Below are 288,358 nucleotides of genomic sequence, written 5' to 3'. Positions count from 1 at the left end.
GACCTTTTCTGCTATAGTGTTAGGTGAACATTTGATGTTCTGAAGCTTCCCTGAGAAGTTATGGCACAAAGCGTAAAAAGCATTTTCAGCCTGAGATAAGGTCGATTCCGGAACGACAAACATAAAAATGTTGATAACTTTCGAAAAACACTTCAGACAGCTTAGATTTGATGTGCAACTACTAGAAAGACCCTTTCTGCTATAGTGTTAGGTCAAAATTCCATGTTCTGAAGCTTCCCTGGAAAGTTATGGGACAATGCAGAAAACAATTTTTCATCCTGAGATACGTTCGATTCTCTAACGCCAAACATTAAAATGTTGATAACTTTCGAAAAACACTTCAGACAGCTTAGATCTGATGTGCAACTACTAGAAAGACCCTTTCTGCTATAGTGGGAGGTGAACATTTCATGTTCTGAAGCTTCCTTGCAAAGTGATGGCACAATGCAGAAAATGCGTTTTCAGCCTGAGATAAGGTTGATTCCGGAACGCCAAACATAAAAATGTTGATAACTTTGGAAAAACACTTCAGACAGCTTAGATTTGATGTGCAACTACTAGAAAGACCCTTTCTGCTATAGTGGGAGGTGAACATTTCATGTTCTGAAGCTTCCCTGCAAAGTTATGGCACAATGCGTAAAACGCGTTTTCAGCCTAAGATAAGGTCGATTCCGGAACGCCAAACGTAAAAATGTTGATAACTTTGGAACAACACTTCAGACAGCTTAGATTTAATGTGCAACTACTAGAAAGACCCTTTCTGCTGTAGTGGGAGGTGAAAATTTCATGTTCTGAAGATTCCCTCCAAAGTTATGGCACAATGCAGGAAACGCGTTTTCAGCCTGAGATAAGGTCGATTCCGGAACACCAAACATAAAAATGTTGAAAACTTTCGAAAAACACTTCAGACAGCTTAGATTTGATGTGCAACTACTAGAAAGACCCTTTCTGCTATAGTGGGAGGTGAACATTTCATGTTCTGAAGCTTCCCTGAGAAGTTATGGCACAATGCAGAAAACGCGTTTTCAGCCTGAGACAAGGTGGTTTCCGAAACGCCAAACGTAAAAATGTTGATAACTTTGGAAAAACACATCAGACAGCTTAGATTTGATCTGCAACTACTAGAAAGACCCTTTCTGCTATAGTGGGAGGTTAAATCTTCATGTTCGGAAGCTTCCATGCAAAGTTATGGCACAATGCAGACAACGCGTTTTCAGCCTGAGATAAGGTCGATTCAGGAACACCAAACATAAAAATGTTGAAAACTTTCGAAAAACACTTCAGACAGCTTAGATTTGATGTGCAACTACTAGAAAGACCCTTTCTGCTATAGTGGGAGGTGACAATTTCATGTCCTGAAGCTTCCCTGCAGAGTTATGGCACAATGCAGAAAACGCGTTTTCAGCCTGAGATAAGGTCGATTCAGGAACACCAAACATAAAAATGTTGAAAACTTTCGAAAAACACTTCAGACAGCTTAGATTTGATGTGCAACTACTAGAAAGACCCTTTCTGCTACAGTGGGAGGTTAAAATTTCATGTTCTGAAGCTTCCCTGCAAAGTTATGGCACAATGCAGAAAACCCGTTTTCAGCCTGAGATTAGGGGGGTTCCGGAACGCCAAACATAAAAATGTTGATAACTTTGGAAAAACACTTCAGACAGCTTAGATTTGATGTGCAACTACGAGAAAGACCCTTTCTGCTATAGTGGGAGGTGAAAATTTCATGTTCTGAAGCTTCCCTGCAAAATTATTGCACAATGTGTAAAACGCATTTTCAGCCTAAGATAAGGTCGATTCCGAAACGCCAAACGTAAAAATGTTGATAACTTTGGAAAAACATTTCAGACAGCTTAGATTTGATGTGCAACTACTAGAAAGAGCCTTTCTGCTATAGTGGGAGGTTAAAATTTCATGTTCGGAAGCTTCCATGCAAAGTTATGGCACAATGCAGACAACGCGTTTTCAGCCTGACATAAGGTCGATTCTGGAACGCCAAACGTAAAAATGTTCATAACTTTGGAAAAACACTTCAGACAGCTTAGATTTGATGTGCAACTACTAGAAAGACCTTTTCTGCTATAGTGTTAGGTGAACATTTGATGTTCTGAAGCTTCCCTGAGAAGTTATGGCACAATGCGTAAAACGCGTTTTCAGCCTGAGATAAGGTCGATTCCGGAACGACAAACATAAAAATGTTGATAACTTTCGAAAAACACTTCAGACAGCTTAGATTTGATGTGCAACTACTAGAAAGACCCTTTCTGCTATAGTGTTAGGTCAAAATTTCATGTTCTGAAGCTTCCCTGGAAAGTTATGAGACAATGCAGAAAACAATTTTTCATCCTGAGATACGGTCGATTCTGTAACGCCAAACATTAAAATGTTGATAACTTTCGAAAAACACTTCAGACAGCTTAGATCTGATGTGCAACTACTAGAAAGACCCTTTCTGCTATAGTGGGAGGTGAACATTTCATGTTCTGAAGCTTCGCTGCAAAGTTATGGCACAATGCGTAAAACGCGTTTTCAGCCTAAGATAAGGTAGATTCCGGAACGCCAAACATAAAAATGTTGATAACTTTGGAAAAACATATCAGACAGCTTAGATTTGATCTGCAACTACTAGAAAGACCCTTTCTGCTATAGTGGGAGGTTAAATTTTCATGTTCGGAAGCTTCCATGCAAAGTTATGGCACAATGCAGACAACGCGTTTTCAGCCTGAGATAAGGTCGATTCTGAAACGCCACACAAAAAAATGTTGATAACTTTGGAAAAACACTTCAGACAGCTTAGATTTGATGTGAAACTGCTAGGAAGACCCTTTCTGCTATAGTGGGAGGTGACAATTTCATGTCCTGAAGCTTCCCTGCAAAGTTATGGCACAATGCAGAAAAAGCATTTTCAGCCCGAGATAAGGTCGATTCCGGACCGACAAATATAAAAATGTTGATAACTTTCGAAAAACACTTCAGACAGCTTAGATTTGATGTGCAACTACTAGAAAGACCCTTTCTGCTATAGTGTTAGGTCAAAATTTCATGTTCTGAAGCTTCCTTGCAAAGTTATGGCACAATGCAGAAAACAATTTTTCATCCTGAGATACGGTCGATTCTGTAACGCCAAACATTAAAATGTTGATAACTTTCGAAAAACACTTCAGACAGCTTAGATCTGATGTGCAACTACTAGAAAGACCCTTTCTGCTATAGTGGGAGGTGAACATTTCATGTTCTGAAGCTTCCCTGCAAAGTTATGGCACAATGCGTAAAAAGTGTTTTCAGCCTGAGATAAGGTTGATTTTGGAACGCCAAACATAAAAATGTTGATAACTTTGGAAAAACACTTCAGACAGCTTAGATTTGATGTGCAACTACTAGAAAGACCCTTTCTGATATAGTGGGTGGTGAAAATTTCGTGTTCTGAAGCTTCCTTGCAAAATTATGGCACAATGCAGACAACGCGTTTTCAGCCTGAGATTAGGTCGATTCTGGAACGCCAAACATAAAAATGTTGATAACTTTGAAAAAAAACTGCAGACAGCTTAGATTTGATGTGCAACTACTTGAAAGACCCTTTCTGCTATAGTGGGTGGTGAAAATTTCATATTATGAAGCTTCCTTGCAAATTTATGGCACAATGCGTTAAACGCGTTTTCAGCCTGAGATAAGGTCGATTCCGGAACGCCAACATAAGAAAAGTTGATAACCTTGGAAAAACACTTCAGACAGCTTAGATTTGATGTGCAACTACTCGAAAGACCATTTCTGCTATAGTGGGAGGTAAAAAATTCATGTTCTGAAGCTCCATTGCAAAGTTATGGCACAATGCAGAAAACACGTTTTCAGCCTGAGATAAGGTCGATTCCGGAACGCCAAACATAAAAATGTTGATAACTTTGGAAAAACACTTCAGACAACTTAGATTTGATGAGCAACTACTAGAAATACCCTTTCTGCTATAGTGGGAGGAGAAAATTTCATGTTCTGAAGTCTCCCTGCAAAGTTATGGCACAATGCAGAAAACGCGTTTTCAGCCTGAGATAAGGTCGATTCCGGAACGCCAAATGTAAAAATGTTGATAACTTTGGAAAAACACTTCAGACAGCTTCTATTTGATGTGCACCTACAAGAAAGACCCTTTCTGCTATAGTGGGAGTTGAAATTTTCATGTTCTGAAGCTTCCCTGCAAAGTTATGCCACAATGCAGAAAACTTGTGTTCAGCCTCACATAAGGTCAATTCCGGAACGCCAAACATAAAAATGTTAATAACTTCGGAAAAACACTTCAGACAGCTTAGATTTGATGTGCAAGTACTAGAAAGACCCTTTCTGCTATAGTGGGAGGTTAAATTTTCATGTTCGGAAGCTTCCATGCAAAGTTATGGCACAATGCAGACAACGCGTTTTCAGCCTGAGATAAGGTCGATTCTGAAACGCCAAACAAAAAAATGTTGATAACTTTGGAAAAACACTTCAGACAGCTTAGATTTGATGTGAAACTGCTAGGAAGACCCTTTCTGCTATAGTGGGAGGTGACAATTTCATGTCCTGAAGCTTCCCTGCAAAGTTATGGCACAATGCAGAAAAAGCATTTTCAGCCTGAGATAAGGTGATTTCCAGAACGCCAAACATAAAAATGTTGACAACTTTGGAAAAACATTTCAGACAGCTTAGATTTGATGTGCAACTACTAGAAAGACCCTTTCTGCTTTAGTGGGAGCTGAAAATTTCATGTTCTGAAGCTTTATGCAAAGTTATGGCACAATGCGTAAAATTCGTTTTCAGCCTGAGATAAGGTCGATTCCGGAAGGCCAAACATGAAAATGCTGCTAACTTTGGAAAAACACTTCAGACAGCTTAGATTTGATGTTCAACTACAAGAGAGACCCTTTCTGCAATAGTGGGAGGTTAAAATTTCATATTCTGAAGTTTCCTGCAAAGTTATGGCACAATGCAGAATACGCGTTTTCAGCCTGACATAAGGTGGGTTCCCGAACGCCAAACATAAAAATGTTGAAAACTTTGTAAAAACACTTCAGACAGCTTAGATTCCAAGTGAAACTACTAGAAAGAACCTTTCTGCTATAGTGGGAGGTGAACATTTCATGTTCTGAAGCTTCCCTGCAAAATTATGGCAGAATGCAGAAAACGCATTTTCAGCCTGATATAAGGTGGGTTTCGGAACGCCAAACATAAAAATGTTGACAACTTTGGAAAAACACTTCAGACAGCATAGATTTGATGTGCAACTACTAAAAAGGCCCTTTCTGCTATAGTGGGAGGTGAACATTTCATGTTCTGAAGCTTCCCTGCAAAGTTATGGAACAATGCAGAAAACGCGTTTTCAGCCTGAGATAAGGTCGATTCCGGAACGCCAAACATAAAAATGTTGATAACTTTTGAAAAAACACTTCAGAGAGCTTAGATTTGAAGTGTAACTACTAGAAATACCCTTTCTGCTATAGTGGGATGTGAAATTTTTATGTTCTGAAGCTTCCTTGCAAAGTTATGGCTCAATGCGTAAAACGCGTTTTCAGCCTGGCATAAGGTCGATTCCGGAACGCCAAACATAAAAAAGTTGATAACTTTTGAAATACACTTCAGACATCTTAGATTTGTTGACCAACTACTAGAAAGACCCTTTCTACTACAGTGGAAGGTGAAAATTTCATGTTCTGAGGCTTCCCTGCAAAGTTATGGCACAATCCAAATAAGACGTTTTCAGACTGAGATAAGGCGGGTTCCGGAACAACAAACATAAAAATGTTGATAACTTTGGAAAAACACTTCAGACAGCTTAGATTTGTTGACCAACTACTAGAAAGACCCTTTCTACTACAGTGGAAGGTGAAAATTTCATGTTCTGAGGCTTCCCTGCAAAGTTATGGCACAATCCAAAAAAGACGTTTTCAGACTGAGATAAGGCGGGTTCCGGAACAACAAACATAAAAATGTTGATAACTTTGGAAAAACACTTCAGACAGCTTAGATTTGATGTGCACCTACGAGAAAGACCCTTTCTGCTATAGTGGGAGGTGAACATTTCATGTTCTGAAGCTTCCCCGAGAAGTTATGGCACAATGTAGAAAACCCGTTTTCAGCCTGAGATAAGGTCGATTCCGAAACGCCAAACATAAAAATGTTGATAACTTTCGAAAAACACTTCGGACAGCTTAGATCTGATGTGCAACTACTAGAAAGACCATTTCTGCTATCGTGGGAGGTGAACATTTCATCTTCTGAAGCTTCCCTGAGAAGTTATGGGACAATGCAGAAAACGATTTTTCAGCCTGAGACAAGGTGGGTTCCGAAACGCCAAACATAAAAATGTTGATAACTTTCGAAAAACACTTCAGACAGTTTAGATTTGAAGTGCAAGTACGAGAAAGACCCTTTCTGCTATAATGGGAATTGAAAATTTCATGTTCTGAAGCTTTCCTCCAAAGTTATGGCACAATGCAGAAAACGCGCTCACAGCCTGAGATAAGGTCGATTCCGGAACGAAAAACATAAAAATGTTGATAACTTCGGAAAAACACATCAGACAGCTTAGATTTCATTTGCAACTACGAGAAAGACCCTTTCTGCTATAGTGGTTCGTGAAAATTTGATGTTCGGAAGCGTCCCTGCAAAGTTATGGAACAGTGCGTTAAACGCGTTTTCAGCCTGAGATAAGGTCGATTCCGGAACGCCAAACATAAAAATGTTGTTAACTTTGGAAAAACACCTCAGACAGCTTAGATGTGATGTGCTACTACTAGAAAGATCCTTTCTGCTATAGTGGGAGCTGAAAATTTCATGTTCTGAAGCTTCCCTGCAAAGTTATGGCACAATGCAGAAAACACGTTTTCAGCCTGAGATGAGGTGGGTTCCGGAACGCCAAACATAAAAATGTTTAAAACTTTGGAAAAACACTTCAGACAGCTTAGATTTGATGTGCAACTACTAGAAAGACCATTTCTGCTATAGTGGTAGTTGAAAATTTCATGTTCTGAAGCTTCCCTGCAAAGTTATGGCACAATGCAGAAAACGCGTTTTCAGCCTGAGATATGGTCGATTCCGGAACGCCAAACATAAAAATGTTGATAACTTTGGAAAAACACATCAGACAGCTTAGATTTGATCTGCAACTACTAGAAAGACCCTTTCTGCTATAGTGGGAGGTTACATTTTCATGTTCGGAAGCTTCCATGCAAAGTTATGGCACAATGCAGACAACGCGTTTTCAGCCTGAGATAAGGTCGATTCTGGAACGCCAAAAGTAAAAATGTTGATAACTTTGGAAAAACATTTCAGACAGCTTAGATTTCACAATGCAGGAAACGCATTTTCAGCCTGAGATAAGGTCGACTCCGGAACGCCAAACATAAAAATGTTGATAACTTTGGAAAAACACATCAGACAGCTTAGATTTGATCTGCAACTACTAGAAAGACCCTTTCTGCTATAGTGGGAGGTTAAATTTTCATGTTCGGAAGCTTCCATGCAAAGTTATGGCACAATGCAGAAAACGCGTTTTCAGCCTGAGATAAGGTCGATTCAGGAACACCAAACATAAAAATGTTGATAACTTTTAAAAAACTCTTCAGACAGCTTAGATTTGATGTGCAACTACTAGAAAGACCCTTTCTGCTATAGTGGGAGGTTACATTTTCATGTTCTGAAGCTTCCCTGCAAAGTTATGGCACAATGCAGAAAACGCGTTTTCAGCCTGAGATATGGTCGATTCCGGAACGCCAAACATAAAAATGTTGATAACTTTGGAAAAACACATCAGACAGCTTAGATTTGATCTGCAACTACTAGAAAGACCCTTTCTGCTATAGTGGGAGGTTACATTTTCATGTTCGGAAGCTTCCATGCAAAGTTATGGCACAATGCAGACAACGCGTTTTCAGCCTGAGATAAGGTCGATTCTGGAACGCCAAAAGTAAAAATGTTGATAACTTTGGAAAAACATTTCAGACAGCTTAGATTTCACAATGCAGGAAACGCATTTTCAGCCTGAGATAAGGTCGACTCCGGAACGCCAAACATAAAAATGTTGATAACTTTGGAAAAACACATCAGACAGCTTAGATTTGATCTGCAACTACTAGAAAGACCCTTTCTGCTATAGTGGGAGGTTAAATTTTCATGTTCGGAAGCTTCCATGCAAAGTTATGGCACAATGCAGAAAACGCGTTTTCAGCCTGAGATAAGGTCGATTCAGGAACACCAAACATAAAAATGTTGATAACTTTTAAAAAACTCTTCAGACAGCTTAGATTTGATGTGCAACTACTAGAAAGACCCTTTCTGCTACAGTGGGAGGTTAAAATTTCATGTTCTGAAGCTTCCCTGCAAAGTTATGGCACAATGCAGAAAACCCGTTTTCAGCCTGAGATTAGGGGGGTTCCGGAACGCCAAACATAAAAATGTTGATAACTTTGGAAAAACATTTCAGACAGCTTAGATTTGATGTGCAACTACTAGAAAGAGCCTTTCTGCTATAGTGGGAGGTTAAAATTTCATGTTCGGAAGCTTCCATGCAAAGTTATGGTACAATGCAGACAACGCGTTTTCAGCCTGACATAAGGTCGATTCTGGAACGCCAAACGTAAAAATGTTCATAACTTTGGAAAAACACTTCAGACAGCTTAGATTTGATGTGCAACTACTAGAAAGACCTTTTCTGCTATAGTGTTAGGTGAACATTTGATGTTCTGAAGCTTCCCTGAGAAGTTATGGCACAATGCGTAAAACGCGTTTTCAGCCAGAGAAAAGGTCGATTCCGGAACGCCAAACATAAAAATGTTGATAACTTTGGAAAAACACTTCAGACAGCTTAGATTTGATGTGCAACTACTAGAAAGACCCTTTCTGCTATAGTGGGAGGTGAACATTTCATGTTCGGAAGCTTCCATGCCAAGTTATGGCACAATGCAGACAACGCGTTTTCAGCCTGAGATAAGGTCGATTCTGGAACGCCAAACATAAAAATGTTGATAACTTTCGAAAAACACTTCAGACAGCTTAGATTTGATGTGCAACTACTAGAAAGACCCTTTCTGCTATAGTGTTAGGTCAAAATTTCATGTTCTGAAGCTTCCCTGGAAAGTTATGGGACAATGCAGAAAACAATTTTTCATCCTGAGATACGGTCGATTCTCTAACGCCAAACATTAAAATGTTGATAACTTTCGAAAAACACTTCAGACAGCTTAGATCTGATGTGCAACTACTAGAAAGACCCTTTCTGCTATAGTGGGAGGTGAACATTTCATGTTCTGAAGCTTCCTTGCAAAGTTATGGCACAATGCAGAAAATGCGTTTTCAGCCTGAGATAAGGTTGATTCCGGAACGCCAAACATAAAAATGTTGATAATTTTGGAAAAACACTTCAAACAGCTTAGATTTGATGTGCAACTACTAGAAAAACCCTTTCTGCTATAGTGGGAGGTGAAAATTTTATTTTCTGTAGCTTCCCTGCAAAGTTATGGCACAAAGCGTAAAAAGCGTTTTCAGCCTGAGATAAGGTAGATTCCGGAATGCCAAACATAAAAATGTTGATAACTTTGGAAAAACACTTCAGACAGCTTACATTTGATGTGCAACTACTAGAAAGACCCTTTCTGCTATAGTGGGAGGTGAACATTTCATGTTCTGAAGCTTCCCTGCAAAGTTATGGCACAATGCGTAAAACGCGTTTTCAGCCTAAGATAAGGTCGATTCCGGAACGCCAAACGTAAAAATGTTGATAACTTTGGAACAACACTTCAGACAGCTTAGATTTAATGTGCAACTACTAGAAAGACCCTTTCTGCTGTAGTGGGAGGTGAAAATTTCATTTTCTGAACCTTCCCTGCAAAGTTATGTCACAATGCAGAAAACCCGTTTTCAGCCTGAGATTAGGGGGGTTCCGGAACGCCAAACATAAAAATGTTGATAACTTTGGAAAAACATTTCAGACAGCTTAGATTTGATGTGCAACTACTAGAAAGAGCCTTTCTGCTATAGTGGGAGGTTAAAATTTCATGTTCGGAAGCTTCCATGCAAAGTTATGGCACAATGCAGACAACGCGTTTTCTGCCTGACATAAGGTCGATTCTGGAACGCCAAACGTAAAAATGTTCATAACTTTGGAAAAACACTTCAGACAGCTTAGATTTGATGTGCAACTACTAGAAAGACCTTTTCTGCTGTAGTGTTAGGTGAACATTTGATGTTCTGAAGCTTCCCTGAGAAGTTATGGCACAAAGCGTAAAAAGCATTTTCAGCCTGAGATAAGGTCGATTCCGGAACGACAAACATAAAAATGTTGATAACTTTCGAAAAACACTTCAGACAGCTTAGATTTGATGTGCAACTACTAGAAAGACCCTTTCTGCTATAGTGTTAGGTCAAAATTTCATGTTCTGAAGCTTCCCTGGAAAGTTATGGGACAATGCAGAAAACAATTTTTCATCCTGAGATACGGTCGATTCTCTAACGCCAAACATTAAAATGTTGATAACTTTCGAAAAACACTTCAGACAGCTTACATTTGATGTGCAACTACTAGAAAGACCCTTTCTGCTATAGTGGGAGGTGAACATTTCATGTTCTGAAGCTTCCCTGCAAAGTTATGGCACAATGCGTAAAACGCGTTTTCAGCCTAAGATAAGGTCGATTCCGGAACGCCAAACGTAAAAATGTTGATAACTTTGGAACAACACTTCAGACAGCTTAGATTTAATGTGCAACTACTAGAAAGACCCTTTCTGCTGTAGTGGGAGGTGAAAATTTCATTTTCTGAACCTTCCCTGCAAAGTTATGTCACAATGCAGAAAACCCGTTTTCAGCCTGAGATTAGGGGGGTTCCGGAACGCCAAACATAAAAATGTTGATAACTTTGGAAAAACATTTCAGACAGCTTAGATTTGATGTGCAACTACTAGAAAGAGCCTTTCTGCTATAGTGGGAGGTTAAAATTTCATGTTCGGAAGCTTCCATGCAAAGTTATGGCACAATGCAGACAACGCGTTTTCTGCCTGACATAAGGTCGATTCTGGAACGCCAAACGTAAAAATGTTCATAACTTTGGAAAAACACTTCAGACAGCTTAGATTTGATGTGCAACTACTAGAAAGACCTTTTCTGGTATAGTGTTAGGTGAACATTTGATGTTCTGAAGCTTCCCTGAGAAGTTATGGCACAAAGCGTAAAAAGCATTTTCAGCCTGAGATAAGGTCGATTCCGGAACGACAAACATAAAAATGTTGATAACTTTCGAAAAACACTTCATACAGCTTAGATTTGATGTGCAACTACTAGAAAGACCCTTTCTGCTATAGTGTTAGGTCAAAATTTCATGTTCTGAAGCTTCCCTGGAAAGTTATGGGACAATGCAGAAAACAATTTTTCATCCTGAGATACGGTCGATTCTCTAACGCCAAACATTAAAATGTTGATAACTTTCGAAAAACACTTCAGACAGCTTAGATCTGATGTGCAACTACTAGAAAGACCCTTTCTGCTATAGTGGGAGGTGAACATTTCATGTTCTGAAGCTTCCTTGCAAAGTGATGGCACAATGCAGAAAATGCGTTTTCAGCCTGAGATAAGGTTGATTCCGGAACGCCAAACATAAAAATGTTGATAACTTTGGAAAAACACTTCAGACAGCTTAGATTTGATGTGCAACTACTAGAAAGACCCTTTCTGCTATAGTGGGAGGTGAACATTTCATGTTCTGAAGCTTCCCTGCAAAGTTATGGCACAATGCGTAAAACGCGTTTTCAGCCGAAGATAAGGTCGATTCCGGAACGCCAAACGTAAAAATGTTGATAACTTTGGAACAACACTTCAGACAGCTTAGATTTAATGTGCAACTACTAGAAAGACCCTTTCTGCTGTAGTGGGAGGTGAAAATTTCATTTTCTGAACCTTCCCTGCAAAGTTATGGCACAATGCAGACAACGCGTTTTCAGCCTGAGATAAGGTCGATTCTGAAACGCCAAATGTAAAAATGTTGATAACTTTGGAAAAACATTTCAGACAGCTTAGATTTGATGTGCAACTACTAGAGAGACCCTTTCTGCTGTAGTGGGAGGTGAAAATTTCATGTTCTGAAGTTTCCCTGCAAAGTTATGGCACAATGCAGGAAACGCATTTTCAGCCTGAGATAAGGTGGGTTCCGGAACGGTAAACATAAAAATGTTGATCACTTTCGAAAAACACTTCAGACAGCTTAGATTTGATGTGCAACTACTAGAAAGACCCTTTCTGCTATAGTGGGACGTGAAAATTTCATGTTCTGAAGCTTCCTTGCAAAGTTATGCCACAATGCAGGAAACGCGTTTTCAGCCTGAGATAAGGTCGATTCCGGAACGCCAAACATAAAAATATTGATAACTTTGGAAAAACACTTCAGACAGCTTAGATTTGATGTGCAACTACTAGAAAGAGCCTTTCTGCTATAGTGGGAGGTTAAAATTTCATGTTCGGAAGCTTCCATGCAAAGTTATGGCACAATGCAGACAACGCGTTTTCAGCCTGACATAAGGTCGATTCTGGAACGCCAAACGTAAAAATGTTCATAACTTTGGAAAAACACTTCAGACAGCTTAGATTTGATGTGCAACTACTAGAAAGACCTTTTCTGCTATAGTGTTAGGTGAACATTTGATGTTCTGAAGCTTCCCTGAGAAGTTATGGCACAATGCGTAAAACGCGTTTTCAGCCTGAGATAAGGTCGATTCCGGAACGACAAACATAAAAATGTTGATAACTTTCGAAAAACACTTCAGACAGCTTAGATTTGATGTGCAACTACTAGAAAGACCCTTTCTGCTATAGTGTTAGGTCAAAATTTCATGTTCTGAAGCTTCCCTGGAAAGTTATGGGACAATGCAGAAAACAATTTTTCATCCTGAGATACGGTCGATTCTGTAACGCCAAACATTAAAATGTTGATAACTTTCGAAAAACACTTCAGACAGCTTAGATCTGATGTGCAACTACTATAAAGACCCTTTCTGCTATAGTGGGAGGTGAACATTTCATGTTCTGAAGCTTCCTTGCAAAGTTATGGCACAATGCAGAAAATGCGTTTTCAGCCTGAGATAAGGTTGATTCCGGAACGCCAAACATAAAAATGTTGATAATTTTGGAAAAACACTTCAAACAGCTTAGATTTGATGTGCAACTACTAGAAAGACCCTTTCTGCTATAGTGGGAGGTGAACATTTCATGTTCTGAAGCTTCCCTGCAAAGTTATGGCACAATGCGTAAAACGCGTTTTCAGCCTAAGATAAGGTAGATTCCGGAACGCCAAACATAAAAATGTTGATAACTTTGGAAAAACATATCAGACAGCTTAGATTTGATCTGCAACTACTAGAAAGACCCTTTCTGCTATAGTGGGAGGTTAAATTTTCATGTTCGGAAGCTTCCATGCAAAGTTATGGCACAATGCAGACAACGCGTTTTCAGCCTGAGATAAGGTCGATTCTGAAACGCCACACAAAAAAATGTTGATAACTTTGGAAAAACACTTCAGACAGCTTAGATTTGATGTGAAACTGCTAGGAAGACCCTTTCTGCTATAGTGGGAGGTGACAATTTCATGTTCTGAAGCTTCCATGCAAAGTTATGGCACAATGCAGAAAACGCGTTTTCAGCCTGAGATAAGGTGGGTTCCGGAACGCCAAACAAAAAAATATTGATAGCTTTGGAAAAACACTTCAGACAGCTTAGATTTGATGTGCAACTAATAGAAAGATACATTCTGCCATAGTGGGAGGTGAAAACTTCATGTTCCGAAGCTTCCCTGAAAAGTTATGGCACAATGCAGAAAACGCGTTTTCAGCCTGAGAAAAGGTCGATTCAGGAACACCAAACATAAAAATGTTGAAAACCTTCGAAAAACACTTCAGACAGCTTCGATTTGATGCGCAACTACGAGAAAGACCCTTTCTGCTATTGTGGGAGGTGAAAATTTCATGTTCTGAAGCTTCGCTGCAAAGTTATGGCACAATGCGTAAAACTCGTTTTCAGCCTGAGATGAGGTTGATTTCAGAACGCCAAACATAAAAATGTTGATAACTTTGGAAAAACACTTCAAACAACTTAGATTTGATGTGCAACTACTAGAAAGACCCTTTCTGCTATAGTGGGAGGTGAAAATTTCATGTTCTGAAGCTTTCCTGCAAAGTTATGGCACAATGCAGAAAACGCGTTTTCAGCCTGAGATAAGGTGGGTTCCAGAACGCCAAACTTAAAAATGTTGATAACTTTGGAAAAACACTTCAGACAGCTTAGATTTGATGTGCAACTACTAGAAAGACCCTTTCTGCTATAGTGTTAGGTCAAAATTTCATGTTCTGAAGCTTCCTTGCAAAGTTATGGCACAATGCAGAAAACAATTTTTCATCCTGAGATACGGTCGATTCTGTAACGCCAAACATTAAAATGTTGATAACTTTCGAAAAACACTTCAGACAGCTTCGATTTGATGCGCAACTACGAGAAAGACCCTTTCTGCTATTGTGGGAGGTGAAAATTTCATGTTCTGAAGCTTCGCTGCAAAGTTATGGCACAATGCGTAAAAAGTGTTTTCAGCCTGAGATAAGGTTGATTTTGGAACGCCAAACATAAAAATGTTGATAACTTTGGAAAAACACTTCAGACAGCTTAGATTTGATGTGCAACTACTAGAAAGACCCTTTCTGATATAGTGGGTGGTGAAAATTTCGTGTTCTGAAGCTTCCTTGCAAAATTATGGCACAATGCGTGAAACGCGTTTTCAGCCTTAGATAAGGTCGATTCCGGAACGCCAAACATAAAAATGTTGATAACTTTGGAAAAAAAACTGCAGACAGCTTAGATTTGATGTGCAACTACTTGAAAGACCCTTTCTGCTGTAGTGGTAGGAGAAAATTTCATGTTCTGAAGCTTCTCTGCAAAGTTATGGCACAATGCGTAAAACCCGTTTTCAGCCTGAGATAAGGTCGATTCCGGAACGCCAAACATAAAAATATGATAACTTTGAAAAAACACTTCAGACAGCTTAGATTTGATGTGCAACTACTAGAAAGACCCTTTCTGCTATCGTGGGGGGTGAAAATTTCATGTTCTGAAGCTTCCCTGCAAAGTTATGGCACAATGCAGAAAAGACGTTTATAGCCTGAGATAAGGTCGATTCCGGAACGCCAAACATAAAAATGTTGATAACTTTTGAAAAACACTTCAGACAACTTAGATTTGATGTGCAACTACTAGAAAGACCCTTTCTGCTATAGTGGGTGGTGAAAATTTCATATTATGAAGCTTCCTTGCAAATTTATGGCACAATGCGTTAAAAGCGTTTTCAGCCTGAGATAAGGTCGATTCCGGAACGCCAACATAAGAAAAGTTGATAACCTTGGAAAAACACTTCAGACAGCTTAGATTTGATGTGCAACTACTCGAAAGACCATTTCTGCTATAGTGGGAGGTAAAAAATTCATCTTCTGAAGCTCCATTGCAAAGTTATGGCACAATGCAGAAAACACGTTTTCAGCCTGAGATAAGGTCGATTCCGGAACGCCAAACATAAAAATGTTAATAACTTCGGAAAAACACTTCAGACAGCTTAGATTTGATGTGCAAGTACTAGAAAGACCCTTTCTGCGATAGTGGGAGGTGAAAATGTCATGTTCTGGAGCTTACCTAAAAAGTTTTGGCACAATGCAGAAAACGCGTTTTCAGCCTGAGATGAGGTTGATTTCAGAACGCCAAACATAAAAATGTTGAGAATTTTGGAAAAACACTTCAGACAGCTAAGATTTGATGTGCAACTACTAGAAAGACGCATTCTGCTATAGTGGGAGGTTAAAATTTCATGTTCTGAAGCTTCCCTGCAAAGTTATGGCACAATGCAGGAAACATGTTTTCACCCTGAGATATGGTTGATTCCGGAACGCCAAACATCAAAATGTTGATAACTTTGGAAAAACACTTCAGACAGCTTAGATTTGATGTGCAACTACGAGAAACACCCTTTCTGCTATAGTGGGAGCTGAAAATTTCATGTTCTGAAGCTTCCCTGCAAAGTTAAGGCACAATGCATAAAACGCGTTTTCAGCCTGAGATAAGGTCGATTCCGGAACGCCAAACATCAAAATGTTGATAACTTTGGAAAAACACTTCAGACAGCTTAGATTTGATGTGCAACTACTCGAAAGACCCTTTCTGCTATCGTGGGAGGTGAAAATTTCGTGTTCTGAAGCTTCCCTGCAAAGTTATGGCACAATGCAGAAAACGCGTTTTCAGCCTGAGATAAGGTGGGTTCCAGAACGCCAAACATAACAATGTTGATAACTTTGGAAAAACACTTCGAACAGCTTTGATTTGATTTGCACCTACTAGAAAGACCCTTTCTGCAATAGTGGGAGGTAAAATTTTCATGTTCTGAAGCATCTCTGCAAATTTATGGCACAATGCAGAAAACGCGTTTTCAGCCTGTGATAAGGTCGATTCCGGAACGCCAAACACAAGAATGTTGATAACTTTAGAAAAACTCTTCAGACAGCTTAGATTTGATGTGCAACTACTAGAAATACCCTTTCTGCTATAGTGGGATGTTAAAATTTCATGTTCTGAAGCTTCCCTGCAAAGTTATGGCAAAATATGTAAAACGCGTTTTCAGGCTGACATAAGGTGGGTTCCGGAACGCCGAACATAAGAATGTTGATAACTTTGGAAAAACACTTCAGACAACTTAGATTTGATGAGCAACTACTAGAAATACCCTTTCTGCTATAGTGGGAGGAGAAAATTTCATGTTCTGAAGTCTCCCTGCAAAGTTATGGCACAATGCAGAAAACGCGTTTTCAGCCTGAGATAAGGTGGGTTCCAGAACGCCAAGCATAAAAATGTTGATAACTTTCGAAAAACACTTCAGACTGCTTAGATTTGATGTGCAACTACTTGAAATACCCTTTCTGCTATAGTGGGAGGAGAAAATTTCATGTTCTGAAGTCTCCCTGCAAAGTTATGGCACAATGCATAAAACGCGTTTTCAGCCTGAGATAAGGTCGATTCCGGAACGCCAAATGTAAAAATGTTGATAACTTTGGAAAAACACTTCAGACAGCTTCTATTTGATGTGCACCTACAAGAAAGACCCTTTCTGCTATAGTGGGATATGAAATTTTCATGTTCTGAAGCTTCCCTGCAAAGTTATGGCAGAATGCATAAATCGTGTTTTCAGCCTGACATAAGCTCGATTCCGGAACGGCAAATATAAAAGTGTTGATAACTTTGGAAAAACACTTCAGACAGCTTAGATTTGATGTGCAACTACGAGAAAGACCCTTTCTGCTATAGTGGGAGCTGAAAATTTCATGTTCTGAAGCTTCCCTGCAAAGTTAAGGCACAATGCATAAAACGCGTTTTCAGCCTGAGATAAGGTCGATTCCGGAACGCCAAACATCAAAATGTTGATAACTTTGGAAAAACACTTCAGACACCTTAGATTTGATGTGCAACTACTCGAAAGACCCTTTCTGCTATCGTGGGAGGTGAAAATTTCGTGTTCTGAAGCTTCCCTGCAAAGTTATGGCACAATGCAGAAAACGCGTTTTCAGCCTCACAAAAAGTCGATTCAGGAACGCCAAACATAAAGGTGTTGATAACTTTGGAAAAACACTTCAAACTGCTTAGATTTGATGTGCAACTACTAGAAAGACCCTTTCTGCTATAGTGGGAGGTGAAAATTTCATGTTCTGAAGCTTCCCTGCAAAGTTAAGGCACAATGCAGAAAACGCGTTTTCAGCCTGAGATAAGGTGGGTTCCAGAACGCCAAACATAAAAATGTTGATAACTTTGGAAAAACACTTCGAACAGCTTTGATTTGATTTGCACCTACTAGAAAGACCCTTTCTGCTATAGTGGGAGGTGAAATTTTCATGTTCTGAAGCTTCCCTGCAAAGTTATGGCACAATGCATAAAACGCGTTTTCAGCCTGAGAAAAGGTCGATTCAGGAACGCCAAACATAAAAGTGTTGATAACTTTGGAAAAACACTTCAAACAGCTTAGATTTGATGTGCAACTTCTAGAAAGACCCTTTCTGGTATAGTGGGAGGTGAAAATTTCATGTTCTGAAGCTTCCCTGCAAAGTTATGGCAGAATGCATAAATCGTGTTTTCAGCCTGAGATAAGGTCGATTCCGGAACGCCAATCATAAAAGTGTTGATAACTTTGGAAAAACACTTCAAACAGCTTTGATTTGATGTGCACCTACTAGAAAGACCCTTTCTGCTATAGTGGGAGTTGAAAATATCATGTTCTGAAGCTTCCCTGCAAAGTTATGGCACAATGCAGAAAACGCGTTTTCGGCCTGAGATAAGGTCGATTCCGGAATGCCAAACATAAAAGTGTTGATAACTTTGGAAAAACACTTCGAACAGCTTTGATTTGATGTGCACCTACTAGAAAGACCCTTTCTGCTATAGTGGGAGGTGAAAATTTCATGTTCTGAGGCTTCCCTGCAAAGTTATGGCACAATGCAGAAAACACGTTTTCGGCCTGAGATAAGGTCGATTCCGGAACCCCAAACACAAAAATGTTGATAACTCAGGAAAAACTCTACAGACAGCTTAGACTTGATGTGCAACTTCTAGAAATACCCTTTCTGCTATAGTGGGAGATGAAAATTTCATGTTCTGAAGCTTCACTGCAAAGTTATGGCACAATGCAGAAAACGCGTTTTCAGCCTGAGATAAGGTGGGTTCCAGAACGCCAAACATAAAAATGTTGATAACTTTGGAAAAACACTTCAGACAGCTTAGATCTGATGTGCAACTACTAGAAAGACCCTTTCTGCTATAGTGGGAGGTGAACATTTCATGTTCTGAAGCTTCCCTGCAAAGTTATGGCACAATGCTTAAAACGCGTTTTCAGCCTGAGATAAGGTCGATTCCGGAACGCCAACATAAAAAAAGTTGATAACCTTGGAAAAACACTTCAGACAGCTTAGATTTGATGTGCAACTACTAGAAATAGCCTTTCTGCTATAGTGGGAGGTGAAAATTTCATGTTCTGAAGCTTCCCTGAGAAGTTATGGCACAATGCAGAAAACGCGTTTTCTGCCTGAGATAAGGTGGGTTCCAGAACGCCAAACATAAAAATGTTGATAACTTTGGAAAAACACTTCAGACAGCTTAGATTTGATGTGAGACTACTAGAAAGACCCTTTCTGCTATTGTGGGAGGTGAAATTTTCATGTTCTAAAGCTTCCCTGCAAAGTTATGGCACAATGCAGAAAACGCGTTTTCGGCCTGAGATAAGGTCGATTCAGGAACGCCAAACATAAAAATGTTGAAAACTTTCGAAAAACACTTCAGACAGCATAAATTTGATGTGCAACTACTAGAAAGACCCTTTGTGCTATAGTGGGATATGAAAATTTCATGTTCTGAAGCTTCCCTGCAAAGTTATGGCAGAATGCGTAAATCGTGTTTTCAGCCTGAGATAAGGTCGATTCCGGAACGCCAAACATAAAAGTGTTGATAACTTTGGAAAAACACTTCAAACAGCTTTGATTTGATGTGCACCTACTAGAAAGACCCTTTCTGCTATAGTGGGAGGTGAAATTTTCATGTTCTGAAGCTTCGCTGCAAAGTTATGGCACTATGCGTAAAACGCGTTTTCAGCCTGAGATGAGGTTGATTTCAGAACCCCAAATATAAAAATGTTGATAACTCAGGAAAAACTCTACAGACAGCTTAGATTTGATGTGCAACTTCTAGAAATACCCTTTCTGCTATAGTGGGAGGTGAAAATTTCATGTTCTGAAGCTTCACTGCAAAGTTATGGCACAATGCAGAAAACGCGTTTTCGGCCTGAGATAAGGTGGGTTCCAGAACGCCAAACATAAAAATGTTGATAACTTTGGAAAAACACTTCAGACAGCTTAGATTTGATGTGCAACTACAAGAAAGACCCTTTCTGCTACAGTGGGAGGTGAAAATTTCATGTTCTGAAGCTTCCCTGCAAAGTTATGCCACAATGCAGGAAACGCGTTTTCAGCCTGAGATAAGGTCGATTCCGGAACGCCAAACATAAAAATATTGATAACTTTGGAAAAACTCTACAGACAGCTTAGACTTCATGTGCAACTACTAGAAAGACCCTTTCTGCTATAGTGGGATATGAAAATTTCATGTTCTGAAGCTTCCCTGCAAAGTTATGGCAGAATGCGTAAATCGTGTTTTCAGCCTGAGATAAGGTCGATTCCGGAACGCCAAACATAAAAGTGTTGATAACTTTGGAAAAACACTTCAAACAGCTTTGATTTGATGTGCACATACTAGAAAGACCCTTTCTGCTATAGTGGGAGGTGAAATTTTCATGTTCTAAAGCTTCCCTGCAAAGTTATGGCACAATGCAGAAAACGCGTTTTCGGCCTGAGATAAGGTCGATTCAGGAACCCCAAACATAAAAATGTTGATAACTCAGGAAAAACTCTACAGACAGCTTAGATTTGATGTGCAACTACTAGAAAGACCCTTTCTTCTATAGTGGGAGGTGAAAATTTCATGTTCTGAAGCTTCCCTGCAAAGTTATGGCAAAATATGTAAAACGCGTTTTCAGGCTGAGATAAGGTGGGTTCCGGAACGCCAAACATAAGAATTTTGATAACTTTGGAAAAACACCTCAGACAACTTAGATTGGATGTGCAACTACTAGAAAGACCCTTTCTGCTATAGTGGGAGTTGAAAATTTTATGTTCTGAAGCTGTCCTGCAAAGTTATGGCACAATGCGTAAAACGCGTTTTCAGCCTGAGATAAGGTTGATTCCGGAACGCCAAACATAAGAATGTTGATAACTTTGGAAAAACACTTCAGACAGCTTAGATTTGATGCGCAACAACTAGAAAGACCCTTTCTGCTACAGTGGGAGGTGAAAATTTCATGTTCTGAAGCTTCCCTGAGAAGTTATGGCACAATGCAGAAAACGCGTTTTCTGCCTGAGATAAGGTCGATTCCGGAACGCCAACATAAAAAAAGTTGATAACCTTGGAAAAACACTTCAGACAGCTTAGATTTGATGTGCAACTACTAGAAATAGCCTTTCTGCTATAGTGGGAGGTGAAAATTTCATGTTCTGAAGCTTCCCTGAGAAGTTATGGCACAATGCAGAAAACGCGTTTTCTGCCTGAGATAAGGTGGGTTCCAGAACGCCAAACATAAAAATGTTGATAACTTTGGAAAAACACTTCAGACAGCTTAGATTTGATGTGAGACTACTAGAAAGACCCTTTCTGCTATTGTGGGAGGTGAAATTTTCATGTTCTAAAGCTTCCCTGCAAAGTTATGGCACAATGCAGAAAACGCGTTTTCGGCCTGAGATAAGGTCGATTCAGGAACGCCAAACATAAAAATGTTGAAAACTTTCGAAAAACACTTCAGACAGCATAAATTTGATGTGCAACTACTAGAAAGACCCTTTGTGCTATAGTGGGATATGAAAATTTCATGTTCTGAAGCTTCCCTGCAAAGTTATGGCAGAATGCGTAAATCGTGTTTTCAGCCTGAGATAAGGTCGATTCCGGAACGCCAAACATAAAAGTGTTGATAACTTTGGAAAAACACTTCAAACAGCTTTGATTTGATGTGCACCTACTAGAAAGACCCTTTCTGCTATAGTGGGAGGTGAAATTTTCATGTTCTGAAGCTTCGCTGCAAAGTTATGGCACTATGCGTAAAACGCGTTTTCAGCCTGAGATGAGGTTGATTTCAGAACCCCAAATATAAAAATGTTGATAACTCAGGAAAAACTCTACAGACAGCTTAGATTTGATGTGCAACTTCTAGAAATACCCTTTCTGCTATAGTGGGAGGTGAAAATTTCATGTTCTGAAGCTTCACTGCAAAGTTATGGCACAATGCAGAAAACGCGTTTTCGGCCTGAGATAAGGTGGGTTCCAGAACGCCAAACATAAAAATGTTGATAACTTTGGAAAAACACTTCAGACAGCTTAGATTTGATGTGCAACTACAAGAAAGACCCTTTCTGCTACAGTGGGAGGTGAAAATTTCATGTTCTGAAGCTTCCCTGCAAAGTTATGCCACAATGCAGGAAACGCGTTTTCAGCCTGAGATAAGGTCGATTCCGGAACGCCAAACATAAAAATATTGATAACTTTGGAAAAACTCTACAGACAGCTTAGACTTCATGTGCAACTACTAGAAAGACCCTTTCTGCTATAGTGGGATATGAAAATTTCATGTTCTGAAGCTTCCCTGCAAAGTTATGGCAGAATGCGTAAATCGTGTTTTCAGCCTGAGATAAGGTCGATTCCGGAACGCCAAACATAAAAGTGTTGATAACTTTGGAAAAACACTTCAAACAGCTTTGATTTGATGTGCACATACTAGAAAGACCCTTTCTGCTATAGTGGGAGGTGAAATTTTCATGTTCTAAAGCTTCCCTGCAAAGTTATGGCACAATGCAGAAAACGCGTTTTCGGCCTGAGATAAGGTCGATTCAGGAACCCCAAACATAAAAATGTTGATAACTCAGGAAAAACTCTACAGACAGCTTAGATTTGATGTGCAACTACTAGAAAGACCCTTTCTTCTATAGTGGGAGGTGAAAATTTCATGTTCTGAAGCTTCCCTGCAAAGTTATGGCAAAATATGTAAAACGCGTTTTCAGCCTGAGATAAGGTTGATTCCGGAACGCCAAACATAAGAATGTTGATAACTTTGGAAAAACACTTCAGACAGCTTAGATTTGATGCGCAACAACTAGAAAGACCCTTTCTGCTATAGTGGGAGTTGAAAATTTCATGTTCTGAAGCTTTCCTGCAAAGTTATGGCACAATGCGTAAATCGTGTTTTCAGCCTGAGATAAGGTCGATTCCGGAACGCCAAACATAAAAGTGTTGATAACTTTGGAAAAACACTTCAGACAGCTTAGATTTGATGTGCAACTACTAAAAAGACCCTTTCTGCTATAGTAGGAGGCCAAAATTTCATGTTCGGAAGCATCCATGCAAAGTTATGGCACAATGCAGGAAACGCGTTTTCAGCCATAGATAAGGTCGATTCCGGAACGCCAAACATAAAAATGTTGATAACTTTCGAAAAACACTTCAGACAGCTTAGATTTGATGTGCAACTACTAAAAAGACCCTTTCTGCTATAGTAGGAGGCCAAAATTTCATGTTCGGAAGCATACATGCAAAGTTATGGCACAATGCAGAAAACGCGTTTTCAGCCTGAGATGAGGTGGGTTCCGAAACGCCAAACATAAAAATGTTGATAACTTTGGAAAAACACATCAGACAACTTAGATGTGATATGCAACTACTAGAAAGACCCTTTCTGCTATAGTCGGAGGTGAAAATGTCATGTTCTGAAGCTTCCCTGAGAAGTTATGGCTCAAAGAAAGAAACACGTTTTCAGCCTGAGTCAAGGCAGGTTCTGGAATGCCAAATATAAAAATGCTGATAACTTTGGAAAAACACTTCAGACAGCTTAGATTTGATGTGCAACTGCTACAAACACCCTTTTTTGTTGTAGTGGGAGGTGAAAATTTCACGTTCTGAAGCTTCTCTGCAAAGTTATAGCACAATGCAGAAAACGCGTTTTCAGCCTGAGATGAGGTCGATTCCGGAACACCAAACATAAAAATGTTGATAACTTTTGAAAAACACTTCAGACAGCTTCGATTTGATGTGCAACTACTAGAAAGACCCTTTGTGCTATAGTGGGAGGTTAAAATTTAATGTTCAGAAGCTTCTCTGCAAAGTTATGGCACAATGCAGAAAACGCATTTTGAGGATGAGATAAGGTCGATTCAGGAACGCCAAACATAAAAGTGTTGATAACTTTGGAAAAACACTTCAGACAGCTTAGATCTGATGTGCAACTACTAGAAAGACCCTTTCTGCGATAGTGGGACGTGAAAATTTCATGTTCGGAAGCATCCATGCAAAGTTATGGCACAATGCAGGAAACGCGTTTTCAGCCAGAGATAAGGTCGATTCCGGAACGCCAAACATAAAACACTTCAGACAGCTTAGATTTGATGTGCAACTACTAAAATGACCCTTTCTGCTATAGTGGGAGGTGAACATTTCATGTTCTGAAGCTTCCCTGTAAAATTATGCACTATGCGTAAAACGCGTTTTCAGCCTGAGATAAGGTCGATTCCGGAACGCCAAACATAAAAATGTTGATAACTTTTGAAAAACACTTCAGACAACTTAGAGTTGATGAGCAACTACTAAAAAGACCCTTTCTGCTATAGTGGGAGGTGAAAATTTCATGTTCTGAAGCTTCTCTGCAAAGTTTTGGCACAATGCAGAAAACGCGTTTTCAGCCTGAGATGAGGTCGATTCCGGAACGCCAAACATAAAAATGTTGATAACTCAGGAAAAACTCTACAGACAGCTTAGATTTGATGTGCAACTACTAGAAAGACCCTTTCTTCTATAGTGGGAGGTGAAAATTTCATGTTCTGAAGCTTCCCTGCAAAGTTATGGCAAAATATGTAAAACGCGTTTTCAGCCTGAGATAAGGTTGATTCCGGAACGCCAAACATAAGAATGTTGATAACTTTGGAAAAACACTTCAGACAGCTTAGATTTGATGCGCAACAACTAGAAAGACCCTTTCTGCTATAGTGGGAGTTGAAAATTTCATATTCTGAAGCTTTCCTGCAAAGTTATGGCACAATGCGTAAATCGTGTTTTCAGCCTGAGATAAGGTCGATTCCGGAACGCCAAACATAAAAGTGTTGATAACTTTGGAAAAACACTTCAGACAGCTTAGATTTGATGTGCAACTACTAAAAAGACCCTTTCTGCTATAGTAGGAGGCCAAAATTTCATGTTCGGAAGCATCCATGCAAAGTTATGGCACAATGCAGGAAACGCGTTTTCAGCCATAGATAAGGTCGATTCCGGAACGCCAAACATAAAAATGTTGATAACTTTCGAAAAACACTTCAGACAGCTTAGATTTGATGTGCAACTACTAAAAAGACCCTTTCTGCTATAGTAGGAGGCCAAAATTTCATGTTCGGAAGCATACATGCAAAGTTATGGCACAATGCAGAAAACGCGTTTTCAGCCTGAGATGAGGTGGGTTCCGAAACGCCAAACATAAAAATGTTGATAACTTTGGAAAAACACATCAGACAACTTAGATGTGATATGCAACTACTAGAAAGACCCTTTCTGCTATAGTCGGAGGTGAAAATGTCATGTTCTGAAGCTTCCCTGAGAAGTTATGGCTCAAAGAAAGAAACACGTTTTCAGCCTGAGTCAAGGCAGGTTCTGGAATGCCAAATATAAAAATGCTGATAACTTTGGAAAAACACTTCAGACAGCTTAGATTTGATGTGCAACTGCTACAAACACCCTTTTTTGTTGTAGTGGGAGGTGAAAATTTCACGTTCTGAAGCTTCTCTGCAAAGTTATAGCACAATGCAGAAAACGCGTTTTCAGCCTGAGATGAGGTCGATTCCGGAACACCAAACATAAAAATGTTGATAACTTTTGAAAAACACTTCAGACAGCTTCGATTTGATGTGCAACTACTAGAAAGACCCTTTGTGCTATAGTGGGAGGTTAAAATTTAATGTTCAGAAGCTTCTCTGCAAAGTTATGGCACAATGCAGAAAACGCATTTTGAGGATGAGATAAGGTCGATTCAGGAACGCCAAACATAAAAGTGTTGATAACTTTGGAAAAACACTTCAGACAGCTTAGATCTGATGTGCAACTACTAGAAAGACCCTTTCTGCGATAGTGGGACGTGAAAATTTCATGTTCGGAAGCATCCATGCAAAGTTATGGCACAATGCAGGAAACGCGTTTTCAGCCAGAGATAAGGTCGATTCCGGAACGCCAAACATAAAACACTTCAGACAGCTTAGATTTGATGTGCAACTACTAAAATGACCCTTTCTGCTATAGTGGGAGGTGAACATTTCATGTTCTGAAGCTTCCCTGTAAAATTATGCACTATGCGTAAAACGCGTTTTCAGCCTGAGATAAGGTCGATTCCGGAACGCCAAACATAAAAATGTTGATAACTTTTGAAAAACACTTCAGACAACTTAGAGTTGATGAGCAACTACTAAAAAGACCCTTTCTGCTATAGTGGGAGGTGAAAATTTCATGTTCTGAAGCTTCTCTGCAAAGTTTTGGCACAATGCAGAAAACGCGTTTTCAGCCTGAGATGAGGTCGATTCCGGAACGCCAAACATAAAAATGTTGATAACTTTGGAAAAACACGTCAGGCAGCTTAGATTAGATGTGCAACTACTCGAAAGACCCTTTCTGCTATAGTGGCAGGTGAAAATTTCATGTTCTGAAGCTTCCCCGCAGAGTTATGGCACAATGCGTAAAACGCGTTTTGAGCCTGAGATAAGGTCGATTCCGGAACGCCAAACATAAAAAAGTTGATAACTTTGGAAAAAAACTTCAGACAGCTTAGATTTGATGTGCAACTGCTAGAAACACCCTTTCTGCTATAGTGGGTGGTGAAAATTTCAAGTTCTGAAGCTTCCCTGCAAAGTTTTGGCACAATGCAGAAAACGCGTTTTCAGCCTGAGACAAGGTGGGTTCCGGAACGCCAAACATAAAAATGTTGATAACTTTGGAAAAACACTTCAGACAGCTTAGATTTGATGTGCAACTACTAGAAAGACCCCTTCTGCTATCGTCATAGGTGAAAATTTCATGTTCTGAAGCTTCCCAGCAAAGATATGGCCCAATGCGGAAAACCCGTTTTCAGCCTGAGATAAGGTGGGTTCCGGAACGCCAAAAATAAAAATATTGATAACTTTGGAAAAACACTTCAGACATCTTAGATTTGACGTGCAACTGCAAGAAAGACACTTTCTGCTAGAGTGGGAGGTTAAAATTTCATGTTCTGAAGCTTCCCTGCAAAGTTATGGCACAAAGAAAGAAACACGTTTTCAGCCTGAGGTAAGGTGGGTTCCGGAACGCCAAACATAAAAATGTTGATAACTTTGGAAAAACACTTCAGACAGCTTAGATTTGATGTGCACCTCCTAGAAAGACCCTTTCTGCTATAGTGGGATGTGAAAATTTCATGTTCTGAAGCTTCCCAGTAAAGTTATGGCACAAAGCAGAAAACTCGTTTTCAGTCTGAGATAAGGTGGGTTCCGGAACGCCAAACATAAAAATGTTGATAACTTTGAAAAAACACTTCAGACAGCTTAGATTTGATGTGCAACTACGAGAAAGTCCCCTTCTGCTGCAGTGGAATGTGAAAATTTCATGTTCTGAAGCTTCCCTCCAAAGTTATGGCACAATGCAGAAAACGGCTTTTCAGCCTGAGATAAGGTCGATTCCGGAACGCCAAACATAAAAATGTTGATAACTTTGGAAAAACACGTCAGGCAGCTTAGATTTGATGTGCAACTACTCGAAAGACCCTTTCTGTTATAGTGGCAGGTGAAAATTTCATGTTCTGAAGCTTCCCCGCAGAGTTATGGCACAATGCGTAAAACGCGTTTTGAGCCTGAGATAAGGTCGATTCCGGAACGCCAAACATAAAAAAGTTGATAACTTTGGAAAAAAACTTCAGACAGCTTAGATTTGATGTGCAACTGCTAGAAACACCCTTTCTGCTATAGTGGGTGGTGAAAATTTCATGTTCTGAAGCTTCCCTGCAAAGTTTTGGCACAATGCAGAAAACGCGTTTTCAGCCTGAGACAAGGTGGGTTCCGGAACGCCAAACATAAAAATGTTGATAACTTTGGAAAAACACTTCAGACAGCTTAGATTTGATTTGCAACTACTAGAAAGACGCTTTCTGATATAGTGGGTGGTGAAAATTCGATGTTCTGAAGCTTCCCTCCAAAGTTATGGCATAATGCGTAAAACAATTTTTGGAAAAACACTTCAGACAGCTTAGATTTGTTGTGCAACTACTAAAAAGACCCTTTCTGCTATAGTGGGAGGTGAACATTTCATGTTCTGAGGCTTTCCTGCAAAGTTATGGCACGATGCAGAAAACGTGTTTTCAGCCTGAGATAAGGTTGGTTCCGGAACGCCAAACATAAAAATGTTGATAACTTTGGAAAAACACTTCAGACAGCTTAGATTTGATGTGCAACTACTAGAAAGACCCTTTCTGCTATTGTGGGAGGTGAAAATTTCATGTTCTGAAGCTTCCCTGAAAAGTTATGGCACAATGCGTAAAAACGCTTTTCAGCCTGAGATAAGTTGGGTTTCGGAACGCCAAACATAAAAGTGTTGATAACTTTGGAAAAACACTTCAGACAGTTTAGATTTGATGTGCAACTACTAGAAAGACCCTTTCTGCTATAGTGGGAGGTTAAAATTTCATGTTCTGAAGCTTTCCTGAAAAGTTATGGCACAATGCACAAAAACGCTTTTCAGCCTGAGATAAGGTGGGTTTCGGAACGCCAAACATAAAAGTGTTGATAACTTTTGAAAAACACTTCAGACAGCTTAGATTTGATGTGCAACTACTAGAAAGACCCTTTCTGCTATAGTGGGAGGTTAAAATTTCATGTTCTGAAGCTTCCCTGAAAAGTTATGGCACAATGCACAAAAACACTTTTCAGCCTGAGATAAGGTGGGTTTCGGAACGCCAAACATAAAAGTGTTGATAACTTTGGAAAAACAATTCAGACAGCTTAGATTTGATGTGTAACTACTAGAAAGGCCCTTTCTGCTATAGTGGGAGGTTAAAATTTCATGTTCTGAAGCTTTCCTGAAAAGTTATGGCACAATGCACAAAAACGCTTTTCAGCCTGAGATAAGGTGGGTTTCGGAACGCCAAACATAAAAGTGTTGATAACTTTTGAAAAACACTTCAGACAGCTTAGATTTGATGTGCAACTACTAGTAAGACCCTTTCTGCTATAGTGGGAGGTTAAAATTTCATGTTCTGAAGCTTCCCTGAAAAGTTATGGCACAATGCACAAAAACGCTTTTCAGCCTGAGATAAGGTGGGTTTCGGAACGCCAAACATAAAAGTGTTGATAACTTTCGAAAAACACTTCAGACAGCTTAGATTTGATGTGCACCTACTAGAAAGACCCTTTCTGCTTTCGTGGGAGGTTAAAATTTCATGTTCTGAAGCTTCCCTGAAAAGTTATGGCACAATGCGTAAAAACGCTTTTCAGCCTGAGATAAGGTGGGTTTCGGAACGCCAAACATAAAAGTGTTGATAACTTTGGAAAAACACTTCAGACAGTTTAGATTTGATGTGCAACTACTAGAAAGACCCTTTCTGCTATAGTGGGAGGTTAAAATTTCATTTTCTGAAGCTTCCCTGAAAAGTTATGGCACAATGCACAAAAACGCTTTTCAGCCTGAGATAAGGTGGGTTTTGGAACGCCAAACATAAAAGTGTTAATAACTTTGGAAAAACACTTCAGACAGTTTAGATTTGATGTGCAACTACTAGAAAGACCCTTTCTGCTATAGTGGGAGGTTAAAATTTCATGATCTGAAGCTTCCCTGAAAAGTTATGGCACAATGCACAAAAACGCTTTTCAGCCTGAGATAAGGTGGGTTTCGGAACGGCAAACATAAAAGTGTTAATAACTTTGGAAAAACACTTCAGACAGTTTAGATTTGATGTGCAACTACTAGAAATAGCCTTTCTGCTATAGTGGGAGGTGAAAATTTCATGTTCTGAAGCTTCCCTGCAAAGTTATGGCACAATGCAGAAAACGCGTTTTCGGCCTGAGATAAGGTCGATTCAGGAACGCCAAACATAAAAATGTTGAAAACTTTAAAAAAACACTTCAGACAGCATAGATTTGATGTGCAACTACTAGAAAGACCCTTTCTGCTATAGTGGGATATGAAAATTTCATGTTCTGAAGCTTCCCTGCAAAGTTATGGCAGAATGCGTAAATCGTGTTTTCAGCCTGAGATAAGGTCGATTCCGGAACGCCAAACATAAAAGTGTTGATAACTTTGAAAAAACACTTCAAACAGCTTTGATTTGATGTGCACCTACTCGAAAGACCCTTTCTGCTATAGTGGGAGGTGAAATTTTCATGTTCTGAAGCTTCGCTGCAAAGTTATGGCACTATGCGTAAAACGCGTTTTCAGCCTGAGATGAGGTTGATTTCAGAACCCCAAACATAAAAATGTTGATCACTCAGGAAAAACTCTACAGACAGCTTAGATTTGATGTGCAACTTCTAGAAATACCCTTTCTGCTATAGTGGGAGGTGAAAATTTCATGTTCTGAAGCTTCACTGCAAAGTTATGGCACAATGCAGAAAACGCGTTTTCAGCCTGAGATAAGGTCGATTCAGGAACGCCAAACATAAAAGTGTTGATAACTTTGGAAAAACACTTCAGACAGCTTAGATTTGATGTGCAACTACTAGAAAGACCCTTTCTGCGATAGTGGGACGTGAAAATTTCATGTTCTGAAGCTTCCTTGCAAAGTTATATCACAATGCAGAAATCGCGTTTTCAGCCTGAGATAAGGTCGATTCAGGAACGCCAAACATAAAAGTGTTGATAACTTTGGAAAAACACTTCAGACAGCTTAGATTTGATGTGCAACTACTAGAAAGACCCTTTCTGCGATAGTGGGACGTGAAAATTTCATGTTCGGAAGCATCCATGCAAAGTTATGGCACAATGCAGGAAACGCGTTTTCAGCCAGAGATAAGGTCGATTCCGGAACGCCAAACATAAAAATGTTGATAACTTTCGAAAAACACTTCAGACAGCTTAGATTTGATGTGCAACTACTAAAAAGACCCTTTCTGCTATAGTAGGAGGCCAAAATTTCATGTTCGGAAGCATACATGCAAAGTTATGGCACAATGCAGAAAACGCGTTTTCAGCCTGAGATGAGGTGGGTTCCGAAACGCCAAACATAAAAATGTTGATAACTTTGGAAAAACACATCAGACAACTTAGATGTGATATGCAACTACTAGAAAGACCCTTTCTGCTATAGTCGGAGGTGAAAATGTCATGTTCTGAAGCTTCCCTGAGAAGTTATGGCTCAAAGAAAGAAACACGTTTTCAGCCTGAGTCAAGGCAGGTTCTGGAATGCCAAATATAAAAATGCTGATAACTTTGGAAAAACACTTCAGACAGCTTAGATTTGATGTGCAACTGCTACAAACACCCTTTTTGTTGTAGTGGGAGGTGAAAATTTCACGTTCTGAAGCTTCTGTGCAAAGTTATAGCACAATGCAGAAAACGCGTTTTCAGCCTGAGATGAGGTCGATTCCGGAACACCAAACATAAAAATGTTGATAACTTTTGAAAAACACTTCAGACAGCTTCGATTTGATGTGCAACTACTAGAAAGACCCTTTCTGGTATAGTGGGAGGTGAAATTTTCATGTTCTGAAGCTTCCTTGCAAAGTTATGGCACAATGCAGAAAATGCGTTTTCAGCCTGAGATAAGGTTGATTCCGGAACGCCAAACATAAAAATGTTCATAACTTTGGAAAAACACTTCAGACAGCTTAGATTTGATGTGCAAATACTAGAAAGACCCTTTCTGCTATAGTGGGACGTGAAAATTTCATGTTCAGAATCTTCCCTGCAAAGTTATGGGACAATGCAGAAAACAATTTTTCATCCTGAGATAAGGTCGATTCCGGAACGCCAAACATAAAAATGTTGTTAACTTTCGAAAAACACTTCAGACAGCTTAGATTTGATGAGCAACTACTGGAAAGACCCTTTCTGCTATAGTGGGACGTAAAAATTTCATGTTCTGAAGCTTCCCCGCAAAGTTATGGCACAATGCCGAAAACGCGTTTTCAGCCTGAGATAAGGTGCGTTCCGGAACGCCAAACATAAAAATGTTGATAACTTTGGAAAAACACTCCAGACAGCTTAGATTTGATGTGCAACTACTGGAAAGACCCTTTCTGCTATAGTGGGACGTGAAAATTTCATGTTCTGAAGCTTCCCTGCAAAGTTATGGCACAATGCAGAAAACGCCTTTTCAGTCTGAGATAAGGTTGATTCCGGAACGCCAGACATAAAAATGTTGATAACTTTGGAAAAACACATCAGACAGCTTTGATTTGATGTGCAACTACTAGAAAGACCCTTTCTGCTATAGTGGGAGGTTAAAATTTCATGTTCTGAAGCTTCCCTGCAAAGTTATGGCACAATGCAGAAAACGCGTTTTCAGCCTGAGATAAGGTCGATTCCGGAACGCCAAACATAAAACACTTCAGACAGCTTAGATTTGATGTGCAACTACTAAAAAGACCCTTTCTGCTATAGTGGGAGGTGAACATTTTATGTTCTGAAGCTTCCCTGTAAAATTATGCACTATGCGTAAAACGCGTTTTCAGCCTGAGATAAGGTCGATTCCGGAACGCCAAACATAAAAATGTTGATAACTTTTGAAAAACACTTCAGACAACTTAGAGTTGATGAGCAACTACTAAAAAGACGCTTTCTGCTATAGTGGGAGGTGAAAATTTCATGTTCTGAAGCTTCTCTGCAAAGTTATGGCACAATGCAGAAAACGCGTTTTGAGCCTGAGATGAGGTCGATTCCGGAACGCCAAACATAAAAATGTTGATAAATTTGGAAAAACACGTCAGGCAGCTTAGATTTGATGTGCAACTACTCGAAAGACCCTTTCTGCTATAGTGGCAGGTGAAAATTTCGTGTTCTAAAGCTTCCCCGCAAAGTTTTGGCACAATGCAGAAAACGCGTTTTCAGCCTGAGACAAGGTGGGTTCCGGAACGCCAAACATAAAAATGTTGATAACTTTCGAAAAACATTTCAGACAGCTTAGATTTGATGTGCAACTACTAGAAAGACCCCTTCTGCTATAGTGGGAGGTTAAAATTTCATGTTCTGAAGCTTCCTTGCAAAGTTATGGCACAAAGAAAGAAACATGTTTTCAGCGTGAGGTAAGGTGGGTTCTGGAACGCCAAACATAAAAATGTTGATAACTTTGGAAAAACACTTCAGACAGCTTAGATTTGATGTGCAACTACGAGAAAGTCCCCTTCTGCTGCAGTGGAATGTGAAAATTTCATTTTCTGAAGCTTCCCTCCAAAGTTATGGCACAATGCAGAAAACGGCTTTTCAGCCTGAGATAAGGTCGATTCCGGAACGCCAAAAATAAAAATATTGATAACTTTGGAAAAACACTTCAGACATCTTAGATTTGACGTGCAACTGCTAGAAAGACACTTTCTGTTAGAGTGGGAGGTTAAAATTCCATGTTCTGAAGCTTCCCTGCAAAGTTATGGCACAATGCAGAAAACGCGTTTTCAGCCTGAGATAAGGTCGATTCCGGAACGCCAAACATAAAAATGTTGATAACTTTGGAAAAACACTTCAGACAGCTTAGATTTGATGTGCAACTATGAGATAGTCCCCTTCTGCTGTAGTGGAATGTGAAAATTTCATGTTCTGAAGATTCCCTGCAAAGTTATGGCACAATGCAGAAAACGCGTTTTCAGTCTGAGATAAGGGGGGTTCCGGAACGCCAAACATATAAAAGTTGATATCTTTCGAAAAACACTTAACACAGCTTAGATTTGATGTGCAACTACTAGAAAGACCCTTTCTGCTATAGTCAGAGGTGAAAATTTCATGTTCTGAAGCTTCCCTGCAAAGTTATGGCCCAAAGAAAGAAAAGCGTTTTCAGCCTGAGATAAGGTGGGTTCCGGAACGCCATACATAAAAATGTTGATAACTTTGGACAAACACTTCAGACAGCTTAGATTTGATGTGCACCTACTAGAAAGACCCTTTCTGCTATAGAGGGAGGTGAAAATTTCATGTACTGAAGCTTCTCTGCAAAGTTATGGCACAATGCAGAAAACGCATTTTGAGCCTGAGATAAGGTCGATTCCCAAACGCCAAACATAAAAATGATGATCACTTTGGAAAAACACTTCAGACAGCTTAGATTTGGTGCGCAACTACTAAAAAGACCCTTTCTGCTATAGTGTGAGGTTAAAATTTCATGTTCGGAAACTTTCATGCAAAGTTATAGTGCAATGCGTAAAACGCGTTTTCAGCCTGAGATAAGGTCGATTCCGGAACGCCAAACATAAAAATGTTGATAACTTTCGAAAAACAGTTCAGACAGCTTAGATTTGATGTGCAACTACTAGAAAGACCCTTTCTGCTATTGTGGGAGGTCAAAATTTCATGTTCTGAAGCTTACTTGCAAAGTTATGGCACAATGCAGAAAACGATTTTTCATCCTGAGATAAGGTCGATTCCGGAACGCCAAACATAAAAATGTTGATATCTTTTGAAAAACACTTCAGACAGCTTAGATTTGATGTGCAACTACTAAAAAGACCCTTTCTGCTATAGTGGGAGGTGAACATTTCATGTTCTGAAGCTTCCCTGTAAAATTATGCACTATGCGTAAAACGCGTTTTCAGCCTGAGATAAGGTCGATTCCGGAACGCCAAACATAAAAATGTTGATAACTTTGGATAAACACGTCAGGCAGCTTACATTTGATGTGCAACTACTAGAAAGACCCTTTCTGCTGTAGTGGAATGTGAAAATTTCATGTTCTGAAGATTCCCTGCAAAGTTATGGCACAATGCAGAAAACGCGTTTTCAGTCTGAGATAAGGGGGGTTCCGGAACGCCAAACATATAAAAGTTGATATCTTTCGAAAAACACTTAACACAGCTTAGATTTGATGTGCAACTACTAGAAAGACCCTTTCTGCTATAGTGGGAGGTCAAAATTTCATGTTCTGAAGCTTCCCTGCAAAGTTATGGCCCAAAGAAAGAAAAGCGTTTTCAGCCTGAGATAAGGTGGGTTCCGGAACGCCATACATAAAAATGTTGATAACTTTGGACAAACACTTCAGACAGCTTAGATTTGATGTGCACCTACTAGAAAGACCCTTTCTGCTATAGAGGGAGGTGAAAATTTCATGTACTGAAGCTTCTCTGCAAAGTTATGGCACAATGCAGAAAACGCATTTTGAGCCTGAGATAAGGTCGATTCCCGAACGCCAAACATAAAAATGATGATCACTTTGGAAAAGCACTTCAGACAGCTTAGATTTGGTGCGCAACTACTAAAAAGACCCTTTCTGCTATAGTGTGAGGTTAAAATTTCATGTTCGGAAGCTTTCATGCAAAGTTATGGTACAATGCGTAAAACGCGTTTTCAGCCTGAGATAAGGTCGATTCCGGAACGCCAAACATAAAAATGTTGATAACTTTCGAAAAACAGTTCAGACAGCTTAGATTTGATGTGCAACTACTAGAAAGACCCTTTCTGCTATTGTGGGAGGTCAAAATTTCATGTTCTGAAGCTTACTTGCAAAGTTATGGCACAATGCAGTAAACGATTTTTCATCCTGAGATAAGGTCGATTCCGGAACGCCAAACATAAAAATGTTGATATCTTTTGAAAAACACTTCAGACAGCTTAGATTTGTTGCGCAACTACTAAAAAGACCCTTTCTGCTATAGTGGGAGGTTAAAATTTCATGTCCTGAAGCTTCTCTGCAAAGTTATGGCACAATGCAGAAAAGGCATTTTGAGCCTGAGATAAGGTCGATTCCCGAACGCCAAACATAAAAATGATGGTCACTTTGGAAAAACACTTCAGACAGCTTAGATTTGATGTGCAACTACTAGAAAGACGCTTTCTGATATAGTGGGTGGTGAAAATTCGATGTTCTGAAGCTTCCCTCCAAAGTTATGGCATAATGCGTAAAACGATTTTTGGAAAAACACTTCAGACAGCTTAGATTTGGTGCGCAACTACTAAAAAGACCCTTTCTGCTATAGTGTGAGGTTAAAATTTCATGTTCGGAAGCTTTCATGCAAAGTTATGGTACAATGCGTAAAACGCGTTTTCACCCTGAGATAAGGTCGATTCCGCAACGCCAAACATAAAAATGTTGATAACTTTCGAAAAACACTATAGACAGCTTAGATTTGATGTACAACGACTAGAAAGACCCTTTCTGTAATAGTGGGAGGTGAAAATTCCATGTTCTGAAGCTTCCCTGCAAAGTTATGGGACAATGCAGAAAACGGAGTGTTCAGCCTGAGATAAGGTTGATTCAGGAACGTCAAACTTAAAAATGTTTATCACTTTGGAACAACACTTCAGACAGCTTAGATTTGATGTGCAACTACTAGAAAGACCCTTTTTGCTATAGTGTTGGGTCAAAATTTCATGTTCTGAAGCTTCCCTGGAAAGTTATGGGACAATGCAGAAAAAAATGTTTCAGCCTGAGACAAGGTGGGTTCCGAAACGCCAAACATAAAAATGTTGATAACTTTCGAAAAACACTTCGGACAGCTTAGATTTGATGTGCAACTACGAGAAAGACCCTTTCTGCGATAGTGGGAGGTGAACATTTCATGTTCTGAAGCTTCCCTGAGAAGTTATGGCACAATGCAGAAAACGCGTTTTCAGCCTGAGATAAGGTCGATTCCGGAACGCCATACATAACAATGTTGATAACTTTGGAAAAACACATCAGACAGCTTAGATTTGATGTGCAACTACTAGAAAGACCCTTTCTGCTATAGTGGTAGGTTAAAATTTCATGTTCGGAAGCTTCCATTGAAAGTTATGGCACAATGCAGACAACGCGTTTTCAGCTTGAGATAAGGTGGGTTCCGGAATGCCAAACATAAAAATGTTGATTACTTTGGAACAACATTTCAGACAGCTTAGATTTGATGTGCAACTACTAGAAAGACCCTTTCTGCTATAGTGTTAGGGCAAAATTTCATGTTCTGAAGCTTCCCTAGAAAGTTATGGGACAATGCAGAAAACGTGATTTCAGCCTGAGATAAGGTGGGTTCCGAAATGCCAAACGTAAAAATGTTGATCACTTTGGAACAACACTTCAGACAGCTTAGATTTGATGTGCAAGTACTAGAAAGACCCTTTCTGCTATAGTGTTAGGGCAAAATTTCATGTTCTGAAGCTTCCCTGGAAAGTTATGGGACAATGCAGAAAACAATTTTTCATCCTGAGATACGGTCGATTCTGTAACGCCAAACATTAAAATGTTGATAACTTTGGAAAAACACTTCAGACAGCTTAGATTTGATGTGCAACTACTAGAAAGACCCTTTCTGCTATAGTGGGTGGTAAAAATGTCATATTCTGAAGCTTTCCTGCAAAGTTATGGCAAATTGTGTAAAACGCGTTTTCAGCCTGAGATAAGGTTGTTTCCGGAACGCCAAACATAAAAATGTTGATAACTTCGGAAAAACACTTCAAACATCTTCGATCTGATGTGCAATTACTAGAAAGACCCTTTTTGCTATAGTTGGAGGTGAAAATTTCATTTTCTGAAGCTTCCTTGCAAAGTTATGGCACAATGCAGAAAATGCGTTTTCAGCCTGAGATAAGGTTGATTCCGGAATGCCAAACATAAAAATGTTGATAACTTTGGAAAAACACTTCAAACAGCTTAGATTTGATGTGCAACTACTAGAAAGACCCTTTCTGCTATAGTGGGAGTTGAGAATTCGATGTTCTGAAGCTTCCCTGCTAAGTTATGGCACAATGCGTAAAACGCATTTTCAGCCTGAAATAAGGTGGGTTCCGAAACGCCAAACGTAAAAATGTTGATCACTTTGGAACAACACTTCAGACAGCTTAGATTTAATGTGCAAGTACTAGAAAGACCCTTTCTGCTATATTGTTAGGTCAAAATTTCATGTTCTGAAGCTTCCCTGGAAAGTTATGGGACAATGCAGAAAACAATTTTTCATCCTGAGATACCGCCGATTCTGTAACGCCAAACATTAAAATGTTGATAACTTTGGAAAAACACTTCAGACAGCTTAGATTTGAAGTGCAACAACTAGAAAGACCCTTTCTGCTATAGTGGGAGGTCGAAATTTCATGTTCTGATGCTTCCCTGAGAAGTTATGGGACAATGCAGAAAATGCGTTTTCTGCCTGAGACAAGGTGGGTTCCGAAACGCCAAACATAAAAATGTTGATAACTTTGGAAAAACACTTCAAACAGCTTAGATTTGAAGTGCAACAACTAGAAAAACCCTTTCTGCTATAGTGGGAGGTGAAAATTTCATTTTCTGAAGCTTCCCTGCAAAGATATGGCACAATGCAGAAAACACGTTTTCAGCCTGAGATAAGGTGGGTTCCGGAACGCCAAACGTAAAAATGTTGATAACTTTGGAACAACACTTCAGACAGCTTAGATCTGATGTGCAACTACTAGAAAGACCCTTTCTGCTATAGTGGGAGGTAAAAATTTCATGTTCGGAAGCTTCCCTGCAAAGTTATGGCACAATGCAGACAACGCGTTTTCAGCCTGAGATAAGGTCGATTCTGGAACGCCAAACATAAAAATGTTGATAACTTTCGAAAAACACTTCAGACAGCTTAGATTTGATGTGCAACTACTAGAAAGACCCTTTCTGCTATAGTGTTAGGTCAAAATTTCATGTTCTAAAGCTTCCCTGGAAAGTTATGGGACAATGCAGAAAACAATTTTTCATCCTGAGATACGGTCGATTCTGTAACGCCAAACATTAAAATGTTGATAACTTTGGAAAAACACTTCAGACAGCTTAGATTTGAAGTGCAACTACTAGAACGACCCTTTCTGCTATAGTGGGAGGTCAAAATTTCATGTTCTGAAGCTTCCCGTGGAAAGTTATGGGACAATGCAGGAAACGATTTTTCATCCTGAGATAAGGTCGATTCCGGAACGCCAAACATAAAAATGTTGATAACTTTGGAAAAACACTTCAGACAGCTTAGATTTGATGTGCAACTACTAGAAAGACCCTTTCTGCTATAGTGGGACGTGAAAATTTGATGTTCTGAAGCTTCCCAGCAAAGTTATGGCACAATGCCGAAAACGCGTTTTCAGCCCGAGATAAGGTGGGTTCCGGAACGCCAAACATAAAAATGTTGATAACTTTCGAAAAACACTTCAGACAGCTTAGATTTGATGTGCAACTACTAGAAAGACCCTTTCTGCTATAGTGGGAGGTGAACATTTCATGTTCTGAAGCTTCCCTGAGAAGTTATGGCACAATGCAGAAAACGCGTTTTCAGCCTGAGATAAGGTGGGTTCCGGAACGCCAAGCGTAAAAATGTTGATAACTTTGGAACAACACTTCAGACAGCTTAGATTTGATGAGCAACTACTAGAAAGACCCTTTCTGCTTTAGTGGGAGGTGTAAATTTCATGTTCTGAAGCTTCCCTGAGAAGTTATGGGACAATGCAGAAAACGATTATTCAGCCTGAGATAAGGTGGGTTCCGGAACGCCAAACATTAAAATGTTGATAACTTTGGAAAAACACTTCAGACAGCTTAGATTTGAAGTGCAACAACTAGAAAGACCCTTTCTGCTATAGTGGGAGGTCGAAATTTCATGTTCTGAAGCTTCCCTGAGAAGTTATGGGACAATGCAGAAAACAATTTTTCTGACTGAGACAAGGTGGGTTCCGAAACGCCAAACATAAAAATGTTGATAACTTTCGAAAAACACTTCAAACAGCTTAGATTTGATGTGCAACTACTAGAAAAACCCTTTCTGCTATAGTCGGAGGTGAAAATTTCATTTTCTGAAGCTTCCCTGCAAAGATATGGCACAATGCAGAAAACGCGTTTTCAGCCTGAGATAAGGTGGGTTCCGGACCGCCAAACATAAAAATGTTGATAACTTTGGAAAAACACTTCAGACAGCTTCGATTTGATGTGCAACTACTAGAAAGACCCTTTCTGCTAGAGTGGGAGGTAAAAATTTAATTTTCGGAAGCTTCCATGCAAAGTTATGGCACAATGCAGACAACGCGTTTTCAGCCTGAGATAAGGTCCATTCTGGAACACCAAACATAAAAATGTTGATAACTTTCGAAAAACACTTCAGACAGCTTAGATTTGATGTGCAACTACTCGAAAGACCCTTTCTGCTATAGTGGGAGGTCGAAAATTCATGTTCTGAAGCTTCCCTGGAAAGTCATGGGACAATGCAGAAAACGATTTTTCATCCTGAGATAAGGTCGATTCCGGAACACCAAACATAAAAATGTTGATAACTTTCGAAAAACACTTCGGACAGCTTAGATTTGATGTGCAAGTACTAGAAAGACCCTTTCTGCTATAGTGTTAGGTCAAAATTTCAAGTTCTGAAGCTTCCCTGGAAAGTTATGGGACAATGCAGAAAACAATTTTTCATCCTGAGATACGGTCGATTCTGTAACGCCAAACATTAAAATGTTGATAACTTTGGAAAAACACTTCAGACAGCTTAGATTTGAAGTGCAACTACGAGAACGACCCTTTCTGCTATAGTGGGAGGTGAAAATTTCATGTTCTGAAGCTTCCCTGCAAAGGTATGGCACAATGCAGAAAACGCGTTTTCAGCCTGAGATAAGATGGGTTCCGGAACGCCAAACATAAAAATGTTGATAAGTTTGGAAAAACACTTCAGACAGCTTAGCTTTAATGTGCAACTACTAGAAAGACCCTTTCTGCTATAGTGGGATGTGAAAATTTCATGTTCTGAAGCTTCAATGCAAAGTTATGGCACAATGCAGAAAACACGTTTTCAGCCTGAGATAAGGTCGATTCCGGAACGCCAAACATAAAAATGTTGATAACTTTGGAAAAACACTTCAGTCAGCTTAGCTTTAATGTGCAACTACTAGAAAGACCCTTTCTGCTATAGTGGGATGTGAAAATTTCATGTTCTGAAGCTGCCCTGAAAAGTTATGGCACAATGCAGAAAAAGCGTTTTCAGCCTGAGATGAGGTGGGTTCCGGAACGCCAAACATAAAAATGTTGATAACTTTGGAAAAACACTTCAGACAGCTTAGATTTGATATGCAACTACGAGAAAAACCTTTCTGCTATAGTGGGATGTGAAAATGTAATGTTCTGAAGCTTTATGCAAAGTTATGGCACAATGCGTAAAACGCGTTTTCAGCCAGAGATAAGGTCGATTCCGGAACGCCAAACATAAAAATGTTGATAACTTTCGAAAAAGACTTCAGACAGCTTAGATTTGATGTGCAACTATTAGAAAGACCCGATATGCTATTGTGGGAGGTGAAAATTTCATGTACTGATGCATCCCCGCAAAGTTATGGCACAATGCAGAAAAAGTGTTTTCAGCCTGAGATAAGGTTGATTCCGGAACGCCAAACATAAAAATGTTGATAACTTTGGAAAGACACTTCAGACAGCTTAGATTTGATGTGCAACTACTCGAAAGACCCTTTCTGCTATAGTGGGTGGCGAACATTCGATGTTCTGATGCTTCCCGGGAAAGTTATGGCACAATGCGTAAAACGCGTTTTCAGCCTGACATAAGGTCGGTTCCCGGAACGCTAAACATAAAAATGTTGATAACTTTGGAAAAACACTTCAGACAGCTTAAATTTGATGTGCAACTACTCGAAAGACCCTTGATGCCATTGTGCGAAATGAAAATTTCATTTTCAGAAGCTTCCCTGCAAAGTTATGGCAAAATGCGTAAAACCCGTTTTCAGCCTGAGATAAGGTGGGTTCAGTAACGCCAAACATAAAAATGTTGATGACTTTGCAAAAACACTTCAGACAGCTTAGATTTGATGTGCAACTATTAGAAAGACCCTTTCTGCTATAGTGGGTGGCGAACATTCGATGTTCTGAAGCTTCCCTGGAAAGTTATGGCACAATGCGTAAAACGCGTTTTCAGCCTGAGATAAGGTCGATTCCGGAACGCCAACATAAGAAAAGTTGATAACCTTGGAAAAACACTTCAGACAGCTTAGATTTGATGTGCAACTACTAGAAAGACCCTTTCTGCTATAGTGGGATGTGAAAATTTCATGTTCTGAAGATTCCCTGCAAAGTTATGGCACAATGCAGAAAACGCGTTTTCAGCCTGAGATAAGGTCGATTCCGGAACGCCAAACATAAAAATGTTGATAACTTTGGAAAAACACTTCAGACAGCTTAGATTTCACGTGAAACTATTAGAAAGACCCTTTCTGCTATAGTGGGAGGTGAAAATTTCATGTTTGAAGCTTCCTTGCAAAGTTATGCCACAATGGAGAAAACGCGTTTTCAGCCTGAGATAAGGTGGGTTCCGGAACGCCATACATAAAAATGTTAATAACTTTGGAAAAACACTTCAGACAGCTTTGATTTGATGTGCAACTACAAGACAGACCCTTTCTGCTATAGTGGGAGGTGAAAATTTCATGTTCTGAAGCTTTCCTGCAAAGTTATGCCACAATGGAGAAAACGCGTTTTGAGCCTGAGATAAGGTGGGTTCTGGAACGCCAAACATAAAAATGTTGATAACTTTGGAAAAGCACTTCAGACAGCTTAGATTTGATGTGCAACTACATGAGAGACCCTTTCTGCAATAGTGGGAGGTTAAAATTTCATGTTCTGAAGCTTCCCTGCAATGTTATGCCACAATGCGTAAAACACGTTTTCAGCCTGACATAAGGTCGATTCCGGAACGGGAAACATAAAAAAGTTGATAACTTTTGAAATACACTTCAGAGAGCTTAGTGGAAGGTGAAAATTTCATGTGCTGAAGCTTTATGCAAAGTTACAGCACAATGCGTAAAACACGTTTTCAGCCTGAGATAAGGTCGATTCTGGAAGGCCAAACATAAAAATGTTGATAACTTTGGAAAAACACTTCAGACAGCTTAGATTTGATGTGCAACTACAAGAGAGACCCTTTCTGCAATAATGGGAGGTTAAAATTTCATATTCTGAAGCTTCCCTGCAAAGTTATGGCACAATGCAGAAAACGCGTTTTCAGCCTGAGATAAGGTCGATTCCGGAACGCCAAACATAAAAATGTTGATAACTTTCGAAAAACACTTCAGACAGCTTAGATTTGATGTGCAACTACGAGAAAGACCGTTTCTACTATAGTGGGAGGTGAACATTTCATGTTCTGAGGCTTCCCTGCAAAGTTATGGCACAATCAAGAAAAGACGTTTTCAGACTGAGATAAGATGGGTTCCAGAACGCCAAACATAAAAATGTTGATAACTTTGGAAAAACACTTCAGACAGCTTAGATTTGATGTGCAACTACTAGAAAGACCCTTTCTGCTATAGCGGCAGATGAAAATTTCATGTTCTGAGGCTTCCCTGCAAAGTTATGGCACAATGCAACAAACACGTTTTCAGACTGAGATAAGATGGGTTCCCGAACGCCAAACATAAAAATGTTGATAACTTTGGAAAAACACTTCAGACAGCTTAGTTTTGATGTTCAACTACAAGACAGACTCTTTCTGCAATATTGGGAGGTGAAAATTTCATATTCTGATGCTTCCCTGCAAAGTTATGGCACAAAGCAGAAAACGCGTTTTCAGCCTGACATAAGGTCGATTCCGGAACGGGAAACATAAAAAAGTTGATAACTTTTGAAATACACTTCAGACAGCTTAGATTAGATGTTCAACTACAAGACAGACTCTTTCTGCAATAGTGGGAGGTTAAAATTTCATATTCTGAAGTTTCCTGCACAGTTATGGCATAATGCAGAAAACACGTTTTCAGCCTGACATAAGGTGGGTTCCCGAACGCCAAACATAAAAATGTTGATAACTTTGGAAAAACACTTCAGACAGCTTAGATTTCACTTGAAACTACTAGAAAGACCCTTTCTGCTATAGTGGGAGGTGCAAATTTCATGTTCTGAACCTTCCCTTAGAATATATGGCACAATGCAAAAAATGCGTTCTCAGCCTGAGATAAGGTGGGTTTCGGAACGCCAAACATAAAAATGTTGACAACTTTGGAAAAACACTTCAGACAGCATAGATTTGATGTGCACCTACTAGAAAGACCCTTTCTGCTATAGTGGGAGGTGCAAATTTCATGTTCTGAAGCTTCCATGCAAAGTTATGGCACAATGCGAAAAACGCGTTTTCAGCCTGAGATAAGGTCGATTCCAGAACGCCAAACATAAATATGTTGATAACTTTGCAAAAACATATCAGACAGCTTAGATTTGACGTGCAACTACTAGAAAGACCCTTTCTGCTATAGTGGGAGCTGAAAATTTCATGTTTTGAAGCTTCCCTGCAAAGTTATGGCTCAATGCAGAAAACGCATCTTCAGCCTGAGATAAGGTGGGTTCCAGAACGCCAAACATAAAAATGTTGATGACTTTGTAAAAAATCTTCAGACAGCTTAGATTTGATGTGCAACTAGGAGAAAGACCCTTTCTGCTATAGTGGGTGGCGAACATTCGATGTTCTGAAGCTTCCCGGGAAAGTTATGGCACAATGCGTAAAACGCGTTTTCAGCCTGACATAAGGTCGGTTCCTGGAACGCTAAACATAAAAATGTTGATAACTTTGGAAAAACACTTCAGACAGCTTAAATTTGATGTGCAACTACTCGAAAGACCCTTGATGCCATTGTGTGAAGTGAAAATTTCATTTTCAGAAGCTTCCCTGCAAAGTTATGGCAAAATGCGTAAAACCCGTTTTCAGCCTGAGATAAGGTCGATTCCGGAACGCCAAACATAAAAATGTTGATAACTTTGGAAAAAAACTTCAGACAGCTTAGATTTGATGTGCAACTACTAGAAAGACCCTTTCTGCTATAGTGGGATGTGAAAATTTCATGTTCTGAAGATTCCCTGCAAAGTTATGGCACAATGCAGAAAACGCGTTTTCAGCCTGAGATAAGGTCGATTCCGGAACGCCAAACATAAAAATGTTGATAACTTTGGAAAAACACTTCAGACAGCTTAGATTTCACGTGAAACTACTAGAAAGACCCTTTCTGCTATAGTGGGAGGTGAAAATTTCATGTTTGAAGCTTCCTTGCAAAGTTATGCCACAATGGAGAAAACGCGTTTTCAGCCTGAGATAAGGTGGGTTCCGGAACGCCATACATAAAAATGTTAATAACTTTGGAAAAACACTTCAGACAGCTTAGATTTGATGTGCAACTACATGAGAGACCCTTTCTGCTATAGTGGGAGGTTAAAATTTCATGTTCTGAAGCTTCCCTGCAAAGTTATGGCACAATGCAGAAAACGCATCTTCAGCCTGATATAAGGTGGGTTCCAGAACGCTAAACATAAAAATGTTGATGACTTTGGAAAAAACACTTCAGACAGCTTAGATTTGATGTGCAACTCCGAGAAAGACCATTTCTGCTATAGTGGGTGGTGAAAATTTGATGTTCTGAAGCTTCCCAGCAATGTTATGCCACAATGCGTAAAACACGTTTTCAGCCTGACATAAGGTGGGTTCCCGAACGCCAAACATAAAAATGTTGATAACTTTGGAAAAACACTTCAGACAGCTTAGATTTGATGTGCAAGAATGAGAAAGACCCTTTCTGCTATAATGGGAATTGAAAATTTCATGTTCTGAAGCTTCCCTTAGAATATATGGCACAATGCAAAAAATGCGTTCTCAGCCTGAGATAAGGTGGGTTTCGGAACGCCAAACATAAATATGTTGATAACTTTGCAAAAACATAACAGACAGCTTAGATTTGACGTGCAACTACTAGAAAGACCCTTTCTGCTATAGTGGGAGGTGCAAATTTCATGTTCTGAAGCTTCCATGCAAAGTTATGGCACAATGCGAAAAACGCGTTTTCAGCCTGAGATAAGGTCGATTCCAGAACGCCAAACATAAATATGTTGATAACTTTGCAAAAACATAACAGACAGTTTAGATTTGACGTGCAACTACTAGAAAGACCCTTTCTGCTATAGTGGGAGCTGAAAATTTCATGTTTTGAAGCTTCCCTGCAAAGTTATGGCACAATGCAGAAAACGCATCTTCAGCCTGATATAAGGTGGGTTCCAGAACGCCAAACATAAAAATGTTGATGACTTTGTAAAAAATCTTCAGACAGCTTAGATTTGATGTGCAACTAAGAGAAAGACCCTTTCTGCTATAGTGGGTGGCGAACATTCGATGTTCTGAAGCTTCCCGGGAAAGTTATGGCACAATGCGAAAAAAGCGTTTTCAGCCTGACATAAGGTCGGTTCCCGGAACGCTAAACATAAAAATGTTGATAACTTTGGAAAAACATTTCAGACAGCTTAAATTTGATGTGCAACTACTCGAAAGACCCTTGATGCCATTGTGCGAAGTGAAAATTTCATTTTCAGAAGCTTCCCTGCAAAGTTATGGCAAAATGCGTAAAACCCGTTTTCAGCCTGAGATAAGGTGGGTTCAGAAACGCCAAACATAAAAATGTTGATGACTTTGCAAATACACTTCAGACAGCTTAGATTTGATGTGCAACTATTAGAAAGACCCTTTCTGCTATAGTGGGTGGCGAACATTCGATGTTCTGAAGCTTCCCTGTAAAGTTATGGCACAATGCAGAAAAGGCGTTTTCAGCATGAGACAAGGTCAATTCCGGAACGCCAAACATAAAAATATGATAACTTTGAAAAAACACTACAGACAGCTTAGATTTGATGTGCAACTACTAGAAAGACCCTTTATGCTATTGTGGGAATGAAAATTTCATGTTCTGATGTATGCCTGCAAGGTTATGGCACAATGCAGAAAAAGCGTTTTCAGACTGAGATAATGTGGATTCCAGAACGCCAAACATAAAAATGTTGATAACTTTGTAAAACACTTCAGACAGCTTAGATTTGATGTGCAACTACTAGAAAGACCCTTTCTACTATAGCGGGAGGTGAAAATTTCATGTTCTGAGGCTTCCCTGCAAAGTTATGGCACAATGCAGAAAACACATTTTCAGACTGAGATAAGGTTGATTCCGGAACGCCAAACATAAAAATGTAGATAACTTTGGAAAAACACTTCAGACAGCTTAGATTTGATGTGCAACTACTAGTAAGACCCTTTCTACTATAGCGGGAGGTGAAAATTTCATGTTCTGAAGCATCCCTGCAAAGTTATGGCACCATGCGTAAGACGCGTTTTCAGCCTGAGATAAAGTCGATTCCGGAACGCCAAACATAAAAATGTTGATAACTTTAAAAAGACACGTCAGACAGCTTACATTTGATATGCAACTACTAGAAAGACCCTTTCTACTATAGCGGGAGGTGAAAATTTCATGTTCTGAGGCTTCCCTGCAAAGTTACGGCACAATGCAGAAAACACATTTTCAGACTGAGATAAGGTGGGATCCAGAACGGCAAACATAAAAATGTTGATTACTTTGGAAAAACATTTCAGACAGCTTAGATTTGATCTGCAACTACTATAAAGACCCGTTCTGCCATTGTGGGAGGTGAAAATTTCATGTTCTGAAGCTTTATGCAAAGTTATGGCACAATTCGTGAAACGCGTTTTCAGCCTGAGATAAGGTCGATTTCGGAACGCCAAACATTAAAATGTTGATAACTTTGGAAAAACACTTCAGGGAGCTTAGATTTGATGTGCAACTACTAGAAAGACCTTTTCTGCTATAGTGGAACTTTAAAATGTCATGTTCTGATGCATCCCTGCAAAGATATGGCACAATGCAGAAAACGGGTGTTCAGCCTGAGATAAGATTGATTCCGGAACGCCAAACATAAAAATGTTGATAAGTTTGGAAAGCGACTACAGACAGCTTAGATTTCACGTGAAACTACTAGAAAGACCCTTTCGGCAAAAGTGGGAGGTGAAAATTTCATGTTCTGAAGCTTCCCTGCAAAGTTATGGCACAATGCAGAAAACACGTTTTCAGCCAGAGATAAGGTGGGTTCCGGAACGGCATACATAAAAATGTTGATAACTTTCGAAAAACACTTCAGACAGCTTAGATTTGAAGTGCAACAACTAGAAAGACCCTTTCTGCTATAGTGGGAGGTGAAAATTCCATGTTCTGAAGCTTCCCTGCAAAGTGATTTCACAATGCAGAAAATGCATTTTCAGCCTGATATAAGGTGGGTTCAGGAACGAGAAACATAAAAATGTTGATAACTTTTGAAAAACACCAGACAGCTTAGATTTGATGTGCAACTACTAGAAAGACCCTTTCTGCTATAGTGGGATGTGAAAAATTCATGTTCTAAAGCGTCCCTGTAAAGTTATGGCACAATGCAGAAAACGCATATTCAGCCTGAGATAAGGTGGGTTCCAGAACGGTAAACATAAAAATGTTGATGACTTTGGAAAAAACACTTCAGACAGCTTAGATTTGATGTGCAACTAGGAAAAAGACCCTTTCTGCGATAGTGAGTGGTGAAAATTCGATGTTCTGAAGCTTCCCTGCAAAGTTATGGCACAATGCGTAAAACGCGTTTTCAGCCTGAGATAAGGTCAATTCCGGAACGCCAAACATAAAAATGTTGATAACTATGGAAAAACACTTCAGACAGCTTAGTTTTGATGTGCAACTACAAGACAGACTCTTTACGCAATAATGGGAGGTGAACATTTGATATTCTGATGCTTCCATGCAAAGTTATGGCACAAAGCAGAAAACGCGTTTTCAGGCTGAGATAAGGTCGATACCGGAACGCTAAACATAAAAATGTTGAAAACTTTGGAAAAACACTTCAGACAGCTTAGATTTGATGTGCAACTACGAGAAAGACCCTTTCTGTTATAGTGGGAGGTGAAATTGTCATGTTCTGAAGCTTCCCTGCAAAGTTATGGCACAATGCAGAAAACGCGTTTTCAGCCTGAGATAAGGTGGGATCCGGAATGCCAAACATAAAAGTATTGATAACTTTGGAAAAACACTTCAGACAATATGATTTGATGTGCAACTACTAGAAAGACCATTTCTGCTATCGTGGGAGGTGAAATTTTCATGTTCTGAAGCTTCCCTCCAAAGTTATGGAACAATGCGGAAAACGCGTTTTCAGCCTGAGATAAGGTCGATTCCGGAACGGCAAACATAAAATTGTTGATACCTTTGGAAACAGACTTCAGACAGCTTAGATTTGATATGCAACTACAAGAAAGACCGTTTCTGCTATAGTGGGATGTGAAAATGTCATGTTCTGAAGCTTCCCTGCAAAGTTATGGCACAATGCAGAAAACTCGTTTTCAGACTGAGATAAGGTCGTTTCCGGAACGCCAAACATAAAAATGTTGATAGCTTTGGAAAAGCACTTCAGACAGCAAAGATTTGATGTGCAACTACTAGAAAAGCCATTTCTGCTATAGCGGCAGTTGAACATTTCATGTTCAGCAGCTTCCCTGCAAAGTTATGGCACAATGCGTAAAACGCGTTTTGAGCCTGAGATAAGGTAGATTCCGGAACGCCAAACATAAAAAAGTTGATAACTTTGGAAAAACACTTCAGACAGCTTAGATTTGATGTGCAACTACTAGAAAGACCATTTCTGCTACAGTGGGAGGTGAAAATTTCATGTTCTGACGCTTCTCTGCAAAGTTATGGCACAATGCAGAAAACGCATTTTCAGCCTGACATAAGGTGGGTTCCGGAACGCCAAAGATAAAAATGTTGATAACTTTGGAAACACACTTCAGACAGCTTAAATTTGAGGTGCAACTACGAGAAAGACCCTTTCTGCTATACTGGAGGTGAAAATTTCATGTTCTGATGTTTCCCTGCAAAGTTTTGGCAAAATGCAGAAAACACGTTTTCAGCTTGAGATAAGGTCGATTCCGAAACGCCAAACATAAAAATGTTGATAACTTTGGAAAAAAACTTCAGACAGCTTAGATTTGATGTGCAACTGCTAAAAAGACCCTTTTTGCTATAGTGAGATATGAAAATTTCATGTTCTGAAGCTTGCCTGCAAAGTTATGCCATAAAGCAGAAAACGCGTTTTCAGCCTGAGATAGGGGGGCTTCCGGAACGCCAAACGTAAAAATGTTGATAACTTTGGAAAAACACTTCAGACAGCTTAGATTTGTTCTGCAACTACTCGAAAGACCCTTTCTGCTATAGTGAGATGTGAAAATTTCAAGTTCTGAGGCTTCACTGCAAAGTTATGGCACAATGCAGAAAACATGATTTCAGCCTGAGATAAGGTGGGTTCCGGAACGCCAAACATAAAAATGTTGATAACTTTGGAAAAACATTTCAGACAGCTTAGATTTGTTCTGCAACTACTCGAAAGACCCTTTCTGCTATAGTGAGATGTGAAAATTTCATGTTCTGAAGCTTGCCTTCAAAGTTCTGCCACAAAGCAGAAAACGCGTTTTCAGCCTGAGATAAGGTCGATTCCGGAACGCCAAACATAAAAATGTTGATGACTTTGGAAAAACACTTCAGACAGCTTAGATTTGTTCTGCAATTACTAGAAAGACCCTTTCTGCTACAGTGGCAGGTGAAAATTTCATGTTCTGAAGCTTCCCTGCAAAGTTATGGCACAATGCAGAAAACGCGTTTTCAGCTTGAGATAAGGTCGATTCTGGAACGCCAAACATAAAAATGTTGATAACTTTGGAAACACGCTTCAAACAGGTTAGATTTGATGTGCAACGACTAGAAAGACCCGTTCTTATATAGTGGTTAGTGAAAATTTCATGTTGTCAAGTTTCCCTGCAAAGTGATGCCACATAGCAGAAAACGCGTTTTCAGCCTGAGATAAGGTGGGTTCCGGAACGCCAAACATAAAAATGTTGATAACTTTGGAAAAACACTTCAGACAGCTTAGATTTGATGTGCAACTACTAGAAAGACCCTTTCTGCTATAGTGGGATGTGAAAATTTCATGTTCTGAAGCTTCCCTGCAAAGTTATGGCACAATGCAGAAAAGCCGTTTTCAGCTTGAGATAAGGTCGATTCTGGAACGCTGTTGTATATACTGGAAAATCGAAAATATTATAATCAAAACTTGCTCAGTGATATTTGAAATTGTTTGTGATTTTTATCATTGATTTTGATGTTTGAACTTTAATGAACTTTCATGCCTTTGAACGTGAACTTTTGAAGTCATGAACAAGTGTGTGCTTTGAACTTAGATTGAACTTATAAACAGGATGTGCTGACGTGTGCTGACGTGTGCTGATGCAGAAGAAACAGGATGTACTGACCGGATGTGGTGAACCGCTAGGCACGGCTGACGCAAATGAAACTGGATGTGATTAACCGCCGGAACATGCGATCCATTTATGGGCATGTCATCAAAACCAGCTGTGTTGCTATAAAAACGCTCGGAAATGTGACACAGAGGTCCCTTTTTGCTTTTTGGCTTCATCCGTTTGCAGTAAGGTCTTGTATCTTAGCTTATGACGGTGCTCTTACTATTGCTCTCAGACTATTTGAATTAATTAATTTTTATCATACTCTTATTATTTTTTGATTTATTTCTTTTTATTGTATGTATTTTGATTATATGATTTTTGAAGTATATGTATTAATACCAGCGTCTCGCGGTACTTTTGATATTGTTGGGTATCAGCGTCTGGCAATACCCTTGAGTTTATGGAGTTTATTGTTCATTATTGATTTTATTGTTTTTATTATTCTTTTATCAATTTTTTGAAGAAATACTTTTGTAACAAAAACATAATAAAGTGAAGCGCCGACACTACTCACTAATATAATGAGGTGAGGTTGATACCCTTATTATAGTCTTAGAACCGTGTCCGCAACAAGAGGCTGACTGAGTTGACCACCGAGGGGCCCTTTACCAGAGAGGCAAAGGGAGGTAGTGTGCTCGGAACTAAGGACGGCTTATGTTATAGCCAATCGCCTTCTACACAAAACCTTGAAAACCTAAACCCGACGACATGGCGCCCGAACAGGGACATGATTGAAAAACGTACAATCTATTTGTGAGTAACTGGACCATCGATTAAAACTCTGATGGGAAAAGTTCGGTAGTAAATAGATGGATCCTACTATCTCTAAGTCTTGAATCAATGATATAGATTCAGGCTCTATCACTCGACAACGTACGATTTTGTTGATTCTACAACTTACCAAGGAACTGTCCCTTGGGACTGATCACCCTAAGCAGGATAGTCATTGTATTCAGGTAATTGTAGTACAACTATATAATATAGCTGGAATACAGCAAAAAAGTCCCGTGAGGCCTTATAACGGGCACCCCATGGTAAGGAGTCCGCTAAGGACAACTGGGGAACTGCAGCAGGAAGCAGCGGCATAGTTCGGGAAACTGTTCATAGCCGGTAAAGTGAATTCCTTAAAAATAATTTAACTGAGATTGTAAAATGGAAATGAGCAAAGAGGTTGTGCCTGAAAGTGGTGGAGCTCTTACGAGAAGAGCTTCCATAGCCGAATCTGAGGTTGTGACTGCTCCCCCTGATATGTGGGTAATCGTGTCCTTTCTGATAATCGATACGCGATTAGAAAATCAGGAATTATGGGATATCCTGCCCTTCGGTTCGTATACACTTCTGAACCCACGAAGGTGTCCGAGACCTACCGATAGTGCGGGTGTAGCTCGATGGGTAAAAGAAGTTTTTAATAAAAACGTAAAGGAGTTTGATCAAAAGCACCCTGAGGACTGGGCCCCAGGTGAGGCGCTTCCTTTGCACACAGGGGAGCTGAAATTACAAACGATATCAATGGCCCATTACTTGCCCTACGATGTCAAGAACCCCGAGGGCTCCTTTAAGAGGCTTTCGAGCACTTATTATAACTCCCTGGCCCATGCTAAAACGTGGGCTGTCATAGTTCCCGTCTTTGGGACCGGAGTGTTTAATTTCCCTCTCGAAAAGGCAGTGGAAATTTGTCTGGATCATACTCAAGACTGGGTAAAACGTGACTCTGAACTTGACCGAATGGTGGTCCTCTTGGCCCCCGAGGCTGGGCTACGGCAGGAATTTATCCAACAACTGAGACAGCGGATCGAGGTGAATCCAGTGAAAATTCAGGAATATGCAGCGTCTCGTCGTTGTCCGCTTGACGCGACCTTGGTTGCTGGTCTAATGAGGAGACCCGTAGTGAGCAAGTTATATAAGGAGTCTATCCATGACCATGCCACAGGGAATATTACTGAAAGTTTTGTGATTCAATACCAGCGCTACCCTAGCCCTGCTAAGCCGGGGGTTTATCCCCGTGGTGAACTCCAAGAAGCTCAAACGATGTACCAAGCAACTGGTCCGTTACCCCTGACAAATAAGGGACCATTGGACACTGCGTTACAAGGGATAGCCAATGGCAAGGAGTGTCAAAATCCTTTAAACAAGCATATCTTGCACGAGGATATGATGCCCACCGCGATTCCTTAACGGATATTTACTCCCATATGCCCAGGGCCACTCGCTTACCGACAGACTCCTGGGAGAGACAGTCTCCATGCCCCTCTGATTCCGACGATCAGAGTAGCGATGATTCTGGCAGTGATACTGACCCGCCTCTGGGTCGGCAGCCAGACCCCCCAACTCCCTCAAGACAGGGTGGCAGGATGGCCTCCACAGGAGGGATAGGACGACAGCGTACCCAGCTGTCAGTCTCAATCCTTGCAGGGGGCCCACCATCTGAGCCCAGACAAGACACTGATGTTAGAGTGTCAAATAAAATTACCGTAGCTGACCTGTGCAAGGCACTCGAGAAAAGGAAAGATAAGGAATCCAACTGTGAGTATGTTAGAAGATTGAATAAGGAATTGTCTCCATCTCAAATGGCTGACCCAGTTATTAGTAAATATGTCTCCAAAGGGAACGGATTAGATTTAGTCCAAGGGCAGACATTGATGGATTTGCTAACCTCCGATATGGCTACTCTATATACTAGCCAAGTAGAGGCAACCATTTGAGATCTGGTTGATAAAGTAAATAAAGGAGATATGACTCTTCTGCAAGCTTATTCCATACTGGCAGATGAGGGGGCTGATGAGTCGCAGGTCAAGAATTTTCTGATACAGATTAACTGCCCTGAACAAGCAAAATTGGTTCTGGAGTTCCTCCAAGCAAAGGGACTGGATGCAAAAACTGAGGTTATCTCCCGTCACAGCTCTCTTATGGCTGTGAGAAGAGCCCTCAGAAAAGACAAAGAGAGACCGGATGTATCCGAGGCTCGACAGTCAAAAAACGAGGAGAGGGGGAAGTCTCTTCCCCCTTCTGGAAAAGTGACAGCAAACCCCCAACACGGCCCGGCTCGCACTCGATCTACCTTTCCACCGAAGAAGGATCGAAATCAGCAAGACATCAGACCCAATGGACAGGGTGGGGCCAAGCGCCCTCCATTCAACAAGAACGTGAATGGCTCAGGCACGAATGGCCCCAGACAGCCTCGTTGGAGGCAGGATCGTGGCGACAATCGACCCCAAGCAAAGGGGCAGGATCGTCCCCATCCGAAACCAGTGTCCGACGAAGACTGGAAAGCGATGACCCAGGAGCAGAAGGAAGCGGTAATACTTGCAGCGGCTCGACGAAACCAGGATCTGGGAAGAGATTTGACCGCAGCCCAGAGGAAAGTGTTGGAAAAACTCGAACCCAAAACCCAACAATGAGGCCCTATAAAGTGCAGATTTGGGCTAAAGATCATAAAAGAGATTCCTACTATGACACTGGATCGGACATATCCATATTACCAAAGGAATGGTTGATGAAGAACTCGATCAGAAGATACTCGTAAAATTGGCTAATGGAGACGTCGTTATGATGGCCCTAGGCAGATTTAATGGAAAAACTGTGGCGATAGGGCCTAACCCTTTATTATCTCCAAATGACTCAGAATGGATTATTGATGCCCCTTCTTCAAATTGGATGAGAGAAGTTGATTACGAAGTAGGATTACGGCCATAGAAAAATTAGTATTTGCCTCTCACATAAACGACAAGGCACGCCTAGAAAGGATCCTTTATCCGGCCGAAGTGGCCGGACTTAAAAATGATGTAGGATTAATGAAAACAGAACCATACGTTATTAGGGGTGGCCTCCCAGGCAAACAAAAGCAGTACCCATTAGGGAAATACGAGGATCAATTGCTGGCAGTGTTTCAAGAATTGGAACAATTAGGGGTCATCGAAAAAATTAATGAACCACCCTGCTTAATGCCAGTACAAGCAGTACCAAAAAAGGATGGTACCGTTAGGCCTGTCCATAACCTAAAAATGTTAAATGACGTAACAGTGAAAGACACTAGATAAATCATCAATCCCCGACAGACCATGTTAAAAATACGCCCGGGAGAATATAACTCCAGTATTGACCGAGCGAATGGATTTTGGTCAGTCCCACTGGCCGAGGAGAGCAGGCCGAAAACCTGTTTTATGACAAAAGGACAAGGCTACATGTGGACCAGGCTGCCCCAAGGATTTGTGAATTCCCCAAACGCATTTCAGGAGAGAATGGAGAAACTTTTGCATGACTTGCCAGTCACGTGTTATATAGACGATATATTCATCTCCACGGAGACAGAAGAAGAACACCTCGAACTGTTGGAGGAGGTAATCCGGAGACTGAAAGACCATGGAATGAAGATTGGCATTGCTAAATGTGAGATAGGAGTACCACAAGTCAAATATCTGGGTGTCTTAGTTACAAAGCATGCGATAACTTCCACTGACGATTACCTTCAAAATCTGCACCCTACTACGCTACCCTAAGAGCTAGAGAAATGTTTAGGAAAATTGGGGTGGCTACGAAGTATGATTCCTTATTATTCCACCTTAGCGAGACCTGTCGAGATTATTAAAAATAAGGTCAGGACATTTGACAAACGATCCCTAAAGTTAATAGAACACAATAGAATGCTAACGCCAGAAGAAATTGAAACCTGTCCAACAGATCCAACAAATTCTCACGGATGGGGTGAAACTCGCTCCGTACCGAGATGGACAAAATATCTCTGTGATAGTTAGAGAAAAAGGAAAATGGAGGATGCGTGGCAGTCTACGAGGAAAGCAATGACACACCCATTTGTTACGTATCCGTCAGGTATTCACCCACTGAAATTCGATTTGCCCCAGCAGAGAGGGAACTCAGGTTGTTATGGAAAGTTTACACGGAACTGGCTTCCAACTTAGGCCAGGTTTATGTAAAATGTACAGTAAAGAATGACCTCACTAAAGAAATGGTGAAGGATACGGTGGAATTTGCTAAAGCTTATGCCTCTAGATGGGGAAAGTGGAAGCAGATGCTCTTGGATCCAAATTGGTCATTTCTAATGTCTAAGTCTAAACAGCAGCCTAAAATCCCTGCTATGTCTCAACCAGATTATACAGGGATATACACCCTCTTTACTGATGGTAGTAAAACAGCACAAGATCCCGAGGGATATTGGGGTTTTGTGCTATACAAACGAGATAAAACCCTGTATAAAGAGAAAGGAAGAATGGGCAAAACAGCACAGGAGGCCGAGTTACAGGCAGTTGTCAGCGGACTGCAATATGTGAAAAAGAGGGGAATAAAATCCTGACGAATTGTGACTGACAGTTGGTATGTGTCGGAAGGGCTGAAAGATAACTTTAAATACTGGCAGCAGTGAGACTTCCAGAATTACAAAGGTAAAGAGTTGGAACATCGTGACTTATGGATAGTGGTGAAGCAACTGCTACAACACATAAAACTTTGGGTGACCCATGTCAATAGTCACACGGGATCCCAGGATTTTGATCACATGGGAAATGATGTGGTCGACAAACTAGTGCAGACTAGAGCAGTTGCAGTAGGCACTTTGATTTTTCCTGATAAATGGAAGAATGACCAAGGGAAGCTTGTCATCCCACAGGAAAAAAGGCTGGATTATGTCCGGCATATTCATCGTGCTTTGCTACATGTCGGAAACGAGAGAACGCGGAGATGGATGGTTGATAACGGGATTGAGGCCGGCCCTCTCAAAGAAACAATATCACTGGTTAGACATAACTGCGAGATATGCATGGAGAAGGGATTGTTACCTCCTATTGCTTATCAAGAAGGTAAAATTGCTGAAGAATTCCCAGGCATTTCCGCGTCTATGGATGTAGGAGTCCTGGGGAGTCACTTCGGTCAATATAAAAAATTCCTGGTAATGGCTGATAATGGGGGAGGACACACACGAGTTTACCCCATTAACAAAGAAACCACAAGGACAGCAAAAGAGTGTGTAATGTCATTTATTCAGGGGAATCCAGTGAAAATCCTCAGATCGGATAATGCAGCCATGTTTACTTCGAAGCACTTTCGTTCATGGTTGGAACAGGTGGGGATACGGCATGTCTTATCCATCCCGCACCAATCCAACACAAACGGAGTCACGGAACGTGCAGTGCGTGCGACAAAATCGCAAATACTATTATATAAGCACAGATGGCACTTACCTGAAAACCTCTTTGCCATTAACCGACAGCTCAGTCTACCTAATTTACGGGGTTCTACCCCTGCCCACTCTCACGAGCGCTCTGTATCGTTACAGGTGGGCAGTGAGGTGTGGATACTCGCCACTGGAAAATCTACCACAATAGTGAAAGTCGAAGGGAACGTACTTACGGGAAAAGATGGCCACAGGTACCACCCCAAGCAACTTCGACTTAAGTGTAAAACTCAGGATGGAAGCTGACCGAGACCATGTGCCAGGATGGGTTCAGGGGGTAGGGGAGGACTATGTTAAGATGCTCTCCGATCGAGTCTTCCCAAATAATGGGCTCCTTGTTATGACCTGGGATGGTATTAATCATTCCTGGAAAAACGGGATTGTTATGCCTTATACTCACCCCACCACCAGTGTTAGATGGTCTAATTATGAACCTGGTGATTGTGTCCTTTGTGCTGCACCCGTTTTCGTCCTCATTTGGTCTGGAGATGCAAAGTACAAGCATGAGCACCGTCCTAAGCGAATAGAGGTAGGAGCTGAACATCTGATGTGCGGGATCGAATTAATGGTGTCTGCCCCCTTCACGTTCTGCAAATGCTGCTGGGAATCGTGGGGATGTCGAGACCAAATATTACGCAAAGACACCCATTGCAGGCCATGCACCTGTGGCCGACGTGACGGGGTTTGGAATGTGTGCGATACAGGCACCCCCTGGCAGATAAACCCAGCACAGTTCTTGGCACTACGGTATTGTTTGCACTCAGACGATCAACTTCCACAGCCACCGTTTGCTTTACGGGCCAGTATCATAGATTCTTGGAACTGTCCTATTCTGATATACCAGACTATGATGTCTATTGGCGATGACAAACTCTCATCTAAGCAGGAAAGGAAACTCTCAGTTATCCCCAGGGATACCACCATGAAGTGGGAAGACTTTCACCCATGGAGATCGGAGGATGGTTTACATCTGTCTGGAGATGGAAGCCTATCCTTGCCAGGCTATAGTTGGAGAGATTGGGAATCCACCTCCATGGGAAGGTGGTGGACCGAGCAAATATGGCCCCAAGATAGGGTGGCTAAGGGAAAAATATTCTACCCTGACGTGTACAACTATCCCCATTTAACCAACAATAAGAGGATTTTTACAACTTCTGGAACCTTGCCCAGACATGCTAAAGAGACACAGGAAGCCAGGGTCTCCACTATTAAACGTAACCTTATTCTTGTCACTGAATGCGGCCCACGAGTAGTGTCCGGGGCAGCCCGTTTCCTTATCACGCTCTCTGGCTTCACATGGTACCCGTTGGGGGTCTTCATAGAAGTTGACACAAAGGACTTGATGATACTGACCAATGTCTCGATCCCGGTTAGACCTGTAACAAGGACAAAGGTGACTGGATGGTGGTCAGCTTGGCTGAAGAGGAAATCTAAGCTCAGCCGTACTGGATTTACTGAAGCTGTCCTGGATCAGGAAATGCCAGGCAGCACGTTTTTCCAGCAGCACCTGGGGCCACGCCTAGGAAGTGTGATTGGTCCAGAGGGGGAGAGGAATAATCCCAAAAACATCCCGGCTATTATGAACCAATCAGGAGAGATCAAAAAGACGGTGTCGCAAGAACTAATGCCACCACCCTCTTCTCACCCACAGGATCTCGATAGTCCTGGGTCAGAAGACGAGGAGGTGCCTAAAGTACGCGATAAAGGCAAGCGACCAGCTAGTGGTAAGCAATCGCGAATAGCCCTCCTTCTCAAAAGAAGAAAGGGAAAGAAGGAATAATGAATTTATGGAATAAATTCTGGTATTGGAAAGCTAGGTGCTGGTGGCAATTTAAGGGAAGACAACAATTGGCATATAAAGATCAGGCCAAAGATATACAGCACCAGACGCCAGCTACAATTTCCAGGAAACAAATGAAACGCGACAAAATGATCAAGGAATGGGAGAAAACCACTAGGATGTCTCCCTTGAGTCTCTTTATGATTGGAATGCTGCTCTTCATATTAAGATTAGTAATAGCCTCATGGTCAAATATAGTCTATGAATATAAGACCCATACCAGCAGTGTCACCCGACGTCGGAAATCAAAAACAGTACACAGTAAAAACTGCACCGTTTTGACCCCGAATACTAGAGAGATATCTTTGCCAATTGCAACTGATATAAATGGCATTCAATTAGATGAAGCCCCATGGATAAAACAAGCAATTGTTTATATAAATATCTATGGAGCTATTAGTGGCACTTGTGAGTATGAGAAACCAAAACTTGATAGTCAGGAAGTGAAGAGTCAGGTGACCACCAAGACACTCAAACGAAGACGTCGCCGAAGCGCGGAAAACCCCGTGAACAAAACTGCCGCAACTGCCACTTGGACAGCTACTACCATGTCAATCACCCCCTGTCCGATTAATCAACAAGGAACTATTGACGTGTCCCAAAACCAAATGGTCAGTAGCATGGTCGTTTCCGAACCCGGAAATAATACCACAACAGAAATGAATACTCAGGTCACCTTATCTATTAGAGAAAATGAAGGGAATCTAGGTACAGCAATAACTGAAAAGAAGACAGTCATTGCCACATCTCCTATTGATTCCATAACCATGCATACCCCAACTATGACCTCTGATCAAATGGAGACTAGCATAATCCCAACAACTGATGGCAAAATAGTCGACATAGATACGACGGCCACAATGTTCACTTCAGGCCCTACCAAGATCAAGAATAACAGCTCAGAGCCCGCAGATTCCCATAAGGAAGGCATGGGAGAATGTGAATATAAAGCCCAGTGTAAACCGAAGAATCAATCAACTCAATATGAATACGACACCTGGGAAGATATAATAACTCGTTATGGACATACATCCAAGGAATTTGTAACAGTAAAAGTAAAGTTAATAAATCATGAAGCGATGAGACTTTCCGGATTGTCCATCGGTCTTAGCTCTGTTAAAACCTGTTATTATAAAGTTTTTGCCCAACAAACGAGACGGGGCTGGACGATGGGAGAAGATAGATACTATCAGATGAAAACATGTCAGAAAATCAATAGCACCCATGTGTGGAATGCTCCACTTATCAAAAGGGTAGAACAAGCTAGCTATAATAATAAAACATGGGAACAAGAACTGTGGACAACCATAGGAGCTTATGGAAATGAAGAATGGGACAAAAGTAATCAAATAGGACAACTCCTGCTAGATATAGCCCCCCTACCTTTTTCGGCTAACTCTGACCCCGAATTGTTAAACACTGATTCGACTGACCCTGCTCCTAGAAGAATTAGAAGAGGGCTGGAGTACACATGTTCTTGGGAAATGTTCCAAAAGGTAGAGACAAAAACCATGCTGTTATTATCGGAACCTATTCTTACCACTGTAGCAGCAGCGAATCAAGCTAAACATGAAGGAGAGAAGGAACAACAAGTTAAGTTTTTTCTCTCCACACCAGAAGAAAAACAATTTGACAATCGTCTTTATTTGAAGACAAATGGTTATAAACCATGGTTGGACGGCAAGTCTCCCCCGGACACTCATTTCAGGGAAGAGGAGGTTTATCCCAGGTGTCAACCAGAGAAAGATTGCACAAACCAAGGGCCTAAGAATGATGAGTATGACACTAGCCCACGAGACTCTGGCTTACGTAATGTTTATTGGAAGTGGCATCTGTTGACCACTATGAGTGAACAAAATAGGGGCAAGATTAATGGATCGGGAAGAGAGTACATTGCAGATCAGCATCCGGGTAGTAATTTCTGGAAACTTTGGCTCAAATACCCTGTGGTGCAAAGAAGAGTTATGTGGTACAAATTAGGGGCATTGCAAGAAGATGGTATATTATGCCATAATAAACAGTTTGACGGTAAAGGAATGGAAGAAGGAAATGATCAAATAGGCCTCGCAATCCCTATGATGACGCAGCAGCCTTGGAGAAACTGGGTCAGAAATAATCAGTCAATCTGGTGGGCTGAGGCTAAGGAATGTTTGTCTCAAAAGCTTGGAATAAACATTACCCATGTTAAATACGCATATCAGCTCATTAATGAGAAGCCTAACAATACAGAAAATAAGATATTTTATCCAATGAGAGGAAAAGACTGGGCAGAAGCAATGGAGAATTTTACAACGGACTTACGAGTTAATCTATGCTGCCCAAGTAGCCAATCAATAGGTCAACAACCGAATAGTCATGAACACACTATTTCTCCCACATGTCTGAACAATAAGGCTAAAGATGATCCGACGGTCTTCTTTATGGCATGGGAATGGTCACAGTTAGCTTGTCTCATTTTGGGGCAACGATTTGGATGGAATTTGTTTGACACGGAAAGTTTAGAAATGCTGATATGGCCACACCTAGTATCATATGAAGAATTACGAAGCCCTAGTGATGAAGGAAAAAATATCACTGTGATACACAGGTTCCTTGCAAGCCCAGGATTGCCGAATTCAGTAAATCCACTCAACACTCTGAGGGGAAAGGTTAAAAACTATGAAGTAAATGTTCGGACTGAGCAAGGAGTATGGGGATATGATTCAGTATACCAGAAGAATATTACTGAATGGAATAAACCATCTACGGAGGGACTCCAAAATGATGACCAAAAGACGTGGTACACCGCTCGTAAAGAAGCAACATTATTGTTTAACCCGAGCCAATTATCGGGAGACATTACTCAGATAAAAGGAGGTAAAAGAACCCCGGGAATGGCCCTCCAGGATCAATTAACTAATTATCAAAACTTCTTAAGAAGGAAAGAAGTCTCCTGGAACGCTTCCAATGGGGAAGTGTCTATTCGAGCCTGGCCTCATCGCGCAATGAAACCATTCCTAGTAGAAGCCTCATCAAAAGATAGAGGTCAGAAAAAGGGAAAGGTTGTAGATATCTCTACAAGGTACACAGCGACGTTTCTGTTGCCCGATCATCTGAAAACAGTCAAACAATCTTTTAAACAACACTCGGAATTGCGCCACGTAAGAACAATTCAGTCATCATTCCCGTTTGTCCATACTACTCTGATGACTAGGGAAAGATTTCTGATAGCAGGGCTAGACCTCTTTGAGGTCAATAATACAAAACAAACAAAGAGTCAGGAGATTGATAAAACTCAATTTAAGAACACTTGGTTCCCCGTTATAAGTAGCGTTCAATATCCACAGCTCAGATGGCAACCCCAAGACCCTGAGCATTTTAGTTTAAACGTTATAGGATATCAAGGGTGTTTTCGCACACCCAAACTAAAACCTGAATCAGATTATAGTCACGACTCTAATCCATGTTACCCGCATCAGTGGGGTTATATCCCGTGTAATAGATCTGGATGTTTTAATCGGTCCCAAGTAGCCAAGCAACTAAAAAGAGAACATGAGTCCTATTTTACTACTAGGTGGGGAACACATGGCATATTGTTGAAAAATAGGGAGAAAGTGTGTGGACGGCTTGGGATACATGTAGCCATACCACACTGGCCGAAAGTAGCAGCTCCGATTGGGCTTTTGGAAAGAATAAATCCAGGGTTCCTCATGTATAATCGATACGAAACATCTCGAGACCAATTATGTGATAAGGACAATGTCTATGCAAAGTCACAGACACATGTTTTTGAACTGAATTAAAGAATCCTCTCAAAGATGAAATACAGTAATTCATCCGCCTGGTATATTATATGGTATATATAAAAGGGGAGAGAAGCTGTGTCTATGAGGAATATAGTGCCCCTAAGATTAATATAACCAGGGACCCATATGCCTGTGAAAAATTAAACGATTATTGGCATGTTGTACGTGACTTTCGGAAGAAAGTACCGACGGCAGGATGGTTGGGATTTTTGGGAATAATGACGGAAGCTATGATATATGGAATAGGACAGGGAGTCGGAGATACGGCAGCAGCTGTGTGGGAAATTATCGGATTAATATGGTGGTACCTAAAATGGATACTAATTGTATTGGCGATCCTCATAGCTCTCGCCGTAATCTCCAAAGTAGTCACCTTATGTCGGTGCCTTAATAGTATATGCTGCTATCCGTGCCGTGCAGCCAAAAGACGAAAAGAAAGACAAGAGAAAGAGTTCTTGAAAAAGGCTCTTCGAGATGTCAAAGAAGACATAAAGAAAAGGAAACAAGAAAAATGGAAAAAAGTCAATGGACAAAGGGTATAGCGAGGTTTGAATTAGGAACCCTGCTTGTGTCTTACGGATATAAGGATTAAGGTACTGGTTACAAAAGTACCTGAGGGGGAAGTGAATAAGGAAAATCTCAGGGTAAAAATCATGATTTTAACATGAGTGTTAGCCACCATTTTAATAATATTTGTAATACTTAACTTTAAAATTACCCAGTTCTCCTACGGAGAAGATTGGTGTCAGAAGATGAACATTACACTCTGTAAATCCATAGTTACTCAGAGTTCTCTTAAAACTCTCCTGGGGTGGAGAGAGAGAGGTCGAAACTACCACTGTAATAACAGAAAAATACATCTTAATCAGTACCAAAGCATTGGTTTACGATATCACCTCGGGACTGACTAAATGACAAAATGATACAACCCTGCAGAGCAATGTATTACGCTCCATGGCTTATTACCCACGTTACATTAAACACCCAATAGTGTTTGAACACTGCACAGAGCAAGGAACTAGTTTGGTCTATCTTCTGGATGACACTGACATGGGCATATATTGGAACAGATGTACTGACGTTTCGTCTTCGTCAACAGGAGACTCAAGGTAATCCTGATGATATGGATTCTGTTTAAAAAATTAGCTGGAGGAGCTTCCTTGTATGTCTCTGTGTTTTATATAGGTTATCTGATGGGGACTTGTTACCCCATAAAGATATGGAAAACTTCGAACAGCATAAGATTGTTTGAAATGGCGTCTACTGTTTGTAGACCTTCTCAAAATTAACATTTTGTAATGTTTCTACAGGGCTCAATTGTGGTTACGGACGGGAACGACAAAGCAGATCAATGGGATCCATGGCACACACAAAAAACGAGAGTCCTGTTAGCCCTAGATGTGATCATGGAGCCCCTTGATCCCGAAACCAAAGTCCGCCCTGTAGACAGAGGAAGACGTAGGATTTTTAGTTGGGGACCCTCAATTCTACCAAAATGGTTGAATACTGGAGGGATGAGCCCCGCATGACATTTACAGCAAAGGTATCACGCGGTGTAGTTACCCAAGATCATAGAAAGAAGGTCCAAAAGCTATGGATACACATGAAATCAAAGCGAGGGAACAGGTCGTGTGGTCATTCGAAAAAGAGACCCCGTTCATCCTCCAGGCATGGCCACGTTTTGTGGTAATGTGCCAGGAGAATGAGCGATTGAACCATTGGCTCCCAGTTTTATGTGCTGAACACTGGGAGTTCACGTTCCCAGGGGATGATAAGCTGCCCCCATTGACCACGCACGCCTTTAGGGCGTACCATTGTAAAATAGGACCTGGGCAGACATCCTGGATTGAACATGGAGCATTCCATCCTCCATACATGTTGGAGGGAATAGTACTGAAAACCGAACAGGTGGGAGAAATATACAACAAAGACTTGGGAAATGTATGCCCTGCCAGACCTTGGGGGCCAGGAAAAATACAGCCAGGCTATCAACCTCCAGGGGATCAGATTTACCTCTATGACCCAAACTTACTGATGGTGACTCAATGGCAGAAAGACGTCGTGAGTGTGTATGAGGACTGGGAAGAGTGTGTTACTAGGGAACATGGTGACTTGTGGCATGGGGGGTTTGATGTACAACATTACCAAGGAGGATATTGTCCTAGTGGATACTATGAGTGGATCAAAAGGTTGTTGAAAGACAGACCAGTGGTGCCCACTACATTGGGTTGGCACATGCAAGGACCAGTCTCATGGGAAAATTTTGCCCGACTGGTGATGAGTGGAGATAAGGTAGAAGCAATGGCTGTGTTGGAGGGAGATCGTGACTGGAAGCGCCCTGCCATGCTCCAGCAGTACAAACGGCAACACTGGCGCAAATGGAGGCCCGCTCCCCGGAGACCAAACCAGGCGAGACGCTGGGTAAGGAGAGCTGCGACATCCAGTAGCACAGGGGTGACCTCTGGAAGGAGAAGCAATTTTCCGCCCACTGAGGAAGCACCTGGTAACTCGGAGTCGGGAGCTACTCCAACCCCAAGGGCACCCAAGTGTCGGAGGGCCTCCATGATTGTAAACACGATGGCCATATCCTGGGAAATTGTCACCTCTGTGGGTTAAACATGAGAGGCACCAGATTTATCTTCCCAGATTCAGGACAGTTCGTAGAAGTCCCAGTTAACGTCACTCACATAGGGACAGACGACCCTGTGGGGATGAACACCATAGACATGTTAAACCCTGTACCCCCGAAACCACCGAGACGTCAGTCACCTCACCTACTCCGCTAGCTGAATACTCTGGTGGTCTAGGCCCCATAACTCCGAAATCTGGGAGCAACACAACTTCTGCTCCACGAGATGAACATTCACCCAGCACCCCCCAAGATGAGGTTCCAGGTCCCTCAGCGCCTGAGCACCGGAGCAGAGAAGATGGTGACCACACTGCCCCTTTGATGCCCGACCCTATAACGTCTGCCAGACCTAGATCGGCGTCAGCGCGGATGTGGATCAGCTACTACGTCAAAATGCTGAAGGAATTGGATGAGCTTGAGTCACAGCTGGGACAACAAGAAGACGAAGAAGGAGAATTCGAACCACTGAAGCTTGGTGATTTAGACAAATGGTGAAGGAGGATCTTTTCGGAGGGGGTTGTTGTATATACTGGAAAATCGAAAATATTATAATCAAAACTTGCTAAGTGATATTTGATATTATTTCTGATTTTTATCATTGATTTTGATGTTTGAACTTTAGTGAACTTATATGCTTTTGAACGTGAACTTTTGATCTCATGAACAAGTGTGTGCTTTGAACTTAAATTGAACTTGCAAACAGGATGTCCTGACGTGTGCTGACGTGTGCTGACGCAGATGAAACAGGATGTGCTGACCGGATGTGGTGAACCGCTAGGCACTGCAGACGCAAATGCTGACGCAAATGAAACTGGATGTGATTAACGGCCGGAACACGCGATCCATTTATGGGCATGTAATCAAAACCAGCAGTGTTGCTATAAAAACGCTCGGAAATGTGACACAGAGGTCCCTTTTTGCTTTTTGGCTTCATCCGTTTGCAGTAAGGTCTTGTATCTTAACTTTGGACGGTGCACTTGCTTTTGCTCTCAGACTATTTGATTTAATTCATTTTTATTGTACTCTTATTATTTTTTGATTTAATTCTTTTTATTGTATGTATTTTGATTATATGATTTTTGAAGTATATGTATTAATACCAGCGTCTGGCGGTACTTTTGATATTGTTGGGTATCAGCGTCTTAAGTTTATGGAGTTTATTGTTCATAATTGATTTTATTGTTTTTATTATTCTTTTATCTATTTTTTGAAGAAGTACTTTTGTAACAAAAACATAATAAAATTGAGTACGAATTAAGTACTGAAAAGGCACAACGGCGTTGATCCCTGACTACTAAAGAATCAACTGGCTCCTGTACTACCATCAATTGGGTGATAGGTGAGTTACTGTTTGATTTCCTCCTGTTGCACATGTAGTGAATGTCTCAAAAGGTAGCATTATTCCATCCTGAATTATTGTGTCAATGATAAGGTGGTAGTTTTAGACAGTTACGGGGAAATATGTTATTTAAAAGGAAAGGATTGAGGATCCCATCATGAGTCCCTAAACAAAGTTAAGTAAAGAGACTACGGTAAGAGGTGTAGCATTGTAAGGACAAGAACCTGTTTCTTAACAGGTCGGGCTAATTAAATAACCCGCTCAGTGAAGCGCCGACACTACTCACTAATATAATAAGATGAGGTTGATACCCTTATTATAGTCTTAGAACCGTGTCCGCAACAAGAGGCTGACTGAGTTGACCACCGAGGGACCCTTTACCAGAGAGGCAAAGGGAGGTAGTGTGCTCGGAACTAGGGACGGCTTATGTTATAGCCAATCGCCTTGTACACAAAACCTTGAAAACCTAAACCCGACGACAAACGCCAAATATAAAAATGTTGATAACTTTGGAAACAAACTTCAGACAGCTTAGATTTGAGGTGCAACTACGAGAAAGACCCTTTCTGCTATAGTGGGAGGTGCAAATTTCATGTTCTGAAGTTTCCCTGCAAAGTTATGGCACAATGCAGAAAACGCGTTTTCAGATTGAGATAAGGTCGATTCCGAAACACCAAACATAAAAATGTTGATAACTTTGGAAAAACACTTTGATGTGCAACTACTAGAAAGACCCTTTCTGCTATAGTGGGAGGTGAAAATTTCATGTTCTGAAACTTCCCTGCAAAGTTATGGCAGAATGAAGATAACGCACGCGTTTTCAGCCTGAGATAAGGTGTGTTCCGGAACGCCAAACATAAAAATGTTGATAACTTTGGAAACACTCTTCAGACAGCTTAGATTTGATGTGCAACTACTAGAAAGACCCTTGCAGCTATAGTGGGTGGTGAAAATTTGATGTTCTGAAGCTTCACTGCAAAGTTTTGACACAATGCAGAAAACACGTTTTCAGCCTGAGATATGGTGTGTTCGGGAACACCAAACATAAAAATGTTGAAAACTTTGGAAAAACACTTCAGACAGCTTAGATTTGATGTGCAACTACTAGAAAGACCCTTTCTGCTATAGTGGGAGGTGAAAATTTGATGTTCTGAAGCTTCACTGCAAAGTTATGGCACAATGCAGAAAACGCGTTTTCAGCCTGAGATAAGGTGGGTTCCGGAACGGCAAACATAAAAATGTTCATAACTTTGGAAAAACACTTTGATGTGCAACTACTAGAAAGACCCTTTCTGCTATAGTGGGAGGTGAAAATTTCATGTTCTGAAGGTTCCCTGCCAAGTTATGGCACAATGCAGAAAAGTTGTTCTCAGCCTGAGGTAAGGTCGATTCCGGAACGCCAAACATAGAAATGTTGATAACTTTGGATACACACTTCAGATAGCTTAGATTTGATGTGCAACTACTAGAATGACCCTTTCAGCTATAGTGGGAGGTGAAAATTTGATGTTCTGAAGCTTCCCTGCAAAGTTTGGGCACAATGCAGAAAACACGTTTTCAGCCGGAGATAAGGTGTGTTCCCGGAACGCCAACCATAAAAATGTTGATAACTTTGGAAAAACACTTCAGACAGCTTAGATTTGATGTGCAACTACTAGAAAGACCCTTTCTGCTATAGTGGGAGGTGAAAATTTCATTTTCTGAAGCTTCTCTGCAAAGTTATGGCACAATGCAGAAAACGCATTTTCAGCCTGAGATAAGGTGCGTTCCGGAACGCCAAACATAAAAATGTTGATAAGTTTGGAAAAACACTTCAGACAGCGTCGATTTGATGTGCAACTAGTAGAAAGACCCTTTCTGCTATAGTGGGATTAGAAAATTTCATATTATGAAGCTTCCCTGCAAAGTTATGGCACAATGCAGAAAACGCGTTTTCAGCTCGAGGTAAGGTCTATTCTGGAACGCCAAAGATAAAAATGTTGATAACTTTCGAAAAACACTTCAGACAGCTTAGATTTGATGTGCAACTACTAGAAAGACCCTTTCTACTATAGTGGGGAGCGAAATTTTCATGTTCTGAAGATTCCTTGCAAAGTTATGGCACAATGCAGAAAAGGCGTTTTCAATAAGGTGCGATCCGGAACACCAAACATAAAAATGTTGATAACTTTCGAAAAACACTTCAGGCAGCTTAGATTTGATGAACAACTTCTAGAAAGACCCTTTCTGCAAGAGTGGTAGGTGAAAATTTAATGTTCTGAAGATTCCCTGAGAAGTTATCGCACAATGCACAAAACGGGTTTTCAGCCTGAGATAAGGTGGGTTTCGGAACGCCAAACATAAAAATGTTGATAACTTTCGAAAACACTTCAGACAGCTTTGATTTAATGTGCTACTACTAGAAAGACCTTTTCTTCTATAGTGGGAGGTGAAAATGTCATGTTCTGAAGCTTCCCTGACAAGTTATGGCAAAGTGGGCGGTGCGTCACGCCACCAAATATGCTCCTGAACAAAGTGGGCGGCACGTCACGGGCCCAAATATGGTAATGAGCAAAGTGGGCGGCGCGTTACGCGACCAAATATGGTAATGAGCAAAGATGGCGGCCCGTCACGCTACGAAATATGGCAATGTATAAAGTGGGCGACGGGTCACTTGTCCAAATATGGTAATGCGCAAAGTAGGCGACAAGGTGGGTCGCACGTCATGCGACCAAATATGGTAATGAGTAAAGTGGGCGGCAAAGTGGGCGGCAAAATGGGCGGCGCGTGACGCCACCAAATATTATAATGAGCAAAGTGAGCGGCCCGTCACGCGACGAAATATGGTAATGAACAAAGTGGCGACGCGTCATGGGACCATATATGGTTATGAGAAAAGTGGCTGGCACGTTACACGCACAAAAACGGAAAAAAAAACGGGTGGGCGGAGCGTCACCTGAGCAAATATGGTAATGACCAAAGTGGCCGGCCGTCACGTGACCAAATATGGTAGTGAACAAAGTGGGCGTCCCCTCACGCAACCAGATATGGTTATGACCATGTGAACGGTGCGTTGAACGACCAAATATGGTAATGGGCAAAGTGGGCGGCAAAGTGCGCGGCACAGTGGGCGGCAAAGTGGGCGGCAAAGTGGCCGGCGCGTCACACAACCAAATATGGCAATGAACAAAGTGGGTGGTGCGTCATGCGACCAAATATGGTAATGAGCAAAGTGGGCGGCACGTCACGCGACTGAATATGGTAATGAGCAAAGTGGGCGGCGTGTCACGCGACCAAATATCTTAATGAACAAAGTAGGCCGTGCGTCATTTGACTAAATATGGTTATGAGCAAAGTGGGCGGCAAAGTGGGCGGCAAAGTGGGCGGCAAAGTGGGCGGCAAAGTGGGCGGCAAAGTGGGCGGCAAAGTGGGCGGCGCGTCACGCAACCAAAAACCGTAATGAGCAAAGTGGGCGGCACTTTGCATGACCAAATATGGTAATGAACAAAGTAGGCAGCGCATCACGCAACCAGATATGGTAATGAGCAAAGTGGGCGGCGCGTCACGCATTCAAATATTATAATGAGCAAAGTGGGCACCGTGTCACGCCACCAAATATGGCAATGAACAAAGTGAGCGTCGCCTCAAGAAACTCGATATGATTATGAACAAAGTGAACGGCGCATTGAACGACCAAATATGGTAATGCACAAAGTGGGCGGCAAAGTGGGCGGCGCGTGACGTGACCAAATACGCTAATGAGGAAAGTGGGCGGCCCGTCACACGACCAAATATTGTAAGTAGCGAATTAGGCGGAGCGTCACACAACCAAATATGGAAATGAATAAAGGGGGCGGCGCGTCACACCAACAAATATGATGAAGATCAAAATCGGGCGGCGCCTCACGAAACCAGATATGGTTATGAACAAAGGGAACGGCGCGTTGAACGACCAAATATGGTCATGAACAACATGGGCAGCGCATCACGCCACCAAATATGGTAATGAGCAAAGTGGACGGCGCGTCACGCGACCAAATATTGTAATGAGCAAAGTAGGCGGAGCATCACACAACGAAATATGGTAATGAACAACGAGGATGGCGCATCATGCGACCAAATATGGTAATGAACAACATTGGCGGCAGGTCACACGACCAAATATGGTAATGAGAAAAGTGGGCGGGGCGTCATGCGACCAAATATTGTAATGAGCAAAGTGGCCGGCGCGTCACACAACCAAATATGGCAATGAACAAAGTGGGCGGCGCGTCACGGGGCCAAATATGGTAATGAACAATGTGGGCGGCGCATCACGCCACCAATTATGGTAATGAGCAAAGTGGGCGGTGAGTCAAGCGATCAAATATGGTAATGAACAACGCGGGCTGCCGTCACGTGACTAAATATGGTAAAGAACAAAGTGGGCGGTGCGTCACATGACCAAATATGTCAATGAACAAAGTGGGCATCGCCTCACGCAATCAGATTTGGTTATGAGCAAAGTGAACGGTCCGTTGAACGACCAAATATGGTAATGCCCAATGTTGGCGGCAAAGTGGGTCGCGTGTCACATGACCAAATTTGGAAATGACCAAAGTGGGCGGCCGTCACGTGACCAAATATGGTAATGAACAAAGTGGGCGGCGCGGTACGGGACCAAATGTGACAATGAACAAAGTGGGCGGCCGTCACTTGACCAAATATGTTAATGAATAAAGTGGGCGGCGTGTCTCGTGACCAAATATGGTAAAGAACAAAGTGGGCGTCGCCTCACGCAACGAGATATGGTTATGACCAAGTGAACGGTGCGTTTAATGACCAAATATGGTAATGCACAAAGTGGGCGGCCAGGTGGTCGGCAAAGTGGGCGGCAAAGTGGGCGGGGCATCACACAACCAAATATGGCAATGAACAAAGTGGGCGGTGCGTCATACGACCAAATATGGTAATGAGCAAAGTGGGCGGCACGTCACGTGACCGAATATGGTAATGAGCAAAGTGGGCGTCGTGTCACGCGACCAAATATCTTAATGAACAAAGTGGGCGGCGTGTCCCTTGACTAAATATGGCAATTAGCAAAGTGGGCGGCAAAGTGGGCGGCAATGTGGGTGGCGCGTCACGCGACCAAAAACGGTAATGAGCAAAATGGACGACACGTTGCCTGACCAAATATGGTAATGAACAATATAGGCGGCGCATCACGCAACCAGATATGGTAATGAGCAAAGTGGGCGGCACGTCACACTATAACATATTATAATGAGCAAAGTGGGAGGCGTGTCACGCGACCAAATATGGCAATGAACAAAGTGGGCGTCTCCTCAAGCAACCAGATATGATTATATGCAAAGTGAACCGCCCGTTGAACCACCAAATATGGTATTACACAAAGTGGGCGGCAAAGTGGGCGGCAAAGTGGGCGGCAAAGTGGGCGGCAAAGTGGGCGGCAAAGTGGGCGGCGCGTCACGCGACCAAACATGGTAATGAGCAAAGTGTGCGGCGCGTAACGCGACCAAATATGGTAATGAGGAAAGTGGGGGGCGCGTTACGCAACCAAATATTGTAAGTAGCGAAGTAGTCGGAGCGTCACACAACCAAACATGGTAATGAACAAAGTGGGCGGCACGTCACACGACCATATATGATGATGATCAAAATCGGGCGGCGTCTCACCCAATCAGATATGGTTTAGAGCAAAGGGAACGGCGCGTTGATCGACCAAATATGGTAATGCGCAAAGTGGGCGCCAAAGTGGTCGGCAAAGTGGGCGGCAAAGTGGGCGGCTCGTCACACAACCCAATATGGCAATGAACAAAGTGGGCGGTGCGTCAGGCGACCTAAGATGATAATGAGGAAAGTGGGCGGCGCGTCACACCACCAAATATCTTATTGAACAAAGTGAGTGGCGCGTCACTTGACTAAATATGGTAATGAGCAAAGTGGGCGGCGTGTCACGCGACCAAATATCTTAATGAACAAAGTGGGCGGCGCGTCACTTGACTAAATATGGTAATTAGCAAAGTGGGCGGCAAAGTGGGCGGCAATGTGGGTGGCGCGTCAGGCGACCAAAAACGGTAATGAGCAAAATGGACGACACGTTGCCTGACCAAATATGGTAATGAACAAAATAGGCGGCGCATCACGCAACCAGATATGGTAATGAGCAAAGTGGGTGGCGCGTCACACTATAACATATTATAATGAGCAAAGTGGGCGGCGTGTCACGCGACCAAATATGGCAATGAACAAAGTGGGCGTCTCCTCAAGCAACCAGATATGATTATAAGCAAAGTGAACCGCCCGTTGAACGACCAAATACGGTATTACACAAAGTGGGCGGCAAAGTGGGCGGCAAAGTGGGCGGCAAAGTGGGCGGCAAAGTGGGCGGCGCGTCACGCGACCAAATATGGTAATGAGCAAGGTGAGCGGCGCGTCACGCGACCAAATATGGTAATGAGGAAAGTGGGGGGCGCGTTACGCAACCAAATATTGTAAGTAGCGAAGTAGTCGGAGCGTCACACAACCAAACATGGTAATGAACAAAGTGGGCGGCACGTCACACGACCATATATGATGATGATCAAAATCGGCCGGCGTCTCACCCAATCAGATATGGTTTAGAGCAAAGGGAACGGCGCGTTGATCGACCAAATATGGTAATGCGCAAAGTGGGCGCCAAAGTGGTCGGCAAAGTGGTCGGCAAAGTGGGCGGCATAGTGGGCGGCTCGTCACACAACCAAATATGGCAATGAACAAAGTGGGCGGTGCGTCAGGCGACCGAAGATGATAATGAGGAAAGTGGGCGGCGCGTCACACCACCAAATATCTTATTGAACAAAGTGGGTGGCGCGTCACTTGACTAAATATGGTAATGAGCAAAGTGGGCGGCGTGTCACGCGGCCAAATATGGTCGCGACACAAGATGGCGGCAAAGTGGGCGGAGCTTCACACGACGAAGTATGGCAATGAACAAAGAGGGCGGGGCGTCACACGGCCAAATATGGAAATGAGTAAAGGGGGCGGAGCGTGACACAACAAAATATGGTAATGAACAACGTGGGCGGCGCGTCACACGACCAAATTTGGTAATGATCAACATGGGCGGCGCGTCACACAACCAAATATGGTATTGAACAAAATGGGCGGCGCGTCACGCGACCAAATATTGTAATGACTTAAGTAGGCGGAGCGTCACACAACCAAATTTGGTAATGAACAACATGGGCAGCGTGTCTCACAACCAAATATAGTAATGAACAAAGAGGGCGGAGCATCACGCGACCAAATATGCAGTGACAAAAGATGGCGGCAAAGTGGGCGGAGCTTTACACGACGAAATATGGCAATGAACAAAGAGGGTGGGGCGTCACTCCTCCAAATGTGGTAAAGAACAAAGTGGGCGGCGAGTCACGCGACCAAATATGGTAGTGAGAATTGATGGCCGCAAAGTGGGCAGCGCGTCACGCGACCAAATATGGTAATGAGCATAGTGGGCGGCGCGTCACACAACCAAATAGGGTAATGAACAAAGTGGGCCACGCGTCACGCGACCAAATATGGTAATGAGCAAAGTGGGCGGCGCGTCAAACAACCAAATATGGTAATGAACAAAGTGGGTCGCGCGTCACGTGACCAAATTTGGTAATGATCAACATGGGCGGTGAGTCACACATCCAAATATGCTCGTCAGAAAAGATGGCGGAAAAGTGGGCGGAGCTTCACACGACGAAATATGGCAATGAACAAAAGGGTGGGGCGTCATGCGACCAAATGTGGAAATGAGTACAGGGGGCGGAGCGTCACACAACCAAATATGCCAATGAACACAGTGGGCGGCACATCACGCGACCAAATATGGTGATAAACAAAGTGGGCAGCGCGTCACGCGACCAAATATGGTAATGAACAAAGTGGGCGGGGCGTCACGCCAACAAATATGGTAATGAGCAAAGTGGGCGGTGCGTCACGCGACCAAATATTGTAATGAGCAAAGTAGGCAGTGCGTCACACAACCAAATATGGTAATGACCAACGTGGGCGGCGCGTCACACGACCAAATTTGGTAATGATCAACATGGTCGGCGCGTCACACAACCAAATAGGGTAATGAACAAAGTGGGCCACGCGTCACGCGACCAAATATGGTAATGAGCAAAGTGGGCGGAGCGTCACACAACCAAATATGGTAATGAACAAAGTGAGCGGCTCGTCACGCGCCCAAATATGGTCGTGAGAAAAGATGGCGGCAAAGTGGGCGGAGCTTCACACGACGAAATATGGCAATGAACGAAGAGGGTGGGGCGTCCCGCGACCAAATATTGAAATGAGAATAGGGGGCGGAGCGTGACAAAACCAAATATCGTAATGAACAAAGTGGGAGGGGCGTCACACGACCAAATTTGGTAATGATCAACTTCGGCGGCGCGTCACTCAACCAAATATGGTATAGACCAAAGTGGGCGGCGCATCGCGCGACCAAATATTGTAATGACTAAAGACGGCGGAGCGTCACACAACGAAATATGGTAAAGAACAACGTGTGCGGCGCGTCACACGACCAAATTTGGCAATGAACAACATGGGCGGCGCGTAAAACAACCAAATGTGGTAATGCACAAATTGGGCGGCAAAGTGGGCGGCAAAGTGGGCGGCAAAGTGGGCGGCGCGTCACGCGACCAATTATGGTAATGAGCAAAGTGGGCGGCGCGTCACATGACCAAACATGGTAATGAGGAAAGTGGGGGGTGCGTCACGCGACCAAATTTGGTAATGATCAACATGGGCGGTGAGTCATACAACCAAATATGCTCGTGAGAAAAGATGGCGGCAAAGTGGGCGGAGCTTCACACGACGAAATATGGCAATGTACAAAGAGGGTGGGGCGTAATGCGACCAAATATGGAAATGAGTAAAGGGGGCGGAGCGTGACACAACCAAATATGCCAATGAACACAGTGGGCGGCACGTCACCCGACCAAATATGGTGATAAACAAAGTCATGCGTGCGTCACATGACCAAATTTGGTAATGAACAACATGGGCGGCGCGTCACACAACCAAATATAGTATTGATCAAAGAGTGCGACGCGTCATGTGACCAAATATGGTAACGAACAAAGTGCGTCACACGACCAAAACATGGTAGTGAGAATAGATGGCGGCAAAGTGGGTGGCGCGTCACGCGACCAAATATGGTAATGTGCATAGTGGGCGGCGCGTCTCGCGAACAATTTTTGTAATGAGTAAAGTAGGCGGAGCGTCACACAACCAAATATGGTAATGGACAACGTGGACGGCGCGTCACACGACCAAATTTGGTAATGAATAACATGGGTGGCGCCTCACACAACCAAAGAGGGTAATGAACAAAGTGGGCCGCGCGTCACGCCACCAAATATGGTAATGAGCAAAGTGGGCGGATCGTCACGCCACCAAATATGGTAATGAGAAAAGTGGGCGGTGCGTCACACGACCAAATATTGTAATGAGCAAATTAGGCAGAGCGTCACACAACCAAATATGGTAATGAACAAAGTGGACGCCGCGTCACGCGACCAAATATGGTAATGAACAAAGTGGGAGGCGTGTCACGTGACCAAATATGATGAAGAACAAAGTCGGCGGCGCGTCACATGATCAAATATGGTAATGAACAAAGTGGGAGTCTCCTCACGCAACCAGATATGGTTATGAGCAAAGTGAACGGTGCGTTGAACGACCAAATAAGGTTATTCGCAAAGTGGGCGGCGCGTCACGCCACCAAATATGGAAAAGAACAAAGTGGGCGGCGCGTCACACACCCAAATATAGTAATGAACAAAGAGGGCGGCGCGTCATGCGACCAAATATGGTAATGAACAAAGTGGGTCACGCGTCACGCAACCAAATAAGGTAATGAGCAAAGTGGGCGGCGCGTCACGCCAACAAATATGGTTATGAGCAAAGTGGGCGGCGCGTCACCCGACCAAATATTGTAATGAGCAAAGTAGGCGGTCCGTCACACAACCAAATATGGTAATGAACATAGTGGGCGGCGCGTCACGCCACCAAATATGGTAATTAGCTAAGTGCGCAGTGCGTCATGGGACCAAATATTGTAATGATCAAAGTGGGCTGCGCGTTGCACGACCAAACATGGTAATGCACAAAGTGAGGGCCGCATCACGTGACCAAATAAAGTAATAAGCAAAGTGGGTGTCCCGTCACGCAACCGGATATGGTCATGAGCAAAGTGGGCGGCGCATCACACAACCAAACATGGAAATGAGTAGAGTCGGCGGCAAAGTGGGCGGCGTATCAAATTACCAAATATGGTAATGAGCAAAGTGGCCTGCAAGGTGGGGGCCACATCACGTGACCAAATGTGGTGAAAAGCAAAGTGGGCGTCGTGTCACACGACCAAATGTGGCAATGAACAAAGTGGGCGTCGCCTCAAGCAACCAGATAAGATGATGAACAAAGTGTGCGGCGCATTGAACGACCAAATATGGTCATGCACAAAGTGGGCGGCAAAGTGGGCGGCAAAGTGGGCGGCGCGTTGCACGACCAAATATGCTAATGAACAAAGTGGGTGGCGGGTCACTTGACCAAATATGGGAATGAACAAATTGGACGGCAAAGTGGGGTGCGTGTCACGCAACCAAATACAGTAAGTAGCGAAGTAGGCGGAGCGTCACGCGACCACATATGGTAATGAAAAAAGTGTGCTGCGTGTCACGCGACCAAATATGGTCATGAACAAAGTGGGCGGCGCGTCACGCGACCAAAAATGGTTTTGAGCAAAGGGGGCGGCGTGTCACGCGACCATATATTGTAATGAGCAAAGTAGGCGGAGCGTCACTTGACCAAATACGGTAAAGAACAAAGTTGTTAGCGCGTCCCGTGACCAAATATGTCGCAATCAGATATGGTTTTGAACAAAGTGAACGTCACGTTGATCGACCAAATATGGTAATGCGCAAAGTGTGCGGCAAAGTGTGCGGCAAAGTGGGCCCCGCGTCACGCAACCCAATATATTGATGACCAAAGTGGCTGGCGCGTCATGCGACCAAATATGGTAATGAACAAAGTGGGCGGCCGTCACTTGACCAAATATGGAAATGAACAAAGTGGGCGGCATGTCACGTGACCAAATATGGTAAAGAACAAAGTCGGCAGTGGTAATGCTCAAAGTGGGCGGCAAAGTGGGCGGCAAAGTGGGCGGCAAAGTGGGCGGCAAAGTGGGCGGCGTGTCACAGAACCAAATATGGCAATGAACAAAGTGGGCGGTGCGTCATGCGACCAAATATGGTAATGAGCAATGTGGGCGGCGGGTCACGCGACCAAATATCTTAATGAACAAAGTGGGCAGCGAGTCACTTGACTAAATATGGTAATGAGCAAAGTGGGCGGCACATTGCGTGACCAAATATGGCAATGGACAAAGTAGGCAGCGCATGACACAACCAGATATGGTCATGGGCAAAGTGGGCGCCGCGTCACTCTATCAAAAATTATAATGAGCAAAGTGGGCGGCGTGTCACACGACCAAAAATGGCAATGAACAAAGTGGGCGTCCCCTCAAGCAACCAGATAAGATGATGAGCAAAGTGTACGGCGCATTGAACAACCAAATATGGTCATGCACAAAGTGGGCGGCAAAGTGGGGCGCGTCACGGGACCAAATATGGTAATGAGCAAAGTGGGCGGTGCGTCGCGCGACCAAATATGGTAATGAGCAAAGTGGGTGGTGCGTCACGCGACCAAATACAGTAAGTAGCGATGTAGGCGGAGTGTCACACAACCAAATATGGTAATGAGCAAAGTGGGCGGAGCGTCACGCGACCACATATGGTGATAAACAAAGTGGGCGGCGCGTCACGCCACCAAATATGGTAAAGAACAAAGTGGGCGGCGCGTCACGCGACCAAATATGGTAATGAGCATAGTGGGCGGCGCGTCACGCCACCAAATATTGTAATGAGCAAAGTAGCCGGAGCGTCACACAACCAAATATGGTGATGGACAAGGTGGGCGGCGTGTCAAACGAGCAAATTTGGTAATGAACTTGGGCAGCGCATCACACGACCAAATATGGTAATGAACAAAGAGGGCGGGGGGTCACTCGACCAAATATGGTAATGAGCAAAGTGGGCGGCGCATCACGTGACCAAATATTGTAATGAGCAAAGTAGGCGTAGCGTCACACAACCAAATATGGTAATGAACAAAGTGAGGGCCGCATCACGTGACCAAATATGGTCCTGAGAAAAGATGGTTGCAAAGTGGGCGGAGCTTCACACTACCAAATATGGCAATGAACAACGACGGTGGGGCGTCACTCGACCAAATATGGAAATGAGCAATGGGGGCGGAGCGTCACACAACCAAATATGGCAATGAACAAAGTGGGCGGCGCGTCACGCGACCAAATATGGTGATAAACAAAGTGGACGGTGCATCTCGCCACCAAATATGGTAAAGAACAAAGTGGACGGCGAGTCATGTGACCAAATATGGTTGTGAGAATAGATGGCGGCAAAGTGGGCGGCGCGTCACGCGACCAAAAATGGTTTTGAGCAAAGTGGGCGGCGTGTCACGCGACCATATATTGTAATGAGCAAAGTAGGCGGAGCGTCACACAACCAAATATGGTAATGAACAAAGTGGGCGGCGCGTCACGCGACCAAATATGGTCGTGAGAAAACATGGCCGCCTCGTGGGCAGAGCTTCACACGATGAAATATAGCAATGAACAAAGAGGGCGGGGCGTCACGCGACCAAATATGGAAATGAGTAAAGGGGGCGGAGCATCACATAACCAAATATGGCAATGAAAACAGTGGGCGGCGCGTCACGCGACCAAATATTGTGATAAACAAAGTGGGTGGCGCGTCACGCAACCAAATATGGTAAAGAACAAAGTGGGCGTCGAGTCACGCAAACAAATATGGTAGTGAGAATAGATGGCCGCAAAGTGGGTGGCGACCAAATATTGTAATGAGCAAAGTAGGCGGTGCGTCACACAACCAAATATGGTAATGAACAACGTGGGCGGCGCGTCACACAACTAAATTTGGTAATGATAAACATGGGTTTCGAGTCAAACAACCAAATATAGTAATGAACAAAGAGGGCGGCGCGTCACGTGACCAAATATGGAGATGAACAAGGTAGGTCCCGCATCACGCGACCAAAAATGGTAATGAGCAAAGTGGGCGGAGCTTCACACGACAAAATATGGCAATGAACAAAGAGGGTGGGGCGTCATGCGACCAAATATGGTAATGAGCAAAGTGGGCGGCGCGTCACGCGGCCAAATATGGTCATGAGAAAAGATGGCGGCAAAGTGGGCGGAGCTTCACACGACGAAGTATGGCAGTGAACAAAGAGGGTGGGGCGTCACATGGCCAAATATGGAAATGACTAAAGGGGGCGGAGCGTGACACAACGAAATATGGTAATGAACAACGTGAGCGGCGCGTCACACGACCAAATTTGGTAATGATCAACATGGGCGGCGAGTCACACAACCAAATATAGTAATGAACAAAGAGGGCGGCGCGTCACGTGACCAAATATTGTAATGAACAAAGTAGGCGGAGGGTCACACAACCAAATATGGCAATGAATAAAGTGGGCGGAGCATCACGCGACCAAATATGCTCGTGAGAAAAGATGGCGGCAAAGTGGGCGGAGCTTTACACGACGAAATATGGCAATGAACAAAGAGGGCGGGGCGTCACACGACCAAATATTGTGATAAACAAAGTGGGTGGCGCGTCACGCAACCAAATATGGTAAAGAACAAAGTGGGCGTCGAGTCACGCGAACAAATATGGTAGTGAGAATAGATGGCCGCAAAGTGGGTGGCGCGTCACACGACCAAATATGGTAATGAGCATAGTGGGCGGCGCGTCACGCGACCAAATATTGTAATGAGCAAAGTAGGCGGTGCGTCACACAACCAAATATGGTAATGAACAACGTGGGCGGCGCGTCACACAACTAAATTTGGTAATGATAAACATGGGCGGCGAGTCAAACAACCAAATATAGTAATGAACAAAGAGGGCGGCGCGTCACGTGACCAAATATGGAGATGAACAAAGTAGGTCCCGCATCACGCGACCAAATATGGTAATGAGTAAAGGGGGCGGAGCGTCACATAACCAAATATGGCAATGAAAACAGTGGGCGGCGCGTCACTCGACCAAATATTGTGATAAACAAAGTGGGTGGCGCGTCACGCAACCAAATATGGTAAAGAACAAAGTGGGCGTCGAGTCACGCAAACAAATATGGTCATGAGAAAAGATGGCGGCAAAGTGGGCGGAGCTTCACACGACGAAGTATGGCAGTGAACAAAGAGGGTGGGGCGTCACATGGCCAAATATGGAAATGACTAAAGGGGGCGGAGCGTGACACAACGAAATATGGTAATGAACAACGTGAGCGGCGCGTCACACGACCAAATTTGGTAATGATCAACATGGGCGGCGAGTCACACAACCAAATATAGTAATGAACAAAGAGGGCGGCGCGTCACGTGACCAAATATTGTAATGAGCAAAGTAGGCGGAGGGTCACACAACCAAATATGGCAATGAATAAAGTGGGCGGAGCATCACGCGACCAAATATGCTCGTGAGAAAAGATGGCGGCAAAGTGGGCGGAGCTTTACACGACGAAGTATGGCAATGAACAAAGAGGGTGGGGAGTCACGCGACCAAATATGGAAATGAGTGAAGGGGGCGGACCGTGACACAACCAATTATGGCAATGAACACAGTGGGCGGTGCGTCACGGGACCAAATATGGTGATAAACAAAGTGGGCGGCGTGTCACGCCACCAAATATGGTAAATAACAAAGTGGGCTGCGAGTCACTCGACCAAATATGGTAGTGAGAATAGATGGCGACAAAGTGGGCGGCGGGTCACGCGACCAAATTTGGTAATGATCAACATGGGCGGTGAGTCACACAACCAAATATGCTCGTGAGAAAAGATGGCGGCAAAGTGGGCGGAGCTTCATACGACGAAATATGGCTCCGAAATATGGCGGAGCGTGACACAACCAAATATGCCAATGAACACAGTGGGCGGCACGTCACGCGACCAAATATGGTGATAAAGAAAGTGGGCGGCGCGTCACGCCACCAAATATGGTAATGAACAAAGTCGGTCCCGCGTCACGCGACCAAATATGGTAATTAGCAAAGTGGGCGGTGCGTCACGTCAACAAATATGGTAATGAGCAAAGTGGGCGGCGCGTCACGCGACCAAATATTGTAATGAGCAAAGTAGGCGGTGCGTCACACAACCAAATATGGTAATGAACAACGTGGGCGGCGCGTCACACGACCAAATATGGTAATGATCAACATGGTCGGCGCGTCACACAACCAAATGTGGTAATGCACAAAGTGGGCGGCAAAGTGGGCGGCAAAGTGGGCGGCAAAGTGGGCGGCAAAGTGGGCGGCGCGTCACGCGACCAATTATGGTCATGAGCAAAGTGGGCGGCGCGTCACATGACCAAACATGGTAATGAGGAAAGTGGGGGGTGCGTCACGCGACCAAATATTGTAAGTAGCGAATATGGCTGAGCGTCACACAACCAAATATGGTAATGAACAAAGTGGGCGGCGCGTCACACCAACAAATGTGATGAAGATCAAAATCGGGCGGCGCCTCAGGCAACCAGATATGGTTATGAGCAAAGGGAATGGCGCGTTGAACGACCAAATATGTTAATACGCAAAGTGGGCGGCAAAGTGGGTGGCAAAGAGGGCGGCAATATGTGCGGCAAAGAGGGCGGCGCGTCACAAAACCAAATATGGCAATGAACAAAGTGGTCGGTGCGTCATGAGACCAAATATGGTAATGAGCAAAGTGGACGGCACGTCACGCGAGCCAATATGGTAATAAGCAAAGTGGGCGGCGCGTCACACGACCAAATATCTTAATTAACAAAGTGGGCGGCGCATCACTTGACTAAATAAGGTTATGAGCAAAGTGGGCGGCAAAGTGGGTGGCAAAGTGGGCGGCAAAGTGGTCGGCAAAGTGGGCGGCAAAGTGGGCGGCGTGTCACACGACCAAAAACGGTAATGAGCAAAGAGGGCGGCACGTTGCGTGACCAAATATGGTAATGAACAAAGTAGGCGGCGCATCTCGCAACCAGATATGGTAATGAGCGAAGTTGGCGGCGCGTCACGCTATCAAATATTATAATGAGCAAAGTTGGCGCGGCGTCACTCGACCAAATATTGCAATGAACAAAGTCGGCGTCGGTTCAAGCAACGAGATATGATTATGAGCAAAGTCAACGACGAAAAATGGTAATGCACAAAGTGGGCGGAAGAGTGTGAGTCAAAGTCGGCGGCAAAGTGGGTCGCAAAGTGGGTGGCAAAGTGGGCGGCGCATCACGCGACCAAATATGGTAAACAACAAAGTGGGCCGCGTCAATAGACCATATATGGTAATGGACAACGTGGGCGGCGCATCATGCGACCAAATATGATAATGAACAAAGTGGGCGACCGTCACGTGACCAAATATGGTAATGAACAAAGTGGGCGGCGGGTCAAAAAACCAAATAAGGTAATGAGCAAAGTGGGCGGTCGTCACGTGACCAAATATGGTAATGAACAAAGTGGGCGGCGGGTCAAACAACCAAATAAGGTAATGAGCAAAGTGGGCGGTCGTCACGTGACCAAATATGGCAATGAACAAAGTGGGTGGCGCGTCACGCCACCAAATATGGAAATGTGCAAAGTGGGCGGCGCGTCACGCGACCAAATATTGTAATCAGCAAAGTAGGCGGAGTATGGCAATGAACAAAGAGGGTGGGGCGTCATGCAACCAAATGTGGAAATGAGTACAGGGGGCGGAGCGTGACACAACCAAATATGCCAATGAACACAGTGGGCGGCACGTCACGCGACCAAATATGGTGATAAACAAAGTGGGCGGCGCGTCACGACACCAAATATGGTAATGAACAAAGTGGGTCGCGCATCACGCGACCAAATATGGTAATGAGCAAAGTGGGCGCCGCGTCACGCCAACAAATATGGTAATGAGCAAAGTGGGCGGCGCGTCACGCGACCAAATATTGTAATGAGCAAAGTAGGCGGTGCGTCACATAACCAAATATGGTAATGAGCAACGTGGGCGGCGCGTCACACGACCAAATTTGGTAATGATCAACATGGTCGGCGCGTCACACAACCAAATAGGGTAATGAACAAAGTGGGCGGCGCGTCACGCGCCCAAATATGGTCGTGAGAAAAGATGGCGGCAAAGTGGGCGGAGCTTCACACGACGAAAAATGGCAATGAACAAAGAGGGCGGGGCGTCACGCGGCCAAATATGGAAATGAGTAAAGGGGGCGGAGCGCCACACAACGAAATATCGTAATGAACAAAGTGGGAGCGGCGTCACACGACCAAATTTGGTAATGATCAACATCGGCGGCGCGTCACTCAACCAAATATGGTATAGAGCAAAGTGGGCGGCGCATCACGCCACCAAATATTGTAATGACTAAAGACGGCGGAGCGTCACACAACGAAATATGGTAATGAACAAGGTGTGCGACGCGTCACACGACCAAATTTGGCAATGAACAACATGGGCGGCGCGTCAAACAACCAAATATGGTAATGATTAACATGGGCGGTGAGTCATACAACCAAATGTGCTCGTGAGAAAAGATGGCGGCAAAGTGGGCGGAGCTTCACACGATGAAATATGGCAATGTACAAAGAGGGTGGGGCGTCATCCGACCAAATATGGAAATGAGTAAAGGGGGCGGAGGGTGACACAACCAAATATGCCAATGAACACAGTGGGCGGCACGTCACCCGACCAAATATGGTGATAAACAAAGTGGGCAGGGCGTCACGCCAACAAATATGTTAATGAACAAAGTGGGCGGGGCGTCACGCCAACAAATATTGTAATGAGCAAAGTAGGCGGTGCGTCACACAACCAAATATGGTAATGAACAATGTGGGCGGTGCGTCACACGACCAAATTGTGTAATGATCAACATGGGCGGCGCGTCACACAACCAAAGAGGGTAATGAACAAAGTGGGCCGCGCGTCACGCCACCAAATATGGTAATGAGAAAAGTGGGCGGTGCGTCACGCGACCAAATATTGTAATGAGCAAATTAGGCAGAGCGTCACACAACCAAATATGGTAATGAACAAAGTGGACGCCGCGTCACGCGACCAAATATGGTAATGAACAAAGTGGGAGGCGTGTCACGTGACCAAATATGATGAAGAACAAAGTCGGCGGCGCGTCACATGATCAAATATGGTAATGAACAAAGTGGGAGTCTCCTCACGCAACCAGATATGGTTATGAGCAAAGTGAACGGTGCGTTGAACGACCAAATAAGGTTATTCGCAAAGTGGGCGGCGCGTCACGCCACCAAATATGGTAAAGAACAAAGTGGGCGGCGCGTCACACACCCAAATATAGTAATGAACAAAGAGGCCGGCGCGTCATGCGACCAAATATGGTAATGAACAAAGTGGGTCACGCGTCACGCAACCAAATAAGGTAATGAGCAAAGTGGGCGGCGCGTCACGCCAACAAATATGGTTATGAGCAAAGTGGGCGGCGCGTCACGCGACCAAATATTGTAATGAGCAAAGTAGGCGGTGCGTCACACAACCAAATATGGTAATGAACAAAGTGGGCGGCGCGTCACGCCACCAAATATGGTAATTAGCTAAGTGCGCAGTGCATCATGGGACCAAATATTGTAATGATCAAAGTGGGCTGCGCGTTGCACGACCAAACATGGTAATGCACAAAGTGAGGGCCGCATCACGTGACCAAATAAAGTAATAAGCAAAGTGGGTGTCCCGTCACGCAACCAGATATGGTCATGAGCAAAGTGGGCGGCGCGTCACACAACCAAACATGGAAATGAGTTGAGTCGGCGGCAAAGTGGGCGCCGTATCACATTACCAAATATGGTGATGAGCAAAGTGGCCTGCAAAGTGGGGGCCACATCACGTGACCAAATGTGATGAAAAGCAAAGTGGACGTCGTGTCACGCGACCAAATATGGTAATGCGCAAAGTGGGGGGCGTGTCACGTGACAAAATATGGTAATGCGCAAAGTGGGCGGCAATGTGGGCAGCAATGTGATCGACCAAACATGGTAATGAACAAAGTGGCCGGCGCGTCACGCGACCAAATATGGTAATGAACAAAGTGGGCAGTGCGTCACTCGACCAAATATGGAAATGAGCCAAGTGGGTCGCAAAGTGGGCAGTGCGTCACGGGACCAAATATGCTTATGAGCAAAGTGGGCGGCGCGTTACACGACCAAATATGGTAATGAGCAAAGTGGGCGGCAAAGTGGATTGCAAAGTGGGCGGCAAAGTGTGCGGCAAAGTGGGCGGCGCGACCAAATTTTGCAATGAGAAAATTGGGTGGCCCATTACGGAACCAAATATGATATTGAGCAAAGATGGCGGGGTGTCACGCGGCCATATATGGTACTGAGCAAAGTGGGGGCCATATCACGTGACCAAATCCGGTAATACGCAAAGTTGGCGTCGCGTCAAGCAACCAGATATGGTTATAAGCAATGTGTGCGGCGCGTTACACGACCAAATATGGTAATGCGCATAGTAAGTGCCGCATCACGTGACCAAATATTTTAATAAGCAAAGTGGGCATCGCTTGACGCAACCAGATATGGTCATGAGCAAAGTGAGCGTCAAAGTGGGCGGCAAAGTGGGCGGCGTGTCACGCGACCATATATGTTACTGAACAAAGATGGCGGGGCGTTACACGACTAAATATGGTAATGAGCAAAGATGGCGGGGCGTCATGCGACCAAATATGGTAATGAACTAAGTGGGCGGCGTGTCACGCGACCAAATATGGTGTTGAGCAAAGTTGGTTGCCAAGTCGGCGTCAAAGTGGGCGCAGCATCACATGACAAATATGGTAATGAGCAAAGTGGGCTGGCACATCACGTGACCTCATATGGTAATGATGCAATTCTCACTACAAACACCACACCTTGCTTACTTTTGCAGAACCCATTGTATAATTTGGTGAAGCAAGACGAAGCACTTATGACATGTTTTTTGAATGATAATGCTGTTCATGAATGTGCCTTGATGTTTTGTAAAACATTTAAATGCACACTTTTTGCTCTTTCAGAATACAGTCAGATGGTTGGACAAGGTGGTTATCAGCCAGTCACAACAGTTAATACCAAGAGTCCAAGGGTCCTGTTTTGTCATTACGTCATGTGGATATTAAATGCAAATATACACCTTCACTGTGAATGTGTTTAGTCGATTTTATCATATTGCAATTGGGAAAGCAACAATGCGTAACATTTAGACATAAATACATTATTTTCATGTTTTCTGAGAAGACAGGTTTCAGTATGAACGGTCACAAATCCCGGAGTCAGACTCTCCAACTCTCTGTTAAACAATCCCTACGACTGTGTAAATTCTCTGGGCGAGCCGCCCAGATGCGTATTCTGAGAGTGGTGTCACTGCCCCAACTCCAACCCGACCGCTACACTTTAAGGCAGAATGGTAGAGCAACCTCGAAAGCGAACTGTCATTCATTGTCTGCTAGTCAGAATATTGCAGACGGCAAAATCTCTCCACTTTTAACACTCTGATCAAGTGCCTTCTCCTCAGAATAATAGGTATGTATGTATGCTCCTCATTGAAACACGCTGAGTCATGATGTAATAAAGCTAGACAGGAAAAAAGCTTGGTTCTTATTCATTCTCCGGTTCTTGTTCCCCTGTGCTGTCTGTCATGTTTCCCGACAAATTCACAGAGAAAAACGAGCGCAGATTCATAATATGGAAATGCATTTTTTTGTTTTAAATTAGTCTGAATCAGTTTAGTGAATGTGCCACATTTTCGTGGAAATAAATGAAACGTATTCACCGTGCATGCATGCGGGCGCACGAACGTACGGTCAACAAATTTTTAAACAGGCATTGTCATCCGCTACTATGCTGTCTATTAGACTGTCACTGCCTGATGCGGTCAGCTGGAAATTCTGGGACTGGAACCGGAAATTTCGCATGTTTTACCAACTGACGTTTACTGGTAAGCGCATCCATCCATGGTTATATCACGTACAGGTGATGAAAGTTTCTTTTTTAACTACTTAAAATTTTTACTTCTACAGTCTAGATTAAGGGTTATGGTTAGGTTTAGGTCTGTGCAGTCCGACGCCCTCAAAGAGAACCAGAGGGGACATTTTGCATTCGCTTTTGTAGCGAACAGATCAGTAATCCGAACCGGCTCCAAACAGATGTTATAATTTGAGGCGACAGCTCCCACTCCTGCATCAGGGCACCCCCTCGGGACATACCGTCTGCTCCCACATTGAGCAACACCGGGACGTGACGTGCTCTCAGTGACAGCAGATGATTGTCCGCCTATTCTAAGATGGATGCTGCCACCTTGTGGAGAGCGGGTGACCTGACACCCCCTTGTCTGTTCAGGTACGCTACAGCAGTCGAGTTGTCCGACCTGATCATGACATGGTGCCTTTCCACGCGAGGAGCAAAGTGGCGAAGAACTAGGTCCACCGCCATGAACTCCAAAACATTTATGTGGCGGACCTGACCAGACTCCGCCCACGCTGTCTCCGTCCAGCCCGACAGGGACGCGTCTGTGAACATGTGAAGATATCGTGGGACACAACTGATCGGCATGCCCCTTATCAGACGTGCGCGAGAGTCCCAGAACATCAGATCCCGACGTGCCTGTCCGGACAGCACCAGACAGCGATTCTTGTCCTTCACTGGGTCCAGCTTCAAGCGGCTGAACTGGGTGCGCTGCAGACATGAGCCGCGACATGACATTGCAGGCTCTCACACGGGCGTTGTCTCTGGCTGTCGCTATTTGATCGAGCCACCTCATCATCAAAAAAACCCATCTCCGTGTCTTCCTGATCCACTCTCGCCCCTTTTTTTTAAATAAAGACGAGACTTCCTGGTCGAGACATTCTCTCTCCTGCACTGTGCAGGGTGGAGAGACAAAATGCCCGAACCTCCCGCGTGAGCCACACTCGTCCGCTAGGGGTCGCACAAAATGGTCGGTCGTCATCTTCCCCACATCAGAACCGGTGGTCCGTGAAGATGGTGACGTCGTAACTCCTACTCGGAAAACGCGTCGACAAGCAGGAACCGTTGTATTAGGCCACAGGGGTCAAGCCAGGACTGCAGAACCACGTGCAAGTACATGAATTACCAGGCAGAGAATACTTTTGGGATTTTTCATTGAATCTGAAGTCAGATGAAGGAGTCTTTCGTCTCCTCCCTCCGTGGAGCACCGCTGCTGGAAGGGCCTGGTCTCGGCTAGCTCACCTCCTGTTCGTGGGTCCGTGATGGTTGCCGCCTCCGGTCCTCACTGCTCTCCTCCTGGCGTGGACCCCTTCGGTCCTCCCTGCAATCGGACTGGGAACTAGGCCGCTTGCACGGGGGAGGCGCCTGCCTCTTCTTCGTGCCCACTTTCAGCATGCCAGAAAGCGGGGCCGCCGTCTTCCGTGAGCTCTCCAGCTTCTCCAAATGTTCGGCGATCCCCTCACCTTGTAGGAAGGCCGCCATCGTTACCTGGGCCTCCTGTAGCTCCTCCCTAGTCAGGTCCTCTTTGCTGTACAGCATCCTGTCCATCGAGCAGGCCAAGAGCGACATGTTGATGGCCATGCCGTGAAAACCCTCTATACTACTATTTCATCAAGACCCACAAAAGAGTCTGGGTCGAAACAGAAAAATCTAAGCATCATATACATAAACCGATCAGGTAACACAAAGGCAAAGAATATAGCATGATGTGATCAAAACATAACAAAAGCTTTTCATTATTTTTAAATCTTGCAATGTACTGTGGAATAACAGGTAACATGTGCAAACGTCATAATACTATTTCAATGACACCCACAAAAGAATTTGGGCCAAAACAAAAAAAAAAAAAAAAAAAAGAAACAAGTGTCATATACATAAACGGAGTGGGTAGTATGACAATAAAGAATAAATTGTCCCTAGAAATGCGAGCAAAACTCTACTGACACTTTTATTATTATAAAAATAGCAATTTACATAAGAATTGCACGCGAGATGAGCAAACGTCACAATACAAGTAGTTCATCGAGACCCACACTAAAAAAATAAAATGAAAAATAGAACGGATGTTCGCCATATTTTGTGTTCAGACAGCGGAGAAACCTGAAAGCTATTGAGAAGTAAAATATACCAAGGTGACGTTTTTTGAAACATTTCTGTCAAATGGATTGACAAACTTCATTATTGCATGTTTTTCAGTGAGACTGGGTTGTCAGAGACGTGACCTTCCCAACCCGACCCTTTGAGGACCAGTTTTCCCACCACAGGGTTAATGCCTTTGGTTCAAGAACAACGATCAGTTTGGGATGTGATTTGAAACTTTGAGTTATCACAGTTCATCTCAACAATGCTCACTACTACCTGTCATGTTCCGTTCATCAGTGCGTTCATTAAAAAATACTTGAACTGTTCATGGCACTCGATGGTTCGGTGTCTTTCATGCCATCATTTGAAAAAAAGGCTTGTCATGTATCTGCAGTGTGGTGGTTAACACATCTGCCCAACGTGTGGAAGGTCCTCGGCTTGAAACCAAGCACAAACCACTTTGGCTTCTTACAGAGGGGAACCCTGACAACTTGCCTGTGATTTCCACCGTATTATCCACCCCTCTGGAACTCGGATTGAAACCTCTGATAAAAAGTGCTGAACAAACGAAAAAGTCTCACAAACCCTTGATGACAATGTCTTGAGTTGACGTGTGGTTCAAAATCTGAATCAAACCAGTTTTTAATTGAGTTATGGTGGTCCTACACTCTCTGCAACAGCAGAAGTGAAGTTCTGCCAAGGCTTCATGAAATACTGCCATTATTTTCACAGCTCAGTAGGTGGCACTCGAAAAATTGACATGAGGCTTCACTGACATGTTTGTTCAAATCAGAAGAAGTGTGCCATCTGAAAATTAAGGCTGTTATGTTGAGCTGGTTCTCTTCTTTGAGATGATATATCCAGTTGCTGAGAACAGGCGTTCATTTGCCTTCCACCAAGAAAGGAGACTCTCAGTCTTCAGAAGAGGCTGCCCTACAAAGTATATCGGCACCTGTAACGGTATAACAAATGAAAACAAATATTTTGACAACATTGGGATAACAAATGTTAAAAAAAAACACTTATTCATATAAATACAACTTCCCTCATTTGCCATTGCATGATTTTGAGCATCCAGTGAGTGATAGAGTGAATAATGGCAGACATGAGATACAGTACGACTGTGCTTTCCTGTTGTCCATATATATGTGAAAGGATATAACTTAATGGCGACGAGGCATGGCTTCACGTTGTGCTTAACCGGTGTAGAGTTGGCGTTAGGGTTAGCCTAACCTAACCCTCATCACTAGCAAGGCGTGGTAAGGCAAGAACGCGAAGCACACTGGTAAGCTGATTGTTGTGACATGAATAAAAACACCGGCATCACGCAAGCCTGCAATCTACATATACCCATCCCGCCTTTTCACAACAAAAAAAAGTGTGTGTATTTGTGCAGTTACGGTAGCGACACCGAAAGCTCCAGTGAAGTGTTGAATGTGTCGAAATGTTTGTTGTGTTTTACTGAGATGACCGATAACAATGTGCTGTGTTCTGAAATAAATAGACTTTATGTATTGTAAGAATATGGCTTTAACGTCTTTTACAAATAAATACACATATTGTCATATAATAACATGCATATTTAAAAAAAAAATATAAAAAGTACCACAAGGGGTTAGTGGAATCTTTCATTGGATTCACATTCAGGATGCCTGGCTAATATACATGTTTTTTTGTTTTGTTTTTTTAATAGAATTCTGAAGTAAAGTGGTGGGATTCGATTAAAAAAATTGAGTTAATGACAGAATTTGAAATTAAATTATTCATAATTATATTTATAGGGTAATGACCCTCTGACCACATCATCAGATCCCAGTGATAAAGAACCATATTTCATATGTCAAATGCCACGTCTGCCCCGTTTTTTTGTTTTTTTTTTTGTCGACAAAAAGGAATGGCTTGACTTAAGGAAAACTCAAAAAGGACGAGGCTTTACTGGGCTGCAATGGACTGATGTCGTTTCGAAAGGAATTATAACAGTCCATCCACACTGCAGCTTTACATTTAAACAGCACTCATTGAAAACATTACATTCCCCTAAAACCAGTTCACTTTTTAAATGCTCTGGTTATTGCCGATTTGAGGATTTCCGAGGATTGCCCTGTCACCTTCACCATCGACATAAAAGATGAGCACACCCTGAAAGCTGATGTGGTGAGGTGTGCCATATTTCCTGCAGGCATTCCAAACAGTTTTCCTAAGGCTGTATGTAACTCAAGCAGTGAGGAGGCCTGTCATGTTCATTTGTGATGGCTCTCTTGTTTCATTGTATTCCATCTCATTCATCTCCTGTGGGATGGCATTACAAGAACTTTTACAAAAGTACTATGAAGTGGACGCTGGCCAATTCCAAAGTGAAAACTCACTAGCATAATAATCAAGAGCATCCTTTCACTAACCCCTTGTGATATTTTTAATAAATATATATATATATATATATATATAATCATTTCCAAGCCTTGTCTCCTTCCATTCTAAATCAAATGAATTTCAAGGTATAATTTAATTGAGAAAATTTAAAAACATTGGAAAAATGATGTCATTGTATACAGTAGTTCACCAAATCAATGTCAATTCAGTCTGTCAGGTAGGTGGCTGCAGGGATTTTTTTTATGTCCAGCAGGTGTTGGCATTCAGTGACAGTATCAACACAGTGTGTCATTGTGTGGAAACGCTTGATGCGTTTCCACACAATGATCACTACACCTTGTGTTTGTTCGCTGGTGAGTGTACCTAAAATTCTGTGCTTAGAGTAAAGTTACATATCGGTTATAGCTGTAACGTATTTAGAGGGAGCTAAAGTTAGCTGCTGCTAGCAGCACCTGCATCGCGTATCTCAGTTCCATGTGCGCCCACCCAATGTATTATCACATTCGCCCCACTTCTTTGAAAAAGAAAAAAAAAAAATCTGTGGTTTCCATCACAAAATGACAAAAGACTTTGTGGGAGTGGTGAACTGCACTCAACCCAAGCTCAGGCATTTCAATGACTCATGACAAATTGTTGTTAGATCTGCCATTAATGACAAACGTGTCCAATTTTTTTCAGCATGCATTTACCTTTCCCCGTTTTATTTGCCTGTTACATTTGATGGATTATTTCAGGATCAGGATTTGCTATATTGTCATTGTTGAGATCTCAGAGATAGTCAATCTATAAGCCCTACCGAACTTCAAGTTGAGTTCTATTACAAAGTCACCACTTAGTGACCTGAAGGTGCAATGGCAGTGCGAGTGTCACGGCTCAGACAATGTGGAGAAGCCAAGCGCAGGAAGTATAGAAAGGCTGATACCAATATGCCCACACAGAGTTCAAGACAAGAGCCAACACAAATGGGGCCTGGCCCGAGTCCAAACAAATAACTAAGAGGAACTCCAACGGAGCAAGCTCAACCGAAATCCAGGGAGCATCAAAAGAGTCCAGAAACACACTGACAACAGGTCGGGCACGAGTGACAAGGAACTAAGAAACAAGAAAACATCAAATAGAATAAACTTACAAAAATTCTCAGGCACAAAGGAAAAAAAAATATGTGGAAGTAAAAGGCCAAAATGTGTCATACTGCCAGTGGACCAGACCCAAGTGCAACTAGTGAAGGTTTACAGAACACACGGACGACGAGATTAAATAAAAGAATTTAATCAAACGAAGGACAACACAAAAATGTATATAGACAGACAAGTAATGAAACTAAGGGCGCCGGAAGCCAAAAAGCGCGGACCGGGAGGAACACACAAGGAAAGGGGAAAAAAATCTGCAAAACAAAAGAGAGGCGGATTAGGAAATCAAAGACCTACTCTAAAAATGGGAGAAACGAAAAGCACACCCGGAGTTAAACTCAACGCGGTGGCGACAAACTGAAAGCGCTCGGGCGTGGTGCCTATACACACGCACACGAGGGTTAAACTTTGCGGAAAAACTGAGGAGTGAGATTCCTAAAATATCTCACACGCGGGATGAATAGAGAGAGAGAGAGCGAAAAGAGACGAGGAGGAGCGAAAAGCTACGGCTGAATAGGAATTCGAGCGCGCACAGAATTTAGATTACTACAGGGTTTAAAGAGCAAGAACATGGAAGTCTTGAGTGAGTCTTTACCTGGAGAAGCGAAACGCTACGATCCGGCACATGTAGCTGGCGTCAGGAAGAATATATCCACAGGGAAGTGGATTAGTGGAATGAGCGCCAGCTGCGTATGCCTGTAAAGGTGTAGGAAAGGCAGGAAACGGAAACGAGGGAGGACGGCAAAATAAGAGCACATGAAAAAGAACGCAGAGAGAAACAGAAAGAAATCTTCAAGAACAGACGGACAAGTGTTAAACATGACAAAATGTTCAGAACAGGAGTCCAAAAGCAAACCACCGTGTAGAAACATTCACGATGTGGAGCTGCATCAACCTCCAGCTTCTCCTTTAGAGGTGGCGGTTCATCAGTGAGAAATTGATTGCAGCTGCTGATCGCGCCCGACACTGTCAAGAGAGTTAAAGACACACACACAGGAGCAGGAAGTAGCTGACAAAATAAAAGCATGGTGTGAGGGGCCATGACAGTGAGAGCAGCTGAATGAATGACAATATTGAAACTTTTGATAGTCATATTTATTGTAATTATTTAGAGTATAACCTATACTTTTAGCAGTGAAAGCAAAAATCAAGTCTTTTACAGAACAAACAGCAGCAAGAACAAACAATAGTGCAAATAGTGCAATGCTGAGAATCATAAAACAGAAACACAACTATACCAAACTGGGAAATTAACTGCAGTGACAATGGTTTGGTAAACACAAATATTTTCAGCCACACAAACAAAATAAATTATTTCCGTAACTCTAGATATTATGATCAATAAAATAACAAATTAAATAAAAAATGCTGCATAAAGTGCTTCAGTAGTGGTAGTAAGACATTTAGGAATTTCACTCATCAACATTGCTATCCCACAAACCAATGACTGTACCTCATGTGGAGAAGCTTCTCAAACTTGAGCTCTGACGGCCTGTTTCTCTTTGGAGGGAGAATCAGTTCTCCCAAGGCTAAATAGACCTTATACTGGGGCAATGGAGGGAGTGGCTGCATTAAGTTTGAGAGACATTTTTTTATCAATGGAAATTGATTCAGAATGCCTCAACCTGTTTCTTCTTTGATTTGAGGTATGAAGCTTCTTTGTTCTCTGCAAAGCCAAAGAACTCCTCCTCTCTGCTGGTAGACAGTTGCTGTGTGGTGGTGGTGGTGGCAGCAGACTTGCCTTCACCAGATCCCTCCGCTTCGGATCATGCAGCCAACGAAGCTTGAATTTTGGTAGCGTCACAGCACCAGGACAGAATCCTCACTTCCGAGGACACGTGCAAACCTTGTTTTGATGGCCTGCAATGACACATGACAAGAAAAAGTAACTATTCAATAATAACAACAGAATAAAACGTTATTCCATGAGACAGTAGGCATTGTTAAAAAATGCACTAAACATCAGCAGCATGCCATAATTTTATACAGAATCTATTTTAATTAGGCGTGGGACTTTAACGAGTTAATTACAATTAATTAATTACAACTTATTATTATGATTAACTAATTACAACAAAAACATAATTAAATTGAATTGAATTGAACAGTTTGCTCTCCAGACAACAGGGAACCAAAAGCAAACAAAAGCATCTGATTGCTTTTGTTCAGGATTGTTTTTCTCTAACAATGGCCAGGGTTTCCACTACTCTGAATGTACTTGAAATTCTTATAAAATTGAAATTCTTATGCAAATATTTTCATGACATTAAAAGAGCTTCAGTTTAAATAAGGTGGTATAAAAACTTGAATATCGCCACCATCGTGATTTATTGTGCTATTGTCAAACTGATGTAAAATAAACAATATTTTGTTGTTTAAATGTATGTATCGGTCCATATGGGTCCAATTGAAGGATGTGGCTTCTTGTGGCAAATATTCTTGTATGATTAAACTGCGATTAATTGGGACTAATTAATCACAAATTATCCAAATAATAAGATTCTTTTTTAAATCGAATCCCACCCAAAATTATTTTATAATATCCACATCACAGACACTGGCATCCGTGATACAGTATTTCCCCATTTTCACTTCTTCCATTTGTTTCAGTTTGCCAAACACCAACCTCCCTCTACCTTTAACCAGGACACTGTTCCTGAACTCCTGCTTCTGCTATCAACTTTGGAACACAGACCTGACTTGACTTGAGCTTTTTGTCATGTCCATGTTCAGCACTTTTATTTTGTTGTTCCCAGTTGTGTGTTTTTCTGTTTCCTCTCCTGCTTTCCTGCAGCTTCACAGCTACACAGCTGGGACCAATTTTGCAATCAAACCTCGCTGATTTCAACACCTTGGCTCCAGACTGTGTTGGCAGAAGGTCACTTCACATCCACAGGTAATGATCTTCCGCTTGTGCCATTGCTTTCCTATGTGATTGATAGATTTGGCTTGTGCGTGCGTGCGTGTTTATTGTCTGCTCCCTTCTTAGTAGTGATGGCGGGATGAAGCCCCGTGAATGTATCGAGTCTTTTGGGCCAATTGCTTAACCAAAAGGCTGATCAGTCGAGGCCTCATTTAAACATCTGCTGGTCATTGGATGTAACCCAGATGTTATGTGGTTAACTGTCCGTTGATTTGTCAGTTGTATGTTCAGTTACTTGATGTGCTTGTGTAACTTGGACATATTCAATCATTTTCACTGTGTTGGGGCTCAGTCGATTCCTTTTTTTGGATATGATTTCCCATGCCTTTGAGAAAATCTTCTCGCAGGGAGAGAAGCAGGCGTGCAAAGGAACCAAATTGCCAACTGGTAAAGGTGTGGATATGTGGTTTTGTGGTCCTTCCAAAACAACAGTGGGTCCTCATTTCTTGAAATGTATTTTTGGATGAGGTACCGTTGCACTTCCACAATAGCCTCAGCTTCAGCATTGGACACGCCCCGACTCTCATTTACCGACGTGAGAGAGAGGAAGGAAACCACTATCTGTCAAACCTGTAATGATTTATTGATTAATGACTCCGGAAGTAATAAACCCCAACCCTTCCGGAAGTAATAAAGCCCCTCCCCCTTTTTATATCAAAAAGAAATTAAAATAATAACCCACTCCAGTTTTTATATCAACAGGAAATTAAAATAATAACCTCCCCTTGTTTTATGACGGGAAGGAAAATAACGGTGGTTGAGAGGGGAAGCTTCACCCTTGTGTGATACAAGGGTGGGGGTCGGTTACATCCTCACAGACGCAACAAATGGTTTGACACGGCAGGGGGGTCAGGTAGGGTCTGCGAGAGGGAGGGGTGTGGGGTGTCGGCTACATCCTCACAGACGCAACAAATGGTTAGACACGGCAGGGGTGCCAGGTAGGGTCTGCGGGAGGAAGGGGTGTGATGAGGCTTCGTGGATTACCTTGAGGATGTGGGTAAAAGCTGTGATATTATTTCTGGTTTAAACATTCTAGAAGTTATTTAACAGCTTATGAAGCAGTTTTTCATTCTTGAAATATTTCTTAAAGATAAAACAGTAGAAAGAAAACACTTTTTTTTTTTTTTAAGTCTTCACTCATAGTTCAAATGGCACAGCCACCAACTCGTGCACCATTTTTCAAAATGTGTTTAAAACAGATAATTTGTACATGTCTGAGAAATACTTTTAGTTTTCAGAAAATAAGGTTGAGTGAACAAGGGTAAAACAAAAGAAAGAAATACTTTTAGTTTTTCAGAAAATAAGGTTGAGTGAACAAGGGTAAAACAAAAGAAAGAAATACTTTTAGTTTTTCAGAAAATAAGGTTGAGTGAACAAGGGTAAAACAAAAGAAAGAAATACTTTTAGTTTTTCAGAAAATAAGGTTGAGTGAACAAGGGTAAAACAAAAGAAAGAAATACTTTTAGTTTTCAGAAAATAAGGTTGAGTGAACAAGGGTAAAACAAAAGAAAAATACTTTTAGTTTTTCAGAAAATAAGGTTGAGGCCCTGCCCACACAAACGGAGTATTTAGGTGACCCTGATTCAGACCACATTTTACATCAGTTCAGGGGTAACCTTTGCTGTTGACCAGACCTTCCAGAACCTTAGCCGCCTCTCCAAACGACTCCAGGCCTACCATGGATGCCTCTTCCTCTGCACAGCGTAGGTGAATATCAATCTATCTATTTGTCTATCTATCTATCTATGTACAGTATACATATATGTATATACATATGTATATCTATGTATCTACATTTACATATATAAGTATAATAAAAATGTTATGTCATGTTTATCACGTACCACATCTCTTTTCATTCACAGATATCGTCACTCATCTGTGTGATGTTCATTTAACACAGAGTGATACAGGTAAAAATATTTAATTATTTTATAATTTGTTGTTAATACCTCTACTATTATGCGCTACAACAACCGCTCTTCTATTTTTCAGATATTATCGCCTCCGCGGATAACTTTCCGGAGACGCTGATTGACGCTGAGGAGCTTGAGCGGTTAATGCGGGGAACTTTTGAAGACGGAGGCGTCCACACGGATCCGTCGTCGGTGAATCCGAGAGCGAGTCTTCGAGTGAGCGGCGCTGAGGATCCGAACACCCCGTGTGTTATAATAATCGACAGTGAGGACGAGTTTACCGCACCTCGGCCGGAGCCGAGTACAGGAAATCGACCGAAGGGGAGTAACCAGCGCTCACTGAGTCGTAAGCGGCGGTATAATTCGACACGGAAGACAGGACCGGCGCGAGTCATTGGTGAGAAGGAGACAGCAATTCTAATCATAATTACGATAACTAGGTAAAGAATAACAGTATTTATTCAGTGTATATACGTGCATATGTGTGTGCGCGTGCGTGTGCGCGTGTGTGTCAATCGGAACCCGGAAATCAGACAAGCCCGGGAAGTCGGCCGGACCCTGCGGAGGCTGATCATTTATTGGAGGGGTCGCTCCAACTGTTCGTCGGTGAGAGCAAAACATTCAGTTCAATCAAAAAAAAAAAAAAAGTATTTTAACCATATCCTGTCGATGTGTTTTATGTTTAACTACCTATGTTTTTTGTTTTATTCAATGCCTGTGCGTATAAAAACAGATGTTCAGTCAGAGGTCGAAGGAGTAGATCATTCGCACGTGGATTCTTTCACTCAGCAGACACCACAACTGATAGGGGGTGAGAAAAAACATTTAGAGTGATAGTTTACGTTTCACTGCTGTATTTATTTATTTATTTTTTCACATAAAAAAACAGATACAAAGGCAACGAGCACGCCGTGTCTTCTACCCGTGGCTTCAACGCAACCTCCAACGTTTGGTAAGATGCAAATCTCAATTTTTTTCAACACACATCTCTACCGTTCAGTATCAGATGACTGGTTGTATGTTCAGTATTATGCTTGTGGTTTAATGATGCGTCTATTTGGTGTGTTAGAGCATTAAGCTGTCTGTTATCTGTAATTTGGTTTATCTATGTTCAGGCTATATGCTTTTAGACAGTGTAATTTTATTATTGAAGGTGTTTGAGTAACTGTTACAGCTGAACGTCGTAATTTTATTACTATGCTTTTAATGGTTATGACCCCTAGAGGTCGCGATTACTATTTACACTATGCTCTAACAACGATAGCTACTCGAGGTCGTGGTTACTATTTACAGTATGCTTTAACGTCGTTGACCACTAGAGGTCGTGGTTACTATTTACACTATGGTTTAACGTCGTTGACCACTAGAGGTCGTGATTTTACTAATTGTAATGTGCTTTAATGACAGTATACACTAGTGATTTACTATTTGTTTTTATGCTTTAAATGTTGAACCTTAGTAGATCCCTACATTTATTTATTATTTTATTTTATTCTTTTTATTTATTTTTTAATACTCTTAAGGATTTGGTTCTGTTGTGATGATGGATTTCCCCATGAGTATTGATATGGATGCTACACATGTTGTTTTATTATCGTCATTGTTAGAAAACAACACGTCTCTACACCGGTTATATGATTACGTAATTGTGTTTTTTTTTTTTTGCAGGTCGTATTTTTTCATATTTTACTCAGCTTATTTCCATACTACTCTACTTATATTCATACGGCATTAACTGCTACCGGAGGTCTTGCTTTCCGATTGTATTTACATTTGCATTGTTGTCGATATTCTGTTTCAGATCTCCCACTGGCGTCTTGGCCTTTGTGGGAGACATCGACACCGGTTTTAGCAGTACCTCTGGATCGTTCCCTGCGGAGGACTCGACATCGACAACTGAGGAACCTGCACCTCCACTGCCACCGTCGCCGCCGTCATCAACACCGCCACCGACGCCGCCGCCATCAACACCGGCAACGACCTCGGACAGCCCACGGACAGCACCCCGGATACCGACGCCGTCTTACATCACATCGCCCCTCGACCAACCCCTGCCTCTACCCCCTACCACCGAGCAGAGAGTGCGTACGCTTGAACGGCGTCTACATCAGATCGAAATACAGAGTCGACGTCTAGCCCGGCAAGCGCGTCAAGCACGTAGATACCGTCGGTTGGCGCGAAATCTACGTGAAGGTAAGATTAACAACTATTTCAATGAGTAATCTGCTGGGGTGCATATGTCTTGTATATTATTACCGTTGTTACAGAACTCGTCGTTAAGGACGTCACAAATAAAGCTCTGGTGTCCGAAGTTCTGAGGCTCCTAAAACGTCAAGGACCTGGCGGTAACAGACGTCGTGGACTGATCTGAAGTTCAACCACAGTAAGGTCCATTTGGAGCCTCATTATTTAAAAGCAGTGCTGGGTGATTGTGTTTTGAAGTTGCTGTTACACCGTGGGTGATTGTGTTTTGAGATTGTTGTTACACCACGGGTTTGTGTTTTGAGACTTTTGTTTATTAAATTTTTAAATTATTATTTTATTGTTATTATTACGTTATGGCCGACCATGATGGTTTTCCTTTCGGTTCTGACCCTGAATCCACCCACAACCAGCACACTACACCACACCCCATTGACCAGAGTGCTTCACCGACACGTATGTTTCTGGCTGACTTGTTTGACGACATGTCTGAGGAGGATGTAGTGCAGGTCTACGACCCGAGTATAAACGAAAACATGGAGTCAATTTTTTTTGGTGAGAGAGAGGATAATCGTATTTTTAATATGGTTCCTGCATCATCTCGTGAGGGTAGGGCTGATACCTCTTGAGACAATGACGATTGGTTAGAAAGGTTTGTTGATAATCTACAGACGGCTGATTCAGGGACACCTGCTCTTGACCCTCTGATAGACGTACCCTGCTGTAGCGACGACGTTGTTGACGGTGATTCGATTCAGGAAGGATGCTGCATTGGTGGTACCGGTATTGATTCAGAAGTCATAGAGCCTTTTAACACCGACAGGATAAGAAGGGTGCTAACACATCCTGCTGTACCAGACACTCCTGATTTGGCTACTTTCTACAGAGGCTTTATGGAACAGGTCAGAGAGCTAGCTGACGAAGCGCAGAGACTAGCAGAACGGGAGGACGTGGTTCAGCTTGAAGTGGTTGGCGAAGATGTTCAAGAACACGTTAATGTTGTGGTTGAAGGTGACGGCGGAAATATCTACCCTGCTTTTGAGGACCTCCTTAGCAACACAGTGCAGTCTGACAGAGTCATCGCTATGGGCAAGAGAATCGAATTAACGGTTCAAATTGTACATAACCCTCGAGGAGGCGCTAAACGCAAGCTCGAGAAGACACTGGATGCCGAAATTATTGGTAAAAAAAGACGGCATCTCTATGTAGTTGATGGTGATGGAACTGATCAGCTTTGCTTCGCAATGAGCCTTTCTTGTCTCCTTAACCCTAAGCGTACGTACCAAGATTGTGTTGAGTTGGGAAGAGAATTACAAAACAAAGCTGGTTTAGATTCTCAAACACCGATCACATTTACAGATATACCCCTGTTCGAACAGATAGTGAGGCGTAAAATCGTCGTGTTTCATAAAACGGCAGCAAACCAGCCATTAGCGCATTATGCCACTGGTTTTGCTGATGGTTCGGAACCCTTATACTTGTTTCTGCTTCAGGGACACTATTACGGGGTGAAGAACCCAAAAGGTTTTTTAGGAACACGTTACTTCTGCGGCAGCTGTCATAAGGGGTATGAAGATAAATCAAAACACATATGTAAAGGTCACTGTATTGTTTGTCACGATCCTGTCTGCCCTACAGAGGTTCCAAGCCCTGTAACTTGCGGGGACTGCCGTAGGGTTTGTAGAACGCCTTCCTGCATTGCGAGACACAAAGCGATTGGCGCTAATGGGTCGAGTCTGTGTCAGAGATACAAAAAATGTGAAAAATGCGGAAGGTGCCGGTATATGCCGTTAAAACCGGGTAAACCCAACCACTGTTGCGTTGTGCTTAAATGTAACATCTGCGGTGTAAAATTATCGACGACAAATGAGGTCCACCAGTGCTACATTCAAACCGTCGCCAGGAAGACAGAGCATCCTGATCTGTTTTTTTTTTATGATTTTGAAACATTTACAGATGAGCATGGTAGACATGTCCCTTTTTTAGTGTGTGCGAAGACGCAGAAAGGTGAAGAGCGGGTGTTTTACAGTCTCGATTGTGTTAGAGCGTTTCTTTTATATTTCAGAAAGAACCGGTTTAGAGGCTGTGTTTTTGTTGCGCATAATGCCAGGGGTTTTGACAGTGTCATTGTCTTGAGAGGTATGCTTGACGAAGGGTTAATACCCAAGAGGATAATCATGACAGGTAGTAAGATACTTTGTCTTGAGGATCCTCACTACAAGCTAAAATTAATTGACTCTCTCATTCCTAACCATGCGACTCAGCTCCATGCCTAAAGCTCTAGGTTTCACCGACCATTGCAAGGGTTTTTTTCCACACAAGTTTAGCTCAAAAGATCGCCTGCAGTACATTGGGGCCTATCCTCCTCCCACAGACTATGGCGTTGAGAGCATGTCAGACCCTGAACAGAGATTTTTACAGCTGGTATGAATCTGTGCGTGAGAATTCTTTCGATTTCAGGAGTGAAGCTATTCGCTATTGCAAAAACGATGTCGACATTCTGGCCAGAGGATGCACAATATTTAGAGAGGAGTTTTTTAAAGAAACAGATGTTGATGCACTCTCATCCGTAACAATCGCCTCTGCGTGTATGGCTGTTTTCAGGACCAACTTTTTAAAACCAGACACATTGGCCATACCGTGTCCCTACAATTACATGACAAGAGGCACCAAGAGGTTCTCAGATGCTTCCATCCAATGGCTGCAATGGGAATCGCACAGACAGGGTATTTTCATCCAACATGCCTTGAATCGTGGGGAGATGTCGTTTGGCCAGTATTTTGTTGACGGTTATGCAGAAGTTGGCGGTGTTAAGCAGGTCTGGGAGTTTTACGGATGTTTCTTCCATGGGTGTCGTTCGTGTGTTGATCCTCATGCAGTCTGCCCATTAAGAGGTAGACCCTATGGTGAATTCTACTCTGCTACGATGGGGAGAGAGCAGACGTTAAAGTCTGATCATGGGGTGCGCCTTATTACCATCTGGGAGCACGAATGGCGTTCGCTTTGACAATCGTGTGATGATCTCAGAGATTTTCTCTTAGATTTTGACACCCCTGAGCCCCTCAACCCTCGTAATGCCCTCTACGGCGGTAGAAGCAGTGCTTTAAAGCTACGTTACACGGCCAAGCCTGGTGAAAAAGTTTATTACGCTGACGTCACCTCTCTGTATCCTTACGTCAACAGCACGTGCTCCTACCCTCTAGGTCATCCCCGAATAATCCACAAGGACTTTGGTGATCCTAGACAGTACTTTGGTCTGATCAAGGCGGTTGTCTATCCTCCTAGGGGTTTATATGTACCCGTTTTACCCTATAGAGGACCAGGGGGTAAATTACACTTCACATTATGCAGTATCTGTTCAAGTCGTAATGTTCAAGACAGTGACTGTACGCTTAATGATGAGCGTGCTTTGACAGGGGTCTGGGTCACAGTTGAGTTCAACAAGGCTCTGGACAAGGGATACAAGGTGGCCAAGATTATCGAAGTATGGCATTTTGATAGATCTAGCGATTGTATTTTCGCAGGTTACATCCGTACATTCCTGAAGGGCAAGCAGGAGGATTCTGGTTACCCTGCTGAGGCCGTTGATCAGGAAAGCCGCGACAAATACATTCAGGATTATCATGCCCATCAGGGGATTTTGCTTTGTGCTGATAAGATTTGTCACAACCCAGCAAAGAGACAGGTGGCTAAGGCTTGTCTTAATAGCCTGTGGGGCAAGTTCTGCCAGAGGGAGAACATGTCGCAGGTTTCTGTAGTGTCAGACCCCAACGAGTTTTTCAGTTTCTTGTTTTCAGGGAAATACGAGGTCAGCTACTTTAACGTGCTGGATGAGAAAAAAGTTGTGATCCAGTGGCGTTACAAGGGTCTCTACCCTCCCGTTATGGATGATGTCAATGTAAATATTGTGTGGATTTATACTTCTTTTCAACCTATGTACACTGAATTGCAAAAGATGAATAAAAATATCAAATTCATTGAAGGTTTACCTGAATCTTTTGAAAATGAAGATGTATTTCCTTCTGACAGAAAACATTTGATTATTCTTGATGTTATTTTTGAAGCTTCTGAAAACCCAGAGGTTGTCCGTGTTTTTACACAGTACAGACATCATAAAAATATGAGTGTTATAATGCTGACGCAAAACTTATTTCATAGTGGTAAATATAGTCGTACTATTAGTCTGAATAGCAATTACTTTGTATTGTTTAAGAATCCTCGCGATAAAATGCAGATAAAAGTTCTTGCTCAACAGATTTACCCGTCTCAAAGAGCTTTCTTTCGAGAAAGCTTTGAAGATGCTACAACCGACGCTCATGGGTACTTAATTGTTGATCTAACACCCTCATGTCCAGAACGCTACAGACTTAGGACTGGGATACTTCCTCACCAGCGTCACACTGTGTACATACCAAAAACGTCTGCTTAAGTTATGTCAGCGCGTATAAAAAGAAACGCTGTTTTACTTAAGGAACTATACCACGCTCCGTCAAAGAAACGTAAAGACATTTTGATGCGTAGTTCTCGGGACTTTATTCAAGCTCTTGGCGAGATTGCCCTGAATGTTTTGAAGGGGAATGTACCATTGTCGCAAGCTCAGTTCAAAAAACTGAAAAAACAGAAGAAAAACATCAGACTCTTGGCTAATAAAAAAGCGTGCGTGAAGCGTAAACTAAGGATTCTTAAAAAGCAGTCGGGTGGATTCCGGCTGCCGTTCCAATCATTGGAAATCTAATAGGCGGACTTGTAAAGAAGTAAAAGGCCATGAAGACTGTCCAGAAAATGTATCTCGTCTCTCCTCAGCAAATTAACCAGTTATGACGCCCATCCACTGACATCCGTGAAACAGCCGAAGATGAATTGAATGAGAAGATGAGGACTGTTCTAAATGATTCTCAGTTAAACTTGTATGAGAAGATTAAAAAGTACGATGCTCTATTGCAAAGATATTTAACCTTTACAAAACAGGATCAGAGAGACCAAAGGAGAGTAACTCTGACTTTACGAGACGGAGATCATCCCTCCGACTCTGACAGTCGTGACGAAAGCGTTCTAAAAACACCCTCTGTAACGGACGTCGTGGGTAAGGATATTCTAAACAGCCTTCCGTCAAAAGCTCGAAGAAATGCTGAATACATTAGCCAGAGGATATCCAAAAATGGCGACGGTTGGAATATGAATGGTGAATTTATGTATGAAGGAAATGCTGTAAAAGGCTCTCATGTGATTGATATATTCAAGTACCTTTCCCTACCGTATAAGAAAACAAGTTCTTCATTACCTGAGGGATGGTCCGAGTTTCTCGTCACATTATTAAAGCTAAACATCCCTCTCACACTGCTGTCCAATCCTGAAGCGAGGGCTCAATATCAGAGACTTAAATCAAATTCTACCTCGCGAAAGAAAAGTATAGCCGAGGGCTGGTGTCCCGACCCAAAGGACTCTAAAGTGACACCTCGACGACGCTTAACGCATGTAGCGACCAAAGGGAAGAAATTGTCTCTAACACCTCGATGGGTTTCATGAATAATTACCTTGTACACGGTTATTGTCTTTTCATCAATAAAATGTTTTATTGAATTACTATAAGATTACAGATTTTCTTTTTAACACACGCACAAACAAAATAAGATCAGTCACACGTTACAATAGTCTTTAAAATACAGAAGAGAACAGTTGTTTCCACGGACAGTGTGCACATCTTTTTAGACATTGTTGATGTTCTTTCACAAAGTTGTATACCATGAGGTCATTTTTTAAGGTATCGTCGCAATACTTCTTCGATAGACAACCCTCTAGCGCGATGACAGAGGTAGAAGGCGCAGTGATGACCACATACAAACGATAGGGGGTGCTGTAGTTGACCATTGTTGTACTTGATGTCGACTGAATGTTTTTTGAGAAACTTTAAAATATTTTCAGGGTAATGTGTAAAGTAGGGACCCATTCCAAATGAGTCAAAGAAAGTTGTTCTACCGTCTTCGTCGAGAGTTAAAGCCAACCAGTGCTCTCCCGGTTTATGCGCCGGATGTGTGTTGACGATGAAATATGCAGGCAGTCTGAGGTGTTGTGTCGATTGAGGCAGCCTGTCCGACAGCCATACACCGTAAAATGTGTCACCCAAGAGACCTCTCAGCAGCATCTGTAACTGGAGACTATCCATAACTTTTTAATAATAGTCCACCAGCACTTGTCTTTTTGCATCAATCTCCAGAATGGAATCGTAACAAGCATATACAATCAGTGTTACGGTGTTCGGTAAGGGTACTCTGAATCTCATCTCCAGTCTTAAATTCCCATTTGAGACAGGAGAGAGAGCGTCGTTGTCGTCGGCTGGATTGAGATTAAATGCAAACAACGAATAACCGCTGTTAAAACCTTCACGGTCAATGCTTAGAGGCAGATCCTTCAAATGTCTTCCTGTAGCTAGAATCATGTTATAAAACTCTCTGACCGCCATACCGTTATTAAACTGAGGTTGAAAAGCTTTAGCGGGGATCTGTCGGCCATCCTGACAGAGGGCTAGATATTCAGTGTTGTAATGATGAAAATTGAACGGGGAGAGATCTCTCCTACCGGTAAACGCCTCGTTATGTACCAACCCTAAAACCACGTATTTAGGTATTGAACCCAGAAATAAATTCTCCTGGGTACATATTCTTGACTTTTCTAGAATGGAGTATGTTTTTACATTGACTCGTGAGAGTGGGTAGAGAGCATTTCCTTTTAACAAACCCGCCGCATGACCTATTCTCACAGCTGGCGAAACAGTGACTTTCTTCACAAACAGAGATGCGCCGAGGATTTTCAGACGGAAGGTGGAGTCGCGGGGTCCGGTCAGGCAGAAGGCATCATTCGCTCTGGTGAGTTTAATTCTTAAATCGACAGAGTTTAATAACAGTCTCTCGCAGAAAAATATGTCGCTGTGGAGAGGCCCGAGAAGATGTACTTCTCTGGTTCTGCTCGTGAACTCGGCCCTCTTATTAAGACCTGCGGTGGGACCGTTTACTGTGACGATCGAGTCAACTGACCCAGGTGTGTCTTGGTAAAAAAGACCGGCGCTAAACTGTGTTTTAAGAGTGTCGCCTGAAAAGTTGAGAAGTGTTTCAATCATAGCTCTGTTCGGATGTGTGGAACTGGATTGCGAAATCATCCGATCGCCCAGAACCACATCACACTGATCAAAGATTGTATTTAGAGGGTAATTGATGAGACTGACTGCTGCGTCGTTAGCCAGCGGTGTGCCATCGGCGTTCGTAATTCTTGCACGCACGTGGAGAAGGGTGTCGTTTAGGTCTAGATACTTTTCACCGTCTCCCGGTATAAAAAACTCAATCGGTCCTCCTTCGCTGATAGCGGCTACTGGAGCAATTTCAGTGTAAATTTTGTCTTCGATGGAAAGTTGCGTCATTGGGGGCGTGAATAAATCCAGTTCTGCCAATGTGCATTCAGCAGATTTCTGGTGTAGGAGCGCCATGTTACCGTATATAAGGTTTTTTAAAATATATCAGAGCTCCCTCTGGACTTCCTCTTGGCCCGTCTGCTTCTGTCAACTGACTTCTTTCTTTTTTTGTTTGTACGTTTATTAGAGCTCTGTGTTACACGCCGTCCTGGTGGGCGTCTCTTTGTCCTTCGTGATAAGACGGCTATACCTCCTGACCCTTCCTGTCTCTGTTGATCGCTCATTCCTCTCACGGTGCGGGTGAACATATCCGTGGCTATGTTACCCACTGCTGATTTGAGATGGGGTTTCGCGATGGCAATACCTCTTTTCAACAGAGGTGATACAAACCGAAACATTTTCGAGAAGAGGGAACCTATGCCTCGTCCGTACATAACAGGGGCACCGTAGAAACCCGGTAGATCTCCACCCACCTGTTTTTCATAATATTGTACAAATCGGTGAGGGTCGTCTCTTAAGCCTGCGTGAACCATTGTTTGTTTACGACTTGGTCTGCAAAGACTGCTTATCTCTCTCCGGTGTTGTGCTGGTGAATGAATTTCCACATGACGATGCAAGGGTTATATAATATCCTCTCAAGTAACAGGTCTAAAGTGTAGAGTCACCACCACCTTTCCAAAGGTAAAATTGACTGGTTTGTTAAGATCCGATTTAATTTGTATCTGAATATTTTCAATATGGTTCTTGGCCACCGGTAAATAGTAAGCAGGGTTAAAATGTTGTGATAATATCTGAGTAACGACCCTTGATTTCCACAGTTCTTAAAAGCGGTGCATATGCATGCCCTACAAGCTGCGGTCTTACAACATCGCTGTAACAGTAAAGATGGTAAAACCCCACTTTTAAATCAACTGGATGGGGCGCTCTGTAGTCGCAAAAATTGATCCAATGACCAGGCTCTACACCTAGCATGTAAGCCAAAGGCGAGTTAAAAAGCACTTGGTTCTGCCCGTCTCTTTGAAGATCAATTTTTTGCCGTGCACTGTCAAACAGGAATCGTAAGGTTTGCGCCAACTCGGTTGTAATCTGATTAATAGAGCTGTAATATCCTCCCTTAAACTTCAGTCTGGAAATATCTGTTCCAGCTGTTTTGAAATGTCGATCAATCCCACGTGATTCGTCTTTTTTCCTCTGAGCAGAGGCGCTGGCATCGGGATCCGGAGCCCTAAGACGAGCCATGGCTCTATGAAATTCATCTTTATACCGTCGTGTCGTGTTAGCCTCCGAATCTGATCCTCTAGGGGGAGCCGTGTTTGTGTTGGAATCAGGTCCTCTAGGGTTCGGTTTCCAGTAAAATGATGCTGTATCCTCCGGAATATTATGCCACGTGTGAGGGTATGTAATCTCCGTCAAAGCGACCTCCCATTTTCCGTTTAAATCAATATGTTGTGCTAAATCGACGCGGAAAGTACCGATCGAGTTGTCTTTAAAAACTTTTGCGCTGGCGTTTGATGGTAAAGTCACATAGAAGCCTGCATTCTTTGAGTCGTACATGGTGATATGATGCCTGATGTAAAGAAGGACCTTGTTATATATTTTTTATATCTGAAGCTTTTACCCAACTGTTGAATTTTTCAGGCCAGTTCTTCCACTGGACAAAGACCTGCCTCTCTCCTTTAACGCAGCGTTCCTTCAGAATCTTTTCAACGTGAAATACTTTATCCTTTACGAGTTGTACTTTTTGTAATTCTTGATCATAAAATGATCCTTGGATGGGCTCGCCGTCGAAATCTTTCAATTTATACACAGGCGGGGTGCGCTGAATACATTCAGTTACCGTAAATATCTCATCTGTAAAACTCTGCTCATACTTTTTGTCAAATACACCTCGTAGTTTCGATATTCTAACATGATCGCCCTCCTTAAATTTTGGCTTCTCCCGATCTTTTGACGGTCTAATGTAAAGATTGTCAAACACTTGCAGAGTATTTTCTTTAGTTACTTCCATCGGTGTCATTTTTATACTGCTGTGATAGCTATGATTATAACTCTTTACTAGATCCTGTAAAACCTCGATGTAACGTAGTGTTTTTAGCCGTGAAATATCTCCACATCCGATTTTTAAGAGTGCGGTTAAAAATCTCAACCACAGAGGCCTTAACGTCACTCGCTGTTGAAAAATGATTAATACCCTTCCTTTCCATCAAAGCCTTGAAACTCTTGTTAAAAAATTCTTTCCCGTCATCCGTCTGTAGCTTTACAGGCGTCCCGCTCTCCTCCAGCACTGATTCGAACGCCTTCAGTGTCTCGATCGCAGTCTTTCTTTTTAAAACGCGTACATAGGCCTTCTTTGAAAATACATCTATAACGGTCAACAAGTAATTTTGATCGTCGTTATATCTAGCCAGTGCCTGCATGTCGCATAGGTCGGCCTGGAATTGTTGAAGAGGCCTGTGAACAAAAACTCTGTTTCTCGCTAAGTTTACTCTGGTCGGTTTATGCCGGGTGTAAGCATCCTGTTTTGATAAAAAATCTTTAATAGATTCAGAACTGACAGGTTTTCTCGACCTGCACCCCACGACGGAGGCGATCCACGCCTCCATAGCTCCCGGGGTGAAGAGGATTGTAATAAACTCTTTTAATGATGTGTTTCACCGACATGTTAAACGAGAAATGAACGAGGTGAGATCCGAATATACTTCTTAATGTTTTTTATTAAACAGTTATGTCAGGATTCAATCGTAATGTTATACAAAGAGAGTAAAAGAGTTTAAAAAAAAAGTAAATCACATACGAGGGAATCTCGTGTTTGTGACATCACCCAGGACCGGCGTTCTATTCCAGATTCTACTTGCTGATTCCAGACGTTCAATTAGAAGATCCTCTGGCTCATTTTTGATGTATTCAGTCCATACACTTGATTTTGGAGACCTCATTTCGAGCAAGACTGTCTCGGCTGTAGCCTTGATTCACATTTTCTCTGGTTGTACATCATTCAGAGTCAAGTAATGCTGTATAGCAGGCAGAAAGTTCTTGTTACAGAGTCTCTTCATCAACGGGTGGAAGTTAAGCCTGTAGAAATCATCCTCCATTTCTTCAAGACAGCTGTGTTGAAGTTGGCTGGGATGGTCTACTTGGCAACCGTAGCAGATCTCCCTCCAATACCGGCGCATGGTTTTACCTAGTAGATGAAATACAACTGTCTTTACAGCTTTCAGGAAGAAACTGCTTATCCATCCGTCCGTTTCATCATTAGCTGCTGGTTCTAGGTCTTGAGACAGTTTCGTTCCCAGTGCAGGCGGTTGCCGTCTTCCCTACGGGTTCCTCCTCGTCATCCACATCTTTCATTTCGGTTGCAACAGAGTCGTCTGTGTTGTCTTTGACGTCCAATGAAGGACGGGCTCCGTCTGTCGTGTCGTCGTTAGAACCCTCGTACTTATGATCGTCAGCCGCAACGTGTTCTACCGCAGGAAGTAGAGGTGACGGCAAGGAGTTGTTCACCCCGTACCCGGGACCGCCTGTAGCAGCTCCGAGGAAGGTAGTGACGATACGTCTCGGAACACCTTCTGGCCTCATCGTTGTCTTGGATGGTCTTGTTCCAACAGACACGTCTGCATGGTGTAGCTCTGGAAAAATTCCTCTTTATAACAGCCATCAACAAGTAGGCGGTCCAGAGTGGGGCGGTCCTAAAAGGTCAGCGCTTTTTTCAACACAAGGGCATCATTCCATAAGCGGCTATGGTAGAAGAGACCGTCGATTTTTGGAGAAATCTCCTGGATTTTCTCACTCCAAGCATCCATCGGTATGGTTAACAGAGTACGAAAAACACCACAATCGGAATTAAAATACTCCAGGACGAAATCTTTTTCTTCTTCGCCTGTGACTCCTGTTGATACTTTATGGATGGCCCTGAAGGACCATCGTCCTGATCCTGACATTTTAGCCAGCCATATAGCCATGAAGGACGGTTTCCTCTCCATTCGCTCGGGTTTGTTAGAAACGACTCCGACCTTCTGACGTTGTTCTTCTTCTTCTTCTCCAGTCCATGGAAGATTTTCCGGCTTCACCTCTCTCAGCACACCCCAGTCGTTAGACGATAACACAGCCATCTCCGTACAGGCACTCAGGGTTTCGTCATCCTCCAGCTGGTAAATGTACAATTCGGCTGTTTCGTACTTAAACGTGTACCCCCATCTACCTCGACGCCCGTAAGGCTCTAGAGACCACTCTTCCTGCAAAGATTCCCCCGGCGGTGCCTGCGTACGTCGTAGGTACATTACAGATTTGCGGGGAGCCCCGAAGCCCATCCACGGGTCCTCAATAACAGTCACAGCCGTCTCGCTGATCACTGGTGATCTGCGCATCGATGTAGGGACAGACATTGTCGGTTGGTTGTGCTCGTCGGGTCCTTGCTCCTGGCTGCAGTCTGAAGGATGCGTATATATATACACACAGGGTGATGTTTATACAGCTGTCCTCCCCACTCCCTTCGTTATTTTACTTCCTGTCATAAACAAGGGGGGAGGGTTATTTTTTTAATTTCCTGTTGATATAAAAACTGGAGTGGGTTATTATTTTTATTTCTTTTTGATATAAAAAGGGGGAGGGGCTTTATTACTTCCGGAAGGGTTAGGGTTTATTACTTCCGGAGCCATAAATCAATAAATCATTACAGGTTTGACAGATAGTGGCTTCCTTCATCTCTCTAACCCGTTTTCAGCCTGAGATAAGGTGCTGTCTGGAACGCCAAACATAAAAATGTTGATAATTTTGGAAAAACACATCAGACAGCTTAGATTTGATCTGCAACTACTAGAAAGACCCTTTCTGGTATAGTGGGAGGTGAAAATGTCATGTTCTGAAGCTTCCCTGCAAAGTTATGGCACAATGCAGAAAACACGTTTTCAGCCTGAGATAAGGTTGATTCCGGAACGCCAAACATAAAAAATTTGTTAACTTTGGAAAAACACTTCAGATAGCTTAGATTTGATGTGCAACTACTAGAAAGACCCTTTCTGCTTTAGTGGGAGGTGAAAAGTTCATGTTCTGAAGCTTCCCTGCAAAGTTATTGCACAATGCGTAAAACGCGTTTTCAGCCTGAGATAAGGTCGATTCCGGAACGCCAAACATAAAAATGTTGATAACTTTGGAAAAACACTTCAGACAGCTTAGATTTGATGAGCAACTACTAGAAAGACCCTTTCTGCTATAGTGGGAGGTGAAAATTTCATGTACTAAAGGTTCCCTGCAAAGTTATGGCACAATGCGTAAAACGCGTTTTCAGCCTGAGATAAGGTCGATTCCGGAACGCCAAACATAAAAATGTTGATAACTTTCGAAAAACACTTCAGACAGCTTAGATTTGATGTGCAACTACTAGAAAGAACCTTTCTGCTATAGTGGGAGGTGAAAATTTCATGTTCTGAAGATTCCCTGCAAAGTTTTGGCACAATGCAGAAAACGCGTTTTCAGCCTGTGAGAGGAGAAAGGTTTGCGACCTTTACTCTACATGTGTTGATGACCTGAGCCGACCTCAACGCTGGATCATGCTTAAATAACATGTTTTTCACTCGCTTGCAAAATAACAGGATGCCAGTTGTGCTCCTATAGCTTGTTTTTCACTCGCTTGCAAAATAACAGGATGCCAGCTGTTCTTGTTCAAGGACAGGGATGCATGGGAACGGTCAAAATATTTACCACCAAGAGAAAGACCAAGATTTATGGGAACGGTCCAACGGTTTGCTGTTTGACGTCGGGGCGGAGGGAAGACTCATGTTAGGTATATAGAAAGGCGCGTCTAAGCGGGGAGTTAGAGTCTGCTGCGAACTGTGATCGAGTGTCCAGCTGTCGGTCTAGACGTGCTCCGCCGGGGTGTTGGCTCTCCGCCCGCTGTCAACGGTAGGCTGCTGTTAACTCTGACCGAGTTGGGGAGTGTTGTGTGGCGATTTGGGGGTGACAGCCTAAGTCTAGCATAACCTTCTATTGTGGAATGTCAATATCTGTGTTGAATTGTTGAAGGACCTGTTGTTTTGCTCCAATAAATCAGTATTATTATATCAATCTGTTTCGCTTGATGTTTTCTTGTGATGCGATCTCCTGAAGAACCTGTCTAAAAATTTCACAAAACATTATTGGCGTCACGAACAGGATTCTTCTTAAAAGAACGGGAGACTCGGCACGAGAAAAATGTTTAAGCGGAAAGGGAAAACGGAATCCTCTCCTGAGGAGGAGAAGAAGGGGATCCCAGGTTGGGAGAAAATACCCTGGGACAAAATAGCTGATAAGTTGTTGCAAGCCGGAGGTCCGGGTCCAGAAGAATGGACCAAGACTTCACCTGACGTTCATGATCTGCATCATGAGTTGTCAGTAGTGAAAATTAAGCCGAAGGCTCCGTTGAGGGGAGCAGTGCAGTGCATGTGGAAGTGTGCACAAGCGTGGCAAGTGCAGACAAAGAGGAATGCTGAGTTAGAACGAGAAGTGTTGAAGTTGAGGGTGGAACTGGCTGAGCGCGAAAGCGAGAAGCAATTGCTTAGCACAAAGTGTCAGTTGCTTGAACAAAAGACGTTGAATTTGCAGCACATGTGTGAAAAAGCTGTGGCGTGTGCGGGCAGAGTGAATAAAAACCATCGGAAACAGAAGCGGGGTGATGTGGTTAAAATCCGCGCTTTTGTTGTCCAGGGGGAAGACGACCCCGATCGTTGGGAACAGTTAAATGACGATGAGTGGGAAAAGTTTTTTCCCGATTTGTATCCGAATGAAGAGGATTATGACAATGTCCGCTTTGCGAGACCAGTTCAACGAAGACGAAAAGTACAGAGACACTTGCCTCCAATTAGGGAACAAGCGTATGATGGTGACGGGAATGCACTATATGATGAGGAGCAGAACCCTGTGATTATCGTGGTACCACAGGCGCAGCCCGCTCCCGAAGAAAGCATAGTGTTGGAAGATTACACGGCTGAAGAAGTGCAGCATTTGTGTAGAAAATATCGACAGGGAGAGGGTGAACCCCTGGATCTGTGGTTGTTGCGATTACTGGATGAGGGAGCTTGGCATACTGCAGTGGATCGAGGAGACGCTCACAAATTTGCTGGGTTGTCTCGTCAGGCATCGATTAATTCTGAAGTAAGACAGGCCATCCGAGATATGGTGGAGGAGGTGTCTGTCGGACAGCTGTATGCTCATGCTGTCTTGCAGCAGTTTCCTCTGCCAACAGATTGGCCTCCACTCGACACACAGTGGCAAACCCTAAAAGAAGCAAAAGGGAGGCTTAACCGGATGATGGTCAGAGAAGCGCTGTTTGTGGGTGGCCTGGATGTGGTCCAGGATATGCCTCTGACCAAAAATGTGAGAGATATGATTATCAGGACTGCTCCAGCTGCATATAAGACCTTGGTATTGACCGTACTGGTTGGAAATCAGGGACAGACGATGGGACAAGAGAGAGAAGAAGGATACACCAAAATGTCAAAACTGTTTGATTTATGGCCCTGGAGGTAATAAAACCCCTCCCCTTCCAGAGGGAATAAAACCAACCCCTCCCCCTTTTTATATAAAAAAGGAATTAAAATAATAACCCCTCCCCTTTTTTATATAAAAAGAAATTAAAATAATAACCCCTCCCCCTTTTTATATAAAAAGAAATTAAAATAATAACCCTTCCCTCGAAGGTCAAGGTCAACCTGAGTGATGCACGGGTGGGAGGCTGCTACATCCTCGCAGCCGCAACAAACGGTTAGGTCTGGTAGGAGGTCAGGTAGGGTCTGCTCGAGGGAGTGGTTTGAGCGGCTCTGGAGGATTACCTTAAGAATGTGGGGGGGAAAAAAAAAAGAAAAAAATAAGATATTGAAAATAAAACTTTAAAGTTTCAGCATTAGTCAATGTTCAAGCTGTTTCTGCATTGTAGACTAAATAATCTAAACGTGATAGTAGCTACAATATTAATTCTGGTTTAAACGTTTTAGAAGTTATTTAACATCTTATGAAACAGTTTATAATTCTTGAACTATTTCTTAAAGATAAAACAGTAGAAAGAAAACACTTTTTTTTTTGTCTTCACTAATAGTTCAAATGACACAGCTACACAACTCATGCATCATTTTTTCAAAATGTGTTTAAAACAGATAATTTCTACTTGTAAAATACTTTTAGTTTTTCAGAAAATAAGGTTGAGTGAACAAGGATAAAACAAAAGAAAGAAATACCTTTAGTTTTCAGAAAATAAGGTTGAGTGAACAAGGATAAAACAAAAGAAAGAAATACCCTTCATTTTCAGCATTAGTTCAAATGACACAGCTATCCAATTCGCATGAGTTTCTGTTGAATTAGTCTATTTAATTTTATACCCTATGTGAGTTTGAAACAATGCATTTTTACTTACTCAGGAAATACTTTGAAAAAATGAGGTCAACAGAGGGGGGACAGCAGTCATTAGGTCTGACTCTTTTCTCAGACACTGAAACAGAGTCCGGTTAATTTGCTGAGGAGATGTGAGTTCTTTCCCGGCCGGTTGAATCTTCAAAAGAGACAATCTGAAGACAGAGAGGTCTGTCTGAAGACAAACCTCATTCGTCTATCTGAAGGCAAACCTCGCTGTTCAGACTGAGTGAGCACACACACTCACGCACGCACGCACGCACGCACGCACGCACGCACGCAGGCAGGCAGGCAGGCAGGCAGGCAGGCAGGCAGGCAGGCAGGCAGGCAGGCAGGCAGGCACACACACACACACACACACACACACACACACACACACACACACACACACACACACACACACACAGGTCACCCGGCTGTAGACCCCTCCTTTTCAAATTGCATCATTTGACAGCGGAAAAGTTTACTCCTCTGAGCTATCTAGCAAATGCTGAGCTCTTCCAACATTGTTTAATCCAAAATCAACACAGGTATCGTCTAGCCCCTACGCGCACGAATGGTGTATTTAGATGACACCGATCAGACCACATTTTACAACGGTTCAGGTGTAACCTTTGCTGTTGACCAGGCCTTACACAACTTCATACGACACCTTTTAAAATTGCATCATTTGACGGTGGAAAAGTTTACTCCTCTGAGCTATCTAGCAAACGCTGAGCTCTTCCAACATTGTTTAATCCAAAATCAACACAGGTATCGTCTAGCCCCTACCCGCACGAATGGAGTATTTAGATGACACCGATCAGACCACATTTTACAACGGTTCAGGTGTAACCTTTGCTGTTGACCAGGCCTTACACAACTTCATACGACAGCTTTTAAAATTGCATCATTTAACAACGGAAAAGTTTACACCTCTGAGCTATCTAGCAAACGCTGAGCTCTTCCAACATTGTTTTATCCAAAATCAACAAGGTATCACCAAGACCCTTCCCACGCTAAGGAGTATTTAGGTGACCATGATCCAGACCATGCTTTACATCAGTTCAGGGTATCCTTTGCTGCTGACCAGACCATCCAGAACTCCATCCAACTCCTTTTCAAACGGACACCAATTGCGCTATGGACGCCTCCTCCTCTGCACTCCGTAGGTGAATATATCTATATGTATACAGTATATCTGTGTATCTACAGGTACAAGTATTATAAGAATTATATAAAACGTTATGTCATGTTTATCACATCTCTTTTCATTCACAGACGTCGTCACCCATCTGTGTGACGTTCATTTAACACAGAGTGATACAGGTAAAAACATTTAATTATTTTATAATTTGATGTTAATATCTCAATTATGTACTACAACAGCCTTTCTTCTATATTTCAGACATTATTGGCTCCTCGAATAACTTCCCTGAGAGGTTGATAGACGTTGAGGAGCTCGAGCAGTTAATACGTCCAAGTTTTGAATACGACGGTGTCCACACGGATCCGACGGCGGTGAATCCGAGAGTGAGGATTCGAGAGAGCAGCGCTGAGGTGATTTACCCTCCCGCAGCTCCGAACACGCCGTCTATTATAATAATCGACAGCGAGGACGAGTTCACCACTCCTTGTCCGGGACCGAGTACTGGAAATCAACCGTCGGGAAGAAATCAACGCTCTCTGAGTCGTAAGCGTCGGTATAATTCATCACAGAAGACAGGACCATTGCGAACCATCGGTGAGAAGGAGACACCGATTCTAATCATTATTACGCTAACTAGGTAAAGAATAATGGATGTGTGTGTGTGTGTGTGTGTGTGTGTGTGTGTGTGTGTGTGTGTGTGTGTGTGTGTGTGTGTGTGTGTGTGTGTGTGTGTGTGTGTGTGTGTGTGTGTGTGTGTGTGTGTGTGTGTGTGTGTGTGTGTGTGTGTGTGTGTTATCTCTAATGCGGTTTGTCTATGTTCTAGCTATGTGCTTTAGACGGCGTCATTTTACTATTGAAGGTGTTTGAGTAACTGTTGCTAAGCGTCATTGTGATTTTACTACTATGCTTTAACGACGGTGGCCACTAGAGGTCGCGATTACTATTTCACAGTTTGCTTTAACGACGGCGGCCACTAGAGGTCGCGATTACTATTTTATACTATGCTTTAACGACGGCGGCCACTAGAGGTCGTGATTACTATTTTATACTATGCTTTAACGACGGCGGCCACTAGAGGTCGTGATTAGTATTTTATACTATGCTTTAACGACGACGGCCACTAGAGGTCGTGATTAGTATTTTATACTATGCTTTAACGACGACGGCCACTAGAGGTCGTGATTACTATTTTACACTATGCTTTAACGACGGCGGCCACTAGAGGTCGTGATTACTATTTTATACTATGCTTTAACGACGGCGGCCACTAGAGGTCGTGATTACTATTTTATACTATGCTTTAACGACAGCGGTCACTAGAGGTCGTGATTTTACCAATTGTAATGTGCTTTAATGACAGTATACACTAGTGATTTACTATTTGTTTTTTATGCTTTAAATGTTGATCCTGAGTAGATCCCTACATTTATTTATTATTGTATTTTATTATTTATTTAATTACTATTTATTATTATTATTATTATTATTATTATTATTATTATATTTTTTTTCATTTTATTTTATTTTATTTTATTTTATTTTTTTACTGCTCTTCACTATTTGCTTCTGTTGTGATGATGGTTTTCCTATGAGTATTGATAAGGATGCTACACATTTTGTTTTATTATTGTCATCGCTAGAAAACAACCTGGCTTTACACAGTTATATAATTACGTAATTGTGTTTTTCCGTAGGTCGTATTTTTTCATATTTTATTCAGCTTATTTTCATACTACTCTGCTTATATTCATATGGTAATAACTGCTATCTGGCGTCTTGCTTCGAGATTGTATTTACATTTTGTATTGTTGCTGATATTCTGTTCCAGCTCTCCCTCCTGGGTCTTGGCCTTTGTGGGAGACATCGACACCGGTTTCTACGGTTCCACTGGGTCTACTATCTGGATCGTTCCCTACCGTGGACTCACCGTCAGCATCCGGCCACCCCACACCTCCACCACCACCACCACCGTCAACATCACCAACACCAACAGCGGCCTCAGACACCCTCCGGACAGCGCCTCGGACACAGCCGGCGACTTACGGCACATCACCCCTCAACCATCCCCGGACTCTACTTCCAGACCCCGAGAGCTCTGTCGCATCGCCCCAAAACCGACCCCAGACTCCACCATCACAGCCATCACAGACCCAATTGGCATTCTATGCTACAACAACTGTAAAACAACAGCTTGAATGCCGAGTGCGTACGCTTGAACGTCGTCTAGCACTTCAAGCACGTCAAGCACGTAGATATCGACGGTTGACGAGAAATCTACGCGAAGGTAAGATTAACAACTTTTTTTTTCAATGAGTAATCAGCTGTGATGCATATGTCTTATATATTATTATTATCATCTGATTATTTAAAGGCACCGCGGGTGATTGTGTTTTGAGGTTGCTGTTTGGTTTATTAAATTCTTTTAATTATTATTTCATTGTTATCGTTATTATTATTAAATTATGGCCGATCATGATGGTTTTCCTTCTGGTTCTGACCCTGAATCCACCCACAACCAGGACACTACACCACACCTCATTGACCAGAGTGCTTCACCGACACGGATGTTTCTGTCTGGCTTGTTTGACGGCATGTCTGAGGAGGAGGATGTAGAGCCGGTCTATGATCCGAGTATAAATGACAACATGGAGTCCATTTTTTTCGCTGAGAGAGAGGATAATCGTATTTTAAATATGGTTCCTGCATCATCATGCGAGGGTAGGGTTGATACCTCTTTAGACAACGACAATTGGTTAGAAAGGTTTGTTGATAACCTACAGACGACCGATTCAGGGATACCTGCTCTTTACCCTCTGATAGACCCGTCTGACTCTAGCTGCAGCGATGACAGTGTTGATGATGACGGTGATTTTGTACAGGAAGGATGCTGTGTTGGAGGTGCCAGTATTGAATCAGAAGTCATAGAGGCTTTTAACACCGATAGGATGAGAAGGGTGCTAACACGTCCTGCTGTACCAGACACTCCTGATCTAGCTACTTTCTACAGAGGTTTGATGCAACAGGTCAGAGAGTTGGCTGATGAAGCGCAGAGACTGGCAGATCGAGAGGATGTGGTTCAGCTTGAAGTGGTTGGTGAAGGTGTTCAAGAACACGTTAATGTTGTGGTTGAAGGCGACGGGGGAAATATCTACCCCGCTTTTGAGGACCTCCTTAGCAACACCGTGCAATCCGACAGAGTCATCGCTATGGGTATGAGAATTGAATTAACGGTCCAAATTGTACATAACCCTCGAGGAGGCACTAAACGCAAACTCGAGAAGACACTGGATGCCGAAATTATCGGTAAAAAAAGACGACATCTCTATGTAGTTGATGGTGATGGAACTGATCAGCTTTGCTTCGCAATCAGCCTTTCTTGTCTCCTTAATCCTCACCGTACATATCAAGATTGTGTTGATTTGGGGAGGGAATTACAAAGCAAAGCTGGTTTAGATTCTCAAACACCTATCACATTCACAGATATACCCCTGTTTGAACGGATAGTGAGGCGTAAAATTGTTGTGTTTCATAAAACGACACCAAACCAACCATTAGCACATTATGTCACAGGTTTAGCTGATGGTTTGGATCCCTTATACTTGTTTCTACTTCAGGGACACTATTACGGGGTGAAGAATCCAAAGGGTTTTTTAGGAACACGCTACTTTTGCGTCAGCTGTCATAAGGGGTATGAAGATAAATCAAAACACATCTGCAAAGGTCATTGTAGCGTTTGTCACAATGCTGTTTGCCCTACAGAGGTTCCAGACCCTGTAACTTGCGGCGACTGTCGTCGGGTTTGTAGAACGCCATCATGCATCGTGAGACACAAAGAGATTGGAGCTAACGGGTCAAGTCTCTGTCAGAGATACAAAAAATGTGAAAAATGCGGAAGGTGTCGGTATATGCCGTTAAAAACGGGTAAACCCAACCATTGTTGCGTTGTGCTTAAATGTAACATCTGCAATGTAAAATTATCATCGACAAACGAGGTCCATCAGTGCTACATTCAGCCGGTTGCCAGGAAGACGGAGCATCCCGATCTGGTTTTTTACGATTTTGAAACGTTTACAGACGACCAGGGTCGACATGTCCCTTTTTTAGTGTGTGCAAAGACGCAGAGAGGTGAAGAACAGGTGTTTTATGGTCTCGACTGTGTTAGAGCGTTTCTTTTATATTTCAGAAAGAACCGGTTTAGAGGCTGTTTTTTTGTTGCGCATAATGCCAGGGGTTTTGACAGTGTCATTGTCTTGAGAGGTATGCTTGATGAAGGGTTAATACCAAAGAGGTTAATCATGACCGGTAGTAAGATACTTTGTCTTGAGGATCCTCACTACAAGCTAAAATTCATCGACTCTCTCTCATTTCTAACCATGCGACTCAGCTCCATGCCTAAAGCTCTAGGTTTCACCGATCAGTGCAAGGGTTTTTTTCCACACAAGTTTAGCTCGAAAGACCGTCTGCATTACATTGGGGCCTATCCTCCTCCGTCAGACTACGGCGTTGAGGGCATGTCAGACCCTGAACAGAGAGATTTTTACAGCTGGTACGAATCTGTGTGTGAGAATTCTTTCAATTTCAGGAGTGAAGCTATTCACTATTGTAAAAACGATGTCGACATTCTGGCCAGAGGGTGTGTGATATTTAAAGAGGAGTTTTTTAAAGAAACAGGTGTTGATGCACTCTCGTCCGTAACAATCGCCTCTGCGTGTATGGCTGTTTTCAGGACCAACTTTAAAACCAGACACATTAGCCATACCATGTCCCAACAATTATGTAACAAGAGGTAACAAGAGGTTCTCAGACGCTTCCATCCAGTGGTTGCAATGGGAATCACACAGACAGGGCATTTCCATACAACATGCCTTGAACCGTGGGGAGATGGTGTTTGGTCAGTATTTTGTTGACGGTTATGCTGAAGTTGACGGTGTTAAGCAGGTCTGGGAGTTTTATGGATGTTTCTTCCACGGTTGTCCCTCATGTGTTGACCCTCATGCAGTCTGCCCGTTAAGAGGTAGACCATATGGTGAATTCTACTCTGCTACGATGGAGAGAGAGCAGGCGTTAAAGTCTGATCATGGGGTGCGTCTTATTACCATCTGGGAACACGAATGGCGTTCACTTCGACAATCGTGTGATGATCTCAGAGACTTTCTCTTAGATTTTGACACCCCTGAGCCTCTCAACCCTCGTAATGCCCTCTACGGTGGTAAAACCAGCGCTTTAAAGTTGCGTTACACGGCTAAGCCTGGTGAAAAAGTTTATTACGCTGATGTCACGTCTCTGTATCCTTATGTCAACAGCACGTGTTCCTATCCCCTAGGTCACCCCCGAATAATTCACAAGGACTTTGGGGATCCCAGACAGTACTTTGGTCTTATCAAGGCGGTTGTCTATCCTCCTAGGGGTTTATATGTACCCGTTTTACCCTACAGAGGACCAGGGGGTAAATTACACTTCACGTTATGCCGTATCTGTTCAAGTCATAATGTTCAAGACAATGGCTGTACGCATAATGATGATGAGCGTGCTTTGACAGGGGTCTGGGTCACGGTTGAGTTCAACAAGGCTCTGGACAAGGGATACAGGGTGGCCAAGATTATTGAAGTATGGCATTTTGATAGCTCTAGCGATTGTATTTTCACAGGTTACATCCGTACATTCCTGAAGGGCAAACAGGAGGCTTCTGGTTACCCTGCTGAGGCCGTTGATCAGGAAAGCCGCGACAAATACATTAAGGATTATCAAACCCATCAGGGGATTTTGCTTTGTGCTGATAAGATTTGTCACAACCCAGCAAAGAGACAGGTGGCTAAAGCTTGTCTTAATAGCCTGTGGGGCAAGTTCTGCCAGAGGGAGAATATGTCTCAGGTTTCTGTAGTGTCAGACCCTAACGAGTTTTTCAGTTTCTTGTTTTCAGGGAAATACGAGGTCAGCTACTTTAACGTGCTGGATGAGAAAAAAGTTGTGATCCAGTGGCGTTACAAGGGTCTCTACCCTCCTGGTAAAAGCAGCAATGTTTTTATCGGAGCTTTTACCACTGCTTATGCACGTCTGAAGTTGTACAGTTACATGGAGAAATTGCAGGAGAATGTTCTCTATGTTGACACAGACAGCTTGATATATGTGGTGAAAGACGGCGAGACGCCTTTAAAATTAGGTAACTATCTCGGTGATCTGACTGATGAACTCAACGGGGATAGCATCGAGGACTTTGTTTCGGCGGGTCCTAAGACGTATGCTTATAGGACCAAAGGACAGAAGAAGGTTGTGATGAAAGTTAAAGGTATCACGCAAACAAAAGAGGCTTGTCAGCAGATAAACTTTGACTCTGTCAGAGATCTTGTAGAGGGCTATTTACAGAATTCACCTGATGGGCTGCTTGAGACCCGTCAACACAGCATTGTGAGGGATAAAAAGAACATCACTTTAAAAAACAGATCAGTTACTAAAAAACTCCGGGTCGTGTACGATAAAAGGCGTTTGTTTTCAGACGGCACAACCAAACCTTTCGGGTTCTGAGTTTTGAGTGGATGAGGGGTCATTATGGAAGAAATTCATTTCGATCCTCGTTTGAAAACACCATTTTCATGTCTAGTGGTGGGGCCATCAGGGTCAGGAAAGACCCATTTTGTAAAATGTATACTTGAAAATTGTGAACATGTTATGGATGATGCCAATGTAAATATTGTATGGATTTATACTTCTTTTCAACCGATGTACAGTGAATTGCAAAAGATGAATAAAAATATCAAATTCATTGAAGGTTTACCTGAATCTTTTGAAAATGAAGATGTATTTCCTTCTGATAGAAAACATTTGATTATTCTTGACGATGTTATTTTTGAAGCTTCTGAAAACCCTGAGGTTGTTCGCATTTTTACACAGTACAGACATCATAAAAATATGAGTGTTATAATGCTGACGCAAAACTTATTTCATCGTGGTAAATATAGTCGTACTATTAGTCTGAATAGCAATTACTTTGTACTGTTTAAGAATCCTCGCGATAAAATGCAGATAAAAGTTCTTGCTCAACAGGTTTACCCGTCTCAAAGAGCTTTCTTTCTTGAAAGCTTTGAAGATGCTACAGCTGACGCACACGGGTACTTAATTGTTGATCTAACACCCTCATGTCCAGAACGCTACAGACTAAGGACCGGGATACTTCCTCATCAACGTCACACGGTGTACATACCAAAAACGTCTGCTTAAGTTATGTCAGCGCGTATAAAAAGAAACGCGGGTTTACTTAAGGAACTATACCATGCTCCGTCAAAGAAACGTAAAGACATTTTGATGCGTAGTTCTCGGGACTTTATTCAAGCTCTCGGTGAGATCGCCCTGAATGTTTTGAAGGGGAATGTACCATTGTCGCAGGCTCAGTTCAAAAAACTGAAAAAACAGAAGAAAAACATCAGACTCTTGGCTAATAAAAAGGCGTGCATGAAGCGTAAACGAAGGATTCTTAAAAAGCAATCGGGAGGATTCATTTTGCCGTTGCTAGCGGCTGCCGTTCCAATCATTGGAAATCTAATAGGAGGACTTGTAAAGAAGTAAAACACCATGAAGACTGTCCAGAAAATGTATCTCGTCTCTCCTCAGCAAATTAACCGGTTATCACGTCCAACCCCCGACATCCGTGAAACTGCCGAAGATGAATTAAATGACAAGATGAGGTCCATTCTAAATGATTCTCAGTTAAACTCGTATGAGAAGATTAAAAAGTACGATGCTCTATTGCAAAGATATTTAACCTTTACAAAACAGGATCAGAGAGACCAAAGGAGAGTAACTCTGACTTTACAACGAGACGGAGTCAGCGATCATCCCCACGACTCTAACAGTCGTGTCGAAAGTGTTCTAAAAACACCCTCTGTAACAGACGACTTGGGTAAGGATATTCTAAATAGCCTTCCGTCAAAAGCTCGAAGAAATGCTGAATACATTATCCAGAGGATATCCAAAAACGGTGATGGTTGGAATATGAATGGCGAATTTATGTATGAAGGAAATGCTGTAAAAGGCTCTCATGTGATTGATATATTCAAGTACCTTTCCCTACCGTATAAGAAAACGAGTTCTTCATTACCTGAGGGCTGGTCCGAGTTTCTCGTCACATTATTAAAGCTAAACATCCCTCTCACACTGCTGTCCAATCCTGAAGCGAGGGCTCAATATCAGAGACTTGAATCGAATTCTATCTCGCGAAAGAAAAGTATAGCTGAGAGCTGGTCTCCCGACCCAAAGGATCCTAAAGCGACACCTCGACGACGCTTGACACGTGTAGTGACCAAAGGGAAGAAATTGTCTCTAACACCTCGATGGTTTTCCTGAATAATTGTCTTGTACACGGTTATTGTCTTTTCATCAATAAAATGTTTTATTGAATTATTATGTGATTACAGATTTTTCTTTTAAACACACGCACAAACAAAATAAGATTAGTGACACGTTACAATAGTCTTTAAAATACAGAAGAGAACAGTTTTGTTGTTTCCACGGACAGTGTGCACATCTTTTTAGACATTTTTGATGTCCTTTCACAAAGTTGTATACCATGAGGTCGTTTTTTAGGGTATCGTCGCTGTATAGACTTAATACTTCTTCCATAGACAACCCTCTAGCACGATGACAGAGGTAGAAGACGCAATGATGACCACATACAAACGATAGAGCATGCTGTAGTTGGCCATTGTTGTACTTGATGTTGCCTGAATGTTTCTTGAGAAACTTTAAAATATTTTCAGGGTAATGTGAAAAGTACGGCCCCATTCCGAATGAGTCAAAGAAAGTTGTTCTACCGTCTTCTTCGAGAGTTAAAGCCAACCAGTGCTCTCCTGGTTTATGTGCCGGGTGTGTGTTGACGACGAAATATGCAGGCAGTCTGAGGGGTTGAGTGTATTGAGGCAACTTATCCGACGGCCATACACCGTAAAATGTGTCACCCAAGAGACCTCTCAGCAGCCTCTGTAACTGGAGACTATCCATAACTTTTTTTTAATAATAGTCCACCAACACTTGTCTTTTCGCATCAATCTCCAGAATGGAATCGTAACAAGCGTACACAATCAGTGTTACGGTGTTTGGTAAGGGTACTCTGAATCTCATCTCCAGTCTTAAATTCCCATTTGAGACAGGGGAGAGAGCGTCGTTGTCGTCGGCTGGATTGAGATTAAACGCAAACAACGAATAACCTCCGTTAAAACCTTCGCGGTCAATGCTTAGCGGTAGATCCTTCAAATGTCTTCCTGTAGCTAGAATCATGTTATAAAACTCTCTGACCGCCATACCGTTATTAAACTGAGGTTGAAAAGCTTTAGCGGGGATCTGTCGACCGTCCTGACAGAGGGCGAGTTATTCGGTGTTGTAATGGTGAAAATTGAACGGGGAGAGATCTCTCCTACCGGTAAACGCCTCATGATGCACCATCCCTAAAACCACGTATTTAGGTATTGAACCCAGAAATAAATTCTCCTGGGTACATATTCTTGAGTTTTCTGGAATGGAGTATGTTTTTACGTTGACTCGTGAGAGGGGGTAGAGAGCATTTCCTTTTAACAAACCCACTGCATGACCTATTCTCACAGCTGGCGAAACAGTGACTTTCTTCACAAACAGAGAGGCGCCGAGGATTTTCAGACGAAAGGTGGAGTCGCGGGGCCCGGTCAGACAGAAGGCATCGTTCGCCCTGGTGAGTTTAATTCTTAAATCGATCGAGTTTAATAACAGTCTCTCGCAGAAAAATATGTCGCTGTGAAGAGGACCGAGAAGGTGTACTTCTCTGGATCTGCTCGTGAACTCTGCCCGTTTATTAAGGCCAGCGTTGGGTCCGTTTACAGTGACGATCGAGTCGACCGACCCGGGTGTGTCTTGGTAAAAAAGACCGGCGCTAAACTGTGTTTTAAGAGTGTCGCCGGAAAAGTTGAGAAGTGTTTCAATCATAGCTCTGTACGGGTGAGTGGAACTGGACTGCGAAATCATCCGATCCCCCAGAACCACATCGCACTCATCAAAGATTGTGTTTAGAGGATAATTGATGAGACCGACTGCTGCGTCGTTAGCCAGCGGGGTGCCATCGGCATTAGTAATTCTTGCACGCACGTGTAGAAGGGTGTCGTTTAGGTCTAGATACTTTTCGCCGTCTCCCGGTATAAAAAAACTCAATCGGTCCTCCTTCACTGATAGCGGCTACTGGAGCAATTTCTGTGTAAATTTTGTTTGTTTGGAAAGCTGCGTCATCGGCGGTGTGAATAAATCCAGTTCTGCCAATGTGCATTCAGTAGATTTCTGGTGTAGGAGCGCCATGTTACTGTATATAAGGTTTTTTAAAATATATCGGAGCTCCCTCTGGACTTCCTCTTGGCCCGTTTGCTTCTGTCAACTGGCTTCTTTCTTTTTTTGTTTGTACGTTTATTTGAGCTCTGTGTTACACGTCGTCCTGGTGGTCGTCTCTTTGTCCTTCGCGATAAGACGGCTATACCACCTGACCCTTCCTGTCTCTGTTGATCGCTCATTCCTCTCACGGTACGGGTGAACATATCCGAGGCTATGTTACCCACTGCTGATTTGAGATGAGGCTTTGCTATGGCAATACCTCTTTTCAACAGAGGTGATACAAACCGAAACATTTTTGAGAAGAGGGAACCGATGCCTCGTCCGTACATAACCGGGGCACCGTAGAACCCGGGTAGATCTCCGCCCACCTGTTTTTCATAATATTGTACAAATCTGTGCGGGTCGTCTCTTAAGCCTGCATGTACCATTGTGTTTGTTTATGACGTGGTCTGCAAAGGAGGGTTATCTCTCTCCGGCGTTGTGATGATGAATGGATTTCCAGACGACGATACGAGGGTTATATAATATCCTCTCAAGTAACAGGTCTAAAGTGTAGAGTCACCACCACTTTTCCAAAGGTAAAATTGACTGGTTTGTTAAGATCTGATTTAATTTGTACCTGAATATTTTCAATATGGTTCTTGGCAACTGGTAAATAGTAAGCAGGGTTAAAATGTTGTGTGATAATATCTGAGTAACGACCCTTGATTTCCACCGTTCTTAAAAGCGGTGCATATGCATCCCCTACAAGCTGAGGTCTTACAACGTCGCTGTAACAGTAAAGATGGTAAAACCCCGCTTTTAAATCAACTGGATGGGGCGCTCTGAACTCGCAAAAATTGATCCAATGACCAGGCTCTACACCTAACATGTAAGCTAAAGGCGAGTTAAAAAGCACTAGGTTCTGCCCGTCTCCTTGAAGATCAATTTTTTGCCGTGCACCGTCAAACAGGAAGCGTATATTGTTATTGGTTTTTTTAAAGGTTTGCTCCAACTCGGTTGTAATCTGATTAATAGAGCTGTAATATCCACCCTTGAACTTCAGTTTAGAAATAACTGTTCCTGCAGTTTTGAAATGTCGATCAACCCCTCGTGATTCGTCTTTTTTCCTCTGAGGTGAGGCGCTGGCGTCAGGATCCGGAGCCCTAAGTCTCGCCATGGCTCTATGAAATTCATCTTTATGCCGCCTCGACGTGTTAGCATCTGAATCTGATCCTCTTGGGGGAGCCGTGTTTGTGTTGGAATCAGTTCCTCTAGGGTTCGGTTTCCAGTAAAATGACGCCGCATCCTCCGGAATATTATGCCATGTGTGAGGGTATGTAATCTCCGTCAAAGCCACCTCCCATTTCCCGTTTAAATCGATATGTTGTGCTAAATCAACGCGGAAAGTACCGATCGAGTTGTCTTTAAAAACTTTTGCGCTGGCGTTTGATGGTAAAGTCACATAGAAGCCAGTGTTCTTTGAGCCGTACATGATGATATGACGCCTGGTGTAAAGAAGGATCGTCTTATATATTTTTTATATCTGAAGCTTTTACCCAACTGTTGAATTTTTCAGGCCAGTTCTTCCACTGGACAAAGACCTGTCTCTCTCCTTTAACGCGGCGTTCCTTGAGAATCTTTTAAACGTGAAATACTTTATCCTTAACGAGTTGTACTTTTTGTAATTCTTGATCATAAAATGACCCCTGGATGGGTTCGCCGTCGAAATCTTTCAATTTATACACAGGCGGGTTGCGGTGAATACATTCAGTTATCGTAAATATCTCGTCTGTAAAACTCTGCTCATACTTTTTGTCAAATACACCTCGTAGTTTTGATATCCTAACATGATCGCCCTCCTTAAATTTCGGCTTCTGTCGACCTCTCGACGGTCTAATGTAAAGATTGTCAAACACTTGTAGAGTATTTTCTTTAGTTACTTCCATCGGTGTCATTTTTATACTACTGTGATAGCTGTGATTATAACTCTTTACTAGATCCTGTAAAACCTCGATGTAACGTAGAGTGTTTTTAGCTGTAAAATATCTCCACATCCGATTTTTAAGAGTGCGGTTAAATCTCTCAACCACAGAGGCCTTAACGTCACTCGCTGTTGAAAAATGATTAATACCCTTCCTTTCCATCAAAGCCCTAAAACTCTTGTTAAAAAATTCTTTCCCGTCATCCGTCTGTAGCTTTGCAGGCGTCCCGCTCTCCTCCAGCACTGATTCAAACGCCTTCATTGTCTCAATCGCAGTCTTTCTTTTTAAAACGCGTACATAGGCCTTCTTTGAAAATACATCTATAACGGTCAACAAGTAATTTTGATCGTCGTTATATCTAGCCAACGCCTGCATGTCGCATAGGTCGGCCTGGAATTGTTGAAGTGGCCTGTGAACAAGTACTCTGTTTCTCGGAAAGTTTACTCTGACCGGTTTATGCAGGGTGTAAGCATCCTGTTTTGATAAAAAATCTTTAATAGATTTAGAACTGACTGGTTTTCCAGTCTCAGCCTGCACCCCTCGACGAAGGCGATCCGCACCTCCGTTTCCCCGGGTGGCGCCTGCGTACGCCGTAGGTACATTACAGATTTACGGGGAGCCCCAGCACCCATCCACGGGTCCTCAATAACAGTCACAGCTGTCTCACTGATCACTGGTGATCCACGCGCCGTTGTAGGGACAGACATTGCGAGTTGGTTGTGTTTGCTGGTTCCTTGCTCCTTGTGACGGTCTGAAGGTTAAATATATATACACACAGGTCACGCAGCTGTTATAAAACAAGGGATGATAGGGTTAATTATTACCCTTCCTGTCATAAAACAAGGGGGGAGGGTTATAATTTTAATTCCCTGTTGATATAAAAAAAAAAGGGGTGGGGTTATTATTTTAATTTCTTTTTATATAAAAAGGGGAGGGGTTATTATTTTAATTTCTTTTTATATAAAAAGGGGGAGGGGTTATTATTTTAATTTCTTTTTATATAAAAAAGGGGAGGGGTTATTATTTTAATTTCTTTTTTATATAAAAAGGGGGAGGGGTTGGTTTTATTACCTCTGGAAGGGGAGGGGTTTTATTACCTCCAGGGCCATAAATCAAACAGTTTTGACATTTTGGTGTATCCTTCTTCTCTCTGACAAGCTCTCGCCAGTCTAACTGAATTGGGGAACTTGGGAAGCTGGGAAAAGGCAAGAGAGCAACAAGATAGAAGGGAGAGTCGATCTCCGCCTCCAAGGGGGGAGAGGGGGAGACTCCAAAATCAAAACAAGACTGGACTCAGCAGAAAAGATTATTGGAACGCCCTGATAAGAGCAGGGGTTCCAGCTGCTGAAATTGATGGGCAGCCAACAGCTGCTCTGAAGGAGCGCTGTCAAAAGCTAAAGTTGAGAATCAATGTAGCCACCGCCTCCGAGGCAGAGGTGAGGTGTCTGCAAGAAATCAGCGATGTTGTGCGTCAACTGGTGAAACTGGAAATTTCAGACGCCCGCCCGAAAAAAGGGGCGGGTTCGGTGATGAAAACGGACAGTGAGTCATCGGGTGACTCATCCTCGGAGGAGGATGAAGTTTACCAGGTTGCTGCGACACGAAAATCAAGGAAAGGTAAGAAATCAAAGAAGGAACTGAAAAAGGAGAAACGAAGCAAAGCTGACAGAAAGGGGCGGTTGTAAAAAAGAGAAGCCGCTGGTCACAAGATGACCCTAGGCCTCATGTAAATTTGACTATTCACTGGAAAAGCTCAAATCAGGAAGACAAATGGGTGAATGTACCCATCCATAAATGTTATCGAAGAGAAAACTAATGTCTCTTTCTCGTTTCAGATCTTAACGACACTTTGTATTACAGGCCCGTGATTCGTGTGAATGACGTGGTGGTGGAAGTGGCTGGCGGGAAGGAAATCCTCCGGAAAAAGACTCAATGAGCAGCGCCCTCAACATGGCCCCCCGACGGACTGGCGATGCCGTCTACTTGGGCACAGTCCTCCTTGTCCTTGGTGCCATGGTTACCAGCGGATGGGGAATGACCGAAGGAGTTCAGCTCCGGAGAGAGGAACAAATTTCGCTGGGATGGAAGGCGCCAAATGATGCTCGAGCTCAGGGTAGCTTCACCTGTTCAGGAGGCCGGTGTGACGCCCTTGTCAACATCACAAGTTCAGGAGTACTTCAACTATGTCCGGGATGCTTAAACCAATATGATCTACCTGTGGTGGCGGAGGGAGATAATGTCACTCTTACATCATCAATTGGTCTGTGTGAATACATCAACGGAAATTGGACCTGTTCATCCAACGGAAGTGGTGGAGAACAAAGGACAATTGTGGCATGAGACCTATGGCTCTCTAAGGAATTTATCACAGATCGGGAATTGGACAATATGTAGCCTCCAAGCAATGCACGCTGAGGCTCAGAGGGAAAGATTTCAGAGAATAGTCACTACCAATAACCACCATGAATGGAGAACGATTTGGAATATTTCTACAACCTTGTGGCTACAACTTCATGGAGAACAAACAGTGTGTAACTCTACAATGTGCTCTGGGTACTGGACCCAGTTTAATGTAACGTCAACTAAAACAGTGTGTAAATATCATGTATTACCTGTTATAACAATTCATGGGTACTGGTTTTTGCACCTGACGGGAGAATGGTTTGAACCAAAAACTAACATGACTTTTGATGTATCATTATGTGACACAACCAACAAAGGAATGGCTTGCAAATTGCAATCTACGTATTCGAACCCATGCTTAACCGACTCAGAGGTCGTACTATGTGACTGGACGCGAGAACCTCCAAGAGAAATGATGTGGCAAGTTGGACCCCACCAACTTTGCGTAGCAACCATGAGGAATAGTTCACAAGTACCTTCGGTGCCATTCACTGGCTGTCTGAGTGATGTTCATCTGTGGCAATGGGGCAACCGGACGTATAGACTGACAAACTATACTGTATCCCGCCGATTGACGCAGGTACAGTGGGAGGTGTTGCATTCTCCCTGGACCATTTCACTTGATCGTTTCAAATGCGCATTGGAACGGTCAACAGAAGTTGGTCGATTGATAAACCAGCATGCGTCCAACGTCTCCAGCCTAATGGTGTCCACTCTGGTGGTCAGTGGAAGGGTTCAACACGTAGCTAAATTGGTGCAGCAGTCATCAGCACATCATTGGTGGGACATTTTCTCAGGAATGTCAGTAACCGCGCGCACTACTTTGGTGCCTCCTTTGCTCATTCTGGTGATAATTATTTGTGCATTAACCTTATGCAATGCTGTCATGCTTATTTATGTTAGACGCACCCTCTTACGTAGAATCAGAGAAGTTGCTTGGTGATGAAAATACATGTTATAATTTCAGACGCAGGATTTGGGTTAAATCAGGTGACCCTTATAATAGAATCAACTCCAGGGCACTTGGCCTCGCTTTGGGATAATGGAGGGCTCATAGTAAATCGCGTTTTTGATTCGCGGGAAGCAATGTATACATGGGTAATTGAGCAGGTCATCATCAACTCCGATTGGATGCACCGAAGTTCTGATCCATATATAATGTGGTTGTTGTTCTGACACCTTAGCAAACCGCTTCATCAATTAAAGGTGTTTGTGGTCGACTCAGGACCACAGGGTGGAATGAGAGGAGAAAGGTTTGCGACCTTTACTCTACATGTGTTGATGGCCTGAGCCGACCTCAACGCTGGATCATGCTTAAATAACATGTTTTGAGCATGAGATAAGGTCGATTCCGGAACCCCAAATATAAAAATGTTGAAAACTTTCGAAAAACACTTCAGACAGCTTAGATTTGATGTGCAACTACTATAAAGACTGTTTCTGCTACAGTGGGAGTTTAAAATTTCATATTCTGAAGCTTCCCTGCAAAGTTATGGCACAATGCAGAAAAAACGTTTTCAGCCTGACATAAGGTGGGTTCCGGAACGCCAAACATAAAAATGTTGATAACTTTGGAAAACCACTTCAAACAGCTTAGATTTGTTGTGCAACTACTAGAAAGACCCTTTCTGCTATAGCGCAATTTTAAAATTTCATGTTCTGAAGCTTCCATGCAAAGTTATTGCACAATGCAGACAACGCGTTTTCAGCCTGAGATAAGGTCGATTCCGGAACGCCATACATAAAAATGTTGATAACTTTGGAACAACACTTCAGACAGTTTAGATTTGATGTGCAACTACTGGAAAGACTCTTTCTGCTATAGTGTTAGGTCAAAATTTCATGTTCTGAAGCTTCCCTGGAAAGTTATGGGACAATGCAAAAAATAATTTTTCATCCTGAGATAAGGTCGATTCAGGACCACCAAACAAAAAAAATGTTAAAAACTTTCGAAAAACACTTCAGACAGCTTATAGTTGATGTGCAACGACTAGAAAGCCACTTTCTGCTATAGTGGGAGGTGAACATTTCATGTTCTGAAGCTTTCCTGCAAAGTTATGGCAAATTGCGTAAAACGCGTTTTCAGCCTGAGATAAGGTGGGTTCCGGAACGCCAAACATAAGAATGTTGATAACTTTGGAAAAACACTTCAGACAGCTTAGATTTGATGTGCAACTACTAGAAAGACCCTTTCTGCTATAGTGGGAGGTGAAAATTTCATGTTCTGAAACTTCCTTGCAAAGTTATGGCAAAATGCAGAAAACGCGTTTTCAGCCAGAGATAAGGTTGATTCCGGAACGCCAAACATAAAGATGTTGATAACTTTGGAAAAAAACTTCATAGAGCTTAGAATTGATGTGCAAGTACTAGAAAGACCCTTTCTGCTATAGTGGGACGTGAAAATTTCATTTTCTGAAGCTTCCCTGCAAAGTTATGGCACAATGCAGAAAAAACGTTTTCAGCCTGAGATAAGGTGGGTTCCGGAACGCCAAACTTAAAAATGTTGATGACTTTGGAAAAACACTTCAGACAACTTAGATTTGATGTGCAACTACTAGAAAGACCCTGTCTGTTATAGTGGCAGTTGAAACTTTCATGTTCTGAAGCTTCCCTGCAAAGTTATGGCACAATGCGTAAAACGCATTTTCAGCCTGAGATAATGTGGGTTCCGAAACGCCAAACATAAAAATGTTGATAACTTTGCAAAAAACATTTCAGACAGCATTGATTTGAAGTGCAACTACTAGAAAAACCCTTTATGCTATAGTGGGATGTGAAAAATTCATGTTCTGAAGCTTCCCTGCAAAGTTATGGCACAATGCAGAAAACGCGTTTTCAGCCTGAGATAAGGTGGGTTCCGGAACGCCAAACATAAAAATGTTGATAACTTAGGAAAAATACTTCAGAGAGCTTAGATTTGATGTGCAACTACTAGAAAAACCCTTTCTGCTATTGTGGGAGGTGAAAATTTTATGTTCTGAACTTCCCTGCAAAGTTATGGCACAATGCAGAAAACGCGTTTTCAGCCTGAGATAAGATGGTTTCCGGAACGCCAAACATGAAAATGTTGATAACTTTCGAAAAACACTTCAGACAGCTTAGATTTGATGTGCAACTTCTACAAAGACCCTGTCTGTTGTAGTGGGAGGTTAAAATATCATGTTCTAAAGGTTGCCTGCAAAGTTATGGCACAATGCGTAAAAAGCGTTTTCAGCCTGAGATAAGGTCGATTCCGGAACGCCAAACATTAAAATGTTGATAACTTTCGAAAAACACTTCAGACAGCTTAGATTTGATGTGCATCTACTAGAAAGACCCTTTCTGCTATAGTGGGAGGTGAACATTTCATGTTCCGAAGCTTCCCTGCAAAGTAATGGCACAATGCAGAAAACGCGTTTTCAGTTTGAGATAAGGTGTGTTCCGGAACGCCAAACATAAAAATGTTGATAATTTTCGAAAAATGCTTCAGACAGCTTAGATTTGATGTGCAACTACTAGAAAGACCGTTTCTGCTATAGTGGGAGGTCAAAATTTCATGTTCTGAAGCTTCCCTGGAAAGTTATGGGACAATGCGTGAAACGTGTTTTCAGCCTGAGATAAGGTCGATTCCGGAACGCCAAACATAAAAATGTTGATAACTTTCCAAAAACACTTCAGACAGCTTAGATTTGATGTGCTACTACTAGAAAGACCCTTTCTGCGATAGTGGGAGGTGAACATTTCATGTTCTGAAGCTTCCCTGAGAACTTATGGCACAATGCAGAAAACACGTTTTCAGCCTGAGATAAGGTGGGTTCCGGAACGCCAAACGTAAAAATGTTGATAACTTTGGAACAACACTTCAGACAGCTTAGATTTGATGTGCAACTACTAGAAAGACCCTTTCTGCTATAGTGGGAGGTCAAAATTTCATGTTCTGAAGCTTCCCTGTAAAGTTATGGGACAATGCGTGAAACGCGTTTTCAGCCTGAGATAAGGTCGATTCCGGAACGCCAAACATAAAAATGTTGATAACTTTCGAAAAACACTTCAGACAGCTTAGATTTGATGTGCAACTACTAGAATGACCCTTTCTGCTATAGTGGGAGGTGAAAATTTCATGTTCAGAAGCTTCCCAGCAAAGTTATGGCACAATGCAGAAATCGCGTTTTCAGCCTCAGATAAGGTGGGTTCCGGAACGCCAAACATAAAAATGTTGATAACTTTGGAAAAACATATCAGACAGCTTAGATTTAATGTGCAACGACTAGAAAGACCCTTTATGCCATAGTGGGAGGTGAAAATTTCATGTTCGGAAGCTTCCCTGCAAAGTTATGGCACAATGCAGAAAACGCGTTTTCAGCTTGAGATGTGGTTGATTCTGTAGCGCCAAACATAAAAATGTTGATAACTTTAGAAAAACACTTGAGACAGCTTAGATTTGATGTGCAACTACTAGAAAGACCCTTTCTGCTATAGTGGGATGTGAAATTGTCATGTTCTGAAGCTTCCCTGCAAAGTTATCGCAGAATACGTACAAAGCGTTTTCAGCCTGAGATAAGGTCGATTCCTGAACGCCAAAAATAAAAATGTTGATAACTTTGGAAAAACACTTCACACAGCTTAGATTTGATGTGCAACTACTAGAAAGACCTTTTCTGCTATAGTGGAAGTTTAAAATTTCATGTTCTGAAGCTTCCTTGCAAAGTTATGGCACAATGCGGAAAACACGTTTTCAGCCTGAGATAAAGTCGATTCCGGAACGCCAAACATAAAAATGTTGATAAGTTTGGAAAAACACTTCAGACAGCTTAGCTTTAATGTGCAACTACTAGAAAGACCCTTTCTGCTATAATGGGATGTGTGGGATGTTCTGAAGCTTCCCTGCTAACCTATGGCACAATGCAGAAAACACGTTTTCAGCCTGAGATAAGTTCGATTCCGGAACGCCAAACATAAAAATGTAGATAACTTTGGAAAAGCACTTCAGACAGCTTAGATTTGATGTGCAACTACTAGAAAGACCGTTTCTGCTATTGTGGGAGGTGAACATTTGATGTTCTGAAGCTTTCCTCCAAAGTTATGGCACAATGCAGAAAACGCGTTTACAGCCTGAGATAAGGTCGATTCCGGAACGCCAAACATTAAAATGTGGATAACTTTGGAAAAACACTTCAGACAGCTTAGATTTGATGTGCAAGTATGAGAAAGACCCTTTCTGCTCTAATGGGAATTGAAAATTTCATGTTCTGAAGCTTCCCTGCAAAGTTATGGCACAATGCAGAAAACACGTTTTCAGACTGAGATAAGGTGGGTTCCAGAACGGCAAACATAAAAATGTTGATAACTTTGGAAAAACATTTCAGACAGCTTAGATTTGATGTGCAACTACTAGAAAGACCCTTTCTGCTATAGTGGGAGGTTAAAATTTCATATTCTGAAGTTTCCTGCAAAGTTATGGCACAATGCAGAAAACGCGTTTTCAGCTTGAGATAAGGTGGGTTCCCGAACGCCAAACATTAAAATGTGGATAACTTTGGAAAAACACTTCAGACAGCTTAGATTTGATGTACAACTACGAGAAAGGCCTTTTCTGCTATAGCGCAATTTTAAAATTTCATGTTCTGAAGCTTCCTTGCAAAGTTATGGCACAATGCAGAAAACGTGCTCACAGCCTGAGATAAGGTCGATTCCTGTACGCCAAACATAAAAAGGTTGATAACTTTGGAAAAACACTTCAGACTGCTTAGATTTGATGTGCAACTACTAGAAAGACCCTTTCTGCTATAGTGGGAGGTGCAAATTCGATGTTCTGAAGCTTCCCTCCAAAGTTATGGCACAATGCGTAAAACGCGTTTTCAGTCTGAGATAAGGTCGATTACGGAACGCGAAACATAAAAATGTTCATAAGTTTCGAAAAACACTTCAGACAGCTTAGATTTGATGTGCAACTACTAGAAAGACCCTTTCTGCTATAGTGGGAGGTGAATATTTCATGTTCTGAAGCTTCCCTGAGAAGTTATGGCACAATGCAGAAAACGCGTTTTCAGCCTCAGATAAGGTGGGTTCCAGAACGCCAAACATAAAAATGTTGAAAACTTTGGAAAAACACTTCAGACAGCTTAGATTTGATGTGCAACTACGAGAAAGACCCTTTCTGCTCTAGTGGGAGGTGAAAATTTCATGTTCTAAAGCTTCCCTGCAAAGTTATGGCACAATGCAGAAAACACGTTTTCTGCCTGAGATAAGGTCGATTCCGGACCGCCAAAGATAAAAATGTTGATAACTCAGGAAAAACTCTACAGACAGCTTAGATTTGATGTGCAACTACTAGATATACCCTTTCTGCTCTAGTGGGAGGTGAAAATTTCATGTTCTAAAGCTTCCCTGCAAATTTATGGCACAATGCAGAAAACACGTTTTCTGCCTGAGATAAGGTCGATTCCGGAACGCCAAACATAAAAATGTTGATAACTCAGGAAAAACTCTACAGACAGCTTAGATTTGATGTGCAACTACTAGAAAGACCCTTTCTGCGATAGTGGGAGGTGAAAATTTCATGTTCTGAAGCTTCCCTGCAAAGTAATGGCACAATGCAGAAAACGCGTTTTCAGCCTGAGATAAGGTGGGTTCCGGAACGCCAAACACAAAAATGTTGATAACTTTGGGAAAAAAACCTTCATACAGCTTAGATTTGATGTGCAACTACGACAAAGACCGTTTCTGCTTTAGAGGGAAGTGAAAATTTCATGTTCTGAAGCTTCCCTGCAAAGTTATCGCACAATGCAGAAAACACGTTTTCAGCCTGAGATAAGGTTGATTCCGGAACGCCAAACACAAAAATGTTGATAACTTTGGAAAAAAACCTTCATACAGCTTAGATTTGATGTGCAACTACTAGATAGACCCTATCTGCTATAGTGGGAGGTGAAAATTTCATTTTCTGAAGCTTCCCTGCAAAGTTATGCCACAATGCGTAAAACGCGTTTTCAGCCTGAGATAAGGTCGATTCCGGAACGCCATACATATAAATGTTGATAACTTTGTAAAAACACATCAGACAGCTTAGATTTGATGTGCAACTATTAGAAAGACCCTGTTTGTCATAGTGGGAGCTGAAAATTTCATGTTCTGATGATTCCCTGCAAAGTTAAGGAACAATGCAGAAAACGCGTTTTCAGCCTGAGATAAGGTGGGTTCCGGAACGCCAAACATAAAAATGTTGATAACTTTGGAAAAACACTTCAGACAGCTTAGATTTGATGTGCAACTACTAGAAACAGCCCTTCTGCTACAGTGGGTGGTTAAAATTTCATGTTCTGAAGCTTCCCTGCAAAGTTGTGGCACAATGCAGAAAACGCGTTTTCAGCCTGAGATAAGGTGGGTTCCGGAAAGCCAAACATAAAAATGTTGATAACTTTGGAAAACCACTTCAGACAGCTTACATTTGATGTGAAACTACTAGAAAGACCCTTTCTGCGATAGTGGGAGGTGAACATTTCATGTTCTGAAGCTTCCCTGAGAAGTTATGGCACAATGCAGAAAACACGTTTTCAGCCTGAGATAAGGTGGGTTCCGGAACGCCAAACGTAAAAATGTTGATAACTTTGGAACAACACTTCAGACAGCTTAGATTTAATGTGCAACGACGAGAAAGACCCTTTCTGCTATAGTGGGAGGTGAAAATTTCATGTTCTGAAGCTTCCCTGCAAAGTTATGGCACAATGCGTAAAACGCCTTTTCAGCATGAGATAAGGTCGATTCCAGAACGCCAAACATAAAAATGTTGATAACTTTGGAAAAACACTTCAGACAGCTTAGATTTGATGTGCAACTACTAGAAAGACCCTTTTTGCTATAGTGGGATGTGAAAATTTCATTTTCTGAATCTTCCCTGAGAATTTATGGCACAATGCACAAAACGCGTTTTCAGCCTGAGATAAGGTGCGTTCCGGAACGCCAAACGTAAAAATGTTGATAACTTTGGAACAACACTTCAGACAGCTTAGATTTGATGTGCAACTACTAGAAAGACCCTTTCTGCTATAGTGGGAGGTGAAAATTTCATGTTCTGAAGATTCCCAGCAAAGTTATGGCATAAAGCAGAAAACGCGTTTTCAGCCAGAGATAAGGTGGGTTCAGGAACGCCAAACATGAAAATGTTGATAACTTTGGAAAAACACTTCAGACAGCTTAGATTTGATATGCAACGACTAGAAAGACCCTTTCTGCTATAGTGGGAGGTGAAAATTTCATGTTCTGAAACTTCCTTGCAAAGTTATGGCACAATGCAGAAAACGCGTTTTCAGCCTGAGATAAGGTTGATTCCGGAACGCCAAACATAAAAATGTTGATAACTTTGGAAAAAAACTTCATACTGCTTAGATTTGATGTGCAACTACTAGAAAGACCCTTTCTGCTATAGTGGGAGCTGAAAATTTCATGTTCTGAAGCTTCCCTGCAAAGTTATGGCACAATGCAGAAATCGCGTTTTCAGCCTGAGATAAGGTGGGTTCCGGAACGCCAAACATAAAAATGTTGATATCTTTGGAAAAAACATTTCAGACAGCTTAGATTTGATGTGCAACTACTAGAAAGACCCTTTCTGCTATAGTGGGAGGTGAAAATTTCATGTTCTGAAGATTCCCAGCAAAGTTATGGCATAAAGCAGAAAACGCATTTTCAGCCAGAGATAAGGTGGTTTCAGGAACGCCAAACATAAAAATGTTGATAACTTTGGAAAAACACTTCAGACAGCTTAGATTTGATGTGCAACTATTAGAAAGACCCTGTTTGTCATAGTGGGAGCTGACAAATTCATGTTCTGATGCTTCCCTGCAAAGTTAAGGAACAATGCAGAAAACGCGTTTTCAGCCTGCGATAAGGTGGGTTCCGGAACGCCAAACTTAAAAATGTTGAAATCTTTGGAAAAACACTGCAGACAGCTTAGATTTCACGAGAAACTACTAGAAAGACCCTTTCTGCTATAGTGGGAGGTCAAAATTTCATGTTCTGAAGCTTCCCTGGAAAGTTATGGGACAATGCAGAAAACGATTTTTCATCCAGAGATAAGGTCGATTCCGGAACGCCAAGCGTAAAAATGATGATGACTTTGCAACAACACTTCAGACAGCTTAGATTTGATGTGCAACTACTAGAAAGACAGTTTCTGCTATAGTGGGAGGTGAACATTTCATGTTCTGAAGCTTCCCTGAGAAGTTATGGCACAATGCACAAAACGCGTTTTCAGCCTGAGATAAGGTGGGTTCCGAAACGCCAAACTTAAAAATGTTGCTAACTTTGGAACGACATTTCAGACAGATTAGATTTGATGTGCAACTACTAGAAAGTCCCTTTCTGCTATAGTGGGAGGTGAAAATTTCATGTTCTAAAGGTTCCCTGCAAAGTTATGGCACAATGCGTAAAACGCGTTTTAAGCCTGAGATAAGGTCGATTCCGGAACGCCAAACATAAAAATGTTGATAACTTTGGAAAAACACTTCAGACAGCTTAGATTTGATGTGCAACTACTAGAAAGACCCTTTCTGCTATAGTGGGAGGTGAACATTTCATGTTCCGAAGCTTCCCTGCAAAGTTGTGGCACAAAGCGTAAAAAGCGTTTTAAGCCTGAGATAAGGTAGATTCCGGAACGCCAAACATAAAAATGTTGATAACTTTCGAAAAACACTTCAGACTGCTTAGATTTGATGTGCAACTACTAGAAAGACCCTTCCTGCTATAGTGGGAGGTGAACATTTCATGTTCCGAAGCTTCCCTGCAAAGTTGTGGCACAATGCAGAAAACGCGTTTTCAGCTTGAGATAAGGTGGGTTCCGGAACGCCAAACATAAAAATGTTGTTAACTTTCGAAAAACACTTCAGACAGCTTAGATTTGATGTGCAACTACTAGAAAGACCCTTTCTGCTATAGTGGGAGGTCAAAATTTCATGTTCTGAAGCTTCCCTGGAAAGTTATGGGACAATGCAGAAAACGATTTTTCATCCAGAGATAAGGTTGATTCCGGAACACCAAACATAAAAATGTTGATAACTTTGGAAAAACACTTCTGACAGCTTAGATTTGATGTGCAACTACTAGAAAGAACCTTTCTGCTGTAGTGGGAGGTGAACATTTCATGTTCTGAAGCTTCCCTGAGAATTTATGGCACAATGCAGAAAACGCGTTTTCAGCCTGAGATAAGGTGGGTTCCGGAACGCCAAGCGTAAAAATGATGATGACTTTGCAACAACACTTCAGACAGCTTAGATTTGATGTGCAACTACTAGAAAGACCCTTCCTGCTATAGTGGGAGGTGAACATTTCATGTTCCGAAGCTTCCCTGCAAAGTTGTGGCACAATGCAGAAAACGCGTATTCAGCTTGAGATAAGGTGGGTTCCGGAACGCCAAACATAAAAATGTTGATAACTTTCGAAAAACACCTCAGACAGCTCAGATTTGATGTGCAACTATTAGAAAGACCCTTTCTGCTATAGTGGGAGGTGAAAATTTCATGTTCTGAAGCTTCCCATGGAAAGTTATGGGACAATGCAGAAAACGATTTTTCATCCGGAGATAAGGTCGATTCCGGAACGCCAAACATAAAAATGTTGATAACTGTCGAAAAACACTTCAGACAGCTTAGATGTGATGTGCAACTACTAGAAATACCCTTTCTGCTATAGTGGGACGTGAAAATTTCATGTTCTTAAGCTTCCCTGCAAAGTTATGGCACAATGCAGAAAACACGTTTTCAGCCTGAGATAAGGTCGATTCCGGAACGCCAAACATAAAAATGTTGATAACTTTGGAAAAACACTTCAGACAGCTTAGATTTGATGTGCAACTACAAGAAAGACTCTTTCTGATATAGTGGGAGGTGAAAATTTCATGTTTTGAAGCTTCCCGGGAAAATTATGGCACAATGCGTAAAACGCGTTTTCAGCCTGTGATAAGGTAGATTCCGGAACGCGAAACATAAAAAAGTTGATAACTTTCGAAATACTCTTCAGACAGCTTGGATTTGATGTGCAAATACTAGAAAGACCCTTTCTGCAATAGTGGGTAATGATAATTCCATGTTCTCAAGCTTCCCTGCAAAGTTATGGCACAATGCGTAAAACGCGTTTTCAGCCTGAGATAAGGTCGATTCCGCAGCGCCAAACATAAAAATGTTGATAGCTTTAGAAAAACACTTCAGACAGCTTAGATTTGATGTGCAACTACTAGAAAGACCGTTTCTGGCACAGTGGGAGGTGAAAATTTCATGTTCTGAAGCTTCCCTGCAAAGTTATGGCACAATGCAGAAAACGCATTTTCAGCCTGAGATAAGGAGGGTTCCGGAACGCCAAACATAAAAATGTTGATAGCTTTAGAAAAACACTTCAGACAGCTTGGATTTGACGTGCAACTACTACAAAGAACCCTGTCTGTTATAGTTGGAGTTGAAAATTTCATGTTCTGAAGCTTCCCTGCAAAGTTAAGGAACAATGCAGAAAACGCGTTTTCAGCCTGACATAAGGTGGGTTCCGGAAGGCCAAACATAAAAATGTTGATAACTTTGGAAAAACACTTCAGACAGCTTAGATTTAATGTGCAACTACTAGAAACACCCTTTCTGCTACAGTGGGAGGTGAAAATTTCATATTCTGCAGCTTTCCTGCAAAGTTATGGCACAATACAGAAAACGCGTTTTCAGCATGAGACAAGGTCAATTCCGGAACGCCAAACATTAGAATGTTGATAACTTTGGAAACACACTTCAGACAGCTTAGATTTGATGTGCAACTACGAGAAAGACCCGTTCTTCTATAGTGGGAGGTTAAAATTTCATGTTCTGAAGCTTCCCAGCAAAGTTGTGGCACAATGCAGAAAAGGCATTTTCAGCCTGACAAAAGGTGGGTTCCGGAACGCCAAACATAAAAATGTTGATAACTTTGGAAAAACACCTCAGACAGCTTGTATTTGATGTGCAACTATTAGAAAGACCCTTTCTGCTATAGTGGGAGGTGAAAATTTCATGTTCTGAAGCTTCCCATGGAAAGTTATGGGACAATGCAGAAAACGATTTTTCATCCGGAGATAAGGTCGATTCCGGAACGCCAAACATAAAAATGTTGATAACTGTCGAAAAACACTTCAGACAGCTTAGATTTGATGTGCAACTACTAGAAATACCCTTTCTGCTATAGTGGGACGTGAAAATTTCATGTTCTTAAGCTTCCCTGCAAAGTTATGGCACAATGCAGAAAACACGTTTTCAGCCTGAGATAAGGTCGATTCCGGAACGCCAAACATAAAAATGTTGATAACTTTGGAAAAACACTTCAGACAGCTTAGATTTGATGTGCAACTACAAGAAAGACTCTTTCTGATATAGTGGGAGGTGAAAATTTCATGTTTTGAAGCTTCCCGGGAAAATTATGGCACAATGCGTAAAACGCGTTTTCAGCCTGTGATAAGGTAGATTCCGGAACGCGAAACATAAAAAAGTTGATAACTTTCGAAATACTCTTCAGACAGCTTGGATTTGATGTGCAAATACTAGAAAGACCCTTTCTGCAATAGTGGGTAATGATAATTCCATGTTCTCAAGCTTCCCTGCAAAGTTATGGCACAATGCGTAAAACGCGTTTTCAGCCTGAGATAAGGTCGATTCCGCAGCGCCAAACATAAAAATGTTGATAGCTTTAGAAAAACACTTCAGACAGCTTAGATTTGATGTGCAACTACTAGAAAGACCGTTTCTGGCACAGTGGGAGGTGAAAATTTCATGTTCTGAAGCTTCTCTGCAAAGTTATGGCACAATGCAGAAAACGCATTTTCAGCCTGAGATAAGGAGGGTTCCGGAACGCCAAACATAAAAATGTTGATAGCTTTAGAAAAACACTTCAGACAGCTTGGATTTGACGTGCAACTACTACAAAGAACCCTGTCTGTTATAGTTGGAGTTGAAAATTTCATGTTCTGAAGCTTCCCTGCAAAGTTAAGGAACAATGCAGAAAACGCGTTTTCAGCCTGACATAAGGTGGGTTCCGGAAGGCCAAACATAAAAATGTTGATAACTTTGGAAAAACACTTCAGACAGCTTAGATTTGATGTGCAACTACTAGAAACACCCTTTCTGCTACAGTGGGAGGTGAAAATTTCATATTCTGCAGCTTTCCTGCAAAGTTATGGCACAATACAGAAAACGCGTTTTCAGCATGAGACAAGGTCAATTCCGGAACGCCAAACATAAGAATGTTGATAACTTTGGAAACACACTTCAGACAGCTTAGATTTGATGTGCAACTACTAGAAAGACCCGTTCTTCTATAGTGGGAGGTTAAAATTTCATGTTCTGAAGCTTCCCAGCAAAGTTGTGGCACAATGCAGCTAAGGCATTTTCAGCCTGACAAAAGGTGGGTTCCGGAACGCCAAACATAAAAATGTTGATAACTTTGGAAAAACACTTCAGACAGCTTGTATTTGATGTGCAACTACTAGAAAGACCCTTTATGCTATTGTGGGAGGTTAAAATTTCATGTTCTGAAGATTCCCAGCAAAGTTATGGCATAAAGCAGAAAACGCGTTTTCAGCCAGAGATAAGGTCGATTCCGGAACTTCAAACATAAAAATGTTGATAACTTTGGAAAACCACTTCAGACTGCTTAGATTTGATGTGCAACTACTAGAAAGACCCTTTCTGCCATAGTGGGAGGTAAAAATTTCATGTTCTCAAGCTTCCCTGGAAAGTTATCGGACAATGCGTAATACGCGTTTTCAGCCTGAGATAAGGTCGATTCCGGAACGCCAAACATAAAAATGTTGATAACTTTGGAAAAACATTTCTGACAGCTTATATTTGATGTGTAACTACTAAAAAGACCCTTTCTGCTATAGTGGGAGGTGAAACTTTCATGTTCTGAAGCTTCCCTGGAAAGTTATGGGACAATGCGTAAAGCGCGTTTTCAGCCTGAGATAAGGTCGATTCCGCAACGCCAAACATAAAAATGTTGATAACTTTCGAAAAACACTTCAGACAGCTTAGATTTGATGTGCAACTACTAGAAAGACCCTTTCTGCTATAGTGGGAGGTGAAAATTTAATGTTCTGAAGCTTCCCTGCAAAGTTACGGCACAATGCAGAAAACGCGTTTTCAGCCTGAGATAAGGTGGGTTCCCGAACGCCAAACATAAAAATGTTGATAACTTTGGAAAAACATTTCAGACAGCTTAGATTTGTTGTGCAACTACTAGAAAGACACTTTCTGCAATAGTGCGAGGTTAAAATTTCTTGTTCTGAAACTTCTTTGCAAAGTTATGGCACAATGCAGAAAATGCGTTTTCAGCCTGAGATAAGGTCGATTCCGGAACGCCAAACATAAAAATGTTGATAACTTTGGAAAAGCACTTCAGACAGCTTAGATTTGATGTGCAACGACTAGAAAGACCCTTTCTGCTATAGTGGGAGGTGAAAATTGAATGTTCTGAAGCTTCCCTGCAAAGTTATGGCACAATGCAAAAAACGCGTTTTCAGCCTTAGATAAGGTGGGTTCCGGAACGCCAAACTCAAAAATGTTGAAAACTTTGGAAAAACACTGCATACAGCTTAGATTTGATGTGCAACGACTTGAAAGACCCTTTCTGCTATAGTGGGAGTTGAAAATTTCATGTTCTGAAGCTTCCCTGCAAAGTTAAGGAACAATGCAGAAACCGCGTTTTCAGCCTGAGATAAGGTGGGTTCCGGAACGCCAAACATAAAAATGTTGATAACTTTGGAAAAAACATTTTAGACAGCTTAGATTTGATGTGCAACTACTAGAAAGACCCTTTCTGCTTTTGTGGGAGGTTAAAATTTCATGTTCTAAAGATTCCCAGCAAAGTTATGGCACAAAGCAGAAAATGCGTTTTCAGCCTGAGATGAGGTGGGTTCCGGAACGCCAAACATAAAAATGTTGATAACTTTGGAAAAGCACTTCAGACAGCTTAGATTTGATGTGCAACGACTAGAAAGACCCTTTCTGCTATAGTGGGAGGTGAAAATTTCATGTTTCGAAGCTTCCCTGGAAAGTTATGGGACAATGCAGAAAACAATTTTCAAACTGACATAAGGTCGATTCCGGGACGCCAAACATGAAAATGTTGATAACTTTCGAAAAACACATCAGACAGCTTAGATTTGATGTGCAACTACTAGAAAGACCCTTTCTGCTATAGTGGGAGGCGAACATTTCATGTTCTGAAGCTTCCCTGAAAAGTTATGGCACAATGCAGACAACGCGTTTTCAGCCTGAGATAAGGTCGATTCCGGAACGCCAAACATAAAAATGTTGATAACTTTAGAAAAACACTTCAGACACCTTAGATTTGATGTGCAACTACTGGAAAGACCATTTCTACTTTAGCGGGAGGTGAAAATTTCATGTACTGAAGCTTACCTGCAAAGTTTTGGCACAATGCAGAAAACGGGTTTTTAGCCAGACAAAAGGTCGATTCCGGAACGCCAAACATAAAAATGTTGATAACTTTGGAAAAACACTGCAGACAGCTTAGATTTGATATGCAACTACTCGAAAGACCCTTTCTGCTATAGTGGGAAGTGAAAATTTCATGTTCTGAAGCTTCCCTGGAAAGTTATGGTACAATGCAGAAAACTCGTTTTCAGGCTGAGATAAGGTCGATTCCGGAACGCCATACATAAAAAAGGTGATGACTTCAGAAAAACACTTCAGACAGCTCAGATTTGATCTGCAACTACTAGAAAGACCAGTTCTCCTCTAGTGGCAGATGCAAATTTCATGTTCTGAAGCTTCCCTGCAACTTTATCGCACAATGCGTAAAACGGGTTTTCAGCCTGAGATAAGGTCGATTCCGGAACGCCAAACATAAAAATGTTGATAACTTTAGAAAAACACTTCAGACAGCTTAGATTTGATGTGCAACTACTAGAAAGACCATTTCTGGCACAGTGGGAGGTGAAAATTTCATGTTCTGAAGCTTCTCTGCAAAGTTATGGCACAATGCAGAAAACGCATTTTCAGCCTGACATAAGGTGGGTTCCGAAACGCCAAACAGAAGAATGTTGATAACTTTGGAAAAACATTTCAGACAGCTTAGATTTGATGTGCAACTGTTAGAAAGACCCTTTCTGCTATGGTGGGAGGTGAAAATTCCATGTTCTGAAGCTTCCCTGCAAAGTTATGGCACAATGCAGAAAACACATTTTCAGCCTGAGATAAGGTGGGTTCTAGAACGCCAAACATAAAAATGCTGATAACTTTCGAAATACACTTCAGACACCTTAGATTTGATGTGAAAATACTAGAAAGACCCTTTCTGCTCCAGTGGGTAGTGAAAATTCCATGTTCTGAAGCTTCCCCGCAAAGTAATGGCACAATGCGTAAAACGCGTTTTCAGCCTGAGATAAGGTCGATTCCGGAACGCCAAACATAAAAATGTTGATAACTTTGGAAAAACACTTCAGACAGCTTAGATTTGATGTGCAAATACCAGAAATACCATTTCTGCTATAGTGGGTAGTGAAAATTTCATGTTCTGAAGCTTCCCCGCAAAGTAATGGCACAATGCGTAAAACGCATTTTCAGCCAGAGATAAGGTCGATTCTGGAACGCCAAACATAAAAATGTTGATAACTTTGGAAAAACACTTCAGACAGCTTAGATTTGATGTGCAACTGCTAGAAAGACCCTTTCTGCTGTAGTGGCAGGTGAAAATTTCATGTTCTGAAGCTTCCCTGCGAATTTATGGCATAATGCGAAAAACGCGTTTTCAGCCTGAGACAAGTTCGATTCCGGAACGCCAAACATAAAAATGTTGATAACTTTGGAAAAACACTTCAGACAGCTTAGATTTGATGTGCAACTGCTAGAAAGACCCTTTCTGCTATAGTGGGAGCTGAAAATTTCATGTTCTGAAGCTTCTCTGCAAAGTTATGGCACAATGCAGAAAACGCATTTTCAGCCTGAAATAAGGTAGGTTCCGAAACGCCAAACATAAAAATGTTGATAACTTTGGAAAAACACTTCAGACAGCTTAGATTTGATGTGCAACTGCTAGAAAGACCCTTTCTGCTGTAGTGGCAGGTGAAAATTTCATGTTCTGAAGCTTCCCTGCGAATTTATGGCATAATGCGAAAAACGCGTTTTCAGCCTGAGATAAGGTCGGTTCCGGAACACCAAACATAAAAAAGTTGATAACTTTGGAAAAACACTGCAGACAGCTTAGATTTGATGTGCAACTACAAGAAAGACCCTTTATGCTATTGTGGGAGGTTAAAATTCCATGTTCTGAAGCTTCCCCGCAAAGTAATGGCACAATGCGTAAAACGCGTTTTCAGCCTGAGATAAGGTCGATTCCGGAACGCCAAACATAAAAATGTTGATAACTTTGGAAAAACACTTCAGACAGCTTAGATTTAATGTGGAACTACTAGAAAAACCCTTTCTGCTATAGTGGGATGTGGAAATTTCATGTTCTGAAGCTTCCCTGAAAAGTTATGGCACAATGCACAAAAACGCGTTTTCAGCCTGAGATAAGGTGGGTTCCGGAACGCCAAACTTAAAAATGTTGATAACTTTGGAAAACCACTTCAGACAGCTTAGATTTGATGTGCAAATGTTAGAAAGACCCTTTCTGCTACGGTGGGTATTGAAGATTCCATGTTCTGAAGCTTCCTTGCAAATTTATGGCACAATGCGAAAAATGCGTTTTCAGCCTGAGATAAGGTCGATTCCGGAAAAACCAAACATAAAAAAGTGGATAACTTTGGAAAAACACTTCAGACAGCTTAGATTGGATGTGCAACTACTAAAAATACCATTTCTGCCATAGTGGGAGGTGAACACTTCATGTTCTGAAGCTTCCCTGCAAAGTTATGGCACAATGGAGAAAACGCGTTTTCAGCCTGATGTACGGTCGATTCCGGAACGCCAAACATAAAAATGTTGATAACTTCAGAAAAACACTTCAGACAGCTTAGATTTGATGTGCAACTACTAGAAAGACCATTTCTGCCATAGTGGGAGGTGAACACTTCATGTTTTGAAACTTCCCTGCAAAGTTAGGGCACAATGCAGAAAACGCGTTTTCAGTCTGAGATAAGGTCGATTCCGGAACGCCAAACATAAAAAAGTTGATAACTTTGGAAAAACATGTCAGACAGCTTAGATTTGATGTGCAACTACTAGAAAGACCATATCTGCTATAGTGGCAGGTGAAAATCTTATGTTCTGTAGCTTCCCAGCAAATTTATGGCACAACGCGTAAAATGCGTTTTCAGCCTGAGATAAGGTCGATTCCGGAACGCCAAACATAAAAAAGTTGATAACTTTGGAATAACTCTTCAGACAGCTTAGATTTGATGTGCAACTACGAGAAAGACCCTTTCAGATATAGTGGGAGGTGAAAATTTCATGTTCTGAAGCTTCCCTGCAAAGTAATGGCACAATGCAGAAAACGCGTTTTCAGCCTGAGATAAGGTCGATTCCGGTATGGCAAATATAAAAATGTTGATAACTTTGGAAAAACACTTCAGACACCTTAGATTTGATGTGCAACTACTAGAAAGACCCTTTCTGCCATAGTGGGAGATGAAAATTTCATGTTCTGAAGCTTCCCTGTTAAGTCATGGCACAACGCGTAAAATGCGTTTTCAGCCTGAGATAAGTTCGATTCCGGAACGCCAAACATAAAAAACTTGAAAACTTTGGAAAAACACTTCAGACAGCTTAGATTTGATGTGCAACTACGAGAAAGACCCTTTCAGATATAGTGGGAGGTGAAAATGTCATGTTCTGAAGCTTCCCTGCAAAGTAATGGCACAATGCAGAAAACACGGTTTCAGCCTGAGATAAGGTCGATTCTGGTATGGCAAATATAAAAATGTTGATAACTTTTGAAAAACACTTCAGACAGCATAGATTTGATGTGCAACTACTAGAAAGACCCTTTCTGCTATAGTGGGTATTGAAAATTCCATGTTCTGAAGCTTCCTTGCAAAGTTATGGCACAATACGTAAAACGCGTTTTAAGGCGGAGATAAGGTCGATTCCGGAACGCCAAACATAAAAAAGTTGATAACTTTGGAATAACTCTTCAGACAGCTTAGATTTGATGTGCAACTACTAGAAAGACGATTTCTGCTGAAGTGACAAGTGAAAATTTCATGTTCTGAAGCTTCCCTGTAAAATTATGGCACAATGCAGAAAACGCATTTTCAGCCTGAGATAAGGTCGTTTCCGGAATGCCAAACATAAAAATGTTGATAACTTTGGAAAAACACTTCAGACAGCTTAGAATTGATGTGCAACTACTAGAAAGACCCTTTCTGCTATAGTGGGAGGTGAAAATTTCATGTTCTGAAGCTTCCCTGCAAAGTTATGGCACAATGCAGAAAACGCATTTTCAGCCTGAGATAAGATCGATTCCGGAACGCCAAACATAAAAATGTTGATAACTTTGGAAAAACACTTCAGACACCTTAGATTTGATGGGCAACTGCTAGAAAGACCCTTTCTGCCATAGTGGGAGATGAAAATTTCATGTTCTGAAGCTTCCCTGTAAAGTCATGGCACAATGCAGAAAACGCATTTTCAGCCAGAGATAAGGTCGATTCCGGAATGCCAAAAATAAAAATGTTGATAACTTTGGAAAAACACATCAGACAGCTTAGATTTGATGTGCAAATACTAGAAAGACCATTTCTGCTTTAGTGGGAGGTGAAAATTTCATGTTCTGAAGCTTCCCTGCAAAGTTCTGGCACAATGCAGAAAACCCGTTTTTAGCCTGAGAAAAGGTCGATTCCGAAACACCAAACATAAAAATGTTGATAACATTGGAAAAACACTTCAGACAGCTTAGATTTGATGTGCAACTACTAGAAAGACCATTTCTGCTACAGTGGCAGGTGAAAATTTGATGTTTTGAAGCTTCCCTGCGAATTTATAGCATAATGTGGAAAACGCGTTTTCAGCCTGAGATAAGGTCGATTCCGGAACGCGAAACATAAAAATGTTGATAACTTTGGAAAAACACTTCAGACAGCTTAGATTTCACGTGAAACTACTAGAAAGACCCTTTCTGCTATAGTGGGAGGTGAAAATGTCATGTTCTTAAGCTTTATGCATAGTTGTGGCACAATGCTTAAAACGCGTTTTCAGCCTGAGATAAGGTCGATTCCGGAACGCCAAACATAAAAATGTTGATAACTTTGGAAAAACACTTCAGATAGCTTAGATTTCACGTGAAACTACTAGAAAGACCCTTTCTGCCATTGTGGAAGGTGAAAATTTCATGTTCTGAAGCTTAAAAAAGTTGATAACTTTTGAAATACACTTCAGACCGCTTACAATTGATGTGCAACTACAAGAAAGACCCTTTCTGCTATAGTGGGAGGTGAAAATTTCATGTTCTGAAGCTTCCCTGCATAGTTATGGCACAATGCAGAAAACACGTTTTCAGCCTGAGATATGGTTGATTCCGGAACGCCAAACATAAGAATGTTGATAACTTTGGACAAACACTTCAGACAGCGTAGATTTGATCTGCAACTACGAGAAAGACCCTTTTTGCTATAGTGGGAGGTGAAAATTTCATGTTCTGAAGCTTCCCTGCAAAGTTATGGCACAATGCAGAAAACGCGTTTTCAGCCTCACATAAGGTCAAATCCGGAATGCCAAACATAAAAACGTTGATAACTTCGGAAAAACACTTCAGACAGCTTAGATTTCACGTGAAACTACTAGAAAGACCCTTTCTGCTATAGTGGGAGGTGAACATTTCATGTTCTGAGGCTTCCCTGCAAAGTTATGGCACAATGCAGAAAACGCGTTTTCAGCTTGAGATAAGATCGATTCCGGAAGGCCAAACATAAAAATGTTGATAACTTTGGAAAAACACTTCAGACAGCTTAGATTTGACGTGCAACTACTAGAAAGACCCTGTCTATTATAGTGGGAGTTCAAACTTTCATGTTCTGAAGCTTCCCTGCAAAGTTAAGGAACAATGCAGAAAACGCGTTTTCAGCCTGAGGTAAGGTGGGTTCCGCAACGCCAAACATAAAAATGTTGATAACTTTAGAAAAACACTTCTGACAGCTTAGATTTGATGTGCAACTACTCGAAAGACCCTTTCTGCTATAGTGGGAGGTCGAAATTTCATGTTCTGAAGCTTCCCTGGAAAGTCATGGGACAATGCAGAAAACGAATTTTCATCCTGAGATAAGGTCGATTCCGGAACACCAAACATAAAAATGTTGATAACTTTGGAACAACACTTCAGGCAGCTTAGATTTGATGTGCAACTACTAGAAATACCCTTTCTGCTATAGTAGGAGGTTGAAATTTTATTTTCTGAAGCTTCCCTGCAAAGTTATGGCACAATGCGTAAAACGCGTTTTCAGCCTGAGATAAGGTCGATTCTGGAACGCCAAACATAAAAATGTTGATAACTTTGGAAAAACACTTCAGACAGCTTAGATTTGATGTGCAACTACTCGAAAGACCCTTTCTGCTATAGTGGGAGGTCGAAATTTCATGTTCTGAAGCTTCCCTGGAAAGTCATGGGACAATGCAGAAAACAATTTTTCATCCTGAGATAAGGTCGATTCCGGAACACCAAACATAAAAATGTTGATAACTTTCGAAAAACACTTCGGACAGCTTAGATCTGATGTGCAACTACTAGAAAAACCCTTTCTGCGATAGGGGGGAGGTGAAAATTTCATTTTCTGAAGCTTCCCTGCAAAGTTATGGCACAAAGCGTAAAAAGCGTTTTCAGCCTAAGATAAGGTCGATTCCGGAACGCCAATCATAAGAATGTTGATAACATTGGAAAAACACTTCAGACAGCTTAGATTTGATGTACAACTACTAGAAATACCCTTTCTGCTATAGTGGGAGGAGAAAATTTCATGTACTGAAGTCTCCCTGCAAAGTTATGGCACAATGCATAAAACGCGTTTTCAGCCTGAGATAAGGTTGATTCCGGAACGCCATACATAAAAATGTTGATAACTTTGGAAAAACACTTCAGACAGCTTAGATTTGATGTGCAACTACTAGAAAGACCCTTTCTGCTACAGTGGGAGGTGAAAATTTCATGTTCTGAAGCATCCCTGCAAAGTTATGCCACAATGCAGGAAACGCGTTTTCAGCCTGAGATAAGGTCGATTCCGGAAAGCCAAACATAAAAATGTTGACAACTTTGGAAAAACACTTCAGACAGCTTAGATTTGATGTGCAACTACTGGAAAAAGCCTTTCTGCTATAGTGGGAGTTGAAAATTTCATGTTCTGAAGCTTCCCTGCAAAGTTATGGCACAATGCGTAAAACGCGTTTTCAGCATGAGATAAGGTTGATTCCGGAACGCCAAACATAAGAATGTTGATAACTTTGGAAAAACAATTCAGACAGCTTAGATTTGATGTGCAAGTAGGAGAAAAACCCTTTCTGCTTTAGTGGGAATTGAAAATGTCATGTTCTGAAGCTTTCCTGCAAAGTTATGGCACAATGCGTAAAACGCGTTTTCAGCCTGAGATAAGGTCGATTCCGGAACGCCAAACATAAAAATGTTGATAACTTTGGAAAAACACTTCAGACAGCTTAGATTTGATGTGCAAGTACGAGAAAGACCCTTTCTCCTACAATGGGAATTGAAAATTTCATGTTCTGAAGCTTTCCTCCAAAATTATGCCACAATGCAGAAAACGCGCTCACAGCCTGAGATAAGATGTGTTCCGGAACGCCAAACATAAAAATGTTGATAAATTTGGAAAAACACTTCAGACAGCTTAGATTTGATATGCAACTACTAGAAAGACCCTTTCTGTTATAGTGGGAGGTGAACATTTCATGTTCTGAAGCTTCCCTGCAAAGTTATGGCACGATGCAGAAAGCGTGTTTTCAGCCTGAGATAAGGTAGGTTCCGGAACGCCAAACATAAAAATGTTGATAACTTTGGAAAAACACTTCAGACAGCTTACATTTGATGTGCAACTTCCAGAAAGACCCTTTCTGCTATAGTGGGAGGTGAACATTTCATGTTCTGAAGCTTCCCTGAAAAGTAATGGCACAATGCGTAAAACGCGTTTTCAGCCTGAGATAAGGTCGATTCCGGAATGCCAAACATAAAAATGTTGATAACTTTGGAAAAACATTTCAGACAGCTTAGATTCGATGTGCAACTACTAGAAAGACCCTTTCTGCTATAGTGGGAGGTTAAAATTTCATGTTCGAAAGCTTCCATGCAAAGTTATGGCACAATGCAGACAACGCGTTTTCAGCCTGAGATAAGGTGGTTTCCAAAACGCAAAAAATGTTGATTACTTTGGAACAACACTTCTGACAGCTTAGATTTAATGTGCAACTACTAGTAAGACCCTTTCTGCTATAGTGGGAGGTGAAAATTTCATGTTCTGAAGCTTCCCTGCAAAGTTATGGCACAATGCGTAAAACGTGTTTTCAGCCTGAGATAAGGTCGATTCCGGAGCGCCAAACATAAAAATGTTGATAACTTTGGAAAAACACATCAGACAGCTTAGATTTGATGTGCAACTACTAGAAAGACCCTTTCTGCTATAGTGAGAGGTAAAATTTTCATGTTCGGAAGCTTCCATGCAAAGTTACGGCACAATGCAGACAACGCGTTTTCAGCCTGAGATAAGGTCGATTCTGGAACGCCTGTCATGGCTCCGCTTCCAGGCTCCTAGTCCTGGTTTTGCTTCTCTCCCTCTGTTCCTTTGGCACACGGCTGGAGCCGATTACCCCCTGATTACGGTCTTCAAGAACACCTGGGCTCCAGCAACGTGTGCCAGATCGTTGTCTTTGTTTCCTGCCACTTCTCCTAGTCCCTGTGTGTTTCCACGTTCCCTGTGGTGATTCCTGTGATTTTGGACTCCTCTCGATCCCCTGTGGTAACGTAGCTTACAAGCAGCCGCCGCCGCCTCCCGACGTCTCCAGCGTGGCTCCCAAGCCGCCGCCGCCGCCTCCCGACGTCTCCAGCGTGGCTCCCAAGCCGCCGCCGCCGCGGCGACTGACAGAAACGATCTGGCCATTAACATGGACCCAGCAGTGGTGAAAGGCTGGCAGGAGGAACTAGACGCTCAGGCCACCAGTATAGGTAATATGGAGAGGATGACTCTGTCCATTTTTGAGATGTTGGACTCCATGTCTGAGGCGGTTGCACGGCTTTCCTCCCGCTCTGCTCTGTCCGGTGTTCTGCTTGCTTCCTCTGCTCTTCCGTCGGAGCCAATTCTGTCGGTTCCCGTCCGTGATATTTTTTTTTGTGAATCTTGTGTTTCCCCGTCTTCGCCTCCCATGGACACCGGCGCGACTCTCAAGCCGCCGCCTCCCGTGGACACCGGCGCAGCTCTCAAGCCGCCGCCTCTTGTGGTCTCCGGCGCAGCTCTCAAGCCGCCGCCTCTTGTGTTCTCCGGCGCAGCTCGCAAGCCGCCGCCTCTTGTGGTCTCCGGCGCAGCTCGCAAGCCGCCGCCTCTCGTGGTCTCCGGCGCAGCTCTCAAGCCGGCGCCTCCCGTGGTCTCCGGCGCAGCTCTCAAGCCGGCGCCTCCCGTGGTCTCCGGCGCAGCTCTCAAGCCGGCGCCTCCCGTGGTCTCCGGCGCTGCTCTCAAGCCGGCGCCTCCCAAACCTTCCTGCGCGGCTCCCAGGCCGCCGTCTCCCGAACCCTCCTGTGCGGCTCCCAGGCCACCGTCTCCTCCCGAGGGCCCCTACGCGGCTCCCAAGCCGTCTCCTCCCGAGGGCCCCTACGCGGCTCCCAGGCCGTCTCCTCCCGAGGGCCCCTACGCGGCTCCCAGGCCGTCTCCTCCAGAGGGCCCCAACGCGGCTCCCAGGCCGTCTCCTCCCGAGGGCCCCTACGCGGCTCCCAGGCCGTCTCCTCCAGAGGGCCCCTACGCGGCTCCCAGGCCGTCTCCTCCAGAGGGCCCCTACGCGTTTCCCAGGCCGTCTCCTACCGAGGGCCCCTACGCGGCTCCCAAGCCGCTGTCTCCTCCCGACGACTCCAGCGTGGCTCCCAAGCCGCTGTCTCCTCCCGACGTCTCCAGCGTGGCTCCCAAGCCGCCGCCGCCGCGGCCTCCCGACGTCTCCAGCGTGGCTCCCAAGCCGCCGCCGCCGCCTCCCGACGTCTCCAGCGTGGCTCCCAAGCCGCTGCCGCCGCCTCCCGACGTCTTCAGCGTGGCTCCCAAGCCGCCGCCGCCGCCTCCCGACGTCTTCAGCGTGGCTCCCAAGCCGCCGCCGCGTCCTCCCGAAGACCCCAGCCGCAGCTTCCCACCCGCCACCTCCCCAGTACCCCAGCTTGTCTTCCGGGTCGCTGCAGCCCGGCTCTTCCAGTCGCTCCAATGGGCCTCCTCCTCCCCTCGTCTACGACGACCGTCCATCCAGGACTGGAGGAACACCAAGAGGTGTTCTTTAAGGGCGGGGGTACTGTCATGGCTCCGCTTCCAGGCTCCTAGTCCTGGTTTTGCTTCTCTCCCTCTGTTCCTTTGGCACACGGCTGGAGCCGATTACCCCCTGATTACGGTCTTCAAGAACACCTGGGCTCCAGCAACGTGTGCCAGATCGTTGTCTTTGTTTCCTGCCACTTCTCCTAGTCCCTGTGTGTTTCCACGTTCCCTGTGGTGATTCCTGTGATTTTGGACTCCTCTCGATCCCCTGTGGTAACTCCCGGTTCTCGTGTCTCTCCCTGTGTTCGGCTTCTGCGGTTCTCGTGTCTCTCCCTGTGTTTGGCTTCTGCGGTTCTTGTGTCTCTCTCCCTGTGTTCGGCTTTTACTTCTGTGCGCTTGCTAGTTCTTTTGTTACATTGTTTAACCCTGCTGTCCTGAGTTAGTGTTTTTGGTTTCTTGCTGTTTGCCGCGTGTTTCTTGGTTATCTTTTGTAGTTTATTCTCGGTTTTCATTTGTGATTTAAGTTCATTTAACTCCCGGTTCGGTGACGCTTTCTGTTTTGACTTTTTACTAATTTTTGTGAACTTCTGTTAGTTTCATTACTGTTTTTACACACTGGGTTTGCTCTGTTTCTTCCCGGTTCGGTGACGCTTTCTGTTCTATTTTAGTTTGTTTAATTATTAAATATTATTTATAATTCCCTCCTGCCTCCTGTGCCTATAACCACTTGCACTTGGGTCCTACACCACATCCTCCTACGTGGCTTTAGCTCCCTCGTCCCGTGACAACGCCAAACGTAAAAATGTTGATAACTTTGGAAAAACATTTCAGACAGCTTAGATTTGATGTGCAAATACTAGAAAGACCCTTTCTGCTATAGTGGGACGTGAAAATTTCATGTTCTGAAGCTTCCCTGCAAAGTTATGGGACAATGCAGAAAACGATTTTTCATCATGAGATAAGGTCGATTCCGGAACGCCAAACATAAAAATGTTGATAACTTTCGAAAAACACTTCAGACAGCTTAGATTTTATGTGCAACTACTAGAAAGACCCTTTCTGCTATAGTGGGAGGTGAACATTTCATGTTCTGAAGCTTCCCTGCAAAGTTATGGCACAATGCGTAAAACGCGTTTTCAGCCTAAGATAAGGTCGATTCCGGAACGCCAAACATAAAAATGTTGATAACTTTGGAAAAACACATCAGACAGCTTAGATTTGATCTGCAACTACTAGAAAGACCCTTTCTGCTGTAGTGGGAGGTGAACATTTCATGTTCTGAAGATTCCCTGCAAAGTTATGGCACGATGTAGAAAACGCGTTTTCAGCCTGAGATAAGGTCGATTCCGGAACGCCAAACATAAAAATGTTGATAATTTTGGAAAAACACTTCAGACAGCTTAGATTTGATGTGCAACTACTAGAAAGACCCTTTCTGCTACAGTGGGAGGTGAAAATTTCATGTTCTGATGCTTCCCTACACAGTTATGCCACAATGCAGGAAACGCGTTTTCAGCCTGAGATAACGTCGATTCCGGAACGCCAAACATAAAAATATTGATAACTTTGGAAAAACACTTCAGACAGCTTAGATTTGATGTGCAACTACTAGAAAGACCCATTCTGCTATAGTGGGAGGTTAAAATTTCATGTTCTGAAGCTTCCCTGCAAAGTTATGGCACAATGCAGAAAACGCGTTTTCAGCCTGAGATAAGGTCGATTCTGGAGCGCCAAACATAAAAATGTTGATAACTTTGGAAAAACACTTCAGACAGCTTAGATTTGATGTGAGACTACTAGAAAGACCCTTTCTGCTATAGTGGGATGTTAAAATTTCATGTTCTCAAGCTTCCCTGCAAAGTTATGGCAAAATATGTAAAATGCGTTTTCTGGCTGAGATAAGGTGGGTTCCGGAACGCCAAACATAAGAATGTTGATATCTTTGGAAAAACACTTCAGACAGCTTAGATTTGATGTGCAACTACTAGAAATACCCTTTCTGCTATAGTGGGAGGAGAAAATTTCATGTTCTGAAGTCTCCCTGCAAAGTTATGGCACAATGCAGAAAACGCGTTTTCAGCCTGAGATAAGGTCGATTCCGGAACGCCAAACGTAAAAATGTTGATAACTTTGGAAAAACACTTCAGACAGCTTAGATTTGATGTGCAACTGCTAGAAAGACCCTTTCTGCTATAGTGGGATATGAAAACTTCATGTTCTGAAGCTTCCCTGCAAAGTTATGGCAGAATGCGTAAATCGTGTTTTCAGCCTGAGATAAGGTCGATTCCGGAACGGCAAACATAAAAGTGTTGATAACTTTGGAAAAACACTTCAGACAGCTTCGATTTGATGTGCACCTACTAGAAAGACCCTTTCTGCTATAGTGGGATGTGAAATTTTTATGTTCTGAAGTTTCCCTGCAAAGTTATGGCACAATGCAGAAAACGCGTTTTCAGCCTGAGATAAGGTCGATTCCGGGACGCCAAAAATAAAAATGTTGATAACTTTGGAAAAACACTTCAGACAGCTTAGATTTGATGTGCAACTACTAGAAAGACCCTTTCTGCTATAGTGGGAGTTGAAAATTTCATGTTCTGAAGCTTTCCTGCAAAGTTATGGCACAATGCGGAAAACTCGTTTTCAGCCTGAGATAAAGTCGATTCCGGAACGCCAAACATAACAATTTTGATAACTTTGGAAATACACTTCAGACATCTTAGATTTCACGTGAAACTACTAGAAAGATCCTTTCTGCTATAGTCGGAGGTGAAAATTTCATGTTCTGAAGATTCCCTGCAAAGTTATGGCACAATGCAAAAAACACGTCTTCGGCCTGAGATAAGATAGATTCTGGTACGCCAAACATAAAAATGTTGATATCTTTGGAAAAACACTTCAGACAGCTTAGATTTGATGTGCAACTACGAGAAAGACCGTTTCTGCTATAGTGGGAAGTTAAAATTTCATGTTCTGAAGCTTCCCTGCAAAGTTATGCCACAATGCAGGAAACGCGTTTTCAGCCTGAGATAAGGTCGATTCCGGAACGCCAAACATAAAAATATTGATAACTTTGGAAAAACTCTTTAGACAGCTTAGATTTGATGTGCAACTACTAGAAAGACCCTTTCTGCTATAGTGGGAGGTGAAAATTTCATGTTCTGTGGCATCCCTGCAAAGTTATGGCACAATGCAAAAAACACGTTTTCAGACTGAGATAAGGTGGGTTCCAGAACGCCAAACATAAAAATGTTGATAACTTTGGAAAAACACTTCAGACAGGTTAGATTTGATGCGCAACTTCTAGAAGGACCCTTTCTGCTATAGTGGCAGGTTAAAATTTCATGTTCTGAAGCTTCCCTCCATAGTTATGGCACAAAGCAGAAAACGCGGTTACAGCCTGAGATAAGGTGGGTTCCGGAACGCCAAACATAAAAATGTTGATAACTTTGGAAAAACACTTCAGACAGCTTAGATTTGATGTGCAACTACGAGAAAGATCCTTTCTGATATAGTGGGAGGTGAAAATTTCATGTTCTGAAGCTTCCCTGCAAAGTTAAGGCACAGTGCAGAATACGCGTTTTCAGCCTGAGATATGGTCGATTCCGGAACGCCAAACATAAAAATGTTGAAAACTTTGGAAAAACACTTCAGACAGCTTAGATTTGATGTGCAACTACTAGAAAGACCCTTTCTGCAACAGTGGGAGGTTAAAATTTCTTATTCTGAAGTTTCCTGCAAAGTTATGGCACAATGCAGAAAACGCGTTTTCAGCTTGAGATAAGGTGGGTTCCCGAACGCCAAACATAAAAATGTTGAAAACTTTGGAAAAACACTTCAGACAGCTTAGATTTGATGAGCAACTACTAGAAATACCCTTTCTGCTATAGTGGGAGGTTAAAATTTCATGTTCTGAAGCTTCCTTGCAAAGTTATGGCACAATGCGGAAAAAAAGGTTGTCAGCCAGAGATAAAGTCGGTTCCGGAACGCCAAACATAAAAATGTTGATAACTTTGGAAAAACACTTCAGACAGCTTAGATTTCACGTGAAACTACTAGAAAGACCCTTTCTGCTATAGTGGGAGGTGAAATTTTCATGTTCTGAAACTTCCCTGCAAAGGTATGGCACAATGCAGGAAACGCGTTTCCAGCCTGAGATAAGATGTGTTCCGGAACGCCAAACATAAAAATGTTGATAAATTTGGAAAAACACTTCAGACAGCTTAGATTGGATGTGCAACTACTAGAAAGACCCTTTCTGCTGTAGTGGGAGGTGAACATTTGATGTTCTGAAGCTTCCCAGCAAAGTTATGGCACCATACGCAAAAACGGGTTTACAGCCTGAGATAAGGTCGATTCCGGAATGCCAAACATGAAACTGTTGATAACTTTGGAAAAACATTTCAGACAGCTTAGTTTTGATCTGCAACTACTAGAAAGACCCTTTCTGCTATCGTGGGAGGTGAAAATTTCATGTTCTGAAGCTTCCCTGCAAAGTTATGTCACAATGCAGAAAACGCGTTTTCAGCCTCACATAAGGTCAATTCCGGAACGCCAAACATAAAAATGTTAATAACTTCGGAAAAACACTTCAGACAGCTTAGATTTGTGTGCAACTACTAGAAAGATCCTTTCTGCTATAGTGGGAGGTGAAATTTTTTTGTTCTGAAGCTTCCCTGCAAAGTTATGGCACAATGCAGAAAACGCGTTTTCAACCTCACATGAGGTCGATTCCGGAACGCCAAACATAAAAATGTTGATAACTTCCGAAAAACACTTCAGACAGCTTAGATTTGATGTGCAACTACGAGAGAGACCCTTTATTCTATAGTGGGAGGTGAACATTTCATGTTCTGAAGCTTCCCTGCAAAGTTATGGCACGATGCAGAAAGCGTGTTTTCAGCCTGAGATAAGGTCGGTTCCGGAACGCCAAACATAAAAATGTTGATAACTTTGGAAAAACACTTCAGACAGCTTAGATTTGATGTGCAACTACTAGAAAGACGCTTTCTGCAAAAGTGGGAGGTCAAAATTTCATGTTCTGAAGCTTCCCTGCAAAGTTATGGCACAATGCGTAAAACGCGTTTTCAGCCTGAGATAATGTCGATTCCGGAACGCCAAACATAGAAATGTTGATAAATTTAGAAAAACACTTCAGACAGCTTACATTTGATGTGCAACTTCCAGAAAGACCTTTTCTGCTATAGTGGGAGGTGAACATTTCATGTTCTGAAGCTTCCCTGAAAAGTAATGGCACAATGCGTAAAACGCGTTTTCAGCCTGAGATAAGGTCGATTCCGGAACGCCAAACGTAAAAATGTTGATAACTTTGGAAAAACATTTCAGACAGCTTAGATTTGATGTGCAACTACTAGAAAGACCCTTTCTGCTATAGTGGGATGTGAACATTTCATGTTCTGAAGCTTCCCTGCAAAGTTATTCCACAATGTGTAAATCGCGTTTTCAGCCTAACATAAGGTCGATTCCGGAACGCCAAACGTAAAAATGTTGATAACTTTGGAAAAACATTTCAGACAGCTTAGATTTGATGTGCAACTACTAGAAAGACCCTTTCGGCTATTGTGGGAGGTGAAAATGTCATGTTCTGAAGATTCCTTGCAAAGTTATGGCACAATGCAGAAAACCTGTTTTAAGCCTGAGATAAGGTGGGTTCCGGAACGCCAAACATAAAAATGTTGAAAACTTTGGAAAAACACTTCAGACAGCTTAGATTTGATGTGCAACTACTAGAAAGACGCTTTCTGCTATAGTGGGAGGTGAAAATTTCATATTCTGAAGCTTTATGCAAAGTTATGGCACAATGCGCAAAACGCGTTTTCAGCCTGAGATAAGGTCGATTCCGGAACGCCAAACATGAAAATGTTGATAACTTTGGAAAAACACTTCAGACAGCTTCGATTTGAAGTGCAACTACAAGACAGACCCTTTCTGCAACAGTGGGAGGTTAAAATTTCTTATTCTGAAGTTTCCTGCAAAGTTATGGCACAATGCAGAAAACGCGTTTTCAGCTTGAGATAAGGTGGGTTCCCGAACGCCAAACATAAAAATGTTGAAAACTTTGGAAAAACACTTCAGACAGCTTAGATTTGATGAGCAACTACTAGAAAGACCCTTTCTGCTATAGTGGGAGGTTAAAATTTCATGTTCTGAAGCTTCCTTGCAAAGTTATGGCACAATGCGGAAAAAAAGGTTGTCAGCCAGAGATAAAGTCGCTTCCGGAACGCCAAACATAAAAATGTTGATAACTTTGGAAAAACACTTCAGACAGCTTAGATTTCACGTGAAACTACTAGAAAGACCCTTTCTGCTATAGTGGGAGGTGAAATTTTCATGTTCTGAAACTTCCCTGCAAAGGTATGGCACAATGCAGGAAACGCGTTTTCAGCCTGAGATAAGATGTGTTCCGGAACGCCAAACATAAAAATGTTGATAAATTTGGAAAAACACTTCAGACAGCTTAGATTTGATGTGCAACTACTAGAAAGACCCTTTCTGCTGTAGTGGGAGGTGAACATTTGATGTTCTGAAGCTTCCCAGCAAAGTTATGGCACCATACGCAAAAACGGGTTTACAGCCTGAGATAAGGTCGATTCCGGAATGCCAAACATGAAACTGTTGATAACTTTAGAAAAACATTTCAGACAGCTTAGTTTTGATCTGCAACTACTAGAAAGACCCTTTCTGCTATCGTGGGAGGTGAAAATTTCATGTTCTGAAGCTTCCCTGCAAAGTTATGTCACAATGCAGAAAACGCGTTTTCAGCCTCACATAAGGTCAATTCCGGAACGCCAAACATAAAAATGTTAATAACTTCGGAAAAACACTTCAGACAGCTTAGATTTGTGTGCAACTACTAGAAAGATCCTTTCTGCTATAGTGAGAGGTGAAATTTTTTTGTTCTGAAGCTTCCCTGCAAAGTTATGGCACAATGCAGAAAACGCGTTTTCAACCTCACATGAGGTCGATTCCGGAACGCCAAACATAAAAATGTTGATAACTTCCGAAAAACACTTCAGACAGCTTAGATTTGATGTGCAACTACGAGAGAGACCCTTTATTCTATAGTGGGAGGTGAAAATGTCATGTTCTGAAGCTTCCATGCAAAGTTATGGCACAATGCAGAAAACGCGTTTTCAGCCTCACATAAGGTCGATTCCGGAACGCCAAACATAAAAATGTTGATAACTTCCGAAAAACACTTCAGACAGCTTAGATTTGATGTGCAACTACTAGAGAGACCCTTTATGCTAAAGTGGGAAGTGAAAATTTCATGTTCTGAAGCTTCCATGCAAAGTTATGGCACAATGCAGAAAAGGCGTTTTCAGCCTCACATAAGGTCAATTCCGGAACGCCAAACATAAAAATGTTGATAACTTTGGAAAAACACTTCAGACAGCTTAGATTTGATGTGCAACTACTAGAAAGACCGTTTCTGCTATAGTGGGAGGTGAAATTTTTTTGTTCTGAAGCTTCCTTGCAAAGTTATGGCACAATGCAGAAAAGGCGTTTTCAGCCGGAGATAAGATCGATTCCGGAACGCCAAACATAAAAATGTTGATAACTTTGGAAAAACACTTCACACAGCTTACATTTGATGTGCAACTACTAGAAAGACCGTTTCTGCTATAGTGGGAGGTGAAATTTTTTTGTTCTGAAACTTCCCTGCAAAGTTATGGCACAATGAAGAAAACGCGTATTCAGCCGGAGATAAGATCGATTCCGGAACTCCAAACATAAAAATGTTTATAACTTTGGAAAAACACTTCAGACAGCTTAGATTTGATGTGCAACTACTAGAAAGACCCATTCTGCTATGGTGACAGGTTAAAATTTCATGTTCTGAAGCTTCCCTCCAAAGTTATGGCACAATGCAGAAAACGCGTTTTCAGCTTGAGATAAGGTGGGTTCCGGAACGCCAAACAAAAAAATATGATAACTTTGGAAAAACAATTCAGACAGCTTAGATTTGATGTGCAACTACTAGAAAGACCGATTCTGCTATAGTGAGAGGTGAAAATTTCATATTCTTCAGCTTTCCTGCAAAGTGATGGCACAATGCAGAAAACGCGTTTTCAGCATGAGACAAGGTCAATTCGGGAACGCCAAACATAAAAATATGATAACTTTGAAAAAACACTACAGACAGCTTAGATTTGATGTGCAACTACTAGAAATACCCTTTCTGCTGTAGTGGGAGGAGAAAATTTCATGTTGTGAAGCTTCCCTGCAAAGTTATGGCACAATGCAGGAAACGCGTTTTCAGCCTGAGATAAGGTCGATTCCGGAACGCCAAACATAAGAATGTTGATAACTTTGGAAAAACACTTCAGACAGCGTAGATTTGATGTGCAACTACTAGAAATACCCTTTCTGCTATAGTGGGATGTTAAAATTTCATGTTCTGAAGCTTCCCTCAAAGTTATGGCACAATGCAGAAAACGCGTTTTCAGCCTGAGATAAGGTGGGTTCCAGAACGCCAAACATAAAAATGTTGATAACTTTGGAAAACCACTTCCGACAGCTTAGATTTTAAGAGCAACTACAAGAAAGACCCTTTATGCTATTGTGGGAGGTTAAAATTTCATGTTCTGAAGCTTGCCTGCAAAGTTATGGCACAATGCAGAAAACGCGTTTTCAGCCTGAGATAAGGTGGGTTCCGGAACGCCAAACTTAAAAATGTTGATAACTTTGGAAAAACACTTCAGAGAGCTTAGATTAGATGTGTAACTACTAGAAAGACCCTTTCTGCTATAGTGGGAGGTGAAACTTTCATGTTCTGAAGCTTTCCTTCAAAGTTATGGCACAATGCAGAAAACGCGTTTTCAGCCTGAGACAACGTGGGTTCCGGAACGCCAAACATAAAAATGTTGATAACTTTCGAAAAACACTTCAGACAGCTTAGATTTGATGTGCAACTACTACAAAGACCCTGTCTGTCATAGTGGGAGTTGAAAATTTCATGTTCTGAAGCTTCCCTGCAAAGTTATGGCACAATGCAGAAAACGCGTTTTCAGCCTGAGATAAGGTGGGTTCCGGAACGCCAAACTTAAAAATGTTGATAACTTTGGAAAAACACTTCCGACAGCTTAGATTTGATGTGCAACTACTAGAAAGACCCTTTCTGCTATAGTGGTTGGTCAAAATTTCATGTTCTGAAGCTTCCCTGGAAAGTTATGGGACAATGCGGAAAACAATTTTTCATCCTGAGATAAGGTCGATTCCGGGACGCCAAACATAAAAATGTTGATAACTTTGGAAAAACACTTCAGACAGCTTAGATTTGATGTGCAACTACTAGAAAGACCCTTTCTGCTATAGTGGGTGGTCAAAATTTCATGTTCTGAAGCTTCCCTGGAAAGTTATGGGACAATGCGGAAAACAATTTTTCATCCTGAGATGAGGTCGATTTCGGGACGCCAAACATAAAAATGTTGATAACTTTCGAAAAACACTTCAGACAGCATAGATTTCATGTGCAACTACTAGGAAAACCCTTTCTGCTATAGTGGGCGGTGAAAATTTCATGTTCTGAAGCTCCCTTGCAAAGTTATGGCACAATGCAGAAAACGCGTTTTCAGCCCGAGATAAAGTCGTTTCCGGAACGCCAAACATAAAAATGTTGATAACTTTGGAAAAACACTTCAGACAGCGTAGATTTGATGTGCAACTACTAGAAATACCCTTTCTGCTATAGTGGGATGTTAAAATTTCATGTTCTGAAGCTTCCCTCAAAGTTATGGCACAATGCAGAAAACGCGTTTTCAGCCTGAGATAAGGTGGGTTCCAGAACGCCAAACATAAAAATGTTGATAACTTTGGAAAACCACTTCCGACAGCTTAGATTTTAAGAGCAACTACAAGAAAGACCCTTTATGCTATTGTGGGAGGTTAAAATTTCATGTTCTGAAGCTTGCCTGCAAAGTTATGGCACAATGCAGAAAACGCGTTTTCAGCCTGAGATAAGGTGGGTTCCGGAACGCCAAACTTAAAAATGTTGATAACTTTGGAAAAACACTTCAGAGAGCTTAGATTAGATGTGTAACTACTAGAAAGACCCTTTCTGCTATAGTGGGAGGTGAAACTTTCATGTTCTGAAGCTTTCCTTCAAAGTTATGGCACAATGCAGAAAACGCGTTTTCAGCCTGAGACAACGTGGGTTCCGGAACGCCAAACATAAAAATGTTGATAACTTTCGAAAAACACTTCAGACAGCTTAGATTTGATGTGCAACTACTACAAAGACCCTGTCTGTCATAGTGGGAGTTGAAAATTTCATGTTCTGAAGCTTCCCTGCAAAGTTATGGCACAATGCAGAAAACGCGTTTTCAGCCTGAGATAAGGTGGGTTCCGGAACGCCAAACTTAAAAATGTTGATAACTTTGGAAAAACACTTCCGACAGCTTAGATTTGATGTGCAACTACTAGAAAGACCCTTTCTGCTATAGTGGTTGGTCAAAATTTCATGTTCTGAAGCTTCCCTGGAAAGTTATGGGACAATGCGGAAAACAATTTTTCATCCTGAGATAAGGTCGATTCCGGGACGCCAAACATAAAAATGTTGATAACTTTGGAAAAACACTTCAGACAGCTTAGATTTGATGTGCAACTACTAGAAAGACCCTTTCTGCTATAGTGGGTGGTCAAAATTTCATGTTCTGAAGCTTCCCTGGAAAGTTATGGGACAATGCGGAAAACAATTTTTCATCCTGAGATGAGGTCGATTTCGGGACGCCAAACATAAAAATGTTGATAACTTTCGAAAAACACTTCAGACAGCATAGATTTCATGTGCAACTACTAGGAAAACCCTTTCTGCTATAGTGGGCGGTGAAAATTTCATGTTCTGAAGCTCCCTTGCAAAGTTATGGCACAATGCAGAAAACGCGTTTTCAGCCCGAGATAAAGTCGTTTCCGGAACGCCAAACATAAAAATGTTGATAACTTTGTAAAAACACTTCAGACAGCTTAGATTTGATGTGCAACTACTAGAAAGACCCTTTCTGCTATAGTGGGAGGTTAAAATTTCATGTTCTGAAGCTTCCCTGCAAAGTTATGGCACAATGCAGAAAACGCATTTTCTGCCTGAGATAAGGTGGGTTCCGGAACACCAAAGATAAAAATGTTGATAACTTTGGGAAAAACATTTCAGACAGCTTAGATTTGAAGTGCAACTACTAGAAAGACCCTTTATGCTATAGTGGGATGTGAAAATTTCATGTTCTGAAGCTTTCTTGCAAAGTTATGGCACAATGCAGAAAACGCGTTTTCAGCCTGAGATAAGGAGGGTTCCGGAACGCCAAACATCAAAATGTTGATAACTTTGAAAAAAACATTTCAGACAGCTTACATTTGATGTACAACGACTAGAAAGACCCTTTCTGCTATAGTGGGATGTGAAAATTTCATGTTCTGAAGCTTCCCTGCAAAGTTATGGCACTATGCAGAAAACGCGTTTTCAGCCTGAGATAAGGTGGTTTCCAAGACGCCAAACGTAAAAATGTTGATTACTTTGGAAAAACACTTCAGACAGCTTAGATTTGATGTGCAACTATTAGAAAGCCCCTTTCTGCTATAGTGGGACCTGAAAATTTCATGTTCTGAAGCTTCCCTGCAAAGTTATGGCACAATGCGTAAAACGCATTTTCAGCCTGAGATAAGGTCGATTCCGGAACGCCAAAAATAAAAATGTTGATAACTTTCGAAAAACACTTCAGACAGCTTAGATTTGATGTGCAACTACTAGAAAGACCCTTTCTGCTATAGTGGGAGGTGAAAATTTCTTGGTCTGAAGCTTGTATGCAAAGTTATGGGACAATGCAGAAAACGCGTTTTCAGCTTGTGATAACGTGGGTTCCGGAACGCCAAACACAAAAATGTTGATAACTTTCGAAAAACACTTCAGACAGCTTAGATTTCATGTGCAAATACTAGAAAGACCCTTTCTGCAATAGTGGGACGTGAAAATTTCATGTTCTGAAGCTTCCGTGCAAAGTTATGGGACAATGCAGAAAACGATTTTTCATCCTGAGATAAGGTCGATTCCGGAACGCCAAACATAAAAATGTTGATAATTTTCGAAAAACACTTCAGACAGCTTAGATTTGATGTGCAAATACTAGAAAGACCCTTTATGCTATAGTGGGATGTGAAAATTTCATGTTCTGAAGCTTCCCTGCAAAGTTATGGCACAATGCGTGAAACGCGTTTTCAAACTGAGATAAGGTCGATTCCGGAACGCCAAACGTAAAAATGTTGATAACTTTGGAAAAACACTTCAGACAGCTTAGATTTGATGTGCAACTACGAGAAAGACCCTTTCTGCTATAGTGGGAGGTGAACATTTCATGTTCTGAAGCTTCCCTGCAAAGTTATGGGACAATGCAGAAAACGATTTTTCATCCCGAAATAAGGTCGATTCCGGAACGCCAAACATAAAAATGTTGATAACTTTCGAAAAACACTTCAGACAGCTTAGATTTGATGTGCAACTACTAGAAAGACCCTTTCTGCTGTAGTGGGAGGTGAAAATTTCATGTTCTGAAGCTTCCCTGCAAAGTTATGGCACAATACAGAAAACGCGTTTTCAGCCTGAGATAAGGTCGATTCCGGAACGCCAAACATAAAAATGTTGATAACTTTGGAAATACACTTCAGACAGCTTAGATTTGATGTGCAACTACTAGAAATACCCTTTCTGCTGTAGTGGGAGGAGAAAATTTCATGTTGTGAAGCTTCCCTGCAAAGTTATGCCACAATGCAGGAAACGCGTTTTCAGCCTGAGATAAGGTCGATTCCGGAACGCCAAACATAAGAATGTTGATAACTTTGGAAAAACACTTCAGACAGCTTAGATTTGATGTGCAACTACTAGAAATACCCTTTCTGCTCTCGTGGGAGGTGAAAATTTCATGTTCTTAAGCTTCCCTGCAAAGTTATGGCACAATGCAGAAAACGCGTTTTCAGCCGGAGATAAGGTCGATTCCGAAACGCCAAACATAAAAATGTTGATAACTTTGGAAAAACACTTTCGACAGCTTAGATTTGACGTGCAACTACTAGAAAGACCCTTTCTGCTATAGTGGGAGGTAAAAATTTCATGTTCTGAAGCTTCCCTGCAAAGTTATGGCAGAATGCGTAAATCGTGTTTTCAGCCTGAGATAAGGTCGATTCCGGAACGCCAAACATAAAAGTGTTGATAACTTTGGAAAAACACTTCAAACAGCTTTGATTTGATATGCACCTACTCAAAAGACCCTTTCTGCTATAGTGGGAGGTTAAAATTTCATGTTCTGAAGCTTCCCTGCAAAGTTATGGCACAATGCAGAAAACGCGTTTTCTGCCTGAGATAAGGTGGGTTCCGGAAAACCAAACATAAAAATGTTGATAACTTTGGGAAAAACATTTCAGACAGCTTAGATTTGAAGTGCAACTACTAGAAAGACCTTTTATGCTATAGTGGGATGTGAAAATTTCATGTTCTGAAGCTTCCTTGCAAAGTTATGGCACAATGCAAAAAACGTGTTTTTAGCCTATGATAATGTGGGTTCCGGAGCGCCAAACGTAAAAATGTTGATAACTTTGGAAAAACACTTCAGACAGCTTAGATTTGATGTACAACGACTAGAAAGACCCTTTCTGCTATAGTGGGAGGTGAAAATTTCATGTTCTGAAGCTTCCCTGCAAAGTTATGGCACAATGCAGAAAACGCGTTTTCAGCCTGAGATAAGGTCGATTCCGGAACGCCAAACATAAAAATGTTGATAACTTTGGAAAAACACTTCAGACAGCTTAGATTTGATGTGCAACTACTAGAAAGACCATTTCTGCAAAAGTGGGAGGTGAAAATTTCATGTTCTGAAGCTTCCCTGAGAAGTTATGGCACAATGCAGAAAATGCGTTTTCAGCCTGAGATAAGGTTGATTCCGGAACGCCAAACATGAAAATGTTCATAACTTTGGAAAAACACTTCAGACAGCTTACATTTGATGTGCAAATACTAGAAAGACCCTTTCTGCTATAGTGGGACGTGAAAATTTCATGTTCTGAAGCTTCCCTGCAAAGTAATGGGACAATGCAGAAAACGAATTTTCATCCTGAGATAAGGTGGGTTCCGGAATGCCAAACATAAAAATGTTGATAATTTTGGAAAAACACTTCAGACAGCTTAGATTTGATGTGCAACTACTAGAAAGACCCTTTCTGCTACAGTGGGAGGTTAAATTTCCATGTTCGGAATCTTCCATGCAAAGTTATGGCACAATGCAGACAACCCGTTTTCAGCCTGAGATAAGGTCGATTCTGGAACGCCAAACGTAAAAATGTTGATATCTTTGGAAAGACATTTCAGACAGCTTAGATTTGATGTGCAACTACTAGAAAGACACTTTCTGCTGTAGTGGGAGGTGAAAATTTCATGTTCTGAAGATTCCTTGCAAAGTTATGGCACAATAAAGGAAACGCGTTTTCAGCCTGAGATAAGGTCGATTCAGGAACACCAAACATAAAAATGTTGAAAACTTTCGAAAAACACTTCAGACAGCTTACATTTGATGTGCAAATACTAGAAAGACCCTTTCTGCTATAGTGGGACGTGAAAATTTCATGTTCTGAAGCTTCCCTGCAAAGTAATGGGACAATGCAGAAAACGAATTTTCATCCTGAGATAAGGTGGGTTCCGGAATGCCAAACATAAAAATGTTGATAATTTTGGAAAAACACTTCAGACAGCTTAGATTTGATGTGCAACTACTAGAAAGACACTATCTGCTGTAGTGGGAGGTGAAAATTTTTCATGTTCTGAAGATTCCTTGCAAAGTTATGGCACAATGCAGGAAACGCGTTTTCAGCCTGAGATAAGGTCGATTCTGGAACGCCAAACGTAAAAATGTTGATAATTTTGGAAAAACATTTCAGACAGCTTAGATTTGATGTGCAAATACTAGACAGACCCTTTCCCCTATAGTGGGACGTGAAAATTTCAAGTTCTGAAGCTTTCCTGCAAAGTTATGGGACAATGCAAAAAAAGATTTTTCATCCTGAGATAAGGTCGATTCCGGAACGCCAAACATAAAAATGTTGATAACTTTCGAAAAACACTTCACACAGCTTAGATTTGATGTGCAACTACTAGTAAGACCCTTTCTGCTATAGTGGGACCTGAAAATTTCATGTTCTGAAGCTTCCCTGCAAAGTTATGGCACAATGCGGAAAACGCGTTTTCAGCCTAAGATAAGGTCGATTCCGGAACGCCAAACATAAAAATGTTGATAACTTTGGAAAAACACATCATACAGCTTAGATTTGATCTGCAAATACTAGAAAGACCATTTCTGCTATAGTGGGAGGTTAAATTTTCATGTTCGGAAGCTTCCATGCAAAGTTATGGCACAATGCAGACAACGCGTTTTCAGCCTGAGATAAAGTCTATTCTGGAACGCCAAACGTAAAAATGTTGATAACTTTGGAAAAACATTTCAGACAGCTTAGATTTGATGTGCAACGACTAGAAAGACCCTTTCTGCTGTAGTGGGAGGTGAAAATTTTATGTTCTGTAGATTCCTTGCAAAGTTATGGAACAATGCAGAAAACAATTTTTCATCCTGAGATATGGTCGATTCTGTAACGCCAAACATAAAAATGTTGATAACTTTGGAAAAACACTTCAGACAGCTTAGATTTGATGTGCAACTTCTAGAAAGACCCTTTCTGCTATAGTGGGAGGTGAACATTTCATGTTCTGAAGCTTCCCTGAGAAGTTATGGCACAATGCAGAAAACGCGTTTTCAGCCAGAGATAAGGTCGATTTAGGAACCCCAAACATAAAAATGTTGATATCTATGGAAAAACACTTCAGACAGCTTAGATTTGACGTGCAACTACTAGAAAGACGCTTTCTGCTATAGTGGGAGGCGAACATTTCATGTTCTGAAGCTTCCCTGAAAAGTTATGGCACAATGCGTTAAATGCGTTTTCAGCCTGAGATAAGGTGGGTTCCGAAACGCCAAACGGAAAAATGTTTATCACTTTGGAACAACACTTCAGACAGCTTAGATTTGATGTGCAACTGCTAGAAAGACCCTTTCTGCTATAGTGGGAAGTGAACATTTCATTTTCTGAAGCTTCCCTGAGAAGTTATGGCACAATGCAGAAAACGCGTTTTAAGCCTGAGATAAGGTGGGTTCCGAAACGCCAAACGTAAAAATGTTGATCACTTTGGAACAACAATTCAGACAGCTTAGATTTGATGTGCAACTACTAGAAGGACCCTTTCTGCTATGGTGGGAGGTGAAAATTTTAATTTTCTGAAGCTTCCCTGCAAAGTTATGGCACAATGCAGAAAATGCGTTTTCAGCCGGAGATAAGGTTGATTCCGGAACGCCAAACATAAAAATGTTGATAACTTTGGAAAAACACTTCAGACAGCTTAGATTTGATGTGCAACTACTAGAAGGACCCTTTCTGCTATAGTGGGAGGTTAAAATTTCATGTTCTGAAGCTTCCCTGCAAAGTTGTGGCACAATGCAAAAAACACGTTTTCAGCCTGAGATAAGGTCGATTTCGGATCGCCAAACATAAAAATGTTGATAACTTTGGAAAAACACTTCAGACATCTTAGATCTGATGTGCAACTACTAGAAAGACCCTTTCTGCTATATTGGGAGTTGAAAATTTCATGTTCTGAAGCTTTCCTGCAAAGTTATGGCACAATGCGTAAAACGCGTTTTCAGCCTGAGATAAGGTTGATTCCGGAACGGCAAACATAAGAATGTTGATAACTTTAGAAAAACACTTCAGACTGCTTAGATTTGATGTGCAACTACTTAAAAGACCCTTTCTGCTCTAGTGGGAGGTGAAAATTTCATGTTCTAAAGTTTCCCTGCAAAGTTATGGCACAATGCAGCCTGAGATAAGATGTTTTCCGGAACGCCAAAAATAAAAATGTTGATAACTTTGGAAAAACACTTCAGACAGCTTAGATTTGAGGTGCAACTACTAGAAAGACCCTTTCTGCTATAGTGGGAGGTAAAATTTTCATGTTCTGAAGCTTCCCTGCAAAGTCATGGCACAATGCAGAAAACGCGTTTTCGGCCTGAGATAAGGTCGATTCAGGAACACCAAACATAAAAATGTTGAAAACTTTCGAAAAACACTTCAGACAGCTTAGATTTGATGTGCAACTACGAGAAAGACCCTTTTTGCTAGAGTGGGAGGTGAAAATATCATGTTCTGAACCTTCCCTGCAAAGTTATGGCACAATGCGTAAAACGCGTTTTCAGCCTGAGATGAGGTTGATTTCAGAACGCCAAACATAAAAATGTTGATAACTCAGGAAAAACTCTACAGACAGCTTAGATTTGATGTGCATCTACTAGAAAGACCCTTTCTTCTATAGTGGGAGGTGAAAATTTAATGTTCTGAAGCTTCCCTGCAAAGTTATGGCACAATGCAGAAAACGCGTTTTCAGCCAGAGATAAGGTGGGTTCCAGAACGCCAAACATAAAAATGTTGATAACTTTGGAAATACACTTCAGACAACAAAGATTTGATGTGCAACTACTAGAAATACCCTTTCTGCTATAGTGGGAGGTGAAATTTTCATGTTCTGAAGCTTCCCTGCAAAGTTATGGCACAATGCAGAAAACGCGTTTTCGGCCTGAGATAAGGTCGATTCAGGAACACCAAACATAAAAATGTTGAAAACTTTCGAAAAACACTTCAGACAGCTTAGATTTGATGTGCAACTACGAGAAAGACCCTTCCTGCTGTGGTGGGAGGAGAAAATTTCATGTTCTGAAGCTTCCCTGCAAAGTTATAGCACAATGCGTAAAACGCGTTTTCAGCCTGAGATGAGGTTGATTTCAGAACGCCAAACATAAAAATGTTGATAACTTTGGAAAAACTCTACAGACAGCTTAGATTTGATGTGCAACTACTAGAAATACCCTTTCTGCTCTAGTGGGAGGTGAAAATTTCATGTTCTGAAGCTTCCCTGCAAAGTTATGGCACAATGCAGAAAACGCGTTTTCAGCCTAAGATAAGGTCGATTCCGGAGCGCCAAACATAAAAATGTTGATAACTTTGGAAAAACACTTCAGACAGCTTAGATTTGATGTGAGACTACTAGAAAGACACTTTCTGCTATAGTGGGATATGAAAATTTCATGTTCTGAAGCTTCCCTGCAAAGTTATGGCAGAATGCGTAAATCGTGTTTTCAGCCTGAGATAAGGTCGATTCCGGAACGCCAAACATAAAAATGTTGAGAACTTTGGAAAAACACTTCAGACAGCTTCGATTTGATGTGCAACTACTAGAAAGACCCTTTCTGCTACTGTGGGAGCCGAAAATTTCATGTTCTGAAATTTCCCTGCAAAGTTATGGCACAATGCGTAAAACGCTTTTTCAGCCTGAGATGAGGTTGATTTCAGAACGTCAAACATAAAAAAGTTGATAACTTTTGAAATACACTTCAGACCACTTACATTTGATGTGCAACTACTAGAAAGACCCTTTCTGCTATAGTGGGACGTCAAAATGTCATGTTCTGAAGCTTCCCTGCCAAGTTATGGCACAATGCAAAAAACACGTGTTCAGACTGAGATAAGGTGGGTTCCAGAACACCAAACATAAAAATGTAGATAACTTTGGAAAAACACTTCAGACAGCTTAGATTTGATGTGCAACTACTAGAAAGACACTTTCTGCTATAGTGGGAGGTGAAAATTTCATGTTCTGAAGCTTCCCTGCCAAGTTATGGAACAATGCGTGAAACGCGTTTTCAGCCTGAGATAAGGTTGACTCCGGAACGCCAAACATAAAAATGTTGATAACTTTGGAAAAACACTTCAGACAGCTTAGATTTGATGCGCAACTACTAGAAAGACCCTTTCTGCTATAGTGGGAGGTGAAAATTTCATGTTCTGAACCTTCCCTTAGAATATATGGCACAATGCAGAAAACGCGTTTTGAGCCTCAGATAAGGTGGGTTTCGGAACGCCAAAAATAAAATTGTTGACAACTTTGGAAAAACACTTCAGACAGCATAGATTTGATGTGCAACTACTAGAAAGACCCTTTCTGCTATTGTGGGAGGTGAAAATTTTATGTTCTGAAGCTTTCCTGCAAAGTTATGGCACAATGCAGGAAACGCGTTTTCAGCCTGAGATAAGGTCGATTCCGGAACGCCAAACATAAAATTGTTGACAACTTTGGAAAAACACTTCAGACAGCATAGATTTGAAGTGCAACTACTAGAAAGTCCCTTTCTACTATAGCGGCAGGTGAAAATGTCATGTTCTGAGGCTTCCCTGCAAAGTTATGGGACAATGCAAAAAACACGTTTGCAGACTGAGCTAAGGTGGGTTCCAGAACGCCAAACATAAAAATGTTGATAACTTTGGAAAAACATTTCAGACAGCTTAGATTTGATCTGCAACTGCTAGAAAGACCCTTTCTGCTATAGTGGGAGGTGAAAATTTCATGTGCTGAAGCTTTATGCAAAGTTATGGCACAATGCGTAAAACTTGTTTTCAGCCTGAGATAAGGTGGGTTTCGGAACGCCAAACATAAAAATGTTGACAACTTTGGAAAAACACTTCAGACAGCTTAGATTTGATGTGCAACTACTAGAAAGACCCTTTCTACTATAGCGGCAGGTGAAAATGTCATGTTCTGAAGCTTCCCTGCAAAGTTATGGAACAATGCAAAAAACGCGTTTTCAGCCTGAGATAAGGTGGATTCCGGAACGCCAAACATAAAAATGTTGATAACTTTCGAAAAAACACTTCAGACAGCTTAGGTTTGAAGTGTAACTACTAGAAATACCCTTTCTGCTATAGTGGGACGTGAAAATTTCATGTTCTGAAGCTTCCCTGCAAAATTATGGCACAATGCAGAAAACGCATTTTCAGCCTGACATAAGGTCGATTCCGAAACTGGAAACATAAAAAAGTTGATAACTTTGTAAAAACACTTCAGACAGCTTAGATTTGATGTGCAACTACTAGAAAGACCCTTTCTACTATAGCGGCAGGTGAAAATTTCATGTTCTGAAGTTTCCCTGCAAAGTTATGGCACAATGCAGAAAAAGCGTTTTCAGCCTGAGATAAGGTCGATTCTGGAATGCCAAACATAAAAATGTTGATAACTTTGGAAAAACACTTCAGACAGCTTAGATTTGATGTGCAACTACTAGAAAGACCCTTTCTGCTGTAGTGGGAGTTGAAAATTTCATGTTCTGAAGCTTCCCTGCAAAGTTATGGCACAATGCAGAAAACGTGTTTTCAGCCTGAGATAAGGTCGATTCAGGAACGCCAAATATAAAAATGTTTAAAACTATCGAAAAACACTACAGACAGCTGAGATTTGATGTGCAAGTAGGAGAAAAATCCTTTCTGCTTTAGTGGGAATTGAAAATTTCATGTTCTGAAGCTTTCCTGCAAAGCTATGGCACAATGCGTAAAACACGTTTTCAGCCTGAGATAAGGTTGATTCCGGAACGCCAAACATAAAAATGTACATAATTCTGGAAAAACACTTCGGACAGCTTAGATTTGATGTGCAACTACTAGAAAGACCCTTTCTGCTATAGTGGGAGGTTAAAATTTCGTGTTCTGAAGCTTCCCTCCAAAGTTATGGCACAATGCAAAAAAAGCGTTTACAGCCTGAGATAAGGTGGGTTCCGAAACGCCTAACATAAAAACGTTGAAAAGTTTGGAAAAACACCTCAGACAGCTTAGATTTGATGTGCAACTACCAGAAAGACCTTTTCTGCTATAGTGGAAGTTAAAAATTTCATGTTCTGAAGCTTCCTTGCAAAGTTATGGCACAATCCGGAAAACACGTTTTCAGCCTGAGATAAGGTCGATTCCAGAACGCCAAACATTAAAATGTGGATAACTTTGGAAAAACTCTTCAGACAGCTTAGATTTGTTGTACAACTACTAGAAAGACCTTTTCTGCTTTAGCGCAATTTTAAAATTTCATGTTCTGAAGCTTCCTTGCAAAGTTATGGCACAATGCAGAAAACGCGTTTTCAGCCTGAGATAAGGTCGATTCCTGTACGCCAAACATAAAAAGGTTGATAACTTTGGAAAAACACTTCAGACTGCTTAGATTTGATGTGCAACTACTAGAAAGACCCTTTCTGATATAGTGGGCGGTGAAAATTCGATGTTCTGAAGCTTCCCTCCAAAGTTATGGCACAATGCGTAAAACGCGTTTTCAGTCTGAGATAAGGTGTGTTCCGGAACGCCAAACATAAAAATGTTGATAATTTTCGAAAAGCACTTCAGACAGCTTAGATTTGATGTGCAACTACTAGAAAGACCCTTTCTGCTTTTGTGGGAGGTCAAAATTTCATGTTCTGAAGCTTCCCTGGAAAATTATGGGACAATGCAGAAAACAATTTTTCAAACTGACATAAGGTCGATTCCGGGACGCCAAACATGAAAATGTTGATGACTTTGGAAAAACTCATCAGACAGCTTAGATTTGATGTGCAACTACTAGAAAGACCCTTTCTGCTATAGTGGGAGGTGAAAATTTCATTTTCTGAATCTCCCCTGAGAATTTATGGCACAATGCACAAAACGTGTTTTCAGCCTGAGATAAGGTGGGTTCCGGTACGCCAAACGTAAAAATGTTAATAACTTTGGAAAAACACTTCAGACTGCTTAGATTTGATGTGCAACTACTAGAAAGACCCTTTCTGCTATAGTGGGAGGTGAAAATTTCATGTTCTGAAGCTTCCATGCAAAGTTATGGGACAATGCAGAAAACGATTTTTCATCCTGAGATAAGGTCGATTACGAAACGGGAAACATAAAAATGTTCATAACTTTCGAAAAACACTTCAGACAGCTTAGATTTGATGTGCAACTACTAGAAAGACCCTTTCTGGTATAGTGGGACGTGAAAATTTCTTGTTCTGAAGATTTCCTTCAAAGTTATGGCACAATGGAGAAAACGCATCTTCAGCCTGAGATAAGGTGGGTTCCGGAACGCCAAACATAAAAATGTTGATAACTTTGGAAAAACACTTCAGACAGCTTAGATTTGATGTGCAACTACTAGAAAGACCCTTTCTGCTATAGTGGGAGGTGACAATTTCATGTCCTGAAGCTTCCCTGCAAAGTTGTGGCACAATGCAATAAACGCGTTTTCAGCCTGAGATAAGGTCGATTCAGGAACACCAACCATAAAAATGTTGAAAACTTTCGAAAAACACTTCAGACAGCTTAGATTTGATGTGCAACTACTAGAAAGACCCTTTCTGCTATAGTGGGAGGTGAAAATTTCATGTTCTGAAGCTTCCCTGCAAAGTTATGGCACAATGCAGAAAACGCGTTTTCAGCCTCACATAAGGTCGATTCAGGAACGCCAAACATCAAACTGTTGATAACTTTGGAAAAACACTTCAGTCAGCTTAGATTTGATGTGCAACTACTAGAAAGACCCTTTCTGCTATAGTGGGAGGTGAAAATTTCATGTTCTGAAGCTTTATGCAAAGTTGTGGCACAATGCGTAAAAAGCGTTTTCAGCCTGAGATAAGGTCGACTCCGGAACGCCAAACATAAAAATGTTGATATGTTTGGAAAAACACTTCAGACAGCTTAGCTTTAATGTGCAACTACTAGAAAGACCCTTTCTGCTATAGTGGGATGTGAAAATTTCATGTTCTGATGCTTCCCTGCAAACTTGTGGCACAATGCAGAAAAAAAGTTTTCAGCCTGAGATAAGGTCGATTCCGGAACGCCAAACATAAAAATGTAGATAACTTTGGAAAAACACTTCAGACAGCTTAGATTTGATGTGCAACTACAAGAAAGACCCTTTCTGCTATCGTGGGAGGTTAAAATTTCATGTTCTGAAGCTTCCCTGCAAAGTTATGTCACAATGCGTAAAACGCGTTTTCAGCCAGAGATAAGGTTGATTCCGGAACGCCTAACATAAAAATGTGGATAACTTTGGAAAAACACTTCAAACAGCTTAGATTTGATGTGCAACTACTAAAAAGACCCTTTCTGCTATAGTGGGAGGTTAAAATTTCATTTTCTGAAGCTTCGCTGCAAATTTATGGCACAATGCAGAAAAGGCGTTTACAGCCTGAGATAAGGTTGATTCCGGAACGCCAAACATAAAAATGTTGATAACTTTGGAAAAACACTTCAAACAGCTCAGATTTAATGTGCAACTACTAGAAAGACCCTTTCTGCTATAGTGGGAGTTGAAATTTTCATGTTCTGAAGCTTCCCTGCAAAGTTATGGCACAATGCAGAAAATGCGTTTTCAGCTTGAGATAAGGTGGGTTCCGGAACGCCAAACAAAAAAATGTTGATAACTTTGGAAAAACACTTCAGACAGCTTAGATTTGTTGTGCAACTACTAGAAAGACCCTTTCTGCTATAGTGGGAGGTTAAAATTTCATGTTCTGAAGCTTCCCTGCAAAGTGATGGCACAATGCAGAAAACGCGTTTTCAGCCTGAGATAATGTGGGTTCCGGAACGCCAAACATAAAAATGTTGATAACTTTGGAAAAACACTTCAGACAGCTTAGATATGATGTGCAACTACTAGAAAGACCCTTTCTGCTATAGTGAGAGGTGAAAATTTCATATTCTTCAGCTTTCCTGCAAAGTGATGGCACAATGCAGAAAACGCGTTTTCAGCCTGAGATAAGGTTGATTCCGGAACGCCAAACATAAGAATGTTGATAACTTTGGAAAAACACTTCACACAGCATAGATTTGATGTGCAACTACTAAAAAGGCCCTTTCTGCTATAGTGGGAGGTGAAAATTTCATGTTCTGAAGCTTCCCTCCAAAGTTATGGAACAATGCAGAAAACGCGTTTTAAGCCTGAGATAAGGTCGATTCCGGAACGCCAAACATAAAAATGTTCATAACTTTCGAAAAAACACTTCAGACAGCTTAGATTTGATGTGCAACTACTAGAAAGTCCCTTTCTGCTATAGTGGGTGGTGAAAATTTCATTTTTGAACCTTTCCTGCAAAGTTATGGCACAATGAATTAAACGCGTTTTCAGCCCGAGATAAGGTGGGTTCCGGAACGCCAAACTTAAAAATGTTGATAACCTTGGAAAAACACTTCAGACAGCTTAGATTTGATGTGCAACTACTAGAAAGGCCCTTTCTGCTGCAGTGGGGGGTTAAAATTTCATGTTCCGAAGCTTCCCTGCAAAGTTATGGCACAATGCAGAAAACGCGTTTTCAGCCTGAGATAATGTGGGTTCCGGAACGGGAAACATAAAAGTGTTGATAACTTTGGAAAAACAATTCAGATAGCTTAGATTTGATGTGCAACTACGAGAAAGACCCTTTCTGCTATAGTGGGAGGTGAAAATGTCATGTTCTGAAGCTTCGCTGCAAAGTTCTGGCACAATGCGTAAAACTCGTTTTCAGCCAGAGATGAGGTTGATTTCAGAACGGCAAACATAAAAATGTTGCTAACTTTGGAAAAACACTTCAGACAGCTTAGATTTCATGTGCAACTACTAGAAAGACCCTTTCTGCTATCGTGGGAGGTTAAAATTTCATTTTCTGAAGCTTCGCTGCAAATTTATGGCACAATGCAGAAAAGGCGTTTACAGCCTGAGATAAGGTTGATTCCGGAACGCCAAACATAAAAATGTTGATAACTTTGGAAAAACACTTCAAACAGCTCAGATTTAATGTGCAACTACTAGAAAGACCCTTTCTGCTATCGTGGGAGGTGAAAATTTCATGTTCTGAAGCTTCCCTGCAAAGTTATGGCACAATTCCGAAAACGCGTATTCAGCGTTAGATAAGGTCGATTCCGGAACGCCAAACATAAAAATGTTGATAACTTTGAAAAAACACTTCAGACAGCTTAGATATGATGTGCAACTACTAGAAAGACCCTTTCTGCAATAGTGGGATTTGAAAATTTCATGTTCTGAAGCTTCCCTGCAAAGTTATGGCACAATGCAGAAAACACGTTTTCAGCCTGAGATGAGGTCGATTCCGGAACGCCAAACATAAAGATGTTGATAACTTTCGAAAAACACTTCAGACAGCTTAGATTTGACGTGCAACTACTAGAAAGACCCTTTCTGCAATAGTGGGAGGTTAGAATTTCATGTTCGGAAGCTTCCCTGCAAAGTTACGGCACAATGCGTAAAACGCGTTTTCAGCCTGAGATGAGGTCGATTCCGGAACGCCAAACATAAAAATGTTGATAAATTTCGAAAAACACTTCAGACAGCTTAGATTTGATGTGCAACTACTAGAAAGACCCTTTCTGCAATAGTGGGATTTGAAAATTTCATGTTCTGAAGCTTCCCTGCAAAGTTATAGCACAATGCAGAAAACACGTTTTCATTCTGAGATGAGGTCGATTCCGGAACGCCAAACATAAAAATGTTGATAACTTTCGAAAAACACTTCAGACAGCTTAGATTTGACGTGCAACTACTAGAAAAACCCTTTCTGCTATAGTGGGAGGTGAACATTTCATGTTCTGAAGCTTCCCTGGGAAGTTATTGCACAATGCAGAAAAGGCGTTTTCAGCCTCAGATAAGGTCAATTGCGGAACGCCAAACATAAAAATGGTGATAACTTTGGAAAATCAATTCAGACAGCTTAGATATGATGTGCAACTACTAGAAAGACCCTTTCTGCTTGAGTGGGAGGTCAAATTTTCATGTTCTGAAGCTTCCCTGCCAAGTTATGGCAAAATGCGTAAAACGCGTTTTCAGCCTGAGATAAGGTCGATTCCGGAACGCCAAACATAAAAATGTTGCAAACTTTATAAAAACACTTCAGACAGCTTAGATTTGATTTGCAACTACTAGAAAGACCCTTTCTGCTACAGCGGGTGGTGAAATTTTCATGTTCTGAAGGTTCCCTGCAAAGTTATGGCACAATGGGTAATACGCGATTTCAGCCTGAGATAAGGTCGATTCCGGAACGCCAAACATAAAAATGTTGATAACTTTGACAAAACAATTCAGAGAGCTTAGATTTGATGTGCAAATACGAGAAAGACCCTTTCTGCTATAGTGGGACGTGAAAATTTCATGTTCTGAAGCTTCCCTGCAAAGTTATGGGACAATGCAGAAAACGATTTTTCATCCTGAGATAAGGTCGATTCCGGAAGGCCAAACATAAAAATGTTGATAACTTTCGAAAAACACTTCAGACAGCTTAGATTTGATGTGCAAATACTAGAAAGACCCTTTCTGCTATAGTGGAACGTGAAAATTTCATGTTCAGAAGCTTCCCTGCAAAGTTATGGGACAATGCAGAAAACGATTTTTCATCCTGAGATAAGGTCGATTCCGGAACGCCAAAGGTAAAAATGTTGATAACTTTCGAAAAACACTTCAGACAGCTTAGATTTGACATGCAACTAGTAGAAAGACCCTTTCTGCTATAGTGGGAGGTGAAAATTTCATGTTCTGAAGCTTCCCAGTAAAGTTATGGCACAAAGCAGAAAACGCGTTTTCAGTCTGAGATAAGGTGTGTTCCGGAACGCCAAACATAAAGATGTTGATAACTTTGGAAAAACACTTCAGACAGCTTAGATTTGATGTGCAACTACTAGAAAGACCCTTTCTGCTACAGTGGGAGGTGAAAATTTCATGTTCTGAAGCTTCTCTGCAAAGTTATGGCACAATGCAGAAAACGCGTCTTCAGCCTGAGGTAAGGTGGGTTCCGGAACGCCAAACATAAAAATGTTGATAACTTTCGAAAAACATTTCAGACAGGTTAGATTTGATGTGCAAGTACTAGAAAGTCCCTTTCTGCTATAGTAGGATGTGAAAATTTCATGTTCTGAAGCTTCCCAGTAAAGTTATGGCACAATGCAGAAAACGCGTTTTCAGCCTGAGATAAGGTCGATTCCGGAACGCCAAACATAAAAATGTTGATAACTTTGGAAAAACACTTCAGACAGCTTCGATTTGATGTGCAACTACTAGAAATGCCCTTTCTACTATAGTGGGAGGTGAAAATTTCGTGTTCTGAGGCTTCAGTGCAAAGTTATGGCACAATGCAGAAAACACGTTTTCAGCCTGAGATAAAGTGGGTTCCGAAACGCCAAACATAAAAATGTTGATAAGTTTGGAAAAACATTTCAGAAAGCTTAGATTTGATGTGCAACTACTCGAAAAACCATTTCAGCTATAGTGGGAGATGAAAATAAAATTTTATGTTCTGAAGCTTCCCTGCAAAGTTATGGCACAATGCGTAAAACGCGTTTTCAGCCTGAGATAAGGTCGATTCCGGAACGCCAAACATAAAAATGTTGATGACTTTGGAAAAACACTTCAGACAGCTAATAGTTGATGTGCAACTACTAAAAAGACCCTTTCTGCTATAGTGGGAGGTGAAAATTTCATGTTCGGAAGCATCCATGCAAAGTTATGGCACAATGCAGAAAACGCGTTTTCAGCCTGAGATAAGGTCAATTCCGGAATGCCAAACATAAAAATGTTGATAACTTTTGAAAAACACTTCAGACAGCTTACATTTGATGTGCAACTGCCAGAAACACCCTTTTTGTTGTAGTGGCAGGTGAAAATTTCATGTTCTGAAGCTTCTCTGCATAGTTATGGCACAATGCATAAAACGCGTTTTCAGCCTGAGATGAGGTCGATTCCGGAACGCCAAACATAAAAATGTTGATAACTTTGGAAAAACACTTCAGACAGCTTAGATTTAATGTACAACTACGAGAAAGACCTATTCTGCTATAGCGCAAGTTTAAAATTTCATGTTCTGAAGCTTCCCTGCAAAGTTATGGCACAATTCCGAAAACGCGTTTTCAGCCTGAGATAAGGTCGATTCCGGAACGCCAAACATAAAAATGTTGATAACTTTGGAAAAACACTTCAGACAGCTTAGATTTGATGTGCAACTACTAGAAAGACCCTTTCTGCTATCGTGGGATGTGAAAATTTCATGTTCTGAAGCATCCCTGCAAAGTTATGGCACAATACAGAAAACGGGGTGTTCAGCCTGAGATGAGGTTGATTTCAGAACACCAAACATAAAAATGTTGATAACTTTGGAAAAACACTTCAGACAGCTGAGATTTGATGTGCAACTACAAGACAGACCCTTTCTGCTATAGTGGGAGGTGAAAATTTCATGTTCTGAAGCTTTCCTGCAAAGTTATGGCAAATTGCGTAAAACGCATTTTCAGCCTGAGATAAGGTGGGTTCCGGAACGCCAAACATAAAAATGTTGATAACCTTCGAAAAACACTTCAGAGAACTTAGATTTGAAGAGCAACTACTAGAAAGACCCTTTCTGCTATAGTGGGAGGTGAAAATTTCATGTTCTGAAGCTTTCCTGCAAAGTTATGGCAAATTGCGTAAAACGCATTTTCAGCCTGAGATAAGGTTGTTTCTGGAACGCCAAACATAAAAATGGTGTTAACTTTGAAAAAACACTTCAAACAGCTTAGATTTGATGTGCAACTACTAGAAATACCATTTCTGCCATAGTGGGAGGTCAACATTTCATGTTCTGAAGCTTCCCTGGAAAGTTATGGGACAATGCAGAAAACAATTTTTCATCCTGAGATAAGGTCGATTCCGGGACGCCAAACATAAAAATGTTGATAACTTCCGAAAAACACTTCAAAATGCTTAGATTTGATGTGCAACTACTAGAAAACCCCTTTCTGCTATAGTGGGAGGTGAAAATTTCATGTTTTGAAGCTTCCCTGCAAAGTTATGGCACAATGCGTAAAACGCGTTTTCAGCCTGAGATAAGGTCGATTCCAGAACGCCAAACATAAAAACGTTGATAACTTTGGAAAAACACCTCAGACAGCTTAGATTTGATGTGCAATTACTAGAAAGACCCTTTCTGCTATAGTGGGAGGTGAAAATTTCATTTTCTGAAGCTTCCCTGCAAAGTTATGGCACAATGTTTAAAACGCGTTTTCAGCCAGAGATAAGGTCGATTCCGGAACGCCAAACATAAAAATGTTGATAACTTTGGAAAAACACTTCAGACAGCTTAGATTTGATGTGCAATTACTAGAAAGACCCTTTCTGCTATAGTGGGAGGTGAAAATTTCATGTTCTGAAGCTTCCCTGCAAAGTTATGGCACAATGCAGAAAACGCGTTTTCAGCATGAGATAAGTTGGGTTCCGGAACGCCAAACATAAAAATGTTGATAACTTTGGAAAAACTCATCAGACAGCTTAGATTTGATGTGCAACTACTAGAAAGACACTTTCTGCAATAGTGGGAGGTTAAAATTTCATGTACTGAAGTTTCCCTGCAAAGTTATGGCACAATGCAGAAAACGCGTTTTCAGTCTGAGATAAGGTTGATTCCGGAACGCCAAACATAAGAATGTTGATAACTTTGGAAAAACACTTCAGACAGCTTAGATTTGATTTGCAACTACTAGAAAGACCCTTTCTACTATGGTGCGAGGTTAAAATTTCATGTTCTGAAGTTTCCCTGCAAAGATATGGCACAATGCAGAAAACACGTTTTCAGTCTGTCGATTCCGGAACGCCAAACATAAGAATGTTGATAACTTTGGAAAAACACTTCAGACAACTTAGATTTGATGTGCAACTACTAGAAATACCCTTTCTGATATAGTGGGAGGAGAAAATTTCATGTTCTGAAGTCTCCCTGCAAAGTTACGTCACAATTCAGAAAACGCGTTTTCAGCCTTAGATAAGGTGGGTTCCAGAACGCCAAACATAAAAATGTTGATAACTATGGAAAAACACTTCAGACAGCTTAGATTTGATGTGCAACTACTAGAAAGACCCTTTCTGCTACAGTGGGAGGTGAAAATTTCATGTTCTGAAGCCTCCCTGCAAAGTTATGCCACAATGCAGGAAACGCGTTTTCAGCCTGAGATAAGGTCGATTCCGGAACGCCAAACATAACAATATTGATAACTTTGGAAAAACACTTCAGACAGCTTAGATTTGATGTGCAACTACTAGAAAGACCCTTTCTGCTACAGCGGGAGGTGAAAATTTCATGTTCTGAATCTTCCCTGCAAAGTTATGCCACAATGCAGGAAACGCGTTTTCAGCCTGAGATAAGGTCGATTCCGGAACGCCAAACATAAAAATATTGATAACTTTGGAAAAACACTTCAGACAGCTTAGATTTGATGTGCAACTACTAGAAAAACACTTTCTGCTTTCGTGGGATGTGAAAATTTCATGTTCTGAAGCTTTCCTGCAAAGTTAGGGCAAATTGCGTAAAATGCGTTTTCAGCCTGAGATAAGGTTGTTTCTGGAACGCCAAACATAAAAATAGTGTTAACTTTGGAAAAACACTTCAAACAGCTTAGATTTGATGTGCAACTAATAGAAAGACCCTTTCTGCTATAGTGGGAGGTGAAAATTTCATGTTCGGAAGCTTCCCTGCAAAGTTATGGCACAATGCAGAAAACGCGTTTTCAGCCTGAGATAAGGTGGGTTCCAGAACGCCAAACATAAAAATATTGATAACTTTGGAAAAACACATCAGACAGCTTAGATTTGATGTGCAACTACTAGAAAGACCCTATCTGCTATAGTGGGAGGCGAACATTTCATGTTCTGAAGCTTCCCTGAAAAGATATGGCACAATGCAGAAAACGCGTTTTCAGCCTGAGATTAGGTGGGTTCCAGAACGCCAAACATAAAAATGTTGATAACTTTGGAAAAACACTTCAGTCAGCTTAGATTTGATGTGCAACTACTAGAAAGACCCTTTCTGCTACAGTGGGAGGTGAAAATTTTATGTTCTGAATCTTCCCTGCAAAGTTATGCCACAATGCAGGAAACGCGTTTTCAGCCTGAGATAAGGTCGATTCCGGAACGCCAAACATAAAAATATAGATAACTTTGGAAAAACACTTCAGACAGCTTAGATTTGATGTGCAACTACTAGAAAAACACTTTCTGCTATAGTGGGAGGTGAAAATTTCATGTTCTGAAGCTTTCCAGCAAAGTTATGGCAAAATATGTAAAACGCGTTTTCAGGCTGAGATAAGGTGGGTTCCGGAACGCCAAACATAAAAATGTTGATAACTTTGGAAAAACACTTCAGACAGCTTAGATTTGATGTGCAACTACTAGAAAGACCATATCTGCTATAGTGGGAGGCGAACATTTCATGTTCTGAACCTTCCCTGAAAAGTTTTGGCACAATGCAGAAAACGCGTTTTCAGCCTGAGATAAGGTCGATTCCGGAACGCCAAACATAAAAATGTTGATAACTTTGGAAAAACACTTCAGACAGCTTAGATTTGATGTGCAACTACTAGAAAGACCCTTTCTGCTACAGTGGGAGGTGAAAATTTCATGTTCTGAAGCTTCCCTGCAATGTTATGGCACAATGCGGAAAACGCGTTTTCAGCCCGAGATAAGGTCGTTTCCGGAACGCCAAACATAAAAATGTTGATAGCTTTCGAAAAACACTTCAGACAACTTAGATTTGATGTGCAACTACTAGAAAGAACCTGTCTATTATAGTGGGAGTTCAAACTTTCATGTTCTGAAGCTTCCCTGCAAAGTTAAGGAACAATGCAGAAAACGCGTTTTCAGCCTGAGGTAAGGTGGGTTCCGGAGCGCCAAACGTAAAAATGTTGATAACTTTGGAAAAACACTTCAGATAGCTTAGATTTGATGTACAACGACTAGAAAGACTGTTTCTGCTATAGTGGGAGGTGAAAATTTCATGTTCTGAAGCTTCCCTGCAAAGTTGTGGCACAATGCGTAATACGCGTTTTCAGCCTGAGATAAGGTCGATTCCGGAACGCCAAACATAAAAATGTTGATAACTTTGGAAAGCCACTTCAGACAGATTAGATTTGATGTGCAACTACTAGAAAGACCCTTTTAGCTATAGTGGGACGTGAAAATGTCATGTTCTGAAGCTTCCCTGCAAAGTTATGGCACAATGCAGAAAATGCGTTTTCAGCCTGAGATAAGGTGGGTTCCGGAACGCCAAACATAAAAATGTTGATAACTTTGGAACAACACTTCAGACAGCTTAGATTTGATGTGCAAGTACTAGAAAGACCCTTTCTGTTATAGTGGGAGGTGAAAATTTCATGTTCTGAAGCTTCCCTGCAAAGTTATGGCACAATGCGTAAAACGCGTTTTCAGCCTAAGATGAGGTCGATTCCGGAACGCCAAACGTAAAAATGTTGATAACTTTGGAACAACACTTCAGACAGCTTAGATTTGATTTGCAACTACGAGAAAGACCCTTTCTGCTATAGTGGGAGGTGAACATTTCTTGTTCTGAAGCTTCCCTGCAAAGTTATGGCACTATGCAGAAAACGCGTTTTCAGCTTGAGATAAGGTCGATTCAGGAACACCAAACACAAAAATGTTGATAACTTTGGAACAACACTTCAGACAGCTTAGATTTGAGGTGCAACTACGAGAAAGACCCTTTCTGCTATAGTGGGAGGTGAAAATTTCATGTTCTGAAGCTTCCCTGCAAAGTTATGGGACAATGCAGAAAACGATTTTTCATCCTGAGATAAGGTCGATTCCGGAACGCCAAACATAAAAATGTTGATAACTTTCGAAAAACACTTCAGTCAGCTTAGATTTGATGTGCATCTACTAGAAAGACCCTTTCTGCTATATTGGGAGGTCAAAATTTCATGTTCTGAAGCTTCCCTGCGAAGTTATGGGACAATGCAGAAAACGATTTTTCATCCCGAGATAAGGTCGATTCCGGAAGGCCAAACATAAAAATGTTGATAACTTTCGAAAAACACTTCAGACAGCTTAGATGTGATGTGCAACTAATAGAAAGATCCTTTCTGCTGTAGTGGGAGGTGAAAATTTCATGTTCTGATGCTTCCCTACAAAGTTATGCCACAATGCAGGAAACGCGTTTTCAGCCTGAGATGAGGTTGATTTCAGAACGCCAAACATAAAAATGTTGATAACTTTGGAAAAACACTTCAGACAGCTAAGATTTGATGTGCAACTACTAGAAAGACCCATTCTGCTATAGTGGGAGGTTAAAATTTCATGTTCTGAAGCTTCCCTGCAAAGTTATGGCACAATGCGTAAAACGCGTTTTCAGCCTGAGATAAGGTCGATTCCGGGATGCCAAAGTAAAAATGTTGATAACTTTGGAAAAACACTTCAGACAGCTTAGATTTGATGTGCAACTATTAGAAAGACCCTTTCTGCTATAGTGGGAGGTGAAAATTTCATATTCTGCAGCTTTCCTGCAAAGTGATGACACCATGCAGAAAACGCGTTTTCAGCCTGAGGTAAGGTTGATTCCGGAACGCGAAACATAAGAATGTTGATAACTTTGGAAAAACACTTCAGACAGCTTAGATTTGATGTGCAACTACTAGAAATACCCTTTCTGATATAGTGGGAGGAGAAAATTTCATGTTCTGAAGTCGACCTGCAAAGTTATGGCACAATGCAGAAAACGCGTTTTCAGCCTGAGATAAGGTGGGTTCCAGAACGCCAAACATAAAAATGTTGATAACTTTGGAAAAACACTTCAGACAGCTTAGATTTGATGTGCAACTACTAGAAAGACCCTTTCTGCTATAGTTGGAGGTGAAAATTTCATGTTCTGAAGCTTTCCTGCAAAGTTATGGCAAATTGCGTAAAACGCGTTTTCAGCCTGAGATAAGGTTGTTTCTGGAACGCCAAACATAAAAATGGTGTTAACTTTGGAAAAACACTTCAAACAGCTTAGATTTGATGTGCAACTACTAGAAAGACCATTTCTGCTATAGTGGGAGGTGAAAATTTCATGTTCTGAAGCTTTCCTGAGAAGTTATGGCACAATGCAGAAAACGCGTTTTCAGCCTGAGATAAGTTCGATTCCGGAACGCCAAACATAAGAATGTTGATAACTTTGGAAAAACACTTCAGACAGCTAAGATTTGATGTGCAACTACTAGAAAGACCCTTTCTGCTATAGTGGGATATGAAAATTTCATGTTCTGAAGCTTCTCTGCAAAGTTATGGTACAATGCAGAAAACGCGTTTTCAGCCTGAGATAAGGTGGGTTTCGGAACGCCAAACATAAAAATGTTGATAACTTTGGAAAAACACTTCAAACAGCTTAGATTTGATGTGCAACTACCAGAAAGACCCTTTCTGCTATAGTGGGAGGTGAAAATTTCATGTTCTGAAGATTCCCTGCAAAGTTATGGCACAATGCAGAAAACGCGTATTCAGCCTGAGATAAGGTCGATTCCGTAACGCCAAACATAAAAATGTTTATAACTTTGGAAAAACACTTCAGACAGCTTAGATTTGATGTGCAACTACTAGAAAGGCCCTTTCTGCTATAGTGGGATATGAAAATTTCATGTTCTGAAGATTCCCTGCAAAGTTATGGCAGAATGAGCAAATCGCGTTTTCAGCCTGAGATAAGGTCGATTCCTGAACGCCAAACATAAAAATGTTGATAACTTTGGAAAAACACTTCAAACAGCTTAGATTTGATGTGCAACTACTAGAAAGACCCTTTCTACTATAGCGGGTGGTGAAAATTCGATGTTCTGAAGCTTACATGCAAAGTTATGGCACAATGCGTAAAACGCGTTTTCAGCCTGAGATAAGGTCGATTCCGGAACGCCAAACATAAAAATGTTGATAACTTTGGAAAAACACTTCAGACAGCATAGATTTGATGTGCAACTACTAGAAAGACCCTTTCTGCTATAGTGGGAGGTGAAAATTTCATGTTCTGAAGCGTCCCTGCAAAGTTATGGCACAATGCAAAAAACACGTTTTCAGACTGAGATAAGGTGGGTTCCAGAACGCCAAACATAAAAATGTTGTTAACTTTGGAAAAACACTTCAGACAGGTTAGATTTGATCTGCAACTACTACAAAGACCCTTTCTGCTATAGTGGGTGGTGAAAATTTCATGTGCTGAAGCTTTATGCAAAGTAATGGCACAATGCGTAAAACGCGTTTTCAGCCTGAGATAAGGTCGATTCCGGAACGCCAAACATAAAAATGTTGATAACTTTGTAAAAACACTTCAGACAGCTTACATTTGATGTGCAACTACAAGACAGACCCTTTCTGCAATAGTGGGAGGTGAAAATTTCATGTTCTGTACCTTCCATTAGAATATATGGCACAAAGCAGAAAATGCGTTTTCAGCCTGAGATAAGGTGGGTTTCGGAACGCCAAACATAAAAATGTTGACAACTTTGGAAAAACACTTCAGACAGCTTAGATATCATGTGCAACTACTAGAAAGACCCGTTCTACTATACTGGGAGGTGAAAATTTCATGTTCTGAAGCTTTATGCAAAGTTATGGCACAATGCGTAAAACGCGTTTTCAACCTGAGATAAGGTCTATTCCGGAACGCCAAACATAAAAATGTTGATAACTTTGGAAAAACACTTCAGACAGCTTAGATTTGATGTGCAACTACTAGAAAGACCCTTTCTGATATAGTGGGTGGTGAAAATTCGATATTCTGAAGCTTCCCTGCAAAGTTATGCCACAATGCGTAAAACCCATTTTCAGCCTGATATAAGGTGGGTTCAGTAACGCCAAACATAAAAATGTTGATGAATGTGGAAAAACACCAGACAGCTTAGATTTGATGTGCAACTACTAGAAAGACCCTTTCTGCTATAGTGGGAGGTGAAAATTTCATGTTCTGAAGCTTCCCTGCAAAGATATGGCACAATGCAGAAAACGCGTTTTCAGCCTGAGATAAGGTGGGTTCCGGAACGCCAAACATAAAAATGTTGATAACTTTGGAAAAACACTTCAGACAGCTTCGATTTGATGTGCAACTACTAGAAAGACCCTTTCTGCTATAGTGGGAGGTGAAAATTTCATGTTCTGAAGCTTCCCTGCAAAGTTATGGCACATTGCAGAAAACGCGTTTTCAGCCTGAGATAAGGTCGATTCAGGAACGCCAAACATAAAAATGTTGAAAACTTTCGAAAAACATTTCAGACAACTTAGATTTGATATGCAACTACTAGAAAGACCCTTTCTGCTATATTGGGAGGTCAAAATTTCATGTTCTGAAGGTTCCCTGCAAAGTTATGGGACAATGCAGAAAACGATTTTTCATCCTGAGATAAGGTCGATTCCGGAACGCCAAACATAAAAATGTTGATAACTTTGGAAAAACACTTCAGACAGCATAGATTTGATGTGCAACTACTAGAAAGACCCTTTCTGCTATAGTGGGAGGTGAAAATTTCATGTTCTGAAGCGTCCCTGCAAAGTTATGGCACAATGCAAAAAACACGTTTTCAGACTGAGATAAGGTGGGTTCCAGAACGCCAAACATAAAAATGTTGTTAACTTTGGAAAAACACTTCAGACAGGTTAGATTTGATCTGCAACTACTACAAAGACCCTTTCTGCTATAGTGGGTGGTGAAAATTTCATGTGCTGAAGCTTTATGCAAAGTAATGGCACAATGCGTAAAACGCGTTTTCAGCCTGAGATAAGGTCGATTCCGGAACGCCAAACATAAAAATGTTGATAACTTTGTAAAAACACTTCAGACAGCTTACATTTGATGTGCAACTACAAGACAGACCCTTTCTGCAACAGTGGGAGGTGAAAATTTCATGTTCTGTACCTTCCATTAGAATATATGGCACAAAGCAGAAAATGCGTTTTCAGCCTGAGATAAGGTGGGTTTCGGAACGCCAAACATAAAAATGTTGACAACTTTGGAAAAACACTTCAGACAGCTTAGATATCATGTGCAACTACTAGAAAGACCCGTTCTACTATACTGGGAGGTGAAAATTTCATGTTCTGAAGCTTTATGCAAAGTTATGGCACAATGCGTAAAACGCGTTTTCAACCTGAGATGAGGTCTATTCCGGAACGCCAAACATAAAAATGTTGATAACTTTGGAAAAACACTTCAGACAGCTTAGATTTGATGTGCAACTACTAGAAAGACCCTTTCTGATATAGTGGGTGGTGAAAATTCGATATTCTGAAGCTTCCCTGCAAAGTTATGCCACAATGCGTAAAACCCATTTTCAGCCTGATATAAGGTGGGTTCAGTAACGCCAAACATAAAAATGTTGATGAATGTGGAAAAACACCAGACAGCTTAGATTTGATGTGCAACTACTAGAAAGACCCTTTCTGCTATAGTGGGAGGTGAAAATTTCATGTTCTGAAGCTTCCCTGCAAAGATATGGCACAATGCAGAAAACGCGTTTTCAGCCTGAGATAAGGTGGGTTCCGGAACGCCAAACATAAAAATGTTGATAACTTTGGAAAAACACTTCAGACAGCTTCGATTTGATGTGCAACTACTAGAAAGACCCTTTCTGCTATAGTGGGAGGTGAAAATTTCATGTTCTGAAGCTTTCCTGCAAAGTTATGGCACATTGCAGAAAACGCGTTTTCAGCCTGAGATAAGGTCGATTCAGGAACGCCAAACATAAAAATGTTGAAAACTTTCGAAAAACATTTCAGACAACTTAGATTTGATATGCAACTACTAGAAAGACCCTTTCTGCTATATTGGGAGGTCAAAATTTCATGTTCTGAAGGTTCCCTGCAAAGTTATGGGACAATGCAGAAAACGATTTTTCATCCTGAGATAAGGTCGATTCCGGAAAGCCAAACATAAAAATGTTGATAACTTTGGAAAAACACTTCAGACAGCTTAGATTTGATGTGCAACTACTAGAAATACCCTTTCTGCTGAAGTGGGAGGTGAAAATTTCATGTTCTAAAGCTTCCCTGCAAAGTTATGGCACAATGCAGAAAACGCGTTTTAAGCGTGAGATAAGGTGAGTTCCGGAACGCCAGACATAAAAATGTTGATAACCTTGGAACAACTCATCAGACAGCTAAGATTTGATGTGCAACTACTGGAAAGACCCTTTCTGCAAAAGTGGGAGGTGAAAATTTCATGTTCTGAAACTTCCCTGCAAAGTTATGGCACAAGGCAGAAAACGCGTTTTCAGCCAGAGATAATGTGGGTTCCGGAACGCCAAACATAAGAATGTTGATAACTTTGGAAAAACACTTCAGACAGGTTAGATTTGATGTGCAATTACTAGAAAGACCGTTTCTGATGTCGTGGGAGTTGAAAATTCCATGTTCTGAAGCTTCCCTGCAAAGTTATGGCACAATGCAGAAAATGCGTTTTCAGCCAGAGATAAGGTCGATTCAGGAATGCCAAACATAAAAATGTTGATAACTTTGGAAAAACACTTCAGACAGCTTAGATTTGACGTGCAACTACTAGAAAGACCCTTTCTGCTATAGTGGGATGTGAAAATGTCATGTTCTGAAGCTTCCCTGCAAAGTTATATCACAATGCAGAAAACGCGTTTTCAACCAGAGATAAGGTCGATTCAGGAATGCCGAATATAAAAATGTTGATAACGTTCGAAAAACACTTCAGACAGGTTAGATTTGACGTGCAACTACTAGAAAGAACCTTTTTGCTGTAGTGGGAGTTGAAAATTTCATGTTCTGAAGCTTCCCTGCAAAGTTATGGCACAAGGCAGAAAACGCGTTGTCAGCCTGAGATAAGGTGGGTTCCGGAACGCCAAACGTAAAAATGTTTATAACTTTGGAAAAACACTTCAGACAGCTTAGATTTGATGTGCAACTACTAGAAAGACCCTTTCTGCTATAGTGGGATGTGAAAATTTCATGTTCTGAAGCTTCCCTGCAAAGTTATATCACAATGCAGAAAACGCGTTTTCAGCCGAAGATAAGGTCGATTCCGGAACGCCAAACATAAAAATGTTGATAACTTTGGAAAAACACTACAAACAGCTTAGATTTGATGTGCAACTACTAGAAAGACCCTTTCTGCTATAGTGGGATGTGAAAATGTCATGTTCTGAAGCTTCCCTGCAAAGTTATGGCACAAGGCAGAAAACGCCTTTTCATCCGGAGATAAGGTGGGTTCCGGAAACCCAAACAAAAAAATGTTGATAACTTTCGAAAAACACATCAGACAGCTTAGATTTGATGTGCAACTACTAGAAAGACCCTTTCTACTATAGTGGAAGGTGAAAATTTCATGTTCTGATGCATCCCTGAAAAGTTATGGCACAATGCAGAAAACACGTTTTCAGCCTGAGATAAGATGGGTTCCGGAACACCAAACATAAAAATGTTGATAAGTTTGGAAAAACACTTCAGATAGCTTAGCTAGAAAGACCCTTTCTGCTATAGTGGGATGTGAAAATTTCATGTTCTGAAGCTTCCCTGCAAAGTTATGGCACAATGCACAAAACGCGTTTTCAGCCTGAGATAAGTTCGATACCGGTACGCGATACATAAAAAAGTTGATAACTTTTGAAATACACTTCAGACCGCTTACATTTGATGTGCAACTACTAGAAAGACCCTTTCTGCTATAGTGGGAGGTGAAAATTTCATGTTTTGAAACTTCCCTGCAAAGGTATGGCACAATGCAGAAAACGCGATTTCAGCGTGAGATAAGGTCGATTCCGGAACGCCAAACATAAAAATGTTGATAATTCTGGAGAAACACTTCAGACAGCTTAGATTTGATGTGCAACTACTAGAAAGACCCTTTCAGATATTGTGGGAGGTGAAAATTTGATGTTCTGAAGCTTCCCTGCAAAGTTATGGCACCCTGCGTTATACGCGTTTTCAGCCTGAGATAAGGTCGTTTCCGGAACGCCAAACATAAAAGTGTTGATAACTTTGAAAAGACACTTCAGACAGCTTAGATTTGATGTGCAATTACTAGAAAGAACCTTTCTGCCATTGTGGGAGGTGAAAATTTGATGTTCTGAAGCTTCCCTGCAAAGTTATGGCACCCTGCGTTATACGCGTTTTCAGCCTGAGATAAGGTCGATTCCGGAACGCCAAACATAAAAGTGTTGATAACTTTGAAAAGACACTTCAGACAGCTTAAATTTGATGTGCAACTACTAGAAAGACCCTTTCTACTTTAGCGGGAGCTGAAAATTTCATGTTCTGAGGCTTCCCTGCAAAGTTACGGCACAATGCGTAAAACGCGTTTTCAGCCTGAGATAAGGTCGATTCCGGAACGCCAAATATAAAAATGTTGATAATTTTGGAAAAACACTTCAGACAGCATAGATTTGATGTGCAACTACTAGAAAGACCCTTTCTGCCATTGTGGCAGGTGAAAATCTCATGTTCTGAAGCTGCCCTGTAAAGTTACGGCTCAATGCAGAAAACACATTTTCAGACTGAGATAAGGTGGGTTCCAGATCGCCAAACATAAAAATGTTGATAACTTTGGAAAAACATTTCAGACAGTTTAGATTTGATGTGCAACTACTAGAAAGACCCTTTCTGCCATTGTGGGAGGTGAAAATTTCATGTTCTGAAGCTTCCCTGCAAAGTTATGGCACCATCCGTTAAACGCGTTTTCAGCCTGAGATAAAGTCGATTCCGGAACGCTAAACATAAAAGTGTTGATAACTTTCGAAAAACACTTCAGACAGCTTAGATTTGATGTGCAAGTACTAGAAAGACCCTTTCTGTTATAGTGGGAGGTGAAAATTTCATGTTCTGAAGCTTCCCTGCAAAGTTATGGCACAATGCGTGAAACGTGTTTTCAGCCTGAGATAAGGTCGATTCCGGAACGCCAAACGTAAAAATGTTGATAACTTTGGAACAACATTTCAGAGAGCTTAGATTTGATGTGCAACTACTAGAATGACCTTTTCTGCTATAGTGGGAGGTTAAAACTTCATGTTCTCAAGCTTCCCTGCAAAGTTATGGCACAATGCAGAAAACGCATTTTCAGCCGGACATAAGGTCGATTCCGAAACGCCAAACATAAAAATGTTGATAACTTTGGGAAAACACTTCAAACAGCTTAGATTTGATGTGCAACTACTAGAATGACCCTTTCTGCTATAGTGGGAGGTTAAAACTTCATGTTCTGAAGCTGCCCTGCAAAGTTATGGCACATTGCAGAAAACGCGTTTTCAGCCTGAGATAAGGTGGGTTCCAGAACGCCAAACATAAAAATGTTGATAACTTTGGAAAAACACTTCAGACAGCTTAGATTTGATGTGCAACTCCTCGAAAGACCCTGTCTGCTACAGTGGGAGGCGAACATTTCATGTTCTGATGCATCCCTGCAAAGTTATGCAACAATGCAGGAAACGCGTTTTCAGCCTGGAATTAGGTGGGTTCCAGAACGCCAAACATAAAAATATTGATAACTTTGGAAAAACACTTCAGACAGCTTAGATTTGATGTGCAACTACTAGAAAGACCCTTTTAGCTACAGTGGGAGGTGAAAATTTCATGTTCTGAAGCTTCCCTGCAAAGTTATGCCACAATGCAGGAAACGCGTTTTCAGCCTGAGATAAGGTCGATTCCGGAACGCCAAACATAAAAATATTGATAACTTTGGAAAAACACTTCAGACAGCTTAGATTTGATGTGCAACTACTAGAAAGACCCTATCTGCTATAGTGGGAGGCGAACATTTCATGTTCTGAAGCTTCCCTGAAAAGTTATGGCACAATAAAGAAAACGCGTTTTCAGCCTGAGATTAGGTGGGTTCCAGAACGCCAAACATAAAAATGTTGTTAACTTTGGAAAAACACTTCAGACAGCTTAGATTTGATGTGCAACTACTAGAAAGACCCTTTCTGCTAGAGTGGGATGTAAAAATGTCATGTTCTGAAGCTTCCCTCCAAAGTTATGGCAAAATATGTAAAACGCGTTTTCAGGCTGAGATAAGGTGGGTTCCGGAACGCCAAACATAAAAATGTTGATAACTTCAGAAAAACACTTCAAGACAGCTTAGATTTGATGTGCAACTACTAGAATGACCTTTTCTGCTATAGTGGGAGGTTAAAACTTCATGTTCTCAAGCTTCCCTGCAAAGTTATGGCACAATGCAGAAAACGCATTTTCAGCCGGAGATAAGGTCGATTCCGAAACGCCAAACATAAAAATGTTGATAACTTCGGAAAAACACTTCAAACAGCTTAGATTGGATGTGCAACTACTAGAAAGACCCTTTCTGCTATAGTGGGAGGTGAAAATTTCATGTTCTGGAGCTTACCTACAAAGTTTTGGCACAATGCAGGAAACGCGTTTCCATCATTAGATAAGGTCGATTCCGAAACGCCAAACATCAAAATGTTGATAACTTTGGAAAAAAAACTTCAGACAGCTTAGATTTGATGTGCAACTACTAGAAAGACCCTTTTTGCTATAGTGGGAGGTGAAAATTTCATGTTCTGAAGCTTCCCTGCAAAGTTAAGGCACAATGCAGAAAACGGGTTTTCAGCCTGAGATAAGGTCGATTCCTGAACGGCAAACATAAAAATGTTGATAAATTTCGAAAATCATTTCAGACAGCTTAGATTTGATGTGCAAGTAGGAGAAAAACCCTTTCTGCTTTAGTGGGAATTGAAAATTTCATGTTCTGAAGCTTTCCTGCAAAGTTATGGCGCAATGCGTAAAACGCGTTTTCAGCCTGAGATAAGGTTGATTCCGGAACTTCAAACATAAAAATGTTGATAACTTTGGAAAAACACTTCAAACTGCTTAGATTTGATGTGCAACTACTAGAAAGACCCTTTCTGCTATAGTGGGAGGTGAAAATTTCATGTTCTGAAGCTTCCCAGCAAAGTTGTGGCACAATGCAGAAAACGCATTTTCAGCCTGAGAAAAGGTGGGTTCCGGAACGCCAAACATAAAAATGTTGACAACTTTGGAAAAACACTTCAGACAGCTTAGATTTGATGTGCAACTACTAGAAAGACCCTTTCTGCTATAGTGGGAGGTGAACATTTCATGTTCTGAAGTTTCCCTGCAAAGTTATGGCACAATGCAGAAAACGCGTTTTCAGCCAGAGATAAGGTCGATTCTGGAATGCCAAACATAAAAATGTTGATAACTTTGGAAAAACACTTCAGACAGCTTAGATTTGACGTGCAACTACGAGAAAGACCCTTTCTGCTGTAGAGGGAGTTGAAAATTTCATGTTCTGAAGCTTCCCTGCAAAGTTATGGCACAATGCAGAAAACGTGTTTTCAGCCTGAGATAAGGTCGATTCTGGAACGCCAAATATAAAAATGTTGAAAACTATCGAAAAACACTTCAGACAGCTTACATTTGATGTGCAAGTAGGAGAAAAACCCTTTTTGCTTTAGTGGTGGGAATTGAAAATTTCATGTTCTGAAGCTTTCCTGCAAAGTTATGGCGCAATGCGTAAAACGCGTTTTCAGCCTGAGATAAGGTTGATTCCGGAACGCCAAACATAAAAATGTTGATAACTTTGAAAAAACACTTCAGACAGATTAGATTTGATGTGCAACTACTAGAAAGACCCTTTCTGCTAAAGTGGGAGGTGAAAATTTAATATTCTGCAGCTTCCCTGCAAAGTTAAGGAACAATGCAGAAAACGCGTTTTCAGCCTGCGATAAGGTGGGTTCCGGAACGCCAAACTTAAAAATGTTGATAACTTTGGAAAAACACTTCAGACAGCTTAGATTTGATGTGCAACTACTAGAAAGACCCTTTCTGCTACAGTGGGAGGTTAAAATTTCATGTTCTGAAGCTTCCCTGCAAAGTTATGGCACAATGCAGAAAACGCGTTTTCAGCTTGAGATAAGGTCGATTCCGGAACGCCATACATAAAAATGTTGATAACTTTCGAAAAACACTTCAGACAGCTTAGATTTGATGTGCAACTACTAAAAAAACCCTTTCTGTTATAGTGGGAGGTGAAAATTTCTTTTTCTGGAACTTCCCTGCAAAGTTATGGCACAATGCGTAAAACGCGTCTTCAGCCTGAGATAAGGTCAATTCCGGAACGCCAAACATAAAAATGTTGATAACTTTCTAAAAAAACTTCATACAGCTTAGATTCGATGTGCAACTACTAGAGAGACCCTTTCTGCCATAGTGGGAGGTGAACATTTCATGTTCCGAAGCTTCCCTGCAAAGTAATGCCACAATGCAGAAAACGCGTTTTCAGCCTGTGATAAGGTGGGTTCCGGAACGCCAAACATAAAAATGTTGATAATTTTCGAAAAACACTTCAGACAGCTTAGATTTGATGTGCAACTACTAGAAAGACCCTTTCTGCTAGAGTGGGAGGTCAAAATTTCATGTTCTGAAGCTTCCCTGGAAAGTGATGGGACAATGCGTGAAACGCGCTTTCAGCCTGAGATAAGGTCGATTCCGGAACGCCAAACATAAAAATATTGATAACTTTGGAAAAACACTTCAGACAGCTTAGATTTGATGTGTAACTACTAAAAAGACTCTTTCTGCTATAGTGGGAGGTGAAACTTTCATGTTCTGAAGCTTTCCGTCAAAGTTATGGCACAACGCATAAAACGCGTTTTCAACCTGAGACAAGGTGGGTTCCGGAACGCCAAACAGAAAAATGTTGATAACTTTCGAAAAACACTTCAGACAGATTAGATTTGATGTGCAACTATTAGAAAGACGCTGTTTGTCATAGTGGGAGCTGAAAATTTCATGTTCTGATGCTTCCCTGCAAAGTTAAGGAACAATGCAGAAAACGCGTTTTCAGCCTGCGATAAGGTGGGTTCCGGAACGCCAAACTTAAAAATGTTGATAACTTTGGAAAAACACTTCAGACAGCTTAGATTTGATGTGCAACTACTAGAAAGACCCTTTCTGCTACAGTGGGAGGTTAAAATTTCATGTTCTGAAGCTTCCCTGCAAAGTTATGGCACAATGCAGAAAACACGTTTTCAGCCCGAGATAATGTGGGTTCCAGAGCGGCAAACGTAAAAATGTTGATGACTTTGGAAAAACATATCAGAAAGCTTAGATTTAATGTGCAACGACTAGAAAGACCCTTTCTGCTATAGTGGGAGGTGAAAATTTCATGTTCTGAAGCTTCCCTGCAAAGTTATGGCACAATGCAGAAAACGCTTTTTCAGCCTGAGATAAGGAGGGTTCCGGAACGCCAAACATAAAAATGTTGATAACTTTGGAAAAAACATTTCAGACAGCTTAGATTTGATGTGCAACTACGAGAAAGAACCTTTCTGCTATAGTGGGAGGTGAAAATTTCATGTTCTGAAGCTTCCTGCAAATTTATGGCACAAAGCAGAAAATGCGTTTTCAGCCAGAGATAAGGTGGGTTCCGGAACGCCAAACATAAAAATGTTGATAACTTTGGAAAACCACTTCAGACAGCTTAGATTTGATGTGCAACTAAATTAAAGACCCTTTATGCTATTGTGGGAGGTGAAACTTTCATGTTCTGAAGCTTTCCTTCAAAGTTATGGCACAATGCAGAAACCGCGTTTTCTGCCTGAGATAAGGTGGGTTCCGGAACGCCAAACATAAAAATGTTGATAACTTTCGAAAAACACTTCAGATAGCTTATATTTCATGTGCAACTACGAGAAATACCCTTTCTGCTATAGTGGGAGGTGAAAATTTCATGTTCGGAAGCTTCCCTGCAAAGTTATGGCACAATGCAGAAAAGGCGTTTTCAGCCTGAGATAAGGTGGGTTCCGGAAAGCCAAACATAAAATTGTTGATAACTTTCGAAAAACACTTCAGACAGATTAGATTTGATGTGCAACTATTAGAAAGACCCTGTTTGTCATAGTGGGAGTTGAAAATTTCATGTTCTGATGCTTCCCTGCAAAGTTAAGGAACAATGCAGAAAACGCGTTTTCAGCCTGAGATAAAGTGGGTTCCGGAACACCAAACTTAAAAATGTTGATAACTTTGGAAAAACACTTCAGACAGCTTAGATTTGATGTGCAACTAATAGAAAGACCCTTTCTGCTACAGTGGGAGGTTAAAATTTCATGTTCTGAAGCTTCCCTGCAAAGTTATGGCACAATGCAGAAAACGCCTTTTCAGCCTGAAAAAAGGTGGGTTCCGGAACGCCAAACATAAAAATGTTGATAACTTTGGGAAACCACTTCAGACAGCTTAGATTTGATGTGCAACTACAAGAAAGACCCTTTATGCTATTGTGGGAGGTTAAAATTTCATGTTCTAAATATTCCCAGCAAAGTTATGGCACAAAGCAGAAAATGCGTTTTCAGCCTGAGATAAGGTGGGGCCCGGAAAGCCAAACATAAAAATGTTGATAACTTTGGAAAAAACATTTCAGACAGCTTAGATTTGATGTGCAACTACGAGAAAGACCCTTTCGGCTATAGTGGGAAGTGAAAATTTCATGTTCTGAAGCTTCCTGCAAAGTTATGGCACAATGCAGAAAACGCGTTTTCAGCCTGAGATAAGGTGGGTTCCGGAACGCCAAACATAAAAATGTTGATAACTTTGGAAAAAACATTTCAGACAGCTTAGATTTGAAGTGCAACTACTAGAAAGACCCTTTCTGCTATAGTGGGAGGTGAAAATTTCATGTTCTGAAGCTTCCTGCAAAGTTATGGCACAATGCAGAAAACGCGTTTTCAGCCTGAGATAAGGTGGGTTCCGGAACGCCAAACATAAAAATGTTGATAACTTTCGAAAAACACTTCAGACAGCTTATATTTCATGTGCAACTACGAGAAATACCCTTTCTGCTATAGTGGGAGGTGAAAATTTCATGTTCTGAAGCTTCCCTGCAAAGTTATGGCACAATGCAGAAAAGGCGTTTTCAGCCTGAGATAAGGTGGGTTCCGGAACGCCAAACATAAAATTGTTGATAACTTTCGAAAAACACTTCAGACAGATTAGATTTGATGTGCAACTATTAGAAAGACCCTGTTTTTCATAGTGGGAGTTGAAAATTTCATGTTCTGATGCTTCCCTGCAAAGTTAAGGAACAATGCAGAAAACGCGTTTTCAGCCTGAGATAAGGTGGGTTCCGGAACACCAAACTTAAAAATGTTGATAACTTTGGAAAAACACTTCAGACAGCTTAGATCTGATGTGCAACTAATAGAAAGACCCTTTCTGCTACAGTGGGAGGTTAAAATTTCATGTTCTGAAGCTTCCTTGCAAAGTTATGGCACAATGCAGAAAACGCCTTTTCAGCCTGAAAAAAGGTGGGTTCCGGAACGCCAAACATAAAAATGTTGATCACTTTGGGAAACCACTTCAGACAGCTTAGATTTGATGTGCAACTACAAGAAAGACCCTTTATGCTATTGTGGGAGGTTAAAATTTCATGATCTAAAGATTCCCAGCAAAGTTATCGCACAATGCAGAAAACGCGTTTTCAGCCAGAGGTAATGTGGGTTCCGGAGCGCCAAACGTAAAAATGTTGGTAACTTTGGAAAAACACTTCAGACAGCTTAGATTTGATGTGCAACTACAAGAAAGACCCTTTATGCTATTGTGGGAGGTTAAAATTTCATGTTCTAAATATTCCCAGCAAAGTTATGGCACAAAGCAGAAAACGCTTTTTCAGCCAGAGATGAGGTGGGTTCCGGAACGCCAAACATAAAAATGTTGATAACTTTGGAAAAACACTTCAGATAGCTTAGATTTGATGTGCAACTACAAGAAAGACCCTTTAAGCTATTGTGGGAGGTTAAAATTTCATGTTCTAAAGATTCCCAGCAAAGTTATGGCTCAATGCAGAAAACACGTTTTCAGCCTGAGATAAGGTGGGTTCCGGAACGCCAAACATAAAAATGTTGATAACTTTGGAAAAACACTTCAGACAGCTTATATTTCATGTGCAACTACGAGAAAGACCCTTTCTGCTATAGTGGGAGGAGAAAATTTCATGTTCTGAAGCTTCGCTGCAAAGTTATGGCACAATGCAGAAAACGAGTTTTCAGCCTGAGATAAGGTGGGTTCCGGAACGCCAAACATAAAAATGTTGATAACTTTCGAAAAACACTTCAGACAGATTAGATTTGATGAGCAACTATTAGAAAGACCCTGTTTGTCATAGTGGGAGTTGAAAATTTCATGTTCTGATGCTTCCCTGCAAAGTTAAGGAACAATGCAGAAAACGCGTTTTCAGCCTGAGATAAGGTGGGTTCCGGAACACCAAACTTAAAAATGTTGATAACTTTGGAAAAACACTTCAGACAGCTTAGATTTGATGTGCAACTAATAGAAAGACCCTTTCTGCTACAGTGGGAGGTTAAAATTTCATGTTCTGAAGCTTCCCTGCAAAGTTATGGCACAATGCAGAAAACGCCTTTTCAGCCCTAAAAAAAGGTGGGTTCCGGAACGCCAAACATAAAAATGTTGATAACTTTAGGAAACCACTTCAGACAGCTTAGATTTGATGTGCAACTACAAGAAAGACCCTTTATGCTATAGTGGGAAGTGAAAATTTCATGTTCTGAAGTTTCCCTGCAAAGTTATGGGACAATGCAGAAAACGCGTTTTCAGCCTGAGATAAGGTGGGTTCCGGAACGCCAAACATAAAAATGTTGATAAATTTGGAAAAAAACATTTCAGAAAGCTTAGATTTGATGTGCAACTACTCGAAAGACCCTTTCTGCTGAAGTGGGAGGTGAAAATTTCATGTTCTGAAGCTTCCTGCAAAGTTATGGCACAATGCAAAAAACGCGTTTTCAGCCTGAGATAAGGTGGGTTCCGGAACGCCAAACATAAAAATGTTGATAACTTTGGAAAAAACATTTCAGAAAGCTTAGATTTGATGTACAACTACTAGAAAGACCTTTTCATCTATAGTGGGAGATGAAAATTTCATGTTGTGAAGCTTCCTGCAAAGTTATGGCAAAATGCAGAAAACGGGTTTTCAGCCTGAGATAAGGTGGGTTCCGGAACGCCAAACGTAAAAACGTTGATAACTTTGGAAAAACACTCCAGACAGCTTAGATTTGATGTGCAACTACAAGAAAGACCCTTTATGCTATTGTGGGAGGTTAAAATTTCATGTTCTAAAGATTCCCAGCAAAGTTATGGCACAATGCAGAAAACGCTTTTTCAGCCAGAGATGAGGCCGGTTCCGGAACGCCAAACATAAAAATGTTGATAACTTTGGAAAAACACTTTAGATAGCTTAGATTTGATGTGTGACTACTAGAAAGACCCTTTCTGCTATAGTGGGAGGTGAAACTTTCATGTTCTGAAGCTTTCCTTCAAAGTTATGGCACAATGCAGAAAACGCGTTTTCAGCCTGAGACAAGGTGGGTTCCGGAACGCCAAACATAAAAATGTTGATAACTTTGGAAAAACACTTTAGACAGCTTATATTTCATGTGCAACTACGAGAAAGACCCTTTCTGGTACAGTGGGAGGTGAAAATTTCATGTTCTGAAGCTTCCCTGCAAAGTTATGGCACAATGCAGAAAATGCGTTTTCAGTGTGAGATAAGGTGGGGCCCGGAAAGCCAAACATGAAAATGTTGATAACTTTGGAAAAAACATTTCACACAGCTTAGATTTGATGTGCAACTACTAGAAAGACCCTTTCTGCTGTAGTGGGAGGTGAAAATTTCATGTTCTGAAGCTTCCTGGAAAGTTATGGCACAATGCAGAAAACGCGTTTTCAGCCAGAGATAAGGTGGGTTCCGGAACGCCAAACATAAAAATGTTGATAACTTTGGAAAAAACATTTCAGACAGCTTAGATTTGATGTGCAACTACTAAAAAAACCCTTTCTGTTATAGTGGGAGGTGAAAATTTCATTTTCTGGAACTTCCCTGCAAAGTTATGGCACAATGCGTAAAACGCGTCTTCAGCCTGAGATAAGGTCAATTCCGAAACGCCAAACATAAAAATGTTGATAACTTTGGAAAAACACTTCAGACAGCTTACATTTGATGTGCAAGTACTAGAAAGACCCTTTCTGCTATAGTGGGAGGTGAAAATTTCATTTTCTGGAACTTCCCTGCAAAGTTATGGCACAATGCGTAAAACGCGTCTTCAGCCTGAGATAAGGTCAATTCCGGAACGCCAAACATAAAAATGTTGATAACTTTCTAAAAAAACTTCATACAGCTTAGATTCGATGTGCAACTACTAGAGAGACCCTTTCTGCCATAGTGGGAGGTGAACATTTCATGTTCTGAAGCTTCCCTGGAAAGTGATGGGACAATGCGTGAAACGCGCTTTCAGCCTGAGATAAGGTCGATTCCGGAACGCCAAACATAAAAATATTGATAACTTTGGAAAAACACTTCAGACAGCTTAGATTTGATGTGTAACTACTAAAAAGACTCTTTCTGCTATAGTGGGAGGTGAAACTTTCATGTTCTGAAGCTTTCCGTCAAAGTTATGGCACAACGCATAAAACGCGTTTTCAACCTGAGACAAGGTGGGTTCCGGAACGCCAAACAGAAAAATGTTGATAACTTTCGAAAAACACTTCAGACAGATTAGATTTGATGTGCAACTATTAGAAAGACCCTGTTTGTCATAGTGGGAGCTGAAAATTTCATGTTCTGATGCTTCCCTGCAAAGTTAAGGAACAATGCAGAAAACGCGTTTTCAGCCTGCGATAAGGTGGGTTCCGGAACGCCAAACTTAAAAATGTTGATAACTTTGGAAAAACACTTCAGACAGCTTAGATTTGATGTGCAACTACTAGAAAGACCCCTTCTGCTACAGTGGGAGGTTAAAATTTCATGTTCTGAAGCTTCCCTGCAAAGTTATGGCACAATGCAGAAAACGCGTTTTCAGCCCGAGATAATGTGGGTTCCAGAGCGGCAAACGTAAAAATGTTGATAACTTTGGAAAAACATATCAGAAAGCTTAGATTTAATGTGCAACGACTAGAAAGACCCTTTCTGCTATAGTGGGAGCTGAAAATTTCATGTTCTGAAGCTTCTCTGCAAAGTTAAGGAACAATGCAGAAAACGCGTTTTCAGCCCGAGATAATGTGGGTTCCAGAGCGGCAAACGTAAAAATGTTGATAACTTTGGAAAAACATATCAGAAAGCTTAGATTTAATGTGCAACGACTAGAAAGACCCTTTCTGCTATAGTGGGAGCTGAAAATTTCATGTTCTGAAGCTTCTCTGCAAAGTTAAGGAACAATGCAGAAACCGCGTTTTCTGCCTGAGATAAGGTGGGTTCCAGAACGCCAAACATAAAAATGTTTATAACTTTGGAAAAACACTTCAGACAGCTTAGATTTGATGTGCAACTACTAGAAAGACCCTTTCTGCTACAGTGGGAGGTTAAAATTTCATGTTCTGAAGCTTCCCTGCAAAGTTATGGCACAATGCAGAAAACGCTTTTTCAGCCTGAGATAAGGAGGGTTCCGGAACGCCAAACATAAAAATGTTGATAACTTTGGAAAAAACATTTCAGACAGCTTAGATTTGATGTGCAACTACGAGAAAGACCCTTTCTGCTATAGTGGGAGCTGAAACTTTCATGTTCTGAAGCTTTCCTTCAAAGTTATGGCACAATGCAGAAAACGCTTTTTCAGCCTGAGACAAGGTGGGTTGCGGAACGCCAAACATAAAAATGTTGATAATTTTCGAAAAACACTTCAGACAGCTTAGATTTGATGTGCAACTACTACAAAGACCCTTTCTGCTATAGTGGGAGGTGAAAATTTCATGTTCGGAAGCTTCCTGCAAAGTTATGGCACAATGCAGAAAACGCGTTTTCAGCCTGAGATAAGGTGGGTTCCGGAACGCCAAACATAAAAATGTTGATAACTTTCGAAAAACACTTCAGATAGCTTATATTTCATGTGCAACTACGAGAAATACCCTTTCTGCTATAGTGGGAGGTGAAAATTTCATGTTCGGAAGCTTCCCTGCAAAGTTATGGCACAATGCAGAAAAGGCGTTTTCAGCCTGAGATAAGGTGGGTTCCGGAAAGCCAAACATAAAATTGTTGATAACTTTCGAAAAACACTTCAGACAGATTAGATTTGATGTGCAACTATTAGAAAGACCCTGTTTGTCATAGTGGGAGTTGAAAATTTCATGTTCTGATGCTTCCCTGCAAAGTTAAGGAACAATGCAGAAAACGCGTTTTCAGCCTGAGATAAGGTGGGTTCCGGAACACCAAACTTAAAAATGTTGATAACTTTGGGAAACCACTTCAGACAGCTTAGATTTGATGTGCAACTACAAGAAAGACCCTTTATGCTATTGTGGGAGGTTAAAATTTCATGTTCTAAATATTCCCAGCAAAGTTATGGCACAAAGCAGAAAATGCGTTTTCAGCCTGAGATAAGGTGGGGCCCGGAAAGCCAAACATAAAAATGTTGATAACTTTGGAAAAAACATTTCAGACAGCTTAGATTTGATGTGCAACTACGAGAAAGACCCTTTCGGCTATAGTGGGAAGTGAAAATTTCATGTTCTGAAGCTTCCTGCAAAGTTATGGCACAATGCAGAAAACGCGTTTTCAGCCTGAGATAAGGTGGGTTCCGGAACGCCAAACATAAAAATGTTGATAACTTTGGAAAAAACATTTCAGACAGCTTAGATTTGAAGTGCAACTACTAGAAAGACCCTTTCTGCTATAGTGGGAGGTGAAAATTTCATGTTCTGAAGCTTCCTGCAAAGTTATGGCACAATGCAGAAAACGCGTTTTCAGCCTGAGATAAGGTGGGTTCCGGAACGCCAAACATAAAAATGTTGATAACTTTCGAAAAACACTTCAGACAGCTTATATTTCATGTGCAACTACGAGAAATACCCTTTCTGCTATAGTGGGAGGTGAAAATTTCATGTTCTGAAGCTTCCCAGCAAAGTTATGGCCCAATGCAGAAAAGGCGTTTTCAGCCTGAGATAAGGTGGGTTCCGGAACGCCAAACATAAAATTGTTGATAACTTTCGAAAAACACTTCAGACAGATTAGATTTGATGTGCAACTATTAGAAAGACCCTGTTTGTCATAGTGGGAGTTGAAAATTTCATGTTCTGATGCTTCCCTGCAAAGTTAAGGAACAATGCAGAAAACGCGTTTTCAGCCTGAGATAAGGTGGGTTCCGGAACACCAAACTTAAAAATGTTGATAACTTTGGAAAAACACTTCAGACAGCTTATATCTGATGTGCAACTAATAGAAAGACCCTTTCTGCTACAGTGGGAGGTTAAAATTTCATGTTCTGAAGCTTCCTTGCAAAGTTATGGCACAATGCAGAAAACGCCTTTTCAGCCTGAAAAAAGGTGGGTTCCGGAACGCCAAACATAAAAATGTTGATCACTTTGGGAAACCACTTCAGACAGCTTAGATTTGATGTGCAACTACAAGAAAGACCCTTTATGCTATTGTGGGAGGTTAAAATTTCATGATCTAAAGATTCCCAGCAAAGTTATCGCACAATGCAGAAAACGCGTTTTCAGCCAGAGGTAATGTGGGTTCCGGAGCGCCAAACGTAAAAATGTTGATAACTTTGGAAAAACACTTCAGACAGCTTAGATTTGATGTGCAACTACAAGAAAGACCCTTTAAGCTATTGTGGGAGGTTAAAATTTCATGTTCTAAAGATTCCCAGCAAAGTTATGGCTCAATGCAGAAAACACGTTTTCAGCCTGAGATAAGGTGGGTTCCGGAACGCCAAACATAAAAATGTTGATAACTTTGGAAAAACACTTCAGACAGCTTATATTTCATGTGCAACTACGAGAAAGACCCTTTCTGCTATAGTGGGAGGTGAAAATTTCATGTTCTGAAGCTTCGCTGCAAAGTTATGGCACAATGCAGAAAACGAGTTTTCAGCCTGAGATAAGGTGGGTTCCGGAACGCCAAACATAAAAATGTTGATAACTTTCGAAAAACACTTCAGACAGATTAGATTTGATGAGCAACTATTAGAAAGACCCTGTTTGTCATAGTGGGAGTTGAAAATTTCATGTTCTGATGCTTCCCTGCAAAGTTAAGGAACAATGCAGAAAACGCGTTTTCAGCCTGAGATAAGGTGGGTTCCGGAACGCCAAACATAAAAATGTTGATAACTTTAGGAAACCACTTCAGACTGCTTAGATTTGATGTGCAACTACAAGAAAGACCCTTTATGCTATAGTGGGAAGTGAAAATTTCATGTTCTGAAGTTTCCCTGCAAAGTTATGGGACAATGCAGAAAACGCGTTTTCAGCCTGAGATAAGGTGGGTTCCGGAACGCCAAACATAAAAATGTTGATAAATTTGGAAAAAACATTTCAGAAAGCTTAGATTTGATGTACAACTACTAGAAAGACCTTTTCATCTATAGTGGGAGGTGAAAATTTCATGTTGTGAAGCTTCCTGCAAAGTTATGGCAAAATGCAGAAAACGCGTTTTCAGCCTGAGATAAGGTGGGTTCCGGAACGCCAAACGTGAAAACGTTGATAACTTTGGAAAAACACTCCAGACAGCTTAGATTTGATTTGCAACTGCAAGAAAGACCCTTTATGCTATTGTGGGAGGTTAAAATTTCATGTTCTAAAGATTCCCAGCAAAGTTATGGGACAAAGCAGAAAACGCTTTTTCAGCCAGAGATGAGGCGGGTTCCGGAACGCCAAACATAAAAATGTTGATAACTTTGGAAAAACACTTTAGATAGCTTAGATTTGATGTGTAACTACTAGAAAGACCCTTTCTGCTATAGTGGGAGGTGAAACTTTCATGTTCTGAAGCTTTCCTTCAAAGTTATGGCACAATGCAGAAAACGCGTTTTCAGCCTGAGACAAGGTGGGTTCCGGAACTTCAAACATAAAAATGTTGATAACTTTGGAAAAACACTTCAGACAGCTTAGATTTGATTTCCAACTACTAGTAAGACCCTTTCTGCTACAGTGGGAGGTTAAAATTTCATGTTCTGAAGCTTCCCTGCAAAGTAATGGCATAATGCAGAACACGCGTTTTCAGCCTGACATAAGGTGGGTTCCGGAACGCCAAACATAAAAATGTTGATAACTTTGGAAAAACACTTTAGACAGCTTATATTTCATGTGCAACTACGAGAAAGACCCTTTCTGCTACAGTGGGAGATGAAAATTTCATGTTCTGAAGCTTCCCTGCAAAGTTATGGCACAATGCAGAAAACGCGTTATCAGCCTGAGATAAGGTGGGTTCCGGAACGCCAAACATAAAAATGTAGATAACTTTCGAAAAACACTTCAGACAGATTAGATTTGATGTGCAACTATTAGAAAGACCCTGTTTGTCATAGTGGGAGTTGAAAATTTCATGTTCTGATGCTTCCCTGCAAAGTTAAGGAACAATGCAGAAAATGCGTTTTCAGCCTGAGATAACGAGGGTTCCGGAACACCAAACTTAAAAATGTTGATAACTTTGGAAAAACACTCCAGACAGCTTAGATTTGATGTGCAACTACTAGAAAGACCCTGTCTGTTATAGTGGGAGGTTAAAATTTCATGTTCTGAAGCTTCCCTGCAAAGTTATGGCACAATGCAGAAAAAGCGTTTTCAGCACGAGATAAGGTGGGTTCCGGAACGCCAAACATAAAAATGTTGATAACTTTGGAAAAACACTTCAAACAGCTTAGATTTGATGTACAACGACTAGAAAGACCCTTTCTGCGATAGTGGGAGGTGAAAATTCGATGTTCTGAAGCTTCCCTGCAAAGTTATGGCACAATGCAGAAAAAGCGTTTTCAGCCCGAGATAATGTCGTTTCTGGAACGCCAACCTAAAAAATGTTGATAGCTTTTAAAAAACACTTCAGACAGCTTAGATTTGATGTGCAAGTAGGAGAAAAACCCTTTCTGCTTTACTGGGAATTGAAAATTTCATGTTCTGAAGCTTTCCTGCAAATTTATGGCGCAATGCGTAAAACGCGTTTTCAGCCTGAGATAAGGTTGATTCAGGAACGCCAAACATAAAAATGTTTATAACTTTTGAAAAACACTTCAGACAGCTTAGATTTTATGTGCAACTACTAGAAAGACCCTTTCTGCTATAGTGGGATATGAAAATTTCGTGTTCTGAAGCTTCCCTGAGAAGTTATGGCACAATGCGTAAAACGCGTTTTCAGCCTGAGATAAGGTCGATTCCGGAAAGCCAAACATAAAAATGTTGATAAGTTTAGAAAAACACTTCAGACAGCTTAGATTTGATGTGCAACTACTGGAAAAAGCCTTTCTGCTATAGTGGGAGTTGAAAATTTCATGTTCTGAAGCTTCCCTGCAAAGTTATGGCACATTGCAGAAAACGCGTTTTCAGCCTGAGATAAGGTCGATTCCGGAACGCCAAACATAAAAATATGATAACTTTGAAAAAACACTTCAGACAGCTTAGATTTGATGTGCAACTACTAGAAAGACCCTTTCTGCTATAGTGGGAGGTGAAAATTTCATGTTCTGAAGTTTCCCTGCAAAGTTATGGCACAATGCAGAAAACGCGTTTTCAGCCAGAGATAAGGTCGATTCTGGAATGCCAAACATAAAAATGTTGATAACTTTGGAAAAACACTTCAGACAGCTTAGGTTTGACGTGCAACTACTAGAAAGACCCTTTCTGCTATAGTGGGAGTTGAAAATTTCATGTTCTGAATCTTCCCTGCAAAGTTATGGCACAATGCAGAAAACGTGTTTTCAGCCTGAGATAAGGTCGATTCAGGAACGCCAAATATAAAAATGTTGACAACTATCGAAAAACACTTCAGACAGCTTAGATTTGATGTGCAAGTAGGAGAAAGACCCTTTCTGCTATAGTGGGAGGTGAAAATTTCATGTTCTGAAGCTTTCCTGCAAAGTTATGGCACAATGCGTCAAACGCGTTTTCAGCCTGAGATAAGATGGGTTTCGGAACGCCAAGCATAAAAATGTTGATAAGTTTGGAAAAACACTTCAGACAACTTAGCTTTAATGTGCAACTACTAGAAAGACCCTTTCTGCTATAGTGGGATGTGAAAATTTCATGTTCTGAAGCTTCCCTGCAAAGTTATGGCACCATGCGTAAAACGCGTTTACAGCCTGAGATAAGGTCGATTCCGGAATGGCAAGCATAAAACTGTTGATAACTTTGGAAAAACATTTCAGACAGCTTAGTTTTGATCTGCAACTACGAGAAAGACCCTTTCTGCTATCGTGGGAGGTGAAAATTTCATGTTCTGAAGCTTGATGCAAAGTTATGGGACAATGCGTAAAACGCGTTTTCAGCCTGAGATAAGATCGATTCCGGAACGCCAAACATTAAAATGTGGATAACTTTGGAAAAACACTTCAGACAGCTTAGATTTGATGTACAACTACTAGAAAGACCTTTTCTGCTATAGCGCAAGTTTAAAATTTCATGTTCTGAAGCTTCCTTGCAAAGTTATGGCACAATGCAGAAAACGCGTTTTCAGCCTGAGATAAGGTCGATTCCGGTACACCAAACATAAAAATGTTGATAACTTTGGAAAAACACTTCAGACAGCTTAGCTTTGATGTGCAACTACTAGAAAGTCCCTTTCTGCTATAGTGGGAGTTGAAAATTCGTATGTTCTGAAGCTTCCCCGCAAATTTATGGAACAATGCGTTAAACGCGTTTTCAGCCTGAGATAAGGTTGATTCAGGAACGCCAAACGTAAAAATGTTGATAACTTTGGAACAACACTTCAGACAGCTTAGATTTGATGTGCAACTACTAGAAAGACCCTTTTTGCTATAGTGGGAGGTGAAAATTTCATGTTCTGAAGCTTCCCTGCAAAGTTATGGCACAATGGAGAAAACACGTTTTCAGCCTGAGATAAGGTGGGTTCCGGAACGCCAAACATAAAAATGTTGATAACTTTGGAAAAACACTTCAGACAGCTTAGATTTGATGTGCAACTACAAGACAGACCCTTTCTGCAATAGCGGGAGGTTAAAATATCATATTCTGAAGCTTCCCTGCAAAGTTATGGCAAATGCAGAAAACGCGTTTTCAGCCTGAGATAAGGTGGGTTCCAGAACGCCAAACATAAAAATGTTGATAACTTTGGAAAAACATTTCAGACAGCTTAGATTTGATGTGCAACTACTAGAAAGACCCTTTCTGCCATTGTGGGAGGTGAAAATTTGATGTTCTGAAGCTTCCCTGCAAAGTTATGGCACCATGCGTAAAACGCGTTTTCAGGCTGAGATAAGGTCGATTCTGGAATGCCAAACATAAAAAATGTTCATAACTTTGGAAAAACACATCAGACAGCTTAGATTTGACGTGCAACTACTCGAAAAACCCTTTCTGCTATAGTCGGAGTTGAAAATTTCATGTTCTGAAGCTTCCCTGCAAAGTTATGGCACAATGCAGAAAACGCGTTTTCAGCCTGAGATAAGGTGGGTTCCAGAACGCCAAACAAAAAAATATGATAACTTTGGAAAAACACTTCAGACAGCTTAGATTTGATGTGCAACTACGAGAAAGACCCTTTCTGCTATAGTGGGAGGTGAAAATGTAATGTTCTGAAGCTTTATGCAAAGTTATGGCACAATGCGTAAAACGCGTTTTCAGATTGAGATAAAGTCGATTCCGGAACGCCAAACATAAAAATGTTGATAACTTTGGAAAAACACTTCAGACAGCTTAGATTTGATTTGCAATTTCTAGAAAGACCCTTTCTGCCATTGTGGGAGGTGAAAATTTCATGTTCTGAAGCTTCACGGCAAAGTTATGGCACAATGCGTAAAACGCGTTTTCAGCCTGTGATAAGGTCGATTCAGGAACGTCAAACATAAAAAAGTTGATAACTTTTGAAATACACTTCAGACCGCTTACATTTGAAGTGCAACTACTAGAAAGACCCTTTCTGCTATAGTGGGAGGTGAAAATTTCATGTTCTGAAGCTTCCCTGCAAAGGTATCGCACAATGCAGAAAACGCGTTTTCAGCCAGAGATAAGATGGGTTCCGGAACGCCAAACATAAAAATGTTGATAAGTTTGGAAAAACACTTCAGACCTCTTAGCTTTAATGTGCAACTACTAGAAAGACCCTTTCTGCTATAGTGGGATGTGGAAATTTCATGTTCTGAAGCTTCCCTGCAAAGCTATGGCACAATGCAGAAAACACGTTTTCAGCCTGAGATAAGTTCGATTCCGGTACGCCAAACATAAAAATGTAGATAACTTTGGAAAAACACTTCAGACAGCTTAGATTTGATGTACACCTACTAGAAAGACCTTTTCTGCTATAGCGCAATTTTAAAATTTCATGTTCTGAAGCTTCCTTGCAAAGTTATGGCACAATGCAGAAAACGCGTTTTCAGCCTGAGATAAGGTGGGTTCCAGAACGCCAAACAAAAAAATATGATAACTTTGGAAAAACACTTCAGACAGCTTAGATTTGACGTGCAACTACGAGAAAGACCCTTTCTGCTATAGTGGGAGGTGAAAATGTAATGTTCTGAAGCTTTATGCAAAGTTATGGCACAATGCGTAAAACGCGTTTTCAGATTGAGATAAAGTCGATTCCGGAACGCCAAACATAAAAATGTTGATAACTTTGGAAAAACACATCAGACAGCTTAGATTTGATGTGCAACTACTGGAAAGACCCTTTCTGCCATTGTGGGAGGTGGAAATTTCATGTTCTGAAGCTTCCCTGCAAAGCTATGGCACAATGCAGAAAACACGTTTTCAGCCTGAGATAAGTTCGATTCCGGAACGCCAAACATAAAAATGTAGATAACTTTGGAAAAACACTTCAGACAGCTTAGATTTGATGTACACCTACTAGAAAGACCTTTTCTGCTATAGCGCAATTTTAAAATTTCATGTTCTGAAGCTTCCTTGCAAAGTTATGGCACAATGCAGAAAACGCGTTTTCAGCCTGAGATAAGGTGGGTTCCAGAACGCCAAACATAAAAATGTTGATAACTTTCGAAAAACACTTCAGACTGCTTAGATTTTTTTGTGCAACTACTAGAAAGACCTTTTCTGCTATATTGGAAGTTTAAAATGTCATGTTCTGATGCATCCCTGCAAAGTTATGGCACAATGAAGAAAACGGGTGGTCAGCCTGAGATAAGGTTGATTCCGGAACCCCAAACATAAAAATGTTGATAACTTTGGAAAGCCACTTCAGACAGCTTGGATTTGATGTGCAACTACTAGAACGACCCTTTCTACTACAGCGGCAGGTGAAAATTTCATGTTCTTTGGCATCCCTGCAAAGTTATGGCACAATGCAAAAAACACGTTTTCAGACTGAGATAAGGTGGGTTCCAGAACGCCAAACATAAAAATGTTGATAACTTTGGAAAAACATTTCAGACAGCTTAGATTCGATGTGCAACTACTAGAAAGACCCTTTCTATTATAGCGGGAGGTGAAAATTTCATGTTCTGAAACTTCCCTGCAAAGTTAGGGCACAAAGCAGAAAACACATTTTCAGACTGAGATAAGGTGGGTTCCAGATCGCCAAACATAAAAATGTTGATAACTTTGGAAAAAACATTTCAGACAGCTTAGATTTGATCTGCAACTACTTGAAAGACCCTTTCTGCTATAGTGGGAGGTGAACATTTCATGTTCTGAAGCTTTATGCAAAGTTATGGCACAATGCGTAAAACGCGATTTCAGCCTGAGATAAGGTCAATTCCGGAACGCCAAACATTAAAATGTTGATAACTTTGGAAAAACACTTCAGACAGCTTAGATTTGATGTACAACTACTAGAAAGGCCTTTTCTGCTATCGCGCAAGTTTAAAATTTCATGTTCTGAAGCTTCCCTGCAAAGTTATGGCACAATGCAGAAAACGCGTTTTCAGCCTGAGATGAGGTCGATTCCGGTACGCCAAACATAAAAATGTTGATAACTTTGGGAAAACACCTCAGACTGCTTAGATTTGATGTGCAACTACTAGAAAGACCCTTTCTGATAAAGAGGGTGGTGAAAATTTGATGTTCTGAAGCTTGCCTCCAAAGTTATGGCACAATGCGTAAAACGCATTTTCAGCCTGAGATAAGGTCGATTCCGGAACGCCAAACATAAAGATGTTGATAACTCTGGATAAACACTTCAGACAGAGTAGCTTTGATGTGCAACTACTAGAAAGACCCTTTCTGCTATAGTGGGAGGTGAAAATTTCATGTTCCGAAGCTTCCCTGCAAAGTTATGGCACAATTCCGAAAACGCGTTTTCAGCCTGAGATAAGGTCGATTCCGGAACGCCAAACATAAAAATGTTGATAACTTTGGAAAAACACTTCAGACAGCTTAGATTTGATGTGCAACTACTAGAAAGACCATTTCTGCTGTAGTGGGATGTGAAAATTTCATGTTCTGAAGCTTCCCTGCAAAGTTATGGCACAATGCAGAAAACACGTCTTCAGCCTGAGATAAGATATATTCCGGTACGCCAAACATAAAAATGTTGATAACTTTGGAAAAACACTTCAGACAGCTGAGATTTGATGTGCAACTACAAGACAGACCCTTTCTGCTATAGTGGGAGGTGAAAATTTCATGTTCTGAAGCTTTATGCAAAGTTATGGCACAATGCGTAAAACGCGTTTTCAGCCTGAGATAAGGTGGGTTCCCGAAGGTCAAACATATAAATGTTGAAAGCTTTGGAAAAACACTTCAGACCGCTTAGATTTCATGTGAAACTACTAGAAAGACCCTTTCTGCTATAGTGGGAGGTGAAAATTTCATGTTCTGAAGTTTTATGCAAACTTATGACACAATGCGTAAAACGCGTTTTCAGCCTGAGATAAGGTCGATTCCGGAACGCCAAACATTAAAATGTTGATAACTTTGGAGAAACACTTCAGACAGCTTAGATTTGATGTACAACTACTAGAAAGACCTTCTCTGCTATAGCGCAAGTTTAAAATTTCATGTTCTGAAGCTTCCCTGCAAAGTTATGGCACAATGCAGAAAACTCGTTTTCAGACTGAGATAAGGTCGATTCCGGTACGCCAAACATAAAAATGTTGATAACTTTGGGAAAACACCTCAGACTGCTTAGATTTGATGTGCAACTACTAGAAAGACCCTTTCTGATATAGTGGGTGGTGAAAATTCGATGTTCTGAAGGTTCCCTCCAAAGTTATGGCACAATGCGTAAAACGCATTTTCAGCCTGAGACAAGGTCGATTGCGGAACGCCAAACATTAAAATGTTGATAACTTTGGATAAACACTTCAGACAGCTTAGCTTTGATGGTGCAACTACTAGAAAGACCCTTTCTGCTATAGTGGGAGGTGAAAATTTCATGTTCCGTAGCTTCCGTGCAAAGTCATGGCACAATTCCGAAAACGCGTTTTCAGCCTGAGATAAGGTCGATTCAGGAACGCCAAACATAAAAAATATGATAACTTTTGAAATACACTTCAGACAGCTTAGATTTGATGTGCAAGTACAAGAAAGACCATTTCTGCTATAATGGGAGGTGAAAATTTCATGTTCTGAAGCTTCCCTGCAAAGTTATGGCACAATGGAGAAAACGCGTTTTCAGCCTGAGATAAGGTGGGTTCCGGAACGCCAAAGATAAAAATGTTGATGACTTTGGAAAAACACTTCAGACCGCTTAGATTTGATGTGTAACTACAAGACAGACCCTTTCTGCTATAGTGGGGGGTGAAAATTTCATGTTCTGAAGCTTCCCTGCAAAGTTATGGCACAATGCAGAAAACGGGTGTTCAGCCTGAGATAAGGTGGGTTCCGGAACGCGAAACATAAAAGTGTTAATAACTTTGGAAAAACACTTCAGAGAGCTTAGATTTGATGTGCAACTACTATGAAGACCTTTTCTGCTATTGTGGAACTTTAAAATGTCATTTTCTGATGCATTCCCGCAAAGTTATGGCACAATGCAGAAAACGGAGTGTTCAGCCTGAGATAAGGTTGATTCAGGAACGTCAAACATAAAAATGTTGATAACTTTGGAAAGCCACTTCAGACAACTTAGATTTGATGTGCAACTAAAAGAAAGACCCTTTCTGCTGTAGTGGGAGGTGAAAATTTCATGTTCTGAAGCTTCCCTGCAAAGTTATGCCACAATGCAGGAAACGCGTTTTCAGCCTGAGATAAGGTGGGTTCCGGAACGCCAAACATAAAAATGTTGATAACTTTCGAAAAACACTTCAGACAGCTTAGATGTGATGTGCAACTACTAGAAAGACCCTTTCTGCTATAGTGGGAGGTGAAAATTTCATGTTCTAAAGCTTTATGCAAAGTTATGGCACAATGCGTAAAACGCGTTTTCAGCCTGAGATAAGGTGGGTTCCCGAAGGCCAAACAAAAAAATGTTGAAAACTTTGGAAAAACACTTCAGACAGCTTAGATTTGAAGTGCAACTACTAGAAAGACCCTTTCTGCTATAGTGGGAGGTGAAAATTTCATGTTCTGAAGTTTTATGCAAAGCTATGGCACAATGCGTAAAACGCGTTTACATCCTGAGATAAGGTGGGTTTCGGAACGCCAAACATAAAAGTGTTGATAACTTTCGAAAAACACCTCAGACAGCTTAGATGTGATGTGCAACTACTAGAAAGACCCTTGCTGCTATAGTGGGATGTTAAAATTTCATGTTCTGAAGCTTCCCTGCAAAGTTATGGCAAAATATGTAAAACGCGTTTTCAGGCTGAGATAAGGTGGGTTCCGGAATGCCAAACATAAAAATGTTGATAACTGCAGAAAAACACTTCAAGACAGCTTAGATTTGATGTGCAACTAAAAGAAAGACCCTTTCTGCTGTAGTGGGAGGTGAAAATTTCATGCTCTGATGCTTCCCTGCAAAGTTATGGCACAATGCGTAAAACGCGTTTTCAGCCGGAAATAAGGTCGATTCCGGAACGCCAAACATAAACATGTTCATAATTCTGGAAAAACACTTCAGACAGCTTAGATTTGATGTGCAACTACTAGAAAGACCATTTCTGCCATTGTGGGAGGTGAAAATTCGATGTTCTGAAGCTTTCCTGCAAAGTTATGGCACAATGCGTAAAACGCGTTTTCAGCCTGAGATAAGGTTGATTCCGGAACACCAAACATAAAAGTGTTGATAACTTTGGAAAAACAATTCAAACAGCTTCGATTTGATGTGCAACTACTAGAAAGACCCTTTCTGCTATCGTGGGTCGTGGAAATTTCATGTTCTGAAGCTTCCCTGCAAAGTTATGTCACAATGCAGAAAACGCGTTTTCAGACTCACATAAGGTCAATTCCGGAACGCCAAACATAAAAATGTTAATAACTCCGGAAAAACACTTCAGACAGCTTAGATTTGATGTGCAAGTACTAGAAAGACCATTTCTGCTGTAGTGGGAGGTGAAAATTTCATGTTCTGAAGCTTCCCTGCAAAGTTATGGCACAATGCAGAAAACGAGTTTTCAGCATCACATAAGGTCGATTCCGGCATGCCAAACATAAAAATGTTGATAACTTTGGAAAAACACTTCAGACAGCTTAGATTTGATGTGCAACTACTAGAAAGACCGTTTCTGCCATTGTGGGAGGTGAAAATTCGATGTTCTGAAGCTTCCCTGCAAAGTTATGGCACCATGCGTAAAACGCGTTTTCAGCCTGAGATAAGGTCGATTCCGGAAGGCCAAACATAAACATGTTCATAATTCTGGAAAAACACTTCAGACAGCTTAGATTTGATGTGCAACTACTAGAAAGACCATTTCTGCCATTGTGGGAGGTGAAAATTCGATGTTCTGAAGCTTCCCTGCAAAGTTATGCCACAATGCAGGAAACGCGTTTTCAGCCTGAGATAAGGTCGATTCCGGAACGCCAAACATAAAAATATTGATAACTTTGGAAAAACTCTTTAGACAGCTTAGATTTGATGTGCAACTACTAGAAAGACCCTTTCTGATATAGTGGGTGGTGAATATTCGATGATCTGAAGCTTCCCACCAAAGTTATGGCACAATGCGTAAAACGCGTTTTCAGCCTGAGATAAGGTCGATTCCGGAACGCCAAACATAAACATGTTCATAATTCTGGAAAAACACTTCAGACAGCTTAGATTTGATGTGCAACTACTAGAAAGACAATTTCTGCCATTGTGGGAGGTGAAAATTCGATGTTCTGAAGCTTCCCTGCAAAGTTATGCCACAATGCAGGAAACGCGTTTTCAGATTGAGATAAGGTCGATTCCGGAACGCCAAACATAAAAATATTGATAACTTGGGAAAAACTCTTTAGACAGCTTAGATTTGATGTGCTACTACTAGATAGACCCTTTCTGCTATAGTGGGAGGTTAAAATTTCGTGTTCTGAAGCTTCCCTCCAAAGTTATGGCACAATGCAAAAAAAGCGTTTACAGCCTGAGATAAGGTGGGTTCCGAAACGCCTAACATAAAAATATTGATAACTTTGGAAAAACACTTCAGACAGCTTAGATTTTATGTTGAAGAATGAGAAAGACCCTTTCTGCTATAATGGGAATTGAAAATTCGATGTTCTGAAGCGTCCCTGCAAAGTTATGCCACAATGCAGGAAACGCGTTTTCAGCCTAAGATAAGGTTGATTCCGGAAAACCAAACATAAAAGTGTTGATAACTTTGGAAAAACAATTCAAACAGCTTAGATTTGATGTGCAACTACTAGAAAGACCCTTTCTGATATAGTGGGTGGTGAATATTCGATGATATGAAGCTTCCCACCAAAGTTATGGCACAATGCGTAAAACGCGTTTTCAGCCTGAGATAAGGTCGATTCCGCAACGCCAAACATAAACATGTTCATAATTCTGGAAAAACACTTCAGACAGCTTAGATTTGATGTGCAACTACTAGAAAGACCATTTCTGCTATAGTGGGAGGTGAAAATTTCATGTTCTGAAACTTCCCTGCATAGTTATGGCACAATGCAGAAAACGTGTATTCAGCCAGAGATAAGGTCGATTCCGGAACGCCAAACATAAAAATATTGATAACTTTTGAAAAACTCTTTAGACAGCTTAGATTTGATGTGCAACTACTAGAAAGACCCTTTCTGATATAGTGGGTGGTGAATATTCGATGATATGAAGCTTCCCACCAAAGTTATGGCACAATGCGTAAAACGCGTTTTCAGCCTGAGATAAGGTCGATTCCGGAACGCCAAACATAAACATGTTCATAATTCTGGAAAAACACTTCAGACAGCTTAGATTTGATGTGCAACTACTAGAAAGACCATTTCTGCTGTAGTGGGAGGTGAAAATTTCATGTTCTGAAGCTTCCCTGCAAAGTTATGTCACAATGCAGAAAACGCGTTTTCAGCCTCACATATGGTCAATTCCGGAACGCCAAACATAAAAATGTTGATAACTTTGGAAAAAGACTGGAGACAGCTTAGATTTGATGTGCAACTACTAGAAAGACCATTTCTGCTATAGTGGCAGGTGAAAATTTCATGTTCTGAAGCTTCCCTGCAAAGTTTTGGCACAATGCGTAAAACGCGTTTTCAGCCTGAGATAATGTCGATTCCGGAACGCCAAACATAAAAATGTTGATAACTTTGGAAAGACACTTCACACAGCTTAGAGTTGATGTGCAAATACTAGAAAGACCCTTTCTGCTATAGTTGGTAGTGAAAATTCCATGTTCTGAAGCTTCCCTGCAAATTTATGCAAAAGGCGTAAAACGCGTTTTCAGCCTGAGATAAGGTCGATTCCGGAACGCCAAACATAAAAATGTTGATAACTTTGGAAAAAGACTGGAGACAGCTTAGATTTGATGTGCAACTACTAGAAAGACCATTTCTGCTATAGTGGCAGGTGAAAATTTCATGTTCTGAAGCTTACCTGCAAAGTTTTGGCACAATGCGTAAAACGCGTTTTCAGCCTGAGATAATGTCGATTCCGGAACGCCAAACATAAAAATGTTGATAACTTTGGAAAGACACTTCAGACAGCTTAGAGTTGATGTGCAAATACTAGAAAGACCCTTTCTGCTATAGTTGGTAGTGAAAATTCCATGTTCTGAAGCTTCCCTGCAAATTTATGCAAAAGGCGTAAAACGCGTTTTCAGCCTGAGATAAGGTCGATTCCGGAACGCCAAACATAAAAATGTTGATAACTTTGGAAAAAGACTGGAGACAGCTTAGATTTGATGTGCAACTACTAGAAAGACCCTTTCTGCTATAGTGGGAGGTGAAAATATCATGTTCTGAAGCTTCCCTGCAAAGTTATGGCACAATGCGTAAAACGCGTTTTCAGCCTGAGATAAGGTGGGTTCCAGAACGCCAAAATAAAAATGTTGATAACTTTGGAAAAACACATCAGACAGCTTAGATTTGATGTGCAACTACTAGAAAGACCCTTTCTGGCATATTGGGAGGTCAGAATTTCATGTTCTGAAGCTTCCCTGCAAAGTTATGGGACAATGCAGAAAACGATTTTTCATCCTGAGATAAGGTCGATTCCGGAACGCCAAACATAAAACTGTTGATAACTTTCGAAAAACACTTCAGACAGCTTAGTTTGTTGTGCAACTACTAGAAATACCCTTTCTGCTCTAGTGGGAGGTGAAAATTTCATGTTCTAAAGCTTCCCTGCAAAGTTATGGCACAATGCAGAAAACGCGTTTTCTGCCTGAGATAAGGTCGATTCCGGAACGCCAAACTTAAAAATGTTGATAACTGAGGAAAAACTCTACAGACAGCTTAGATTTGATGTGCAACTACTGAAAAGACCCTTTCTGCTATAGTGGGAGGTGAAAATTTCATGTTCTGAAGCTGCTCTGCAAAGTTATGGCACAATGCAGAAAACGCATTTTAGGCCTGAGATAAGGTCGATTCAGGAACACCAAACAAAAAAATGTTGAAAACTTTCGAAAAACACTTCAGTCAGCTTAGATTTGATGTGCAACTACGAGAAAGACCCTTTCTGCTATAGTTGGAGGTGAAAATTTCATGTTCTGAAGCTTCCTTGCAAAGTTATGGCACAATGAAGAAAATGCGTGTTCAGCCTGAGATAAGGTCGATTCCGGAAAGCCAAACATAAAAATATTGATAACTTTGGACAAACACTTCAGACAGCTTAGATTTGATGTGCAACTACTAGAAAGACCCTTTCTGCTATAGTGGGATGTTAAAATTTCATGTTCTGAAGCTTCCCTGCAAAGTTATGGCAAAATATGTAAAACGCGTTTTCAGGCTGAGATAAGGTGGGTTCCGGAACGCCAAACATAAAAATGTTGATAACTTTCGAAAAACACTTCAGACAGCTTAGATTTGATGTGCAACTATTAGAAAGACCCTTTCTGCTATAGTGGGAGGAGAAAATTTCATGTTCTGAAGCTTCCCTGCAAGTTATGCCACAATGCGTAAAACGCGTTTTCAGCCTGAGATAAGGTTGATTCCGGAACGCCAAACATAAGAATGTTGATAACTTTGGAAAAACACTTCAGACAGCTTAGATTTGACGTGCAACTACTAGAAAAACCCATTCTACTATAGTGGGATGTTAAACTTTCATGTTCTGAAGTCTCCCTGCAAAGTTATGGCACTATCCAGAAAACGCGTTTTTAGCCTGAGATAAGGTGGGTTCCAGAACGCCAAACATAAAAATGTTGATAACTTTGGAAAAACACTTCAGACAGCTTAGAGTTGATGTGCATATACTAGAAAGACCCTTTCTGCTATAGTTGGCAGTGAAAATTCCATGTTCTGAAGCTTCCCTGCAAAGTTATGGCTTACTCCGAAAAACGCGTTTTCAGCCTGAGATAAGGTCGATTCCGGACCTCGAAACATAAAAATGTTGCTAACTTTGGAAAAAGACTGCAGACAGCTTAGATTTGATGTGCAACTACTAGAAAGACCCTTTCTGCTATAGTTGGTAGTGAAAATTCCATGTTCTGAAGCTTCCCTGCAAATTTATGCAAAAGGCGTAAAACGCGTTTTCAGCCTGAGATAAGGTCGATTCCGGAACCCCAAACATAAAAATGTTGATAACTTTGGAAAAAGACTGGAGACAGCTTAGATTTGATGTGCAACTACTAGAAAGACCATTTCTGCTATAGTGGCAGGTGAAAATTTCATGTTCTGAAGCTTACCTGCAAAGTTTTGGCACAATGCGTAAAACGCGTTTTCAGCCTGAGATAATGTCGATTCCGGAACGCCAAACATAAAAATGTTGATAACTTTGGAAAGACACTTCAGACAGCTTAGAGTTGATGTGCAAATACTAGAAAGACCCTTTCTACTATAGTTGGTAGTGAAAATTCCATGTTCTGAAGCTTCCCTGCAAATTTATGCAAAAGGCGTAAAACGCGTTTTCAGCCTGAGATAAGGTCGATTCCGGAACGCCAAACATAAAAATGTTGATAACTTTGGAAAAACACTTCAGACAGCTTAGATTTGATGTGCAACTACAAGAAAGACCCTTTCTGCTATAGTGGGAGGTGAAAATATCATGTTCTGAAGCTTCCCTGCAAAGTTATGGCACAATGCGTAAAACGCGTTTTCAGCCTGAGATAAGGTGGGTTCCAGAACGCCAAAAGAAAAATGTTGATAACTTTGGAAAAACACATCAGACAGCTTAGATTTGATGTGCAACTACTAGAAAGACCCTTTCTTGCATATTGGGAGGTCAGAATTTCATGTTCTGAAGCTTCCCTGCAAAGTTATGGCACAATGCAGAAAACGCGTTTTCTGCCTGAGATAAGGTCGATTCCGGAACGCCAAACTTAAAAATGTTGATAACTGAGGAAAAACTCTACAGACAGCTTAGATTTGATGTGCAACTACTGAAAAGACCCTTTCTGCTATAGTGGGAGGTGAAAATTTCATGTTCTGAAGCTGCCCTGCAAAGTTATGGCACAATGCAGAAAACGCATTTTAGGCCTGAGATAAGGTCGATTCAGGAACACCAAACAAAAAAATGTTGAAAACTTTCGAAAAACACTTCAGTCAGCTTAGATTTGATGTGCAACTACGAGAAAGACCCTTTCTGCTATAGTGGGAGGTGAAAATATCATGTTCTGAAGCTTCCCTGCAAAGTTATGGCACAATGCGTAAAACGCGTTTTCATCCTGAGATGAGGTTGATTTCAGAACGCCAAACATAAAAATGTTGATAACTCAGGAAAAACTATACAGACAGCTTAGATTTGATGTGCAACTACTAGAAAGACCCTTTCTGCTATAGTGGGAGGTGAAAATTTCATGTTCTGAAGCTTCCTTGCAAAGTTATGGCACAATGAAGAAAATGCGTGTTCAGCCTGAGATAAGGTCGATTCCGGAATGCCAAACATAAAAATATTGATAACTTTGGAAAAACACTTCAGACAGCTTAGATTTGATGTGCAACTACTAGAAAGACCGTTTCTGCTATAGTGGGAGTTGAAAATTTCTTGTTGTGAAGCTTTCCTGCAAAGTTATGGCACAATGCGTAAAACGCGTTTTCAGCCTGAGATAAGGTTGATTCTGGATCTCCAAACATAAGAATGTTGATAACTTTGGAAAAACACTTCAGACAGCTTAGATTTGATGTGCAACTACTAGAAAGACCCTTTCTGCTATAGTGGGATGTTAAAATTTCATGTTCTGAAGCTTCCCTGCAAAGTTATGGCAAAATATGTAAAACGCGTTTTCAGGCTGAGATAAGGTGGGTTCCGGAACGCCAAACATAAAAATGTTGATAACTTTCGAAAAACACTTCAGACAGCTTAGATTTGATGTGCAACTATTAGAAAGACCCTTTCTGCTATAGTGGGAGGAGAAAATTTCATGTTCTGAAGCTTCCCTGCAAGTTATGCCTCAATGCGTAAAACGCGTTTTCAGCCTGAGATAAGGTTGATTCCGGAACGCCAAACATAAGAATGTTGATAACTTTGGAAAAACACTTCAGACAGCTTAGATTTGACGTGCAACTACTAGAAAAACCCATTCTGCTATAGTGGGATGTTAAACTTTCATGTTCTGAAGTCTCCCTGCAAAGTTATGGCACTATCCAGAAAACGCGTTTTTAGCCTGAGATAAGGTGGGTTCCAGAACGCCAAACATAAAAATGTTGATAACTTTGGAAAAACACTTCAGACAGCTTAGATTTGATGTGCAACTACTAGAAAAACCCTTTCTGCTATAGTGGGAGGTGAAAATGTCATGTTCTGAAGCTTCCCTGCAAAGTTATGGCAAAATATGTAAAGCGCGATTTCAGGCTGAGATAAGGTCGATTCCGAAACGCCAAACATAAAAATGTTGATAACTTTGGAAAAACACATCAGACAGCTAAGATTTGATGTGCAACTACTAGAAAGACGCAGTCTGCTATAGTGGGAGGTTAAAATTTCATGTTCTTAAGCTTCCCTGCAAAGTTATGGCACAATGCAGAAAACTCGTGTTCAGCCTCACATAAGGTCAATTCCGGAACGCCAAACATAAAAATGTTGATAACTTTGGAAAAACACTTCAGACAGCTTAGATTTGATGTGCAACGACTGGAAAAAGCCTTTCTGCTATAGTGGGAGTTGAAAATTTCATGTTCTGAAGCTTCCCTGCAAAGTTATGGCACAATGCAGAAAACGCGTTTTCAGCCTCACATAAGGTCAATTCCGGAACGCCAAACATAAAAATGTTAATAACTTCGGAAAAACACTTCAGACAGCTTAGATTTGATGTGCAACTACTAGAGAGACCCTTTCTGCTATAGTGGGAGGTGAAAATTTCATGTTCTGAAGTTTCCCTGCAAAGTTATTGCACAATGAAGAAAACGCGTTTTCAGCCTGAGATAAGGTCGATTCTGTAATGCCAAACATAAAAATGTTGATAACTTTGGAAAAACACTTCAGACAGCTTAGATTTGACGTGCAACTACTAGAAAGACCCTTTCTGCTGTAGTGGGAGTTGAAAATTTCATGTTCTGAAGCTTCCCTGCAAAGTTATGGCACAATGCAGAAAACGTGTTTTCAGCCTGAGATAAGGTCGATTCAGGAACGCCAAATATAACAATGTTGATAACTTTCGAAAAACACTACAAACAGCTTAGATTTGATGTGCAACTACTAGAAAAAGCCTTTCTGCTATAGTGGGATGTTTAAATGTCATGTTCTGAAGCTTCCCTGCAAAGTTATGGCACAATGCAGAAAACGCTTTTACAGCCTGAGATAAGGTGGATTCCGGAAAGCCAAACATAAAAATGTTGATAACTTTGGAAAAACACTTCAGACAGCTTAGATTTGATGTGCAACTACTGGAAAAAGTCTTTCTGCTATAGTGGGAGTTGAAAATTTCATGTTCGGAAGCTTCCCTGCAAAGTTATGGCACAATGCAGAAAACGCGTTTTCAGCCTCACATAAGGTCAATTCCGGACCGCCAAACATAAAAATGTTAATAACTTCGGAAAAACACTTCAGACAGCTTAGATTTGATGTGCAACTACTAGAGAGACCCTTTATGCTATAGTGGGAGGTGAAAATGTCATGTTCTGAAGTTTCCCTGCAAAGTTATGGCACAATGCAGAAAAAGTGTTTTCAGCCTGAGATAAGGTCGATTCAGGAACGCCAAATATAAAAATGTTGATAACTTTGGAAAAACACTTCAGACAGCTTAGATTTGATGTGCAACTACTAGAAAGACCCTTTCTACTATAGCGACAGGTGAAAATTTCATGTTCTGAGGCTTCCCTGCAAAGTTATGGCACAATGCACAAAACACGTTTTCAGACTGAGATAAGGTGGGTTCCAGAACGCCAAACATAAAAATGTTGATAACTTTGGAAAAACATTTCAGACAGCTTAGATTTGATCTGCAACTACTAGAAAGACCCTTTTTGCTATAGTGGGTGGTGAAAATGTCATGTGCTGAAGCTTTATGCAAAGTTATGGCACAATGCGTAAAACGCGTTTTCAGCCTGAGATAAGGTCGATTCCGGGACGCCAAATATAAAAATGTTGATAACTTTGGAAAAACACTTCAGACAGCTTAGATTTGATCTGCAACTACTACAAAGACCCTTTCTGCTATAGTGGGTTGTGAAAATTTCATGTTCTGGAGCTTACCTACAAAGTTTTGGCACAATGCAGAAAACGCGTTTTCATCCTCAGATAAGGTCGATTCCGGAACGCCAAACATCAAAATGTTGATAACTTTGGAAAAACACTTCAGACAGCATAGATTTGATGTGCAACTACTCGAAAGACCCATTCTGCTATCATGGGAGGTGAAAATTTCATGTTCTGAAGCTTCCCTGCAAAGTTATGGCACAATGCAGAAAACGCGTTTTCAGCGTCAGATAAGGTCGATTCCGGAACGCCAAACATCAAAATGTAGATAACTTTGGAAAAACACTTCAGACAGCTTAGATTTGATGTGCAACTACTAGAAAGACCCTTTCTGCTATAGTGGGAGGTGAAAATTTCATGTTCTGAAGCTTTCCTGCAAAGGTATGGCACAATGTGTAAAATGCGTTTTCAGCCTGAGAAAAGGTCGATTCAGGAACACCAAACATAAAAATGTTGAAAACTTTCGAAAAACACTTCAGACAGCTTAGATTTGATGTGCAACTACGAGAAAGACCCTTTCTGCTATAGTGGGAGGTGAACATTTCATGTTCTGAAGCTTCGCTGCAAAGTTATGGCACAATGCGTAAAACTCGTTTTCAGCCTGAGATGAGGTTGATTTCAGAACGCCGAACATAAAAATGTTGATAACTTTGGAAAAACACTTCAGACAGCTTAGATTTGATGTGCAACTACGAGAAAGACCCTTTCTGCTATTGTGGGAGGTGAAAATTTCATGTTCTGAAGCCTCCCTGCAAAGTCATGGCACAATGCAGAAAACCTGTTTTCAGCCTGAGATAAGGTGGTTTCCAGAACGCCAAACATAAAAATGTTGATAACTTTGGAAAAACACTTCAGACAGTTTAGATTTGATGTGCAACTACGAGAAACACCCATTCTGCTTTAGTGGGAGGTGAAAATATCATGTTCTGAAACTTCCCTGCAAAGTTATGGCACAATGTGTAAAACACGTTTTCAGCCTGAGATGAGGTTGATTTCAGAACGCCAAACATAAAAATGTTGATAACTCAGGAAAAACTCTACAGACAGCTTAGATTTGATGTGCAACTACGAAAAAGACCCTTTCTGCTATAGTGGGAGGTGAAAATATCATGTTCTGAAGCTTCCCTGCAAAGTTATGGCACAATGCGTAAAATGCGTTTTCAGCCTGAGATAAGGTGGGTTCCAGAACGCCAAACATAAAAATGTTGATAACTTTGGAAAAACATTTCAGACAGCTTAGATTTGATCTGCAACTACTAGAAAGACCCTTTTTGCTATAGTGGGTGGTGAAAATGTCATGTGCTGAAGCTTTATGCAAAGTTATGGCACAATGCGTAAAACGCGTTTTCAGCCTGAGATAAGGTCGATTCCGGCACGCCAAATATAAAAATGTTGATAACTTTGGAAAAACACTTCAGACAGCTTAGATTTGATCTGCAACTACTACAAAGACCCTTTCTGCTATAGTGGGTTGTGAAAATTTCATGTTCTGGAGCTTACCTACAAAGTTTTGGCACAATGCAGAAAACGCGTTTTCATCCTCAGATAAGGTCGATTCCGGAACGCCAAACATCAAAATGTTGATAACTTTGGAAAAACACTTCAGACAGCATAGATTTGATGTGCAACTACTCGAAAGACCCATTCTGCTATCATGGGAGGTGAAAATTTCATGTTCTGAAGCTTCCCTGCAAAGTTATGGCACAATGCAGAAAACGCGTTTTCAGCGTCAGATAAGGTCGATTCCGGAACGCCAAACATCAAAATGTAGATAACTTTGGAAAAACACTTCAGACAGCTTAGATTTGATGTGCAACTACTAGAAAGACCCTTTCTGCTATAGTGGGAGGTGAAAATTTCATGTTCTGAAGCTTTCCTGCAAAGGTATGGCACAATGTGTAAAATGCGTTTTCAGCCTGAGAAAAGGTCGATTCAGGAACACCAAACATAAAAATGTTGAAAACTTTCGAAAAACACTTCAGACAGCTTAGATTTGATGTGCAACTACGAGAAAGACCCTTTCTGCTATAGTGGGAGGTGAAAATTTCATGTTCTGAAGCTTCGCTGCAAAGTTATGGCACAATGCGTAAAACTCGTTTTCAGCCTGAGATGAGGTTGATTTCAGAACGCCGAACATAAAAATGTTGATAACTTTGGAAAAACACTTCAGACAGCTTAGATTTGATGTGCAACTACGAGAAAGACCCTTTCTGCTATTGTGGGAGGTGAAAATTTCATGTTCTGAAGCCTCCCTGCAAAGTCATGGCACAATGCAGAAAACCTGTTTTCAGCCTGAGATAAGGTGGTTTCCAGAACGCCAAACATAAAAATGTTGATAACTTTGGAAAAACACTTCAGACAGTTTAGATTTGATGTGCAACTACGAGAAACACCCATTCTGCTTTAGTGGGAGGTGAAAATATCATGTTCTGAAACTTCCCTGCAAAGTTATGGCACAATGTGTAAAACACGTTTTCAGCCTGAGATGAGGTTGATTTCAGAACGCCAAACATAAAAATGTTGATAACTCAGGAAAAACTCTACAGACAGCTTAGATTTGATGTGCAACTACGAAAAAGACCCTTTCTGCTATAGTGGGAGGTGAAAATATCATGTTCTGAAGCTTCCCTGCAAAGTTATGGCACAATGCGTAAAATGCGTTTTCAGCCTGAGATAAGGTGGGTTCCAGAACGCCAAAATAAAAATGTTGATAACTTTGGAAAAACACTTCAGACAGCTTAGATTTGATGTGCAACTACTAGAAAGACCCTTTCTGCTATCGTGGGAGGTGAAAATTTCATGTTCTGAAGCTTAATGCAAAGTTATGGGACAATGCGTAAAACGCGTTTTCAGCCTGAGATAAGGTCGATTCCGGAACGCCAAACATTAAAATGTGGATAACTTTGGAAAAACACTTCAGACAGCTTAGATTTGATGTACAACTACTAGAAAGACCTTTTCTGCTATAGCGCAAGTTTAAAATTTCATGTTCTGAAGCTTCCTTGCAAAGTTATGGCACAATGCAGAAAACGCGTTTTCAGCCTGAGATAAGGTCGATTCCGGAACGCCAAACATTAAAATGTGGATAACTTTGGAAAAACACTTCAGACAGCTTAGATTTGATGTACAACTACTAGAAAGACCTTTTCTGCTATAGCGCAAGTTTAAAATTTCATGTTCTGAAGCTTCCTTGCAAAGTTATGGCACAATGCAGAAAACGCGTTTTCAGCCTGAGATAAGGTCGATTCCGGTACACCAAACATAAAAATGTTGATAACTTTGGAAAAACACTTCAGACAGCTTAGCTTTGATGTGCAACTACTAGAAAGTCCCTTTCTGCTATAGTGGGAGTTGAAAATTCGTATGTTCTGAAGCTTCCCTGCAAATTTATGGAACAATGCGTTAAACGCGTTTTCAGCCTGAGATAAGGTTGATTCAGGAACGCCAAACATAAAAAAGTTGATAACTTTTGAAATACACTTCAGACAGCATAGATTTGATGTGCAATTACTAGAAAGACCCTTTTTGCTATAGTGGGAGGTGAAAATTTCATGTTCTGAAGCTTCCCTGCAAAGTTATGGCACAATGGAGAAAACACGTTTTCAGCCTGAGATAAGGTGGGTTCCGGAACGCCAAACATAAAAATGTTGATAACTTTGGAAAAACACTTCAGACAGCTTAGATTTGATGTGCAACTACAAGACAGACCCTTTCTGCAATAGCGGGAGGTTAAAATATCATATTCTGAAGCTTCCCTGCAAAGTTATGGCAAATGCAGAAAACGCATTTTCAGCCTGAGATAAGGTGGGTTCCAGAACGCCAAACATAAAAATGTTGATAACTTTGGAAAAACATTTCAGACAGCTTAGATTTGATGTGCAACTACTAGAAAGACCCTTTCTGCCATTGTGGGAGGTGAAAATTTGATGTTCTGAAGCTTCACGGCAAAGTTATGGCACAATGCGTAAAACGCGTTTTCAGCCAGTGATAAGGTCGATTCAGGAACGTCAAACATAAAAAAGTTGTTAACTTTTGAAATACACTTCAGACCGCTTACATTTGATGTGCAACTACTAGAAAGACCCTTTCTGCTATAGTGGGAGGTGAAAATTTCATGTTCTGAAGCTTCCCTGCAAAGGTATCGCACAATGCAGAAAACGCGTTTTCAGCCTGAGATAAGATGGGTTCCGGAACGCCAAACATAAAAATGTTGATAAGTTTGGAAAAACACTTCAGACCTCTTAGCTTTAATGTGCAACTACTAGAAAGACCCTTTCTGCTATAGTGGGATGTGGAAATTTCATGTTCAGAAGCTTCCCTGCAAAGCTATGGCACAATGCAGAAAACACGTTTTCAGCCTGAGATAAGTTCGATTCCGGAACGCCAAACATAAAAATGTAGATAACTTTGGAAAAACACTTCAGACAGCTTAGATTTGATGTACACCTACTAGAAAGACCTTTTCTGCTATAGCGCAATTTTAAAATTTCATGTTCTGAAGCTTCCTTGCAAAGTTATGGCACAATGCAGAAAACGCGTTTTCAGCCTGAGATAAGGTGGGTTCCGGAACGCCAAACATAAAAATGTTGATAACTTTGGAAAAACACTTCAGACAGCTTAGATTTTTTTGTGCAACTACTAGAAAGACCTTTTCTGCTATAGTGGAAGTTTAAAATGTCATGTTCTGATGCATCCCTGCAAAGTTATGGCACAATGAAGAAAACGGGTGTTCAGCCTGAGATAAGGTTGATTCCGGAACCCCAAACATAAAAATGTTGATAACTTTGGAAAGCCACTTCAGACAGCTTAGATTCGATGTGCAACTACTAGAAAGACCCTTTCTATTATAGCGGGAGGTGAAAATTTCATGTTCTGAAACTTCCCTGCAAAGTTAGGGCACAAAGCAGAAAACACATTTTCAGACTGAGATAAGGTGGGTTCCAGATCGCCAAACATTAAAATGTTGATAACTTTGGAAAAAACATTTCAGACAGCTTAGATTTGATCTGCAACTACTTGAAAGACCCTTTCTGCTATAGTGGGAGGTGAACATTTCATGTTCTGAAGCTTTATGCAAAGTTATGGCACAATGCGTAAAACGCGATTTCAGCCTGAGATAAGGTCAATTCCGGAACGCCAAACATTAAAATGTTGATAACTTTGGAAAAACACTTCAGACAGCTTAGATTTGATGTACAACTACTAGAAAGGCCTTTTCTGCTATCGCGCAAGTTTAAAATTTCATGTTCTGAAGCTTCCCTGCAAAGTTATGGCACAATGCAGAAAACGCGTTTTCAGCCTGAGATGAGGTCGATTCCGGTACGCCAAACATAAAAATGTTGATAACTTTGGGAAAACACCTCAGACTGCTTAGATTTGATGTGCAACTACTAGAAAGACCCTTTCTGATAAAGAGGGTGGTGAAAATTCGATGTTCTGAAGCTTCCCTCCAAAGTTATGGCACAATGCGTAAAACGCATTTTCAGCCTGAGATAAGGTCGATTCCGGAACGCCAAACATAAAGATGTTGATAACTTTGGATAAACACTTCAGACAGAGTAGCTTTGATGTGCAACTACTAGAAAGACCCTTTCTGCTATAGTGGGAGGTGAAAATTTCATGTTCCGAAGCTTCCCTGCAAAGTTATGGCACAATTCCGAAAACGCGTTTTCAGCCTGAGATAAGGTCGATTCCGGAACGCCAAACATAAAAATGTTGATAACTTTGGAAAAACACTTCAGACAGCTTAGATTTGATGTGCAACTACTAGAAAGACCATTTCTGCTGTAGTGGGATGTGAAAATTTCATGTTCTGAAGCTTCCCTGCAAAGTTATGGCACAATGCAGAAAACACGTCTTCAGCCTGAGATAAGATAGATTCCGGTACGCCAAACATAAAAATGTTGATAACTTTGGAAAAACACTTCAGACTGCTTAGATTTGATGTGCAACTACTAGAAAGACCCTTTCTGATATAGTGGGTGGTGAAAATTCGATGATCTGAAGCTTCCCACCAAAGTTATGGCACAATGCGTAAAACGCGTTTTCAGCCTGAGATAAGGTCGATTCCGGAACGCCAAACATAAAAATGTTGATAACTTTGGAAAAACACTTCAGACAGCTGAGATTTGATGTGCAACTACAAGACAGACCCTTTCTGCTATAGTGGGAGGTCAAAATTTCATGTTCTGAAGCTTTATGCAAAGTTATGGCACAATGCGTAAAACGCGTTTTCAGCCTGAGATAAGGTGGGTTCCCGAAGGTCAAACATATAAATGTTGAAAGCTTTGGAAAAACAATTCAGACCGCTTAGATTTCATGTGAAACTACTAGAAAGACCCTTTCTGCTATAGTGGGAGGTGAAAATTTCATGTTCTGAAGTTTTATGCAAACTTATGACACAATGCGTAAAACGCGTTTTCAGCCTGAGATAAGGTCGATTCCGGAACGCCAAACATTAAAATGTTGATAACTTTGGAGAAACACTTCAGACAGCTTAGATTTGATGTACAACTACTAGAAAGACCTTCTCTGCTATAGCGCAAGTTTAAAATTTCATGTTCTGAAGCTTCCCTGCAAAGTTATGGCACAATGCAGAAAACTCGTTTTCAGCCTGAGATAAGGTCGATTCCGGTACGCCAAACATAAAAATGTTGATAACTTTGGGAAAACACCTCAGACTGCTTAGATTTGATGTGCAACTACTAGAAAGACCCTTTCTGATATAGTGGGTGGTGAAAATTCGATGTTCTGAAGGTTCCCTCCAAAGTTATGGCACAATGCGTAAAACGCCTTTTCAGCCTGAGATAAGGTCGATTGCGGAACGCCAAACATTAAAATGTTGATAACTTTGGATAAACACTTCAGACAGCTTAGCTTTGATGGTGCAACTACTAGAAAGACCCTTTCTGCTATAGTGGGAGGTGAAAATTTCATGTTCCGAAGCTTCCCAGCAAAGTCATGGCACAATTCCGAAAACGCGTTTTCAGCCTGAGATAAGGTCGATTCAGGAACGCCAAACATAAAAAATATGATAACTTTTGAAATACACTTCAGACAGCTTAGATTTGATGTGCAAGTACTAGAAAGACCATTTCTGCTATAATGGGAGGTGAAAATTTCATGTTCTGAAGCTTCCCTGCAAAGTTATGGCACAATGGAGAAAACGCGTTTTCAGCCTGAGATAAGGTGGGTTCCGGAACGCCAAAGATAAAAATGTTGATGACTTTGGAAAAACACTTCAGACAGCTTAGATTTGATGTGTAACTACAAGACAGACCCTTTCTGCTATAGTGGGGGGTGAAAATTTCATGTTCTGAAGCTTCCCTGCAAAGTTATGGCACAATGCAGAAAACGGGTGTTCAGCCTGAGATAAGGTGGGTTCCGGAACGTCAAACATAAAAATGTTGATAACTTTGGAAAGCCACTTCAGACAACTTAGATTTGATGTGCAACTAAAAGAAAGACCCTTTCTGCTGTAGTGGGAGGTGAAAATTACATGTTCTAAAGCTTTATGCAAAGTTATGGCACAATGCGTAAAACGCGTTTTCAGCCTGAGATAAGGTGGGTTCCCGAAGGCCAAACAAAAAAATGTTGAAAACTTTGGAAAAACACTTCAGACAACTTAGATTTGATGTGCAACTAAAAGAAAGACCCTTTCTGCTGTAGTGGGAGGTGAAAATTTCATGTTCTAAAGCTTTATGCAAAGTTATGGCACAATGCGTAAAACGCGTTTTCAGCCTGAGATAAGGTGGGTTCCCGAAGGCCAAACAAAAAAATGTTGAAAACTTTGGAAAAACACTTCAGACAGCTTAGATTTGAAGTGCAACTACTAGAAAGACCCTTTCTGCTATAGTGGGAGGTGAAAATTTCATGTTCTGAAGTGTTATGCAAAGCTATGGCACAATGCGTAAAACGCGTTTACATCCTGAGATAAGGTGGGTTTCGGAACGCCAAACATAAAAGTGTTGATAACTTTCGAAAAACACCTCAGACAGCTTAGATGTGATGTGCAACTACTAGAAAGACCCTTGCTGCTATAGTGGGATGTTAAAATTTCATGTTCTGAAGCTTCCCTGCAAAGTTATGGCAAAATATGTAAAACGCGTTTTCAGGCTGAGATAAGGTGGGTTCCGGAATGCCAAACATAAAAATGTTGATAACTGCAGAAAAACACTTCAAGACAGCTTAGATTTGATGTGCAACTACTAGAATGACCTTTTCTGCTATAGTGGCAGGTTAAAATGTCATGCTCTGAAGCTTCCCTGCAAAGTTATGGCACAATGCGTAAAAGGCGTTTTCAGCCGGAAATAAGGTCGATTCCGGAACGCCAAACATAAACATGTTCATAATTCTGGAAAAACACTTCAGACAGCTTAGATTTGATGTGCAACTACTAGAAAGACCATTTCTGCCATTGTGTGAGGTGAAAATTCTATGTTCTGAAGCTTTCCTGCAAAGTTATGGCACAATGCGTAAAACGCTTTTTCAGCCTGAGATAAGGTTGATTCCGGAACACCAAACATAAAAGTGTTGATAACTTTGGAAAAACAATTCAAACAGCTTCGATTTGATGTGCAACTACTAGAAAGACCCTTTTTGCTATAGTGGGATGTAGAAATTTCATGTTCTGAAGCTTCCCTGCAAAGTTATGGCACAATGCAGAAAACGCGTTTTCAGCCTGAGATAAGGTGGGTTCCAGAACGCCAAACATAAAAATGTTGATAACTTTGGAAAAACAATTCAAACAGCTTCGATTTGATGTGCAACTACTAGAAAGACCCTTTCTGCTATCGTGGGTCGTGGAAATTTCATGTTCTGAAGCTTCCCTGCAAAGTTATGTCACAATGCAGAAAACGCGTTTTCAGCCTCACATAAGGTCAATTCCGGAACGCCAAACATAAAAATGTTAATAACTCCGGAAAAACACTTCAGACAGCTTAGATTTGATGTGCAAGTACTAGAAAGACCATTTCTGCTGTAGTGGGAGGTGAAAATTTCATGTTCTGAAGCTTCCCTGCAAAGTTATGGCACAATGCAGAAAACGAGTTTTCAGCATCACATAAGGTCGATTCCGGCATGCCAAACATAAAAATGTTGATAACTTTGGAAAAACACTTCAGACAGCTTAGATTTGATGTGCAACTACTAGAAAGACCGTTTCTGCCATTGTGGGAGGTGAAAATTCGATGTTCTGAAGCTTCCCTGCAAAGTTATGCCACAATGCAGGAAACGCGTTTTCAGCCTGAGATAAGGTCGATTCCGGAACGCCAAACATAAAAATATTGATAACTTTGGAAAAACTCTTTAGACAGCTTAGATTTGATGTGCAACTACTAGAAAGACCCTTTCTGATATAGTGGGTGGTGAATATTCGATGATCTGAAGCTTCCCACCAAAGTTATGGCACAATGCGTAAAACGCGTTTTCAGCCTGAGATAAGGTCGATTCCGGAACGCCAAACATAAACATGTTCATAATTCTGGAAAAACACTTCAGACAGCTTAGATTTGATGTGCAACTACTAGAAAGACAATTTCTGCCATTGTGGGAGGTGAAAATTCGATGTTCTGAAGCTTCCCTGCAAAGTTATGCCACAATGCAGGAAACGCGTTTTCAGATTGAGATAAGGTCGATTCCGGAACGCCAAACATAAAAATATTGATAACTTGGGAAAAACTCTTTAGACAGCTTAGATTTGATGTGCAACTACTAGATAGACCCTTTCTGCTATAGTGGGAGGTTAAAATTTCGTGTTCTGAAGCTTCCCTCCAAAGTTATGGCACAATGCAAAAAAAGCGTTTACAGCCTGAGATAAGGTGGGTTCCGAAACGCCTAACATAAAAATGTTGATAACTTTGGAAAAACACTTCAGACAGCCTAGATTTGATGTGCAACTACTAGAAACACCCTTTCTGCTATAGTGGGAGGTGAAAATTCGATGTTCTGAAGCTTCCCTGCAAAGTTATGGCACCATGCGTAAAACGCGTTTTCAACCTGAGATAAGGTTGATTCCGGAACGCCAAAGATAAAAATGTTCATAAATCTGGAAAAACACTTCAGACAGCTTCGATTTGATGTGCAACTACTAGAAAGACCATTTCTGCCATTGTGGGAGGTGAAAATTCGATGTTCTGAAGCTTCCCAGCAAAGTTATGCCACAATGCAGGAAACACGTTTTCAGCCTGAGATAAAGTCGATTCCGGAATGCCAAACATAAAAATGTTGATAACTTTGGAAAACACTTCAGACAGCTTAGATTTTATGTTGAAGAATGAGAAAGACCCTTTCTGCTATAATGGGAATTGAAAATTCGATGTTCTGAAGCGTCCCTGCAAAGTTATGCCACAATGCAGGAAACGCGTTTTCAGCCTAAGATAAGGTTGATTCCGGAAAACCAAACATAAAAGTGTTGATAACTTTGGAAAAACACTTCAGACAGCTTAGATTTGATGTGCAACTATTAGAAAGACCCTTTCTGCTATAGTGGGAGGAGAAAATTTCATGTTCTGAAGCTTCCCTGCAAGTTATGCCACAATGCGTAAAACGCGTTTTCAGCCTGAGATAAGGTTGATTCCGGAACGCCAAACATAAGAATGTTGATAACTTTGGAAAAACACTTCAGACAGCTTAGATTTGACGTGCAACTACTAGAAAAACCCATTCTGCTATAGTGGGATGTTAAACTTTCATGTTCTGAAGTCTCCCTGCAAAGTTATGGCACTATCCAGAAAACGCGTTTTTAGCCTGAGATAAGGTGGGTTCCAGAACGCCAAACATAAAAATGTTGATAACTTTGGAAAAACACTTCAGACAGCTTAGAGTTGATGTGCATATACTAGAAAGACCCTTTCTGCTATAGTTGGCAGTGAAAATTCCATGTTCTGAAGCTTCCCTGCAAAGTCATGGCTTACTCCGAAAAACGCGTTTTCAGCCTGAGATAAGGTCGATTCCGGACCTCGAAACATAAAAATGTTGCTAACTTTGGAAAAAGACTGCAGACAGCTTAGATTTGATGTGCAACTACTAGAAAGACCATTTCTGCTATAGTGGCAGGTGAAAATTTCATGTTCTGAAGCTTCCCTGCATAGTTATGGCACAATGCGTAAAACGCGTTTTCAGCCTGAGATAAGGTCGATTCCGAAACGCGAAACATAAAAAATGTTGATAACTTTGGAAAAAGACTGCAGACAGCTTAGATTTGATGTGCAACTACTAGAAAGACCATTTCTGCTATAGTGGCAGGTGAAAATTTCATGTTCTGAAGCTTCCCTGCAAAGTTTTGGCACAATGCGTAAAACGCGTTTTCAGCCTGAGATAATGTCGATTCCGGAACGCCAAACATAAAAATGTTGATAACTTTGGAAAGACACTTCAGACAGCTTAGAGTTGATGTGCAAATACTAGAAAGACCCTTTCTGCTATAGTTGGTAGTGAAAATTCCATGTTCTGAAGCTTCCCTGCAAATTTATGCAAAAGGCGTAAAACGCGTTTTCAGCCTGAGATAAGGTCGATTCCGGAACGCCAAACATAAAAATGTTGATAACTTTGGAAAAAGACTGGAGACAGCTTAGATTTGATGTGCAACTACAAGAAAGACCCTTTCTGCTATAGTGGGAGGTGAAAATATCATGTTCTGAAGCTTCCCTGCAAAGTTATGGCACAATGCGTAAAACGCGTTTTCAGCCTGAGATAAGGTGGGTTCCAGAACGCCAAAATAAAAATGTTGATAACTTTGGAAAAACACATCAGACAGCTTAGATTTGATGTGCAACTACTAGAAAGACCCTTTCTTGCATATTGGGAGGTCAGAATTTCATGTTCTGAAGCTTCCCTGCAAAGTTATGGGACAATGCAGAAAACGATTTTTCATCCTGAGATAAGGTCGATTCCGGAACGCCAAACATAAAAATGTTGATAACTTTCGAAAAACACTTCAGACAGCTTAGTTTGTTGTGCAACTACTAGAAATACCCTTTCTGCTCTAGTGGGAGGTGAAAATTTCATGTTCTAAAGCTTCCCTGCAAAGTTATGGCACAATGCAGAAAACGCGTTTTCTGCCTGAGATAAGGTCGATTCCGGAACGCCAAACTTACAAATGTTGATAACTGAGGAAAAACTCTACAGACAGCTTAGATTTGATGTGCAACTACTGAAAAGACCCTTTCGTCACACTCGCCGCATCCTTCCACTTTGAGGCGTTTTTACTGCCGGGAGGCTCTGCTCTCTGTTCTCAGGACGATACCCCCGGACCTGTCCTCGGCGGTTTCGGAAGTCCTACGTGGCTACGGTTTGCTCCAGAGACCCCATCCAGCGCAACATCGGCCCACCACTTCCTTCCCTGTTACACATTGGAAGCGACACGGGCGGAACGTGAGGAAACAGAAGCGGGGCAAGCGAGGAGGCCATCGAGCTAGGCTAGCCGCTAGCCCGCTCCGACCGGCGATCCCCACCATCACGATGGCTAATGTCCGCTCGCTAGCCAACAAGCTGGACGACATCCGCCTGCTCCGCACCACGTTCAGGTCTGTGAGGGATTGTTGTGCTTTCGTGTTCGTGGAGACATGGCTCAATGACACCATTCCGGACCACGCCATCGAGCTAGCGCGGCTAGCATGCTATAGATCCGACCGGGCTCTCGTCGAAGGAGGTAAGACTCGAGGTGGGGGACTCTGTGTTTACATCAACCATGCCTGGTGCCGTGACGCTGCTGTGGTATGTAGACACTGCTCTCCGCGGGCTGAGGTGATGATTATTAAATGTCGGCCTTTCTATCTGCCGAGGGAATTCGCTGCTGTTCTGCTGGCTGCGGTATACATCCCTCCCAGCGCTAATGACAACAGCAAGAGAGAGGCACTGAACGAACTTCACCAACTCATCAGTACTCAGCTGACAGCTCACCCCGATGCTCTCCTCATCCTGGCTGGGGACTTTAACCATGCAGACCCCAAGAGTGTGCTCCCACAACTGCACAGCCATGTAAACTTCTCCACACGAGGCAACAACACCCTGGACAACGTCTACACTGCGCACAGGGGAGCCTACAGATCAGTCCCCCTGCCTCCGCTTGGTGCCTCTGACCACACCACTGTCTTGCTCATTCCAGCATACAGGCCACGGGTGAAGGTCACAAAGCCCACCAAGAAGAGGATCCGCGTGTGGCCCGAAGGATCATCTGTAGCACTCCAGGACTGCTTCTCCACCACAGATTGGAACATGTTCAGAGAGGCAGCCACTATCAACAACACCGTTGATCTCCAGGAGTATACAGAGACCGTCACAGCCTACATCCGGAAGTGTATTGATGACGTGACAGTCGCCAAAACCATCTCCATCCGGGCTAACCAGAAGCCATGGATGACAGGTGAGGTTCACAGGTTGTGGCGTATTCGAAACGCTGCCTTCAGAGCTGGAGATGAGGAGGGCCTGAGAGCAGCCAGGGCCAACCTGGCACGTGGCATCCGAGAGGCGAAGCGGCAATATTCCAGGAAGATTGCAGACCAGTTCAGCGACAGCAGAGACACCAGGAACCTGTGGAGGGGGATCCAGACCATCACAGATTACAAGCCCTCACCGCAGACCTGTGATGACTCCCCTCTTCTGCTCGACCAGCTGAATGACTTCTTTGCTCGCTTCGAGGCAGTCAACAAGACTCCAGCCCAGAAGATCCCTCTGACCGCTGAAGACCAGGTACTGTCGTTGTCTCCGAACAGGGTGCGAAGATCGCTGAGAAGGATCGACGTGAGGAAAGCTTCGGGTCCAGACGACATCCCGGGAAGGGTCCTGAAAGACTGCGCTGAGGAGCTTACAGATGTCCTCACAGACATCTTCAACACCTCGCTGAGCCAAGCTGTTGTTCCAACATGCCTAAAAGCAGCATCCATCATTCCAGTCCCGAAGAAGACGTCTCCCACCTGCCATAATGACTACCGCCCAGTAGCACTCACTCCCATCATCATGAAGTGCTTTGAGCGTCTAGTCATGCATCACATCAAGACCTCTCTCCCTCCTGCTCTAGATCCATACCAGTTCGCATACCGGTCCAATCGCTCGACTGACGATGCCATCTCCACTGCTCTCCACTCCGTCCTCACCCACCTGGAGACGAGAGACTCTTGCGCCCGAATGCTGTTCCTGGACTTCAGCTCAGCATTCAACACCATCATCCCGCAGCAGCTCATCCTCAAGCTGGTCCAGTTGGGACTTGCCCCCCCCCTCTGCAACTGGCTACTGGACTTCCTCACAGGCAGACCACAGGTGGTTCGAGTTGGCAGGAATACCTCCGGGTCCATCACAATGAACACTGGAGCTCCTCAGGGATGTGTACTGAGTCCTCTCTTATTCACTCTGCTAACGCATGATTGTGCACCTGTGTCTGACTCAAACCTCTTCATTAAGTTTGCAGATGACACAACCGTGGTGGGCCTCATCAGGAACGACGACGAGTCCAACTACCGGAGCGAGGTGTGCCGCCTGGTCCAGTGGTGCGATGACAACAACCTTCGCCTGAACGTGGAGAAGACCAAGGAGATGGTGGTGGACTTCAGGAGACGACCTGTCCTGCATCCCCCGCTGCTCATCGCTGGTGCCGCAGTGGAGCAGGTCACCAGCACCAAGTTCCTGGGTGTTCACATTTCCCAGGACCTGACCTGGAACACCAACACCACGGCACTGGCCAAGAAAGCCCAGCAGCGCCTGTACTTCCTGCGGAAGCTGAAGAGAGCCGGAGTTCCGTCCCCCATCATGTGCACCTTCTACAGAGGCACGATCGAAAGCGTTCTGACCAGCTGCATCACAGTGTGGTTCGTCTCCTGTACCATCGCCTGCCGCAAGACCCTGCAGCGCGTGGTGAAGACTGCTGAGAAGATCATCGGGGTCCCTCTTCCATCCCTCCTGGACATCTACAAGACTCGCCTCACTCGGAGAGCCCTGAGGATCGCAGGAGACCCCTCCCACCCGTCGCACCGCCTCTTCACGCTGCTACCATCAGGGCGAAGGTTCCAGAGTCACCGCGCACGAACTAGCAGACTGAGAGACAGCTTCATCCACCAGGCTGTCATGATGCTGAACTCCCTCCCTGCTCTGCCCCCGGGTCTGCACCAGGCACTTTTGGCTCCATCCACAGGGGCAGAGGATGTTGCCATGCTGCCATGAGCTAGGTGCTCCTCCCAGTGGTTGATGGACCGATGTGACGATTGTTGTTGCATGTATCCTGCTGTCTGTGATCTTTATGTGGTGTCTGTGATCTTTATGTTCGTCTGTGATTGTATGTCGTGTCCAGGTCTGTGAGAACAGATATTTCATCCATGCTATATGTCTCGTACTGTAGCATATTTGACAATAAAGTTACCTTGAACCTTGAACCTTGAACCTTCTGCTATAGTGGGAGGTGAAAATTTCATGTTCTGAAGCTGCCCTGCAAAGTTATGGCACAATGCAGAAAACGCATTTTAGGCCTGAGATAAGGTCGATTCAGGAACACCAAACAAAAAAATGTTGAAAACTTTCGAAAAACACTTCAGTCAGCTTAGATTTGATGTGCAACTACGAGAAAGACCCTTTCTGCTATAGTGGGAGGTGAAAATATCATGTTCTGAAGCTTCCCTGCAAAGTTATGGCACAATGCGTAAAACGCGTTTTCATCCTGAGATGAGGTTGATTTCAGAACGCCAAACATAAAAATGTTGATAACTCAGGAAAAACTATACAGACAGCTTAGATTTGATGTGCAACTACTAGAAAGACCCTTTCTGCTATAGTGGGAGGTGAAAATTTCATGTTCTGAAGCTTCCTTGCAAAGTTATGGCACAATGAAGAAAATGCGTGTTCAGCCTGAGATAAGGTCGATTCCGGAAAGCCAAACATAAAAATATTGATAACTTTGGAAAAACACTTCAGACAGCTTAGATTTGATGTGCAACTACTAGAAAGACCCTTTCTGCTATAGTGGGATGTTAAAATTTCATGTTCTGAAGCTTCCCTGCAAAGTTATGGCAAAATATGTAAAACGCTTTTTCAGGCTGAGATAAGGTGGGTTCAGTAACGCCAAACATAAAAATGTTGATAACTTTGGAAAAACACCAGACAGCTTAGATTTGATGTGCAACTACTAGAATGACCATTTCTGCTATAGTGGGTGGTGAAAATTCGATGTTCTGAAGCTTCCCTGCAAAGTTATGGCACAATGCGTAAAACGCGTTTTCAGCTTCAGATAAGGTCGATTCCGGAACGCCAAACATAAAAATGTTGATAACTTTGGAAAAACACTTCAGAAAGCTTAGTTTTGATGTTCAACTACAAGACAGACTCTTTCTGCAATATTGGGAGTTGAAAATTTCATATTCTGATGCTTCCCTGCAAAGTTATGGCACAAAGCAGAAAACGCGTTTTCAGGCTGTGATAAGGTTGATTCCGGAACGCCAAACATAAAAATGTTGATAACTTTGGAAAAACACTTCAGACAGCTTAGACTTGATGTGCAACTACTATAAAGACCCTTTCTACTATAGCGACAGGTGAAAATTTCATGTTCTGAGGCTTCCCTGCAAAGTTATGGCACAATGCACAAAACACGTTTTCAGACTTAGATAAGGTGGGTTCCAGAACGCCAAACATAAAAATGTTGATAACTTTGGAAAAACATTTCAGACAGCTTAGATTTGATCTGCAACTACTAGAAAGACCCTTTTTGCTATAGCGGGTGGTGAAAATGTCATGTGCTGAAGCTTTATGCAAAGTTATGGCACAATGCGTAAAACGCGTTTTCAGCCTGAGATAAGTTCGATTCCGGGACGCCAAATATAAAAATGTTGATAACTTTGGAAAAACACTTCAGACAGCATAGATTTGATGTGCAACTACTCGAAAGACCCTTTCTGCTATCATGGGAGGTGAAAATTTCATGTTCTGAAGCTTCCCTGCAAAGTTATGGCACAATGCAGAAAACGCGTTTTCAGCGTCAGATAAGGTCGATTCCGGAACGCCAAACATCAAAATGTAGATAACTTTGGAAAAACACTTCAGACAGCTTAGATTTGATGTGCAACTACTAGAAAGACCCTTTCTGCTATAGTGGGAGGTGAAAATTTCATGTTCTGAAGCTTTCCTGCAAAGGTATGGCACAATGTGTAAAATGCGTTTTCAGCCTGAGAAAAGGTCGATTCAGGAACACCAAACATAAAAATGTTGAAAACTTTCGAAAAACACTTCAGACAGCTTAGATTTGATGTGCAACTACGAGAAAGACCCTTTCTGCTATAGTGGGAGGTGAAAATTTCATGTTCTGAAGCATCGCTGCCAAGTTATGGCACAATGCGTAAAACACGTTTTCAGCCTGAGATGAGGTTGATTTCAGACCGCCGAACATAAAAATGTTGATAACTTTGGAAAAACACTTCAGACAGCTTAGATTTGATGTGCAACTACGAGAAAGACCCTTTCTGCTATTGTGGGAGGTGAAAATTTCATGTTCTGAAGCCTCCCTGCAAAGTCATGGCACAATGCAGAAAACCTGTTTTCAGCCTGAGATAAGGTGGTTTCCAGAACGCCAAACATAAAAATGTTGATAACTTTGGAAAAACACTTCAGACAGTTTAGATTTGATGTGCAACTACGAGAAACACCCATTCTGCTTTAGTGGGAGGTGAAAATATCATGTTCTGAAACTTCCCTGCAAAGTTATGGCACAATGCATAAAATGCGTTTTCAGCCTGAGATAAGGTGGGTTCCAGAACGCCAAAATAAAAATGTTGATAACTTTGGAAAAACACTTCAGACAGCTTAGATTTGATGTGCAACTACTAGAAAGACCCTTTCTGCTATAGTTGGAGGTGAAAATTTCATGTTCTGAAGTTTCCCTGCAAAGTTATGGCACAATGCAGAAAACACGTTTTCATCCTGAGATAAGGTCGATTCCGGAACGCCAAACATAAAAATGTTGATAACTTTCGAAAAACACTTCAGACAGCTTAGTTTGTTGTGCAACTACTAGAAAGACACTTTCTGCTCTAGTGGGAGGAGAAAATTTCATGTTCTAAAGCTTCCCTGCAAAGTTATGGCACAATGCAGAAAACGCGTTTTCTGCCTGACATAAGGTCGATTCCGGAACGCCAAACATAAAAATGTTGATAACTCCGGAAAAACTCTACAGACAGCTTAGATTTGATGTGCAACTACTAGAAAGACCCTTTCTGCTGAAGTGGGAGGTGAAAATTTCATGTTCTAAAGCTTCCCTGCAAAGTTATGGCACAATGCAGAAAACGCGTTTTAAGCGTGAGATAAGGTGAGTTCCGGAACGCCAAACATAAAAATGTTGATAACTTTGGAACAACACATCAGACAGCTTAGATTTGATGTGCAACTACTGGAAAGACCCTTTCTGCTATAGTGGGAGGTGAAAATTTCATGTTCTGAAGCTGCCCTGCAAAGTTATGGCACAATGCAGAAAACGCGTTTTCGGCCTGAGATAAGGTCGATTCAGGAAAACCAAACATAAAAATGTTGAAAACTTTCGAAAAACACTTCAGACAGCTAAGATTTGATGTGCAACTACGAGAAAGACCCTTTCTGCTATAGTGGGAGGTGAAAATATCATGTTCTGAACCTTCCCTGCAAAGTTATGGCACAATGTGTAAAACGCGTTTTCAGCCTGAGATGAGGTTGATTTCAGAACGCCAAACAAAAAAATGATGATAACTCAGGAAAAACTCTACAGACAGCTTAGATTTGATGTGCAACTATTAGAAATACCCTTTCTGCTATAGTGGGAGGTGAAAATTTCATGTTCTGAGGCTTTCCTGCAAAGTTATGGCACAATGCAGAAAACGCGTTTTCTGCCTGACATAAGGTCGATTCCGGAACGCCAAACATAAAAATGTTGATAACTCCGGAAAAACTCTACAGACAGCTTAGATTTGATGTGCAACTACTAGAAAGACCCTTTTCTGCTGAAGTGGGAGGTGAAAATTTCATGTTCTAAAGCTTCCCTGCAAAGTTATGGCACAATGCAGAAAACGCGTTTTAAGCGTGAGATAAGGTGAGTTCCGGAACGCCAAACATAAAAATGTTGATAACTTTGGAACAACACATCAGACAGCTTAGATTTGATGTGCAACTACTGGAAAGACCCTTTCTGCTATAGTGGGAGGTGAAAATTTCATGTTCTGAAGCTGCCCTGCAAAGTTATGGCACAATGCAGAAAACGCGTTTTCGGCCTGAGATAAGGTCGATTCAGGAAAACCAAACATAAAAATGTTGAAAACTTTCGAAAAACACTTCAGACAGCTAAGATTTGATGTGCAACTACGAGAAAGACCCTTTCTGCTATAGTGGGAGGTGAAAATATCATGTTCTGAACCTTCCCTGCAAAGTTATGGCACAATGTGTAAAACGCGTTTTCAGCCTGAGATGAGGTTGATTTCAGAACGCCAAACAAAAAAATGATGATAACTCAGGAAAAACTCTACAGACAGCTTAGATTTGATGTGCAACTATTAGAAATACCCTTTCTGCTATAGTGGGAGGTGAAAATTTCATGTTCTGAGGCTTTCCTGCAAAGTTATGGCAAATTGCGTATAACGCGTTTTCAGTTTGAGATAAGGTTGATTCCGGAACGACAAACATAAGAATGTTGATAACTTTGGAAAAACACTTCAGACAACTTAGATTTGATGTACAACTACTAGAAAGACCCTATCTGCTATAGTGGGAGGCGAACATTTCATGTTCTGAAGCTTCCCTGAAAAGTTATGGCACAATGCAGAAAACGCGTTTTCAGCCTGAGATTAGGTGGGTTCCAGAACGCCAAACATAAAAATGTTGATAACTTTGGAAAAACACTTCAGACATCTTAGATTTGATGTGCAACTACTAGAAAGACCCTTTCTGCTATAGTGGGATGTTAAAATTTCATGTTCTGAAGCTTCCCTGCAAAGTTATGGCAAAATATGTAAAACACGTTTTCAGGCTGAGATAAGGTGGGTTCCGGAACGCCAAACATAAAAATGTTGATAACTTTCGAAAAACACTTCAGACAGCTTAGATTTGATGTGCAACTACTAGAAAGACCCTTTCTGCTATAGTGGGAGGAGAAAATTTCATGTTCTGAAGTCTCCCTGCAAAGTTATGGCACAATGCAGAAAACGCGTTTTCAGCCTGAGATAAGGTGGGTTCCAGAACGCCAAACATAAAAATGTTGATAACTTTGGAAAAACACTTCAGACAGCTTAGATTTGATGTGCAAATACGAGAAAGACCCTTTCTGCTATAGTGGGAGGTAAAAATTTCATGTTCTGAAACTTTCCTGCAAAGTTATGGCAAATTGCGTAAAACGCGTTTTCAGCCTGAGATAAGGTTGTTTCTGGAACTTTGGAAAAACACTTCAAACAGCTTAGATTTGATATGCAACTACTAGAAAGAACCTTTCTGCTATAGTTGGACGTGAAAATTTCATGTTCTGAAGTTTCCCTGCAAAGTTATGGCACAATGCAGAAAACACGTTTTCAGACAGAGATAAGGTTGATTCCGGAACGCCAAACATAAGAATGTTGATAACTTTGGAAAAACACTTCAGACTACTTAGATTTGATGTGCAACTCTTAGAAATACCCTTTCTGATATAGTGGGAGGTGAAAATTTCATGTTCTGAAGCTTCCCTGCAAAGTTATGACACAATGCAGAAAACGCGTTTTCAGCCTCAGATAAGGTCGATTCCGGAACGCCAAACATCAAAATGTAGATAACTTTGGAAAAACACTTCAGACAGCTTAGATTTGATGTGCAACTACTAGAAAGACCCTTTCTGCTATAGTGGGAGGTGAAAAATTCATGTTCTGAAGCTTTCCTGCAAAGTAATGGCACAATGTGTAAAATGTGTTTTCAGCCTGAGAAAAGGTCGATTCAGGAACACCAAACATAAAGATGTTGAAAACTTTCGAAAAACACTTCAGACAGCTTAGATTTGATGTGCAACTACGAGAAAGACCCTTTCTGCTATAGTGGGAGGTGAAAATTTCATGTTCTGAAGCTTCCCTGCAAAGTCATGGCACAATGCAGAAAACCTGTTTTCAGCCTGAGATAAGGTGGTTTCCAGAACGCCAAACATAAAAATGTTGATAACTTTGGAAAAACACTTCAGACAGCTTAGATTTGATGTGCAACTACGAGAAAGACCCTTTCTGCTATAGTGGGAGGTGAAAATATCATGTTCTGAAGCTTCCCTGCAAAGTTATGGCACAATGCAGAAAACGCGTTTTCAGCCTGAGATAAGGTGGGTTCCAGAAAGCCAAACATAAAAATGTTGATATCTTTGGAAAAACACTTCAGACAGCTTAGATTTGACGTGCAACTACTAGAAAGACCCTTTCTGCTATAGTGGGAGGTAAAAATTTCATGTTCTGAAGCTTTCCTGCAAAGTTATGGCAAATTGTGTAAAACACGTTTTCAGCCTGAGATAAGGTTGTTTCTGGAACGCCAAACATAAGAATGGTGTTAACTTTGGAAAAACACTTCAAACAGCTTAGATTTGATGTGCAACTACTAGAAATACCCTTTCTGATATAGTGGGAGGAGAAAATTTCATGTTCTGAAGTCGCCCTGCAAAGTTATGGCACAATGCAGAAAATGCGTTTTCAGCCTGAGATAAGGTGGGTTCCAGAACGCCAAACATAAAAATGTTGATAACTTTGGAAAAACACTTCAGACAGCTTAGATTTGATGTGCAACTACTAGAAAGACCCTTTCTGCTATAGTGGGAGGTGAAAATTTCATGTTCTGAGGCTTTCCTGCAAAGTTATGGCAAATTGCGCAAAACGCGTTTTCAGCCTGAGATAAGGTTGTTTCTGGAACGCCAAACATAAAAATGGTGTTAACTTTGGAAAAACACTTCAAACAGCTTAGATTTGATGTGCAACTACTAGAAAGAACATTTCTGCTATAGTTGGACGTGAAAATTTCATGTTCTGAAGTTTCCCTGCAAAGCTGAGGCACAATGCAGAAAACACGTTTTCAGCCTGAGATTAGGTGGGTTCCAGAACGCCAAACATAAAAATGTTGATAACTTTGGAAAAACACTTCAGACAGCTTAGATTTGATGTGCAACTACTAGAAAGACCCTTTCTGCTGCAGTGGGAGGTGAAAATTTCATGTTCTGAAGCATCCCTGCAAAGTTATGCCACAATGCAGGAAACGCGTTTTCAGCCTGAGATAAGGTCAGTTCCGGAAAGCCAAACATAAAAATATTGATAACTTTGGAAAAACACTTCAGACAGCTTAGATTTGATGTGCAACTACTAGAAAGACCCTTTCTGCTATAGTGGGAGTTGAAAATTTCATGTTCTGAAGCTTCCCTGCAAAGTTATGGCAAAATATGTAAAACGCGTTTTCAGGCTGAGATAAGGTGGGTTCCGGAACGCCAAACATAAAAATGTTGATAACTTTTGAAAAACACTTCAGACTGCTTAGATTTGATGTGCAACTACTAGAAAGACCCTTTCTGCTATTGTGGGAGGAGAAAATTTCATGTTCTGAAGTCTCCCTGCAAAGTTATGGCACATTGCAGAAAACACGTTTTCAGCCTGAGATAAGGAGGGTTCCAGAACGCCAAACATAAAAATGTTGATAACTTTGGAAAAACACTTCAGACAGCTTAGATTTGATGTGCAACTACTAGAAAGACCCTTTCTGCTATAGTGGGAGGTAAAAATTTCATGTTCTGAAGCTTTCCTGCAAAGTTATTGCAAATTGTATAAAACGCATTTTCAGCCTGAGATAAGGTGGGTTCTGGAACGCCAAACATAAAAATGTTGATAACTTTTGAAAAACACTTCAGACAGCTTAGATTTGATGTGCAACTACTAGAAAGACCCTTTCTGCTATTGTGGGAGGAGAAAATTTCATGTTCTGAAGTCTCCCTGCAAAGTTATGGCACAATGCAGAAAACACGTTTTCAGCCTGAGATTAGGTGGGTTCCAGAACGCCAAACATAAAAATGTTGATAACTTTGGAAAAACACTTCAGACAGCTTAGATTTGATGTGCAACTACTAGAAAGACCCTTTCTGCTATAGTGGGAGGTGAAAATTTCATGTTCTGAGGCTTTCCTGCAAAGTTATGGCAAATTGCGCAAAACGCGTTTTCAGCCTGAGATAAGGTTGTTTCTGGAACGCCAAACATAAAAATGGTGTTAACTTTGGAAAAACACTTCAAACAGCTTAGATTTGATGTGCAACTACTAGAAAGAACATTTCTGCTATAGTTGGACGTGAAAATTTCATGTTCTGAAGTTTCCCTGCAAAGCTAAGGCACAATGCAGAAAACACGTTTTCAGCCTGAGATAAGGTGGGTTCTGGAACGCCAAACATAAAAATGTTGATAACTTTTGAAAAACACTTCAAACAGCTTAGATTTGATGTGCAACTACTAGAAAGAACCTTTCTGCTATAGTTGGACGTGAAAATTTCATGTTCTGAAGTTTCCCTGCAAAGCTATGGCACAATGCAGAAAACGCGTTTTCAGCCTGAGATTAGGTGGGTTCCAGAACGCCAAACATAAAAATGTTGATAACTTTGGAAAAACACTTCAGACAGCTTAGATTTGATGTGCAACTACTAGAAAGACCCTTTCCGCTATAGTGGGAGTTGAAAATTTCATGTTCTGAAGCTTCCCTGCAAAGTTATGGCAAAATATGTAAAACGCGTTTTCAGGCTGAGATAAGGTGGGTTCCGGAACGTCAAACATAAAAATGTTGATAACTTTTGAAAAACACTTCAGACAGCTTAGATTTGATGTGCAACTACTAGAAAGACCCTTTCTGCTATTGTGGGAGGAGAAAATTTCATGTTCTGAAGTCTCCCTGCAAAGTTATGGCACAATGCAGAAAACACGTTTTCAGCCTGAGATAAGGTGGGTTCCAGAACGCCAAACATAAAAATGTTGATAACTTTGGAAAAACACTTCAGACAGCTTAGATTTGATGTGCAACTACTAGAAAGACCCTTTCTGCTATAGTGGGAGGTAAAAATTTCATGTTCTGAAGCTTTCCTGCAAAGTTATTGCAAATTGTATAAAACGCATTTTCAGCCTGAGATAAGGTTGTTTCTGGAACGCCAAACATAAGAATGGTGTTAACTTTGGAAAAACACTTCAAACAGCTTAGATTTGATGTGCAACTACTAGAAAGACACTTTCTGCTATAGTGGGAAGTGAAAATTTCATGTTCTGAAGCATCCCTGCAAAGTTATGCAACAATGCAGGAAACGCGTTTTCAGCCTGAGATAAGGTCGATTCCGGAACGCCAAACATAAAAATATTGATAACTTTGGAAAAACACTTCAGACAGCTTAGATTTGATGTGCAACTACGAGAAAGACCCTTTCTGCTATAGTGGGAGGTGAAAATTTCAAGTTCTGAAGCTTCGCTGCAAAGTTATGACACAATGCAGGAAACGCGTTTTCAGCCTGAGATGAGGTTGATTTCAGAACGCCAAACATAAAAATGTTGATAACTTTGGAAAAACACTTCAGACAGCTTAGATGTGATGCGTAACTACTAGAAAGACCCTTTCTGCTTTAGTGGGAGGTAAAAATTTCTTGTTCTGTAGCTTTCCTGCAAAGTTATGGCAAATTGTGTAAAACGCATTTTCAGCCTGAGATTAGGTGGGTTCCAGAACGCCAAACATAAAAATGTTGATAACTTTGGAAAAACACTTCAGACAGCTTAGATTTGATGTGCAACTACTAGAAAGACCCTTTCTGCTATAGTGGGATTTGAAAATTTCATGTTCAGAAGCTTCCCTGCAAAGTTATGGCCGAATGCGTAAATCGCGTTATCAGCCTGAGATAAGGTCGATTCCGGAACGCCAAACATAAGAATGTTGATAACTTTCGAAAAACACTTCAAACAGCTTAGATTTGATGTGCAACTACTAGAAAGACCCTTTCTGCTATAGTGGGATGTTGAAATGTCATGTTCTGAAACTTCCCTGCAAAGTTATGGCACAATGCAGAAAACGCGTTTTCAGCATGAGACAAGGTCAATTACGGAACGCCAAACATAAAAATATGATAACTTTTAAAAAACACTTCAGACAGCTTAGATTTGATGTGCAACTACTAGAAAGACCCTTTCTGCTATAGTGGGAGGTGAAAATTTCATGTTCTGAAGTTTCCCTGTAAAGTTGTGGCACAATGCAGAAAACGCGTTTTCAGCCAGAGATAAGGTCGATTCTGGAATGCCAAACATAAAAATGTTGATAACTTTCGAAAAACACTTCAGACAGCTTAGATTTGACGTGCAACTACTAGAAAGACCCTTTCTGATATAGTGGGAGGTGAAAATTTCATGTTCTGAAGCTTCCCTGCAAAGTTATGACACAATGCAGAAAACGCGTTTTCAGCCTCAGATAAGGTCGATTCCGGAACGCCAAACATCAAAATGTAGATAACTTTGGAAAAACACTTCAGACAGCTTAGATTTGATGTGCAACTACTAGAAAGACCCTTTCTGCTATAGTGGGAGGTGAAAAATTCATGTTCTGAAGCTTTCCTGCAAAGTAATGGCACAATGTGTAAAATGTGTTTTCAGCCTGAGAAAAGGTCGATTCAGGAACACCAAACATAAAGATGTTGAAAACTTTCGAAAAACACTTCAGACAGCTTAGATTTGATGTGCAACTACGAGAAAGACCCTTTCTGCTATAGTGGGAGGTGAAAATTTCATGTTCTGAAGCTTCCCTGCAAAGTCATGGCACAATGCAGAAAACCTGTTTTCAGCCTGAGATAAGGTGGTTTCCAGAACGCCAAACATAAAAATGTTGATAACTTTGGAAAAACACTTCAGACAGCTTAGATTTGATGTGCAACTACGAGAAAGACCCTTTCTGCTATAGTGGGAGGTGAAAATATCATGTTCTGAAGCTTCCCTGCAAAGTTATGGCACAATGCAGAAAACGCGTTTTCAGCCTGAGATAAGGTGGGTTCCAGAAAGCCAAACATAAAAATGTTGATATCTTTGGAAAAACACTTCAGACAGCTTAGATTTGACGTGCAACTACTAGAAAGACCCTTTCTGCTATAGTGGGAGGTAAAAATTTCATGTTCTGAAGCTTTCCTGCAAAGTTATGGCAAATTGTGTAAAACACGTTTTCAGCCTGAGATAAGGTTGTTTCTGGAACGCCAAACATAAGAATGGTGTTAACTTTGGAAAAACACTTCAAACAGCTTAGATTTGATGTGCAACTACTAGAAATACCCTTTCTGATATAGTGGGAGGAGAAAATTTCATGTTCTGAAGTCGCCCTGCAAAGTTATGGCACAATGCAGAAAATGCGTTTTCAGCCTGAGATAAGGTGGGTTCCAGAACGCCAAAAATAAAAATGTTGATAACTTTGGAAAAACACTTCAGACAGCTTAGATTTGATGTGCAACTACTAGAAAGACCCTTTCTGCTATAGTGGGAGGTGAAAATTTCATGTTCTGAGGCTTTCCTGCAAAGTTATGGCAAATTGCGCAAAACGCGTTTTCAGCCTGAGATAAGGTTGTTTCTGGAACGCCAAACATAAAAATGGTGTTAACTTTGGAAAAACACTTCAAACAGCTTAGATTTGATGTGCAACTACTAGAAAGAACATTTCTGCTATAGTTGGACGTGAAAATTTCATGTTCTGAAGTTTCCCTGCAAAGCTAAGGCACAATGCAGAAAACACGTTTTCAGCCTGAGATTAGGTGGGTTCCAGAACGCCAAACATAAAAATGTTGATAACTTTGGAAAAACACTTCAGACAGCTTAGATTTGATGTGCAACTACTAGAAAGACCCTTTCTGCTGCAGTGGGAGGTGAAAATTTCATGTTCTGAAGCATCCCTGCAAAGTTATGCCACAATGCAGGAAACGCGTTTTCAGCCTGAGATAAGGTCAGTTCCGGAAAGCCAAACATAAAAATATTGATAACTTTGGAAAAACACTTCAGACAGCTTAGATTTGATGTGCAACTACTAGAAAGACCCTTTCTGCTATAGTGGGAGTTGAAAATTTCATGTTCTGAAGCTTCCCTGCAAAGTTATGGCAAAATATGTAAAACGCGTTTTCAGGCTGAGATAAGGTGGGTTCCGGAACGCCAAACATAAAAATGTTGATAACTTTTGAAAAACACTTCAGACTGCTTAGATTTGATGTGCAACTACTAGAAAGACCCTTTCTGCTATTGTGGGAGGAGAAAATTTCATGTTCTGAAGTCTCCCTGCAAAGTTATGGCACATTGCAGAAAACACGTTTTCAGCCTGAGATAAGGAGGGTTCCAGAACGCCAAACATAAAAATGTTGATAACTTTGGAAAAACACTTCAGACAGCTTAGATTTGATGTGCAACTACTAGAAAGACCCTTTCTGCTATAGTGGGAGGTAAAAATTTCATGTTCTGAAGCTTTCCTGCAAAGTTATTGCAAATTGTATAAAACGCATTTTCAGCCTGAGATAAGATGGGTTCCGGAACGCCAAACATAAAAATGTTGATAACTTTTGAAAAACACTTCAGACAGCTTAGATTTGATGTGCAACTACTAGAAAGACCCTTTCTGCTATTGTGGGAGGAGAAAATTTCATGTTCTGAAGTCTCCCTGCAAAGTTATGGCACAATGCAGAAAACACGTTTTCAGCCTGAGATAAGGTGGGTTCCAGAACGCCAAACATAAAAATGTTGATAACTTTGGAAAAACACTTCAGACAGCTTAGATTTGATGTGCAACTACTAGAAAGACCCTTTCTGCTATAGTGGGAGGAGAAAATTTCATGTTCTGAAGTCTCCCTGCAAAGTTATGGCACAATGCAGAAAACGCGTTTTCAGCCTGAGATAAGGTGGGTTCCAGAACGCCAAACATAAAAATGTTGATAACTTTGGAAAAACACTTCAGACAGCTTAGATTTGATGTGCAAATACGAGAAAGACCCTTTCTGCTATAGTGGGAGGTAAAAATTTCATGTTCTGAAACTTTCCTGCAAAGTTATGGCAAATTGCGTAAAACGCGTTTTCAGCTTGAGATAAGGTTGATTCCGGAACGCCAAACATAAGAATGTTGATAACTTTGGAAAAACACTTCAGACAACTTAGATTTGGTGTGCAACTACTAGAAATACCCTTTCTGATATAGTGGGAGGAGAAAATTTCATGTTCAGAAGTCGCCCTGCAAAGTTATGGCACAATGCAGAAAACGCGTTTTCAGCCTGAGATAAGGTGGGTTCCAGAACGCCAAAAATAAAAATGTTGATAACTTTGGAAAAACACTTCAGACAGCTTATATTTGATGTGCAACTAATAGAAAGACCCTTTCTGCTATAGTGGGAGTTGAAAATTTCATGTTCTGAGGCTTTCCTGCAAAGATATGGCAAATTGCGCAAAACGCGTTTTCAGCCTGAGATAAGGTTGTTTCTGGAACTTTGGAAAAACACTTCAAACAGCTTAGATTTGATGTGCAACTACTAGAAAGAACCTTTCTGCTATAGTTGGACGTGAAAATTTCATGTTCTGAAGTTTCCCTGCAAAGTTATGGCACAATGCAGAAAACACGTTTTCAGACAGAGATAAGGTTGATTCCGGAACGCCAAACATAAGAATGTTGATAACTTTGGAAAAACACTTCAGACTACTTAGATTTGATGTGCAACTCTTAGAAATACCCTTTCTGATATAGTGGGAGGTGAAAATTTCATGTTCTGAAGCTTCCCTGCAAAGTTATGACACAATGCAGAAAACGCGTTTTCAGCCTCAGATAAGGTCGATTCCGGAACGCCAAACATCAAAATGTAGATAACTTTGGAAAAACACTTCAGACAGCTTAGATTTGATGTGCAACTACTAGAAAGACCCTTTCTGCTATAGTGGGAGGTGAAAAATTCATGTTCTGAAGCTTTCCTGCAAAGTAATGGCACAATGTGTAAAATGTGTTTTCAGCCTGAGAAAAGGTCGATTCAGGAACACCAAACATAAAGATGTTGAAAACTTTGGAAAAACACTTCAGACAGCTTAGATTTGATGTGCAACTACGAGAAAGACCCTTTCTGCTATAGTGGGAGGTGAAAATTTCATGTTCTGAAGCTTCCCTGCAAAGTCATGGCACAATGCAGAAAACCTGTTTTCAGCCTGAGATAAGGTGGTTTCCAGAACGCCAAACATAAAAATGTTCATAACTTTGGAAAAACACTTCAGACAGCTTAGATTTGATGTGCAACTACGAGAAAGACCCTTTCTGCTATAGTGGGAGGTGAAAATATCATGTTCTGAAGCTTCCCTGCAAAGTTATGGCACAATGCAGAAAACGCGTTTTCAGCCTGAGATAAGGTGGGTTCCAGAAAGCCAAACATAAAAATGTTGATATCTTTGGAAAAACACTTCAGACAGCTTAGATTTGACGTGCAACTACTAGAAAGACCCTTTCTGCTATAGTGGGAGGTAAAAATTTCATGTTCTGAAGCTTTCCTGCAAAGTTATGGCAAATTGTGTAAAACACGTTTTCAGCCTGAGATAAGGTTGTTTCTGGAACGCCAAACATAAGAATGGTGTTAACTTTGGAAAAACACTTCAAACAGCTTAGATTTGATGTGCAACTACTAGAAATACCCTTTCTGATATAGTGGGAGGAGAAAATTTCATGTTCTGAAGTCGCCCTGCAAAGTTATGGCACAATGCAGAAAATGCGTTTTCAGCCTGAGATAAGGTGGGTTCCAGAACGCCAAAAATAAAAATGTTGATAACTTTGGAAAAACACTTCAGACAGCTTAGATTTGATGTGCAACTACTAGAAAGACCCTTTCTGCTATAGTGGGAGGTGAAAATTTCATGTTCTGAGGCTTTCCTGCAAAGTTATGGCAAATTGCGCAAAACGCGTTTTCAGCCTGAGATAAGGTTGTTTCTGGAACGCCAAACATAAAAATGGTGTTAACTTTGGAAAAACACTTCAAACAGCTTAGATTTGATGTGCAACTACTAGAAAGAACATTTCTGCTATAGTTGGACGTGAAAATTTCATGTTCTGAAGTTTCCCTGCAAAGCTAAGGCACAATGCAGAAAACACGTTTTCAGCCTGAGATTAGGTGGGTTCCAGAACGCCAAACATAAAAATGTTGATAACTTTGGAAAAACACTTCAGACAGCTTAGATTTGATGTGCAACTACTAGAAAGACCCTTTCTGCTGCAGTGGGAGGTGAAAATTTCATGTTCTGAAGCATCCCTGCAAAGTTATGCCACAATGCAGGAAACGCGTTTTCAGCCTGAGATAAGGTCAGTTCCGGAAAGCCAAACATAAAAATATTGATAACTTTGGAAAAACACTTCAGACAGCTTAGATTTGATGTGCAACTACTAGAAAGACCCTTTCTGCTATAGTGGGAGTTGAAAATTTCATGTTCTGAAGCTTCCCTGCAAAGTTATGGCAAAATATGTAAAACGCGTTTTCAGGCTGAGATAAGGTGGGTTCCGGAACGCCAAACATAAAAATGTTGATAACTTTTGAAAAACACTTCAGACTGCTTAGATTTGATGTGCAACTACTAGAAAGACCCTTTCTGCTATTGTGGGAGGAGAAAATTTCATGTTCTGAAGTCTCCCTGCAAAGTTATGGCACATTGCAGAAAACACGTTTTCAGCCTGAGATAAGGAGGGTTCCAGAACGCCAAACATAAAAATGTTGATAACTTTGGAAAAACACTTCAGACAGCTTAGATTTGATGTGCAACTACTAGAAAGACCCTTTCTGCTATAGTGGGAGGAGAAAATTTCATGTTCTGAAGTCTCCCTGCAAAGTTATGGCACAATGCAGAAAACACGTTTTCAGCCTGAGATTAGGTGGGTTCCAGAACGCCAAACATAAAAATGTTGATAACTTTGGAAAAACACTTCAGACAGCTTAGATTTGATGTGCAACTACTAGAAAGACCCTTTCTGCTATAGTGGGAGGTGAAAATTTCATGTTCTGAGGCTTTCCTGCAAAGTTATGGCAAATTGCGCAAAACGCGTTTTCAGCCTGAGATAAGGTTGTTTCTGGAACGCCAAACATAAAAATGGTGTTAACTTTGGAAAAACACTTCAAACAGCTTAGATTTGATGTGCAACTACTAGAAAGAACCTTTCTGCTGTAGTTGGACGTGAAAATTTCATGTTCTGAAGTTTCCCTGCAAAGCTATGGCACAATGCAGAAAACGCGTTTTCAGCCTGAGATTAGGTGGGTTCCAGAACGCCAAACATAAAAATGTTGATAACTTTGGAAAAACACTTCAGACAGCTTAGATTTGATGTGCAACTACTAGAAAGACCCTTTCTGCTATAGTGGGAGTTGAAAATTTCATGTTCTGAAGCTTCCCTGCAAAGTTATGGCAAAATATGTAAAACGCGTTTTCAGGCTGAGATAAGGTGGGTTCCGGAACGTCAAACATAAAAATGTTGATAACTTTTGAAAAACACTTCAGACAGCTTAGATTTGATGTGCAACTACTAGAAAGACCCTTTCTGCTATTGTGGGAGGAGAAAATTTCATGTTCTGAAGTCTCCCTGCAAAGTTATGGCACAATGCAGAAAACACGTTTTCAGCCTGAGATAAGGTGGGTTCCAGAACGCCAAACATAAAAATGTTGATAACTTTGGAAAAACACTTCAGACAGCTTAGATTTGATGTGCAACTACTAGAAAGACCCTTTCTGCTATAGTGGGAGGTAAAAATTTCATGTTCTGAAGCTTTCCTGCAAAGTTATTGCAAATTGTATAAAACGCATTTTCAGCCTGAGATAAGGTTGTTTCTGGAACGCCAAACATAAGAATGGTGTTAACTTTGGAAAAACACTTCAAACAGCTTAGATTTGATGTGCAACTACTAGAAAGACACTTTCTGCTATAGTGGGAAGTGAAAATTTCATGTTCTGAAGCATCCCTGCAAAGTTATGCAACAATGCAGGAAACGCGTTTTCAGCCTGAGATAAGGTCGATTCCGGAACGCCAAACATAAAAATATTGATAACTTTGGAAAAACACTTCAGACAGCTTAGATTTGATGTGCAACTACGAGAAAGACCCTTTCTGCTATAGTGGGAGGTGAAAATTTCAAGTTCTGAAGCTTCGCTGCAAAGTTATGACACAATGCAGGAAACGCGTTTTCAGCCTGAGATGAGGTTGATTTCAGAACGCCAAACATAAAAATGTTGATAACTTTGGAAAAACACTTCAGACAGCTTAGATTTGATGCGTAACTACTAGAAAGACCCTTTCTGCTTTAGTGGGAGGTAAAAATTTCTTGTTCTGTAGCTTTCCTGCAAAGTTATGGCAAATTGTGTAAAACGCATTTTCAGCCTGAGATTAGGTGGGTTCCAGAACGCCAAACATAAAAATGTTGATAACTTTGGAAAAACACTTCAGACAGCTTAGATTTGATGTGCAACTACTAGAAAGACCCTTTCTGCTATAGTGGGAGGTGAAAATTTCATGTTCTGAGGCTTTCCTGCAAAGTTATGGCAAATTGCGCAAAACGCGTTTTCAGCCTGAGATAAGGTTGTTTCTGGAACGCCAAACATAAAAATGGTGTTAACTTTGGAAAAACACTTCAAACAGCTTAGATTTGATGTGCAACTACTAGAAAGACCCTTTCTGCTATAGTGGGATGTTGAAATGTCATGTTCTGAAACTTCCCTGCAAAGTTATGGCACAATGCAGAAAACGCGTTTTCAGCATGAGACAAGGTCAATTACGGAACGCCAAACATAAAAATATGATAACTTTTAAAAAACACTTCAGACAGCTTAGATTTGATGTGCAACTACTAGAAAGACCCTTTCTGCTATAGTGGGAGGTGAAAATTTCATGTTCTGAAGTTTCCCTGTAAAGTTGTGGCACAATGCAGAAAACGCGTTTTCAGCCAGAGATAAGGTCGATTCTGGAATGCCAAACATAAAAATGTTGATAACTTTCGAAAAACACTTCAGACAGCTTAGATTTGACGTGCAACTACTAGAAAGACCCTTTCTGATATAGTGGGAGGTGAAAATTTCATGTTCTGAAGCTTCCCTGCAAAGTTATGACACAATGCAGAAAACGCGTTTTCAGCCTCAGATAAGGTCGATTCCGGAACGCCAAACATCAAAATGTAGATAACTTTGGAAAAACACTTCAGACAGCTTAGATTTGATGTGCAACTACTAGAAAGACCCTTTCTGCTATAGTGGGAGGTGAAAAATTCATGTTCTGAAGCTTTCCTGCAAAGTAATGGCACAATGTGTAAAATGTGTTTTCAGCCTGAGAAAAGGTCGATTCAGGAACACCAAACATAAAGATGTTGAAAACTTTCGAAAAACACTTCAGACAGCTTAGATTTGATGTGCAACTACGAGAAAGACCCTTTCTGCTATAGTGGGAGGTGAAAATTTCATGTTCTGAAGCTTCCCTGCAAAGTCATGGCACAATGCAGAAAACCTGTTTTCAGCCTGAGATAAGGTGGTTTCCAGAACGCCAAACATAAAAATGTTGATAACTTTGGAAAAACACTTCAGACAGCTTAGATTTGATGTGCAACTACGAGAAAGACCCTTTCTGCTATAGTGGGAGGTGAAAATATCATGTTCTGAAGCTTCCCTGCAAAGTTATGGCACAATGCAGAAAACGCGTTTTCAGCCTGAGATAAGGTGGGTTCCAGAAAGCCAAACATAAAAATGTTGATATCTTTGGAAAAACACTTCAGACAGCTTAGATTTGACGTGCAACTACTAGAAAGACCCTTTCTGCTATAGTGGGAGGTAAAAATTTCATGTTCTGAAGCTTTCCTGCAAAGTTATGGCAAATTGTGTAAAACACGTTTTCAGCCTGAGATAAGGTTGTTTCTGGAACGCCAAACATAAGAATGGTGTTAACTTTGGAAAAACACTTCAAACAGCTTAGATTTGATGTGCAACTACTAGAAATACCCTTTCTGATATAGTGGGAGGAGAAAATTTCATGTTCTGAAGTCGCCCTGCAAAGTTATGGCACAATGCAGAAAATGCGTTTTCAGCCTGAGATAAGGTGGGTTCCAGAACGCCAAAAATAAAAATGTTGATAACTTTGGAAAAACACTTCAGACAGCTTAGATTTGATGTGCAACTACTAGAAAGACCCTTTCTGCTATAGTGGGAGGTGAAAATTTCATGTTCTGAGGCTTTCCTGCAAAGTTATGGCAAATTGCGCAAAACGCGTTTTCAGCCTGAGATAAGGTTGTTTCTGGAACGCCAAACATAAAAATGGTGTTAACTTTGGAAAAACACTTCAAACAGCTTAGATTTGATGTGCAACTACTAGAAAGAACATTTCTGCTATAGTTGGACGTGAAAATTTCATGTTCTGAAGTTTCCCTGCAAAGCTAAGGCACAATGCAGAAAACACGTTTTCAGCCTGAGATTAGGTGGGTTCCAGAACGCCAAACATAAAAATGTTGATAACTTTGGAAAAACACTTCAGACAGCTTAGATTTGATGTGCAACTACTAGAAAGACCCTTCCTGCTGCAGTGGGAGGTGAAAATTTCATGTTCTGAAGCATCCCTGCAAAGTTATGCCACAATGCAGGAAACGCGTTTTCAGCCTGAGATAAGGTCAGTTCCGGAAAGCCAAACATAAAAATATTGATAACTTTGGAAAAACACTTCAGACAGCTTAGATTTGATGTGCAACTACTAGAAAGACCCTTTCTGCTATAGTGGGAGTTGAAAATTTCATGTTCTGAAGCTTCCCTGCAAAGTTATGGCAAAATATGTAAAACGCGTTTTCAGGCTGAGATAAGGTGGGTTCCGGAACGCCAAACATAAAAATGTTGATAACTTTTGAAAAACACTTCAGACTGCTTAGATTTGATGTGCAACTACTAGAAAGACCCTTTCTGCTATTGTGGGAGGAGAAAATTTCATGTTCTGAAGTCTCCCTGCAAAGTTATGGCACATTGCAGAAAACACGTTTTCAGCCTGAGATAAGGAGGGTTCCAGAACGCCAAACATAAAAATGTTGATAACTTTGGAAAAACACTTCAGACAGCTTAGATTTGATGTGCAACTACTAGAAAGACCCTTTCTGCTATAGTGGGAGGTAAAAATTTCATGTTCTGAAGCTTTCCTGCAAAGTTATTGCAAATTGTATAAAACGCATTTTCAGCCTGAGACAAGATGGGTTCCGGAACGCCAAACATAAAAATGTTGATAACTTTTGAAAAACACTTCAGACAGCTTAGATTTGATGTGCAACTACTAGAAAGACCCTTTCTGCTATTGTGGGAGGAGAAAATTTCATGTTCTGAAGTCTCCCTGCAAAGTTATGGCACAATGCAGAAAACACGTTTTCAGCCTGAGATAAGGTGGGTTCCAGAACGCCAAACATAAAAATGTTGATAACTTTGGAAAAACACTTCAGACAGCTTAGATTTGATGTGCAACTACTAGAAAGACCCTTTCTGCTATAGTGGGAGGTGAAAATTTCATGTTCTGAGGCTTTCCTGCAAAGTTATGGCAAATTGCGCAAAACGCGTTTTCAGCCTGAGATAAGGTTGTTTCTGGAACGCCAAACATAAAAATGGTGTTAACTTTGGAAAAACACTTCAAACAGCTTAGATTTGATGTGCAACTACTAGAAAGAACCTTTCTGCTATAGTTGGACGTGAAAATTTCATGTTCTGAAGTTTCCCTGCAAAGCTATGGCACAATGCAGAAAACGCGTTTTCAGCCTGAGATTAGGTGGGTTCCAGAACGCCAAACATAAAAATGTTGATAACTTTGGAAAAACACTTCAGACAGCTTAGATTTGATGTGCAACTACTAGAAAGACCCTTTCTGCTATAGTGGGAGTTGAAAATTTCATGTTCTGAAGCTTCCCTGCAAAGTTATGGCAAAATATGTAAAACGCGTTTTCAGGCTGAGATAATGTGGGTTCCGGAACGTCAAACATAAAAATGTTGATAACTTTTGAAAAACACTTCAGACAGCTTAGATTTGATGTGCAACTACTAGAAAGACCCTTTCTGCTATTGTGGGAGGAGAAAATTTCATGTTCTGAAGTCTCCCTGCAAAGTTATGGCACAATGCAGAAAACACGTTTTCAGCCTGAGATAAGGTGGGTTCCAGAACGCCAAACATAAAAATGTTGATAACTTTGGAAAAACACTTCAGACAGCTTAGATTTGATGTGCAACTACTAGAAAGACCCTTTCTGCTATAGTGGGAGGTAAAAATTTCATGTTCTGAAGCTTTCCTGCAAAGTTATTGCAAATTGTATAAAACGCATTTTCAGCCTGAGATAAGGTTGTTTCTGGAACGCCAAACATAAGAATGGTGTTAACTTTGGAAAAACACTTCAAACAGCTTAGATTTGATGTGCAACTACTAGAAAGACACTTTCTGCTATAGTGGGAAGTGAAAATTTCATGTTCTGAAGCATCCCTGCAAAGTTATGCAACAATGCAGGAAACGCGTTTTCAGCCTGAGATAAGGTCGATTCCGGAACGCCAAACATAAAAATATTGATAACTTTGGAAAAACACTTCAGACAGCTTAGATTTGATGTGCAACTACGAGAAAGACCCTTTCTGCTATAGTGGGAGGTGAAAATTTCAAGTTCTGAAGCTTCGCTGCAAAGTTATGACACAATGCAGGAAACGCGTTTTCAGCCTGAGATGAGGTTGATTTCAGAACGCCAAACATAAAAATGTTGATAACTTTGGAAAAACACTTCAGACAGCTTAGATTTGATGCGTAACTACTAGAAAGACCCTTTCTGCTTTAGTGGGAGGTAAAAATTTCATGTTCTGAAGCTTTCCTGCAAAGTTATGGCAAATTGTGTAAAACGCATTTTCAGCCTGAGATTAGGTGGGTTCCAGAACGCCAAACATAAAAATGTTGATAACTTTGGAAAAACACTTCAGACAGCTTAGATTTGATGTGCAACTACTAGAAAGACCCTTTCTGCTATAGTGGGATTTGAAAATTTCATGTTCAGAAGCTTCCCTGCAAAGTTATGGCCGAATGCGTAAATCGCGTTATCAGCCTGAGATAAGGTCGATTCCGGAACGCCAAACATAAGAATGTTGATAACTTTCGAAAAACACTTCAAACAGCTTAGATTTGATGTGCAACTACTAGAAAGACCCTTTCTGCTATAGTGGGATGTTGAAATGTCATGTTCTGAAACTTCCCTCAAAGTTATGGCACAATGCAGAAAACGCGTTTTCAGCATGAGACAAGGTCAATTACGGAACGCCAAACATAAAAATATGATAACTTTTAAAAAACACTTCAGACAGCTTAGATTTGATGTGCAACTACTAGAAAGACCCTTTCTGCTATAGTGGGAGGTGAAAATTTCATGTTCTGAAGTTTCCCTGTAAAGTTGTGGCACAATGCAGAAAACGCGTTTTCAGCCAGAGATAAGGTCGATTCTGGAATGCCAAACATAAAAATGTTGATAACTTTCGAAAAACACTTCAGACAGCTTAGATTTGACGTGCAACTACTAGAAAGACCCTTTCTGCTGTAGTGGGAGGTTAAAATTTCATGTTCTGAAGCTTCCCTGAAAAGTTATGGCACAATGCACAAAAACACTTTTCAGCCTGAGATAAGGTGGGATCCGGAACGCCAAACATAAAATTGTTGATAACTTTGGAAAAACACTTCAGACAGCTTAGATTTGATGTACAACTACTAGAAAGACCCTTTCTGCTATAGTGGGATTTGAAAATTTCATGTTCAGAAGCTTCCCTGCAAAGTTATGGCAGAATGCGTAAATCGCGTTATCAGCCTGAGATAAGGTCGATTCCGGAACGCCAAACATAAAAATGTTGATAACTTTCGAACAACACTTCAAACAGCTTAGATTTGATGTGCAACTACTAGAAAGACCCTTTCTGCTATAGTGGGATGTTGAAATGTCATGTTCTGAAGCTTCCCTGCAAAGTTATCGCACAATGCAGAAAACGCGTTTTCAGCATGAGACAAGGTCAATTCCGGAACGCCAAACATAAAAATATGATAACTTTGAAAAAACACTTCAGACAGCTTAGATTTGATGTGCAACTACTAGAAAGACCCTTTCTGCTATAGTGGGAGGTGGAAATTTCATGTTCTGATGTTTCCCTGCAAAGTTGTGGCACAATGCAGAAAACGCGTTTTCAGCCTGAGATGAGGTCGATTCTGGAATGCCAAACATAAAAATGTTGATAACTTTGGAAGAACACTTCAGACAGCTTAGATTTGATGTGCAACTACTAGAAAGACCCATTCTGCTATAGTGGGAGTTGAAAATTTCATGTTCTGAAACTTGCCTGCAAAGTTATGGCACATTGCAGAAAACGCATTTTCAGCCTGAGATAAGGTCGATTCAGGAACGCCAAACATAAAAATGTTGAAAACTTACAAAAAACACTTCAGACAGCTAAGATTTGATGTGCAAGTACGAGAAAGACCCTTTCTGCTATAATGGGAATTGAAAATTTCATGTTCTGAAGTTTTCCTCCAAAGTTATGCCACAATGCAGAATACGCGCTCACAGCCTGAGATAAGGTGGGTTCCGGAATGCCAAACATAAAAATGTTGATAACTTTGGAAAAACACTTCAGACAGCTTAGATTTGATGTGCAACTACTAGAAAGACCCTTTCTGCTATAGTGGGAGGTGAAAATTTGATGTTCTCAACCTTCCCGGCAAAGTTATGAAACAATGTGTAAAAGGCGTTTTCAGCCTGAGATAAGGTCGATTCCGGAACGCCAAACATAAAAACGTTAATAACTTCGGAAAAACACATCAGTCAGCTTCGATTTGATGTGCAACTACTCGAAAGACCCTTTCTGCTACAGTGGGAGGTGAAAATTTCATGTTCTGAAGCATCCCTGCAAAGTTATGCCACAATGCAGGAAACGCGTTTTCAGCCTGAGATAAGGTCGATTCCGGAAAGCCAAACATAAAAATATTGATAACTTTGGAAAAACACTTCAGACAGCTTAGATTTGATGTGCAACTACTAGAAAGAACCTTTCTGCTATAGTTGGACGTGAAAATTTCATGTTCTGAAGTTTCCCTGCAAAGTTATGGCACAATGCAGAAAACACGTTTTCAGTCTGAGATAAGGTTGATTCCGGAACGCCAAACATAAGAATGTTGATAACTTTGGAAAAACACTTCAGACAGCTTAGATTTGATGTGCAACTACTAGAAAGACCCTTTCTGCTATAGTGGGAGTTGAAAATTTAATGTTCTGAAGCTTTCCTGCAAAGTTATGCCACAATGCGTAAAACGCGTTTTCAGCCTGAGATAAGGTTGATTCCGGATCGCCAAACATAAGAATGTTGATAACTTTGGAAAAACACTTCAGACAGCTTAGATTTGATGTGCAACTACTAGAAAGACCCTTTCTGCTATAGTGGGATGTTAAAATTTCATGTTCTGAAGCTTCCCTGCAAAGTTATGGCAAAATATGTAAAACGCATTTTCAGCCTGAGATAAGGTTGTTTCTGGAACGCCAAACATAAGCTTCCCTGCAAAGTTATGGCACAATGCAGAAAACGCGTTTTCAGCCTGAGATAAGGTGGGTTCCAGAACGCCAAACATAAAAATGTTGATAACTTTGGTAAAACACTTTAGACAGCTTAGATTTGATGTGAAACTACTAGAAAGACCCTTTCTGCTATAGTGGGATTTGAAAATTTCATGTTCAGAAGCTTCCCTGCAAAGTTATGGGACAATGCGTAAAACGCGTTTTCAGCCTGAGATAAGGTCGATTCCGGAACGCCAAACATTAAAATGTGGATAACTTTGGAAAAACACTTCAGACAGCTTAGATTTGATGTACAACTACTAGAAAGACCTTTTCTGCTATAGCGCAAGTTTAAAATTTCATGTTTTGAAGCTTCCTTGCAAAGTTATGGCACAATGCAGAAAACGCGTTTTCAGCCTGAGATAAGGTCGATTCCGGTACACCAAACATAAAAATGTTGATAACTTTGGAAAAACACTTCAGACAGCTTAGCTTTGATGTGCAACTACTAGAAAGTCCCTTTCTGCTATAGTGGGAGTTGAAAATTCAATGTTCTGAAGCTTCCCTGCAAATTTATGGCACAATGCAGAAAACGCGTTTTCAGCCTGAGATAAGGTGGGTTCCAGAACGCCAAACATAAAAATGTTGATAACTTTGGAAAAACATTTCAGACAGCTTAGATTTGATGTGCAACTACTAGAAAGACCCTGTCTGCCATTGTGGGAGGTGAAAATGTGATGTTTTGAAGCTTCCCTGCAAAGTTATGGCACCATGCGTAAAACGCGTTTTCAGGCTGAGATAAGGTCGATTCTGGAACGCCAAACATAAAAGTGTTGATAACTTCGAAAAGACACTTAAGACAGCTTAGATTCGATGAGCAACTACTAGAAAGACCCTTTCTACTATAGCGGCAGGTGGAAATTTCATGTTCTGAGGCTTCCCTGCAAAGTTATGGCACAATGCAAAAAACACGTTTTCAGACTGAGATAAGGTGGGGTCCAGAACGCCAAACATAAAAATGTTGATAACTTTGGAAAAACATTTCAGACAGCTTAGATTTGATGTGCAACTACTAGAAAGACCCTTTCTGCCATTGTGGGAGGTGAAAATTTCGTGTTCTGAAGCTTCCCTGCAAAGTTATGGAACAATGCGTTAAACACGTTTTCAGCCTGAGATAAGGTCGATTCAGGAACGCCAAACATAAAAAATATGATAACTTTTGAAATACACTTCAGACAGCTTAGATTTGATGTGCAACTACTAGAAAGACCCTTTCTGCTTTAGTGGGATGTGAAAATGTAATGTTCTGAAGCTTTATGCAAAGTTATGGCACAATGCGTAAAACGCGTTTTCAGCCTGAGATAAGGTCGATTCCGGAACGCCAAACATAAAAATGTTGATAACTTTGGAAAAACACTTCAGACAGCTTAGAATTCATGTGAAACTACTAGAAAGACCCTTTCTGCTATAGAGGGAGGTGAAAATTTCATGTTCTGAAGCTTTATGCAAAGTTGTGGCACAATGCGTAAAACGCGTTTTCAGCCTGAGATAAGGTCGATTCCGGAACGCCAAACATAAAAGTGTTGATAACTTTGGAAAAACACTTCAGACAGCTTACATTTGATTTGCAACTACTAGAAAGGCCCTTTCTACTATAGCGGTAGGTGAAAATTTCTTGTTCTGAGGCTTCCCTGCAAAGTTATGGCACAATGCAGAAAACACGTTTTCAGACTGAGATAAGGTGGGTTCCAGAACGGCAAACATAAAAATGTTGATAACTTTGGAAAAACATTTCAGACAGCTTAGATTTGATCTGCAACTACTCGAAAGACCCTTTCTGCTATAGTGGGAGGTGAAAATTTCATGTTCTGAAGCTTTATGCAAAGTTATGGCACAATGCGTAAAACGCGTTTTCAGCCTGAGATAAGGTCGATTCCGGAACGCCAAACATGAAAATGTTGATAACTTTGGAAAAACACATCAGACAGCTTAGATTTGATGTGCAACAACAAGACAGACCCTTTCTGCAATAGTGGGAGGTTAAAATTTCATATTCTGAAGTTTCCTGCAAAGTTATGGCACAATGCGTAAAACGCGTTTTCAGCCTGAGATAAGGTCGATTCCGGAACGCCAAACATGAAAATGTTGATAACTTTGGAAAAACACATCAGACAGCTTAGATTTGATGTGCAACAACAAGACAGACCCTTTCTGCAATAGTGGGAGGTTAAAATTTCATATTCTGAAGTTTCCTGCAAAGTTATGGCACAATGCAGAAAACGCGTTTTCAGCTTGAGATAAGGTGGGTTCCCGAACGCCAAACATAAAAATGTTGAAAAGTTTGGAAAAACACTTCAGACAGCTTAGATTTGATGTGCAACTACCAGAAAGACCTTTTCTGCAATGGTGGAAGTTTAAAATTTCATGTTCTGAAGCTTCCTTGAAAAGTTATGGCACAATGCGGAAAACACGTTTTCAGCCTGAGATAAAGTCGATTCCGGAACGCCAAACATAAAAATGTTGATAACTTTGGAAAAACACTTCAGACAGCTTAGAATTCACGTGAAACTACTAGAAAGACCCTTTCTGCTATAGAGGGAGGTGAAAATTTCATGTTCTGCAGCTTTATGCAAAGTTGTGGCACAATGCGTAAAACGCGTTTTCAGCCTGAGATAAGGTCGATTCCGGAACGCCAAACATAAAAGTGTTGATAACTTTGGAAAAACACTTCAGACAGCTTACATTTGATTTGCAACTACTAGAAAGACCCTTTCTGCCATTGTGGGAGGTGAAAATTTCATGTTCTGAAGCTTCACGGCAAAGTTATGGAACAATGCGTAAAACGTGTTTTCAGCCTGAGATAAGATGGGTTTCGGAACGCCAAGCATAAAAATGTTGATAAGTTTGGAAAAACACTTCAGACAGCTTAGCTTTAATGTGCAACTACTAGAAAGACCGTTTCTGCTATTGTGGGAGGTGAAAATTTGATGTTCTGAATCTTCCCAGCAAAGTTATGGCACCATGCGTAAAACACGTTTTCAGCCTGAGATAAGTTCGATTCCGAAACGCCAAACATAAAAATGTAGATAACTTTGGAAAAACATTTCAGACAGCTTAGTTTTGATCTGCAACTACTAGAAAGACCCTTTCTGCTATCGTGGGAGGTGAAAATTTCATGTTCTGAAGCTTGATGCAAAGTTATGGGACAATGCGTAAAACGCGTTTTCAGCCTGAGATAAGGTCGATTCCGGAACGCCAAACATTAAAATGTGGATAACTTTGGAAAAACACTTCAGACAGCTTAGATTTGATGTACAACTACTAGAAAGACCTTTTCTGCTATAGCGCAAGTTTAAAATTTCATGTTCTGAAGCTTCCTTGCAAAGTTATGGCACAATGCAGAAAACGCGTTTTCAGCCTGAGATAAGGTCGATTCCGGTACACCAAACATAAAAATATTGATAACTTTGGAAAAACACTTCAGACAGCTTAGATTTGATGTGCAACTACTAGAAAGTCCCTTTCTGCTATAGTGGGAGTTGAAAATTCGATGTTCTGAAGCTTCCCTGCAAATTTATGGAACAATGCGTTAAACGCGTTTTCAGCCTGAGATAAGGTTGATTCAGGAACGCCAAACATAAAAAAGTTGATAACTTTTGAAATACACTTCAGACAGCTTAGATTTGATGTGCAAGTACTAGAAAGACCCTTTCTGCTATAGTGGGAGGTGAAAATTTCATGTTCTGAAGCTTCCCTGCAAAGTTATGGCAGAATGGAGGAAACGCGTTTTCAGCCTGAGATAAGGTGGGTTCCGGAACGCCAAACATAAAAATGTTGATAACTTTGGAAAAACATTTAAGACAGCTTAGATTTGATGTGCAACTACAAGACAGACCCTTTCTGCAATAGCGGGAGGTTAAAATATCATATTCTGAAGCTTCCCTGCAAAGTTATGGCACAATGCAGAAAACGCGTTTTCAGCCTGAGATAAGGTGGGTTCCAGAACGCCAAACATAAAAATGTTGATAACTTTGGAAAAACATTTAAGACAGCTTAGATTTGATGTGCAACTATTAGAAAGACCCTTTCTGACATTGTGGGAGGTGAAAATTTGATGTTCTGAAGCTTCCCTGCAAAGTTATGGCACCATGCGTAAAACGCGTTTTCAGGCTGAGATAAGGTCGATTTTGGAACGCCAAAAATAAAAGTGTTGATAATTTTGGAAAAACACTTCAGACAGCTTAGATTTGATGTGCAACTACTAGAAAGACCCTTTCTGCCATTGTGGGAGGTGAAAATTTCATGTTCTGAAGCTTCCCTGCAAAGTTATGGAACAATGCGTTAAGCACGTTTTCAGCCTGAGATAAGGTCGATTCAGGAACGCCAAACATAAAAAATATGATAACTTTTGAAATACAGTACAGACAGCTTAGATTTGATGTGCAACTACTAGAAAGACCCTTTCTGCTATAGTGGGAGGTGAAAATTTCATGTTCTGAAGCTTCCCTGCAAAGTTATGGCACAATGGAGAAAACGCGTTTTCAGCCAGAGATAAGGTGGGTTCCGGAACGCCAAACATAAATATGTTGATAACTTTGGAAAAACACTTCAGACAGCTTAGATTTGATGTGCAACTACAAGACAGACCATTTCTGCTTTAGTGGGGGGTGAAAATTTCATGTTCTGAAGCTTCCCTGCAAAGTTATCGCACAATGCAGAAAACGGGTGTTCAGCCTGACATAAGGTGGGTTCCGGAACGCCAAACATAAAAGTGTTAATAACTTTGGAAAAACACTTCAGACAGCTTAGATTTGATGTGCAACTACTATAAAGACCTTTTCTGCTATTGTGGAACTTTAAAATGTCATTTTCTGATGCATCCCTGCAAAGTTATGGCACAATGCAGAATACGGATGTTCAGCCTGAGATAAGGTTGATTCCGGAACGTAAAACATAAAAATGTTGATGACTTTGGAAAGCCACTTCAGACAGCTTAGATTTGATGTGCAACTACTAGAAAGACCCTTTCTGCTATAGTGGGAGGTGAAAATTTCATGTTCTAAAGCTTTATGCAAAGTTATGGCACAATGCTTAAAACACGTTTTCAGCCTGAGATAAGGTGGGTTCCCGAAGGCCAAACAAAAAAATGTTGAAAACTTTGGAAAAACATTTCAGACAGCTTAGATTTCATGTGAAACTGCTAGAAAGACCCTTTCTGCTGTAGTGGGAGGTGAAAATTTCATGTTCTGAAGCTTCCCTGCAAAGTTATGCCACAATGCAGGAAACGCGTTTTCAGCCTGAGATGAGGTTGATTTCAGAACGCCAAACATAAAAATGTTGAGAACTTTGGAAGAACACTTCAGACAGCTAAGATTTGATGTGCAACTACTAGAAAGACATATTCTGCTATACTGGGATCTGGAAACTTCATGTTCTGAAGCTTCCCTGCAAAGTTATGGCACAATGCAGAAAACACGTTTTCAGCCTGAGATATGGTTGATTCCGGAACGCCAAACATAAGAATGTTGATAACTTCGGACAAACACTTCACACAGCGTAGATTTGATCTGCAACTATGAGAAAGACCCTTTCAGCTATGGTGGGAGGAGAACATTTCATGTTCTGAAGCTTCCCTGCAATGTTATGGCACAATGCAGAAAACGCGTTTTCAGCCTGAGATAAGGTGGATTCCGGAACGCCAAACATAAAAATGTTGATAACTTTGGAAAAACACTTCAGACAGCTTAGATTTGATGTGCAACTACGAGAAAGACCCTTTCTGCCATAGTGGGATATGAAAATTTCATGTTCTGAAGCTTCCCTGCAAAGTTATTGCACAATGCAGAAAACGGGTGTTCAGCCTGAGATAAGATGGGTTCCGGAACGCCAAACATAAAAGTGTTAATAACTTTGGAAAAACACTTCAGACAGCTTAGATTTGATATGCAACGACTATAAAGACCTTTTCTGCTATTGTGGAACTTTAAAATGTCATTTTCTGATGCATCCCTGCAAAGTTATGGCACAATGCAGAAAACGGATGTTCAGTCTGAGATAAGGTTGATTCCGGAACGTAAAACATAAAAATGTTGATGACTTTGGAAAGCCACTTCAGACAGCTTAGATTTGATGTGCAACTACTAGAAAGACCCTTTCTGCTATAGTGGGAGGTGAAAATTTCATGTTCTGAAGCTTGATGCAAAGTTATGGGACAATGCGTAAAACGCGTTTTCAGCCTGAGATAAGGTCGATTCCGGAACGCCAAACATTAAAATGTGGATAACTTTGGAAAAACACTTCAGACAGCTTAGATTTGATGTACAACTACTAGAAAGACCTTTTCTGCTATAGCGCAAGTTTAAAATTTCATGTTCTGAAGCTTCCTTGCAAAGTTATGGCACAATGCAGAAAACGCGTTTTCAGCCTGAGATAAGGTCGATTCCGGTACACCAAACATAAAAATATTGATAACTTTGGAAAAACACTTCAGACAGCTTAGATTTGATGTGCAACTACTAGAAAGTCCCTTTCTGCTATAGTGGGAGTTGAAAATTCGATGTTCTGAAGCTTCCCTGCAAATTTATGGAACAATGCGTTAAACGCGTTTTCAGCCTGAGATAAGGTTGATTCAGGAACGCCAAACATAAAAAAGTTGATAACTTTTGAAATACACTTCAGACAGCTTAGATTTGATGTGCAAGTACTAGAAAGACCCTTTCTGCTATAGTGGGAGGTGAAAATTTCATGTTCTGAAGCTTCCCTGCAAAGTTATGGCAGAATGGAGGAAACGCGTTTTCAGCCTGAGATAAGGTGGGTTCCGGAACGCCAAACATAAAAATGTTGATAACTTTGGAAAAACATTTAAGACAGCTTAGATTTGATGTGCAACTACAAGACAGACCCTTTCTGCAATAGCGGGAGGTTAAAATATCATATTCTGAAGCTTCCCTGCAAAGTTATGGCACAATGCAGAAAACGCGTTTTCAGCCTGAGATAAGGTGGGTTCCAGAACGCCAAACATAAAAATGTTGATAACTTTGGAAAAACATTTAAGACAGCTTAGATTTGATGTGCAACTATTAGAAAGACCCTTTCTGACATTGTGGGAGGTGAAAATTTGATGTTCTGAAGCTTCCCTGCAAAGTTATGGCACCATGCGTAAAACGCGTTTTCAGGCTGAGATAAGGTCGATTTTGGAACGCCAAAAATAAAAGTGTTGATAATTTTGGAAAAACACTTCAGACAGCTTAGATTTGATGTGCAACTACTAGAAAGACCCTTTCTGCCATTGTGGGAGGTGAAAATTTCATGTTCTGAAGCTTCCCTGCAAAGTTATGGAACAATGCGTTAAGCACGTTTTCAGCCTGAGATAAGGTCGATTCAGGAACGCCAAACATAAAAAATATGATAACTTTTGAAATACAGTACAGACAGCTTAGATTTGATGTGCAACTACTAGAAAGACCCTTTCTGCTATAGTGGGAGGTGAAAATTTCATGTTCTGAAGCTTCCCTGCAAAGTTATGGCACAATGGAGAAAACGCGTTTTCAGCCAGAGATAAGGTGGGTTCCGGAACGCCAAACATAAATATGTTGATAACTTTGGAAAAACACTTTAGACAGCTTAGATTTGATGTGCAACTACAAGACAGACCATTTCTGCTTTAGTGGGGGGTGAAAATTTCATGTTCTGAAGCTTCCCTGCAAAGTTATCGCACAATGCAGAAAACGGGTGTTCAGCCTGACATAAGGTGGGTTCCGGAACGCCAAACATAAAAGTGTTAATAACTTTGGAAAAACACTTCAGACAGCTTAGATTTGATGTGCAACTACTATAAAGACCTTTTCTGCTATTGTGGAACTTTAAAATGTCATTTTCTGATGCATCCCTGCAAAGTTATGGCACAATGCAGAATACGGATGTTCAGCCTGAGATAAGGTTGATTCCGGAACGTAAAACATAAAAATGTTGATGACTTTGGAAAGCCACTTCAGACAGCTTAGATTTGATGTGCAACTACTAGAAAGACCCTTTCTGCTATAGTGGGAGGTGAAAATTTCATGTTCTAAAGCTTTATGCAAAGTTATGGCACAATGCTTAAAACGCGTTTTCAGCCTGAGATAAGGTGGGTTCCCGAAGGCCAAACAAAAAAATGTTGAAAACTTTGGAAAAACATTTCAGACAGCTTAGATTTCATGTGAAACTGCTAGAAAGACCCTTTCTGCTGTAGTGGGAGGTGAAAATTTCATGTTCTGAAGCTTCCCTGCAAAGTTATGGCACAATGCAGAAAACGTCTTTTCAGCCAGAGATAAGGTCGATTCAGGAACGCCAAATATAAAAATGTTGAAAACTATCGAAAAACACTTCAGACAGCTTAGATTTGATGTGCAACTACTAGAAAGACCCTTTCTGCTATAGTGGGATTTTATAATTTCATGTTCAGAAGCTTCCCTGCAAAGTTATGGCAGAATGCGTAAATCGCGTTATCAGCCTGAGATAAGGTCGTTTCCGGAACGCCAAACATAAAAATGTTGATAACTTTCGAAAAACACTTCAGACAACTTAGATTTGATGAGCAACTACGAGAAAGACCCATTCTGCTATAGTGGGAGGTTAAAACTTCATGTTCTCAAGCTTCCCTGCAAAGTTATGGCAAAATATGTAAAACGCGTTATCAGGCTGAGATAAGGTGGGTTCCGGAACGCCAAACATAAAAATGTTGACAACTTCAGAAAAACACTTCAAGACAGCTTAGATTTGATGTGCAACTACTAGAATGACCTTTTCTGCTATAGTGGGAGGTTAAAACTTCATGTTCTCAAGCTTCCCTGCAAAGTTATGGCACAATGCAGAAAACGCATTTTCAGCCGGACATAAGGTCGATTCTGGAATGCCAAACATAAAAATGTCGATAACTTTGGAAAAACACTTCAGACAGCTTAGATTTGACATGCAACTACTAGAAAGACCCTTTCTGCTGTAGTGGGAGTTGAAAATTTCATGTTCTGAAGCTTCCCTGCAAAGTTATGGCACAATGCAGAAAACGTCTTTTCAGCCAGAGATAAGGTCGATTCAGGAACGCCAAATATAAAAATGTTGAAAACTATCGAAAAACACTTCAGACAGCTTAGATTTGATGTGCAACTACTAGAAAGACCCTTTCTGCTATAGTGGGATTTGAAAATTTCATGTTCAGAAGCTTCCCTGCAAAGTTATGGCAGAATGCGTAAATCGCGTTATCAGCCTGAGATAAGGTCGATTCCGGAACGCCAAACATAAAAATGTTGATAACTTTCGTAAAACACTTCAAACAGCTTAGATTTGATGTGCAACTACTAGAAAGACCCTTTCTGCTATAGTGGGAGGTGAAAATTTTATATTCTGCAGCTTTCCTGCAAAGTGATGGCACAATGCTGAAAACGCGTTTTCAGCCAGAGATAAGGTTGATTCCGAAACGCCAAACATAAGAATGTTGATAACTTTGGAAAAACACTTCAGACAGCTTAGATTTGATGTGCAACTACTGGAAAAAGCCTTTCTGCTATACTGGGAGTTGAAAATGTCATGTTCTGAAGCTTCCCTACAAAGTTATGGCACATTGCAGAAAACACGTTTTCAGCCTGAGATAAGGTCGATTCCGGAACGCCAAACATAAAAATATGATAACTTTGAAAAAACACTTCAGACAGCTTAGATTTGATGTGCAAGTATGAGAAAGACCCATTCTGCTATAGTGGGAGTTGAAAATGTCATGTTCTGAAACTTCCCTGCAAAGTTATGGCACATTGCAGAAAACGCATTTTCAGCCTGAGATAAGGTCGATTCAGGAACGCCAAACATAAAAATGTTGAAAACTTTCAAAAAACACTTCAGACAGCTAAGATTTGATGTGCAAGTACGAGAAAGACCCTTTCTGCTATAATGGGAATTGAAAATTTCATGTTCTGAAGCTTTCCTCCAAAGTTATGCCACAATGCAGAAAACGCGCTCACAGCCTGAGATAAGGTGGGTTCCGGAACGCCAAACATAAAAATGTTGATAACTTTGGAAAAACACTTCAGACAGCTTAGATTTGATGTGCAACTACTAGAAAGACCCTTTCTGCTATAGTGGGATGTCAAAATTTCATGTTGTGAAGCTTTCCTGCAAAGTTATGGCACAATGCGTAAAACGCGTTTTCAGCCTGAGATAAGATGGTTCCGGAACGCCAAACATAAAAATGTTGATAACTTTCGAAAAACACTTCAGACAGCTTAGATTTGATGTGCAACTACTAGAAAGACCATTTCTGCTATAGTGGGAGGTAAAAATTTCATGTTCTGAAGCTTCCCTGCAAAGTTATGGCACAATGCAGAAAACGCGTTTTCAGCCTGAGATTAGGTGGGTTCCAGAACGCCAAACATAAAAATGTTGATAACTTTCGAAAAACACTTCAGACAGCTTAGATTTGATGTGCAACTACTAGAAAGAACCTTTCTGCTATAGTTGGACGTGAAAATTTCATGTTCTGAAGTTTATCTGCAAAGTTATGGCACAATGCAGAAAACACGTTTTCAGTCTGCGATAAGGTTGATTCCGGAACGCCAAACATAAGAATGTTGATAACTTTGGAAAAACACTTCAGACAACTTAGATTTGATGTGCAACTATTAGAAATACCCTTTCTGACATAGTGGGAGGTGGAATTTTCATGTTCTGAAGCTTCCCTGCAAAGTTATGGCACAGTGCAGAAAACGCGTTTTCAGCCTGAGATAAGGTCGATTCCGGAAAGCCAAACATAAAAATATTGATAACTTTGGAAAAACACTTCAGACAGCTTAGATTTGATGTGCAACTACTAGAAAGACCCTTTCTGCTATAGTGGGAGTTGAAAATTTCATGTTCTGAAGCTTTCCTGCAAAGTTATGGCACAATGCGTAAAACGCGTTTTCAGCCTGAGATAAGGTTGATTCCGGATCGCCAAACATACGAATGTTGATAACTTTGGAAAAACACTTCAGACAGCTTAGATTTGATGTGCAACTACTAGAAAGACCCTTTCTGCTATAGTGGGATGTCAAAATTTCATGTTGTGAAGCTTCCCTGCAAAGTTATGGCAAAATATGTAAAACGCATTTTCAGCCTGAGATAAGGTTGTTTCTGGAACGCCAAACATAAGCTTCCCTGCAAAGTTATGGCACAATGCAGAAAACGCGTTTTCATCCTGAGATAAGGTGGGTTCCAGAACGCCAAACATAAAAATGTTGATAACTTTGGAAAAACACTTCAGACAGCTTAGATTTGATGTGCAACTACTAGAAAGACCCTTTCTGCCATAGTGGGATGTAAAAATTTCATGTTCTGAAGCTTCCCTGCAAAGTTATGGCAAAATATGTAAAACGCGTTTTCAGGCTGAGATAAGGTTGTTTCTGGAACGCCAAACATAAGCTTCCCTGCAAAGTTATGGCACAATGCAGAAAACGCGTTTTCAGCCTGAGATAAGGTGGGTTCCAGAACGGCAAACATAAAAATGTTGATAACTTTGGAAAAACACTTCAGACAGCTTAGATTTGATGTGCAACTACTAGAAAGACCCTTTCTGCCATTGTGGGAGGTGAAAATTTGATGTTCTGAAGCTTCCCTGCAAAGTTATGGCACCATGCGTAAAACGCGTTTTCAGGCTGAGATAAGGTCGATTCTGGAACGCCAAACATAAAAGTGTTGATAACTTCGAAAAGACACTTAAGACAGCTTAGATTCGATGAGCAACTACTAGAAAGACCCTTTCTACTATAGCGGCAAGTGGAAATTTCATGTTCTGAGGCTTCCCTGCAAAGTTATGGCACAATGCAAAAAACACGTTTTCAGACTGAGATAAGGTGGGGTCCAGAACGCCAAACATAAAAATGTTGATAACTTTGGAAAAACATTTCAGACAGCTTAGATTTGATCTGCAACTACTTGAAAGACCCTTTCTGCTATAGTGGGAGTTGAAAATTCGATGTTCTGAAGCTTCCAAGCAAAGTTATGGCACAATGCGTAAAACACATTTTCAGCCTGAGATAAGGTCGATTCCGGAACGCCAAACATGAAAATGTTGATAACTTTGGAAAAACACATCAGACAGCTTAGATTTGATGTGCAACAACAAGACCGACCCTTTCTGCAATAGTGGGAGGTTAAAATTTCATATTCTGAAGTTTCCTGCAAAGTTATGGCACAATGCGTAAAACGCGTTTTCAGCCTGAGATAAGGTCGATTCCGGAACGCCAAACATGAAAATGTTGATAACTTTGGAAAAACACATCAGACAGCTTAGATTTGATGTGCAACAACAAGACAGACCCTTTCTGCAATAGTGGGAGGTTAAAATTTCATATTCTGAAGTTTCCTGCAAAGTTATGGCACAATGCAGAAAACGCGTTTTCAGCTTGAGATAAGGTGGGTTTCCGAACGCCAAACATAAAAATGTTGAAAAGTTTGGAAAAACACTTCAGACAGCTTAGATTTGATGTGCAACTACCAGAAAGACCTTTTCTGCAATGGTGGAAGTTTAAAATTTCATGTTATGAAGCTTCCTTGCAAAGTTATGGCACAATGCGGAAAACACGTTTTCAGCCTGAGATAAAGTCGATTCCGGAACGCCAAACATAAAAATGTTGATAACTTTGGAAAAACACTTCAGACAGCTTAGATTTGAAGTGCAACTACTAGAAAAACCGTTTCTGCTATTGTGGGAGGTGAAAATTTGATGTTCTGAATCTTCCCAGCAAAGTTATGGCACCATGCGTAAAACGCGTTTACAGCCTGAGATAAGGTCGATTCCGGAATGCCAAGCATAAAACTGTTGATAACTTTGGAAAAACATTTCAGACAGCTTAGTTTTGATCTGCAGCTGCTTGAAAGACCCTTTCTGCTATAGTGGGAGGTGAAAATTTCATGTTCTGAAGCTTCCCTGCAAAGTTATGGCACAATGGAGAAAACGCGTTTTCAGCCTGAGATAAGGTGGGTTCCGGAACGCCAAACATAAAAATGTTGATAACTTTGGAAAAACACTTCAGACAGCTTAGATTTGATGTGCAACTACAAGACAGACCCTTTCTGCAATAGCGGGAGGTTAAAATATCATATTCTGAAGCTTCCCTGCAAAGTTATGGCACAATGCAGAAAACGCGATTTCAGCCTGAGATAAGGTGGGTTCCAGAACGCCAAACATAAAAATGTTGATAACTTTGGAAAAACATTTCAGACAGCTTAGATTTGATGTGCAACTACTAGAAAGACCCTTTCTGCCATTGTGGGAGGTGAAAATTTGATGTTCTGAAGCTTCCCTGCAAAGCTATGGCACCATGCGTAAAACGCGTTTTCAGGCTGAGATAAGGTCGATTCTGGAACGCCAAACATAAAAGTGTTGATAACTTCGAAAAGACACTTAAGACAGCTTAGATTCGATGAGCAACTACTAGAAAGACCATTTCTACTATAGCGGCAGGTGGAAATTTCATGTTCTGAGGCTTCCCTGCAAAGTTATGGCACAATGCAAAAAACACGTTTTCAGACTGAGATAAGGTGGGGTCCAGAACGCCAAACATAAAAATGTTGATAACTTTGGAAAAACATTTCAGACAGCTTAGATTTGATCTGCAACTACTTGAAAGACCCTTTCTGCTATAGTGGGAGTTGAAAATTCGATGTTCTGAAGCTTCCATGCAAAGTTATGGCACAATGCGTAAAACACATTTTCAGCCTGAGATAAGGTCGATTCCGGAACGCCAAATATGAAAATGTTGATAATTTTGGAAAAACTCTTCAGACAGCTTAGATTTGATGTGCAACTACTAGAAAGACCCTTTCTGCCATTGTGGGAGGTGAAAATTTCATGTTCTGAAGCTTCCCTGCAAAGTTATGGAACAATGCGTTAAACACGTTTTCAGCCTGAGATAAGGTCAATTCAGGAACGCCAAACATAAAAAATATGATAACTTTTGAAATACACTTCAGACAGCTTAGATTTGATGTGCAACTTCTAGAAAGACCCTTTCTGCTTTAGTGGGATTTGAAAATGTAATGTTCTGAAGCTTTATGCAAAGTTATGGCACAATGCGTAAAACGCGTTTTCAGCCTGAGATAAGGTCGATTCCGGAACGCCAAACATAAAAATGTTGATAACTTTGGAAAAACACTTCAGACAGCTTAGATTTGATGTGCAACTATTAGAAAGACCCTATATGCTATTGTGGGAGGTGAAAATTTCATGTTCTGAAGTTTCCCTGCAAAGTTGTGGCACAATGCAGAAAACGCGTTTTCAGCCAGAGATAAGGTCGATTCTGGAATGCCAAACATAAAAATGTTGATAACTTATTAAAGACACTTCAGACAGCTTAGATTTGATGTGCAACTACTAGAAAGGCCCTTTCTACTATAGCGGTAGGTGAAAATTTCTTGTTCTGAGGCTTCCCTGCAAAGTTATGGCACAATGCAGAAAACACGTTTTCAGCCTGAGATAAGGTCGATTCAGGAACGCCAAACATAAAAAATATGATAACTTTTGAAATACACTTCAGACAGCTTAGATTTGATGTGCAACTACTAGAAAGACCCTTTCTGCTTCAGTGGGATGTGAAAATGTAGTGTTCTGAAGCTTTATGCAAAGTTATGGCACAATGCGTAAAACGCGTTTTCAGCCTTAGATAAGGTCGATTCCGGAACGCCAAACATAAAAATGTTGATAACTTTGGAAAAACACTTCAGACAGCTTAGATTTGATGTGCAACTATTAGAAAGACCCTATATGCTATTGTGGGAGGTGAAAATTTCATGTTCTGAAGTTTCCCTGCAAAGTTGTGGCACAATGCAGAAAACGCGTTTTCAGCCAGAGATAAGGTCGAATCAGGAATGCCAAACATAAAAATGTTGATAACTTATTAAACACACTTCAGACAGCTTCGATTTCATGTGCAACTACTAGAAAGGCCCTTTCTACTATAGCGGTAGGTGAAAATTTCTTGTTCTGACGCTTCCCTGCAAAGTTATGGCACAATGCAGAAAACACGTTTTCAGACTGAGATAAGGTGGGTTCCAGAACGGCAAACATAAAAATGTTGATAACTTTGGAAAAACATTTCAGACAGCTTAGATTTGATCTGCAACTACTCGAAAGACCCTTTCTGCTATAGTGGGAGGTGAAAATTTCATGTTCTGAAGCTTTATGCAAAGTTATGGCACAATGCGTAAAACGCGTTTTCAGCCTGAGATAAGGTCGATTCCGGAACGCCAAACATGAAAATGTTGATAACTTTGGAAAAACACATCAGACAGCTTAGATTTGATGTGCAACAACAAGACAGACCCTTTCTGCAATAGTGGGAGGTTAAAATTTCATATTCTGAAGTTTCCTGCAAAGTTATGGCACAATGCGTAAAACGCGTTTTCAGCCTGAGATAAGGTCGATTCCGGAACGCCAAACATGAAAATGTTGATAACTTTGGAAAAACACATCAGACAGCTTAGATTTGATGTGCAACAACAAGACAGACCCTTTCTGCAATAGTGGGAGGTTAAAATTTCATATTCTGAAGTTTCCTGCAAAGTTATGGCACAATGCAGAAAACGCGTTTTCAGCTTGAGATAAGGTGGGTTTCCGAACGCCAAACATAAAAATGTTGAAAAGTTTGGAAAAACACTTCAGACAGCTTAGATTTGATGTGCAACTACCAGAAAGACCTTTTCTGCAATGGTGGAAGTTTAAAATTTCATGTTCTGAAGCTTCCCTGCAAAGTTATGGCACAATGCGGAAAACACGTTTTCAGCCTGAGATAAAGTCGATTCCGGAACGCCAAACATAAAAATGTTGAAAAGTTTGGAAAAACACTTCAGACAGCTTAGATTTGATGTGCAACTACTAGAAAGACCCTTTCTGATATAGTGGGTGGTGAATATTCGATGATATGAAGCTTCCCACCAAAGTTATGGCACAATGCGTAAAACGCTTTTTCAGCCTGAGATAAGGTCGATTCCGGAACGCCAAACATAAACATGTTCATAATTCTGGAAAAACACTTCAGACAGCTTAGATTTGATGTGCAACTACTAGAAAGACCATTTCTGCTATAGTGGGAGGTCAAAATTTCATGTTCTGATGCTTCCCTGCATAGTTATGGCACAATGCAGAAAACGTGTATTCAGCCTGAGATAAGGTCGATTCCGGAACGCCAAACATAAAAATGTTGATAACTTTGGAAAAACACGTCAAACAGCTTAGATTTGATGTGCAACTACTAGAAAGACCCTTTCTGCTATAGTGGGATGAGAAAATGTCATGTTCTGAAGCTTCCCCGCAAGGTTATGGCACAAGGCAGAAAAGTCATTTTCTGCCTGAGATAAGGTGGGTTCCGGAACGCCAAACAAAAAAATGTTGATAACTTTTGAAAAACACTTCAGGCAGCTTAGATTTGATGTGCAACTACTAGAAAGACCCTTTCTGCTATAGTGGGAGGTGAAAATTTCTTATTCTGCAGCTTTCCTGCAAAGTGATGGCATAATGCAGAAAACGCGTTTTCAGCCTCAGATAAGGTTGATTCAGGAACGCCAAACATAAGAATCTTGATAACTTTGGAAAAAACACTTCAGACAGGTTAGATTTGATGTGCAACTACTAGAAAGACCCTTTCTGCTATAGTGGGAGGTTAAAATTTCGTGTTCTGAATCTTCCCTCCAAAGTTATGGCACAATGCAAAAAAAGCGTTTACAGCCTGAGATAAGGTGGGTTCCGAAACGCCTAACATAAAAATGTTGATAACTTTGGAAAAACACTTCAGACAGCCTAGATTTGATGTGCAACTACTAGAAAGACCCTTTCTGCTATAGTGGGAGATGAAAATTTCATGTTCTGAAGCTTCCCTGCAAAGTTATGTCACAATGCAGAAAACGCGTTTTCAGCCTCACATAAGGTCAATTCCGGAAAGCCAAACATAAAAATGTTGATAACTTCGGAAAAACACTTCAGACAGCTTATATTTGATGTGCAACTACTAGAAAGACCGTTTCTGCTATAGTGGGAGGTGAAAATTCGATGTTCTGAAGCTTCCCTGCAAAGTTATGGCACCATGCGTAAAACGCGTTTTCAACCTGAGATAAGGTCGATTCCGGAACGCCAAAGATAAAAACGTTCATAATTCTGGAAAAACACTTCAGACAGCTTAGATTTTATGTGCAAGAATGAGAAAGACCCTTTCTGCTATAATGGGAATTGAAAATTCTATGTTCTGAAGCTTCCCTGCAAAGTTATGCCACAATGCAGGAAACGCGTTTTCAGCCTGAGATAAGGTCGATTCCGGAACGCCAAACATAAAAATATTGATAACTTTGGAAAAACTCTTTAGACAGCTTAGATTTGATGTGCAACTACTAGAAAGACCCTTTCTGCTATAGTGGGAGTTGAAAATTTCATGTTCTGAAGCTTTCCTGCAAAGTTATGGCACAATGCGTAAAACGCGTTTTCAGCCAAAGTTAAGGTTGATTCCGGAAAACCAAACATAAAAGTGTTGATAACTTTGGAAAAACAATTCAAACAGCTTCGATTTGATGTGCAACTACTAGAAAGACCCTTTCTGCTATCGTGGGAGGTGAAAATGTCATGTTCTGAAGCTTCCCTGCAAAGGTATGGCACAATGCAGAAAACGCGTTTTCAGCCTGAGATAAGGTTGATTCCGGAACGCCAAACATAAAAATGTTGATAACTTTGGAAAAACACTTCAGACAGCTTAGATTTGATGTGCAACTACTAGAAAGACCCTGTTTGTCATAGTGGGAGCTGAAAATTTCATGTTCTGATGCTTCCCTGCAAAGTTAAGGAACAATGCAGAAAACGCGTTTTCAGCCTGCGATAAGGTGGGTTCCGGAACGCCAAACTTAAAAATGTTGATAACTTTGGAAAAACACTTCAGACAGTTTAGATTTGATGTGCAACTACTAGAAAGACCCTTTCTGCTACAGTGGGAGGTTAAAATTTCATGTTCTGAAGCTTCCCTGCAAAGTTATGGCACAATGCAGAAAACGCGTTTTCAGCCCGAGATAATGTGGGTTCCGGAGCGGCAAACGTAAAAATGTTGATAACTTTGGAAAAACATGTCAGAAAGCTTAGATTTAATGTGCAACGACTAGAAAGACCCTTTCTGCTATGGTGGGAGGTGAAAATTTCATGTTCTGAAGCTTCCCTGCAAAGTTAAGGAACAATGCAGAAACCGCGTTTTCTGCCTGAGATAAGGTGGGTTCCAGAACGCCAAACATAAAAATGTTTATAACTTTGGAAAAACACTTCAGACAGCTTAGATTTGATGTGCAACTACTAGAAAGACTCTTTCTGCTACAGTGGGAGGTTAAAATTTCATGTTCTGAAGCTTCCCTGCAAAGTTATGGCACAATGCAGAAAACGCTTTTTCAGCCTGAGATAAGGAGGGTTCCGGAACGCCAAACATAAAAATGTTGATAACTTTGGAAAACCACTTCAGACAGCTTAGATTTGATGTGCAACTACATTAAAGACCCTTTCTGCTATAGTGGGAGGTGAAAATTTCATGTTCTGAAGCTTTACTTCAAAGTTATGGCACAATGCAGAAAACGCGTTTTCAGCCTGAGACAAGGTGGGTTGCGGAACGCCAAACATAAAAATGTTGATAACTTTCGAAAAACACTTCAGACAGCTTAGATTTGATGTGCAACTACTACAAAGACCCTGTCTGTTGTAGTGGGAGTTGAAAATTTCATGTTCTGAAGCTTCCCTGCAAAGTTATGGCAC

The sequence above is a fragment of the Synchiropus splendidus genome, chromosome 2 (genome assembly GCF_027744825.2).
Source record: "Synchiropus splendidus isolate RoL2022-P1 chromosome 2, RoL_Sspl_1.0, whole genome shotgun sequence".
NCBI classification, from domain to species: domain Eukaryota; kingdom Metazoa; phylum Chordata; class Actinopteri; order Syngnathiformes; family Callionymidae; genus Synchiropus; species Synchiropus splendidus.
The sequence above is the reverse complement of the archived record's forward strand: the minus strand, read 5'-3'. Positions refer to the sequence as shown.